The sequence below is a fragment of the Aotus nancymaae genome, unplaced genomic scaffold (genome assembly GCF_030222135.1).
Source record: "Aotus nancymaae isolate 86718 unplaced genomic scaffold, 86718_ANA_hifiasm-v0.15.2.pri h1tg000008l, whole genome shotgun sequence".
NCBI classification, from domain to species: domain Eukaryota; kingdom Metazoa; phylum Chordata; class Mammalia; order Primates; family Aotidae; genus Aotus; species Aotus nancymaae.
Genome location: NW_026988419.1, coordinates 18,135,650 through 18,424,007, shown reverse-complemented (window position 1 = coordinate 18,424,007; position 288,358 = coordinate 18,135,650). Strand labels below are relative to the sequence as shown.

The following is a 288,358-nucleotide window of genomic DNA, read 5'->3' as shown; positions in this document are numbered from 1 at the left end:
GAATGTTTAATGACTTTATCCTAAACTGTTAAAATGATTCCACAAGGCAGTGTTATCCCCTGCCCTAGATATTTGGAACATTATCTCTTCTGAGAATAAGAAACTGATGCTCAGGAACTTAAATAGTTTGCTCAAGGTCACACAACTAGCTGGGATTTGAACATAGGTTTACCTAATGATAATATTTCTTCTGTGCCACATTGTCTTTCCAAAACGAAAGAGAAAAGGTGGGGGATCCAAGGAATAACTTTTTTTATTTATTTATTTTTTTGAGACAGAGTCTCACTCTGTTGCCCAGGCTGGATTTCAATGGCACCATCTCGGCTCACTGCAACCTCTGCCTCTCAGGTTCAAATAATTCTCTACCTCAGCCTCCCAAGTAGATGGGATTACAGGCAGCTACCGCCATGCCTGGCTAATTTTTTTTTGTGTGTGTGTGTATTTTTAGTAGAGATGGTGTTTCACCATCTTGGCCAGGCTGGTCTTGAACTCCTGACCTCGTGATCCACCCACCTCGGCCTCCCAAAGTGCTGGGATTACAGGCACCCAGTCTCCTAGGAATAACTTTTCTTATCAAGCATCTTTTATTCTTTTTTCCATGACTAGGTCATTAACAAACCTATCTTCTAAATACAGAGGGTTAAAAATGAAAGAAAACAAGGGCAATTAACAGTTAATGAATTCCTACTACATTAGGCTCTGCACTAGCAAATTTTCAATTCTTATCTACTTCTTTTCACTTAATTTGTTTAAGTACATTTATGCATTTTTCCTTATTTTTACACACTGTTTATCACAAATAAGTAGCAGTTATTTTGTATTATTAAACTAGACCTGAAATTTTGTGTTGTCATATTTTGGAAACTTTATTGGTATTTTTACTTCTGCGAATCTGATTGGGTAAAAACATGTCTAAAATGTCTAATGTATCTCCAATGAGTCATGCCACAGTCATTTCAGAAAATGAAAATGGAAGTAATAACACATCATATTTTGTTATCACCATTGCTCTACAGCCAGATTTTAATGACCCCAGCTCCGTAATCTGCCTGAGCATTTATAGACCTCAGGAGGGGCACTCTATGGCTTTGGGCTAGAAGCAGCTGAAAAGAATGTTTCTCACTCGTGCAAGAACAGCGTCGAGTATGGCTGTACTGTGTGCAGGCTCGCCAATTGTGCCTCTTGCAGGGGGCACTGTTTAGGGCAGGAGTAGAGCTGGCCAAGTTTGCCATTAGTCATTAAGAGGGTATGTAAAATCTATCAATATTTCTCCATCCCGTCGTGAAAAAATGGAAAAGAAGACAGCAGCCAGCTACTGCATTGCCACTACCCGAAAGTAACATTACAAATTTTATGACATTTTTCTTGCACAAATCCAACTATATACCTTGGGAAGATAGGGAAACGGTTGCAGGAAAGACAGAAAAATAACATTTAAGATGATGCCAGAAACACCACCTGCCATTCCAACTTCTCAATATGCTGAGTAGGTGCCCAAGATGAGTACGAGCGGGAGACATAAGTCTGTTCTCTCAGTTTATCTCACTTTCTCTGAGCCACTCATAGCATGAGAATCAGATGCACTTATTAGAACTGTGGTGCTCAGATGCCAAAGCTGATTTTCTTACCACATGGTCCCTATACACAGACAAGCCAATTCCATTATCTGGTGCTCAACTGAAGAAAAAGTTACTCACTTCAAAGCTGGAGGAAAAACTGGCAGACTGGATTCACCTGTGAGACAGCAGTGGAGTGGCCTCCAACTTGGCATTATTCTAAAAGAAGTTAGGGAGTAATTGACCATAAGCAGTTGTTCCTTTCCCACTGACTTGAGAACTTAACTCCCACTTAAGATGTACCCTAGGCCGGGCGCAGTGGCTCACGCCTGTAATCCTAGCACTTTCGGAGGCTGAAGCGGGTGGATCATGAGGTCAGGAGATCGACACCATCTTGGCTAACACAGTGAAACCCCATCTCTACTAAAAATACAAAAAAATTAGCTGGGCGTGGTGGCACATGGCTGTAGTCCCAGCTACTCAAGAGGCTGAGGCAGGAGAATCGCTTGAACCTGGGAGGCAGAGGTTGCAGTGAGCGAAGATTATGCCACTGCACTCCAGGCTGGGTGACAGAGCAAAACTCTGTCTCAGAAAAAATAAAGATGTAACCCAGTCACACTAGGCTCTAAGCAGCTTCAAGATAGGACAAACCAGGAGTGCCAGGCCAGCCTAGTAATTGAGAAAGTCTGTAAGTTTTTGAGATCCTATGAGGACAAAAGTCATAGTGAAAACATCAGCTATTCTAATGCATGGCTGAGACACTGCAAGTCTGAGGCTCAGCCCACTTCAAAGACCAGGAGTTCCACATAGTCACTAGGTAGCAGGAGAGAAAACAATTCCAAGAAGAATCAGGTCTAATTCTTGAAAATATAATAGTACTAACAGAGTGGGTAGGTCTATATTTTAGTTTGTTCTATAAAGCAAATATTTCTTTCTTATTCTTTTACATATTCCCTAGTTGTATAGTGTAATCTGAGAGGTCTTCATTATTTTTGAACTCTTGATAGCGGGCTACCAGGACAGGGAAGCTAGTTTAAAGCTACGTGTTTGCTTTCTATAGCTTAAGATGTCTAGTTTATCATTGTGGCTCCCTGTCTTTGTTTTGGGATAGATCTCTCATATATCTGTTTGGCCAAGCAGATGTAAATCAAATGCCTCCTCATGGTCCTTTGATCCTTGGGATTCCTTCAGATATCAGTAATTCAATAATGCAAATATGCTAGACTGCAATGTTAAGAATTTTATTTCATAATGTAAAAGATGTTCTGGTGGTTTAAAAAAAAAAGAGTGCATCTCACGATACACTTGTTAGTATGACTGAAATAATAAAACCCTCACTCTATCAAGTACTGAAAGAGAAATTTCTGCAGCTCTCAAGACCTGGAACCAACCCAAATGCCCATTGATGATAGACTAGACAAGGAAAATGTGGCACATATACACCATGGAATACTGTGCCACCATAAAAAAGGATGAGTTTGTGTCCTTTGTAGGGACCTGGATGAATCTGGAAACCATCATTCTCAGCAAACTGACACCAGAACAGAAAATCAAACACTGCATGTTCTCACTCATAGGAGGGTGTTGAACAATGAGAACACATGGACACAGGGAGGGGAGCATCACACACTGGGGTCTGTTGGTGGGAAATAGGGGAGGGACAGCAGTGGGTAGGGAGGTTGGAGAGGGATAACATGGGGAGAAATGCCAGATAAGGTGATAGGGGGATGGAGGCTGCAAACCACCTTGCCATGTAGGTACCTATCCAACAATCCTGCATGTTCTGCACATGTACCCCAGAACCTAAAGTTCAATAATATATGTGTGTGTATATATATATATAAAATTAAACATATGATTATCACATGACCCAGTAGCTTTACTTGTAGGTATTTGCCTAGGAAAAATGAAAATATATATCCACACAAAAATCTGCACATGAATATTTAGAGGAGTATTTTCATAACTGGAAACAACTCAAAAGTCCTTCAGCAGGTGAATAAATGAACTGTGGTACATCCATATGGTAGAATACTACTGAGCAAATAAGAAAGAACAAACTATTGATACATGCACCAACATGAATGCATCTTCAATACTTCATGCAAAGTGAAAGAAACTACACTCCAAAAAATCAACACTATATTATTTCACCTACATGATATTTAGAAACACATAACACTTTAGGGTCAGAAAACAAATCAGTAATTGACAAGGTTCAAGGCTGAGGGTGGGATTTGACTCCAAAGGGGCAGCTCAAGGAAATTTTTAGTGTAAGAGCACTATTCTATGTTCTGAGTGTGGTGCTCAGGACCATGCATTTGTCAAAACATATAACTACACTAACAACAGAAGAAGACTAATGAAAATAAGTTTAAAAAATGTACAGATCTACAAAAAGACTTGCTTAAAATGTAGAGATCAGCTAATTCCCCAGCAGTGTGAATTTAGATAAAAAGATAAGAGATGTGGTTATGGGTTAAAATGAATGGTCTAAGAACTATGGTGTCAGGCCAGGCCCAAGGAAAGGATCATCAGAAGTGAGTCCTCTTTGAGATGGTCTACACATTACTGCAGGACGCAGAACTGGTGGAAAAAAATGGAAGTATTTCTGTATTTAAGAATCAGATCCAATTTGTAAAAAATAAAAACAGAAAATCATTTTAGAACTGTTCATTGCTCTTTCTCACTGGAATGCAGACATGAAAAGAACTTTTCATGTAACAAATCTGTGGAGCCAGTGAGCACAACAAAATGTGTGTAGAATTGATTATAAATGAACCTTGCACTTTCTCTAGCATTCGACACAATAATTTGATAGAAAAATAATTTTTAATAAAAATATAGAAACACAATATATTAATAGAAATAGGCAATATAATTAATTTGTAAATGTTTTCCTTCTCACTTTTATGGGCATTTCTATAAGTTACTGGAGGACAGCTGGTAAGAGAACAAGAAGGAAGTGGATTTCAGATGGGGACAGAATCAGAGAGACCGCTGTAGCCTAAGGTGAGTAACGTTGACTGACTACTCAAGGAGGTGAGGAATTAAGAAACTGGAAAGACGAGTTAAAGCTCATCTAAGAATTCCTCTTATTTTATGGATGAGGAAAACTGTGGCTTAGGGATATGTAGTGGCTTACCCAAAGTCAAGAATTACTAAACTGTAAAATCTAGTCTTCTGCTTCCAAGTCCAGTTTGTTTTTTTCAGCAAAAGTGTGATCTGCTGTTTTTTCCAAAAAGAGAGAATATAGACTGAAACGTACAATTTAAACCTGATATGATACAATGGGCAAACTGGTATATATTTGGGAATTTTAGTGAAGTGGTAAAATGCAATTCTTTCTAAATAATGTCCTGTTACTAATAATTGTAATTCTGTAATTTTCAGAACTCAACCCACTGGAAAAAAATTCATTATTAGTTCTCATAAAGGGTGAGTCTCTTTTCCCCACCTCCAGTAACAACAAAGTCACATCAGCACCAAGGAGAGAGACATGAGCTCAGTGTCACAGTTGCATATAGGAATGTATAGATGGCTAGATGGCTCTTGGTTGCTACCTGATTTGCTTCTGAGAAGGTTTGCTCTCTGACCACAACCTGTTCAATTAATTGCATAACCAAAGCTCAATACTTGATATGTATTTATTCATTCCTTTAACAACAACAAACTGTATTGCTCCTAGAAAGAGGGTGGATAAGATTCTAACAGATGGATAAGGGGTTAAGGCCAGAAATGGCCCTTCTCCTGTAAATACTGACTCTTGCCTTCAACTTGTCATGACTTTTTACTGATACATAATATTTGTACATATTTGTGGAATACATATATTTTCTATTCTCTTACATGTATGGAATGTGTAATGATCAAGTCATTAAAGGCATTAAAGATATCCATCACCTCAAGTATTTATCAATGCTGTGTGTTGGGAATATTTCAAGTCCTCTCTACTATTTTTAAACATACAGCACATTGTTGTCAACTATAGTCATGCTACTCTGCAGTTGAACATTATAACCAATTACTTCTAGCTAATTAACTATTTGTACCCATTAACCAGCCTTTCTTCATGCCTCCTCTCCTAAACACACACCTTTCCTAATCTCTGGCATCTATCATTCTACTCTCTACTTCCACAAAATTGACTTTTTTTAGCTGCTACGTATGTGTAAGAACACATGATATTTCTTTTTCTCTGCCTGGCTTATTTCACTTAATATAAGGACCTCATTTCCATCTATGTTGCTGCAAATGACATAATTTTATTCTTTTTTATAGCCAAATAGTATTCCATTGTATATATACACCACATTTTCTTTATTCATTCACTTCAGTGATAGATACTTGGATTGATTCTGTGTCTTTGCTGCTGTGGATAGTACTACAATAAACATGGGAGTTCAGGTATCCCTTCGAAATACTGATGTCGATAGACTGATATCTTTGCTTTTGGATATCAGTATATCAAAGGGATACCTGCACTCCACTCAAATATTGGGACTGCTAAATTGTATGGTAGTTCTATTTTTAGTTTTATGGGAAATCTCCATACTGTTTTTCACAATGGATATACTAACGCAGATTCCCACCAACTGTGTATGAGTTCCCTTTTCTCCACATTTTCAGCAGCATCTTTTATTGTTAATAATACTTTATCTAACTAAAGTAAAATGATATCTTATTGTGGTTTTGATTTGCATTTCCTAATGATTAGCAGTGTTGATTTATTTTTTGAGACAGAATCTCACCCTGTTGCTATGCTGGAGTGCAGTGTGCGATCTCTGCTCACTGCAAGCTCCGCCCCCTGGGTTCCAGCGATTCTCCTGCCTCAGACTCCCAAGTAGCTGGGACTACAGGCGCACACCACAGTGTCCAGTATTTTCAGTAGAGACGGGGTTTCACCATGTTGGCCAGGATGGCTCAATCTCTTGACCACGTGATCCGCCCATCTTGGCCTCCCAGAGTGTTGGGATTACAGGCATGAGCCACCGTGCCCAGCCCATCATTTTAAAATATATATCTGTATGTTTTCTTTTGAGAAATGTCCATTCATGTTCACTTTTTAATGGGATTGTTTTCTTCCTAAGTTGTTTGAGTTTCTTGTATTTACGGAAATTAGTCCTTGTTGGATAGTTTGCAAATATGTTTTCCCATTCAACAGGTTGCCTTTTCACTGTGTTCTGACCACGTGATCTGCTCGCCTCGGCCTCCTAAAGTGCTGGGATTACAGGTGTGAGCCACCACACCCGGCCTACATCTAGTAATATAATATTTATATATCAGAGTTCTCCAGTGTTGGGTGCATATAAATTTATAATTGTTATATCTTCTTGCTGAATTTCTCTCTTTATCATTGTATAATGACCCTCTTTGCCTTTTTAAATGTTTTTGAATTAAAGCTTGTTTCATCTTATATAAGTACAACTACTCCTCCTTGCTTTTGGTTTCCATTCATATAAATTATCTTTTATTCATCTCTTTACTTCTTTTAGTCAATATGTGTCTTCACAGGTGAAGTTAGTTTCTTGTAGGTAGCATATAATTGGATCACGTTTTTAAAATCCAGTCAGTCAGTCTATACAATTGAAGTGGAAAATGTATTCCATTTAATTCAAGGTTATTATTGAAATATCAGTTTTGGTTCCTATCATATTTTAAATTGCTTTCTGAATGTTTTATATAACCTTTGTTCCTTTCTTTTCCTCTTACTGTTTATCATTATGCTTTGGTGGTTTTCTGTAGTGGTAAACATTTCAGTCATTTCTCTTCCTCATTTGTGTGTTTGCCTGCCCCGTGTGTTTTATACTTTAGTGTGTTTCATTATGGTACATATTGTCCTTTTGCTTCCAGGTTTAGGACTCTCTTAAGCTTTTCTTGTAGGTCCATTCTTGTGGTGATAAATTCTTTCAGATTTTGCTTATCAGGAAAATATTTTATTTATCATTTATTTATGAAAGATAACTTAGTTTGGTATAGTGTTCTTGGCTGGAAGGTTTTTCTTTGAGCACTTTGAATACATCATTCCATTCTCTCCTTGCCTGTAAGGTTTCTGCTGAGAAATCCACTGTTAGTCTGATGAGATTCCCTTCTAAGTGACTAGATGCTTTTCTCTTGGTGTTTTTACAATTCTCTCTTTATCTTTGACTTTTTACAGTTTGACTGTAATGTACTATGGAGAATATCTTTTTGCATTATAAATATTGAGAATCTCTAAGCTTCCTGTATCCAGAAGTGTAAATATCCTGCTAGACTTGGGAAGGTTTCCACTATTAATTTGTTAAATGTACTTTCTATTCCTTTGGTTTTCTCTTCACTTTCTGGGACACCAAAAATTCAATTATCTGGTCACTTACAGTATTCCATATGGCACATAGGATTTGTTCCTTCTTTGCAATTCTTTTTGTTTTTTCATATGACTGGGTTATTTTAAAAGACCTATCTTTAAGTTCTGAAATTTTTTCTTCTGCTTGATCTAGTCTATCACTGAAGCTCTTGAATATTTTGAATTTTTATTTTATGAATTATCCAGTTTCAGAATTTATTTGGTTCTTTTTTTACTTTTGTACATTTCTCATTTATAAACTGAATTGTTCTTCAGATTCCTCTGTATTGTTTATCTGTGTTCTCTTGTTTCTCATGGGCTTCCTTAATATCATTATTTTGAATTATTTTCCTGGCATTTCATAAATCTCTTTTTCATTAAATTCTGTTGCTGGAGACCTATTGCATTTCTTTGAACGTGTCCTATTTCCTTTCTTTTTTTTGTTTGTTAAGTCCTTATGTTGATACCTGCTCATCTATCATAATACTCATTTTTTCCAATGTTTTGGATTTGCTTTCATAAGGGAGGATTTTTTTCCTGAATATGTATCTCTGGTGTTGCTTGGGTAGGGCACCTTGGTTTTGATTCTGGGTATGTGCAGCAGTATAGTCACCATATAATTTGGGGTCAGTGGTGCCTGTTATCTCCTCAGTGTCTTAGGGTATGGTTGTTAGTGGAGGCTGTGGTGAAATTTTGCTGGAGATGGGGATGCCAGGTGGGCTGATCCCCTGTTCCCAGCAGTGGCAGTGGTTGGCTTAGCATCCCTCTCCTTGGGCCTAAGGGCAGCATACACTGGCACTGGGGTTAGTGGGTTCTTGAAGGTTGATCTTGGGCTTCTAGATAGCTTGCTTGGGTGCCAGCAGTAGCAGTAGTGGGCTGAACAAGTGGGTGGTTCCTCAGGCCCCTAGACAGTGTGCATGGTGTTGGTGATGGCAGTAGCAGTGTTAGGACAGCTCTTAGAATCCCAAGCAGCATGCTCTGGTGGTGTCACTGTCTGCTATAGTCCAGGTGGTCCAGTCCACAGGGCCCTGGGAGTAGCACTCTAGTGCCAATCAGTGGTGGACATGGCAGAGTGATCCCTCAGCCCTTGGATAGTGTGCTCAGACACTGGGGGAGATAAAGCCAGGCTGGGTTGACCTGTCCTCGGGTCGCCAGGCATGTATAAGTATGGGCACTGGCTGTGGTGAGTATTGTTGAGGTGATCCCCCGGCTCCTGTCAGAGTGCTTAGGTGGTGAAGGCAGCAGGTGTGCTGCAGCCCTGCTGCTGGGGAGGGCAGGGTTGTTTTTAGTGGCAGCAGCTGTAGGTTGGTGGCTGGGGAGCACAAGCTTCAGCCCAGGTGCCAGCTGCAGGTGGGGTTTCCTGGCTTCAAGGCACATGAAAATGTACAACAGTCCCACTTCTTGGGGAGTAGGTTTGCTGCCAGTGGCACCTCTTCAGCCTAAGAGGCGGCAGCCAACAGCAGTGACAGCTGTGGACAGGGGATATCAGTAGGGTCCCAGGGATGTAGAGATGCAGGGACTAATGGGCCCTAGGCAAGGATTCAGTCTGGTAGAGACTAGACTCTCAAAATGTCACCATGCTGTAGCTGCTTTAGATTTTTGTGTTGTGTGGGACGCCACATGAGACCCCTTTCTGGAGCAATGTTGTCATGCAATCTCCAGACAGCCTCTTATGCTAGTTTCAGGGCCTGCAGTGGTGGAAGGGCTTCCTCATGGCTAGGATTAGAGGAGCCCACAGTGGAAATATAGACCACTGGGGATGTCTCACTTACCCTTTTCTAACATTGGGGAGTCTCTCTGGGCCCCCAGCTGATCCTGCCAAGCAGGCTGACTTACTTCCCTCTCTTTCCTTTTAGGTGTTTCTTGTCAATTCACTTTTGAATTCCAGTATTTACTTAATTTTGATTCCTCTTTATGGAGGAGGTGACTGTCAGATGCCTCTAGTCAGCCATCTTTAATCTCCTCTGCACAATTTGCCATTCTTGGGAGACTATTGTGCTAATGAAGATGAGGGGGAGAGAGCGAGCGAGAGAGAGAGAGACTGAATCCAACCAAGAACTGATCATAAATTTTTCACTTGAATACTAAAAACTATAGTTATTGATTACAGGACATTGTTTAGAAAGTTAGTGATATGTAATTTTTATTAATTGACCAAATAAATACATCACTGATCAATAAAATACTTTTTGTTTATGGGCTTTTATACATGCTCCTTGGTCCCTGGAAATCTGCAAGACCAAAGCATCATAAAAGGACCAGACAGATAATAGTAGAATTATAGCATTATCTTTCCAGATTTATTTGTTAACCATCCTTGACCAAGCTCAAGAAAGACCAACCTGTCAGGTACTTATAAAGATAACACGAGTAAAAATTTCTCCATGTCCTTTTAAATTTTCTCCTTCCTCCTAAGTCCACATATGCCTGTTAGAAAATTATTGCTGAAACTCCATCAATGAAAAATAATTTAAAATGATAGATGATGTTGATAAAATTAATCACCAATGGTGGATTAAGTGGTAGGAAAGGGAAGATGAAACTCAAGCTCTGAGATGTTTTTATATTTTTATTTAATTTATCTTGTTTGTCTCATAAATTCTAATTCTATTCACATTCAAATATAAGCTCGCCAGAAACAATGTCCTTGCTTCTCTTGTTCACTGCCATGTCTCTAAGGCCTAACACTAATTGACATTTATATTTAGAATGAACAAATTAATGAATCAATAGAGTAAAAAATCTTTGATCAAGAGAAACTTCAGGTGTTTATTATGTCTTCATTTAAAAAAGACAATGGTGTCTTTCTTATGACTTCAATAAAATTTTTTGAAGAGGTTAATATACAAATGAAAGATATTATTATTATTATAATTTCAGGTTGAACACATTCACCTTTGGTATGCATTGTCTGTGCCACATTTGCTTTAAGACAATATGAGAGTTGTCTATGCCAACAATTTTAATACTCACTACATCACTCCAAGTATTAGTAATTCTAAATATGAAATCTCATGACATTTGACAGAAGGCTATCTACAAATGTGTCTGAATTATACATGCAAACAAACCTGAATTAATATCAGAGGGAAAGAAGATCTTTTTCTCAGAGGGCAAGAAGAGATCCATACCAGTTTATCACTTAATACTTTGGCAAAGGTTTTTTGCTAGAAGACTTTTAATGTTCTTTTCAGTATTCAGTCGTACAACTGTCTGAAGAGGATGTTGTGATTTGGGTAATAATTTTCTCAAACACATTTACATCCCTAATTTCTTTTTGAGCTGAGTCAATCAGCATGCCATTTGGGATGCACCTGGAGGCTACTTGTTTGAGGATTTTTTTTTTTTTTTTTGAAAGAAAGAACTACTAGACATCCATTTGCACTTGAACTGCCTGTAAATACCTCCCAAAGCCCCTCAGCTCTACAGAGGGAGAACAAAGGAAACAGCCGTATTCGGCCGGTGCTTTGTGATTTCTGTATTCCATAGGCTAGAGGATAGAATAGAGGATGCACTCAACTCTCTTTGGGATCACTCCCTGGAATAGAGAGGAAGAGGCTGTTTTCCACATTTTAAAATGCTCTCACTCTCCGTTTGCTGCAACTTCCTGACAGCCATGTTTGTGCATGGCACTGTCTCACAGGAGTTTCTCCTGGTTTTTCACTCAAATGGCAATTGAAAAGTATGGTAAATATTACACTCTGTAATTACTCATTAAATTTTGAGCCCCAAAATTCTTTTTTTTAGTTTTATGTTTTCTCCTTTCATTTATACCCAGGGTTCCCAGACCTTCCATCCAGCACTCAGAGCCAGAACCTGCACTCAAAGCTTTAATTGCAGCTCAGGCTGGGCACAGTTCTTTGGGGAAGAGAATGAAGGCTGAGTGATGTGGTGGGTGGGTGGAAATGAAAATAAAAATACATATCTAAGCTGCTGTGTTCATACAACCACCTCCTCATCACTCATCATTACATTCAAGAATCTGCAATATGGCCCATGCCCACCTTTCTGTCTCAAAATTGCTAAAATTTATTTGTAACCCCAAAATCAATACAATATTTTTGCAGTCATTTGTGGACATGCACAGAGTAGTGAAAATGCTGAGTTGCTCCTCAGGTACATTCCTGCTCAAAGCCAAATAGGCAACGTTCTGCCTTCTTGTTTCAACTCTTTTTTTTTTTTTTTTTGAGATGGAGTCTCATTCTTGTTGCCCACATGGAAGTGCACTGGCATGATCTTGGCTCATTGCAACCTCCGCCTCCTGCGTTCAAGTGATTCTCCTGTCTCAGCCTCCCGAGTAGCTGGGATTATGGGCACGTGCCACCACACCCTGCTAATTTTTGTTTTTGATTTTTTGAGACAGACTCTTACTCTGTCACCCAGGTTGGAGTGCAGTGGCTCACTGCAACCTCCACCTCCTGGGTTCAAGCCATTCTCCTGCCTCAACCTCCGAAGCAGCTGAGACTACAGGCACATGCCACCACGCCCAGCTAACTTTTCATATTTTTAGTAGAGATGGGGTTTCACCATGTTGGCCATGCAGGTCTCGAACTCCTGACCTCAGGTAATCCGCCTGCCTCAGCCTTCCAAAGTACTGGGAGTACAGGCGCAAGCCACCACACTCAGCTTTGTTTCAACTCTTATACTGTAAATGAGTATCCTTTTGGTGGTATATTTAATATCATATTTTTCACATCGTTGTGCTTTTTGTTGATTTTGTTGTTTAAAATGTCCCCTCCTCCCCCGACACAGTGCTAAAGTGCTATCTAGTGTTTCTAAGTGCAAGAAGCATGGATTTTAGTGCTCTTAACCTTGAACTCAGTGTTAGTGAATCAAAAATATAGAGTCATGCATTGTTTAATGAAAAAACTATGTTCTGACAAATGCATCATATTTTGTCATTTTACAAATATCATAGGGTGTACTTATACAAAACCTAGATGGTATATGTACATTTATATATTTTTTTCATATGGAAAACTAAACATCCCAGCACCATTACTGAATAGTAATCATTTCCCCTACTTGATGTGCAATGGCAGTATCAAGTGCCATCTATCATTTTTCTAGATATGATCCATTATAATCTTATGGAACCACCATGATATATACAGTCTGTTGTTCACTGAAACATCATTAATCAGTGCATGACTATATTAGGTAAGGTATCTTTAAGCAGAACACACATAAAGGAAGTTTATGTCTTGATCGACTGATGAAAATTTTGTGGGCAGAGACGCAATGATTCCAACCCTATATTTCCCATTGTATTTTTTGTTACTCATACAAGCAACCATTCAATATTTGCTAATTCAGTATTTGCAGCAACTTAATAGAACATAATTACTATGAATTGTGAATAACAAGAATTGATTGTGTATGCATATACATGCATACGTATATCTATGTATGTCTGTCTATCTATCTATCTATCTATCTATCCCATTGATTCTGTTTCTCTGGAGAATCTGAGTGATGGTTACAAAACATGGCTACTATCTCAAGTTGTAAACTGCCCCCAGAGCTCCCAAGAGAAACTCGAAAGGGAGCGGAAGAGGCGAGTGAGAGAATGAGAAGTCAGACACAGAAGTAATTTCAGATCAAGTCCCCTCCATCTGTCATTGGCTGCAGCCTCCCTTGGGGAATATAAGTGCCCCATGCACTTTCTGTTCTGGGTTAGTTCTGGCAACAGGCTTCTGTGGCCCAAGCGTTGTCCTCTGAGGGAGAATACAAGGCCAAGACCACAGGAGTGAAGTAGCCACAAGCTGAGAGGCCAGAGGAGGAAGTGACTAATAGACATCACAATGGCACCAGAAACAGGAATCACCCTTTATCTTTGTAAACCTCCCACCCTGCTCTGGGAGCTGGCCAGTGCCTGTGTATAGTAAGTGCTGAATAAATGTTAAAGAAGGAAGGGACCGGTCCTGCTGCATTTCACTAAGATGCACAGGGACAAACAAAGCAGAAAATCAGCCATCCTCAGGAGTTCTTTTCTGATGCTTCTCTAGAGCACAGCTGTTGAAAAATATTTGCGAAAAGAAAGAGTCTTGAAAATATTTTCATGGGTACTTGACAGATAATTTCTTTTCCAGAACCATATGATATAATTAAAGTTGTTCGTTTTTTGCCAGAAAATTTTGAGAGCTTATCCTAACAGTAAGTGAAGGAAGAAGCCATGCATAATCAAAACAGCTTTGAGAAAAACAAAATGGACATTGACAAATCAGGAAGCTCTTCTTCTTCTTTTATTTTATTTTATTTTTTTGAAATGGAGTCTCGCTCTGTCACTGAGGCTGGAGTGCAGTGGCGTGATCTTGGCTCACTGAAACCTCCACCTCCCAGGTTCAAGAGAGTCTCCTGCCTTAGTCTCCCAAGTAACTGGGATTACAGGTACCCACTACCATGCCCAGATAATTCTTTTTGGTATTTTTAGTAGAGACAGGGTCTCACCATGTTGGCCAGTCTGGTCTCAAACTCCTGACCACAAGTGATCTGCCTACCTTGGCCTCCCAAAGTACTGTGATTACAGGCATGAGACACCGGGCACAGCCTAAATCAGGAAGCTCTTCTAATCCCTCTCTATCTCCCTCTCACACACACACTCACACACACACAAAAAGGTGACTTTTGCTATAAAAAAATTTATACTCACCATAAAATTTAAATACAAGTAAATAGAAGATCAGGAAGATCTAAACTATACCTTTAGGTATATTTTTCTACAAGGTGTCCACAGAATAAGGAAAAATATTTGTGTGGGAAAATATTTTTATAGAGCTATTTACAATGGAACCTGCCATCTGGAAGAATCACACCAGCCTTATGTAACTTTCAGAGCATTGGACTCCTACTGTTTTCTTAAAACACTGTGAATACATTTTTTGGCAGTCCAGAAGGACTGGATTATCCCATAAAGCAGTTAAGGAATTGCTCAACTATCAAGGAGCAGTCCTATTACCTGTAGAATCGAGTCCCAACATTTTAGCATAGCATGTAAGGTCTTTCACCAGAGGTCCTCAACCTGTCTCTCCAGCCATATTTCCTGCCTCTCCCATTTCAATGCTGCTTATAATGGAGCTATCTGAATTATTCATGCTTCCTCCAGTGGAGTGGGCCACGCTCTGACATGCCTGGGTAACTTTCCACTTCCTGTTTCTTCTGTTAGACATATAGTTATCCCCCTATGCCAAACTGTTACTCATTCTTCAGGAACTAGTTCAAATTGGCTATGAGGCAACTGCTGATCATTTCACTGCAAGGCAGGTAGGTCAAACTCACCTCTGTCCTCCCAGAGTTCCTTGCCCATCACACCTGGTAGAACTTTTATTATATTGCATTGTAATTGCGTAGTGAGTAAGTTCCTTAAGGATAAGGAGTACATCTTATTTATCATTAATGATCTTGCTGATCATTTCACTGCAAAGTAGGTAAGTCAAATTCATCTCTGTCCTCCCAGAGTTCCTTGAACATCACACCTGGTAGAACTTTTATCATACTGTATTGTAATTGTGTAGTGAGCGAGTTCCTTAAAGACAAGGAGCATATCTTATTTATCTTTGTACCCCAGGTGCCCAGACAAACAGCAAGTTTTAAATATATTAATATTGTATAACCTTTCCATTTGAGGAACAATGATGATATGAAATTTGTTGACAGAGGCAGGAAGTAGGTGAATTATTTGTTACCTTAACGACACTTAAGAGCAATACACAGTAAATGAAACAACAACAAAAACTCTCCCAAAATAGATTAAATATTGAGAAGTAAACTCAAAAAAGATTGGAGACTGGCTGCAGTAGCTCACCTGTAATCCCAGAACTTTGGGAAGCCAAGGTAGGAGATTCACCTGAGCCCAGGATTTTGAGACCAGGAATCTGTCTCAGAAAAAAAAAAAAAAAAAGTAGAAGAATGAAGAGTGGTAGAATAATTAGGTAATTAAATAATAGTTTAATAATAATGTTTAATAATGATATATTAATTAGTTATATAAAATTTAAATAGCTTAATAATAATAATTTATTAATAATAATTAAAAAGAACTGAAATTACTTTTATTGACACTGATTCTTTTTAACTTAAATATTACTCTCAGGCTATGATTATACTGTTGGATTTCTTGAAAACATAATATTTGTCCAGTTGCAGCTTCTGCCATGTGGTTTTTCTCTGGCAGCTCTTCCTTCTAACAAGCTCAATTTCCCTCCATCAGATTTGGCATATCTAAACTTTGTTAAGATTTGATTCTGATATTAGCTTTTAGTCAATAATAAACCTTACCATATGAAGTTTTAGCTTTTGTTATTTTATTTCTACCAACTCTAACTTTGACTAATTTTCCCAATGTGCTTCTTCCATAAGTTTTAATATTTAACACATTTTATGAGGTGCAATTTCCATGACTTTAAGTTTTGTTTGGGGATACACTGACCAAAAATCTTTACTATAATAACTATATCATGGAGTACTATGCAGAAACAAGCAACATATAAAAAGATCTCTGAGAGAGATTATTGTTAATGAATACATATTGTGATATAGATGGCATATGTAGCATATAGTTATGTGTATATAGAATGTATATAGTAAGCTGCCTTTTATATAGGAAAATTGAAAACTAATATATATAAAAACCACACATACACACGTTTGCCAATTTTGCAGAAAGAGACATAGGAGGAGTAAGCCAGAAGCTAATGGTTATCTATATAGATGGATGGAAATGGGCCCATAGGAGTGAGAACCTCTGTTGAATACACATTTCTGTTTTGAACTTTATACAAAATGACATAAAATAAAATGAAAATAAGAACAAATGAACCCCAAATTGAATCAAAACAGAAGCAAATGAAGCTAACAAATGACTATTCAAAAAAAAGTATTCATTTATATTTAATTCCAAACTAACTCATTAGACAATTAGGAGCAACTCCTTTCAAATGGTCTACAAATAGTGAATTCAATGAACCTAGGTCTGATCATTTTGTGGGCTCTGCGCTAATTGTTCATCCTCCTGGTAGAAGAGCAGAAGCAAATCTACGTGTCCTTCAGTGACCAAAAGGCAATTCAGCTCAGGAAATCTGTCCAAACTAACATTATGTTCTTATAATGGGAGAAGGACTAGCCCAAGATTTCCCCAAAACAGAATAAAATGGCAGAGTGGCTGGGTCAGTGGTACTTTCAAAGGCAAAAACTCTACTTTTCCATTGTTGGAAAAATCTCAGCTTTGATCTTAGAGAGAGCAAATGAAAAAGAACAGCAACCAAAGAAGCATTGTAAGGAGCGTTCATAATCAAGAGAAAGAAAATCCATCAAGCTATACGTTCACGTTAAAAAAAAAAAAAGAAGACGACAACACTAATCTCAGTAGCAAAGACCTCATAAGTGGCCCTGTGAGAGTTTAGGGGAAGAGGAATGGCAGCAGCTGGAATGGGCTTTCTCAGAGTTTCTATGTAGTCAAAGCTGTATAACCCTCATAGGATAAAAACATGTGCACTTGATCTAATAAGAGAACAACCATCTTGTTGGGAAGCAAAAGAACATTGAAGGAACAAACCAGAAAGACTTAATTGGCCATGGCCCCTAGGGGAGAAATTTCCCATTTCTCACCAAGTGGTACCTGTGAAATTTAATCATAAGAAACAGCAAAGAGGAACTTGGCCTGTAAGTTAAATGAGTAGAGAGTGACAGTTAAGTAAAAGGAAAGATAGATTTTTTTTGAAAGACACCAAATTTGGTTCAAAAGTTAGGTTTCAAAAATTCTATATACAGATTTATTTTTGTATATTAGCTTTTATCTCAGCTTCATTTGTAAATAGTGAAAACTGTCATGTTTTAGGCATTTACTGCAGAACTTTTTACTATTACCAACATGTTCATGCAATGACCCTCTCTTGAACTTCACTTGTATTGATTTTAAATTTATTCCATAATAAAGCTCCTAAATGTAGAGGATTAACTACAATATTATTTCAATTTTAATATAAACAACTGTGTAAATAGTACTTAGCTTGCAGTTAAACGTAGATTGCTGCTTTATTCTAAAGTGTAAAACTACAACACATCTGCACTCTCTGGGTCCTTTCTGATGATCTCATCCTTCCTTGCCATTTCTCCCTCCAGTTGTCCTATTGTTAGAGAAATTTGAGCCCAGAAGAGCAGAGAGACTGAGAGACACAGAGAATTTTTTTTTTATTGAGCTCTGGCTGACGGTGGCCTTACTGCCTGTGATGGCCGCCAGCCCCACACAAAGGAAAATTCCTTGTTTATATAATTTTTGGTGTGGGAAGATAAGGCAGAGGAAAAAAAGCAGGTTTAAGCAAAGACAGTCATTGACTTGTGACAAGTTCTACAACCTTGAGAATACGTACACTTTCTACGCTCTTTATGAAGAAAACAGGCTTTTACAGAAATATGCTAGTGAGCTGTGGGTACAAAGATATGCTTGGGTGCCTTATCTTGGAAGGAGGAGGCTCTGCTGGGTTTGCTTTAGCTAACTGCAGGCAGTTGAGGCTAGGAGGGGTGGTTTACTTGTTCCTCTGCTCTTTATAATGATTTTCGTGGCCTAGTCTTAAGCTTATTGTTTATTTTAAATTAATGTTAATTCCAAATTTTATTTTTTCCTCCCTGCTATGGGTAGACAAATGTGAGTATGAGAAAATTTGGAAACCAGTAACGAGCATGAGCGTAGGAGAGCCAGCACAGTGTTTTGAGGGTGTTTCTTTAAGAAAGCTAACCAGCAACTAAAACCTGGAGTGTACACGGCCAGTCTATGCCATTTGATTCTTCTGAATCTTTTTCCCCCACTGTGGTCTTCACTGCAGATACCACTTTCTGAAATGTGTCTGTGCTCTACCCTTATGGGAGAGCCAGGTCTGCCAGCAAGACTGTCAACATCGCTTCAGTGTGGACAGATCAGCCCTAGCCTTTGTTTTACCAGGAGTTACAGCGATGCCTTATTTAATCAAAACAACAAACTGCCTTATTTGAAGGTCTGAAATTCCAGGACATGAGTGTCACTCTGTCTAACTTTACCTGCTACTTTTCTTTGAGCAGTTTATTTAGGAGAAACCATTCCTATTGCCTCCGATTATAATGATCATTTCCTAATGTTTCAGCTGACTTGTTTCCTTTAACATATTTTTGGTGCATCTGTTCTTTCCTCGTCTTGGCCAAGTGTTACCTGAGACAGAGGCTGTTGGGTGGTGGAAGTTCTTAGACAAATGAAGACAAATCAAATGCCCTCTCCAGCTTGGAATTTTAACTAGTAAAAGAATGATGTGAGATATTATAATGCCTCCTGTTTTGTTCCTGCTTACCTGAAAACCAAAATACTTGTAAATGAAGAGGATAAAATGCAGCAAGAGGAAATCAATGAACGAAACTGGAATTTAGGAGACCTTAATTCAAGACCTAGCTTAGCCATTAATTAGCCCTGTGGTCTTTGGCTAAGAGCTTGACATTCAAAGCTCTCAATTTCCTCTCTCTCTCTTTCTCTCTCTCTCTGTCGTTTGTTCCATAGATTGCTACTATTTGGTACTAGGATGCTGACACTATGCTAGGTGGTGGAAATACACATACATGCAGAAGGTGAATTTGACAAGTCTTAGAAATTGATTGAATCTGGGGGATGAACACAGGAAGAGTCAAAGGTAACTTCCCGCTTCTATCTTGGGAAATGAGTTGGGCATACTAATAATTATAATTGAGAATGTAGAAAAAGTCAAAGGTTTTTTGTTTTGTTTTGTAAAGATGAGGTCTCACTGTGTTGCCAGGCTGCTCTCAAACTCCTGACCTCAAGCGATCCTCCTGATTGGATTACAGGCATGAGCCACTGTGCTTAGCCAGAAAAAAAGAAATTTTGAGGAATAATAAGGGAGTAGAAAATGTCTTTGACATGTTAAATTTAATTCTAAAATTCCTTTCCTCCAGAGGATCAATCTCTACTTCTCTAACTCTAAGAAAATGAGAGAAAAATAAAACTGTAGGAATTGAGATAAATGTCTTATATTTATACCATTATTAGTGGACTGTTTTCACTGACATCTTTTTTTTTCTTTTGTCATGCTAGAGATCATCTTTCTTTCCAATTAGGTGATTCTAAGAACATGAGGAAGAGGAAGGGAACAGACCCCTATAGGATTTGTTTATAGATAAAATGCTCTTTTCTGTATGGACTGTGTATCCAACTTGTTTCTGATTTCTCTTCCTGAGAAATTCATCCTCCCTGGCCAAGGGAAAAGCTTTAAGAAAACAAACATGGAAGTGAGGGAGGAAGAAGGTACCTGCTTTTTTCCTGGCAATCGGTGAGATAATCAACAGAAGAGACCAATCATTCTCAACTATGGAGGATTCTAACTCTTTCTTCTGAGTTACTGAGCGATTTTTGTCTGACGCTTTTCTCTCCAGACTGTTATATGGTTAGGGATAGTGTCGGGACACTGAACAAATAGAACATGCATTAAATAATTCCCAAGAGACTTAACAAGTCAAAGCTCCTCAGGGTGGAAAGTTGGAAAATTATTACTTTAAATGATTATTTTCCACTTACTCAATGATAATATTTATAATAATGGCCAAGTAGGCAGGCTAAGTCAAGAAGACAAGTAGCCACAATATGTATGTAACAAAGATGTAAGATCCCAAAAAGGGTTCAAAGAAAGTATTATGGAGGTTTAAGAGAGAGAAAGACAGAGAGGCAGAAGAAACACCCTTTGGGGAAAGGCGAGGATTGTCTTTATGAAGAAGACAGCATTTGACCAGAAACTTGAAATACATTGCCTGGTGAAGACGGGGGCTGGAGGAGCCATGACAAACTGAGAAAAGGTACTAAAGTTGGAAAATGGAAAGCAAGGTTGAGGGTGGTCCTTTTACAGTATGGCTAAAACACATGACTGACTTGGAACATGTCGGAAAAGGTTGGAATTGTGTTGGAATTCCATGCAATCTGGATGTGACAGGGGTTCTCACTTCGTTCTGTGGTGTTTGTGGGGATCAGAGAAATCAGCCTTATGGTTTTGCACACTTAGAGGCTGCTCTGCCCATAGATAGTTCCTCCACTTAATGGTTCACAGGGGAGAACCAGTGCCCACCCTTCCCTTACAAGACCTATCTTTTCAGATCCCTGGAAGTTATCAGGAAGCAACTACGACCTTCTCCCAAATCCAGCCATGCTCATCTTCCCCAAATTAACACACTCGGAGCTCCCATGGAGGTTTAGGCATTCATTCTTTTTTTTTTTCTGGTTATAGACACAATGAAGAGGGAAAAAAATAATAAAACAACATAATATAAAAATAAAATTAATGCAGGAGAAAAGGGCAGAAATTAAATTTTTCTTTTATAAGCAAACTTCCCTAAGTCCTTCCCCCTCCCATGAAATTGTATCCTTCTTTGCAAGTCTTATAAGTTTATAAATTCTTGTATTCTTGCTCTCTATAGCCGATAATTCTAAGTTTCTATAACACAGCGAAGGTCATGAGAAATGCCCAAACAGGCTGAACTCCCACCTTTTAGGCACTGGAGCAGAAGGCAACAGATAAGGCCTGTGCTAGAATCCTTGAGCTCTACAAACATCTGGGATGCATAGCAACAGTCATATGTAAGCCTAAGTTAGGTGCCTGTCATTGCTTAGTAAATTGCCTTTGTTCTACACCTGCAAACTTGTTTTAGCGTCACTGTGTACTTCATGTATAAAAAGTCAAGCCCTGTCTTTGTTAGGGGCTCAGCCATTTTGAATCCAAATCCGAGCTGGGCCGGTGTACACCTAAAACAAACTCCTTCTGCAACCTCAACAGTCTTTCCAGTCTCTAAAATTCTGCAACAACAGAAGTGTTCATAAACACATATGCAGAGTTTAAAACATAGTTATAAGGTAAACACCTGTATAATTATTGCCAGTGTAATAGAAAATTGTACCTCCCAGAAGCCCCCAAGCACTCGTTTTGTGGTGGTATTGAAGTAGGCTTCCAAATTTTTTGACGCCCTGCCAAGTAAGAGGTGGAATCTATGCCTCCTTCTCTTGTATCTGAGGTCTGTGACTGCTTGATCAATAGAATATGGTAAAGTGGTGCTTTGCGAGTTTCCAGGTCATGGCCTGAAGCTTCCACTTCCTGCTTGTTGGGCCACTTGATCTTGGAATGCAGGCATCATGCTGTGAATAATCCCAGTGAGGCCAGGTGTGGTGGTTCACGCCTGTAATCCCAGTACTTTGGGAGGCTGAGGTGGATGGATCATCTGAGGTCAGCAGTTTGAGACCAGCCTAGCCAGCATGGTGAAACCCCATCTCTACTAAAAATACCAAAAGTTAGCCAGGTGTGGTGGCAGGCACCTGTAATCCCAGCTACTGGGGAGGCTGAGGCAGGAGAATCACTGGAACCTAGGAGGCGGAGGTTGTAGTGAGCCAAGATCACACTATTGCACTCCAGCCTGGACAAAAAGAGCAAAACTCTGTCTCAAAAGAAAAATCCCAGTGAAACAGGAAATTTCCCTTGACCCCTTCATGGGCCTCGCAACAGGGGTGCCTGGCTAACTCAGCCCACAGCTTCTCAACCCCTCACGGGAGGGGGAGCACACAGGTGAGCAGGTGCAGGAGCCAGGGTGAGTGCTTTTGAGTGCCGGCAGGAGCAAAACTCCATGCAGCCCCACAGCAGCATCTAGGGGGAAGTACCCACAACCTCCAAGCCCCAAAGGGGTGTGTGTTACAGTGCACTCTTTTAGCTTTGTGATTCGTGGATAGCTTAAGTATTAAACAGGTCAGACCCTCTACCTTTTCACGAGGACAGAGAGGCAGTGTGACAGCTCTCTGTATCCTGAGCTCCTGTCCAGCATCCAGGAAAAAATCAGGTTGCACCAATGAATTGAAGGGTGGAAAATACAAAGGCTTTTATTGCCAATGGAAGTGGCTCTTGGCTGGAAAGGGGATGAGGCAGGAAGGTATTCTTCCCATGAAGTCTGGCCATCTCCTGCTGGACCTTTCTCCAGAGTCCCACCATCAAGCTGTCCCTCTGAAGTCATCCTGCTTCTCTCTGACACTCAGCTGCTGCTTCTCTCTGACACTCAGCTGCTGCTTCTCTTCTCCCCTTCTCTGCTCCCTGCCAGTGGCACCTGGGGTTTTTATGGGTACAGGATGACAAGCGGGGTGGGCCAGGATGGTTTGGAAAAGGCAACATTCAAGTGGGAAAACAAGACGTTCTCACTTTGGGCCACAGTTCCAGGCTTGAGAGTGGGGCTTCATCAGGGCCCCTGCCCTGTTCCTGCCTAGAATTTCTCTGCCTCCTGTCCCTTTCACCAGGGCAAATAGAAAGGCCACATGTAGGCATCCAGCCAAAAGCATAGCTGAGATCCCAGCTGGAGTTGTGAATGAAGATGCCTCCTGGCACTCTGGGCCTTGTTCAAGGCTTTCCACTGAGACCCCAGACATTGGAGCACAGGCAAACTGCCCCTACTGTATCCTGCCTGGATTCTCAACTCAGAGTCTGTGAGCAGAAGAAAATGTTTGTTTTTTACATGACTAAGTTTTAGGGTGGCTTGTTATGTAAAAATAATAACCTTCTAAATTATTAGGGGAACTATTCAAAATATTTTCAAGTTCCTGGAAAGGTCAGGATAGCACCAACTGAAAGCAACCTGTACAGCTGGGTGGATATATTCTGACTGAGAAACAGCATAGCCAATCACACTTTCTTTCTATTGTCATTATTCTGAAATTTGTGATAATTATTTCTTTGCTGTTTTACTAGTCTAACCAACCGTAGTGAGATCTTATGACCATATAGTTTTGTCTTTTTAACTTGTTCTAAATGAAATCATATTACATGAATTCCCTTCTGTCTTATTTCTTTTGCTTTACATTAAGTTTGTGAGATCCATCCATGTGAAAGCAGTTCACTTTCTAAAAGATCAGGTAGCTTCTCAAAGCAGAATAGAGTAGAAGGACAAAGTCCTTGACCCCTTATAGTGCACAAGATGGGGAGGACATTATGGATTGTGCCTTTTCAAGTTTTTCTATGCCTTCATTCTTTCTGACTGTGAAAGGAAAATAAATCTTAGGGCAGCAAAATCACTAAGCTAAAGGGAAAAGTCAAGCTGGGAACTGCTTAGGGCAAAGCTGCCTCCCATTCTATTCAAAGTCACCCCTGTGCTCACTGAGATAAATGCATATCTGATTGTCTCCCTTGGAGAGGCTAATCAGAAAAAAAAATCAAAAGAATGCAACCGTTTGTCTATCACCTACCTATAACCTGGAAACCCCCTCTCTGCTTTGAGTTGTCCTGCCTTTGCAGACTGAACTAATGTTCATCTAACATATGTTGATTGACATCTCATGCCTCCCTAAAATGTATAAAATCAAGCTGCGCTCTGACCACCTTGGCCTTATGTCATCAGGACCTCCTGAGGCTGTGTCACAGGCATGCATCCTCAACCTTGGCAAAATAGACTTTCTAAATTAACTGAGACCTGTCTCAGATATTCAGGGTTCACATTTTGGTCACTACAAAGGGATTCTGAGTGGAGGTGCTCTTGACCTTTGATAAATCTCCTATGGGTGCTTGGTGCCGGCTTGAGCTTGCTTGCTTGCTTGATTTATTTATTTATTTATTTATTTAGTTAGTTAGTTAGTTAGAGATGGAGTCTTGCTCTGTCACCCAGGCTAGAGTGCAGTGTCGGAATCTTGGCTCACAGCAACCTCCACCTCCCAGGTTCAAGCGATTCTCTTACCTCAGCCTCCTGAGTAGCTGGCACTACAGGAATGTGCCACCACCACACCCAGCTAATTTTTGTATTTTTAGTAAAGACAGGGTGTCACCAGGCTAATCAGGCTGGTTTCAAACTCCTAACCTCATGATCTGCCCACCTCAGCCTCCTAAAGTCCTGGGATCACAAGCGTGAGTCACCGTGCCTGGTCTTTGAGCTATCTTTATGGCTCAAACCAACAGGAAAATTTGCTGAGGCCTAGAAGCACTCCCTCCAGAGAATCTCTGATCTCCCAAAATTTGGTTGAGATATAAAGTTAATTTTGCTGCACAATTGGACATTATTTGCTTCTAATACAAGGAAGGCAAGTTTTCCTGCTTCCAATGGTAACTCCTTTATTGAGTTTGGGCTTGCTTCCAACAGGAAAGACAAGTTTGAGTTTTTTCCTGCTTCAAGGAATGTAAAGTCTTCAGCCTGAGACCCGTTGCTAGGTGAGTAGCTGAATTGGGGTTTGTTTTGGCTAACATTAACATTAACAACCAGCTGGTCTTAATTTCTCCTTATCATTAGAGTACTCAGTAATTATATAAGTTGTGTGATCATTTATTTATTTACTTTTTATTTTTATTTTTTTAAGACAGGGTTTCTCCATGCTGGTCAGGGTGGTCTCGAACTCCCAACCTCAGGCGATCTGCCCGCCTCAGCCTCCCAAAGTGCTGGGATTACAGGCATGAGCCACTGTGCCCAGCTTCATTTATTTTCTTTAATTTTTTTGTTGTTGCTGTTTGTTTCAGTTTTTGTTGTTGTTTTAGCCTTTTTTTTCCCATTGGGTTTGAGAACTCTATTCCACTTGATCAAATCCAAAGGAAAGTTCTAAATTTTGGGGAACAATTCCTCTGAAGTGGCTAAATCCTGTCTCCCTCAACACATACACACTCACAAGGTGGTGTGGGCGTTGGGGGGAAGGAGAAAAATGGCCAGCAAAAGGGGGAAAAAAAAAGAAAGGATTTTTTATTTTGACTACTTACAGGGCTTTATTTATGTAACAAGGTCACCTTTTTGCCAGCCAGGCCAAATTGAAAGAACAATGGCTATCACCCCACGCTGCAAATAGCCAAGGTTCTGCTTTCCTTTTTCCCATCACAATAGCCTGGGTTCCGTTCCTAAATCAAGTCCTTTCTAGTTTGATACTTCGTAGTTCTGAAATAACAGCTGTTTGTTCTAGCTGAAATATGGTAATGAGATTTGAAAGGATTTTTTTAAAGGAGCTCAATGGTGAAAAATGAGCTTAATTAAAGCTAACATCCAAGAAGTGTGTGTGTATGTGTGCGCATTTGTATTTTTAAAAAGCTCTCATGTTTTTGTCTTCTTTCTCTCCTAGGACCTTGTCTTTTTTTTGAGCCAATGTTCTTTTCTTCTCAGTTGACTGAATTCTGCTTTCTTCATTTACTTCTGCTGTCTCTCCTTTCTCTTGCAGCCTCTGCTGCAGGAAAGACCTAAAATATAGTTTATAATAGCCTGGAGTTCCTTAAAGAAAATGGGGAAGACATCAGACTCCCTTTGGGAAAGAAACCTCTCTCTGTTTTTCCTTATGGAGCCACAAGACTGTAAACAGACAAGTTTGTCTCAAATCTTAAACTGCTTGATTTTGTAATGTGTTACCTGATTTTTTGACTAAAATAGTTATTGTAACAGAAGCTACTCTTGGGTTTTTGTTTTATTTTTAAGATGAAGTTTCACTCTTGTTGCCCAACCTGGAGTGCTGTGGTGCAATCTTGGCTCAATGCAACCTCTGCCTCCCAAGTTCAAGTGATTCTCCTGACTCAGCCTCCCAAGTAGCTGGGATTACACGTGCCCACAACCATGCCCAGCTAAATTTTTGTACTTTTAGCAGAGACAGGGTTTCATCATGTTGGCCAGGCTGGTCTTGAACTACTGACCACAGGTGATCTGCCCACCTTGACCTGGGTGAATGTAATCCCAAATTGCTGGGATTACAGGTGTGAGCCACTGCACCCAGCCTACTCTTGGGTTTTTAAGGAAGAATGTCATTTAAACACTTACAAATATCTTTGTTAAAAAAAAAATTAAGTGCACTATAAAAGCATCATGTGGTCTACCCTCATAAGAATTCTCCCTTTTTGGACACCCAAGATTCAGTGTGGGTTCTGCCCAGAGCTCAGAGATCCAGTTAAAAATATATAGTCCTTATCTAAATAAAACTGGCCTCCTTGTACAATCCTATGATAGATTTCTCTAATTTTATGCTTGATTTGGCATCCATCTTTAATCTCCCTCTAGCACCACCAGAGATTTTCTCTCTGTATCTTGAGATATAAATTTTGCTACCTGATTTTTTATCAAAGAGTTGTTTCCTTCAATATACAGATTTAGGACTATTTATTCAACAACTGCCAGGGCAATAAAACAGGTTATCAAGAATTTGCAAATCTAAGATGGGGGGAAAAAAAGGAGGTCTTAGGAGTCTATAAGATGTACTTTTATCAGTATGTCTAATATGACTATGTATTTATGTGTTGTGTACACAATATCTCACTACTAAAAATATATGAAAGAGCTCTAATTAATTGCCTTTAGAAAAATAGAACACTTGAATCAAATACTTTGTCAGGAAAAAATAAAAGACTAATCAAATGTTTGTTCTACTTTATGTGTCTTAAGTAAAATCTTTAATAAATAAGCTATCTTTAAAAGTACTGGTAAAGTTATACTAGAAATGTCCTAAGAATTACCAGCATACATTTTTGTTTGTTTTTATTAATCAAGTAATTTCATACTCATTCCTGCCAAATACTATAAGGTGTCAAAATTTGGCATAAGGGTTACAAAACTATAAACCCAGCCCAAAACAAAATGATTTTTACTTGTATAATGTTTTAATAAATAAGACATTGATATTGATTTAATGAAAATAGCTAAATCTTGAATTCAGTAAGACTACCATAACTTCTAATTTTGTGGCTTTAAGCAGTCTAGTCCACATGCAGGGAGGAAGTTTGTTTTGAAAAGGACCGTTAGCATTTGTCTCACAGCTAAACTATAAACTAAGTACCTCCCAAAGTTAGTTTGGCTTATGCCCAGGAATGAACAAGGATCTGAAAAGTTAGAAGCAAGATAGAATCAGTTAGGTCAGATCTTTTTCATGGTCTTAGTTATAATTTTGCAATGGTGGTTTCATGACTTTAAATGATGACTATTGCAGTTTTCATAAGTAATCTCAGTAAATGATTAAAATAATTAGGTAAATGTAAAGGAATAAATACTTGTAGACAAATGTCATAATTTAGAATCTAAAGTTATGTTAAATAATAGACATTTCATTATTTGGGTATTTTCCAATAAAAATATATTATAGAAAAACATTCTTTAAAAAAAAGTGTCCTTTTTAAACAGGTGAATAATATTATTAATAAACTGTAATTCAAAGTTTATTTAAAGGTTACGCATAAAACAAGGTAAAAGGAACTAGGAAATAAGACAGATATAAAGCTATAGAAATAAAGAGGTTTCTTTTTTTAAGAAAGGTTGAAGAGAAATAATTTTATACGAGAAAGAATGTTGTATGCTCAATTTAGTCCTAGAATAAAATGACTGGTTGTTTAAGAAAGAGGGATGTTCAGGAGTAATGATAAAGTCCAAGCATGTCATGAATGGTCTATGTAAGTCCCAATAATAGGATTTATTTTAAAAAACACTTTTATATGATCAAGTTGTCTATAATTAAAAAGAAATTACAATGGTCTTTTTAGAGGTTGGGCTTTATAGTATATAAAAAAAGTATACCCTAAATATTTGATTAGAACAATGAAATTTTCTTAAGGGATTGATTTAATAAAGTATAAGAAATGTTCATTGTTTGTAACCCAAAGTTCAACTTTTATTGCATCTCACCATTTTTGGTTTTCTCTCCCCTTTAAAAGGGTGCTAAATGGTAATGCTCTCCTTCAACTCATTTTCAGTTCATATAAGTTTTTTTCTGCAAGTTCTGTTTGTTGGTACCTGATGTTAACAGTGTTTTCTTAAAGGTCTAAAGGAACTATTTTCTTCCAGCATAATATTCTATGCAGTGAAGAAAGTCTTTTCTTTTGCCTTTTGGTAACTGGCCTAACAGATTCTACGTTTAATCCAAACAATTCATACGCCATTATTATTAAGTTTTGGTTTGCTTAGGAAAAAACTGAGATAAAACAGTTTTTTTTAATTAAGGTTATTCCATCCACATATCTTTCTATATGTGCTTTTAAAGTTCTTGTAACATTGAGCTACAGGGCTTTCACTCCTGGGTCTAAAAAGGACACCAATTCCTGCAAAATATTAAACACTGACAGCAATTAAAGCTTCATCTTCAGACCTTGTAGAAGATGCCAATCAAAATAAATTGCATTCCTGAGACACAGGGCCAGAAATTAAAGTTATTCAGCTCCTCAAGGCCCAGCGACTATCATGAAAGATGTGGGCATATAAGATCGTTATGGATGATTTTGAGAGATGAAGTAAGTTCAGTATAAATTAATCATTAATGTGAAAGGCACACTGATGCAAGACCACGTATGGGCCCCTGTGTCTGATTGACAAGGTTTTCTTGAAGCATTAACCAACTCATTAATAAAAGTTATAAAGGTTATAAAAGGCCTATTATGGAAGTTATATCTTATAGTCAAGATTAAAAGTTTATAATTGTTTATAAAATTTTGAAAAACAAATTTAGTTGGCTTCATGCAGTTTGGAAAATTAAGTCTCTCTCAAAGAATGAAGCTTTTCTCCTTTTTTTGAAATCCTTGAGTTATTACTTATTAAATGAATGAATTATTTTTACAATGACCTGTGATTCTATTTTGTGATATCAAGTATTTTAAAACTTTGATATTTAACAAATTTTCTAAAATCAAATTATATATTATGTCTTTTTTCTGACTTAATCATTAAGATACTATGTTCCCTAAAGTCCAAAAATGACATAATTTGGCTTATTTAGTATAAAAATTATAGGAAGCATTGTCAAATATGAAATGGTGTTTGGTTTTCTTTAGACAAAACATATTTGTATAAATATGTTATTGGTATGTGTTCCAAAATCATGGGAAACTCCTATAATTCTGATATGACTTAGTGTACATTATTAGTAAAAATTACAATTGTTATGTTAAATTATTGTGTGCCACAGAGGTAACAAATTTCCTTGTCAATTGTGTCTTTGACTATGGCTTCCCTAAAACCTTTTGTCATCCACAGACAATTTTCTTGTTTTGATCCTCCTTAGAAGGTGGTTTTATAATCAGCTATGAAACTCTCACAGGTGCTCTTGAATACAGGTTTCTAATAACTTTGGAGATTGTGACATCAGAATAGAGGAAAACACATTCAGGACTCATGGAGAGCTGAAATGTTTATGAATATCAAGCAGAAGAGGAATTAACTGCATGGACTGAACTAATAGAGGACAGAAGTAATCTTTTTGACTTTTGGCTTAAAACATTGCTGATCCTTTGTTTTGTTTTTCAGAGTCAAGGAAACTTTTCTTTTGAGCTATTGACAGCTTTTAACAATTTAGTATACTCCTATGAACAAAAATTGAAGCATATTTGTTTCTCTCTGCCTGATTTCTCCAGGATTTGGTAACTACTTTTGAGTATTCTTAACTTATGGCAATGCAGTTATTTTCATAAGTGAAATAAGAATCTGTTTTCCTTTGTTACAGGACACAATTGGAGAAACTGGTTATTTTACCAAGGCTTTGACTGGAATGGTATGCTTTCCTTTAAGGAATCAAACTTGACTTATGGAGCCAATAAAAGCCCCTTGGAAAAAATGGCCTGATACCTTGTCTACACAGTCCCTGCACTGGGTTCCTGACCTGTGTTAAGTAAAGAATGTCACTTTCTGACAGTCCTAGGAGCCCCAAGTTTATCTTGGGACCTCAAAAGATGAAGAATTCACCCAACTTATAGGTATTTGATGGTACAAATTCATGGCTGGGCTCAGCTTTAAAAAGCCTTATCTGAGATTCCTTCTATGAAATAAAGTTCCATCAAAGCCAATTTAAAAAGCCTATGTGAAAATAATTATTCTTGCTGTACCTTATACAAATAATATGGCCAAGTATAATAATGAGTAATATCATAATTTGTCTTTAGTAAAAATGGGAAACTACAGAGAGAAAAATTGTGTTTTGAAAACTATAGTATGTCTGTTGTTAGATTTTAGTCTTGCCTAATGTTTTTTAATTTTTATTATTTTATACAGTTTGGACCAAATTCTAATTTTTCCTGTCTACAAGTCTCCAAAATGATGTTTTCAATTTTTTTCTTTTCTTTTCCTTTCCCCCCATTTTTTTTCCTAACTTCTTTCACTGAAAACTAAGCCATACTTTCATAAAGCCCTGCAAACTGAAGCTAGAAAACTTAAACTTCAGATAATAACAGCAACCTATTTACATACATAAGCCACTTTCATACCTGCCTACTGATGTAATGGACTTCAGAGTAATGTGACCTATATCAATTTTCCAGGATTGTTCTTTTGTTTGTTGCTTTTCTCCCTTCCTTCTGGCGTTTTCTCTTCATAGGATATGATACTTCACAACCTGCTAAAAATGAGCTTTCCTAATAATTTCAGACCTCCCCATCTAGGAATAAACCATCTTAGCCATTAGAGATCAGATGAAACCTGAGACCAGAGACTCACTTTCTTCTAAAATGCTTTCTCCTAAAGATTTTTTTAAAAGAAAAGGGGGGAAATGTGAAAGGTGAATAAATCTTGGGGCCCCAAAATCAATAAGCTAAAGGCAAAAGTCAAGCTGAGAACTGCTTAGAGCAAACCTGCCTCCCATTGTATTCAAAGTCATCCCTCTGCTCACTGAGATAAATGCATATCTGATTCCTCCTTTGGAGAGGCTAATAGGAAACTCAAAAGAATGCAGTCATTGGTCTCTCACCTACCTATAACTTGGAAATCCCCTCCCTACTTTAAGTTGTTGTACATTTCTGGACCAAACCAATGTTCACCATATATATGTTGATTGATGTCTCATGTCTCCCAAAAATGTATAAAACCAAACTGTGCTCTGACTACCTTGGGCACATGTTGTCCGGACTTGTCTGAGGCTGTTTCATGGGTGTGCATCCTCCACCTTGGCAAAATAAACTTTCTAAATTAACTAAGACCTGTTTTAGATATTTGAGCCTCACATGACTGAACTTCATTCATTCTACATATATTTATGGAACACCCAATTTATTCCAGGCTCTATTCTAGGCTTTAGGAAGAAGTAGCAAATAATGTAAAATTCTTTGTCCTCGTGGAGCTTACATTTTAATAGAGGGAGATAGACGATAATCTCAAACTGATTTATGAAGACGTGGAGAAGGAGGAGGAGAAGAGGAGGAGGAGAAGAGGATGAGGAGTGAAGGAGAAAAGGAGGAGGAAGAGGAAGAGGTGGAAGAGAAGGAAGAGGAGGAGGTAGAGGAAAAGGAAGAGGAGAAGAAGGAGAATACTTTTATAGTGTGGTTGAAACATAAGATTGACTTGGAGCATGCTGAAAAAAGTTAAGATTGTGTTGAGATTCCATGTAATCTATGGATTCTATAGATTATATTGATTCCATACAATTCATGGAATTCCATGAAAAAATAAAGAAAAGCGGGAAGGGGGGAGGCAGATAGGGAGAGGAAGAAAAGGAAAGAAAAAAGAAAAATCAGAATATGAGTTTATACTTACAGAGAGTGATAGAGAAGGAGGTGCTCCTCTCATTCCCAACTCTGGTTTAGCTTTTAAATCCCTCTCACAGTCATCGCATAATCCCTTGCCAATCTTATTTTCGATATGTGGAATCTCAATCTCCTTTGCTCTTAAAACTCCACCCCTTTCCCTGTAAAGAAAAAGCTGCATCTTGTATTTGTCATGGAAACCTCAATCTTCAACCAAATAGGATAATGCAGACTTTCCTTTGCTTAGGAGTTTCAGGCTGTCAGATAGGTGGGTTCTGTTCTCTTGAGGTGAGGAAGAAGCTGAATCAGCAAAGGCTGCTACTGTCATCCTCTTAGGTTACCAAAAGGCAAACCAACCTCACTAGAGCAAACATTAATTTTCTTTTGCAAACAACACAATTTACTCTCCTATGGGGAAGTCATATTTCTCTTTGCAACATGGCTTTAATTGCCCTGCTTGTGAAATAGCAATCTGGGACTCATTATGAGAACAAGCATGTGACTACTTCCTGTAGCTGCTTGAATGTGAGGGCCACAACCTTAGTGGATAATGGCTCTCACTGGTTGGAAAAATCCTCATATCTTTTCTGATAGCAGCAGGGAATAAGGTCTCAATTCATCTCCCCACAACCTCAAGTGAGAAATTTGGACATAATTCCATATACAAAAGAAGTAAGACTTGTTTTTAAAAGTCAGAGGAGAGGAACTATCATAGCTTAGCTTTAGGATGAATCTTGGCATAATTATAGGATGACCAAAAATGATAATAATAAAGGAGGTAGGAGAACAAGTCAGAAAATGACTTCAATTTTCCAGATGAGAAGCAATGAGCACTTAGCTCAAGTCAGATAGGAAAAGTCGCAGACAGATTCAAGGCACACTGCACAGGAGAAGCTACAGAGCTGGGCAACTAATTAAATATTAAGAGCAATTGCGAGATGTCAACATTTCCAGCTTGGTGACCATGTGAATGGTGGTCCTCGTGGTAGAAATAAGAAAGAAAGGAAGAAGAAGAGGTAAAATCAGGGTGAATGTGGGGTGGGAGAGGAAAGAGTCTCTCATGAACATGTGAAGTTTTAGGTGTTCACAGACATCCTGTACTGGGTCAAAGTTTCTCAGTCCTTGAGGCAATGAAGATTTCTCAGAAGCAGTTTGAGAAATTACAGATGTAGACCTCGTAGTTTGATAGATTTTAGTTTGAATCCTGCCCTTACTCCTTGCTAAGGGTGTGATTCTTGGCAAGGCACTATCTGCTCAGTGTCTTCATCTGTAAGATGAAATTAATAGTGCCTATCTCATAGAAGATTTAAATGAGAAGATTAAATGAGAAAACTCAAGTAGGCCACTTTGAACATTTCCTGGCATAGAGAACAACGTGCAAAAGTTATGAATTGTTTCTCTTTGTTCATTACTTTACTCAACCCTTGTCAAGATAAAGACCCATTAAAATATTCTAAATTATTTTTACATAACATAGGATCACTTCCTCTTTGTTTGCTTTCATACTTCATTCAAGGTTGGTGATTGCAAACTGTTCCAGCACTCTTTCCTATGGTAATGAGACCACCAATAGAGTGTTTAACAAAAGTGTTTGCCTAGCAAGATCAAGAGGATTTTGTGTAGTTTGCACTTTGTAATTATAATGAGAATTATGTCAATTCATCATACCTTTAAATCCAAAGTCTTGCCCAAGATGACTTCCATTGGACATATGTTTATCATAGTGTTAATCTAAAAAGAAGGTACCTTATGTAAGCAAGGAGTCCCCTCCCTGGAAGGTGTAAGGCAGCAAATCAGTGTGCTGTGGAGGAGCAGGTGTGTGAGCAAACAAGGTGTATCACAATCACTGGAACATAGCCAAAGCTTGTAAATGAATGTAACACCTGGATGTTTACTCATGTTGGAATCAAAATGTCCATTTCAGAACACGGCAATAGCTTAAGGTTGAATGCCCATTACTTCCTTAATATTAAATGCAGACCAGGCAATTATCATATAATTTATAAATACTATAGTTTAGGAACATTTATTTATTCAATATGTATTGAGTGCAGACCCCATTGATGAAAGGTAGCATACCTAGAAGAATCTGGCAGATCTCGCCTTGAAATTTGACTCTAATAGTTCTAGGTAGACCCCTATGCCTCTCTGAGTCTAATTCTCCCCTTTAAAATGGAAATAATAAATCCATCTTGCAAAGATGTTGCAAGCATCAAATACTATAATGTATTTAAAATGTCTAGAGCCATGCTTAAACAAGTAGAATTTATTCAATTAATTAACATTATTAATGTAATGACCAACCATTAGATAAATGTTCAATAAATAGAAATTACTGCTACCCTTGTTATACATGCTAAGTACTAGAGTGTGTAAGAGACAAATACACCGCCCATAAGAGACAAATGTCCTTGTCCATGAGTGGTTTCCGCTCTTGTGGAGAAATGCATAATATCTTGTAAAGTTGGTCCAAAATTTGGCAAATTAAGAAATTCAGATAAAATACATTTCACAGATTTTGCTCTAAAATACATAAACTTCCTGAGACTGAGCTTGTCCTACTATTCAAAATTAATGACATGCAGTTCTTCTATCTGAGTGATTTATAGGTATCAGTTTGGAAATAGTTTCAACCATTGACAAATACCACCAATAAAGAACTTGTTAGCTAAGACTCTGTTGACGGATGACATCTGCTTGTGGCTTGGACGAGGAGAGGGTCTGCTTATATTATGGTGTTTACTGATAGGTCATGACAACCTGATCTCAGTTCCAAAAGAAACGTTTCTAACTGTATTTTAGCCATTCCAGTTTTCCTTTGCACAAATTTGACCCTGTAGTACAGTAAAGGTAACTTTATAAATCCTATATACATGCAAAAGAGCTATAAAAGTTCTGAACCGTTGCTTCTAATTGCTTTGTTACATATTACAAGCCCAACATTTAATTAGATGTGCAAAAGCACCACATAATTAATATTAATATTTATCTTTATCATTAAATTTCTCTTTAATAGACAAAAGGAAAATATTCAGAACTATCTCTATCTTGTTTCTCATTCTCACTGTATATAAGGAAATCAAAGTGTAATTCACCGTGATTTTTAATGTCACATTATCTTCGTGCCTTGTCATTCGTTGTTAATATTTGAAGATAACGCCAGTATAATACACTGAACCTCTTTCTGAAGAGTGTGTCCTACAAGTAACTAATAAGCAATGTAATAAGCACAGTGACTATGTGCTCCATCTCAGAAGAACTAGGAAGTGTTTTGCCATCATCAAGCACCTATGTTAAGGCAATTAGAAGCCTTAATTCTAGTAGTGCACTTAATTAACTTCATGTATTAACGGTTAAGGCACTTCGGGTTAAAAAAGATGAATGATACTTGATCGTCTAAGGGTCCTTATATGGTTGAGGAAGGAAACAAACATAACCTACAGACAATTATAATACAAGATTGTGCGCCCTCTATCCACACAGATGAGTGTTGACTTAAAATGAAACCTACGGGTCCTTCCATGATACCTTTGTAACTCTTATTGGTTCTGTGCACTAACGGAACAAAACTTTCTACTCATTTCTACACATTTTAGAAATGAAGATTCACTTAGATTTTGAGTGATTCAATTGAAGTATCTATTCTCTTTTCATATTTTCTTATGCTTATCTACAGCATGATATTGTCAAGTATTCCACCATTCAACCTACTTAATGTAAGAAAGCCATCAAAAATAATACAATTATGACTACCTGGAATTAACATTAACTTTTCTGAAAAAGTCTGAAGAAGCTTTACAGCATCATCAGATTTAATGCTATGCCTTTTGTTAGGATGATTTGAATAGCCAAGGGAAATGTGTAGAAAACTTGGTTATTTTCCCGTTTCAGGCATGGATTTGCTTTGTAACAATGGACACGTTGAGCTTCAGTGCCACTGCTGTAAAGCTAAGAAAGGAAGTGGCTCTTCAGCTGAAATTTGACAATTCTAGGATTCTCAATAGAAAAAAAAAAAAAAGACTCCTCCCTCCAACTCCAAGCCTCTCTTCCATTACTATGAGGAACTCATCCCCCAAGTAGGTGAAGTGACAAACCCTTGTGCCTAGAACAATTGACTTCTTCCTGATGATTTTCTTGAAGTGCTTCTAAAGTGGGAAAAAAATAAAGGAAAATTAGCTTCTGGCTATTGCTAGCTGCATGTTTTCAAGAAATAATTGCCTAATTATATCTCTCGGAATCAAAAACAAATGATGCAGGAAACTAGTAGCAGTAGGAGCAGAGATGAAACAGCCTCTCACTAAACTTTATTTAAATACCTAGGCATCAAAAAATATGATCTAGAATTGGCTGGGCACAGCGGCTCACACCTGTAATCCCAGCACTTTGGGAGGCCGAGGCAGGTGATGAGATAAGGAGATCTCGACCATCCCGGCTAACACACTGAAACCCAATCTCTACTAAAAGTACCAAAAATTAGCTGGGTGTGGTAGCAGGTGCCTATAATCCCAGCTACTCAGGAGGCTGAGGCAGGAGAATCACTTGAACCCAGGAGGCGTAGGTTGCAGTGAGCTAAGATTGCGCCACTGCACTCCAGTCTGGGTGACAGAACGAGAGTCCATCTCAAAAAAACAAAAAAAAGAAAGAAAGGAAAAGAAAAGAAAGAAAGAAAGAAAGGAATATGATCAAGAATTAAAAGCTTCTTGTGATGGTTCATTTTATGTGTCAACCTGTCTATAGTATTTAATTATTTGATCAGCTATTGATCTAGGTGTTGCTGTGAAGGTATCTGGTATATGTGGTTAACATCTACAATCAGTGGGTTTTGAGTAAAGAAGATTATCATTGATAATCTGGGTGGGCCTTAGCTAATCAACTGAAGCCTTAAAAGCAAAACTGAGGTTTCCCTGAGGAAAAGGAAAAAGAAATTCCACCTATGGACTGTAGCATTAGTTGTGGCCCAAGAGTTTTCCAGTTGTAAACCAATTATTTGAAATAACTCCCATCCTCTCTCTCTCTTTCTCTCTCTTTGAGACAGAGTCTCACTTTGTTTCCCAGGCTGGAGTGGAGTGGCATGATCTTGATTTGCTTCAACCTCCACCTCCTGGGTTCAAGCAATACTCCTGCCTCAGCCTCTCACATAGCTGGGATTACAGGGGTGAGACACCGTGCCCTGCCTCTTGTTCTTTCTTTATATAAGAGTGTGTGTGTGTGTGTGTGTGTGTGTGTGTGTGTGTGTCCAATTGGTTCTGTTTTTCTGGTAGAAGTCTGACATATATTACTCTGTTAAATATATATATATTCAAATAGCACATAAGGGTAAACATCTGATTTAATAGCACATAAGAGTATATATGTAATATCTATGACATATATATGTGTGCATATATATGACATAGATTTTTATGTTTGTGTATTGAACATATTGGAACATCTATTACTGATGGAAACTTCTTTTAGGCCTGATCTTGTGAACTAAAACTCTCAATTTAGAATTAAAGCTAGCATGGTCTGGCATGGTAGCTCATGCCTATAATCCTGGCACTTTGGGAGGCCAAAGCGGGTGGATCACCTGAGGTCAGAAGTTTGAGACCAGTCTGGAAAACATGGTGAAACCCTGTCTGTACTAAAAAAAATACCAAAAAATTAGCCAGGTGTGGTGGCAGGCACCTGTAATCCCAGCTACTGGGCAGGCTGAAGCAGAAGAATCTCTTGAACCCAGGAGGTGGAGGTTGCTGTGAGCCGAGATCACACAACTGCACTCCAGCCTGGGCAACAAGAGTGAAAATCCATCTCAAAAAAAAAAAAATAGAATTAAAGCTAATATATATAATGCTAACATTGGTCGGGGATGTCTTAAACATAACGATTTATTTAATCTTCACTTCAACTTTATGAGAAAGGTAAAACTTTTTTTTTTTTTGAAATGGAGTCTTGCTCTGGAGTGCAGTGGCATGATCTCGGCTCACTGCAACCTCTGCCTCCTGGGTTTAAGCAATTCTCCTGCCTCAGCCTCTGAGTAGCTAGGATTACAGGCACACACCAACATGCCCAGCTAACTTTTGTACTTTTAGTAGAGACAGGGTTTTACCATGTTGGTCAGGCTGGTCTCGAACTCCTGACGTCATGATCTACCCACCTTGGCCTTGCAAAGTGCTGGGATTACAGGTGTGAGCCCCAACTCCCTGTCTAGGTACAACTGCTGCCCTCATTTTGCAATTACAAAAGCTAAAGCAGAAAGAAGTTAAACAACTTGCCTAAGGCCATATGACTGATAAAAGATAAAATAAAGATTCGAACCCAGGGAGTATGACTACAAAACTACAACCCTTAACCACTTACCTATAGTGCCTCTCAGTACCCAAACAGTGTAAAATAGCACTAGAGCAGTAAGAAGTTAAGAATGACCAATCAATACCAAGCCTGAGTTTTAGATGTGGTTGCTGGAACCAGATCTAGCTGAATCTCTGATCACTCTAGTTAGTCCCAAATTCATCAAACAGGGATGCACAATCTCTGATAGTGACAGGGGCAAGCAGTGTAAGTAAAAAGAACCCTTAGACACTATGAACAAAAGCACCTCAAAAGTCATTGCACATCAAAACCCATTTCTTTTCACTAGTCATGATCTCCTTTAATATTAGCAATGAAACCAGGAGCACCCAGGAGTCTTCAGGGCTGTGGAAGTGCTAGACAAGCCTTTGGAAAAGCGGTGAAATCACTGTTATGTTGGAAGATATCACCATTACTGAATAGGCTGGAGAGTGTTTTTTCTTTTCTGAGACTTCTGCTGAGAAGTTGAAGGAGACAAAATTCTTTTTTTTTTTTTTTAAATAGAGATGGGGTTTCACCATGTTGGCCAGGATGGTCTTGATCTCCTGAACTCGTGATCCACCCTCCTCGGCCTCCCAAAGTGCTGGGATTACAGGCGTGAGCCACCGTGCCTGACCCTTTTTTCTTTTTCTTTTTCTTTCTTTTCTTTTTTTTTTTTTTCTGACAGAATTCTAACTCTTCCAATTTAATATTATTTTATGAAAAGTGTGGCCAAGATGTCAGCTGTGGTTATGGTCACCTTGTCCATTAAAATCCAGATGACATTTATAGGCCCCTGTTCACATCTCATAAGCGGTCCAATGTCCTCCCCTAAGACTTCCCAGTCGGTTTCTGTCCTGATATTCCCCTAAGTGGTAAGTTTCAGCTTCCGCGGAATGAGATCACTGTATGGATTGTCACACCATTCTGCCCAGGCTACTTTTTCCTTTAACACATCAGCTCAGACAGGTATTTCAATCCTTTTCCATAATTGTCAGACAATTTAGTGTGCGCCTACTCGTCTTTTCTGCCAAGAAAAATTGTACATGACTTGGAAATGGGCAAAAGAGATTACTCTATATCTTTTACAAGTCTAGGTATGGTCAAGTAGACCCTCTGGGAATTATGTGATTTTATGTAAGTGTGTACCTTTGATTTTCTTTCCGTTAACTAGGCCATTTTATAACTCTCTAGGGATTGCGAAAGATTCTCGTCCAAAGCAATGTAAGTAAATTTGAAAATATTACTGCGTGATTAGAAATTAACCAGTTTTGCATCTATTACCAAATTTAAGCATCTTGAGTTTCTCTTTAAACCTGTTCAATGCTCATCTGAACTAGTCTTAATATCATACAATTTCCTGCATTAATGAATTGAATAAATTGTTTACACATTCATTTTATATTTGCACAAAAGGCATATTGCTAACTTTCAAAATGTACACAGTAACATTCTGAACATTTGAAAAATGGAGGATATTTATATTGAAGAAACGTGAAAGATTTTAAATTAAATATTAAGCATCTCTTTAGATAACATTTTCTGTGTTTTCATCAACTCAGGCTGCAACTTCCAGACAGATGATTAGAGTCCACATTCTTCTGTTGTCTTTGCTCTTCCCCACCCTTATGCAAAGCACTTTCCACATATCCCCTCCCTGCTATCTCCATTAGCAAAAAGAATTATTTTCCAAAACAAAGATCTTTTCTCCCTAAGAAGAATGGTAGTGCCAATTTTGTTTATCTTGAAAGATATCTGTGTAAACAGGACTGGCAAAGATTGAAAAGGAAAATAAACCCAGGTACCAACTTGCTTTATATGAATGAAAAATCTGAAATAATTTGTTCACATATATCCAACTACCTAGTTAATTTATTATTAGAGGAAATAGGCTTTTTTTCTCCAATATAAAACATTATTTTAGACTTAACTAGGAAATTCAAATTAAGTATTAAAATTGAGTTATTTCAGTCTTATTAAAACTTTTGTAGTAGGATGGTGGAAGAATTTTAATCAAATAAAGCACAAATTAAATACTGTGTATACAGTGATGTTTGATCCAATTTTATACTGGGACTTTGCAACTGAGAAGGTTGTGAACTGAGAATGTTTCTTTTGGAGAGAAAACATTATAGATGCTCACATTAGTAGATTAGATGTATTATTTAAATACCTAGAATTTACCACATACAATTACGTAAAACACTATTATTATAATGTTTTTTATTATATGTATGTCCTTTTACGTATAGGACATAGGATCGCCGCCAGAATGAAGTGCAATGGCGCGATCTCGGCTCACTGCAACCTCCGCCTCTCAGGTTCAAGTGATTCTTGTGCCTCACCCTCCTGAATAGCTGGGATTACAGGCACCCACCACCATGTCTGGATAACTTTTGTATTTTTAGTAGAGACAGGTTTTTGCCATGTTGGCCAGGCTGGTCTCAAACTTCTGTCCTCAGGTGATCCACCCACCTGGGCCTCCCAAAGTGCTGGGATTACAGGCATGAGCCACCGCACCCAGCCTTGTAATATTATTTTTATGGGGAAAAGATATCTAAATGGGGAGAAACTTTCCAAAATTTGCCTTTTTTTTTTTTGAGATGGAGTCTTCCTCTGTTGCCCAGGCTGGACTGCAGTGGCATGATCTTGGCTCACTGCATACTCCACCTCCCAGGTTCAAGCCACTCTCCTGCCTTAGCCTTCTGAGTAGCTGGCATTACAGGCACCTGGCACCATGCCCAGCTCATTTTTATATTTTTAGTAAAGGCTAATTTTTGTGGTTTTGGTAGAGGCGGGGTTTCACCACGTTGGCTAGGCTGGTCTTGAACTCTTGATCTCAAGTGATCCACCCACTTTGGCCTCCTAAAGTGCCAGAGCTACAGGTGTGAGCTACCACACTCCATCCAAAATTTGTCATAAATGATTCTTTAGGAAAACTTTTTAGATTGATGGAGAAAATATGAACAGTTTTAGTGACTTTGAAAGAAACCTCTTTGTTTTCCTTCATCGTTATCACATATACAATATGTTTCACGTTTTTAAATTTTATATTCTGTTTCCTCCCCTAGAATGTGCTCTCCCAAAAAGCAGGAATTTTTCTCTGTTGACTGCTTATTCACATCAGCTAAAACAATGCCTAGCACATAGTAGCTCCTCAGGAAATTTTTGTCAACAGAATAATCATTATATCTGGCAATGGCAGAATTTAATTTTTTAAATATGCATACAAGTTGTAAATAGATACAAAAGTTGACCATGAGCTAGACCATAAAGTAGCCTCAAGGAATTCCAAAGATAATAAACACATCACACTTTCGGACCACAGTGGAATTAAATTAGAATGGCTCACCAAAAGTTAACTAGGAGAAAACACACACACACACACACTCACTCACAGAGGAGAGAGAGACATAGAAGGAGCCTGACTTTCTGGCCAGGCGCAGTGGCTCACAACTGTAATCCCAGCACTTTGGGAGGCCAAGGTGGGTGGATCACTTGAAGTCAGGAGTTTGAGATCAACCTGGCCAATATGGTGAAACCCTGTCTCTACTAAAAATACAGAAATTAGCCGGGTGTGGTGGTGCATTCATGTAATTCCAGCTAATCGGGAGGCTGAGGCAGGAGAATTGCTTGGAGGTTGCAGTGAACGGAGATCACAAACTGCACACTGTAGCCTGAGTGACAGAGTGAGGCTCCATCTCAAAAAGAAAAAGAAAAACAAAGAAAAGAAAAGGAGCCTGACTTACTTCCTAGTGACGCAGTTGACCCATGCAGGGATGCACAGTGAAACAGCAAGGAAATAAAGGTCCTACCTTTCTTCTCCCCTGCCTACTCTCCTCCCTCTCCTGCCATTGATCCTCACTGGCTGAATGCAGTAGGAACCCATGGAAGCCAAGATAAATCACTGAAGCGGCCCATAAATGTCGGCCCCTCAGGACACCCACCTGTGGGAAAACTGGAACAATATCTGCAGTGATCATGAAAACTATGCAGGATGAAATGGCATCCAGAACAACAGCAAGATGTAAGCAAGCACAGGAAGCACTTACTGATCAATAGCTGAGCACATTCTTTCTAAATCAGCGTCAAAACAAGATACTAGCTGTCATGGCTCCTGCTTGAAATTGTGTTTGAGATCTTTGACGGGACATTAAAGTAAGCAAATGGGGCTGGGTGTGGTGGCTCACACCTGTAATCCCAGCACTTTGGGAGGCTGAGGCAGGTAGATCACCTGAGGCCAGAAGTTCAAGGGCAGCCTGGCCAACATGGCAAAACCCTGTCTCTACTAAAAATACAAAACTTAGCCAGGCATGGTGGCTGGTGCCTGTACTCAGGAGGCTGGGAGGCTGAGGTAAGAGAATCACTTAAATTGGGAGGTAGAGGTTGCAGTGAGCCGAGATCTCACCACTGCACCTCCTGGGTGACAGAACAAGACTCTGTCTCAAAAATAAATAAATAAATAAAGACAAAGGGGAAAAAAAGTGTAACAATCAGAAAGGAAGTAAAACAATGTCATTATTTATAGATGATATGATAGTCTCAGTGTAAAACTCACATGATTTGCAGATTAAATATTAGAACTGAAAAGGAAGTCTAGAAAAGTTATATATATAAAATGAATATTTTTTAAATATACTGTATTTTTATATAACAAATTTATAATATAAATTTATAACACATTATTATAAATTTGTTATATAAAAATACAAAAATACATAAATCAAATAAGATAAATAGATCTGTGAAGAAAATTATAAAACATATTAAGAGATGCCAAAGTTAGACTAAATAAAATGGAAATGTAGACTATTTCCTGTGTAGGAAAACTTTCTACACTAAAGAAATCACTTCTTCCTAAATTGACCTACAGATTCAATGCAATTCAGATTGGAATCTCCAGGGGTTATTTTGGAGAAATTGTCACACTCATTCTCAAAATTTATACAGAAGAACTTAGGACCAAGATGAAGACATTACTGAAGAAGAAAAGTAAGTGGAAGAAACTTGCCCTACCAGATATCAAGCCTTATTATAAAGCTAGAGAATTAAGACATGCCCTGATATTGGCACAGGGATAGACAAATAAAGCAATGGAACAGAACAGACAAATATAGCCAGAGACAGCCCTATACAGAAAATATACTAAAATTGTCACTGCAATGTAGAGAAAAGGAAGGCATTACAGGAAATACTTTTAAAACAATTGAATATATCCATATGGAAAAAATGAAAGTGGGCTCCTACTTTACACCATATTTTTAAAAATCAATTTCAGATTGATTAAAGGTTTGTAAGGCAAAATATACAACTATCAAGAGATTATAGTTCACCTTTGAACAACATAGGTTTGAACCGCGTGAGTCCACTTGCATGTGGATTTTCCTTTACCTCTGACACCCTTGGGACCACAAGACCAAACCCTCTTCTTCCTTCTCCTCATCAGCCTACTCAACATGAAGACGACAAAGAAGACATTTATGATAATCCACTTCCACTTAATGAACAGTAAATATATTTTTCACTTCCTTATGATTTTCTTAATAACATGTTTTTCTCTAGATTACTTCATCATAAGAATGTAGTATATAATACATTTAACCTACAAAACAATGTGTTGATTGACTGTTTATGCTATCAGTAAGGCTTCCAGTCAACAGTTGCTATTAGTAGCTAAGTTTTGGAGGCATCAAAAGTTTTACACGGAGTTTTAACTGTGTGGGGCTCAGCATGCCTAACTTCTGCATTGTCCAAGGGTCAACTGTATGTGAGAATATCTTCAAATACTCAAGGTAGAAACAGGTTCCCTAAGAAGAAATAGGCTAGGCGTGGTGGCTTACGCCTGTAATCCCAGCACTTTGGGAGGCCTAGGTGGGTGGATCACCTGAGGTCGGGAGTTCGAGACCAGCCTGACCAACATGGAAAAACCCCATATCTACTAAAAATACAAAATTAGCTGGGCATGGTGGCGCATGCCTGTAATCCCAGCTACTTGGGAGGCTGAATCAGGAGAATCTCTTGAACCTGGGAGGCAGAGGTTGCAGTAAGCCGAGATTGCACCATTGCACTCCAGCCTGGGCAACAAGAGTGAAAAGCCATCTCAAAAAAAAAAAAAGAAAAGATCTAAAAATCACCAACCTTAAAGAAGATTTAAACATTAAAATTCAGGACTTTTGTTCAACAAATGACATCACTACAAAAGTAAAAAAGCAAGCCACAAACTGAACAAGGTATGAAAGACTGGCATCCAGGATATGTAAAGTAGAGCTATGAATCAACAAGAAAATGACAGACCAATTGAAAACTAGTCAAAGGAATGAAAGATCACAGAAACAAGCACAAAAGGCCCATGAATATATGGAAAAGATGCTCAACCTTATAGAATGAAACATAATCCCACACATGGAAGACTGGCGAAATTAAAGGTTGATCAAATCAAGCAATGATAACTAAGTAAAACAACGGAAGTCTCCCATCCACTGCTGTTTAGAGAATAAATGTGGAGGAGGCAGAGGTTGCAGTGAGCCAAGATTGTGCCACTGCACTCCAACCTGGGCGACAGAGCAAGACTGTCTCAAAAAAAAGAATAAATGTGGAAAGCAGTTTGGCATTATCTAATAAAATTGGACATGAGCGTATATAGCAGCACACTACTTCCACTCCTGTGTACATATCTCAGGACTGTATATTTCAGACTGTGACTTGTAATAGTCATTTAAAAGTCAATAGAAGGAATAGAAATATAAGAATTGAATAGAAATATCAGAATGCATTGCAATTAGTAAGGGTATGGATTGTTTCCTTCACACATTATGTAGCTGTGTACACATGTATATTGACAGAATTATGATAATAAAGATATATTTTAGGCCGGTTGCGGTGGCTCACGCCTGTAATCCCAGCATTCTGGGAGGCTGAGGTGGGTGGATCACCTGAGGTCAGGAGCTCAAGACCAGCCTGGCCAACGTGGCGAAACCCTGTTTCTACTAAAAATACAAAAATTAACTGGGTGTGGTGGCACATGCCTGTAATCGCAGCTACTTGGGAGGCTGAGGCAAAAGAATCACTTGAACCCGGAAGGTGGAGGTTGTAGTGAGCCAAGATTGTGATAATGCACTCCAGCCTGGGCTACAGAGCAAGACTCCATCTCAAAAAAAAAAGAGTGTATTTTACTGTGTATCTCAGGCAAAAAAAACTTTGAATATCACTGTCTACAAGAATCCTTACATATGTACACCAAGAGATGAGTAGAAAAGTGTTTATTGTAGCACTATTATGTTATATCAAGATAGCAAAAACCTACAAGTAATACAGTAAAATGGGATATATACATTGGGATATATTTGTGCAATATAATGAACAATCTACTGCAAACATCAACATGGTTGAATCTCAAACATGGAATGATAGGCAAAAGGAGTAAGCCCAGAAGCATGCATATTGTATGAGTTCATTTACATATAATTCAAAAATCAGAAAAGTAAATGTGCTATTTAGGAGCATATACCTAAGTAACAAAACTATAAGGAAAACCATGGAAATTGTTAACACAATCCAGTGTAGAGGTAACCTGTAGTGGGGGCTGGAGCAGGAGGAGAAGCAGTCAAGCCGGAACACTAGGGCCTTCTAGGGAACTTGCACATTCTATTTCCTAACTTCAGTGGTGTTCATTTTTTTTTTTTATTTTTTTTTTGAGATGGAGTCTTGCTCTGTTGCTCAGGCTATAGTACGGTGGCATGAACTCGGCTAACTGCAACCTCCATCTCCCAGGTTAAAATGATTCTCCTGCCTCAGCCTCCAGAGTAGCTGGGATTACAGGTGTGTGCCACCACAACCAGCTAATTTTTTGTGTGTGTATTTTTAGTAGAGATGGGGTTTCACCATGTTAGCCAGGATGTTCTCGATCTCCTAACCTCATGATCCACCCACCTCAGCCTCCCAAAATGCTGAGATTACAGGCGTGAGCCACCACATCCAGCCCGTGTTCATTTTATTATGGCACTTTACTTTGTATATACATGCTATGTACAACTATACATGTATATGTCCCAATTAAAATTTAGAATAAAATGTTACTTCTTGCTATATTTTATTTAACTGTATCTCAATAGAAGTCTAACATTACAAAAAATTTACTGCTATGGTCAATGCATAGAAGGCTTAAATGAACATATAATTTGTTTAAAACTATTTCAAAACTTAACACAGTTGGAGATAATCAATCATCCTAAAGCTAGCAAACCACTTTGTGACCTTTAGCAGCTCAAATAGTGGTTCAAAGAACTCTGTAAGGAGCAGATACAAGGTTTACCTCAAAATTTAATTAATGCCAAGTCATTGGTATCCTGGCTCACCATCACACTAAAATTCTTTCTCTAGAAAGATGCTCAGAAACATAAAAAATTAATTGGATGAAAAATTTTACAAATGGGGAAAAACAGTTAGAGAATAACCTCAATATATAATTGTCTTTATAAATGATTGCACCCAGAATACATCACACTTTGCAGTCACTAAAATCAACTGGGTAATGTATGCTGACATGAAAAGATGCCCCTGATATTATGTCAAAGTGAGTAAGTTTCAGAAAAGGTTAATGTTTCAGGCCAGGCACAGTGGCTCATGCCTGTAATCGCAGCACTTTGGGAGGCCAAGGCAGGCAGATCACCTGAGGTCAGGAGTTCAAGACCAGCCTGGCAAAACCCCATCTCTACTAAAAAGAAAGAAAGAAATTGCCCAGCATGGTGGCACACAACTGTGATCCCAGCTACTTGAGGGGCTGAGGCAGGAAAATCGCTTGAACTCGGGGAGTGGAGGTTGCAGTGAGCTGAAATGGTGACATTCACTCCAGCCTGGGTGATGGAGTGAGGCTCCTCTCAGAAAGAAAAAGAAAAAAAAATTTTAATGTTTTAATACTCCTTGAGGCCGAGTGCGGTAGCTCACACCTGTAATCCCAGCACTCTGGGAGGCTGAGGTGGGTGTTATCACCTGAGGTCCGGAGTTCAAGACCATCCTGGACAACATGGTGAAACCCCGTCTTTACTAAAAATACAAAAAAAAATTAGCTGGGTATGATGGCGCACACCTGTAATTCCAGCTACTTGGGAGGCTGAGGCAGGAGAATCGCTTGAACCTGGGAGATGAAGGTTGCAGTGAGCCAAGATCGCACCACTGCACTCCAGCCTGGGAGACAAAGCAAGAATCTGTGTTAAAAATATATATATATTACTTCAGGGTTTCCTTAATATTATTATATATTAGAATATACATAAACAAATATGTGAAAAAACTAAACTATTAAAACTGGTTGAAATTGAGACTTTTGTTTTCTACTTTATACATTTCTGAATTGTCTGAATATTATTTTGTAATGAGTCCACTATTTTGTTATATATACGATATACGATTAAATTACATACAAATTATATATTTAAGATATATATATATATCTTAACCATTAGATAAGGATGATAATGTGGAATAATCAATTTCCTACTGTAAAATAAAAAGAAAATGAAATGGTGGTAGAAGACTTCAGTTTAGCAATAATTAGGACACTAAATTGCAGCTAGCTATCTTCATTCTGAATATGAAAGAGCTCGTCTAGTCAGTGAAGAAATAGTTGTTTATTTTGCCATGCATGTAAAGCACTGACCCAAATATTTTTCAGAAATAGCCACAGGAACGCTACTTACCATCTTGGCATTCCTCATTGGTAGATAATGCATTGTCCCTCCCTCTCTCCCACGCACAGAACAAATGCTCTTTTTATGTTATTGAGTTGACACTTGAATAAACTCCCATTTGATTGGTTTGCCCACAAGTGCCTCTGGGTGAGTATACAGCCCTGAGGATATAAATGTTAAAAGTTTTATCTGCCCCATTTGTACTTGCAATTTAGTACATGTCTGTTCTAACTTAATTGAATATAAAATAAAGCAAAGTGAAAGGATTAAGACCTTTTCTTTTCCTTCTTTATATATTTAGCTCTAGGAATAAAAAGTTACTGATTGCCTCAATGCTATGAATATGACGCAGTAAAGCTGCAGCACAAGAAAAATATTTCTGTAAGTAAATTTTCTGACGGCTGGCTCAATAAGCCAAATAAACCAAGATTATGTTTAGGATTAGAAGTTTGTCTATCTCTAAAGCCTGAATATTTCCCAAATTTACAAACCTATGCTTTCTACATCATCGCAACCCTCGTCCTCCCCCTTACAACCAAGAACAGGAAGTTTAAACATTAGTTCCAAAGCCTGATGACTTACTTCTAAATCTAAAAAAGTTACATTAAAATGATTGCTCTAAGATAAAAAAAAAAAAAAATAGGCTGGCCAGGCACAGTTGCTCATGCCTGCAATCCCAGCACTTTGGGAGGCTGAGGCAGGAGGATCACCTGAGGTCAGGAGTTTAAGACCAGCCTGGTCAACATAGCAAAACCCCATCTCTACTAAAAAATAAAAAAACTACCCAGGCATGGTGGTGGGCGCCTGTAATGCCAGCTGCTCGGGAGGCTGAGGCAGGGAAAATTGCTTGAACTGGGAGGTGGAGGTTGCGGTGAGCCAAGATCACACCACTGCACTCCAGCCTGGGCAACAGAGAGAGACTCCATCTCAAAAAAAGAAAAAAGGAAAAGAAAAGCCATCTTTAAAAAAGTATATCCTCTAACTTTAGGGAAGATGAAAAAGAAAATATGGGCATGAACTGTAGTTGCCATAAAAAGGACTAATGGAGATATCTACTTCTCTAATAGCAGTTTTTTTCTTTAATTCTCTATTATCCAATAGTGTTTGTTCTCCAATTCGGGTAGAGAAACAAAGCTCAGATAAATCTGAGTAATTCATCCCACCTACTGAAATCCATTTCTTGTACTACTGGTATCTCTACCATAGCTTTGCCTCATGGGCAAGAAAGATTACATGTCACTATCCCAGTGCCACTGTACCAAGCAAACTCTACCTAAAATTCTCCTGCATTCTATTCACATCATGCAATCCAGTAAGTTATTTTTTGTAGATTAGGCATATCATTAGGGAAGGTAACAATTTAGTACGTGTAATGTTTATGACCTTTGAATGTGGGACTGGGACCCAGTCTCAAGGAGGATGAAGAAACTGGCACAGAGTGTTGATAATTTAGCAACACTGTAAGGTAAGACAGTAACACAGAGGCATCACTACTCCAAAGTCCCCTCTTCTCTAATAGCAGCTGTGGCATAGATAAAACCCAGAGCTTTGTAACAATACCTGAGAACTAGTAACAGACACATTAAAAATTGAGTAGATAAGATAAGCAAGTGTCTTACTCAATTCCACATGCTAGACGAGTAGTGAAAAGTCAATATACTCTGAGAATATTAAGCAACATTTATTTCCATCTACAAGTCCAATAATAAGATACATTTCTGATTCTAATGATGTCATGATTGAACTATATTTCAAACTGGCACAAGGCTACAGCATGGAGATCTCAAATTGTTCCAGTTTTGTACTCCCTGTTTATTCTGTCTGCTGCATTTATTTTTATCTGCATTTTTCTGATAATAAAGAGAGCAGGAGGGCTGGCTTGATTGACAACCATCCTTGGTGCAGGATTTCCTCCTGACTGTTAAATATGCACCTCACTGCTTACAACACGGGGTTTCCAAGCTCTCCAGAACACTGCAGTCAGAAAGCCAGAAGACAACTTACATCATTAGTCAACTTGCTGGAAGTTTTGGCAGGATGTTACAGAGTGAAAGAGTCATTAATGTCGAACTTAACTTTTTGACTGGAAAAGTTTAAAATGTAATAGTTTACCACACAGCTTGTTTGTACTCATACTTGGCAGAAAGTAACAAGAATACAATATAAAATGGATATATATTCAACGTCTACAAGTTTGTTTAAACTGTGCTTTGAAACATATTACTAAGGAAAATAAGGCATGAAAGCCATTTTTTTGTTTTGCTACAAATTTGCATTACTATCATGCATTAAAATTCCTTTTTAATTAAATGATGAGTTCATTGGATTGTCTAGCAGAATGAATTTTACTGTTGTATTGAGTTGAAAAGCCTCAGTTTAAAATATATCCACTGGAAACATTTATCAATAGTTCAAAACAGGCTGAGCACAATGCCTGTAATCCCAGCACTTTGAGAAGCCAAGGTGGGCGGATCACTTGAGTCCAGGAGTTCGAGATTAGCCTGGCCAACATGGTGCATGGCTGTAATCCCAGCTACTCAGGAGGCTGAGGCAAGAGAATCGCTTGAACCTAGGAGGTAGAGCTAAGATCCCATCAGTGCATTCCAGCCTGGGAGAAAGTGAGACTCTGTCTCAAAAATACTGGTTCAATATTTCTCTCAATCAATTATAAGTATTAGTTAAAATTTTTTATAATATATATGCGTGATATATATGTGTGTGTATGTATCTTATGTATACAGATATACACTTTTTCATACTTTATTTCTTAAGTAAGCAACCTTTTTCACATTTTCTTAAATGCTTTTGAAGTTAAGTGTAAGCTTTTAAGACTTACAGACACTGTTTAGGCCAGGTGCAGTGGCTCACACCTGTAATCCCAGTACTTTGGGAGGCTGAGGCAGGCAGATAACCTGTGGTCAGAGTTCAAGACCAGTCTGGTCAAAATGGTGAAATGCCATCTCTACTAAAATACAAAAATTAGCTAGGTATGGTGGCACATGCCTGTAATCCCAGCTACTCAGGAGGCTGAGGCAAGAGAATTGCTAGAACCTGGGAGAAGGAGTTTGCAGTGAGCCAAAACTGTGCCACTGCACTCCAGCCTGGATGACAGAGTGACACTCCATCTCAAAAAAAAAAAAGACACCTACTTGATTTGGTAACTTACTAAATTTATGTCACTCATGCATTTGTAACTTACTGAATGCCAGTGATGTACTGTAGAAAATCATACAGGTCTTTTTCCTAGATGTGGATTTCCCAAATGTGAATTTTCCAAAGCATATTTCTATTACCTGCAACAAGCATATCTGCTTAAGGACTCAGATGAATCTTATTTCCTCTCAATATTTATATCTTTTTTAAGTTTTGACTTGCTCAGAGCTCATTAAGTTCTTTGGTTGACACCATTCATTATGCTTTCATTGGTCTTCCTTTTCTCAATAAGGCAAAATTAATTTCATTTTCAAGAATTTTACTTTGATATCGGCCCTCATAGTTTTTTTTTGTTTTTTTTTTTGTTTTTTTTTTTTTTGGTATTAAAGTGTCCTTTCTCTATAAAATAATAGTGAGAATGGATGGTGGTGGTGATTTCCTCACATTTTTCTTGTATGTAAATTACCCCAACATTTTTGCCAGTGGGGTAATTTTACCGCTAAAGTCAGTCCAGAGCCTGGGAAACAGCACTGTAGCTTTTCTCATTCTCTGATGCTCTTTTATTGTGTCGTAGACAATTTCTGTGCTTGTGTGATTTTGTCAGAGCCTGACAGTCACATATCCGGGATGGCCACGTTCATCTCCACATTCCCCTACAATGTCTAACAACCAGCACCACACTTACAATTACTTTTGTGCATGTTACTTGAATCCGGTTAAGCGCTCATGTAAGATTACTGTGATGAGTTTTGACAGAAAAAGTCATCTTGGCAATTTTAGCAAAATGTCTTGTGAAGGAAAGGTCAGGAAAGGTACCTTTCCTGGTTCCTCTGTTAACCACTGAGATTAGATTCAGATTATATTGATGGCCACTGATGAATGCTGTTTCTAATATTTAGAATCGCTGAAATCATTTTATCTAATCTGTATACGATACATTTTGTGAATAATAAAGATTAGTAGATGATGCAGAGCTCTGAGTTTCTGATTTTTTTATGTGGAAAAAATTTAATTTCAGAAATGTTGCAAGAATAGTCACTAATTGCTAACACATTACCACATTTGTTTTGTCGCTGTGTTTGTATATTATATGTGTATACATATATTACTTTCGGATGGGCGCAGCGGCTCACGCATGTAATTCTAGCACTGTGGGAGACCAAGGAGGGTGGATCACCTAACATTAGGAGTTTGAAACTAGCCTGGCCAACACAGTGAAACCCCGTCTCTAATAAAAATACAAAAATTAGCCAGGCAACTTGGGGCATACTTGTAATCCCAGCTACTTCAGAGGCTAGGTAGGAGAATTACATGAACCTAGGAGGCGGAGGTTACAGTGAACCAAGATTGCGCCACTGCACTCCAGCCTGGGCAAGAGAGATTCTGTTTCAAAATATATATATATATGTATATATGCATATTACTTTTGCTAAATCATTTAAAAGTAAGTTGCAACTTTATGACTCTTTACCTCTAAATACTTGAACATGTATTGCCTAAGGACAGATGTTCTCTTATATAACCAGAGTAGAAATATCAAATTCAGAAAATTTTAGCATTATAGCAAGACTCTTATCTAATACCCAATCCATATTCAAATTTCATCCATTTTCCTAATGGGAGGTTATATAGCATCTTTCCCCGTTTGGATTCAGAATCCAATTCAATATCTTCCATTTAGTCACGTGTCTGTTTAGTATGCTTTAATCGGAAGCAGTTCCTCAGCCTTCCTTTTCCTTTCATGACATGGATTTTTTTTTTTTTTTTTTTTTTTTCTTTTGAGACAGAGTCTCGCTCTGTCACCAGGCTGGAGGGCAGTGGCGCGATCAGCTACTCGGGAGGCTGAGGCTACAGACACGCACCACCACGCCCGGCTCATTTTTTGTACTTTTAGTAGAGACGGGGTTTCACCATGTTGGCCAGGATGGTCTCGATCTCTTGACCTCGTGATCCACCTGCCTGGGCCTCCGTAAGTGCTGGGATTACAGGCGTGAGCCACCGTGCCCGGCCTCTGACATGGATTTTTTTAAGCCACAGGATTTGGGTTTGTCTGGTTGTTTGCTCATGACTTAATTGAGATTATGCACTGTTGGCAGAAATTCTACATAAAGTACGTGGGATCCTCTCAGTTAATCACATTAGGAGGCACAGGGTGTCAGTTGATCCTGTTACTGAAGATACTAACTTGAATCACTTCGTTACAATGGTGCCTGCCGATTTCATTCACATGTTGGAATTTTTAAGTTCAATTTCAAAATGAGCCTCCTCCGTTCCTAAACACAGATTAGTCTGTTTGATCAAATCTGCTAATTCCCAGAACATACCCTTCAATCCATTTCAGTCCACCATCTACCCCCATCACAACCCCACAACTGCTCTGTCCAACATCAGCGGTGATTGCCCTATTGCTCTTTATTTTTCAGTCCTTTTTTGCCAGTCCTCCACAGCATTCAATACTGTTGACCATTCCTTTCTTCTAGAAAGACCTCTTCCCTTGATAGCCTCTTGTTTTTCTACTTAATCTCTTCAGGTTCTGCTCCCTTTATTTGGTTATTATGTGTTACAATCTCTAAGGACTCATCATAAAGTCTGCATTTCTGTATCCTTCTTATTCTATAATCTCTACACAAACGCATCCATGTATATGGCTTTCATTACCATCTATGTGCATTAAGAATTCACTTCTATATTTGCATCTGTAACCCCAAACCCCTCCCTTGAGCTCAAATCCCAAATAGCAATTATCTATTCACAGCTCTACTCAAAAATCACAAAGCGACCTCAAACTGGAAATATCTAAACAAAATTCCAATCTCCTCCACAAAACCTGCCCCTTCTCCCACTCTTCCTTGTATCAGTGAAGGACATACTAAGTGAAAAGCCCTGAGTTATTCTGACATTGCTTTGTTCATCATCCTTCCCACAAATCCAATCCTGTAACAAATTATATTGATTTCACCAGGAAAAATCTATCTACTTCTCCCTAAACCCATAGTCATCACCTTAGTCCTTCAGTCCAAGCCAGCATTATTTCTTTTCCAGATGACTGCAATAGCTACCTATTGCCCATCTCCTGCATTCATTCTTGCTTCCTGTACCCCATTCTCCAGATTGTGGCTGATCTTGGAGACTTGTCTTTTTCTCTTTTCAATCTCTCTCTCTATCTCTCTCTCCACGCGCGCGCGCACACACACACACACACACACACACACACACACACACACCACGTGCATTCACTGTACTTCAAACTTCGGATGTCCTTCAACTGATTTTAAAATGAAGATCAACATCCTTATCTCAGCATGATTTATGAAAACTTGCATAAAGTGGCACCTACTTACTGTCTGCAGCCCTACTGTAAGCCCCTCCAACCACCGTTCTCTTTTCATCAGCCAAATAAATCTGCTTGCATTTTCAGAAAGATGTTATTTTTATTCCTTACCCAAAGAATGAAAACAGGCTCTTTCCTCGACCTAATTAAGTCCCGTTCATAACTCATAACTTAGTTTAAATGTCAGTTCCTCTAGAAAGCCTCACTAGACTATTACATCACTACACCCACTAACCTATATGTGTTCACTGCATCTGCACCTTTTCTTCCCCACTTAAATTTAATTGTACCTTGTTTATGTGAATATCTGAGTATCTAACATTTTCATTAGACCCTAAGTTCCATGAAGGTAGAGACCTTCTAACCCCAGGACTTTACTTATTGCCTGTTATGTAGTAGGTATTCAATAATAAGCTAATGGCTGTGGGGTTTTTTGTTGTCAACATTTGCTTTTAGAGACTGCATCTTGCTCTGTTGCCCAGGCTGTAGTGCAGTGGCGCAATCTTAACCTCAAACTCCTGGACTCAAGTGATCATCCCAACTCAGCCTCTCAAGTAGCTGAGACTACATGTGTTTACCACCATGCCTGGCTAATTTTTATTTATTTTTTTTGTAGAGATGGGGTCTTGCTATGTAGTCCAGGCTGGTCTCAAATTCCTGGCATCAAGTGATCTTTTCACTTTGGCCTAATCAATGTATGTATTTTATTGAATTTGTTTTCTCATCACATACATGTATAGTGTTTACTCTGTGCCAGGCACCATTCTAAGTATTTTTAAAATACTAAATTATATAGTCCATGTTCTGTTAGCCCTTTTCAAGTACTGGCTTCTATCTGCCTATCTTGGACTTCATTTTAATCAACACTACTTTAAGTTTGTGATAGTATTACACTCTCTAACTGGATAGGGTATCTTTCTGTGAACTTTAGAAAGATTATCTTGTGAACTACATAGCATCCTAAAATACTTAATACTCAAATTGTAAGTGTGGAGAGAGATGCTAGAACTCTGCAATGTTAATGACAAAGCATTTGCTTCAATATGATCCCATTTGTGAAATGTTTCTCTTTAAATAATACTAATAATGCTGGAAGAAGTATGCCTTCAACTATCTCACAAATTCATTAGATGAACAATTTAATTACAGGGTAATTAAATTAAACTACATCTTCTGTAGTTCTTATGAACCCAGAGACCCAGTGGTAAATCTTAAACCAGTTCAACAAAACATGGTTCAGGACAGGTGCAGTGGCTTCCAACACTTTGGAAGTCCTGGGGCAGGAAGATCACATAAGGCCAGGAGTTCCAGACCAGTCTGGGAAACACAGCAAGACCTATCCCTACAAAAAAAAAAAATCAATAAATTTTAAAAACATCAAATTTGGGAGGTGGGAGGATTGCTTGAGTCCATGAGAGCTATGATCCTCCTTCTGCACTATAGCATGGACAACAGAGCAGAACACCACCCTGTCTCTAAACAAACAAACAAGCAGAAGAGCAACAAAAAGACAAGAGCCACAGTTCATCCAACAAAAGAAATTTGAGAAATGTTCTAAAATCATTAACTTGAGATCCTTTAAGAATACTGAAGTTAATCCACTATATTCACAACTAAAAAAATAAAAATAAACTCAAGACTCCAACAACTTCCTGAAGACGTTTATCACATACTCTTCCTTTTCTATTCTCAACTCTCTATGCCATGTACTCTGGCTTTCTGGGATATGCACCACGCTGGAGGCTATAGTTTGTCTCAATTCTCATCATTTCACTATTTTCTCAAGAGAATCACAACCATTTTGGGTGGAAAAAGGCAAGATTAGAACATTCACATGTTTAATGTGTTTTTACACTTACTCTGATACATCTCAAACTTTAGCATGCAAAAGAATCACCAGGGGAGGCTGTTAAAACAAATTCCTGAATTTCACGAAGCAGTGGTTATGATTCAGTAAGTGTGGTATCAGGCTTGTGAACTTGCATTTTTTATTTTTTTTGAGATGAAGTCTTGCTTTGTCACCCAAGCTGGTGTGCAGTGGCACGATCTCGGCTCACTGCAACTTCTGCCTCCCGGTTTCAAGTGATTCTCCTGCCTCAGCTCCCGTATAGCTGAGACTATACACATGTACCACCATGCCTGGCTAATGTTTTTGTATTTTTAGTAGAGATGGGGTTTCGCTGTGTTGGCCAGGCTGGTCTCAAACTCCTGACCTTGTGATCCGACCACCTCAGTCTCCCAAAGTGCTGGGATTACAGGCGTGAGCCACTGTGCCCAGCTGAACTTGCATTTCCTTTATGGTTTGTATTTTCTGTCTTTTTAAAAAGTCTTTGCTTAACCCAATGAATATTAGAATGATTTATCTTATGTTTATTTTTCTGTGTTTTCCTCTAGAAATTTTATACTTTAGTTCTTAATTTTAGGTCTATTTTAAGTTAGTTTTTGGTATATCAAATAAGATTTGAGGTTCATTTTTTTCCATACACATATCAAATTTCTTTTACTACCACTGAAGTACTCTAGAGTCTCCACTGAAAATCCAGTGGACCCTGTATGTCCAATGATTTCTGAATTTCTCTAACTGTTCCAAACTGGGTTGAAGACTAGCTTTACAGTAAGGCTTGAAATCAGGTACTATAAGTCTTCCAATTTCAAAATTGTTTTGAGTATTCTGAGCTCCATAAATTTTCATATGGTTTTCTTAGAATAAATTTTATCAATTTCTTTTAAAAATATCTTGCCAGGATTTTTATTGGCGTTGCATTAAATCAACATGGGGAGAATTGCCATCTGAATAATACTAAGACTTCCAAATTATGATGACAAATATTTTTGTTTAGATTTTAATTTCTTGAGCAAAATTTCATAGCTTTAATATAGTGTTTTGCATATCAGCTATCTATAATTATAGGGCTATTTACATTTTATGTTTCTTCTTGGGTTTGTTTTGGAAATTTCTATCTTATTAAGGTATTTGCCTATTTTAAAGAAAATTTGACTTATTAAAAGCTTCAAGGTATTGAGAGGCTACCAGACAAAGATCAAACTTTGATAATATTGTGCTATAATGCTACAGATGGCCAGGATCATAAAATAAATTTCTATTAGCTACTTTCTGTTTTATTTTCTGTAATATACAGAGAAAACCTCAGCATATATATCTCAGGAAACAGAGTGAACATCAAATTCCTAAATATCCCAGATAGACATTTTAAGTCACAGTTTGTTCAGGTTTTAGAGTGGAAGGCATATTCAACTGTCAGTAATGAACAAGAGTGACTTTTTACATCTGTTCTTGTCCAGCTTTAAAAATTATTTAAATAAGATTGTATTCTTCTCCTCAGCGGGTGTTGTCTCAGGATGAAAGTACAATGATGGGCTATAATTAAAACTATTTTTATATATTTGAGTAAATGTTGCCTCATTTTTACCTATTCCAGAAGACTGGAGCTGCATTGATTCGTTTGTTAGTTTGTTTGTTTTAAGAAATAGCAAATTACTACAGACTGACATATGTAAAGCTAAGGAACTTGAGGAATTAAATAAATGGTTACAGGATGATTGGTGACTGAATATGAGTCTGCATTGACTCACTTATCACATCCTGGGCAAGATATGTTCTGCATCCTTGTTAGTTAATATTTTACATGAATCTGATTCTACCACTATTTTAGCAATGTCCTGAGAAAACATTAATGGATTTCTATTATCATAGCATAAAGGAATCAGGTTTGTATTTGGACCAAGTAGTTTGATTGCTAACACTTTAAGAACCATGTCTGGTTCCATGTAAACCTGCAATTTTTTTTTTTTTTTTTTTTTTCTGAGGCGGAGTTTCGCTCTTGATACCCAGGCTGGAGTGCAATGGCGCGATCTCGGCTCACCGCAACCTCCACCTCCTGGGTTCAGGCAATTCTCCTGCCTCAGCCTCCTGAGTAGCTGGGATTACAGGCATGCACCACCATGCCCAGCTAATTTTCTGTATTTTTAGTAGAGACGGGGTTTCACCCTGTTGACCAGGATGGTCTCGATCTCTTGACCTTGTGATCCACCCGCCTCGGCCTCCCAAAGTGCTGGGATTACAGTAAACCTGAAATTTTAAGGAAACTTAAAAAAAAAAATTCAGGGGCTGGGCATGGGGGCTCATGCCTATAATCACAGCATTTTGGGAGGCTGAGGCAGGTGGATCACTTGAGGCCAGGAGTTTGAGACCAGCCTGGCCAACATGGTGAAACTGTCTCCACTAAAAATACAAAAAATTAGCCAGGCATGGAGGTCCACGCCTGTAATCCCAGCTACTCAGGAAGCTGAAGCAGAAGAATTGCTTGAACCTGGGAGGCGGAGATTGCAGTGAGCCCAGATTGCATCCCTGAACTCCAGCCTTCCAGCCTCGGCAACAGAGTGAGACTCTGTCTTAAAAACAAAACAACAACAACAAACCCGGTGACCATTAGTAAGTATAGGCAGGAAGCTGGGTCAAGTCATGATGTAACAAACTCCTCTCATATTACACTATCTTCCTCCTCCTGACTCTTTGTGACTGCACAACTAAAAGGAAGAACTGGAGAAAACAATGCAGTGTGGTGTTGAAGCCATAATTTTACTGCAGGAAGTACAGAGCAACTGCTGAGAGACAGAATATTAGCCTTCTATATTCTCTCTTTTTTTTTTTTTTTTTTTTTTTGAGATGGAGTTTCACTCTTGTTGCCCAGGCTGAAGTGCAATGATGTGATCTTGGCTCACTGCAACCTCCGCCTCCCTGACATAGCTGAGGCTCCCTGCCTCAGCCCCTCAAGTAGCTGGGATTACAGACTCCCACCATTACTCCGGGCTAATTTTTTGTGTTTTTAGTAGAGACAGGGTTTCACCATGTTGGCCAGGCTGGTCTGGAACGCCTGATCTCAGGTGATTCACTCATTTCGGCCTCCCAAAGTGCTGAATTAATGAGTGAGAAACATAAGGAAAATAGAAAATGTGGCAATTTCTAATGCATCATGTTTTATCAGTTAAAAAAGAGTAAGTGAAGTATGCTATTCCATAAAACATTTGCAGAGACGGGTATTTTGAAATTGCATGGATGCCGCATGTCCTTGGCATTTGTTATACTTATCAGAAGTATCATATTTGGGACTCTGTAGTTTTAAGGGCTGTGAAAAAAATTCAAAGGTAAGAAGATATCAGAAAATATGTGAAGAATTAATTATTTCAAAGAAGAGGAGGCTGAGTCTACTAAATAATAGTCTTCATAGTCAGAAAGGATTATTACAGTAGACAAATTCTAATTTCAGGAGTGAGATGAGTTTACATTACAATAAGACAGATTTTGGAGGAAGCACAAAAGACACCAATGAAGTTTTAAATTTTCTATTAAAATTGAAGAATAGAATTCAAAAAGCCTACATTAAGGGAAATATAACTTTGCCATAATAAGAAAAATTATCCAAAATGTGGAAGTAAGGCAAAGGATACTGTATATCCTTGAATGTGATATGGAGCACTGTGTAACAGACCTACCCAAGAATTACTTAAATCTCTAGGAGAATGTAACTTTGTTTTACTGTCTGTTAATGGACTATGCCTAGACTTATGTTAACTTATAGATTTCGATTCATAGATAATACAAATGGTAATAGATTTATGCCATGTAGCCCATTGACCAGTTTTATATCTAACTGTGCAATCTTACTTTAGCAGTCTTTCATTATCCATAAATATTCAGACTCTAAAATTCTCCTTTTAATCAAATTGACCATTCTAGTAGTTCCCTCATTAATTAAATAATTACTTAACATATACTCATCATGGCTCTAGATGAGTCATACTTAACTTTTTGAAAATTAGACTTTTATATTACACTACTGTCTTATGAGTTCATTAAGATAGCTCCTTGGTGATTCAGGTAGTAAATGAATATGAACAAATAAAACTCATTTATCTATGCATCAATAAAAGAAAAAAATGAGAATACCAAAACAAAGTCAGAGAGGAGCTCCCACTAGTCAAATCTAAGACTATTTGAGCATCAGCTTAAATAATGAAAGTAATAGCATATGACTCAAATAATTAAGAATCTTGCTAATATAAGTGAATGAGTGAATGAATAAATGGAAGAGAAGAGAAAGCTCTTCCTCACATTATAATGCAGAAGGAATAAAGGATACAGAAATCACCTTTTAAACAATCATTGTAGTAACAATTGATTCAGGCACGAGTCATCAATGGATATTAAAACTAGTGGACGAAGAAGCTTTCATGAGAAACAGGATATTTACATGGTCTCAAAGGCTCTCCCCGTTTATTAGTTATAAACCACAATATGATACAAATTACAAAGGGACATTCTGATATGCTGCACTGAGGATAAAACTTCTATGGTATCCTCCCCAAAATGCATAACTATATCTAGGTACAAAGAAATCTCAAACTAATCCAAACTGAGGGACAACCTGCAAAATAACTAACCAGTATTCTTCAAAACCACTCATGTCATTTAGACAAGGAAAGGTGAAGATGCCGTTCCACACCACTAAACATAACGTGTTCCTAGATCAGATCCTTCACAGGGAGAAAACTCTAAGACCATTATTCAGACAATTAGTGAAATTGCAACGTTTGACAATGTTTGTGAATTAGATAATATTATTGTTAAATTTCCTGATTTTGGTCATTGTGCTGTGATTACATAAGAGAAAGTGCTTATTTCCAGGAAATGAACACTAAAGCACTAAAGGGCAAAAGAGCATGTTGTCTGTGACCTACTCTCAAATGGCTCAGGAAGAAAATGTATAACTATGAAAATATCCATATATATATATACATTTATGTGTATGAATACGCAGAGAGGAAAGAAGGGAAGAGCAGAGCAGGGCAGGGCAGGGAGGAAGGTTGATCAGGCATACCTTAGGAAATACAGTCAATGTTACAAATGTTAAGGAGTGAATCTAGGTAAAAAGTATAGAGTTCATTGTACTATTCTCAAAAATTTTCAGTAAGATTGAAGTTATGTCAAAATAAAATTTCAAAAAAACCAAAGTCAGATATTAGTGACTAAGACATCTAAAGAAATCAAAAGTAAATAATAATTTCTCAAGACGTATAATAAAAAGAAGAAATGTTTTTTAAATCTAGTGATAAGTGTTCAATAAAATTAAGCATTTATATCCATAGGTATAAAAGAAAGTTTAAACATTCAAATTATTACTATTACAGTTGTGTCCTGAAAATACAAGCATATGATAGTTGACAAGCAAACTTTTGCAAGAAATTTAATTTCTGGAAAAATCAATAGCAAAAAGATAACCTCGATGATACTTTTGAGTATCAATTATTTTTACAGAGTGAGAAATACCACTAAAAACTGTTATCAGTTCAGTAAGTTTTAGGGAAATAAATGAGCTTTTCAAGCATTACATTTCCTTTAAAATACTACATGTTTATTCATATACAAAAATTCTGAAGCAATTATAGTCTCAGATGGCAGAGAAAAAAAAAACAAAATTCTCATTTTAAAGAAAACAAGCATGGATCCCTTCAAGGTAAAAGAAGAATATTAAAGAAGAGGAGTTCATTGTTTGTTTTTCTTTTATAAGCAGGTTAGAGGAAATACTCATTTGAATATGCTCTGTACACACTGGCAGGTCTGACAAGAATCCTAAACCATAAAGGGAATTTGTTAATGAATTCACCACAGCCTGAATTATCTTTGTAAGGTCTTCAAGAACTGAGAAGTTGCTAGGAGACCGAAAGAAAACAAAAGTAATTGTATCTTTTAAAGAGGTGATTGAGGCCAATAACATCAAATAAATCACAAAAATAGCTTTCAAAACAGCAAAAACAATGGAAGAAAACCGTGTACAGATGAATAACAGGTAATACGTCTCTACCAAGTAGAGTTCAGAAGTCATCAACTAGATTATATTTTCAGCTCCCCCACTGAACTGTGAGCTCTTTGGGAACAAGGGGATGTTGTACTCAACTTTGAATAAAACACTATAGAAATTGAGCAAATATATGAAAGTGAAGAAGAAAAGGAAAAAAAAAAAGAATGGATTAGTGAGGGAAATGGAATATATTAACTGAACATTAATGCACTACTTTTTTTTTTTTTTTTTTGAGACTGAGTCTAGCTCTATTGCCCAGGCTAGAGTGCAGTGGCACATTTTCAGATTACTGCAATCTCTGCCTCCCAGGTTCAAGCGATTTGCTGCCTCAGCCTCCCAAGTAGCTGGGATTACAGGAGCATGCCACCACACCTGGCTAATTTTTGTATTTTTAGTAGATAGAGGGTTTCACCATGTTGCCCAGGCTGGTCTCCAACTCCTGACCTCAAATGATCTGCCCACCTCAGCCTCCCAAAGTGCTAGGATTACAGGTGTGAGCCACCACGCCCAGCCTAATGCCCTACATTTTGACTTATATGAAACATTTAAATCAATGCCCATTGAATTTCTACAAATTTTACTTGAAAATATAAAGCATAATATTGACCAACGATAGGTAGCATCTGATGCTGAATAAATTTACCGTTATTCAATGTTCAATTAACAACCAAAAGAAAAGAGAGAAAAAAATTGTTATTGTTTTATTGCTCTGTTTCAAACAGAAACTTCAAACTCCTAGAAAAGATAATTTGCAGAAGTCCAATGGTTTGAAGTTGATAACAGAATGGGTAGTTTACCTTCTCTGACATATATATTTTTATATAATGTATGAATTGACCTGTAATCAAAAAATATAAACAAGCTGTTGCTAACAATCTCAGTGGTCTTTTGATGAAAGAGGAATATAAACAGATGCCTTTAGTACAATAAATTCAAGTTGCAAAAGTATAATACGACTGACTTCCTGAAACAATTAAGTTCTCTATGAAAAGGAAGGTGAGGATGCAAATCATTTGCCTTTACCATTCCTGAGTGCTTAAGGAAATACATCAAGTCTAAAAGGATAAATTACAACATTTTGAATTTAAGAGCTTACTTCTGGAATCATCTTCAAATATTTATAAAGTCTCCACACTACAAGATGTATTATATTCTGAGCCTTCCTGGTAGAGATTTATCTAAGATGCTGATAGCATATTTTACACCTGCTATACGAATCTCTGGGGAAAAAAAAAACTGTGTCTTTCAAATTATCAGTAGAACACCAGGTACACTCGGGGGGAAAAAAATAATATAGCATAAAGTGATCCTTAAATCCCAAGGATAAATAAAGAAGATGTCAAGACTATGCCACATGCTGCTAGTAAAATATCCTACAAATCTATTAATGGCCTGAGTGAAGAGAATCAAAATAACCAGACCAGCTTACTTCACAGTCCATGTGGGATTATTTTGGATATACAGACATAAAATAGCTATCATGAAAACTAACCAAAACGCTTTCTACTGTTGCCCCCCTGTTCTTTCATAGCAGAACATTTTTAAAAATTCACCTGTTTTCAACATTTTTCAGTTGCTACTTAAAGAACAAAAGAATTTTAACAGGAGCCCTTCTTCCATCTAGAGAAGACCCCAAAATATCCCTGCAATTGAAAATGGACAATTTATGGTAACTCTTCCTTATTCTACACTCCTTCGCCTTCGATTTCTTAAATGTGTGGCAAGTTCATGCTTCTTAAATAGCTTCAGTAATCGGAAACTCTGACCAGTGAACAGAGGAAGCAGAGAGGAAATAATGAGAATAGGAAATCAGAGACAAGAAGCTGGCATCTGTATAATTTTATTCATCCCATCACAATAGAAGCTCTCTCCTTAGCTCTGAAACTTCATTCCCTCATTCACAGATAACCAGCTGTTACTTACACCAGTTTGAAATCTGGGTGTGGCTTGAAATTACTAAAGAATTTAGCAATGGCCTATTGGAAGGCTTGAAAACTCTTTGCTCTTTAAACCTGAACTGACAAAGCAATGACTTTCAATCTATGGGCAGTCCATCCTTGTAAGAGGAGAGAGAGACTAATTGAAATCAAAAGGAAAATTTTGCTGAGTGACTAAAAAACAATTCTCCTTGTCAGTTGACTAATCAAACATGAAGGTATTCTCTCTAACCTGGGATCTTTTAGTGCAGGAATTTTCTCCTAGTTTGAAAAATATGGCATTTGTTTTTAAGGCATAATCACTATTTACATTAATTCTAAGATGGAAATTGGCTGCCTAATTATGATATTGATGTTTTCTTTGTCTAATTGGGTAGGTCAAGGCACTAATTTGACTCACAGCTGCTGTATGTTTTTATAGACCTTGGTGAACTTTAATTGCTTATAAATATTGGATTATAAGACCATGAGCCTTCACTGGAATCCTATTGAGCTCCATGTGCTTTCAGACTTGACGATATGTTGTCCATTTTCTGAGAATCTTTCATTCCAAATAGCCCCGAGGGTAAGAAAGCAAAGAATAACACATACGGTTCACATAGCTTAAAGTACATTAAGAATTTTGCCGTTGACGGACCTAATGAGTTATAGTCAGGAAAAAATATTGTCAATAAGTTATTTCTTCCTTAATAATAAAATTGAAATACAAAGACAGCACAGCTCAATGCCCTGTAGTCTTGCTGTGAAAGTTATATTTTAATGATGTGCATGAGTCCATAGCCTGCCCTACAGTAAATGCAAAGGGAAAAGTAGACAGAGCAGCAGCTTGGAGTGGGAGAGACTGATGCTGATAAAATCTCCTGAACTATGTGATAAAAGACCTCACCAGTCTCAGGCAGAAGCTGATCACAGCCCTGTAGCCAGGCAACCCCTCCCAAGGTTGTGTCCTACCAATGGGGACTTGTCACTCTCTTCTCGACTTCTCCAGTGCCATCCCCAGGTGGACAATGTCAGCCCTCAATGGTCTAGTTGAAACAGTGAAGGGTAATCTGAGGTGGGAAGGAGAACCACATTTCTGCTGCTGAGTTACAGCACGGGTTTCTGGAAGCCACTTATCACACCCCACCCCTAATGACACTCTGATGGCCCCAAAGACAGCCAGGGTTGTCCTGAAAGTGTGACTCATCCCACATCCTGTGTTTCATCCCACCAAAGCCATCCTGGATGCTGTGATGATGAGCACTAGGTCAGGTCAATGAGATTCCGATTCCTTCTTGCTCCTTGGGCCACTACTCTAACTCAGAGTCCTGATAGTCAAGAGCATAGATTCTTTGCTCACAAAGATGGAAGTTTAAATGCCACTTCTGCCTCTTGAGGCTGGTAATTGCATACAAAACAGAATTTTATTAAACCAAGGGATACGTGTTCGTGTAAAAATTTTAACATGGGGTATTTGATACACATTTCATATTGAAAGTTGAACAACTTGATAGGAAGAGATTTTTGCCTTGGTTCAAATAATTTCTCCTTTTTGTTGCTTGGCACATATAGACATTACATTGATTGATTGATTGATTGATTGATTGAGATCAAGTCTTGCTCTGTCACCCAGGCTGGAGTGCAGTGGCACAATCTCGGCTCACTGCAATCTCTGCCTCCCAGGTTCAAGTGATTCTCCTGCCTCAGCTTCCCAAGTAACTGGGATTACAGGCACCCGCCACCACACCCAGCTAATTTTTGTATTTTTAGTAGAGACAGTGTTTCATTGTGTTGCCCAGGCTGGTCTGGAACTCTTGACCTTGCGATCCACGCACCTCAGCCTCCCAAAGTGCTGGGATTACAGGCATGAGCCACTGAGCCTGGCCTTTAATTTTTAAAATATGACTCTGGTTGCTATGTGGGAATGAGCAAGAGTGGATGCAGAAAGTCAGGAGACCACTGCAACCACCCAGAAAGGAGATAACAGTGACTTGAGGGAAGCTTACAGATGGAGATGAACAGAACAGTGTTACCCATATACGGCTTGGAAACTATTTTCAAAGTGGAGTTGTGTTGATGGCATGAATGTGAGAGTAAGGAAAAGTCAGTTAGCCACAATACCCCTGTAAGGCAGGAGTAGGAGCTGAGACCCCCAGAGCAGTGGGCAGCAGCCATGGGGGATTGTTAAGAGCTGGTAAACCCTCAAAAGGTGAGCAGCAGCATAGACCTGCCAGGAGAATGGAAGCACTCAGGGCTTCCTAGAAAGATTGGGGGAGGAGAGGCTTGATCGTAGGTGAGTAGGGCCTAGAGTTTTTACAGTGAGTGGAGTGGGGGCTCAACTCATTTTAACTAGACCCAGTGGCGAGCTGCAGCTGCCTCACATTGGCTCACAAGAGGAGATGAATAAATGTTGAGAAATTTTGCCAGTCCCATCGGCAGCTTGAAGTTGCCCAGGGTTGAGAATATTTACACCACAGAAATTGGCAAATGCTCCAAATCTCAGTTTCCCCTCTTCACCATTCCCAAAAATGCTGGTTGTTAGACATTTACCAGTATACCATAGACAGGCCTGAAAGGCCTAAGATCTCCAGTAGATATTTGAGTTACACTATTTATTGACCTGTTCTCCCTTCCAGTGAGGCAAAGAACACCACAGACACTTCAAAATCTAGAAGACTTTGGAAAATTTTGTTGTTGTTATTGTTTTTGTTTTTTTTTAAGACAGGCGCCAGGCACCAGGCTCACTGCAACCTCCGCCTCCCGGGTTCAAGCAATTCTCCTGCCTCAGCCTCCTGAGTAGCTGGGACCACAGGTGCGTAACACCACGCCCAGCTAATTTTTGTATTTTTTAGTAGAGACAGGGTTTCACCATGATCTCTATCTCTTGACCTCATGATCCGCCCATCTCAGCCTCCCAAAGTGCCGGGATTACAGGCGTGAGCCACCATGCCGGGCCTGGAAAAGTATTTGAAATGCAAGGTCTATTTGTCCTACCAACCAAAGTTCCTAATTTCTAATTATATTTTTCTGAAGCTAATATTAAAATAATCATATTTTTGAGCACGTATTGCATAGAAAATAAAACATCATAAAAAACTAGTCTATGAAAGAATATGCTCAGTATCCAAGGAATCAAAAGTTGCCTTTATTTTAATATATTCTTCTGATAAATATTTTATAATATTTATGTGACCTAATCCTATTCTGATTGAATTACTAACAATAGCTCTATCTTAATGATACAAAAATAAAATGTAATTAAATGCTTTATTACAATTTCATCAAATTTTGTATTTTTATAGGAAATTTATAAACAATCTATGACCTTGTGGATTAGCAAAAACACCAAGCATATTAAACCTAGAATTATATCTCCCAGAGATAATCACTGTTTATAATGATAGAGCAGGGGATCTACAAACTACTATGTACCCCAGGCGCTGAATTCAGCTCTACCCATACTGTGGGCGATCATTTTTGCACCACAACTGAGCTGAGTAGTTGTAATAGAAACCATATGACCCACAAAGCCTAAAATATTTACTATCTGGCTCTTCACAGAAAAAGCTTGTGGACCTCCAGTTATTCCTCAATTTACAGATATAATTTATAATAAACATGGGGTGACATCATACATACTGCTTATCAGCCTGCTTTCCTTTCCCAGTTACCTATGCAGTGGGCATCCTTCCATCTCACTGAATGTTGTGTTGCATTATTTTTCATTTGCGCAGCATTCCATTGTTTTTTTGTTTTTTTTTTGACATGGAGTTTCACTCTTGTGGCTCAGACTGAAGTACAACGGCGTGATCTCGGCTTACTGCAACCTCCGCCTCCCAGGGTCAAGCAATTCTCCTGCCTCAGCTTCCTCAGTAGCTGGGATTACAGGTGCCCGCCACCACGCTCAGCTAATTTTTTGTATTTTCAGTGGAGATAGGGTTTCGCCATGTTGGCCAGGCTGGTCTCAAACTCCTGACCTCAAGTGATCCACCCTCCTCGGCCTCCCAAAGTGCTGGGATTACAGGCAGGAGCCACCGTGCCCGGCCCATTTTCTTGATATAACAACATTTAGTTAGGTTGTTTCCAATTTTTTTAGGTAAAGAATATACTTCAATCTAACTCTTCTTCTCTCCAATTATTTTTTTAGGGTAGATTTCTAGTTGTAGAATTATTGGATCAAAGTTCGACATATAAAAGTTTTAAGATTTTGGTAAGTTTTACAAAGCTGCTCTACAAAGAGGATTTTCCTATTTATATTACAACTGTCTTGCTATGAATTTTAAATGTAAAAGGATTATACTTTCTGGGTGAAAATTCCCCAAGTTTCTTCCAAAATGTCAAGAATAAATATTTTTAAAATATGTCCAGTGCAAGAAAAAGTCAGATAAAATTGACTGTCTTCATGTGGATATGGTATGCTTCAAATGTTAGTCCCGAAAGCACATTATGAAAGTACGTGCTTTGTGGAAATCTGTAATACTTACTATGCCAAAAAAGTAGTTTCAGCAAATAATTTCTCTAAGCTTCAGTTTTTGCACCTACATAATGGGAATATACAAGCTCTTCCAATCTAAGAAACTACTCAAATAATCAAATGGGCTGGGCGTGGTGGCTCATGCCTATAATCCCAGCACTTAGGGAGGCCAAGGTGGGAGGATCACAAGGTCAGGAGTTAGAGACCAGCCTGGCCAATATGGTGAAACCCCCATCTCTACTAAAATACAAAAAAAAAAAAAAATTAGCCAGGCATGGTGGTACATGCCTGTAATCCCAACTACTTGGAAGGCTGAAGCAGAAGAATCCGGGAGGCGGAGGTTGCAGTGAGCCGAGATTGTGCCGCTGCACTTAGCCTGAGCAAAAAAAAAAAAGAAATAATCAAATGACACATAGGATATGAAGTATCAAGTTTCATAAAGTGCCGAAGGTCTGGTAGTTTACATCATTTCTACGTTTCTCTTTGCTGCATTTTATTCTTAGATAGTAAAATTTAATTGATACTAAGTTTTTTTAAAAAAAATAAAGCAAATCTGTGATTGATGTGGGGGAAGAAGTCGAAATAAGATAAATGTCCCCACCTGTTTTCCTTCAGAGGAAAGTTTCCACAGGGCAAGGCCACTTTATCATGCCTCTGGTTGGGACGTTGCCTGAGGTTGCAGAGTCTAGGCATGGAGCTTCTCGGGCACCTGCTGCCTCTTGTGTCCATCCTGCCATCCTCCCTCCCTCCCTCCCTTCCTTTTCTTTCCTTTTCTTTCTTTCTTCCAGGACACTAGACCCTCACCACTAATCCTTTCCTGTCTCCTTCACTGGTTCCCCCTCTTCACAACACTAAGTGCTTGGGAACAGGTATTCTCATGACGTCCAGTCTCATACCTAGAACACTGATGACTCCTTCACCTCATCCAGTCCTGTCCTCTCTCCTGAGCCCCAAACTCTCAGATCTCACTGCCGAATCAATTTCTTCACTTAGATATCTAATAGTATCTTAAGGTTCATCTATAAATCCAAACTCCCGGTCTGCCCCCAACACCCCCACCACCAACCACTCCACTCACAGCCTTCCCCTTCTCAGCTTCAGGCAGCTCCACAATTGCAGTTGCTCAGGCCTGAAGCTTGGAAGCCACACTTCCCTCTTCGCTTTCTCTCACACACACGTTCAATCCATCAAGCAATTGGGTTGGCTCCACCTGGCCAGCATATCTAGAAGCACTCTGCTTCCCACCTCTCTGGCACCCTGGCCTGAGTGCCATCCCTTTTTCTCTGGATTGCGATCATTATCAGCTGCTTGTCTTCCTTGACACTTATGTCTCCCCTATTCACATACACAGTCTATTCTCTGCAAGGCAACCAGAGTGACCCTTATAAACTATTTGCTCTAATAGCATCCTTCCTCTCTGGCCATCCATTTAGCTCGGAGTAAAAACCAAAGTCCTGACAGAGGCCCACGAGGTCTCTTCATGAGCTGCCCTCACATGGCACCTCTCTGACTGCCTGCCATGGTATTTCCCCCTGCATGGACTCCACCCCAGCCATTCTGGCCTCCTTTTCCATGGTCCCCTCCACACCAGCTTCCCTCTGACCTGAAGGCCAGTGTTTTAGCTGCTTTCCCTACCTCCTCCTGGTAGAAGGCCCACCTAGTTAAAACTGCAGCTTCCACCCAGACTCTATATTCCTTATCCTGCTCTGTTTTTCTTTTTCTCTCCCTTCCTTCCCTTTCTTCCTCTTTCTCTCTCTTCCTTCTCTTTCTTTACCTGCTGGTACTTATCACCTTCTACCACGTGATATAATTACCTTCTTTATTGTTTACTATGTGTCGTCCTTTCTCTAGAACGTAAGCTCCACATAGATGGGAAATTCTTGTTTTGTTCAATAGATTAAATAAATTAACAAATAGCTACATACTCACTTGGCAATCCTGAGACTGTATCAAAATCATGGTTAAGACAGAACTAGGTGGGGCGCAGTGGCTCACGCCTGTAATCCCAGAACTTTGGGAGGCTGGGTGGATCTCCTGAGGTCAGGAGTTCAAGACCAGCCTGGCTAACATGGTGAAAACCTGTCTATATTAACAACACAAAAATTAGCCAGATGTGGTGGTGCATGCCTGTAATTCCAGCTACTCGGGAGGCTGAGGCAGAAGAATCGTTTGAGCAAGGGGGCGGAGGTTATCGTGCCACTGCACTCCAGCCTGACAGAATGTGACTCCATCTCAAAATAAAATTAAAAGACAACTAAAATTTGGGGGAATATCAAATAAAGAAAATGAATTAAATAATATTTTTAAAGACCCCATACTATAGATTAAGCCCCCAAAAAAGAAATTTATTCAAAATGAGTAAGGAAGAAAATGGAAAAGGGGATAGAAAAGACTCATAGTAGACTAGAAACCAGAAAACCACCAGAGAGGTCTCTGCCACTTTTTGTGTGTGTGTGTATGTGTGTGTGTGTGTGTGTGTGTGTGTGTGTGAGACAGAGTCTCACTCTGTTGCCAGGTTGGAGTGCAGTGATACAATTTCGGCTCACTGCAACCTCTGCTTCCCAGCCAGGTTCAAGCAATTCTCCTATCTCAGCCTGCTGAGTAACTGGGACTACAGACACGTACCACCACGCCTAGCTAATTTTTGTATTTTTTAGTAGAGACGAGGTTTCATCATGTTGGCAGGATGGTCTCCATCTCTTGACCTTATGATCTGCCCGCCTCAGCCTCCCAAAGTGCTGGGATTACAGGCGTGAGCCACTGTGCCCGGCCCTACTCTGCCACTTCTTAATGACATAACCTAGTGGCAACCAAAGTCATAAGTAGTCCACATCATGAAATACTTTAGAAGCATCGGTTTTTTAACCTATAAATTGGAAATAACCATTTACTAACTTTCTTATCTCAAGGAGTTATTGTCAGGCTTGTGGGTAAACACTACTTGTAAAGTGCTTTATAAATATGAGTTATTTCAATGTGCTGGTATTAAAACACTGGCTTAGGTTGGCTTTTTTTTTTTTTTTTTTTTGGCTTTTAATTGGCAATTGGCAGTTAGCACATAAAAAGCCCCTGAGTAATTTTCATTTAAGAGAAGGAAAATTGATCCCTTTCTACCTTAGCTCTCTCAGTAGACCCAAAGCAAGTGGTGGGTGGGAGGGGGTCTTCCGTGAAATAACTGCTTTCTGCCAGAGTCCCAGCAGCAGAGAAAAATGCCTACAGCCTTTTTCTTAATTGGGAAAAGAAAAGCGTGGAACAGTCCCAAAGAGTGATCATGGGCAACCGTTGCATAAACGATGACAAAGCATTTTTTAGTAAAGTCTTAAATGAGAAGGCTCTTTTTACATGTTAACTCTTCAATCATGTTATCTATTTTTATTAATAAAGATATCAGTTGACCAGCAGTTGATGTCTTAAACATTTAACAATGACTAGATAAGGAGCGAGGATCCACTATAGTATACTTCATTTATTTCAGGCTTGCTTTAAATTTGTTTTATGAGCCTGATAACATTAAAATAACTTGAACATGAATGTTTTAAAACATATTAAAAGCTCGATGAAGAAATCTGTAAACAGAGATAAATAAATATGTGAAGATCTTGCAAGCAGCTCATCTGGCATTTATAGTTCTGTACTCAAAAAAAGACACTCTTTGCAGTTGTGCCAGTGCCCTCTAGCGGCTAGTGTGGTTTCTACAGTTTTATTAAGTCATTCCCGGCCTGCAAAACGTGATGACCACCTCCCATCCCACCACCCAGCCAAAAGAGAAAAAAAAAATCAGCCAACCAATAGAATAATCAATGTTTTACAACCCTACAGACTTAGAAAAAAACATATCGAATAAAATAAAGAAAAATCATACATCATAGTTAGCAATACAGCTTTGTACATAAATGGAATATCAACATTTTGAAGAAAGATTCCATCTGGTGTTTCTTTCCTTTCAGGGTCAAAGATGGAGTTGAGAATTTTATAAAAGCTATGGACTTCCTTCTCAGAAAAAAAATAATTTCAGGGGTTCATGTAGCACCTGAAGGCCTTGCATCCTAAATTAAAGGCTTGGGGTTTTATATACCTCTACACACCCCCAGTTCCATAGGCTTAAAATCCTGTCTGACATGCTAAGTGTCAAAATCAAGCTGGAGAAGGATATGTACAGTATGACTGTAAGCAAAATAACACTGTATGGTTTCTATGTATACCTAGTAAAAATATGCAAACTATGGAATGAACATTGAATTCATGATAGTTGTTACCCCTCAGAGAAAGAAAAGGTATTGAGATGGAGAAACATGAAAATGGCCTCAGTTATACTGTATCATTTCTTCAGAAACTATTCAAGCATATATAGCATATGATTTTAATAAAGCTTGGTGAAAGATATATAATGAATTTTCATTATTTTATTTTTCATTCTTGTCTATAAAGTTAATATGTTTCCCAATTTTAAAAGGTTTCATTAAAAAAATAAAATAAAATTATTGGCCTGGCATGGTGGCTCATGCCTGTAATCCCAGCACTTTGCGAGGCTGAGGAAGGCAGATCACCTGAGGTCAGGAGTTCAAGACCAGCCTGACCAATATGGAGAAATCCATCTCTACTGAAAATACAAAACTAGCTTGGCATGGTAGCACATGCCTGTAATTCCAGCTATGTAGGAGGCTGAGGCAGGAGAATCGCTTGAACCTGGGAGGCGGAGATTGTGGTGAGCCGAGATTGTGCCATTGCACTCCAGCCAAGAGTGAAACTCTGTCTCCAAAAGAAAAAAAAAAAAAACCCTAAAATTATTATATGATTGAATTCCATTGTCATGTAAAAAAGGTTATTTTTCCAAAACATCTGAGTGTAAGTTCAGGTTCTGAGAAACATATTTAATTCTCTCTTGTATAAAATCACCCAAGCTTATTTTCAAATACAAGCTAACATATTAATATTAAAAAGAAAACCATTGTTCTCTTCAGAGTCCTCATGTAGAAAATCCTTTATTTTTATAGCCATAATTTGATTTCTTGATAGGGAAAGAAGAAAAGGAGAAAATTCTTCTGAAACTAATGTTATATTGGAACAAAATTTATTATCGATCCATATTCATTCTACTACCAGATATAATGAAAGTTGGGATAAGGTATTATTCTTTCGGGAGATTTTATGTATAGCAAAGTCAGTGTGAAGCCGACTATATCATTGCTTGAGAGTCTGAACCTAATCGCCGCTTAATTGATTCATGCTTGTAGCTGCACTGCTGCATACCATCCCGGAATGTTCAGATGCTACCTGTTGGGTACGTCCCATCACAATGCAAAGCAGCAGGTCTCGTGCCTGCCTTGATTTAAATGAAATGCTGGAGGAATGAGGCAGCACAGCCAATCTGGAAGGCTGGTAGGGAAGAGGATCAGCTTCCCTTTCACCTCCCCATTGATAAAACTGACAGATCCCAGACAGGCCTGAGGAGGTAAATTATGACCATAACATTAGCTAACTGTGGGGTAATATACACTGCTGGTCTAGGGGGTCAGATCAAAACTCCAGTCCTCCCTGTCCTCTACACCAAAGGAGAAGCAATATTAATTTCTGAGGATCTTTATTGGGCCATAGTGTTGGGGCAGAGAGCAGAACGTTTAATGTCATTGTAAGAAAAGGAGGCGAAAGCTTATTCTCTGGCCATGCTCTGTAGTTGGATTAGGGATTTTAGAGACCCTGTCATTTTGGACTGATCTTATTAACATGATGTCTCTACCAGCTGCCGCTCTAGTAATTAAGACAGGCCAGCTTTCCACCTGGTAATGAGGTCCTCCAACAGCCTTTTCTTACCAACCACCCGCACCGCACCTCCTATTGCCACAGGAAGGCCTGGCCTGGGGTAGAGTGTCTAGGTTTTGGGGGTGGGGAACCATCCCACCTACATTGTTTCTTTCTTTGAGTTTCTGTCTCTCTTTTTGCCACTAGAGCGAGATCTGGAGGAACTTCTTTTAGTTAGGCCTTTGACAAAAGGTACAGCATAGGAATGTTTTCAGCCCCATGTAATCTGGCACAATTCACCAGGTCTAGGAATTCCAAATACGATTTTGGCACCAAACCCAAATAGTAATAAACAGTGTGCACACGTGAGGTCTCATCATCGAAGTGTGTATTGTGTCTCTTGTGGGGAGTCTAGTAGATATGGTTGGGACTCTACATGGCTGTGTAGGGATTTGGTGATCTTGAGTCCTGGCCTAATAGCAATTCAGAAATGACTGGCATGTATTCTTGGGACAGTGTAGAACCGGGGGAAGAATTAAGGCAAAATGAAGATGGAGACATTTAGTATGAATCACCGTCTCACGGCGTAGAACTATCAACACGGCTTCTCCAAATACATGATGTTTCTTAAGTCCCTGAATTATATCTCAGAATATTTGGAAATTTAAGCTATTTTTATGCCTCGCTTACATTTATGCTACCTTCCAAAGCAAATTCCATCCATCCTAAATGATTTGATTTCAAACCAATCTTGCCTTAAAAATATTCCTACAGTATATCATAATAAGTAAACATTCACCTTTAGACTAGGAAACCAGCATGTTTCATCACCAAATTTTTAAAAAGCAAATAATCTTCTCTTACCCATAGTGAATGAGAATTCACCTTAGAATCTCCTTCTCACGAGGCAGAGCTTGACATTTAACAATTCACACGTGTCATTAGCAGAGGTAACTGGATATGCTGCAGCTAACCTGAGAGGCGATTCCTAGTTAGGAATACGTGAAGTAATGCGGGGGTGATACCGCCTTTCCTTAGCTCAGTGGAATACACAGAGTTGCTGTAAAGTTACCCACAATGGTATCCATATCGAGTAGATTGTTCGAAGTCAAATAAGGTCCCATCAGGACCTAAGCAATATTCATGACCTATGGCCATATGGATCGTCCACTGAACTTCTAGAACTGTCCTTAGAGAAAATCAAAAGTTTACAGCACTACTCGTACCGTAGAAGAACATCTTATTTGAAATGGAAAAAAACTAGATTCATGAAAAGGATTTGGTCTCTGAATGCAGGTGAACCTGAATTGGAAACCCAGTGTTTGTAAGCCCCGACTATGTAATCTTGATCATGGCCTACCACTGAGCAGATACTCAACAAGTCTTCATTTTTTTCTCAAACAGATCTGTATTCGTATTCATTTTTTTTTTCTTTGAGATGGCATCTCACTCTGTTGCCAGTTTGGAGTGCAATGGCGTGGTCTCAGCTGACTGCAATCTCCCCCTCCCAGGTTCAGGTGATTCTCCTCCCCTCAGCCTCCCAAGTAGCTGCAATTACAAGCACCTGCCACCATGACTAGCTAATTTTTTTTTTTTTTCTGTATTTTTAGTAGAGATGGGGGTTTCACCATGTTGGTCAGCCTGGTCTCGAACTCCTGACCTCAGGTAATCTGCCTGCCTTGGCCTCCCAAAGTGCTGAGGTTACAGGCGTGAGCCACCGCACTTGGCCTGTATTTGTATCCTATTGTGGCTGTAAAAAATTACCAAAAGCTTCAAGACTTAAAACAACACAGATTTATTATATTTCTGAAGGTCAGAAGTCCTTCAGGGTGTTGGGTAAGACTGTGTTTCCTCTGGTCACTCCAGGGGAGAATTTGTTTCCTTGCCAGGGTGTGGCCCCACTACTATAGCATATTGGATGCTATAAAAAGAAAAATCTTCTAAGCCAAATTGCCTCTGCATTTCATTGTAAACACAATTAACCACATGTATTCTTCCACAGCAGTGATTTCCAAACTTTTTGGTATCGAAACCACTCTACACTCTCAAAAAGTATTGCAGACTCTGAACAGCTGTAGTTTATGCAGGCTGTATCTATCAATATCATATTTGAAATTCAGATTGGTATTACAAGAGTACACAAAGAGTTGAGAAGCACACACCCCATTAACCATCAGAACAATGATATCATTACACGTTATGGAGCCACTGAAAAGCCCGTTCATGAGAGAATGGGAGTGAAAAAAGCAAATAACATTAGCGTTACTATGAAAAGTTTTTCTTTTACCTTGCAGACCTCCTGAAATGGTGGTAGGAGTCTCTGGGGCACATTTTAAGAACTGTTGTTCAGCTGATTGAGAGAAGCAGCTTCAGCTACAGAAACGCCAGTTCTCCATCTCGCAAAGCAACGACCGTGCTGACTGCCAAGAACAGCACAGCAGCCAAGGTTGCCTTCTGCTGATAGAGAAGACCAAGCAGTCAGATTCTATCCTCTCCCTAAAGACTCGGCCGTGGGCAGCCTCCAATCCCTGGGGTGTTGGAATCAACCAATGAGGAGGGGAGAAAAGGCTTAGAAATTGAGTTGGAACAAAACTCAGTGTCAGCAGTTACAGTTGGTTCCAGCACATTTTTAAAACTCCTTTGTTATGATTCTGATAATCATACACAGTGCAGAAGCTACTATTTCACCCACATATGTGTAAAACATTTGGGGAGATTTCCCTCTTGTTCAGCTGTGTCTGCTGTTGATGGAGTCCCTTGACATTTGCCCAGTGGAGTCATCACCCAAAACCATGGGCAGCTGACCCTGGGAACACTCGCCTCATTGTTTATAAATACGCCAGTTCCATCAGGACCCTACAGGTGAGAGGTCTTGATATCACATAGGTATAGTCTGCAAACCTTCTCAAGGGGAGATGCAGGTGAAGGTAGTGCAGTCAGCTGCATTTCATTACTCATCAGATTCTCAGCCAAAGACAAAGAGCAACATGGGGGACTTCCAGGTGAGCAGAGGAGCCAACAGCAGCACTACTCAAAGTGTGGTCTGTGATCTGCATGGGTCTGAGAATTGTTTGTTATTGGTTCATGGCACGTAAAGCACAGAAAATGAGAACAAGGATTTAACACATTTAGAAAAATTTGACAATAGCTGTATATCTGCTGGAACTAGTTTGTAATTTACAAGCATTTACAAACAAAACTTGTAAATGCCTGTTTACAAGTGTTTATCTTGCCAAACACATTATAAACACATTTATAAATGTGCTTCTATTTTGGATGATTTTTTTTCATTTTCCATTGTTTTGCTTCCTCAGTTTTATCAAAGTATTGGTCTGCAACAAATTGTGTGTGTGTTGTGGGGGACTGATCCATCAATAATTTGCCAAGCACTGATCTAGAGGTTAAGGTCCTTTGGTCTATTGGTTGAAACATAATAACTAATTTTATTTAGGCTTTTACATGGATTTTACATGGATACGATCTTTTTAAAAGTTTATTTCAAGTTAGATTAATCCCAATGAAACACTGAAGTCTGAATTTAATGTCAAGATTTGGATTTGGGCCGGGAGTGGTGGCTCATGCCTGTAATCCCAGCACTTTGGGAGGCCGAGGTGGGTGGATCACTTGAGGTCAGAAGTTCGAGACCAGTCCGACCAACATGGTAAAACCCCGTCTCTACTAAAAGTACAAAAATTAGCCAGGTGTGGTGTCGAGTGCCTGTAATCCCAGCTACTCGGGAGGCTGAGGCAGGAGAATCGCTTGAACGGGGAGGCAGAGGTTGCAGTGAGCTGACTCCAACTCAAACAAACAAAAAAAAGATTTAGATTTGGAGACTGGGCACATTGGCTCACACCTGCAGTCCCAGGACTCTGGCAGGCCAAGGCAGGAAGATGGCTTGAGCCCAAGAGGTTGAGACCAGTCTAGGCAACATAGTGACACCCCCACCCCCTGACCCATCTCTACAAAATATAAAAAATCTGGCCAGGACAGTGGCTCACCCCTGTAATCCCAGTACTTCGGGAGGCCCAGAAGGGTGGATCGCTTGAGGCCAGGTGTTCAATACCAGCCTGGCCAACATGGTGAAATCCTGTCCTCTACCAAAAATACAAAAAATTAATCGAGCATGGTGGTGCACACCTATAATCCCAGCTACTCAGGAGGCTGAGGCAGGAGAATTGCTTGAACTCAGGAGATGGAGATTGCAGTGAGCCAAGATCACACCACTGCATTCCAGCCTGGGAGGCAGAGGAAGACTCTGTCCCTCCATCAAAATACACACACACACACACACACACACACACACACACACACCCATGTGTATATGTATGTATATATGTATATATATACACATACACACATATATATATATTTATTTAACTGGGCATGGTGGTACACACCGTAGTCTCAGCTACTCAGAAGGTTGAAGTGGGAGGATTGCTTGATACTGGAAGTTTGAAGCTGCAGTAAGCTATGATTGAGCTATGGCACTCTAGCATGGGTGACAGAGTAAGACCCTCTGTCTCAAAAATAAAAACAAAACAAAACCAGATTTAGATTCGACAATTTCAAGGCTAAATAACAAATTAATTAGCAGTTATTATGTTCATCAGACATAAGGCTATTTAATATCATTTCCTTTGCCTGATTCAAGGTTTCCAGGCTTTCAGGAAGCAGTGCTATTTAATCAAATACCAATGGCATACTTGTTTCATGCAATGCTACATCCCATAGGCAATAATAAAAATGCTATCAAGGCACAAGTCAAGAGAAGTGACTCTGGTCTAGATAAATGAAATACAATTTAATTAAGAATATGGATCAGAAAACTTAATTTTAAAAAAGCAATTTTTTCCTTTAGATTTGTCGTATCTTTATAGTTCTGTGTAAATTTCTAACAGCCAATACAGATCTCATAGTGTTATTATTGAAGCTCACAGTTGAAAGTGCTTGTTTACAAGTGTTTATCTTGCCAAACAGATAAACATTAAGGTGCCCTGTAATTGGTTTTTGTTTTGAGTTTATCCATTGATTTGTAAAATTCCGAGTGAGTAGATCCCCTGTGTAAGCCTTTTAAATTTGCAAGCACGGGAGTTCAATCAATTCCAATTGTTGGAGTGGGACCAACATCCTTAGGTGAAAGAAAACATTACTTGATAACTCCCTTTATCTTCTTTAAGCTGAGAAAAGCAGCAGTCTCATTCAAATGCCAACTACCCAACGAGAAACACATACTTTCTACTTTATCTCCAACATAAGGCAGAAAGAATAAGAGAATTCAGCAAGCAAGAGAATATTACTTTGTATCTGAGTACCCGATAGCCATCATGTCAGAAACGGATCACAAATGGAATGTTTTGCAGCTTGTTCATGGATACAGGAGTTATTAAGTGGACTTATTTGTTTCATCATAAAAATCAAGTCTTTTATTTCCCTCATATGATAAGTATTAAAGATTTCTGTTACCTTTTCCCTGATTATAAAAGTAATACATGTTCATTACAGAAATATGTAATAAGAAAGTAAAATCATTCAAAGTCATACCACATTTAAAGATAAGCATTCCTAATATTTGTCTATACTATTTCCCATTTTTTTCTGTAGGTATTGATATATGTTTATATTTGTACATAGCTGAAATCATAATGTATGCATTAGTGTGAATCTTATTTTTTGTTTGTTTGTTTTGAGACAGTGTCTCGCTGTGTCACCCAGGCTGGAGTTCAGTGACATGATCATGGCTCAGTGCAGCCTTGATCTCCCAGACCCAGGTGATCCTCACACCTCACCCTCCAGAATAGCTGGGACTTCAGGCATGTGCCACCACGCCCAGTTAATTTTTTTTAATTTTTTGTAGAGATAGAGCATCACCATGTTGAAGAGGGGGAAGGAAGGAAAGAAGGAAAGAGTTTACACATGTCTTCCAAGAAATTAAACCTTTAGTATGTATTGCTCTGACCTTCCAGATTCACCATCCATTTTGACCTTTTCCCCTTTGTTTATCTCTTACCCCACAACTAACCTTGAAAAGTAGCTGCTGATGTCCAGTCTTCTATAGAGGTGATGACTATACCGCATAATACTTTCATATTCACAAATCTGTTGTTCCATATATCATCAAAGGTGAGAGAGAGGAAAAGAGAGAAGAGAAGAACCTGAAACGTGCTTATGTATGCTATGGACTGAATCATGTCCCCTCAAAATCCCTGTGTTGAAGCCCTAATCCCCAAATAGAAGCCTCTGAGATTAGGCTTCTAATCTCATAGAATTGATAAATTTATAAGAAGAGAAAGAGCGAGGGAAGAGTTCTTACTCTCTCTCTCTTCATATATGTACACCAAAAAAAGGTCAATGTGGGGCACAGCAAGAAGGTGGCTGTCTGCAAGCCAGGAAGAGAGCCCTCACCAGAATCTGATCATGCTGGCATCCTGTTCTCAGACTTCCAGATTTCAGAATTGGGAGAAAATAAATTGTTGTTGTTTTAGGCACCTAGTCTATGGTATTTTGTTATGGCAGCTCAAGCAGACCAAAACCGCATATGCAACCACTTTTACAATCTTAAATACATGACTTATGAAGTTCTAATCAATATTCTTAGAAGTATATTTAAGAAGGCATTCCTTATACACAGAAAGGGGTAAAACAAACTATGATAATTTTCCAAATACATTTACTTTCAAAAACATCTGAAACACTGGTAAGTGATTCAAGTTATTGATTCTAAAATCAATTAATTACATTTTCCATTATTCCTAGTAATAAACTAGGAATTTCCAGGGATAAACTAATGCACATTCCTAGGAATAAACTAGGAATTTATTATGCCTAGCAATAAACCCAACAGAAATGTATACATATGTGTACCCAAAAAATTACAAAAATATTGATAGTCAAAAACAGAGAATGCATTCCATTAGAATACACATGCATTAAATGAATAATTTTTTTTCAAGCTCATTCTTGTTGATAAAGAATTTTTAGGCTGGGCACAGTGGCTCACCTGTAATCTCAGCACTTTGGGAAGCTGAAGAGGGCAGATCACTTGAGGTTAGGAGTTCGAGACCAGCCTGGCCAATATGGTGAAACCTTGTCTCTACTAAAAATACAAAAATTAGCCAGGTGTGGTGGCACATGCCTGTAATCCCAGCCACTTGGGAGGCTGAGGCAGGTGAATCAATTGAACCCAGGAGGTGGAGGTTTCAGTGAGCTGGGATAATGCACTGCACTCTAGCTTGGGCAACAGACCAACTGAGACTCTGTCTCAAAAAACAGAATTTTTAAAATGTGTAATTTTCCCTCTATTTACATTTTTAAAAGAGCTTGGGCAATGAAGTTTATAATGACAATTGTAGCAGCTAATCCCCAAGATGATCCTTATGTAGTTTCCTTCCCATATTCAATAAGCCTAACCTGTGTAGCCAATGGAATTCTGGGAAAATGATGTACTATGGCCTTCAAGGCAAGGTCATAAAATGTATTGCAGCTGCTACCTTGCTCTCTCTTGGGTCACTCACTCTGGTGATTGCTAACCACCGTGTTGTGAGGACACTCAAGCAGCTCTGTGGAGAGGGCCATAAGGTAAGATCCTGCCAATAGCCAGCATCAACTTAGCATCCATGCGAGTCAGCCATCTTGAAGCAAGTCTTCCAGCCCCTCTCAAATGTCCCAGATGGCATCTTGACTGTTAACCTCATGAGAGATCCTGAGCCAAAACTACCTAACTAAGGTGCTCCCAAATTCTTCACCTTCAGGAAATGTCTGCTATCATAAATGTTTATTATTGTTTGAAGCCAGAAAGTTTTGGAGGAATCTGTTCTGTGTGCAGTGATAAATAGATAACTAAAATAACTCATGCTGGTACAGGTACAGCATTGTTATTAGAGTACTCAACTAGTTCATATCTCCCAAGTAAAACTTTATTTCATGATGTATAAAAAGAATTTAGAATAATAAATTTCAAAAATCAACTTTGGGGTCGGGTAAGGATATTTAAAATCTAGCACTTCACTAGCACATCCCAAAAGAGGATATTCAAGTAGTATGTAGGTATATAAGGATACTTCATCTCATTAGCCATTAGGGCAATTCAAATTAAAACAACAATGAGAAAAACTGTTCACCCACCAGAAGGACTAGAATGAAAAATAATGATAACATTTAGTGCTGGTAAGGATATGGGGCAAATGAAACTCTCATACACTGCTGAAGAGTGTGTACAGTCACTTTGCGGAATTATTTGGCAGTGCAGTAGGTACTAAAGCTAAATGTGCATATACCTTTCACATAACCATTCCACTCCTAGTAATAAACCCAACAGTAACGTATACATATATGTGCCAAAAAATGTACAAAAATATTGATAAAAACAGAGAATGATCCATATGTCCAGTAGCAGTCAAAAGGATAAACTGGGATGTGTTCATACAAGAAATACTATATAGCAGTGAGAAATAAACAAATGACAGATATACCCAGCAATAATAATAGATCTCACATATGTAATAATGAGTGAAAAAAAAACTGTTCTTTTTAAAACAAATAGGCGTACATAGTATGTAATTCCATTCATATGAAGTTCAAAAGCAGGCACAACTAATTTATGGTGATGGAAATCAGGATAATGATTACCTTTGAAGAGGAGGAGGAAGCAACTAAGATGGGACATAGGGTGGGGAGCTTTTGGGTATTGATAATGATCTATTTCCTTGTTTGTCTGCTGGTTATGCAGGTGTGTTCACTTGTTGGATATTCCTTCAGATGTATACTTATGATTTGTGCACTTGTCTGTATGTATGTTATTCTCAGATAAAAGTTTACTAAAAAACATCTAACATGGTAAGGTATAAACCTCAATTTTCTCATTTTCATGTTTGAACTCTCATTAGGTGGGAGAGTGCTCTTGTTAGAAGCTACATACTGAATTATCAAAAGGTAATAAAGTACGTGTTTGCAATTCTCAAATGGCCTAGGAGTAAAAATATAAAATATGTGTTATATATAGAATATATAGTATATATGATACACACATGGAATGAATGTATATATGTATATGTGTGCATATATATGTTTGTGTGTATATATATAGAGAGAGTGAGAGAGAGCAAGAGAGAGCCAATTATGAAGCAAATACGGCATTTAAAAAAAAAAAAAAACAATTGCCAGGTGCAATGGCATGCACCTGTAATCTCAGCTACTTGGGAGGCTAAGGCAGGAGGATCACTTGAGTCCAGGAGTTTGAGACCAGCCTGGGCAACAAGTGAGACCCTGTACCCTGTCACACACATACAAAAAAAAAAAAAAAAACCAAACAGGTCAGGTGCAGTAGCTCACTCCTATAATCTCAGCACTTTGGGAGGCTGAGGTGGGTGGATCACCTGAGGTCAGGAGGTCGAGACCAGCCTGGCTGACATTGGGAAATGCAGTATCTACTAAAAATACAAAAAATAGCCAGGCGTGGTGGTGCGTGTCTGTAGTCCAGCTACTTGGGAGGCTGGGGCATGAAGATCTCTTTAACCCAGGAGGCAGACGTTGCAGTGAGCCGAGATTGTGCCACTGCACTTCAGCCTGGGTGACAGAGTGAGACTCCATGTCAAAAAAACCAACCCAAGCCAAACCAAACCAAACTCTCCAAAACAACTGGAGAGTTTGAGTGAAGGGTATACAAGAGTTCATTGTGTTTTTCTCGTAATTTTTCTGAAAATTTGAAACTCTTTCAAAATAATTCAAACATATTTTTAAGACACCTGTTAGCTGGGTGTGGTAGCACACATCTGTAGTCTTAGCTACTCAGGAGGCTGAGGCAGGAGGATTACTTGAGTCCAGAAGTTGGAGGCTTTACAAAAAAAAAAAAAAAAAATCCAACAGTTCCACTTGTTAATTCTATTTCCATGGGCAAATGGTGAACTTGTCTATGTCTCAGATGACTCTTCTCTTAAGTGGGAATATTAGGCCAGGAATGTTGGCTCACACCTATAATCATAGCAATTTGGGAGGCCAAGGCGGGAGGATCACTTGAGCCCAGGAGTTTGAAGTTACAGTGAGCTAGGGTTGCACCACTGTACTCCAACCTCAGTGACACAGCAAGATCTTGCCTCCAAAAAAAAAAAAAAAAAAGAATGGGGATATTAATATCTACCTTTCAGGGCTATTCTTTTTTGAGACAGAATCTCACTCTGTCACCCAGGCTAGACCAGGCTAGAGTGCAGTGGTGTGATCTAGGCTCACTGCAACCTCCCCCTTGCTAGTCCAAACAACTCTCCTGCCTCAGCCTCACAAGTAGCTAGGACTACAGGCATATACCACTATGCCCAGCTAATTTTTGTATTTTTAGTAGAGACAGGGTTTCACCATGTTGGCCAGGCTGGTCTCGAACTCCTGACCTCAGGTGATTCATCTGCTTTGGCCTCCTAACATGCTGGGATTACAGGCATGAATCACTGCACCCGGCTCACAGACCTACTTTTTATGAGCCAGGATTGAAACCCTGGAATTCTGACTCCAATACCCACACTCTCATCTAATGTACAAACAATCAAGTGACTGTCACATAGCAGGTCCTTAGTGGTACCTAGGACGATGACAATGCTTGTGTTAGTTTCCTAGAGCTGCTGTAACAAAGTATCACGAACTGGCTGGCTTGAAACAACAGTATTTTATTCTTTCATAGTCTGGAAGGCAGAAGTACAAAATGAAGGTGTTGGCCAAGGTATCCGGCCTTTCATGCAACTAGGGAAAGATCTTTCCTTGCCTCCTACACTTTATTGTAGGTGCGCCTTGGCTTGATGGCAACAGAATTCCACTCTGTGCCTCTGCCTTCACGTGGCTTTCTTGTGTGTGCATGTGTGTGTGTGTGTGTGTGTGTGTGTGTTTGTCTTCTCCATTCTCACTATAAGAACGCCAGTCATGTTGGATTCCGGCCCTCCATAATTGGAATTCAGTATGACTTTGTCTTAATTTGATTACATTTGCAAACACCTTAATTTTTTTTTTTTTTTTTTTTTTTTTTTTGAGACGGAGTCTTGCCCTTTTGCCCAGGCTGGAGTGCAATGACATGATCTCAACTCACTGCAACCTCCACCTCCTGGGTTCAAGCGATTCTCCTGCCTCAGCCTCCTGAGTAGCTGGGATTACAGGTGCAAGCTGCCACGCCAAGCTAATTTTTGTATTTTTAGTAGAGATGGGATTTTACCATGTTGGCCAGGCTGGACTCGAACTCCTGACCTCATGATCCACCTGCCTCAGCCTCCCAAAGTGCTGGGATTACAGACTTGAGCCACTGCACTGGCCAACACCTTATTTTTAAATAAAGTCACATTCACGGGTACTGGGGATTAGGATCTCAACTTATCTTTTGGGGAAACACAATTCAACCAGTAACAATGCTTATGAACTTTCTGCCCTTTTCTTGCCAAATAGAACAAATTTAACTGGCAGGATTCTCCCTGGGAAGAGAGGAGATGAAGCTTGGGCATGAAAAAAAGAAAAGAAATTCCTTCATGGCACGTCCTTCTGCTTAAAGATGGACAAATGGAGACGCTGCATTTTGCTCTCAGAAACATGTTCACTTCAAAGTTCAACCAGATCCTTCAGTGTTAAAGGGTACTGGCCAAGGGCAGATGGCTCAACAGTGCTTGAAAAAGGCCCAGGTTAGAGGAATAACAAAGGGTTATCAATGACCACTCAGGGTAATGAATGCCAAGTGCCACATATACGTGAGCAGGGGGCCCTGGCAAATTATGTTACATCTAGATAAAAGTTTCTCGTCCTCTGAAAAGTACCTTTGTTTGGGGGGAATATAATTGTCCATGTAAGCATTGGATTTGAGAGTTGGAAGTTTCTAGTGAGAGAGTGTATCACCATTCAACATGGGAGCAGGGGAGAGAAAGAGAATCGAGGACATTTGACTCGGAGTCTAGTCTTCATCTTACACCATCATGTGGAAGCCCTCAGGGATGATACTCTACCTTCAATCACTCAGATTTTCAGAAATGTCATGCTGTGAATTATCACGTCTAGAGGAAGATCAGACATATCCCTGTGAATAGAGAAGTAATTTTCCCAAAAGGGAATTCAAGGCTCAGTGTGGGTATGAGTAAGAAAGCAATTACTGAGAAATGTGAGATCGAGGGCAGGAGATCAAGGAAAGAAACTGAGTCGTATTCACAGAGGGAATTCTTCTCAAAGGTTCTAACTTTTGGGAGCTCTCCCTTTAGACAATAGGAATAATGGCAGGTAGCATGCATTTTATCATTTTTCCATGTCATAATTCTATTTACTCTCAGCATGGTAAGTGAGTCAGACTCATCTACAGTCTAGTGTGGGAAAGGTATGGAATTAAAAGATGGAGTAACAAAGGGAGATATGGCTGGATGTTGCTCCCTCTGCATCCAATCATGAGAAGCCTCCTTTCCAGGATGTGTAAGTATTGTTAGCATCAAAAATAAAAATAAAAATAAGCAGTGATCGGTTCCAAAGCAGAGCAACACAAGATAGGGAAGAGCAAAGAGCCAAGAAAGGCAGCGCTCACAGGGATTACCCAGGAGTTGGTGTAAAATAAACTCATTTCCTTAATATTCTATGAAAAAGTGATCTTAGGAGATCCACGTATAGGGAAAGGAAGTATGATGTTACATAAACATCTGTAAAAGCTTAGCCAAAAAAACCTATCACTTCATCATTTACCATTTCATCAGCATATATTCACATTTTTATAACTTGTATTAAGAAAAATTACCAGGCCAGGCACAGTGGCTCATGCTTGTAATCTCAGCACTTTGGAAGGCTGAGGCAGATGGATCACCTGAGGTTAGGCTTTTGAGACCAGCCTGGCCAACATGGTGAAACCCCATCTCTACTCAAAATACAAAAATTAGCTGGGCATGGTGGTGGGAGCCTGTAATTCCAGCTACTAGGGAGGCTTAGGCAGGAGAATTGCTTGAACCCAGGAGTCGGAGGTTGCAGTGAACCGAGATCACAACATTGCACTCCAGCCTGTGCAACAAGAGCAAAACTCCATGGAAGGAAGGAAGAAGGCAGAAAGGAAGGAAGGAAGAAAGGAAGGAAGGAAGGAAGGAAGGAAGGAGGGAGGGAGGGAGGAAAAAAGGGAGGGAGGGAGGAAGGAAGGAGGGAGGGAGGGAGGGAAAGAAGGGAAAAAGAAAAATTACAAGAAATTCTGAGAAAAGGCAAAATAATGATTCTGTTATTTTTAAATATTATGAAAATAAGTTCACTTCCGGGCTATCTGACTTACTATTCACTACCAATTAGGGTCTGAAGTCTGTGAAGTTGGATGTTTAACTTGTAGAAACTGAAAGCTGCAAATAATTTGAAAACAAAGAATAATCCATCTTTCTTTCCTTCCTTTATTCTTCAACTTTTCACTTCTCAAAGAAAGAGAGAGACATATGCTTATAATTTCTGTCCAAAAGAGAAGCTACCTCTGAAGGTTATGGTTTATTGCCATTAGGAACATTAATTAGATTTGCAAATAATTGAACAATCTAATTTCTGTTTTTATTTATTGTTTTACTTACCGTATATATCAGTCTGATACTCTCACTTGTGTTGGTTTTATTAACCTCCTGGTTAAATAAAAGTTCTATTCATGCTATCATCTTGCATACAAATTACACTTATATTTTGGGATTATACATTAATGCCTGCATATCTTGTAGAAAATCATATCAAAGGACGTATGCTTTCCACTTTTACCCTGGTTGGTTACAGATTGAGTGGGAAAAAGAGAAGGGAGAGAAGAAAGCATTTCAGGAAGTGTATTTGTGGATTGAAGAAGCAAACAATATTATAATATTTTAAATTTGACTTCTGTGAATAAGCTTCATAAACTTACTTTAGCTGGTGGGAATATGTAGGTGATGGCAATGATTTTTAGTAGGAGCAGGAGAATTTTATGTTTATTAAAAAAGCAGTTATGGATTCAAAACAATTGCAAAACATTCCTTTAGGAAATTGTTCAGTATTGTAAACCTGAAAGCATGATGCAATGTTCTGTTTACATTTGCCTTATTTTTTCCATTTTGTAAATAAAACAAAACATTGTGCTTGCCACAAAAATACTTCAAGACTTTATCTTTTGGTGTACTGTAAATAATCATTTTGTAGTTACTGAATTGTGTGACCAATTAACTCAGCTTGTTAGTTACTGTGCTAATGAGGCCAAAGCCTTCAATCTGATCTCCAAATGATCAAGCCAGTCTTGCAAATTCATGCTGTGTCATGAGTCATAAGAGAGACCTGATAAGTGAGAATCTCGAGGAAGTAGTACAAATCCATTGGCCCCAAAGTAACTGCAGTTGTACACCCCAAAGTTCACAGGTTGAGCACATTCTTTATCATGGTATAGCAGCTACGGAAACACGTTAAACCTGGAGCTGATGAAAACCAGTAATTTCTTTCTTGTGCTTTTTTTCCTTTTATTTGAAAAAAAAAAAAGAATGAAAGATAAGAATGTTCATCATCAAATTTCATAGAATGCTTTAGTTTTAATAATCCATTCACCGGGATACAAAGAATCTGAGATGTGGGAGAATTAAAATCTGAAATGGGATGATCAGGCCCGGCGCAGTGGCTCATGCCAGTAATCCCAGCATTTTGGGGGTCTGAGTGGGGCACGGATCAATTGAGGTCAAGAGTTCAAGCCTAACCTGGTCAACATGGCGAAACCCTGTCTCTACTAAAAACACAAAATGAGCCGGGTGTGGTGGTGAATGCCTGTAGTTTCAGCTACTCAGGAGGCTGAGGTAAGAAAACTGCTTGAACCCAGGAGGCAGAGATTGCAGTGAGCCAACATCACACTACTGCACTCCAGCCTGGAAGACAAAGCAAGTCTCCATCTCAAAAAAAAAGAAAGAAAGAAAGAAATAGGATGGTCAGAGCAGACATTGCCAAGAAAGTGCCATTTAAAGAAAGCAAGTGAATTAGCCATACAAGGATCTGGAGAAAACATTGTTTGACCAGAAGGTATGATTTCAGCTCACTGCAAACCTCTACCTCCTGGGTTCAAGTGGTTCTCTTGCCTCAGCCTCCCAAGTAGCTGGGATTACAGGCGCATGCCACCACGCCTGGCTAATTTTTGTATTTTTAGGAGAGATGGGGTTTCACCATGTTGGCCAGGCTAGTCTCAAACTCCTGACCTCAAGTGACCCACCCACCATGGCCTCCCAAAGTGCTAGGATTACAGACATAAGCCACTGCTTCCAGTGTGTTCTTCAACTTCTCATTTCTCAAAGAAGGAGAGACAGACATATGCTTCTAATCCTTGTAGTTCTAATATACAAGGAAAATAGATGGATTTTTATCTGTGAATTGTACATTTTGGATTTCATATATTTTCAAAATATCTCTGAACTCTGAATCCTGATTAACAATTTTTTTTTTGAGATGGAGTCTTGCTCTGTCGCTCAGGATGGAGTGCAATGGCGCGATCTCAGCTCACTGCAACTTCTGCCTCCCCAGTTCAAGCAATTCTTCTGCCTCAGCCTCCCAAAGTGTAGCTGGGATTACAGGTCTGCACCACCATGCCTGGCTAATTTTTGTATTTTTAGTAGAGACAGGGTTTTGCCATGTTGTCCAGGCTGGTCTCGAACTCCTTACCTCAGGTGGTCTGCCCATCTCCTAATCTCAGGTGGTCTTGGATTACAGGTATGAGCCACCATGCCCAGTCTATAAATCTTAAATTGTGCTTTTTGTCCTTTTTCACTCATCTTTAGGAAGGTATAAGTGACAAATAAAAATTGTATATACTTGTAGTATAAGATAAGTAAATACAATTTGTATATAAAAATTGTATATACTTTTAGTATAAAATAAATAAATAAAATTTGAAAAACAATCCATTCACCAAAATATTAATTATTAATATCGATTAAGCTAGATCTCTCCTGTAAAGAAAAATTGATTCTGCTCTAACTGTCACTTTTATACGTTGTAGCTTTATCTAACACTGACCTACCCTCAGGCTTCTTTTAAACTCTATAACTTATTTGTCTTATCCAGAGATTGTGGAGTCCCTGTCATCAAATCAGTCTAAAAGGTGTTAAAACCCCTGCAGCCCTTATTTCTTTGCCATAGGCTTTAGGTAACTTTAAAAAAGAAAAAATGCACTCTCACTATCTAAGGAATGCCTCCCTTAGTATCTCTACATAGGCAAGAAATTGGTTTTCCTGTTTTATCTGACAAAAGAGAGATATGAGAAAGAGACAGAATTCTTTCTTGAAACAGAGAGAAATATTCCTTTCTCCTATCAAGTATTTTTATTGTTTAATTTCCTACACTAAGTCCAACAGGATTTTATACCAAAAGCAGTAGCTTTCCTAAAGTCTATTTGGTACTTGTTTTTTGCCAAAGTCTATTCTCTCTTAAACAGATCATATTTTTTCAAGCAACATTTTACACACATTCAAATGAGAGAAGCTTCTCTCAGAGGCTTTGCGCATGTATCAGGCAATTTTCTCACTCATGATATGTGCTTCTGTGTGATACATTAAGCAAAATACTAATGTTACTAATGTTACTCTATTATTCTATTTTTTTGCAGTGACTCTGCAATGATTTTTAAATTTCTTTTTTCTATAGCTAGACTCAGGTTCCAGAATGTCTATTTTTAAATTCATACTTGCTACATGCGTTCATGGTAGATTATTTGCATATTCCCAAGAAGATTTTGTCAAGGGACAAATTCAATAATTTGTTTTAGAATACAATAGGAATACTGCTTTTTTTTTTTTTTTTTTTTTTTTTTTTTCCTGGGACGGAGTCTTGCTCTGTCACCCAGGCTGGAGTACAATGGCGTGGTCTCGGCTCACTGCAGCCTCTGCCTCTCAAGTTCAAGCAATTCTCCTGCCTCAGCCCCCCGAGTAGCTGGGATTACAGGTACCCACCAGCACGTCTGGCTAAGTTTTGTATTTTTAGTAGAGACGGGGTTTCACCATGTTGGCCAGGCTGGTCTGAAACTCCTGACCTCGTAATCTGCCTGCCTCAACCTCCCAAAGTGCTGGGATTACAGGCATGAGTCACCATGCCCAGCCAGGAATACTGCATTTTAAAAAATGTGTTGCCAAACTTAACCATCAGTACTCCCACAGGATAAACACTCTCTGTGTGAGCTGGACATGCCCCTTGAAAACCTATACTCCAAATGAGTACCTTACAACTATGGTGCAATGAGGTCATTTTCCCCAAGTTACCATGCTCACTGGTTTCCACAGGACAGGCAACCTAGCAGGGCACTTCCTCCATGAGGTTATGAAAAACACGTTGTACTCCTATAGACCACACACAGAACCCTCCCGCATCATGCTTATTGCCAAATACTGGGCTTCCTGATGGCTTTGTGTTCAGTCAGAGAGCCAGGAAGTCCAAATCCAGCCAGAAAAAATGCACAAGAGCTCAGCAGAAGCAGCTTTAATAGGAGCTTAGGGAAACTTCCATTGCTCCCATCCTGGGAAAGCATGTGTTGTAGCAGAAACAGCACAAACTCTAGCAATGGACAGGCCTCAGGTGATATCCTGGAGCTGGCTGGGTTACTGGCTGGGTTGTCTCAGATAAGGTCATGTCCGAGCTTCAGTTCCATCTTTTCATCTCTTCGTAAAATGGAAATGATCAGCATACTACCTACAGTTGAACCCACTGGTCAAAAGCCATTGCCAGGTCTGCCACTATTAATCTCAAGTGGAAAGTCTGAAAGATTACAGCAGGCAGTCTATGTACTGGAATCTCTCTGGCTTGAACCACTTCTCCAGTGGTTGGCATTGTGCCCTTTTTTCTTCTCTAGATGCTATCTAGAACCCTGGAACCTAGTTATGCGTCCTCTCCACTACGGTGTGTTGGGAATCCTTTTGTATTTAGCTGCTTGGATACTAGAGGAGATCGAAATTCTAGCCCAGTAATTCCCTTCCTAGGTGTTCCTTCAATATCATCAAAGCTGATTCAACATGTAACAGAATGTTCAACTCTGTTATTTCATCAGAGAAGCTATCATAAGTTAAAATCACTTCACATATAAAATTCGTAGTATGTTACATGGTGATAAGGCTATATAGAGAGGAAACTGTGCAAGGAAGGGAAAGAAAATGCAGGAGAATGTGAGGTGGTTTTGCAAATATTTGAATAACCTACTGTCTTCTCCTTCAAGTCTTTCTTTAAATATCATCTTAATGAGGTCACCCTGATAACCAGATTTATATTAAAAAGCATTACTCATGTGGTGGCTCATGCCTATAATCCCAGCACTTTGGGAGGCTGAGGTGGGTGAATCACCTGAGGTCAGGAGTTCGAGACCAGCCTGGCCAACATGGTGAAACCCCATCTCTACTAAAAATACAAAAATTAGCCAGGCATACTGGCAAGTGCCTGTAATCCCAGCTACTCGGGAGGCTGAGGTAGAACAATCGCTTGAACCTGGGAGGCGGCAGTTGCAGTGAGCCCAGATCATGCCACTGCAGCCCAGCCTGGGCAATTACGTGAGACTTCATCTGTCTTAATAATAATAGTTTAAAAACCATTACTTTTGGTCCTCAATAATGTGCTCTACTTTTCCTTTTCTCCTTAAGATTTAGGGTCAAATTTATGTCTTTATGATGTTTATTGCCTATTCTCTGTCTCCACTTGCTCCATGAGGACAAGTATATTTGTCTGTTTATTCCTAAGATTCTAGAATATTGTACGGCACAGAGTAATCAATAAATACATACACAATGAGTGAAAAGTGTAGTTGAGGACAGCCTCTCTGAAAAGTTGACAGTGAGGGAAGATGTAGAGTTGGTGACGGGGTCAGCCCTGAAGGAGGAAGCATGGCCAGACTGTTGAGGCAGCAGAGAGTCAACTGTGGTTGCAGTGGGACCAACAAGATGGCGAATCACAGAAGAGGGCAGCGAGGGACCAGATGGCATCCAGTCTGTAGGTTATTATCAATATAAGTACTTGGCTTTACTGAGAGTGAGAGGGGAGGCCACTGGAAGTTTTAGAGCAGAGGTGTAAGATGATGGGATATGTTTTTAAAAGCACTGCTTTGGCTCCCCTTTTAAAATAGACTGCAGTGAGTAAGGGTTGAAAGAGGCCATTTAAGAGGCCATTGCAATAACCCAGGAGGAAGATGCCAATCACTTGGCCAAGCTGATGTCAGCCCAGAGTGGCCAGAGTCTGTACACATGTGAAAGGTAGAGTTGATGGGACTTGCTGACAGACTAGACATGGGGTATGACAGGAAGATGTTCAGGGTGACTTTAAGGTATTTCACAGAAGCAGTAGTTGAATAGAAATCCCATCAACTAGATGTAATGGCCATGGGAGGCATTCTTGAGGGAAGAGAAGCAAGTGTTAGAAAACAACACTTTTCTTCCAAATTCCCACCCCTCCCCCACCCCAGCCAAACACACACACATCCCACATCACCTATGTGGATGAGCTGCAAAGGTTAGGATTAAATTCTAGGCCACAACATTTAGCCATCCTTTGAACCCAGGCTGCTTGGCAATAGCATGTATTCACTTTTTTCTACATGTTTTTTGTTTCCCGAGACTGATAACATTGAGGACCTACAGTAGTAATAGATATTTAGAGCTGAAATGACCCTTTATAAATCATTCTAGCATGGTTCCTATCACACAAAATTGAATTTCCACATCCAATCAAAGATGCCGTTGATTGTAATATGCACCATTATTTTTCGCGTTTCTAGGAAAGAAAAACAGCCACTTGAAATATGATTGATATTTTCTTATGTATGACTTACTTGGACATGGACTTTTAAAAATTCATATGCTCTTATACATATGTAAAAAGGAAAATATAAGCAAAGTATTTCTAAAATGTTTTCTTTTATTAGGCTATTAATTACATTTTATTCAACGTTATAAAGTTCTCACTTATACAACTAGAGTTAGAACATTATGCCCCTAATTAGTATTAAGTTCATCAATTTCATCTGTAAATTATAGGAAATATGGATTAGACAAAATAGAAACGAAAGTAGAAAATAGACCAGAAATTAAGGGCAGACAATAGAAAATAGGTTTGGCCTCTCCTGCTACCAAATTATGTGTAAGTCTAACACCTGTTTTAGATCAACCATTAAAACTAGATAGACTAGCTTTAGTCAGTTTGGGTTGTAAATAAAGCATACATCATTGTATGAATGCCATTAGGCCCTGAAACTTCCTTGTATTCTAAGTCTGACTCCTCTGAAACACATTTCATTTAAATCTATATTAGTTGTGCAACAAAGTACTCCCAAATTCAGAAGCTTAAAGCCACAAACATTTAATATTTCAGTTTCTATGGGTCCCAAGTCCAGGAGTGGCTTACCTGGGTGGTTCTGGCTGGGAGCCTCTCCTGAGGTTGTGTCTCACTGTTAGCTGAGGGTGCAGTCTTCTGCAGGATTGACCAGGGCTGGCGAATCCCCTTCCTAGCTCATCTGCATGGCTGTTGGCAGGCCTTAGGTCCTTGCTGGCTGTTGGTTGGAAACTAGTTCCTGGCTACTTGGGCTTCTTCGTAGAGCTGCTCACAACATGACAGTTGGTTTCTCCTGAGCCAGTGATCCAAGAGAGAGGGAAAGCAAGTGAGAGCCTGAGAAGAAAGCTGCCCCATCATCTTCACAGTATGTTACGGGGCTCAGCAACCAACCCTGCTGCAGTATAGACAGAATCACACAATGGTGAGAAGATGGAAGGTCAGCATTACTGGGGGCTATTTTGGAGGCTGACTCTCACAAACTTAGTTTTTTCAATTTCCATGTTTCTCTGCATGATAACTCCCAGTGTACCATCAAGAGAATTGATAATGTGGTGGGGTGCGGTGGTTCACACCTGTAATCCCAGCACTTTGGGAGGCCGGGGCAGGTGGATCACCTGAGGTCAGGAGTTTGTGACCAGCCTGGCTAACATGGTGAAACCTCAACTCTACTAAAAAAAAAAAAAAAAAAATACAAAAATTAGCCGAGCATTGTGGCTTGCACCAGTCATCCCAGCTACCCGGAAGGCTGAGGCAGGAGAATTGTTTGAACCCAGGAGCCAGAGGTTGTAGGGAGCTGAGATCATGCCACTGCACTTTAGCCTGGGCAACAGAGCAAGTCTCCGTATTGGGAAAAAAAAAGAGAGAGAGAGAATTGGCAATGCACTATTTGCTGGAGGGGTGTTTCACTAATGCTTCCTTCCATAAGGAAGCTGGGAGAAAGGATTTCTGCTAAGCTACTGGCAGCCATTTTGCATTTGATGTTGGCACCATCTTGATCTTAGCAAGTGTCATTAGAAAGTTTTTTTTTTGTCTGAAAACTATTTATTTACCTTAATGTTCCCAGAACCAATCTATGTGCAAGACACATGGTAGGTATTCTATCAATATTTGTTGAATGAATGAACTTCTCAGATGATCTAATCTAATTTCTTCATTTCAGTATTAGCCCGTGGTTTATAAGCCCTTCAAAAACCCTGGCTATCAAAGCAATGATATTTCCTACTTACTAGAGCCTGGTCATCACTGACAGATGGAAAAATACGTAAGGCAAGAAAGAGGCAGGCATAAGGATGCAACATAATAAGGGTGGAGAACAGATCCACCCCCTAGCATTATTGAAAGGTGTTGCAAAGTCAACCTCTACCAAAATATTTTCTCTTTTGATACCAACTTCCACTACTTCCTGATCTAAAACCGGGCATTGCCGTTTTAAAAGGAATAAGTACTTTTGAGAAGGGAAGAAAATGAAAGGATTCTACCTTGGCTTTGCTAATGAATCAGGACTGAACTGACAAGCATCACTTTGAAATTTCGAATGAGTGTTGTACTTATGGCAATGAGATAAAAATGAAGACGTTTCAGTAAGAATGAAAAAGAGGGAGCGTTAGGGACACAGGCCAAGGATGACAAGAGCATAGACCCACTGTCCCACTGTGCTCCTTTCTCTAAAAGATTGTCAACACACCCTCAAAAAGGATACTGGAATGGTTTATAGATACTATTTTCTGAAGTTTATAGCACATATTTTATTTCTTTATATTTCAATTTTCTAAAATTAGAATGCAACGTAATGTGGAATGTTATACTTCTCCTCAAAAATAAGAACTGAATACCTATCCTCAGCAGCAACGAAGAGAAAAGCAATGGCACACAGTTGAATTCTAAAATTCAGTGGTTTCTCCTTTCCAGGCTGAAATGTATGCTCCAGGAGAGTGCATTATAATTATTTATTTAGTGACACAGTTTTGCTCTGTTGCCCCAGCTGGAGCGCAGTGGTGCAATCTCGGGTCACTGCAACCTCCGCCTTCCGGGTTCAAATGATTCTCGTGCCTCAGTCTCCCAAATAGCTGGGATTACAGGCACACACCACCGCATCCAGCTAATTTTTGTGTTTTTAGTAGAGACGGTGTTTCACCACATTAGCTAGGCTGGTCTTGATCTCCTGACCCGAAGTAATCCTCCTGCCTTGGCCTCTCAAAGTGCTGGGATCACAGGCATAAGCCACTGCGCCTAGCCCAGGAGGGTGTCTTTTAATCGTTAGTTCTCTATACCTAATTAGCCCAAGCATTAGGCTAGCCCACACTTACCTCAGAGTAAGAAAAGGCAGTTTCAAGTCTACCATTTCCTGGCACTGTGACCTTAGAACTTCTTCAGGTCTTAATAGAATGTCTGTCTTTGGGTTATAATGAAAATGATTGATAAGAGCACTTCATTAGCTGGAAGTCATTGGGCAAATGTAGTCGGTTGTCCTTGTCTTTGAAATTCTGAGTTGATGCCTCAAGGAACAACCTTTGCTGCTCCCTAGTGGTGGCATGTTCTTCTGAAAGCACAGTCCCTAGGAATAAATCAATCTCCTTTCAATTACCCTTTGAGGAGATGCTTCTCTGTTGATACACTTAAAATTTTGTGTGGAACAACTGCATGAACTCATTGCATAAAGAATACATGGAGAGGTCAGGTGCGCTGGCTTATGCCTGTAATCCCAGCACTTTGGGAGACTGAGGCATGTGAATCACGAGGTCAGGAACTCGAGACTAGCCCAGTCAACATGGTGAAACCCCGTGTCTATTAATAATTCAAAAATTAGCAGGGCGTGGTGGCGCATGCCTGCAGTCCCAGTTACTCAGGAGGCTGAGGCAAAAGAATTGCTTGAACCCGGGAGGCAGAGGTTGCAGTGAGCTGAGATCGCACCACTGCACTCCAGCCTGGGTGACAGAGCAAGACACCATCTCAAAAAAAGAAAAGAATACGTGGAGAATAATTAAGCAGGGAAACGTTGAAGTGTTCTCCGCTTGCACCTTCTTAACCTTCTCCGTTTCTCCACCCTTGTTAAGCCTAAATGTCCTCAATGCCCTCCTTGCATCCATTTCCATTGCCTTGTCTTTAACATCTTTGCAAACATAAAGTTTTGGTGAGAAGGAGCAAGTCTATAAATAAATTTGTGCTATGGGCACTTTGATAACTCACATTGATGTTCTGTTAACTGTAGGTCTCTTTCCTTTCTAGCTTGCATCATCTTTAAAAGTAAAAGTATTTTTTAAATAAAAAATTTTTATTTATATGTAGCTTTTTCTAGATTCCTTTCCCTTTAGTCAACACAAAGTTTTTCCTGAGGAGGCAAGAAGCATGCTTATTCTCTCTCTCTCTCTCTTTTTTTTTTTTTTTTTTAAAGACAGGTCTTGCTCTGTAAACCAGGCTGGAGTGCAGTGGCTTACTGCAGCCTCAATCTCCTGGGCTCATGCAATCCCCCCACATCAGCCTCCTGAGTTACTGGGGCTACAGGTGTGCACCCACCAAGTCCAGCTAATTTTCCTTTTAGAGACAAGGTCTCACTATGTTGCCCAGGCTGGTCTTGAACTCTTGGGCTCAAGGGATCCTCCCACCTCAGCCTCTCAAAGTACTGGGATTACAGGCCTGAGCCATGGCACCCTACCTGTTTATTATGTTGATTTAAGAACCCCATCCTTGCACCGTACTCTCCTCCTATTCACATCCATGCTGACTCAACTCTATAAGCAAATAAAAGAGACACATAATTTTTTTTTTTTTTTTTGAGACGAAGTCTTGCTCTGTTACCCAAGCTGGAGTGCAGTGGCATGATCTTGGCTCACTACAACCTCCACCTCCTGAGTTCAAGCGATTCTCTCACCTCAGCCTCCTGAGTAGCTGGGATTACAGGTACCCACCACCAAACCCAGCTAATTTTTGTACTTTTAGTAGAGACGGAGTTTCACCATATTGATCAGGCTGGTCTCGAACTCCTGACTTCAGGTGATCCACCTGCCTCTGCCTCCCAAAGTGCTGGGATTACACGCGTGAGCCACTGTGCCCAGCCGGATACACATTCTTAAATGCTGATTGAAAACCTGGCATTAAAGAGCCAAAGTAAATTATATTTTATTCCTTCACAGTAGATCAGAAGAAAGAAAAGAAATATATATATATATATGTTTTAAAAGGATAAAATTATGTTTGGGGTTTCACAATACTTGAACTTAAAATTTGTATTTATTTGTGGTTGATATGCCTTAATATCTAACGATAAAAAATGTGATAATAAATTATACTGATGCTATTCCCAAAAATGTTGCTTCTGCTTGAAGGATCCTTTGACATTAAGATTCAATAACAAATAGATGCAATGTGTGGTCTCTTGGGTCTGACATTTAATCTTAATCCTAAACTAGATTGTTTAAAGGAAAGAAAACATAAGACAGATGACGATTGTGTTTCATCTTATAATTGAGCATATGGAGTCTTTCTTCTGACTCCTGAAGGGTGACACATTTTCTGCTCCAAGAAAAACATCCAAGTATTTTATTATGCTCTTATTGTTCCAAGAGATCCAAAATATTTTTCTTTTGCTATCGATTTTTCTATGGACCTTTTCCAGATATTAGATTGAAGATTTTAGTTTAACCTTGCAGACTGAACTTTTCTTTCAAAATGCTTAGGATAGTGGTTCCAAGTTCTGAAAACATGATGTATCATTAAAGGTTTTATTTTTTCTAAATAAATTCTAAGAAATTCATCTGATTAAGTGAATTCATCTATGTAAAGTGCAGGCAACAGTGTGTGGCGTGTAGTAGTGATAGATAACTATTACCTATGTATTTATACCAGGCCTGTCGTATTTATACATTTGTAATGGGCATATATACATTGCTAGACATCAGTATATTTTGTTGAATAAAGTTGTATAAATAAACCCATACAAATTATTTTCCTTAAAAATGAATGCAGATGGCCGGGCGCGGTGGCTCACGCCTGTAATCCCAGCACTTTGGGAGGCCAAGGCGGGTGGATCACGAGGTCAAGAGATCGAGACCATCCTGGCCAACACGGTGAAACCCCGTCTCTACCAAAAATACAAAAATTAGCCAGACGTGGTGGCACACGCCTGTAATCCCAGCTACTTGGGAGGCTGAGACAGGAGAATCGCTTGAACCCAGGAGGCAGAGGTTGCGGTGAGCCGAGAATGCGCCATTGCACTCCAGCCTGGGCAACAAGAGAGAAACTCCGTCAAAAAAAAAAATGAATGCAGATGAGGTTTTTTGAAAAATCCTTAAAATATGGAAATTTACTTTCCCAGGTATTCAGCCATGATATATACTTTTAAAATCTATGTATATATTCAGTTATTTTACTTTGAAAATTACAAAATCGACATATTGGCAAGCAACCCTAAGATAAAACAATATTTTCACATGGTGATCACTTTTCAGCCCTCAAGCATGTGGGAAAGGACACAGTTTGCCCTCCTCCTCAGAGTTCCATATAGAAATACAAGGATAGTCTGTATCAGGCTGTAGATTACTAAAGCTTTACTGGGACTGCCATAGTTTACTAGGGCTGCTGTAACGTAATAATACATACTGAATGGCTTAAACCAGAGAAATGATTTTCTCACAGTTCTGGAGTCTAGAAGTTCGGAACAAAGGTAATGGAAGGTTTGGTTTCTTCTGACTTCTCTCTCCTTGGCTGGCAGATGGCTGCCTTCCCGCTGTGTCCTCACATAATCATTCCTCTGTGGGGGTGCATCCCTGATGCCTCTCCCTTTTCTCATAAGGACACTAGTCATTTTGAATTATGGCTCACCCCTATGACCTCATTTAAACTTAAGTATCTCTTTAAAGGCCCTATTTCTAAATATAGTCACATTCACCATGTGAATTTGGAGGGACACAATTTAGCCCATAACACAGGCCCTGTTCTACTTTTTTCTAATGTTAATTACACTTTTATTCTTTTGGGGTTTTTTTATTACACTTTTTTTTTTAGATGGAATTTTGTTCTGTTGCCTAGGCTGGAGTGCTGTGGCCCAGTCTTGGCTCACTGCAACCTCTGCCTCCACGTTCAAGTGATTGTCCTGCCTCAGCCTCCCCAGTAGCTGGAATTACAGGCACCTGACACCATGCCCACTAATTTTTGTATTTTTAGTAGAGACGGGGTTTCACCATGTTGGCCAGGCTGCTCTCAAACTCCTGACCTTAGGTGATCCACCCGTCTCAGCCTCCCAAAGTGCTGAATTACAGGTGTGAACCACTGCACCCAACCAAATTACACTTCTAAAATAAAGTTTTAATTTAACTTTTCTTTTTTTTTTTTTTTTTTTTTAGAGAAAGAGAGAGAGAGAATAGGAAGGAGAAAAAAGGAAGAGAAAGAGAGAGAGAGAATGGGGAGGAGGGAGAAGGAAAAGAAAGAGGGAGAGAGAATGGGAGTATTGCTTTCTTGCCCAGGCTAGAATGCAATTTAGTAATGGGTATTGAAAACCTCTTTTATACTGATAATTATACTTAATGATGTAATCAGGAAGGAGTAAGGGAAGAAGATAACAAACAAACAGCCAACCAATATTTAATTTAAACCTATGAAATGCTATGCGATTACTGAGGAGTGATTTACTTCCAATTATATAGTCACCTTTGGAATAGGTGTGAGGTGGTAATGTATGTTTTGTGTATTTGAAGTGGAGAGTACTATAAATATTTATTAAGTTTACTTGTTCCGGGTCTGAGTTCAAGTTCTGAATATCCTTGTTAATTTTCTATCTCGTTGATCTATAGAATCGTTAGCTCTTCTTCTTGCATTGATCCTTTTGCCATTATGTAATGTCATTCCTGGCCTCTTTTGATCTTTGTTGCTTTAAAGTCTACTTTATCAGAGGTGAGAATTGCATCTCCTGCTTTTTGTTTATTAGTTTATTTTTGCTCTCTGTTCAATTGGTAAATCTTCCTCCTTCTCTCTGAGTCTTTGTGTATTGTTTCATGTAAGATGGGCCCGGATGCAGCATACCGATGGGTTTTGGCTTTTTATCCAATTAAAATATATGTAAGTTTAATACCAGCATTTGATGCTAGCTGGCTGTTTTGCCCATTAGTTGATGTGAATTTTTTATTGTGTTAAAGTTCTTGCTTTTTGATATATTTTTGGAAAGGCTGATATTGGTTGTTCCTTTATATGTATAGTGCTTCTTTCAGAAGCTCTTGTAAAGCAGGCCTGGTGGTGGTGAACTCTCTAAGTACTTGTTTGTTCGCAAAAGATTTAATTTTTCCTTCGCACATAAAGCTTAGTTTGGCTGGATAGGAAATTCTGGGTTGAAAGTTCTTTTCTTTAAGGATGTTAAATATTGGTCCCCACTCTTTTCTGGCTTGTAGGGTTTCTGCTGAGAGATCTGCTGTAAGTCTGATAGGTTTCCCTTTATGGGTAACCTGAACTTTCTCTCTAGCTGCCCTTAGTATTTTCTCCTTCATTTCAACCCTAATAAATCTGGCAATTATGTGCCTTGGGGTTGGTCTTCTTGAAGAATATCTTTGTGGTGTTCTCTGTATTACCTGGAGTTGAATATTACCCTGCCTTGCCAGGTTGGGAAAATTTTCCTGAATGATATCCTGAAGAGTATTTTCCAACTTGGATTCATTCTCTTCATCACATTCAGGTACACCTATCAAACGTAAATTAGGTCTTTTCACATAGTCCCATATTTCCTGGAGACTTTGCTCATTCCTTTTCATCCTTTTTTCCGCATTCTTGTCTTCTCGTTTCATTTCACTGAGCTGGTCCTCGACTTCTGATATCCTTCCTTCCGCTTGATCAATTCGACTGTTTAAACTTGTGCATGCTTCGCGAAGTTCTCGTGTTGTGTTTTTCAGCTCCATCAATTCACTTATATTCTTCTCTAAATTGTCCATTCTCATTAACATTTCGTTAAACCTTTTTTCAAGGTTCTTAGTTTCTTTGCATTGGGTTAGAATAAGTTCTTTTAATTCACAGAAGTTTCTTATCACCCACGTTTGGAAACCTGCTTCTGTTATTGGAATACCGGTGTAATCTATTAAGCCTTGTTCCGTTACTGATGAGGAATTGCAATCCCCTGTAGAGGGAGAGGCATTCTGATTTTGAGTATTCTCTACCTTTTTACGCTGGTTTCTTCCCTTCATTATATATTTGTCCGTCTGTCGTCTTTATAATTACCGACTTTCTAACTGGGTCTCTGACGTCCAACTTGTTGATTCCCTGCGCCGAAATCTGAGCAATCCACTGAGCCGGCCAAAACAGCGGTGTTAAGATTGATGGTGCTTTTCTGCCCGGGAATATCCGGACTCTGCACCAAGAACTGGCGTGCTAAGGCACCAGCAAAACCGCCACGCCGGCCACAAGAGTCGCCCTGGCGACCCGTGGAGCTCCTCCACTGGGAATCTCGTGGTCCGTGAGCAACTAATATTCGTCTGAAAGTGTGGCGTCCTCTCGTTCTTTGCGCTTTCACTGGGAGGTACGTGCCCGAGCTGCTAATCATCAGCCATCTTGGATCTCTCTCTCAACTTTTCTTATTATTAGAAATATAACCAATCATAGAACTCAAAATCTAGGATTTTAGAATCAGAGGAACTTACATTTCTTATCTAAAGAATTAAAATAGTACAATACACGTTTGTCCCTGTATATTACTTAGTAACCTAGAAACAAGAGTAAGATACAAAGAATACATCTGTAAGGGTCTGGTACCAAAATCCTGAATTTATGCAAACTAGATTCTATATAATCAATTCTGAGTCTCTGGATTCTTTAAATAAATTCTGGCAAAACCAAGCATATATTGGTTACCCCTTTTCTAGTTTCAGATAATTTCTAAAATTTGTAACTTATAGTTGAATCGTGCTATATAAATACTAGTTTAAAAGTGTTAACATAAACCTTTTCAAAAAATTCTATGCCTTACCTCAGCTAGCAATTGACAGGCAATTCTTAGATTCCATCTAGATCAGTGCCGTCCACTGGAAATATAATGGGAATGACATGTGTAATTTTATTATTTATTTATTCATTTGAGACAGAGTCTCACTCTGTCACCCAGGCTGGAGTGCAGCGTCACTATCTCAGCTCACTGCATCCTCTGCCTCCTGGGTTCAAGCCATTCTCCCGTCTTGGCCTCCCGAGTAGCTGGGATAACAGGCATGTGCCACCACACCCAGCTAATTTTTATATTTTCAGTAGACATGGGGTTTCGCCATATTGGCCAGGGTGGTCTCAAACTCCTGACCTCAGGTGATCTGCCTGCCTTGGCCTCCCAAAGTGTTGGGATTACAGGTGTGAGCCACCGTGCCCGGCCAACATAGGTAATTTTAAATGTTCTAGTAGCCACATTTAAAAACTAAAGAGAAACAAAGTTAATTTTATTAATATATTCCATTTAACGCAATATATCCTAAATATTGTCATTTTAACATGTAATCAATTAAAATTATTAGAAATATTTTATATTATTATTGTTCTGGTCTAAGTCTTCAGAATGTGACCTTTGTTTTATACTTACAGAACTTCTCAGTTCAGGTTGGCTGTGTTTCAAAGTGTTCAATAAGCACATGTGGCTCGTTGCTACTAAATACAGTGAAGATATAGATAGTTGGTTACTTCAACAGTCAACAACTCATGATATTAGGTGTGGGTCCATCCCATCCTTTGCTAGTGTGTTTCTGAAACAAGTATATTTATTTACTTTTAAAAATAGCTTAGGATGTTTTCAGTTACTTATACAGATTTCAAGTCAACTGGCTTCCACAAAAATGACATTGCTTACTCAAATAATAAAGTTTGAAAGTAGGATGGCCCAAGATTTGGTTGATTCAAAGCCTTCATAATGGCATAAAAAACCCCAGGCTCCTGTCATCTTTCTTAAACGTCAAGATTCTCTCATAGTTAAAGGATGGCTGTCATGGTTACTATAATCATATCCAATAGAAGAAAAGGCATTGCATCTTCTTTAAGCTTCTTTCTAAGAGATAGAAAAAGTTTTCCCAAAATATCCACTTAATACAGAAAAGACAGTAAAAAAGAACCAGAGGAACAAAAAAAGTTAGATATATGGAAAAACTAATAGCAAAATGGCATAATTAAATATATCAATAATAACATTAAATGTGGGCCAGGTACAGTGACTCATGCCTGTAATTTCAGCCCTTTGGAAGGTTGAGGTGGGAGGACTGCTTGAACCTAGGAGTTAGAGAATCAGCCTGGTCAACACAGCAAGACCTTGTCTCTACAAAAAATTAAAAATTTAAAAATTAGCTAGGTTGAGGTGGCAGGATTGCTTGAGCCTAGGAATTCGAGTGTATAGTAAGTTATGATTGTGCCACTGCACTGAGCGACAGAGCAAGATCCTGTCTCAAAACACCAGTACTAACAACAAAAAACATTAAATGTAAATGTACTAAACAATCAAACTAAGAAGCAGAGATTGTAAAATTTGTCCTCATTTGGACAATAAATTATGGTTCACCTAAAAATAATATATTTTTATGTGGTTGTAATGTCATTAATAGGTAAAAACTCATATTGAAATTCTAATTATAATAACATAATTGTAGGACTTTCTCAAGGACAATTCTAAGGAATTACACCCAGAATTTGGTATTGATGTAAAGTATTTAAGGTATCTTTCTCATTCTTGGAATCAGAGATTGAAAAGCAAGGATATTCAATGAGCCATTGATGGGGATATTGACCTTAGCAAAATAATGTAGGAGTTGAGGTACAAAACAAAGACTGAACCAGGTCTCCAAATCTCTGTGAATGAATGTCTATGTCCATGAATTGGAGGTGATGGAGACTAGGAGTAGACAGCAGTAGAGACATCTTTTTTTTTTTTTTTTTGATATGGAGTTTTACTCTTGTTGCCCAGGTTGGAGTGCAATGGCACGATCTCTGCTCACTATAACCTCCGCCTCCTGGGCTCAAGCGATTCCCCTGCCTCAGCCTCCCAAGTAGCTGGGATTACAGACATGCACCACCATGCCCAGCTAATTTTTTGTATTTTTTAGTAGAGACAGGGTTTCTCCATATCAGGCTGGTCTCAAACTCCCAACCTCAGGTGATCTGCCCAACTCGGCCTCTCAAATTGCTGGGATTACAGGCGTGAGACACCCGGCCCGCCCGGCCAGAGACAGATCTTTTAAGCCTCTGTAGTTAGTGTTATCTACTAGTTATTGTATTAGGCACTCAGATAAGCACAGAGAAATAAAATGTAGTCCCTGTCCATAAAGGGGTGTTCAATGTGATAGGGCAGACAGCTTTCTAAAGAAATGAATGTGATCCTTTTGCAGTTCATAAGCACGATGTTTGGGTTTTTCACGTGCATCTGTGAGAAGTACCTTCCTCAAACCCTGTTACAATGATGGCTCACATCTGTAATCCCAAAACTTTGGGAGGCTAAGGTGGGTGGATCTTTTGAGGCCAGCAGTTTGGGACCAGCCTGGCCAACATGGTAAAACCTGTTTCTACTAAAAATACAAAAATTAGCCAGTCGTGGTGGGCCATGTCCATAGTCCCAGCTACCTGGGAAGCTGAGGCCCAACAATCACTTGAACCCAGGAGACTGAGGTTGCAGTGAGCTGAGACTGCATCACTGTGCTCCAGCCTGTGCAACAGAGCAAGTCTCTGTCTCAAAAACAACAACAACAACAACAACAAAGAAAGAAAGAAAAAAAAAACTTGGCTGGGCACAGTGGCTCACACCTGTAATCCCAGCACTTTTGTGGGGATGAAGTGGGCAGATTATGAGGTCAGGTGTTCAAGACCAGCCTGGCCAACATAGTGAAACCTTGTCTCTACTAAAAATACAACAATTAGCTGGGTGTGGTGGCACGTGCCTGTAGTCTTAGCTACTCGGGAGGCTGACGCAGGAGAATCGCTTGGACTCGGGAGGTGGAGGTAGAAGTGAGCCAAGATTGTGCCACTGCACTCCAGCCTGGGCAACAAAGTGAGACTCTGTCTCAAAAAAACAAAACAAAACGAAAAAACCTTGTTACAACGTCAGAACATTGGCACATTACCTATCTAACATTAAAAAAAGAAAGAATGGAAACAAACAAATGAGTGCAATTCAACGATACACGTGTTATAATTAAATAAGCTCCTGGATCCAAAAAGGGGAAAGAATCAGTACATCACATGGAGGATATAGCAATCAAGAGAGCCTTTAGAGAGAGAGGTAACATAAGACCTGTTTGCTCTTGGATTCATTCTGACATTTTATTTGTAGAAACATTGGTAGTAGGAGTCCAGGTGCTGAGAAAGCTGTAACAGCTATTAATGCTGATGGTGGCTATTCAGCCAAGTATGAGATATGACAGAGACTGGAGTTAAGTGGTTGACATAAGTAATCTAAAATAAAAGGCAGAGGCCGAGTGTGGTGGCTTATGCCTGTAATCCCAGCATTTTGAGAGGCTGAGGCAGGCAGATCATGAGATCCTGAGTTTGAGACCAGCCTGGCCAATATGGTGAAGCCCCATCTCTATTAAAGATTCCCTAAAAATTAGCCAGGCACGGTGGCTGAGACGGAAGTCTCACTTGAACCCAGGAGGTGGAGGCTGCAGTGAGCTGAGATCGCGTCACTGCACTCCAGCCTCGATGACAGAGCAAGATTCGGACTCAAAAAACCAAAAAACATTAAATGCTTTCTTGAACAAATTTTCTTTTGCTTTTGTTTCTCTCTCAGGTTATCTACCAGACCTAATTAAGCAAGCTTATCTTCTTCCAGGCTTCAACTAGTACTTGAATTTCATTAACTTTCCACGTTTATTTATCTTTAACCTCACTTTCATTCCTGAATTTCATTTGTATTTCCAACAATTTGCTGTTTGATTTTGACTGTGTCCTCCAATTATCTAGACTTTAAAATCAATATTTAGAAACTCAAACATATTTACCCAACCACTCACACTGACCTTACATGAAAATAAACACATGCCACAACTATTCTTTCTCTTACATATATTTTTCTATTTTGGGTATTACCTCAGCAGCTACTCGTATGACAAAGCTAGAAACGATGGCATCATCCCTAGTTCTTTTCTAATATTTCCTATATCTAATTGATCCCCACATCCTGCTGATTTTACTTCTTTTCCACCCTCTTATGTGTGAGTGGATCAAAAACCTTCCTAACCAGTTTCTCTACTTCCCGCTATTCCAATTCATTCTTTGTATTATTGTCAGCTTTATATTTCCAAACACCTCCAGAACCTTCAAGAAAGATGTTTGAATTTCATAATAGGTCATTAATTAACTTAATCTTCTGAACTACAGTACAGAGGAATTTTGTACCAACCTTCTGGGAATCACTTTATATAACAAACTACATCCATTTGAGTGGACAAACCCTTGGAGCAAGTCAGCTCGAGATGATGCAGCTTTATTAATCCTTGAAGTCCAATAGGAGATCCAGGATTTGCAAGGGAGATGGAGGTTTTTCAGAGAACGTGATGAGTTTACACGAGAAACAAACAACATAAGGGCAAAATCAGATTATAGCACCTTCAAAGAACTGAAACAACTCATGCACATTAAATATTTTAAGGTGTATTAATATGATTTCAGGGTCTTTGAGCTTCCTGTAGGAGGTGTGTGAAGTAAGAAGAAAAGAAATGAAAATATAATCGTTACAGTGCATATATGTTCTTTCTGTCGTTCTGAAACAATAATGCTATGATAAATGACTGGTGAAAGATGCATTCTTATCTTTGTGAAAACATCTCTCATTTCTAAGAGACTAGCTTGCTGGTGGCTAGATCTTTGAAGACATACTTTGGTGCCCAGAAAGATACCTGATTAGCTAGACCAAGGGAACCAAGAAGGAGATTACATCTCTATTTTACTCTTATTAGTCTCTTTGCAGTTTGTAGTTTCAGTCGGCTACCTGTACTTAATTTGATTCTTAAAATATGATGAAGACTGCAGAAAAAATATTATGACCATATTACAGGTAAAGCAACAAAGGTCCCCAAAAGATGGAGTGACTTGGCCAGGATCACAAAGCTAGTTAAAAACTCATTTACTCTTTATGCCATTAACATATTAAGTCCTATCAAACTATGGTAGAATTAATCAGAGTAAATATCTTTGTTTTTATTTTTTGAGACAGAGTCTTACTCTGGTTGTGCAGGGTCTGTTGTCTCAGCTCACTGCAACCTCTGCCTCCTGGGTTTAAGTGATTCTCCCGCCTCAGCCTCCCAAGTAGCTGACAGTACAGTCACCACCACCATGCCTGGCTAAGTTTTTGTATTTTTTTTAGTAGAGATGGTGTTTCATCATGATGCCTAGGCTGGTCTTGAACTCCTGAGCTCAGGCAATCCACCCACCTCGGCCTCCCAAAGTGCTAAGATTACAGGTGTGAGCCACTGTGCCTGGCCTACTTTTTGTGTTTTTAGTAGAGGCGGGGTTTCACCCGTTGGCCAGGCTGGTCTTGAACTGCTAACCTCAAGTGATCCCCTGCTTCAGTCTCCCAAAGTGCTGGGATTACAGGCATGAGCCACCACACCCTGCCTGTTATTTTTAAAACATTTTCTTTAAGAGACAGAGTCTTGCTCTGTAGCCCAAGCTGAATGCAGCCGTGCAATCATAGCTCCCTGTAACCTCGAACTCTGGGCAAAAGGGATCCTCCCACCTCGGCCTCTCAAGTAGTTAGCCCAGGCTGGTCTCAAACTCCTAGACTCAGGATTCTCCTACCTCTGCTTCCCTAAGTACTGGGATTACAGAGAAGAGACACCACACCAGGCCCCAGAGTAAACGTCTTTAAATAAAAGAGTCTGCAACGAAAGAGACTCTACAAAATCAGTTTAATGCTATATTTTCTCTTTCTATTAATATTGTTTTGTTATACTTTCTGTGTCTACATTCTCATTCCATCATGAGCTCCTCAATGACAGTGCTTAGGTGATATTTATCTCTGTCTTCTGACACTGCCACTGACACCGTGTTTCTGGCATTCAGGCAGAAAAGGCTCAATAAAAATGTATTGAATCAAATAAATATTTGTAATTCACATGACAGACAAATGCCTGATGCCTAAGCAACTGCTTATTTCTCCTTATCGATAACTGTCAGCACTGTTTTCTCCTTTCCCTGCTTTCTTTTTTTTTATTTATTTTTTTATTTTTATTTTCTTACTTTCTCCTTTCCCTGCTTTCAATTGAAACCTGTAAAACCTAATGGTGACTGGCCAAGGAAATTTCCTTTTTAAATTCAAAGTTGGCAAACACACTGAAGACATTGCGATAATCTTAATATATTCCTCTTAGGAACGTGAGAAGTATTCAGAGCAAAGAGTTAACATATTTAGAGGTCAAAAATTGATTTTAGTAAATAGGTATTTATTTTGGGGAGTAAAGAGATGGGAAGAATTAGTGAAAGAGGAAAAGCAAAAACAAATAGCATGTGGATAATGAGAAAATGACTCCGTTTTACAGCTGTGAGTTCAGACTAAAAGATAAGCAATGCTCTCTAAAAAAAAAAAAGGGCCAGGAGTGGTGGCTCACGCCTGTAATCTCAGCACTTTGGGAGGCTGAGGCAAGTGGATCAGCTGAGGTCAGGAGTTCGAGACTATCCTGGCCAACATGGTGAAACCCTGTCTCTAAAAAAATAAAAATAAATTTAAAAAATAAAGAAAAATTTAAAAAAAGCAATCCTATTTTTTTGTAATATACTAACATAGAACACTAAAAAAGACTTGTAGACCGCAATATGTATTTATTTTGTGGCAAAGATGTCATTTTTAGAAACATGTACAATTTTGCTTTCCCTGTTTTTAATGAATTAAGAAAGGTATTCCCTATCCTCTTTTAACTGTCATCATTCCTCTAATCCAGGTTTGAGGAAAAGTAATATTTACAGGTTTGCAAGAAGACACCATCTTTAAGCAGCATTTAGGCACTTTTACAATACTGCCTAAATATTACAAGACAATATTATAAATTAATTTATATATCATGCAATATATACTTATTTATATATTTAATATATTAATTTTATATATTTAATAATATATAAATTAAATATATAAAAATTTATGTATTATATACATATATTTTAAAAAGTACAATTTTATAAAATGGAAATCAACAATGAATGTCAATTTCACATTTTGACTGTCATCTGTGGCCTCTGAAGTCCCTCGCTTAAACCACTGGGCCTAGGTTTTATTTTTCAAGACTATTAAAAAGGAGGATGGGGCTGGGAGTGGTAGCTCACACCTGTAATCCCAGCACTTTGGTAAGCCGAGGTGGGAGGATCATTTGAGGTCAGGAGTTCACGACCAGCCTTACCAACACGGCGAAACTCTACTAAAAACAAAGTTAGCTGGACGTGGTGGGTACCTGTAGTCCCAGCTATTCGGGTGGCTGAGGCAGGAGAATCTCTTGAATCTGGGAGGTGGAGGTTGCAGTGAGCCGAGATCACACCACTGCGCTCCAGCCTGGGTGACAGAACGAGACTCCGTCTCAAAAACAAAAACAAAAAATACCAGAGGATGGTAGATGACTGTCCAGATACTTTCCAGCTTTGCCGCTATATGAACTATTCCTCTTGTTTAGTTTGTTTTCAGCATGGGTGGTTCTGGCACTTTTATCTACATTCCAGCCTCTGGGGACTGGCTGCCTGGGGTAACAGGCGTTTGCCCCAGAGCCCGTGGGGTGGCCTCACTTTAGGGGCGTGGGCAGATCGCTGGCTCCCACGCCTTGACTTTGGGATCGCAGGCGGGATCCCTTCCAGCCCAAGCTGCCCGCCCAGGCGAGCCACTCAGAGCTGCGTGCCACGCAGAGCCCCGCCCCACCCCGCCGTCCCCTTCCGCCCCTGGGCAGCGATTTTTCCTATGAAATTGCGCAGAGCAGGGTGCGGGCGGGGCCGGCGGGCCACGTGACAAGACGGAGGCAGCTCCGCCCACCCGCTTCCTGAGCCGCTCCTTCTGGCCGCCCTCCTCCCTGCACACGTGGTGTTGCCGGTGCTGCCTCCCGCTCGCCCCAGACCCAGCGCCTGCCGTCATGGCTCCTGGCCAGCTCGGTGAGCCCCGAGCGGAGTGGCGCGGTCTGCGTCCCCGCTCCCGACCCCCACGCTCCCGGCATGGCAGCGGCGGCGCTGCGGGACTGAAAGCCAGCGTCCCCACGCCCCGGCCGGCCCCAGCCCGCGGGTGTAGGACCTGGGGAGACCCCCGCCAGGCCTGCGAACGCTGGGCCCCGGTTCTGGCCTTGCAATTCGAGACTCTCCTCCCCCAGCCCCTCCCAAGGCCTTGCAGAACACAGTGCAACAGTGTGCTGCGAGCCATGAAAAACAATGTCTTTTCTTTTCAGCCTTGTTCAGTGTCTCTGACAAAACTGGCCTTGTGGAATTTGCAAGAAACCTGACCTCTCTCGGTTTGAATCTGGTCGCTTCCGGAGGGACTGCAAAAGCTCTCAGGGATGCTGGTCTGGCAGTCAGGTAAGGCTCAGTTAGTAGCATCAGGAAAAAAGTGTGATCACATTAACCAGGAAGTGTTGTATTCCAGGCACCAGGAGCAGAATGTCTTATGTACTCCTTCCAGTAGCGCTGTGAGGTTGGTGCACTACTTCTCCACTTTATGGAAGATGAAAGTGAAGCTCAGAGAGATTTAGTAACTTTTAAGACCCTGGACGGCCGGGCCCGGTGGCTCAGGCCTGTAATCCCAGCACTTTGGTAGGCCGAGGTGGGTGGATCAGTTGAGGTCAGGAGTTTGAGACCAGCCTGGCCAACATGGTGAAACCCCGTCTCTACTAAAAATACAAAAATTACAGGTGGTACACACCTGTAATCCCAGCTACTGGGTAAGCTGAGATAGGAGAATCGCTTGAACCTGGGAGGCGGAGGTTGCAGTTAGACGAGATCTTGCCACTGCGTTTCATCCTGGGTGACAGAGAAAGGCCCTGGACGACACAGTGGAGTTAGCAACTTCTGCACAAGTTTAGAGTTAAGTAAGGGAGAACTAGGATTGAAACTTGTGTTGTCCTGAGTTTAGGATCCTAGTCTTAGCCACTTCCTTAAACAGATTAACTTAGGTGGGCCACTTGTTATACAAGGAATACTTCAGTTGTAATTCATATGATCTACTTTGGTGATTTAGTAAAACTTGACATCATGAAGATTCCAGTCTACCACCCTTCCCGTAGAATTTCTGGCAACCGTATGAAGGTGTAAACCATTCGTTCCCACGTTCACAAGCCCTTCATTAGCTGACTACGCCGTGGAAAGAAGAGACTTTGAAATGACTAACCAGGATGCCATTCCTAATGTCAAGGACTGGCATTCTGGGAGGAGAAGGAGTAAGTCTACTGAAAGGTAGAAAATGAAAAAGACTATAGGATAGCTATTTAATAAACTGCAGTGAGAGTTCAGAGGAATGAGATGCCCACCCTGAAACATATTTTAGAATGAAAGAGATGAAAGCTCTGTCTTTTTGTTGCCATGTGGAAAATTTGCTTCTTGGTTTCTAGATCCATGTAGAGGTAGATTATTACCTTTTCTTTGTGCAGTTCTCAGCTATGTGAGCAGTACACAGCTTCCCTCAATTTGACAAGTTCAGATGGTAAGACTTACTTTGCTAACAAATACATACAAAGACACCCAATGTCTTTTTGCATCTTGTCTCTGTGGTTTTCATGGGAACCCTGTGAGAATCATGGCAGGCAAGTTGGCTGTTCTCTCAACAGCAGAATGAGAGTTCAAAGTCCAGACCTGCGTTCTTTCCATTGGGCAAAGTTGGGTCCTCTTATGATAATGGAACCTTCTTTAAGCAAAATCCTCATCGGTAGTCCCTTTTTTCCCACGAAACTTTGTGTTATGGAAACATTTCAGACACAATCAAAAGTAGAAAAGTGTAATCATCTCTTGTGTCCTATATACCCACTCCTCACTTACCTTCATTATGGTCATCTCTTTTTTTTAAAATTGGAAATGTAAATGTGTTTCTCTTCTGTGAAAGGATAAGAAGTTCACCGTGAATGGTTTATTTAGAGCCCCAGCACAGTAAGCTTCACTGAATGAAGTGTAAATAACTTGGAGCATTTGTTGTTTCTGCATCAAAGACCACATTCAGTCGGAGTGGTATTTTACATATAGAAGCTCTCCTGGTCCTTGTAACAACTTTTTAGTGTAGGTAGTATTATCCCCATCTTGTAGGTAAGGAAAATAAATACAATGTAATTAAGTAATTCACACAAGATTACACAGCTAGCAAGAGGCCAAGATTTTTTTTTTTTTCCTGAGATGGACTTTTGCTCTTGTTGCCCAGGCTGGAGTGCAATGGTGCAGTCTTGGCTCACTGCAAACTCCCCCTCCTGGATTCAAGCGATTCTCCTGCCTCGGCCTCCCAAGCAGCTGGGATTACAGATGCCCGCCACCACACCTGGCTAATTTTTTTTTGTATTTTTAGTAGAGACAGGATTTCACCATGTTGGCCAGGCTGGTCTCGAACTCCTGACCTCAAGTGATCCGCCCCCCTTGGCCTCCCAAAGTGCTGGGATTACAGGGGTAAGCCAACCCACCCGAGGCCAAGATTTTATAGGGGTGAAAAGATGTGATCCTTTCCTCCCCGTCCTAAACGTCACGGTTAATATTTTTATAAGATAAGACAGGTTATAGCAAGAGAAAAGCATGACAAATTTATTTAACAAAGTTTTAGAAGACATGAGAGCCTTCAGAATGGAGATAGAGGGAAAACCATTTTTTTGTATAGGTTCAACAAAGAATGGACAGAAAGGTGGAAGTATGAATGGACAGCAAGGATACAGTATATGCTAGCAAACTGACGTGGAGAAAGCCAGGAAAGTCTGTCTGTCCAGATTCTTCTTGGTCTTGCTAACATTCCTTCCCTCTAATGGTCTCCTGACCTACTACTGGGCAAGGAGGCGAGAGGATTTCTTTATGGCCAGCTCCTAGATAGAAAGGCAGGGGAAAGTTAGAATCATAAGTTTAATTCTTATGACTGGCTTTAGGGAAAAGGGGTTTTAGTTTCTGTAACCTGCCCTGGGGAAGAGAAATTCTAGTTTCTGTGACTTCAGGGAAGAATGAGGAGTGAGAAGCAAGAGGGCAGGAGAAAGTTAGATTTTTTTTTTTTGATAGGGTCTTACTCTGTCGCCGAGGCTGGAGTGCAGAGTGGCACAATCATGGCTTATTGCGGCCTTGACCTCCCAGGCTTAGGCAATCCTCTCACCTCAGCCTCCTGGGTAGCTGGGATACAGGTGCACACCAACATGCCCAGCTAATTTTTGTGTCTTTTAATAGAGATGTTTTCACCATGTTGTCCAACTGGTCTTGAGCTCCTGGGCTCAAGCAATTCTGCCTGCCTTGGCCTCCCAAAGTGCTGGGATTACAGGTGTGAGCCACTGGGCCTGGACAAGATCTTGGTTCTGGCCAGGCATGGTGGCTCACGCCTATAATCCCAGCACTTTGGGAGGCAAAGGCAGGTGGATCACTTGAGGCCAGGAGTTTGAGACCAGCCTGGCCAACATGGTGAAACCCCATCTCTGCTAAAAATACAAAAATTAGCCGGGTGTGGTGGCACGCACCTATAGTCCCAGCTACTTGGAAGGCTGAGGCAAGAGAATCCCTTGAATCCGGGAGGCGGAGGTTGCCGTGAGCCGAGATCACGCCACTGCATTCCAGCCTGGGTGACAGAGACACCGTCTAAAAAAAAAAAAAAGATCTTGGTTCTGAGGCTGCTTCTGAGCATATTTTGGGGTGTTGTTATCTGCAATAATTTTATCCTAGGAAGCTAACCATTACCTTGTCATGAGGTAAACTGATAGATTTTAATTAGTGAGTATACAGCAGTGAGCATATGTAGGAATTATTTTCCAAGACTATAGCCATTATGTACCAATTCTTCAGTTCAACTGAAGTAGCAAGCTTTTTAATTACCCTAGATGTTTAATTCTAGAAATAAGTCCACCTTCTCGAAGTTTTAAGTGACTGTCTTTCTTTAGAGACACTGGATTTTATTTCCTGAACCCCGGGAAAAGAAATTTTCAATTTGAAAACATTAATGTCACCAGTTTATGGATGTTGGAACTGTGTATGTCATTGGTCAAACACCAGTCATTTGCAAATGGCTCCGCTTAATAGGAGAGTCTATCCAGGAAATTGTGTATCTTATTGGCAGAGCTTGCTGCTTTAAAATGTTGGTTATAGTCTCTGCTACTTGGAGGATTACTTAAGCCTAAGAGTTCTAGACTGCCATGCACTATAGGTGTGCCTGTGAATGACCACTGTACTCCAAGCTGGGCAACATAGTGAGATCCCATCTCAAAGAAAAAGCTATATATGTTGATTGTAGAAAATTCGAAAATGTGGAAAACTATAAAGAAGGTAGTAGGCCGGACACAGGGGCTCACGTCTGTAATCCCAGCACTTTGGGAGGCTGAGGCGGGCGGATCACCTGAAGTCAGGAGTTCAAGACCAGCCTGACCAATATGGTGAAACCCTGTCTCTAAAAAAAAAAAAAAAAGGAAGGTAGTAAAACTGGATCGTAATTCTTAACGTGTTAATGTATATTTTTCTAGCATTTTTATAAGCATGTACTTTATTTCATAGCTTACACAGAAGATAGATACAGTTTTGCTTCCTGCTTTATTTATTTATTTATTTATTTATTTATTTATTTGAGATGAAGTTTTGCTCTTGTTGCCCAGGCTGGAGTGCAGTGGCACGATCTCATCTCACTGCAACCTCTGCCTCCTGGCTTCAAGTGATTCTCTTGCCTCAGCCTCCTGAGTAGCTGGGATTACAGGCACCTGCCACCATGCTTGGCTAATTTTTTGTGTTTTTTTTTTTTTAGTAGAAACAGGGTTTCATCATGTTGGCCAGGCTGGTCTCAAACTCCCGACCTCAGGTGATCCACCCACTTCAGCTTCCCAAAGTGCTGGGATTACAGCCGTGAGCCACTGCACCCGGCCAAGGATATTTTTAATGCTTTTTGTTATATACTGCCAAATTCTCAGTTGTGTTTCTTAGTAATATTTAATTAGTATGGCATATGATTCAATTTCTAAATTCTCTGAAAATTATAAAACTAGTGCTGGAATATTTACCAGTTTTTTTCTGAACATACAACAGTTAGGAAATATGTTTTTTGGGTTTTTTTAGATTTTTTTTTTTTTTTAAGAGTTGGGGTCTCGCTATGTTGCCCAGGCTGGAGTGCAGTGGCTATTAACAGGTGTGATCCTACTACTGATCTGCACGGGAGTTTTGACCTGCTCCGTTTCTGACCTGGGCTGGTTCACCCCTTCTTAGGCAACCTGGTGGTCCCTGCTCCCGGGAGGTCACCATATTGATGCTGAACTTAGTGTGGACACCCAATCGGCATAGCGCACTACAGCCCAGAACTCCTGGACTGAAGCGATCCTCCAGTCTTAGCCTCCTGAGTAGCTGGGACTACAGGCATGTGCCACCACGCCTGGCAGGAAATATGTTAAATAACTTTTTTTTTGAAAAGTAAATAGAATTTTACCTAAGACATCGAGTATAGTGAAAGACTGAAAAAAATCAGAATTTTCTTGTTGAATTCAGGCTCAAAATATTTTAAAATGAAAAGAGTAGATGCTTTGAATACTGTAAAATAACAATTCAGCCACACCAGGAGTACTATTCTGTTTATCTGTTTTTCAGAGATGTCTCTGAGTTGACAGGATTTCCTGAAATGTTGGGGGGACGTGTGAAAACTTTGCATCCTGCAGTCCATGCTGGTAAGTGGTTGGTATCTTCAGTGTAAAACAGTGATTTTCAGGAATATTTTAGTTGATAACATCCTAAAATAAAGGAAGAAAAAGGCTCAAGAGAAATTTACATATAAAGTTAATATTATGAAGTTGCTGCCACATTTCATAATACGTTAGAACCTGTTTAAAATCTGGCTTGTCTTATTACTTGATGAATTCACATTGTTTTCTTACACTTGGTATTAGTCCTGACCTGATACCTAACGTAGAGTCTGGTATTTCCTACATGTTGCTGAAGATATTTAGATTTCATAGTAGGAAAAGACTTTTACAATAATTCAAACTTAGAATAAAGCATCACAGTGTAACTGACTTGCAAAGGAATTTTTCTTCAAAGTGCTTTACATTTGTTCACTCACCTGAGAATGAATTGTATATAAACCAAAATGGCAAGAAACTGATATACTTCTGGTTTGTCAGTTGTGGTACAATTTGAATAAAGCTGAATGGCTACAGATCATCAGACAAGCCATTGACTTATGGGAACATGTAAACTGTTCTGGAACTAGCAGCAGTTTTATAAAATTCCTTTTATATTTTTTACATTTTATTGCTCAAGGAAAGGGCATCAAGAACTAAAGAAAACGATTTTTAAATGTGTCTTTTTCTTTTTTTTGAGACAGGTTTACACTCTTGCCCAGTCTGTAGTACAGTGGTACGATCACGGCTCACTACAGCCTCTGCCCGCCTCCCAGGCTCAAGCAATTCTCCCACCTCAGCCTCCCAAGTAGCTGATACTACAGGCATGTGCCACCATGCCCAGCTATTTTTTGTTTTTTTAGAGACAGGGTTTCACCTTGTTGCCCAGGCTGGTCTTGAACTCCTGGGCTCAGGTGACCCTCCTGTTTAAGCCTCCCAAAGTGCTGATATCACAGGCATGAGCCACTGTGACCAGCCAAATTTATCTGTTAATCCTAATTTTTTGTTTGATAACTCTTCAGCTATATATTTGGTATTCTTTAATTAAGAATATAACGCTGGGCATGGTGGCTCTAACCAGTAGTCCCAGCACTTTGAGAGTTGAGATAGGAGAATTGCTTGAGCCCACGAGTTTAAGATCACCATAGGCAACATGGCAACTCCCCCCTTCTCTTTAAAAAATAAAATGACCTGCTGCAGGGGGTGGTGCATGCCTGTAGTCCCAGCTACTTGGGAGGCTGAGGTGAGTGGATCGCTTGACCATGAGAGGTGAGGGCTGTGGTGAGTTGTGATAATGCCACTGCACTCTAGCCTGGACGATAGAGCAAGACTGTCTCAAAAAAAAAAATTTTTTTTTTAAATCAAGAGGATTTTGTTTGATGGAAGACACTGTTGAAAGAAATTTTTTAATCTGACCTGTTTTTTGAAACTAATACTTTGTTTAACTTTGTTAAATTAGGAATCCTGGCTCGCAATATCCCAGAAGATAAAGCTGACATGGCCAGACTTGATTTCAATCTTATAAGGTAAAAACCTGAAGCTGAACTTTTAACACATTTTGGACCAACGACAAAGACTATGACAAACCTGGTATCCCTGTTTTTTCTTACTCACTGTAAACCTTTACTGCGTACCTTCTGTGTGACTTTGTCTGTGTATAAGCATTGCCAGATTTATATTACCAAAATACATACTTAAGTTTTTTAGGAAGTTACGATCTAAATTTTAGTATGTGTAGGTTGAGTATCCCTTATCTGAAATGCTTGGGACCCAGAAGTGTCTTGGATTTCAGATTTTGTAATATTTGCAGATAATATCAATTGAGCATCCCTCAGAAATCCAAAATGCTCCAGTGAGCATTTCCTTCGAGTGTCATGTTGACACTCAAAAAGTTTCAGATTTTGGAGCATTTCAGATTTCAGGTTTATTTGGAGCATTTCAGATTTCAGGGATTATCAGTTTGCACAACCAACTGAAGTTATTTGCATAAAGATACTGGCTATTTCTTTTAAATATACGTAACAGCTCTGTTGAGATCTAATCCACATACCATACAATTCACCAGTTTAAAATGTATAAATCAGTGGTTCACAGAAGTTTTGCAACCATTACTGTGTTAGTCTATTCTGCATTGCTATAAAGGAATACTTGAAGCTGGGTAATATATGAAAATAGGTTTATTTTGGCTCATGGTTCTTCAGACTGTACAAGAAGCATGGTGCCAGCATCAGCTTCTGGTGAGGGCCTCAGTAAGCTTACAATCACAGTGGAAGGCAGAAGGGGAGCTGGTATATCACATGATGTGAGAGGAAGCAAGAGAGAGGGAGAGGAGGAGTTGCCCGGCTCTTTTATTTTTTTTTTTAATTTTATTTTGAGACAGAGTCTCGCTCTGTTGCCTAGGTTGGAGTTCAGTGGCACAATCATGGCTCACTACAACCTCTGCCTCCCGCGTTCAAGCAATTCTCCTGCCTCAGCCTCCCTAGTAGATGAGACCACAGGCGTTCACAATGACTGGCTAATTTTTACTATTTTTAGTAGAGATTGGGTTTCATCATGTTGGTCAGGCTGGTCTTGGAACTCCTGAACTCAAGTGATCCTCCCGCCTTAGCCTCCCAAAATGGTGGAATTAGGTGTGAGCCACCGTGCCCAGCCTGCCTGGCTCTTTTAAACAACCAGCACTACACAGAGTGAGGACTTATTATGGGGAGAGCACCAAGCCATTCATAAGGGATCTGCCCCCAGGCCCCAATCAACTCCCACCAGGCCCCACCTCCAGCGTTGGGGATCACATTTCAAAATGAGATTTGGAGAGGACACACATCAAATCATATTAATTGCCACATCCAATATTAGAACATATTCCTCACCCCCACCCCAAACACTATACCCATATGCATTTATTCTCCATTTCCCCAACACCCTCCAGCCTCGGCAGCCATCGATTGTTCTGTCTCTGATTTGCCTGTACTGGACATTTTCACATAAATGGAATCCAACAGCACATGGTTGTTTTGTTCTGGCTTCTTTCTTTCTTTTTTTTTTTTTTTTGAGATGGAGTTTCGCTCTTGTTACCCAGGCTGGAGTGCAATGCCGCGATCTCGGCTCACCGCAACCTCTGCCTCCTGGGTTCAGGCAATTCTCCTGCCTCAGCCTCCTGAGTAGCTGGGATTACAGGCACGTGCCACCATGCCCAGCTAATTTTTTGTATTTTTAGTAGAGACGGGGTTTCACAATGTTGACCAGGATGGTCTCGATCTCTTGACCTCGTGATCCACCCGCCTCGGCCTCCCAAAGTGCTGGGATTACAGGCGTGAGCCACCGCACCCGGCCGACTTCTTTCACTTAGCGTGTTTTCAAGGCTTATCTGTATTGGAGCATAGTATCAGTACTTCATTTCCTTTTTAGTGCTGAAAAATAATCCACTGTGTGGTCATACCCTGTTTTATTTATGAGCTTGTTTGTTGATGGACATTTGGGTTGTTTCTGCTTTTTGAATTTTGTGAATAACACAGCTCTAAATATTTGTGTACAAGTGTTTATGTGGACATACATATTCATTTCATTGGGGTGTATACCTAGGAGTGGAATTCCTTGGTCGTATGGTAACTATGTTGAACTTTTGAGGCACTGCGACCCTGTATTTCAGGGTGCTGCAGCGTTTTACATTGCCAGCAGCAGTGTGCTGGGTGGGGTTCCAGTTTCTGCACATTCTCATCAGCATTACTCTCTGTCTTTTTGATTCTAGTCATTCTAAGGGGTTGTGAAGTGGCATCTCGTTGTGGTTATAATTTGCTTTCCAAAGAATGTGAAACACCTTTGCATGTGCTTCCTAGCCAGTTGTGTACTTTCTTTGGAGAAATGTCTGTTCAGATCCTTTGCCCATTTTTAGTTGAGTTACTTATCTGTTTATTATTGAGTTGTAAGTTTTCTCTCATTCTGTGGATTGTGTTAGCCTTTCTTGATGGTATACTTTGAGTGTCACAAGTTTTTTTTTTTTTTGAGACAGTCTCACTCTGTCACCCAGGCTGGAATACAGTGGTGTGATCTTGGCTCACTACAACCTCCCCGTCCTGGATTCAAGTGATTCTCCTGCCTCAGCCTCCCTAGCAGCTGGGATTACAGGCGCATGCCACCATACTTGGCTAATATTTTTGTATTTTTAGTGGAGACGGGTTTTCACCGTATTGGCCAGGCTGGTCTGGAACTCCTGACCTCAGGTGATCCGCCTTCCTTGGCCTCCCAAAGTGCTGGGATTACAGGCACGAGCCACTGTGCCCTGCCCATAAAAGTTTTAAATTTTGATGATATCCAATTTAGTTTTTCTTTTGTGGCTTGTGGTAATGGTGTCATAGAAACCATTGCTTAATCCTGAGTGATAAGTATTTTTTTTTTTTTTTGAGGTGGAGTTTTGTTCTTGTTGCCCAGGCTGGGGTAGAGTGGCATGGTCTCGGCTCACTACAACCTCCACCTCCTGGGTTCAAACAATTCTCTGGCCTCAGCCTCCTGAGTAGCTAGGATTAACAGGTGCCCACCACCACACCTGACTAATTTTTTTGTATTTTTAGTAGAGACAGGATTTCACCATGTTGGCCTAGCTGGTCTTGAACTCCTGACCTCAGGTGGCCCGCCCACATCGGCCTACCAAAGTGCTCAGATTACAAGCGTGAGCCACTGCACCTGGCCTGTGTATGTTTTCTTTTAAGAGTTATTTTAGTGTTAGCTCTTATACTCAGTCTATGGTTCATTTTAAGTTAATTTTTATATGTAGATATGAAATAGAGGTCTTACTTTATTTTGTATGTGGCTGTCCAGTTGTCTCGGCATCATTTGTTGAAAAGACTGTTCTTTGCCGCATTAAATGGTCTTGGCACCCTTGGTCTACGTGCCTGTTGTTATTCCAGTACTACACCATTACTATAGGAAACTTTGAAATCAGGAAATGTGAGTCCTCCAACTTCATTCTTCTTTTTTTTTTTCTTTTCTTTTTCTTTTTTAAGATAGAGTCTTACTGTATTGCTCAGGCTGGAGTGCAATGGCACGATCTCGGTTCACTGCAACCTCTGCCTCCCAGGTTCAACTGATTCTCCTGCCTCAGTCTCCCAAGTAGCTGGTATTACAGGCATGTGCCACCACACCCGGCTAATTCTGTATTTTTAGTAGAGATGGGGTTTCTTTATGTTGGTCAGGCTGGTCTCGAACTCCTGACCTCAGAGAATCCACCTGCCTTGGCTTCACAAAGTGAGCTTACAGGCATGAGCCAACACACCTGGCCCAATTTTGTTTTTCTTATTCAACATTGTTTTGACTCTTCAGGGTCTGTTGCATTTCCACATGATTTTTAGAATCAGCTTGTCCATTTCTGCAAAACAACACAGTTGGAATTTTCATAGGGATTGTGTTGAATCTGTAGATCAATTTGGGAAATGTTGCTATCCTGATAATATTAAATCTTCTAGTCCTTGAACATGGGATGTCTTTCTATTCGTTTAGATTCTCTTTAATTTCTTTTAACATTGTCTCGTGAAGTAGAATTGTTTCTTAAATTTTTTTCTCATTCATTGCTAACGTATATTTTAATACAATTGATTTTTGTATATTGATCATATATCCTGCAGCTTTGCTAAACTCATTTATTCGTGCTAAGAAGTTATTTTTTGTGAGTTCCTTAAGATTTTCTATATACTAGATGATATCATCTGCAAATAGAGTTAACTGCACTGCTTTCTTTCCAGTCCTGATGGCTTATATTTTATTTGCTAATTGCCGTGGCTAGAACTTCAAGTAGTTCAGTAGAAGTGGTAAGAATGGACATTCTTTTGTTTCTTTTTCGAAATGGAATTTCACTCTTGTCACCCAGGCTGGAGTGCAATTGTGTGATCTTGGCTTACTGCAACCTCCGCCTCCCGGTTTCAAGCGATTCTCCTGCTTCAGTCTCCCAAGTAGCTGGGATTACAGGCGCGTACCACCTTCCCCTATATAAAAATAGCCTACTATTTTTAGTAGGGATAGGATGTCACCATGTGAAAGACCAGACTGGTCTTGAACTCCTGACCTCAGGTGATCTGCCTGCCTCGGCCTTCCAAAGTGCTGGGAAGTGTGTGCCACCACACCTGGCTTCTTGTCTTGTTTCTGAGTTTAGGGGAAAAGTATTTAGTCTTTCACCATCAAGTATGATGTTAGCTGTGAGTTTTTGTTACACTTTGTCATGTTCAGTAAGTTTCCTTCTATTTTTAATTTGTTGAGAGTTTTTATATGAATAGCTGTTGAATTTTATAAATGCTTTTTGTATATCTATTGAGATGATCAGGTGTTCTTTGCATTTTTCTAGATTCAATTTGTTAGTGTTTTGTTGAGGGTTTTTGTGTCAAGATACCTAAGAGATACTGGTCTCTAGTTTTCTTGTGACATTTGTCTGGTTTTAGTAGGAGGGCGTAGACCTAATAAAGATGGGCTTCGAAGTGTTTCCCTTCCTCTTGTTTTTCTGTTTTTTTTTTAAATTAGTTTTCAGCAGTTAGACTTGTTTCACTAGGGAGCCCGTCTCAGAGCTCCTCACACTACAGTACTAGGGATGGAACTGTACTTCACTGATGGTTAATTTTAGATTACTTCTGTATTTTATTTAATTTCTTTTTTTTTTTGAGAGACGGAGTCTCACTCTCCCCTAGGCTGGAATGCAGTGACGTGATCTGGGCTCACTGCAACCTCCACTTCCCAGGTTTGAGTGATTCTCTTGCCTCAGCCTCCTGAGTAGCTGAGATTACAGGTGGACATTACCACACCCGGCTAATATTTGTATTTTTAGTAGAGACGGGGTTTCACTATGTTGGTCAGACTGGTCTTGAACTACTGACCAGGTGATCCACCTGCCTCGGCCTCCCAGAGTACTGGGATTACAGGTGTGAGCCACCGTACCCAGCCTACCTCTGTATTTTAAATTATTCTTTTGGCATTCCTGCTACCATCATTTTTATGACCTCTCTGAAGGCAAAACCAATGTCTCACCCTTAGAATGCACCAATATTTTTCGTCATTGTACCAATCCACTGGAAAAAGAATCTAAATTCTAATGTCCTAGATAATAGTGATCACATTCCAAAATGAGGATGTTATCTGTAATCTTGTACTTTATACTTCAGTTAAAAGGTTTTATAAATTGTTGATGGCTTCGTGGTGCTGGGCAGCTAAGGTTATGCAGGCAGTAGCGTAGCAGTGTGGCGTGGAGAGAGGGAGTACTGTGTATCCAGATCAGAGAGCACCTGCTGACTGAATTACCTCTGCTCTACCCCAGCAGGACACCCTGACTTTTTAACACACTCTTTAGAATTCTAAAAGGTCAGGCTCACAGTTTATATTTTAGTTCTGTATGGCTTTTGGTCACGTTAAAAATACTGGCTTGTTTTTTCCCCTGGATAGCTGTAAATCACATGAGTGGAGTTTTTAATGACAGCCAAATTCGTCTTTGTTTTAGAGTTGTTGCCTGCAATCTCTATCCCTTTGTGAAGACAGTGGCTTCTCCAGGTGTAACTGTTGAGGAGGCTGTGGAGCAAATTGACATTGGTAAGTCAGAAAAACCATTTTAGAAGACTGAGAGAGGAGAGGATTATTTAAATTTTAATGAGATTTCACTTTGACTTTCATTATTGAGGAAATAGAAAGATTCTTCTACTGGATTTTGTTGGGAGATTACTATAATTTGTTTATATTTTCTATTTTTTTGTGTGCAGGGATTCATCCAGGTTATTTCCTGATTTTTTTTTTTTTTTTGGAGACAAGTCTTGTTCTTTTGCCCAGGCTGGAGTGCAGTGGCACAATTCCGGCTCACTGCAACCTCCACTTCCTGGGCTCAAGTGATTCTCCTGCCTCAGTCTCCTGAGTAGCTGGGATTATAGGCACACATCCTCATGCCTGGCTAATTTTTTTTTATATTTTTAGTAGAGACGGGGTTTCGCCATGTTGGCCAGGCTGGTCTCGAACTCCTAACCTCAGGTGATCCACCTGCCTCAGCCTCCCAAAGTGCTGGGATTACATGTGTGAGTCACCATGCCCAGCTTATTTTTCTGATTTTTAAGTCAAGAATTAAAATGAAAGTACATGCATAGTGGCGTTATTTGAAAGAGGTTCATAAGCTGATAGGGACATGCAAAATCAATACATCTTTTGTTCTTCAAAGGTGGAGTAACCTTACTAAGAGCTGCAGCCAAAAACCACGCTCGAGTGACAGTGGTGTGTGAACCTGAGGACTATGTGGCAGTGTCCACAGAGATGCAGAGCTCCGAGAGCAAGGACACCTCCTTGGAGACTAGACGCCAGTTAGCCTTGAAGGTGGGATGCCCATTCATGATATTGCAAGTTACATCCATGGAGTGCAGTGTTCGCCAAACCAAGCAGTATTCAGTTATCGATAGATTGCATCACCTACCAAAGCTCTGCTCGGAGCTGCTATCCTTTTGTTAAAAATAGAGAGACCAGCTATAACAGGTATTCTGTAAAAGCCATTGAAAGAGGGCTGAGTGTGGTGGCTCACGTCTGTAATCCCAGCACTTTGGGAGGCTGAGGCCGGCTGATCACTTGAGGTCAGGAGTTTGAGACCAGCTTGGCCAACATGGTGAAACCCTGTTTCTACTAAAAATATAAAAATTAGCCGGGTGTGGTGGTGTTGCGCCTGCATGAGGCAGGAGAATCACTTGAACCTAGGAGGCGGAGGTTGCAGTGAGCCGAGATACTGCACTCCAGCCTGGCAGCAGAGTGAGACTCCCTCTCAAAAAAAAAAGATTGAAAGAATTGGAAAGGGGTAATTTGTTGGGCTGTTCAGTTCTTTGATGTCATTCATGTGTGTATGTGTTGTGCAGCCACCAAATAGCACTGAATGGTGAGGACATCTTGTTTGCTGTGGACCTAGAAAACCATCGTGTCCCCGCTTTGGAGAGTGCTGCTAGTGTCTCACAAAACTTCTGCTCTTTGTAGGCATTCACTCATACGGCACAATACGATGAAGCAATTTCAGATTATTTCAGGAAACAGTACAGCAAAGGCATATCTCAGATGCCCTTGCGGTATGGAATGAACCCTCATCAGACCCCTGCCCAACTGTACACAGCGAAGCCCAAGCTTCCCATCACAGGTAAAGCCTGAGCATTCCGTGGCACGGTTTGCAGTGTCTGGAGACGTGTGTGTTTCTCTGTTGCATCTGATGTGGTTCACATTTAGAAGATGATACATTCCATAGTGCCTCTTGTAGCCATCTGATGACCATCTGGTTTGAGATGCCGTTTGGACTTAAGAGTACAGATGTTGAGGTAGTCTGGAGTTCTGAAAAGATGTCACGGGGGAGATGGAGATTGGAAGGTCTCTGCCATGTAGATGTTTTTGAAGACATGAGACAGGATGGGATGGTCTGGGTTTTATAGAGAGGAGGATCAAAAATGAGTTTGTGGTACTTCTGGGGTTGGTGGGTATACAGTGGATGAACCAGAAAGAAAACTTGTGCAATTCCAGCCTCTTCGAATGCATTTGAGAACAGAAAAGGGACTGTTTGTTTTGCACATGTTGTAAGAAGCAATTTCCTTGTAATGTTGGATCTAGTAGCCCAATTGAATGGGCCGAAGTAGAACTGTGATGTTAAGAACTAACAATGATGAAGATATTTCTTGGTGGCACGTGCCTGTTGGATACCAGCCCCAACCCCGTACATGGGTACGTGTACTCCTGGCGGTGACAAGGGATTGAGGAAAGGAAATAATGACAGACACAAGAGTAGAATTTACAGCATGGGTCCAGGGACCAACGCAAGCTTGGGAACCACATGGTCCCCGAGCTCTGGGCTCCAAACACTTTTATTATGTGCATAACGTCATTGATCTTATGGGCATGGAAGGGGTGGTTGAAGGGATAGGTAAGATGGCGGGGAGCACTTGAGATCCTTCTAAGACATGCTAAACTAGTACTCTGAGTTTATCACTGATCGTTATCAGGGTGCAGCTGCATCAGAAGTATAGCAGATGAGCCACGCCATCTGACCACGCCCAGTGCCTCAAGGGGCTTTTATCTCTCCATATTCCGAGAACCTAGGCAGAGCCTGAGGCATTCCCTGATCTCTGCCCTTCAGGTCTTTTCTCCTCCTTGCCAGCTCCTATCTGCAAAGACCCTCCTGGATCTTGTGAGCAGAGTTGCCTCCCTTCTCAGAGATCTTTGCACAAGCCCTCTTTATGAGACCCTCATGCAGTCTCCGTGTTGAGAAGGCATTCGTGGGACCAGAGCGGCATTGCCTGCTCTGCAACCACCCCGCGGTGCTCCCGGTGTTACTGTGCTCTCAGATGGTCTTTACCTTAGGCCTCCTGTTGTCGCTTGATTTCTAATTAACTGCACCAATGATATAGATTAGTTCAGTGTATAAACTTCAGTGTACTCTGAGCCAAGCAAGCTTATAATTATTTAGCTAGAATTAACATAGGTCTCCCCTGGCCATCTTGACCTACACGCGCCTGCAGTCCCAGCTAGTCAGTAGGCCGAGGCAAGAGAATCGCTTGAACCCAAAGGGGGAGGTTGCAGTGAGCCTAGATGGCACCACTGTATTCCAGCCTGGGTGACTGAGAGCGAGACTCGGTCTCAACAGAAGAAGAAAAAAAAAGAGAGATGTCTGTGAACAGAGAAATTAGGACTTCCCATGGGTTTGTAGAGTTATCAGACGGTTTTTAAATTTGTGTCCTGTTTTGTTCCAAAGGTGGGCTGTGAGAGCCTGTCCTGTTCTGGTACAAGGGAGAGTAGGGGCAGGGACAGAGGTGAGAGCCCCAGGCATACAGGCCTTGGAAGCACTGCTGGGTCAGCTGGCCTTGGGTGAGAGCACCAGCAGCCTCCTTCTTGCCTGGAGCACTTGGGTCAGCATTTGGTGGGGGTTGCAGCCTGGGCTTCCTTTCCCTGTCACCAGCTGAGAGCGGGAGAAGAATATGAAATAGTCTTCATGTTTAGTAGATTCCCACATTCTATTGTTCACCTCAGCTAGACTTTTTTTTTTTAATTAAGATGATGGAGTCTCACTCTATCACCCAGGCTGGAGTGCAGTGGCGCGATCTTGGGTTCAAGCGGTTCTCCTGCTTCAACTTCCCGCGTAGCTGGGATTATAGGTGCGCACCACCATGCCTGGCTAGTTTTTGTATTTTTAGTAGAGACGGGGTTTCACCATGTTGACCAGACTGGTGTCAACTCCTGACATCAAGTTACCTGCCCACCTTGGCCTCCCAAAGTACTGGGATTACAGGCGTGAGCCACCACACCTGGACTCAGATACATTTTGACGCTAACACTTCCCAAGTCCCCACAGACACCCTGTAAAGTCCCCTAGACTGAAATAATCTTAATTAATTTGTTTTCTCTCTTGGCCTTTCTGTACTTCGCAGCACAGTAATCTTTTAAAAATGGGATCAGATGATGTCAGACCCTACTTAAAACCATTGCATGCCTTCTTGTTTTGTTTTGTTTTTTTGAGAGGGAATCTTGCTCTGTCGTGTATGCTGGAGTGCAGTGGCTCCATCTCAGCCCACTGTAACCTCTGCCTCCCAAGTTCAAGCGGTTCTTCTGCCTCAGCCTCCCAAGTAGCTGGGACTACATGTGCACACCACCATGCCCAGCTCATTTTTGTATTTTTAGTAGAGATGGGGTTTCACCGTGTTGCCCAGGCTGGTCTCAAACTCCTGAGCTCAGGCAGTCCACCCGCCTGAGCCTCCCAGAGTGCTAGCATTACAGGTGTGAACCACCTCGCCTGGCCTCCTTGGCTTTTCTTAAGCACCTTGTCCTGCCCACAAACCCTGTGCCGCCTGCCTCCCTCCCATCTGCCCCGTCTGCAGCTCTCCCTGCCCCTGTTCCTAGTGCATCTTCAGTGGGCCCAGCTCCTTCCACTCCAGCTGCTCTGGCTCCTTGTCCCCTTCACCCAGAATTCTCCCCTCTGCCCTTCACGATCCTGGTTTCTTGTCCTTCAGGCCTCACCTTCTTAGAGAAGCCTTCCTTGACCACTTAGACCAAAGTAGCTGCCCATCAGGCTTTCACCCTGTCGTCCTGTTTTGCTGCACGTTTCTGTTCAGTCTGTGAAAGTTGTCTTCCCCCCATTAGGATGTCAGCTTCTTTTTTTTTTTTTTTTTTTTTTAAGACAGAGTTTCACTTTTGTTGCCCAGGCTGCAGTGCAATGGCACAATCTCAGCTCATTGCAACCTCTGCCTCCCGGGTTCAAGTGATTTTCCTGCCTCAGCCCCCCAAGTAGCTGGGAATACAGGTGCCTGCCATCACACCTAGCTAATTTTGTACTTTTAGTAGGGATGGGGCTTCATTTTGTTGGCCAGGCTGGTCTCGAACTCCTGACCTCAGGTGATCCACTGCCTCAGCCTCCCAGTGTTGGGATTACAGGCATGAGCCACCGCACCCAGCCAGGATGTTAGCTTCTGAGAGCAGAAGCTGCATCTGTTTTTGTTCGTTGCTGAATCCCCACTGCTTAGAAGCCTGCTTGGCACATTCCCTAAATGTTTACTGAATGAATAATTAGAAACCTGACATTTTACACAAATTTTTACTTCTAGGACTTGAAACAGATTGGTCTGCTGTTATATCTGAGATATTTCCTGCTTGTAGTTTATATTCTCCATGAAGATTCTGAGGCAAAAAAAATAACCCACATGTACTTTCAGTTCCCATGCTTTTCATTTTCCAAAGCATTTTCATTGGACTATATAAAAGTCTTCATTGTTCCTTAGTTAGATTGTGTGTGTGTTTCTTTCTTTTGAAGTTTAAAGTATTGTTTGTGGTAAACACGGCAGAGGCAGCCCCGGACACATAAATAAGCGTTTCTTGTGCGAGATTCCCACAGTTTCTTCCCAACATGGGCTTTTTTCCACAACAGAAGAGGCACTTTGCCTTTTCATATGGTTTGAGTACTTGGCAGTGATGTTATTACAAAGTGTACAGTTGTATTTGTGTCTAAAACAAAATTGAAGCAAGAACAAAGATGGGGCTGTGTTAGTGTGTGTATGTGTCTGAGATTTTAATGATTGGTTTGTTTATGATTGGAAACAAGATTCCTATTTATTTCAGCTATTTACTAGATTTCAACATTTATGTGACACTTTCTATTTTGCTTATTAATATCTTTGAAAATTTGGTTTTTGAAGGGGAACCAGATACTGTGTTTTTTTGCGGGGGGACAGAGTCTCACTCTGTTGCCCAGGCTCGAGTGCAGTGGCATGATCTCTGCTCACTGCAACCTCCGCCTTCTGGGTTCTAGCAATTCTCCTGCCTCAGCTTCCCAAGTAGCTGAGACTACAGGTGCACTCCGCTACACCTGGCTAATTTTTTGTATTTTAATAGAGACAGGGTTTCACCGTGTTGCCCAGGCTGGTCTCGAACTCCTGAGCTCATGCAATCCACCCACCTTTGCCTCCCAGAGTGCTAGGATTACAGGTGTGAGCCACCGCACTCGGCCACTCTTTTTTTTTTTTGAGACAGAGTCTTACTCTGTTGCTCAGGCTGGAGTGCAATGGTATGATCTTGGCCCACCGCAACCTCTGCCTCCTGGGTTCAAGCAATTCTCCTGCATCTAGTTGGGATTGCAGGCGTGTACCACCACACCCAGCTAATTTTTATATTTTTAGTAGAGACAGGGTTTTACCATGTTGGCCAGGCTGGTCTTGAACTCCCAACCTCAGGTGATCCACCAGCCTTGGCCTCCCAAAATGTTGGGATTCCAGGCATGAGCCACTGTGCCTGGCCACATACTCTTAACTATGAGATGTTTCAGAAAGTTTCTCCCACTTACCAACCTTAGCCTAAACCATCTATGAGTGGGATGGAGATGGAGAAGTTGTTTGTATATATAGTGTTTTTTTTTTTTTTTTTAAAGACGGGATTTCACCATGTTGGCCAGGATGGTCTTGACCTTCTGACCTTGTGATCCGCCTGCCTTGGCCTCCCAAAGTGCTGGGATTACAGGCGTGAGCCACCACGCTCAGCCCAGTGTTTTGTTTTATTTTGCATGCTGTATGCCTCAGAGGATATTTTACTTTTATCGTTTACTATTTATTGCCTAGTTTGTTTCTTCTCTGCTTCCCATAAATTTCATGACGACAGTGATTTTGACTTGATTTTTGGTTGGGGGAATTATTTTTTTCAAGTTCTTTTTAAAATGGGCTTTATTTTTTTAGAGTAGTTACAGGTTTACAGAAAAAATACACAATGATTTTAGGGAATTCCCGTATACGTCCTCTTCCCCACAGTTCCTCCTATTACCATCATGCATTAGTGTGGTATATTTGTTACAATTGATAAACTGATTTTGATTCATCGTTATTAACTAAGATTCATAGTTTAACATTCATTCTTTGTGTTGTACATTCTGTGTATTGGGAAAAATGCATAGTATCATGTATCCCCCATTACAGTATCAGGCAGAATAGTTCCAATGCCCTAAAACTCCTGTGTGCTTCTCCTCCTCATCTCTCCTTTCCCTTCTCCCCAGCCCTTGGCAGCCACCGTCATCATCTTCTCTTTTCTTTTGACTCTGTACCCATTTCCAGAATGTCAGATAGTTGGGATCATACAGTATGGAGCACTTTTAGACACTTTCACATAACAACATGCATTAAGTTTCTTCCATGGCTTTTTGTGGCTTGGTAACTTTTTTCTTTTTCTTTTTTTTTTGATGGAATTTCACTCTTGTTGCCTGGGCTGGAGTGCAATGGCATGGTCTTGGCTCACTGCACCCTCACCTCCCGGGTTCAAGCGATTCTCTTGTCTCAGCCTCCCAAGTAGCTGGGATTATAGGCACCCACCATGCCTGGCTAATTTTTGTATTTTTAGTAAAGATGGGGTTTCACCATGTTGGTCAGGCTGATCTTGAACTCCTGACTGTAGGCAATCCGCCTGCCTTAGCTTCCCCAAAGTGCTGGGATTATAGGCGTGATCCACTGCGCCCGGCCGGTAGCTTATTTCTTAGAGGGGAGTAATATTTCATTGTGTATGGATGTACCACAGTTTATCCATTGACGAGGGACATCAAAACCTCAAGGACAATTTGTGGTAGTTTATGAACAAAATTGCTATAATCATTTGTGTTCAAGTTTTCAACTCATCTTGATAAATATCTAATATTTTCTTTTATTCTATACTATTTATTGCCTATTTTTTAATTTGCCACCCCAGTAAACTCCATAAGGACAGTGACTTTTTTTTAAGGGGCTACTAGGGACAGTTTGTTTTTCTTTTATTGATGTATCCGGAATACCTAGAACAGTGCTTAATAGCATAGTAGGCATTCAGTAAATATTTGGCAAGATCTTTGAGAACTATCTTAACCCGCTGGGGGCAGTGGCTCACGCCTGTAATCCTAGCATTTTGGGAGGCTGAGGAGGGCGGATCACCTGAGGTCAGGAGTTCCAGACCAGCCTGGCCAACATGGCGAAATCCCATCTCTGCTAAAAATACAAAAATTAGCGGGGCATGTTGGCACTCGCCTATAGTCCCAGCTACTCGGGAGGCTGAGGCAGGAGAATTGCTTAAACCCAGGAAGTGGAGGTTGCAGTGAGCGAGATCGCACCACTGCAGTCCAGCCTGGGAGACAGAGCAAGACTCCGTCTCAAAAAAAAACAACAACCAAGAAAACCCCCAAAAAGTATCTTAACCCATGAAGGACATAAAATTATACATTTTTGTTTTTAATTAATGCTAGCCCACCGTTTCTTTCCATGTGCTGAACTTCTTATGTTTATTCACAAGAGATATTAGCTCCTAAAAAAATTCCACCAATGTTAAGAAATTAGGTAATGGAAAACTCTGAAGTTGCAATCTTTTAACTACAATTCCACTTTAGGCAGAGTCCGCTGAGTTTACCATAAAAGAAGAAAAAAAGCCACATTATTTCCTCTCCTCTCCTCCCACCCACAGCTGTTGCTTTAGCTTGTAATATAATTTCTTTTTTTTTGTTTGTTTTTGTTTTTGTTTTTGTTTTTTGAGACGGAGTTTCGCTCTCGTTACCCAGGCTGGAGTGCAATGGCGCGATCTCGGCTCACCGCAACCTCCGCCTCCTGGGTTCAGGCAATTCTCCTGCCTCAGCCTCCCGAGTAGCTGGGATTACAGGCACGCGCCACCATGCCCAGCTAATTTTTTGTATTTTTAGTAGAGACGGGGTTTCACCGTGTTGACCAGGATGGTCTCGATCTCTTGACCTCGTGATCCACCCGCCTCGGCCTCCCAAAGTGTAATATAATTTCTTAAATCGACAAGGTTTATAACTTAAATTTTGTACTGCCTCTGTAATTCCCTTAATTGTTTAATCTTAGTTTTGTATTTACACGAATCCCTAACCGATAACGAGTCTTGTCATAGTGTCTCTCATTCCTAAATCTCTATTGTGGATTTATTTCTAGACTGGCTGGATCCGGTCCTCTAGTTGTGGCGCTCACTCATGAGTGCATGCGCGCCCGTGTGTGTGTGTGCGTGTGTGTGTGTGTTCATGTGCACATACATTTTTTTTTTAATGATGGGCTCAGGCTCAGTTGCTTTGTTCTTTATCATCAAGATTTTATGTTGGTGTGTATCTGTTTGCCTGTTAATTATACGTAAAACATTTGTGTAGCCATGTTAATTTGTGAGACGTGCATACATCTGACCTTACTGATCATGCTTAGTAATGTAAGTGTATATTTAATTCAGTTCTAAATGGAGCCCCTGGATTTATAAACCTGTGCGATGCTTTGAATGCCTGGCAGCTGGTGAAGGAACTCAGAGAGGCGTTAGGTATTCCAGCCGCTGCCTCTTTCAAACACGTCAGCCCAGCAGGTAAGGCTCTGCGCTCTGAAACGCCGCAGAATTGTTTGAAAGGCATTTCTTCTTAAAGTTTTTTTAATATTAACTAATTCTAATGTGAATATAGACATTCTATGAAGTCTGAAAGTCATTTGTTAACAGTATCAATGTAATAATATAAAATCTGACCACTCACACACACATACACGCATACATACATAGAATTGTGTAATATTGTTAGGAAAATGGGGCAGGAATTTTTTTGCGGGATGGAAACATAAAAGTTTAGAAAATAAAAGTAAAATATCCTAATGCAATAGACTAAAATAAGTCTTTCCCACATGTTTGAAAATGTAACTGAGTAAACATAAAGAATTTGTTCTTTTGACTCTTCATCTGAAACTTTTTTTTCAAGACGAGGTTTCACCATGTTGGTCAGGCTGGTCTCGAATTCCTGACCTCCAGTGATCCACCCACCTCAGCCTCCCAAAGTGCTGGGGTTACAGGTGTGAGCCACCGCACCCAGCTTATCTGAAACTTCTTATAGTCATTGTATGAGACACTTTTTTTGCCTTTGTGTTTAAATTATTAATTCAGCAATCAAGTTGTCTGTACACCACATCTGTTGACAGTCTAGCACATGATTTGTTCTCAGATGTTTATTGGATGTTAAAGTGATGTGAGTGGGGAAGAAATAAATGATGTGTAATATCAAAGGGATACCAAGCAGAACAAGAGAAAGAGTGAGTCCGTAATGAAGTAAACCAGCTTCACATGCACGATGGGTGCTGTCAAGCTTCGGTGACTCTGGTTTCGGAGCCCAGAGAGGAGACTTCCATCCTGCTGCTCCCACGACTGTATTTTTAGTGTTTAATTATCTGGCTAAATAGATTTCTGTTTAATTTAGCACAGGCGCTAGAAAATATGCTGTATAGACTGGATGATAAGAAAAATGTCTTGATTTAGGAGTTGACAGGTGGTAACTTGAGCTTTTTTGGTGTATTATTTTACCGTTTTCTAACCAGGCGCTGCTGTTGGAATTCCACTCAGTGAAGATGAGGCCAGAGTCTGCATGGTCTTTGATCTCTATAAAACCCTTACACCCATTTCAACGGCATACGCACGAGCAAGAGGTCAGACTAATAGGGCTTTTTGCTTTTGGGGGAGAAACAAAAAGCAATATTTTATCCGATAAATTCGATGAATAAAAAGGCTAGGATAAAGAAAAATTATATCGATATTCTATATAATATATAGATGAAATTAAGGACTTATATCTCTGTATAAATGTATAGTTATTCTATATAATATAGTTTGAGTAAAAGAACCTTTGTTTTATTATAGGGTTTCCAATTTAATGTGTTTTATTAATATTTGAGAATGATTATATGAGTTCCTCAAAATACATTTGTTTATAAAAGTTTGTGTTAGGCTGGGCACGGTGGCTCACTCCTGTAATCCTAACACTTTGGTAGGCCGAGGTGGGTAGATCCACGAGGTCAAGAGATCGAGGCAGTTCTGGTCAACATGGCCAAACCCTGTCTCTACTAAAAATACAAAAATTAGCTGGACGTAGTGGTGCACCCATAGTCCCAGCTACTTGGGAGGCTGAGGCAGGAGAATTGCTTGAACTCAGGAGGTGGAGGTTGCAGTGAGCTGAGATTATGCCACAGCACTCCAGCCTAGGCAACAGAGTGAGACTCCATCTCAAAAAAAAAAAAGTATATGTTAGTGTTTGAATGTAATAAATTGAAACACAATTGGAATTTGGTGAATGTAATTTTGGCTATTGAATGCATTCGTGATTGTTTAATATGTGACCAAAATTGAAATTGTATGTCTATATGTCTATTCTTTTTTTTTTTTTTTTGAGACAGTCTCGCTCTGTTGCCCAGGCTGGAGTGCAGTGGCGTGATGTTGGCTTACTGCAAACTCTGCCTCCTGAATTCAAGTGATTCTCTTGCTTCAGCATTTCAAATAGCTGGGATTATAGGCGTGTGCTACCACACCCAGCTAATTGTTTTGTATTTTTAGTAGAGACGTGGTTTTGCCACATTGGCCAGGCTGGTCTGGAGTTCCTGACTTCAAGGGATCCACCTGCCTGAGCCTCCCAAAGTGCTGGGATTACAGGCGTGATGTATGACTATTCTAACTTTGCTAAATTTGGTTAGAGTCATGTTTTATCCGAGACATTTACTTGTTGCATTTAGTAACTTGTGAATATTACTGTAATATTTGTAGAAGTTCTTGAGAAACTAATATCATAGTTTATCATCTACAGCAGCGGTCAGCAAAATGTGGCCCTTAGCTGAGTCAAGCCTGCTACCTGTTTTTGTGAATATAGTATATATATTATTTGATCCTTCACAGAAAAAGTTTTCTGAGTGTCTCTCTAGAGGGTAAAATTAACAAAGACTTTCTTACTGTTTACTTCCGTTTAATGACATTGATCTGTTAAAATCTTATCTGTTAGCTTTAGAGAAGTGAATTTTATATGACAGTGGAGAATTTTATTACTTTTTCTTTAACAGGATACTTTGTGATAAATACCTCATTTTAATTTTTATTTGCAGGGGCTGATAGGATGTCGTCATTTGGCGATTTTGTGGCATTGTCTGACGTTTGTGATGTACCAACTGCAAAAATTATTTCCAGAGAAGTTAGTGGACATTCATGTGTCTTAGTGTATAATTGAATAAAGCTTTATTTGTTCATAATGTTCATTGAAACCATAACCTGTAATATTTATATTTATAATACCTTTAAATTAGCTAAGTTTATCATGTGATATTCATATTTTAAGTAGAACATGAAACTTAAATTGTTAATTTTGAAATGTAGTGAATTAATATTTCAAATGGACATTTGGCTGTTACGGTAATGGTTTTTACTTACATATTTATTTTGTTTCTGAAGAGCACAAGTTGTCATCTTAGGTGGTGATAGGAGAATGAATCTTACTGTGTAACGGGAAACAAATAGAAACTACATTAATAAACTTACCCCATCAGTTGACTACCGAACAAGCATTCCAGACAGGTGGGGGGACCGTTGGTAGAGGGAAGACAGGAAGAAAAGAAGAAAAGGTTAAATAGCACAAAAGAGAAAAAAACAGGCAGAGGTGAAGGCTGAAGGGGCATATGGCTTGGCACTATTTTGTTGCTTTAGGATTCTTTCCATGCCCACTGCCATCCCTGGGTTACATGTTACAGGAGGGCTGTGGCATTTGTATCTTTCATCATGTTAAATCTCTGATTTAATCTGATCTTGCTGTTAAGGAAAATGCCTTGCTGGAAGAGGTCATTTAACTCTGTACTAGCACAGCCAGGACTAAAATATGCTCTTGCTCATTCAAAACACTGCCTGAAGAAAATACATACTAAGAAATAGTTCTTCCTGAAGTACATGTGTTAGAGCAAATCACTCATATTTTCTTAGTTTAAACTGAAACGAACAAAAACTTTGAAAGTACAGAAAGTTAGGATCTGCTATATTGAAAGCTGTATTCTAATGTGGAATTCTCTTTTATTTATTAATTTTTTGTTTAGAGATGGGGTTTCACCATGTTGCTCAGGAGGCTGGTCTCGAACTCCTGACCTCGTGTCCACCTACCTCAGCCTCCCAAAGTCCTGGGACTACAGGCATGAGCCACCGTGCCCAGCCAGAATTCTCTTTTTCAAGTATAGTGTTAGCATTGTCTGTTGGAGGCAGAAACCAGAATATGCTGCCACATTATTTGAGACTGCTAATTGCCGCTAGATTTCTTTTAGAGGTGTTCTCTGATTTTTAAAAATAGAAATTAAAATTTAGTATGTTTTGCAGGTCTCTGATGGTATAATTGCCCCAGGATATGAAGAAGAAGCCTTGACAATACTTTCCAAAAAGAAAAATGGAAACTACTGTGTTCTTCAGGTGAGTGCAGTCATGTTTGAAAGTAATCTGCTTTTTCATTTGGTGTCTCTTTCCCCCTTGTTTAATCTTTCCTTTATACTGACACCCTTCTGGTATGTTTGTTGTTGTTGTTTTGTTTTGTTTTGTTTTTATGGAGTTTTGCTCTTGTCGCCCAGACTGGAATTCAATGGGGCAATCTTGGCTCGCTGTAACCTCCGCCTCCCGGGTTCAAGTGATTCTCCTTCCTCAGCCTCCTGAGTAGCTGGGATTAGAGGCATGCGCCACCAGGCTCAGTTAATTTTTTGTATTTTTAGTAGATACGGGGTTTCTCCATGTTGGTCAGGCCGGTCTCAAACTCCCAAACTCAGGTGATCCACCCGCCTGGGCCTCCCAAAGTGCTGGGAAAACAGGCATGGGCCGCTATGCCCAGCCCTAGTTTATCCTAATTATAGTTTCTTTTTCCCTAATTCTGCACTTAAAAAATACTATTAACCTGAGAGTTTGAGATGAGGGTAGCTTTCTTACCCTCAATTTCAACTTTTTTCTGGGTGTGATAGTGCATGCTTATAGTTTCAGCTACTTCGGAGGCTGATGTCGGAGGATGGCTTGAGGCCAGGAGTTGGAGGCTGTATTGTGGTCGATGGTGCTTGTGAATAACCAGTGCACTCCAGCCTTGGCAGTGTAACAAGACCGTGTCTCTAAAATACCACCAGAAATAACAATATTTAATGAAAAGTCTCCCTATCCTTCTGCCACTGAAAAAAATACCTAATATTTTACCAGACATGGTGGCTCATGCCTGTAATCCCAGCACTTTGGGAGGCTGAGGTGGGTGGATCACCTTAGGTCGGAAGTTGGAGACCAGCCTGGCCAACATGGTGAAACCCTTTCTCTACTAAAAACACAAAAATTAGCTGGGCGTGGTGGCGTATGCCTGTAATCCCAGCTACTTGAGAGACTGAGGCAGATAATTGCTTGAACCCGGGAGGCAGAGTTTGCAGTGAGCCTAGATCATGCCATTGCACTCCGGCCTGGGCACCAAGAGTGAAACGCCATCTCTAAAAACAAAATAAAACAAAAAAACTAATGTTTAAAATTTCTTGCTTATCTTTTTGGAAATAGTCTATATATTCAGCAAATATTTGCATTTATATTTCTTTTTATTTTTTCCTACTGACACAAGTGAACGCTGCAACTTTTTGGAAGTTTGTCCTATATCTGTGTACTTTAACTTACCTAGACAGTTACCAACCTTTAGCTACTACAAATACCCTGCAATGAATAACCTAGGAAAGTCCTACGAGTGAAATTAAGGCTTAAATAACAAGCTATGTGTGTATTGGTAATATAGATTGATACTGCCCCTTTTAGATGTAGACAAATTCAGTGTCCTAACTGAAGTATACAAGGATGCCTATTTCCCAACACCTTTGCCAACATTGTGGTTTTATACTTTTAAAAAGTCTCAGCAGTTAGAAAATGGCATCTCAATGTAGTTTTAATATCTCATTGTGTATGGTCTGAGCATCTTTTCATGTTTGAATGTTTATTCCTGTTTATGAACTGTCTGTCCATATTCTTGGATGATTTTCTACTAAGTTGTGAGCTTTTTTTTAAAAAAACTGATTTTTATGAGCTCTTCTGTATTAGGTAAACTAGCCCATGGTCTAAGATGCATTGATAAAGCAAAGAGTTATTTCAATTGGAAGTAAAATTTCCTAATGCTACTTTTCACAAAGTGTTGATTTCAGAACTCTGTGGAACTCAAATTTCATGTAAAGAAAGTTATTAAGTATATTTCCTTGATTGTAAGATACCAATAATTTTATAGTTCACCATAGATTCCATGTCAGTTATTCAAGGAAAGAAGAAAATACCACATTAAATATACATACTTTTTTTTTTTTAAGCCACTTGACAGTCTGTTGCCCAGGCTAGAGTACAGTGGCACAATCTCAGTTCATTGCAACCTCTGCCTCCCGGGTTCAAGTGATTCTCATGCCTCAGCCCCCCACCCCAAGCAGCTGGGACTACAGACATGCACTACCACACCTGGCTGATTTTTGTATTTTTAGTAGAGATGGGATTTCACCATGTTGGCCAGGCTGATCTCAAACTCCTCACCTCCAGCGATCTGCACATCCTCAGCCTCCCAAAGTGCTGGGATTACAGGTGTGAGCCACCGCGCCTGGCCTCCAATTTCTTAATCAAGTGTTTCTTTGTTGTTCTTACTGTTGTTAAGAGTATTATGTACTTAACAACTATTAGCAGTTTCTTGTAGCATCATGGGAAATATTTTCCAAAACCTGAGTCATTGTCATGACCTCTTTAACACCTGATAGTACCTTGTTGGAGATTGTCAAAGGAATATCAGGACTTGATTGGTATTTTACTTATTTGAGAATTTGGCTTAATTTGCACATTGGACACATGATTATAAGCATGAAACAACTTATCCCCCTACCTGACTAAGGGTAAGTTTCACCTAGCATCAGTTAAGAGGAGAGCATATCAATTTTAGAAATTTTATAATGCATAATACAAAGGAACATTTTCGAATTCAAGAAAATACAGATTAAACCAATAGTATTTATGGAGGCTTGATTATAAATTGTAGGGCTGATGGCCCCCCAGGATCGTGGGGTGTGCCTTATGCTGTGCTGAGGCGCAGGATCCGAGAGAATAAAGAGACAGGACACAGAAGTACAAGGAAAACGCAGCTGGGCTCGGGGGGGCCATGCCACTTATGAGCAGAGTCAGGTGAGGCCCCGAATGTCCAGAAGCATGAGTATTGTATATAGGTTAGCGGGCAGGGCAGTGAGTGAAATCATCTTTAAGGATAGTGATAGGGTCGTGAGCAATAAAACATGGGGTCCACCGCCATTAGGTCACCTAGGCCAGGAGGTGGACAGTGCGCAGCAAGGGGCTCATTCCCATGAAGGCAAGGACCGTGTGCAGTAAGGGGTCCACCTCCATTAGGTCACCAAGGCTTGAAGGTGGGCCATGCCCAGTGAAGAGGGTGCAGTGTGCCATACTTCTATCTATGGGCAAACTACTTCTAAGAAGATTTATAGGAGGATGCTTTAAGTCACATAGCAGTGACAGAGCTGTCAAGGTTACCGCCACCTTCTGGCAGCTTCCAATGGGTTCTGTGGGAAGATGCTTTTCAAGCAGCACAGTAGCAAGAACTGATAAAGTTCATAGTCACCAAGGTGGATTGCCGTTCTGAGGGCAGCCTTCCACAAGAACTGGAACAAGGTCCTACAACTCCTTTATCAGGAGGAGTGGCTCTTGCCCCAAGCCTGCTATACAGCGGGTATGTTTACGATATTGGACACTGCTGCTTGGGCCATGGATTCTTGTCCTAGTATAACTGTTTTCCCTTAAATCATGTTCTGCACTGTGTCTGCTCTAGGCATTCCTCCGATTATAAGCTGCTTATCCCTTAATTCATGCTCTGTACTGTGTCTACTCTAGGCATTCCTCCGATTATGAACTAAGATATAATTATAGGTATATATGTAGGGAAATATTCTTTAGTCACTCATACTATCAACTATTATATGATTATATATAGAGGATTATATAAAGGGATTCTTCAAGCCCTATTTCTATAAACTAATATATGATTATGTAAAGGATTATATAAAAGGAAATAGCTGAGTAGTAACACTATAAAGTGAGATATTCCTCAAGCCCTAACTGTGCCGGGGTTCTGCTTAGCTCTCATTCCTCAGTGCCTGTATGGGGGGTTACCCACAATAAATTATAGATTATATCAGTGCTTTCTAAATCAAAGATCATCCAAAGCATAAAGAAGAAATATTGTCAAGTTTAAAAGAATATCTAGGCAGAGAGCAATATTACACATATTATTTCACACACTTTAATGTTTTCTCAGTTCAAAATCTGGGAGAGGAAGATGGCAGTAAATGCTATAGATTCCTTCCAAATAGTGAAGACACAGATTATAAATCCTGTTTTCTCACTTTAGCTTTTAATTCAAGGGTTAGCTGGGTATTTTGTAACAGATTATTAGAAAGGAAAATTAGAATTTAGTTTTTGTGCTACAGCTTATTTAATTTGCACATCTGTTTTATCAGCTGACCTTCCGGAAGAACCATACAGTTAGTAACTTAACCAAAAATAACACTCACTGGAATCATCGGTTTTTAACATGTTGTATATAGATTGTAAAATCTATAAAATGCTATTGGGTAGGAAAACCTATTAAAAAAACTTTGGAGAAAAATATTAGTGTCTGACTGTTGTGTTGTATCATACCAGAATGATTTTACACATTCAAAAAAATTAGGAAATTAAAAAAATATGTAAAAAGTTAGAAACATGCATATAACTTTACTTACAATGAAATCTTTTGTACATAAATTACATGAAAAATTTGAGGAAAGTGGATAGATTACCTTTAACTTTTAAAATTTGTATTTTAGATGGACCAGTCTTACAAACCAGATGAAAATGAAGTTCGAACTCTCTTTGGTCTTCATTTAAGCCAGAAGAGAAATAATGGTGTCGTCGACAAGTCATTATTTAGCAATGTTGTCACCAAGAATAAAGATGTAAGTCTGAAAGGTATCTGAACTGACTGCTAGGAACTTCAGTTGGTCTGTTTTCAATACTATGAGCTTTACATTATTAAGGTCTGTATTTAGCACTGGTTTATATGCACACAGCTAGCTCATCTTTGAGTCGTGGAATCTGCATGCTTTGGAGTTTAAGAAATGAATCAAAGGCCATGTAAGAAGCTTCTGTGCCTGGGTACATACTAGAGAATTGTAGCTTCTATCGTACATAAATGGGATCATATATCTTCCATAATCTGGCTCCTGTAACTTGCCTTTTTTCCATGTACTAGGCTACAAATGTGTTTTTGTATCGATAAATACAGATGCTGGGTGTGGTAGCTGATGTCTGTCATCCCAATACTTGGGCAGGCCAAGGGGTAGATCTCTTGAGCTCAGTAATTCAAGACCAGCCTGGCCAATGTGGTGAAACCCTGTCTCTAGAAAAAGTACACAAATTAGCCTGGCACGGTAGCTGCGCCTGTAGTCCCAGCTACTCAAGAGGCTGAGGTGGGAGGATTGCATGAGCCTGGGAGATAGAGGCTGCAGTGAGCCGTGTTTGCACCACTGCACTCCAGTCTGGGTGATGGAACAAGACCCTGTCTCAAAAAATAAATGCGTAAGTATTCATATCTTTCTCTAAAAGTCCATATGGCAGTCAGTCCATGTGTGGATATACTAATACGGGTATTTTTTTTAATTTTTACTTTTTAAAATTTTTTTAAGAGACTGGTTCTTGCTCTGTTGCAAGGCTGGAGTGCAGTGGTGCAATCACAGTTCACTGCAGCATGGATCTTATGATGGATATTTAGATCACTTACATTTTCAGTGCTATAATCAATGTTTTTATATAGGCAAGTTTTTGGACATGTGCTCTGTTATCTGTAGTAGGGACATGTTCCTAGGAAAATAATGGTGATTTTTGTGTTTTGCACATATTATCACATTTAGCACTTAGGTCACTCTTCAGGGGTGGTGACTACCATCATGTCTATTGTGAAGATCACAGACAGTTCAGACATTTGCCCAGAGTTACGCAATAAAGAATGGACAAGCTGATAATTATTTTCTAGAGTATCTTAATTGGGCCTTCGGTTTGAAGGATATTTTTCCTGGGTCTAAAGTAAGCTGTGCTTGTTTTTCATTACTTTGAAGGAATCATTCCACTGGTCTCTGGTCCGTCTGCTGATATCTTGGAATTTTTTACTGAGTGTTAGTCATTAGGTATGAAAAAACTGTAGCAATATTTTGAGGGCTGTGGTGTTATTTTTTTCTCCAGAGTTGACTTGTCCTTCTATGGGCAAATAAGATACAGGAAATACCTTCATTCTGTCAGGAATTGTTGAGCTGATAGGAATTTAGCCTTCAGTCTTTGTGAGGACTGGTCTGTTCATGGTTCACTGCTGCTCTCCTGAATCCCTAGGTAGCTACTGTTGTAGGCTGAGCTCGGCATTTGCCCTTTAGTCCTTGCCAAAAGTCGTGCTCAGCCAATTTACCTTTTAGTTTATTGCATGCAACTTGGAAAATGTCTTGAGGATAAAACCAAAGACTGTCAGGCCCATTTCTTCCTGCTTCCATTGTCTCTGAGATCTTTGCCTGTTAGTACTTGCTGTCTTTCAGCTCTGCTCAGCTTTTCTGTTTGTGACTGGAAGAGGACTGGTGTCTTAACAAGCTATTTGCTGTAACAGAAGGAGAAGATGGGGGGCTGTAGCTTGCTCCCAGGTCTGACCTGAGGCTTTTTTAGTAGAATTGCTGGAAATAAGCCTTAAAATCTTTATCCAGAGAGTTCTGTCTGTTGATAAGCATACAGTGATTCACACATCTTTTTTGTTTGCTGATTTAATGGATGTGCTTTCATTTCTATCTTTGACTATGCTGTCCTGAATTAAGGAAACATGTAGGCACTTATTTTTATTTATTTTTTTTATTTATTCTTTTTTTTTTTTTTTAAGAGACTGGGTCTTGCTATGTTGCCCAGGCTGGAGTGCAGTGGCTATTCACAGGCGTGATCCCACTACTGATCACCACGGGAGTTTTGACCCGCTCCGTTTCCGACCTTGGCCTGTTCATCCCTCCTTAGGCAACTTGGTGGTCCCCGCTCCTGGGAGGTGACCATATTGTTGCCAGACTTAGTGCAGACACCCAGTCGGCATAGCGCACTACAGCCCAGAACTCCTGGACTCAAGAGATCCTCCAGCCTCAGCCTCCTGAGTAGCTGGCACTACAGGCACCCACCACCGCGCCTGGCACATGTAGGCATTATACATAAGAAATATCTTTCAGCCCTTTGGAATCCACTCTGGTTGGTTCATGTATTTTGAAAAATGCTGAATGGATATTGACCTAGATTCCATGGTACCATGTTGACAATTGTGCCTAGCTATTGAGAGTCTTAAGTTTTTCTAAGGCTTGTAGATATTGGATTCATTAATAATTTAGCGATCTCGACAGGCTTTGTGTCTCTGGATATTTTTTACAAGGGTGGTTGGTATGATCTTCATTGTTTATCTAAACTCTTCTCTTCTTGCTTCATATGAATTCTTAGTAGAAATTTGGAAACTTAAGGATGAGAGAAGGATAGCTTTATTCTCCTTTCTATTTTACCCTTGTCTTTTTAAGTGGATTTTTATTAACATTCCAGCCTCAAAGTTATTGGATGTGGAACCATTTCAGTCCTGAGAGAGCCAGACAGGTGGAAAGAATGTTTATTCATACTGAACATGCTTGAATTATTTCCTCTTCTCCCATTTTTCCTGATTAGTGCTTTAATTTGTTTTAACTATTTGTAGCATGTTTCCAAGACTGGATTCCCTCACTCCCACTCCATTGACATTTCTCGTATTTCTTGATCCTAACTCTGAATGCCAAGTGTATTAGTTTTTCTCACACTGCTGTGAAGAAATACCTGAAACCATGTAATTTATAAAGAAAAGAGGTTTAATCTTATAATCTTGGCGGACGGCACCTCTTCACAGGGCGGCAGGAGAGGGAATGAGGACAAGCAAGGGAAATGCCAGACACTTCCTGTCAGATCTCATGAGACTCACTCATTATCATGAGAACTGCCTGGGGAAACTGATCAGTTACCTCCACCTCGTCCCGCCCATTGACCCATGCGGCTTATTACAATTTAAGGTGAGATTTAGATGGAGACATAGAGCCAGACCATATCACCAAGATTATCTTTGAAGGTCTAGACATCTATGAAGCTGGCTTTTGCTCTCAATTTTCAGGAATCAGATTTATAGTTGGTGACTCAAATAGCAAATAAAGACAAAAGATATATAACATTGATAACACCTTAGTCATAAGTTCTTAAGAAATCCTAATCGTGTTTTTGAATTAAACTTTTAATATTGAGATAAAAGTTGTGTAACAGTTGTAAGAGCTCCCGTGTAACCTTTGTCCTATTTCTCCTGATGCTAGATTTGTCAGACTATAGTACAATACTGCAGTCATGTCACTGACATTGATACAGTCAAGATACAGGACATTTCCAACACTGCAGTGATCCTTCATGTTCTTCTGTAGCCCGGCTCACTTGCTATTGCTTCCACCCTCTCCTTACCTTGGGCAACCACAAATCTGTTTTTCCTTTCTATAATTTTCTTTTCTTTTTTTTTTGAGACAGAATTTCACTTTTATTGCCCAGGCTAGAGTGCAGTGACATGATCTTGGCTTACTGCAATCTCTGCCTCCCGAGTTCAAGCGATTCTCCTGCCTCAGCCTCCCCAGTAGCTGGGATCATAGGCATGTGCCACCAGGCCCAGCTAATTTTGTATTTTTAGTAGAGACAGGGTTTCTTTATGTTGGCCAGGCTGGTCTTGAACTCCCAACCTCAGGTGATCCACCCGTCTTGGCCTCCCAAAGTGCTGGCTGGGATTACAGGTGTGAGCCACCATGCCTGGCCCAATTTTTATATTTTTAGTAGAGATGGGGTTTCATCATGTTGGCCAGGCTGGCCTGGAACTCCTGATCTCAGGTGATCCACCTACCTTGGCCTCCCAAAGTGCTAGAATTACAGGTGTGAGCCACTGCACCTGGCCTGTTACTGAGTTTTGAAAGTCTTTTTATATTTTAGGTGTTAGTTAGTTGTTGGATATGAGGTTTGCAAATAATTTTTCCCCAGTCTATTGCTTGTCTTTTCATCCTCTTTAACAAGGAATCTTTCACAGAGTAAAAATTCTTAATTTTGCTGAAATTAAATTTATCAACTAATCAGTTGGCTGCAGTGAATATCCTCTGTCCACTTATATTACTGACATGGACCATCACCCTTCTTTTCTACTTAAATTCATGCTTTATATTAAAGATAGGGACATTTTTGGCTGTTACTGTTGTTGCTGTATTTGGATTGGTAATTCTTAATGGTTTTTGAACATTTTCTACTTAAAATATTCTAAACAAAAGAGAAAATGATTCTAATTTGATTTTTTTCCAAACAGCCGTGGCTGTGTGTGTGTCTCATAGTGTTTGTGATGTCTGTGAAACAATTCTCAGCATTGGTTCTAAACATAAATTTTACCACGTCTCCAGATACTTAAAAGTATTCTGGTCAAGAAAATACATTTGTCAGTTTTGGAATGACATGGTATTTCTTATCTCATGTGATATAAAAAGCCTTCATCCACAATTGCTGCATAATAACATTAGTTTGAGTCTATGGATGCATCGTGCTATGTTCCACCACAAATATGTTAAATATTTGATTTTTAAGTAAATCATGGTAGTGTGTAGCAGAAACAGTTGATTTCCCTCTGTCATGGAGAGGTGTAACTATGTCGTAGGTCTTTTTAAATAGAACTAAGAAGCTTAAAGTTGGTCACGCACGGTGGCTCACGCCTGTTGTAATACTAGCACTGTGGGAGGCCGAGACACGTAGATAGATGACTTGAGAGCTCAGGAGTTCGAGACCGGCCGGGCCAACAATGGTGAAACCCCATCTCTGCTAAAAATACAGAAATTAGCCAAGCATGGTGGTGTGTGCCTGTAATCAAAACATGAGAAATTTTTGAACCCGGGAGGTGGAGTTGCAGTGAGCTGAGATTGTGCCATTGGATTCTAGCTTGGAAGACAGCGTAAGACTCTGTCTCCAAAAAAAAGACAAAAAATAATATTTAAAAAAAGTAGCTTAAAGTTATATGAGTTTAAAAGGCCCCATGCGATTTACTATCGTGTGTGTGTTTCAGCTGCCAGAGTCCGCCCTCCGAGACCTCATCGTAGCCACCATTGCTGTCAAGTACACTCAGTCCAACTCCGTGTGCTACGCCAAGAACGGGCAGGTAACTGGCTTGTTGGACTCGCCTTTGGGGGACCGTTGTTTTACGAAATATTTAAACATCCATCTGCCTTAGGTATTGGACAGCTTGAAAGGAAATCTTTGCCAAGTGTATCTCTTTTGGGTTTGTCAGCGTTTCCTCAGTACCTTGGTGGACTGTTAAAACTAATGATGATCAGAAAATATCTTTGGAACCAGGTACTCAAATTAGTCGTGTTTCTTCTTGCCTCGAGTGGGTTGGCACATTTTGGATTAGTGAGACTCTACGAGCTGCTACAAAACTGGATTATTTACTCTCCTTTTCCCCCACTGGTAGTATTTCCAGGGAAGAGAGGTAAGGAATGTCACTGCCACCCGCCAGCCTTTATTTTTGCAGAGTGCAGGGTATTTTCACATTATTTCTTATGTTGTCTTATCAAGAATCTGCTGAGTAAGAAAGACTGCTGGACTGGGAGTTAACCTGATCTTTAAAATCAGGTTTATTGAAGCATAATTTGTATACAGTAGAATTCACCTTTTTAAATGTACAGTTTGACCAGTTTTCACAAATTTCACAGTATGTGACCACTGCCGCAATAAAATACCAAACATTTCTCACTGTGTGATGTTAAGCAAGATGCTGAACTTCTTCCCCAGTGTCCCGAGCCTCGAAATACAAGATTGAGCTGGTTCATCTCTGAGGTCTCTGCTAGCCTTTTCACACAGTGTCCTGAGCTTACCTCTTGGCATTTGTTAAATTATTTGGCCCACAAGTGATGGGGAGGCAGGGGGATGTGAATTCACCTATGGCCTGGAAGACCCCAGATTGCCAGTCTCTGTAGTACAAACTCCTGGGAGATTGTGTCTACTGGTGTCAGGTTCTAAGAAGTTGTGCAAGTCTATGTAGAATGAGTGCTTCATTCCTGATGTCCAGGAGGAGCAGGCTGCACAGGTGTTTGTGGTCTCTTTTATTCTCTTATAGCCGTGGGCAGGGTTGCCAGCATCTGTGCTCAGAAAGAGACAGACTTGGGCAGACAGCTGAGGGACTGTTCATTATAGGAACTAAAACCAGAAAACACACCTGTGCATTAAAGCCCTTGGTGCTTAGAATTCAACGCATAGAAATAGAGGAAGGAAGGAAGAACATTTTACCTGGTGGAATTGTTTCTACTTTTAGTTGCTCATGTCAGATCCTTATCTCAATTTCTGAGAGTTGATATTTTAATGTAATTTATACACTGGAGCCAACAAAGACTTTTGAATAGTCGTAGTTATTTTTGTGGTCATTGGTTTTATTTATTGATATTTTTTGTAGAGAGCATCTTGCTCTGTCGTCCAGGCCAGAATACAGTGACACGCTTACAGCTTACTGTAGCTTTGGACTCCTGGGCTCAAGCGATCCTCCCACTTCAGCCTCCTGACTTGCTGGGACTACAGGTGTGCACCACCACCCCCAGCTATTTTTTTTTTTTTCGTAGAGATGGGATGTTGCCATCTTGCCCAGGTTGGTCTCCTGGGCTCGAGCGATCCTTCTGTCCTGGCCTCCCAAAGTGCTGGGATTACAGGCACGTGCCAATGCACCCAGCATTGGTCATTTATTTTAACTCTTTTTTTTTTTTTTGGCCTCAAACCATCAATTTGATTGAGTTCTAGAATGTTAATAGTCATATGTCAAATATCACTGAAGAGGTATAAATAGTAGTTATAAATGTCTTACACCCCCTCCTTTATTGACTTAAAAATTATGTATATTTCTCTTATTTTGGCCTGATATGTTCTTCCACAAGACTAACAGGTTTTGGAGAATGTGCACAAAAGATCCTTTTGAGAAGAAAGCGTTGTTGGAAGAGGTGTTCACTTTCATGTCCGTGTTCCTCAGGTTATCGGCATTGGAGCCGGACAGCAGTCTCGTATACACTGCACCCGCCTTGCAGGAGATAAGGCAAACTACTGGTGGCTTAGACACCATCCACGAGTGCTCTCGATGAAGTTTAAAACGGGAGTGAAGAGAGCAGAAATCTCCAATGCCATCGATCAATACGTGACTGGAACCATTGGCGAGGTAAAAGACTTGTTGGGTTCTGGGCTGTGTTCATATTCAGTTCACCCCTTTATGTGTAACCGATTTTAATTTCATCATCACACAGAGAAAAAGATATTTTCCGAAATTCTACATTGTCTAAAATTGATCACTGAAGCTTGTTACACGTTTCTCATTTTCTTCTGTCTCGTGTAACTTTTTTCATTGTTTTTGACCCCTTTCTGAAACCACAGACCTCTGTCTTTTTAAGTCACAGCCTTGGTGTAGGTTTGTATATTTGTACTTACAAGTTTTTCTTGACGAGGACCGCTTTTCACTTACGTTGAGGTGTCTGCCACTGTGTTCAGCATGGTGCTTGCTGTCCGATGGGTTTATACTGAATATTAACTACAAATTGCCAGGAGTCGTGGCTCACGCCTGTAAATCCCAGCGCTTTGGGAGTCCGAGGCGGGCAGATCATGAGGTCGGGAGTTCAAGACCAGCCTGGCCAACATGGTGAAACTCTGTCTACTAAAAAAAATACAAAAAATCAGTTGGGCGTGGTGGCGGACACCTGTTATCCCAGCCACTCATGAGACTGAGGCAGGAGAATCACTTGAACCAGGGGGTGGAGGTTGCAGTGAGCCGAGATGGCACCATTGCACTCCAATCTGGGCAACAAGGTGATCTCAAAAAAAAAAAAATTAAAAATACAAATTGCCTGATAGCAGGTAGCCCCAGGATCTTCCCCCACCACATTCTCTACGTATGCCATTAATAACTTGATATATTTTGTACATTTCATGTTCTTCTGTTTGAAGAAGGTATGTGGAAACATTACAGTTGCAAACGTTAGGTAGGTAGCCTGCCAAAAGAGATCTAGCCCAGTTTCTGGACATACTGAGTGCCCAACAAAATACTGGAAGGAAAATGAAGCTTGCTAATCAAAAAGTAGATGGTCTTGGCTGGGCGCAGGTGGATCACGAGGTCAGGAGATCAAGACCATCCTCGTCAACATGGCCAAACCACATCTCTACTAAAAATACAAAAATCAGCTAGCTGGGTGTGGTGGTGTGCACCTGTAATCCCAGCTACTGGGGAGGCTGAGGCAGGAGAATCGCTTGCATGGAGTCAGAGGTTGCAGTGAGCCGAAAACGTGCCACTGTACTCCAGCCTGGTGATAGAGCAAACCTCCGTCCCCCCAAAAAAGTAGATGGTCTTCTGAAAGCCAGTTGAGTACCCTCAGTTTTTGCTGAGAAGCAGGAATCAACATAAGTGTCATTGAAGAGTGAGGCTGCAGAATGTAACTGAGGTACTTTAAATATCTTTTTTTTTTTTAACTTTGATACTTGGATTTTTCTGTTTGATATTACCAGTCAACCTCTGCTACTAGTGCTGAAAGAGTCCTGGAAGTCAAGAATAAAAAGTATGTCCAAGCTACAACATCACCCAAGGTGGAAGCACCTTGTATAGTATGACTGTCTTAGTCTGTTTGTGCCGCTATGACAGAATACTGCAGTCTGGGCAACTTACAAACCATAGACACTTACTTCTCATAGTTCTGGAGGCTATAACGTCCCAGATTAAGGTACTGGCAGGTTGAAAGTCTGGGGAGGACTACCCCCTGCTTCCAAGATGGCACAGCCCCCTCTCTGGAGAGGACAAACACTGTGTCCTCACTTCACAGAAGCGGCAGACTCCCCTTGAAGCCCTTTTATAAGTCCATAATCCATTCATGAGGGCCCCACCCTCGTCGCCTAATAACCTTGGAAAGACCCTGCTTTTTAATACGGTTGTATTGGGGATTAAGTTTCAACATAAATTTTGGAGGGGATACACACATTCAAACCATAACAAATATTATGAATCATGTTTTGTCTACAACTGATTTTATATTTAGAATAATTTTTGTATAAATGTAGTTCTAGAACATTCATCATCTTTTTCTTAGATTGGATATGGAGGGTTTTTAAAAAAAAAAACCTTGGAATACAATTTTCTCTTTTTTTCTTTCTTTCTTTTTTTTTTTTTTTTTTCCATTTCTGAGAGTCTTGCTCTGTCTCCAGGCTGCAATGCAGTGGTGCGATCTTGGCTCACTGCAACCTGTGCCTCGGAGTTCAAGCAGTTCTCCTGCCTCAGCCTCCTGAGTAGCTGGGACTACAGGTGCGCATCACCACGCTCAGATAAATTTTTGTATTTTTAATAGAGGCGGAGTTTCACCATGTTGGCCAGGGCAGTTTTGATCTCTTGACCTTGTGATCTGCCTGCCTTGGCCTCCAAAGTACTGGGATTCCAGGCATGAGCCACCACGCCTAACCGGAATACAATTTACTATTTGCCTCCTTTGCTACAGCAGTGCCAAAGTGGTGGATTTAAATTAAACAATAGTCTAATAGACATAAAGTAGTAGATACGAAGTAGATTTAAATTAAAGATTTTAAAACAATATATTTTTATGTAAGTAGCTTAGCCAAAAATAAATATATTTATTTATAATAAACTGATTTAGAAAGCAAAATGGTATTATCTTTATTTGGTAAACTTAGAATCACTTTTTTTCCTTAATGAAAATGTTTCTAAAAGCATCAGTTGAGATTCTAGATATGTGAACCCCCATGTAACTAATGGTCATTATTTACAATGAAGAAGTCCTAGGAAAAATGCCCAGGTGCTTACTGGCGTGGTGATTTGCACCAAGTGGAACTAAAGATGATGTCAGGCTAAGCTCCTTCCTTTCTTTCTCCCTGAATAGGATGAAGATTTGATAAAGTGGAAGGCCCTGTTTGAGGAAGTCCCTGAATTACTCACTGAGGCAGAGAAGAAGGAATGGGTTGACAAACTGAGTGAAGTTTCTGTCAGCTCTGATGCCTTCTTCCCTTTCAGAGATAATGTAGACAGAGCTAAAAGGGTAAGTATAGAATTGGGTGCATTTGCCCAGACTTGAGCCATTATGTAGAAACTGTTTCAGAAACCCTGCTTTTGATTTTTAAAAGGTGTGGCAGTATGATACTAGTAATATTCAGAGAATCATTTGACTTCTCCATTGGATGTATGGAAAACCCAAATCCTGTTATTTTGCCTTTTTGACGGAGTGGATCTTTGTTAGCTTATGCTTTTTAGAGGGGGATTCTGAGTTCTGCAGATTTTTACATGAGATTGCATTTTGAAAATCAATATACTTCCCCCAGAGTGGTGTGGCGTACATCGCGGCTCCCTCCGGCTCTGCTGCTGACAAAGTTGTGATTGAGGCCTGCGATGAACTGGGAATCATCCTCGCTCATACGAACCTTCGGCTCTTCCACCACTGATTTTATCACACCCTGTTTTATGGTTTGTTTATATGTAGGTGAAGAGTCACACGTGAAACTTTGAGAATAACTTTTTAAAAAAATAAAACAGTACATCTTAATCACTAGATCGATCCATTGTTTTTGGTAGTTGTGTTTTATGTTAAAGATACAGGCTCTTTCAACTGACACATTATACATAGTTGAGGAATTCCAGAGCACCCCTGCCTGCCTGAGCTCAGCCCATCCCACAGCACTGCCTGTGTGAAACACAAACATTCACGGGAACCAGAAGAACTGAGCAGCCAGAGAACCTGGCACACGTGCCTTAAAGCTGCATGCTTCCTCCTAGAGAAGTCTTCTCGTGCTGTTTGTTTTTCATCACACTCCTGAGAAGTTTGCTTGTCTACTTTCCAAACACAGCAGATTGTCACCTGTGAGCTGGAACCTTAGAGGGGATTAGTAGGTTTTGTTGACCCCCTCTATGGATAATGTGATGCATAGTTTTTCTCAGTGCTAAGTGAAATGTTTCCCAGAGTTTCAGCAGCCCTAGATTCGCCCTCTGGAGCTGCATAAAAATGTAATCAATGTTTGGTTCTCAGAAATTGTATCCAATATTCCAATCACAGGCTCATCACTGCAGTGGGCACAGTGGGAGGGCAGTGCCTTCCTTCGTCAGGCAGGACCGAACTGTGCATCTGTATGTGCTGCCTGTGTGCTCCTGACCATTCACATGCACTGCACCTGTGGTCGACGGAAACCCTTTGCCATCATTCACCTTCACAGATGAGTCCTTTCAAGTTATTTCTACACTGGGTCATCATCCCACCCCTGCATAGTACCTGCCCACATTGAAACAAGGCTGACTTGTGTGATCAATAAAATACTGCAGAAAAATCATGGCTTTTGAGGTCCCTAATGCATTGCAACTTCAGCCTTAGTTTCTTGGATTATCCTCTGGGATAAGCCAAGACTGTGTTGTAAGGTTTAAGCAGCCCTCTGCAAGGAGAGGAGCCATCTTGCTTACATTAGCTGCCAGCCACACGAGTGAGCCACCTCAGAAGTGGATTCTTCAGCTCCAGTCCCAGGCAACACATGATCTGAGCCAGAACTGTCCAAAAAGAGCTCTCGAATCCCTGACCCATCGGTACAGAGAGATGCATACTGTTGTAAGCCACAGAGTTCTGCAGCCATTTGTTACGTAGCAGTAAATAGCAAACACAGATTTTATAAACTAAGTGTGCATTGTCTTTTTGATGGCTCTTTGGCTTGAACAAAGGTTAACATTAAGGGTATGATAATGAGAATAGACTGGGCACTGTGTCTCCTGTCTATAATCCCAGCACTTTGTGGGGCTCGCTTGAGGCCAGGAGTTCAAGACCAGCCTGGGCAACGTAGCGACATCCTCATCTCTAAAAAGAAATTTTTTAATTAGCTGGGCATGGTGGCTCATGTTTGTAGTGTTCTTCACATAAATGAAGAATAAATAAATGGAGAATATACAACTCCCATGCAGAATTCTAGTAATTTACATCAATACTCTAGCTTTAAGATGGGCATAACTCTCAGCTCTTAAGTGTGGCCTGCACACAGTGACTTGCTTTCAAAGAGGATAGTATGGAAATCAAGTTAATCATGGGAATAAAACAGTAGCTACAGTGGAGAAACCTGACAAACACTTTCTCAGCCAGATGATCAAGGTCAACAGCAATAATGTCCTGCTGTTAGGAAGTACCTCAGAATGGGAGAATGGCACTTTACCTTTTTGGTCTTCTTTCCAAAACCCTGTACTCAGCCTAATCATGAGAAAAATGTCAGATATAACCTAGCTGAAGGACTTTCTACAAAATACCTTCCCTCTGTCAAGGTCACCAAAAAGAAGAGAAGCATGAGAAACTCATGCTTAGAGGGGCCTAAGGAGATGTGATGACTAAATGCAATGTGGTGTCCTGGAACAGAAAAAGGACATTAGGTAAAAACCAAGAAAATCTAAAATGTTTAGTTAATATGTATCAATATTCGTTCACTAATTGTATTAAATGTACCATACTAATGTAAAATACTAATAAAAGGGGAAATTAGGTGTGATGTATCCTCACAGTTTTTTCTGTAAATCTAAGATTATTAGATAACAGGCCAGGCACGGTGGCTCACACCTGTAATCCCAGCACTTTGAGAGGCCGAGGTGGTACTACGGATCACCTGCGGTCAGGAGTTCGAGACCAGCCTGGCCAACATGGTGAAACGCCGCCTCTACTAAAAATACTAAATATTAATGTTGTGTGCCTGTAGTTCCAGCTACTTGGGAGGTTGAGGCAGGAGAATTGCTTGAACCCCAAGGCGGAGGTTGCAGTGAGCCGAGATTGCGCCATTGCACTCTAGCCTGGGCAACAAGAGCAAAACTCTGTCCAAAAAAAAAAAAAAAAATGTATAACCACATTCTAGTATCATACTAAAAGGCTAAGCCATTTTGAGTATCAAATACCCAATCATTTTTAGATCTCACCCAATGGCCTTTTTTTTTTTTCCAGTTTTTTGGTTGTAAAAACCGAGCCTACTACATACACTGCATTTGATTGGCATGTCTCACGTGTCTTCAGTAACCGGTTTCTCCTTTTTAGATTTTTTTCTTGTGGTCAGTTGAAGATTTTGGATCCCACAGTTGCCCGCATGCGGGGCTGTGCCGTTACATTCCTGTGATGTCGTTTCGTTGGTGCCTCTGCTCCTTTCTTATCTATCGATAGCGGTACAATATATAAGAAATTTTTTTTAGTTGGATTTATTGAGAATTTAGAAAAAGGTTTTGAAACTGCCCTCCATGAAGATGAGTGTTCCAGTTTCTTCCTGCAGGTTTATAAATGTTCACTTCATGCATATTTGAGGCTAACACTGTGGACACATGTTTAAAGTTATGACTGATTTTGGATTTGGGTTTCCTTTAACGCTTTTTGTCAACCTTTCCATTTGCACTCAGCCCATTTGTATTCAATTATTGATATGTTTGAGCCTTATTCTTAGTATCTTATAAAGTTTGACCCGCTTTTAATTTCTTTCTTAACATTGTTTAGAATGTACAGCTGTATTTCCTCTAATAAGCTAAAAGCTGTAACTCCCCCATCACCCCACCCCAGCCCATTCCAAATTCTTGTTGATTCCTGCACTTGGGGTTCCATTTTCTCCTAGCCTTTTTTTAAGACCAGACTTTCTAAGGCTTCTGTTTACCCTCACTCCACCGATCTTTCTTTTATGTTTTATATTTCATTTTCTTTTACTTGTCCGTCCAGATTTCTTTCGTCTGCTCTTCCCGTTTACTCATGAATTCCTACTTTGTATCCATTCTGCTCTGTGTCCCGTCCATTGAGCCCTTTATTTCAGAAGATAGATTTTTGACTTCACATATTTCTGGTTTTCTTTTCCAATTGTTGGTATCATCTTTCTAGCTTTGTTTTACTATTTCTACTTCCGTTAGAATCTGCAATTTGGTATGTTACTTTTCTTTTAAAATCTCTTTACTCAAGTGTTGTGGTATGTTGGCCTGTGAATTCATTGTTCCTAATATTGGCCACCCAGCAGGCTTGAGCCAGAACAGCTGATGCCCTCCTTGCCAGCCCCACGGGGTTCAGGAAGGGCAGGTTTGAGTGAACCCTGGGGAGGAGCACCCAAGCAGCAAAAACAACCATTCTTCACTCTAGAAAACGACTCCGTTTAGGGCTGTCAGCAATTCCTTTCTCATTTTACTGTCTCACTTCCCTGCCTTATGCCAAAAAAAAGCAGTGTCCTGCCTTAAGCCAAAGTGCCAGCCCTCGCATGCAAGCTCACTCCCTGGGTTCCTCATATTTTGTTGCTCTGTGAGGTGGTGTTTTCCTTTATATGTACTCAAGTTAATCTTGGTGGAGGTAGCCAGTAACCAGGGAAGTTGAGCACTTTGGGAGGGTCTGGAACTGGAACCGCATTAACATGTCTGTGTCTAATATGGTTAAATCATTTGAAATGTCAAGACTGGAGTTTCACTGGTGTTTAAGTGAAATGCATATTGATCTTATGTCTGTTGTTTCCATGATACAGAAGGACAGAGATCCGTAATGTAACAACGCCCTGACGAATGCTGAGTGTATTTCTACTGGGGGACCCCCTGGGCACAGGGAGAAAGCAGTGCATGAAAGGGATCCTCCAGTCTTCCTCCGTTTCCCTTGTCCTTTGACACCTGCTTCTCTCCAGGCCACCTTCTTTCTAAAGCCCAGCCTATGTGCCTTCCTTAGTACAGAATCCTGCAGGTCTTTAAGCTCCCAGTGCCTTCCATTCTTGGACTTTTGTTTGTTTGTTTGTCTTGAGATGGAGTCTCCCTCTGTCACCAGGCTGGAGTGCAGTAATGCGATCTTGGCTCACTGCAACCTCCACCTCCTGGGTTCAAGTGGTTCTACTGCCTCCACCTCCCCAGTATCTGGGACCGTAGGCACTTGCCACCACCCCCAGCCAATTTTTGTATTTTTTAGTAGAGTTGGAGTTTCACCATGTTGGCCAGGATAGTTTCAATCTCTTGACCACGTAATCCACCCACCTCGACCTTCCAAAGTGCCGGGATTATAGGTGTGAGCCACTGCGCCTGGCCCATTCTTGGACATTTTTGTATCTTATTTTTGCCAAACATGGTGCCAGATACAAATTTTCTTTAAAAGAAATTGTAATAAAGTATGCATATAGAAAAGTGCATGAAACATTTATCATTTAAAGTATAATTTTTTTTTTTTTGGAGACAGAGTCTCACTCTGTTGCCAGGCTGTCTCTTGACTTTGTGATCCACCCACTCAGTGCCCCAAAGTGCTAGGATTACAGGTGTGAGCCGCCATGCCCAGCCTAAAGTATAATTTTTAAGCAAACATGTGTCACCACCAACCAGGTCAAGAAGGGAATTTTGCTAGAAAGTCCCCACGTTCCTGTCCTTCATCACTACTCCTCTCCCTCTAGGAAACTGTCTTTGTGCCTCTTAGGGTAATCGCTACCTTGTTTTGCCAGTCAGTAGGTGAGTGATCTTGGGCACATAACTTAAACCTCTTGGAGTTTGATTCTCCTATAAAATGGGGATAGATTCACTTTTCCAAAAGGCCGAATAACTGCTGGCCAAAAGCACATATTCTGGAGCTAGTCTGTCTATCAGGTTCTAGTCCCAGCTCTGCTACTTACTAGCTGTGTGATGTTTGGGTGATTCACTTTGCCTTTCCCTCACTTTCTATTTGTAAATGAGATGAAAACAATACAGACATCTTAGAGTTGCTCTAAAGAGCAAATGAGAGAAAATATTACGGGCACTTAAAATACCACCTGAGTCATGATAAATACTGTTTAAAAAAGATGCTAATTATTAGTTTCATAACTGTGTATATAGAAGCATAGGAACTAGTGGAAGATTACCAGTGGAAATTATGAAACATAATAAGTGTATATTTATGAATAGTTTTGTTTTAGTTTCCAAACTGGTAGCCACAAAGTCACTGAGTTCCTTCAGCCTTCATCTACTTTTTCCCCACACCTTTTCCTCATGAAGGAGCAAAAATCAGGTTTCCTATAACTAAAGTGGTATTTTTTTAAGATAAAATTTACATAATGTAGAATTCACCATCCAAATCATTTTGAAGTATATTGTTCGGCAGTTTTCAGTATAGTCACAAAATTGTACGACAGTCACCACTATCTAATTCCATAAAGTTTTCATCACCCCAAAAGGTAATTGTGCCTCTTAGCCATCACTGTCCATTTCCCCTTCACCCCAGCTCCTGGCAACCATAAATCTACTTTTTGTTTCTATAGATTGGCCTTTTCTGGACATTTCGCATGCATGGGATCACACAATATGTGCTCTTTTGTGTCTGGCTTCAACTTAGCATAATATTTTAAAGGTTCATGTTGCAGCATGCATGTTCCTTTTGTGATCAAATATTATTTCATTATATGGATATACCACCTTTTGCTGATCCACTCATCAGTCGATGGACATTTGGATTGTTTCTGTGTTTTGGCTATTAGAAACGATGCTGCCAGGAGCATTTGTGTACAAGTTTTTGTGTGAACATATGTTTTCTTCTCGAGTGTATATCTAGGAGTGGAATTGTGAAGTCTTATGGTGACTGTTTAACTTTTTGAAGAGCTGCCAGGCTGTTTTCCACAGCAGCCACACCATTTTACATTTCCACCAGCAATGAATGACGGTTCCAGTTCCTCCACCAACGTTTTTGAGTCAAAAATAGCTTTCCAGCACTTGGCTTAGCATCTTACATCTAAAGCTGAATTACGGAGATGGGCAAGTTTCATTGTAAAGTCCTGTCTAGCAGTCTCCTGGCAAAGGCAGCGCTTCATTCTGCAATGAAATGGCCACTTGCAAAGTACAAGGTTGCAAAGACTTCAGTGGGAGATTCCTTGGCCTTTGATGGATTTTGCCTAAGGGAGCTTGCTGTGGTGTGTAGCTTCAGGACAAGGTGACGCCAGCCCCAGTCCATCACTCTGGGCTGGCTGCCTTGTTCAGCTTCAGCCAATGCTAATTTCAGTTCTCTGGGGGCTGCACACGAGCTATTTTAGAGATAAATTTGGCTCCCGAGATTGTTAAAACCTACATGTCTCTAAAGAGTAAGTAAAAAGGAATTCAAGGAAATGTAAAACATGCTTTAATAACTCATACCTGAGTCTACTGAGGAGCATTAAAAAAGGAATTTCCCATTTGAGACTTTAGCTGAAGCCCTGTTTCTCTTGCTCTTTTATTACATACTTTCTTCACTTCATTTGTAATTTATATAGGTTTCTGTTTGCAATTCAAATTGAATCTTTTATTTTAATGAGGACATGGAGCGAGACGATGTGATAATGAAAACAACTTGCGTCTCAAGTGTAAGTGCCATATATTCTTGAAAACAATTTTCTTAGTTTGTGCAAGGTCATCTTTGTGTTCTGCTGCTGTATCAGTGCTAATGGTCATCTTTAAATGTTTCCAAACATGGGAAGTCCCAACAGTGATCTTTTTTTTTTTTCTTAATAGTTGAATTGTCTCCTTTGAAAATGGGATTTTTGAATTGTAACCTGCCACATTCCCTACCACAGTAACGGGAACTTACTAAATAGGAAGCAATTTCAGCACTTAAATGTGCTGATGTGATGTTTCTTAATCACTTTAATGAGTTTCATACCACTAGAAATGGAATAGAAGTTTCAATGGAAATATAATTAAATAGAAAAGTCATTTCCTATACTTGTAATTTTCCCCTGATCATTTCTTTATTCACCTCCATAGAAAGGGTGCCCTACAGGTGTATAGCGATGTTATTATACAGACTTATTTGCATAATTCACTTAGGTTATTAGTGCTGAAAACTATAAAATATAATAATACATTTTATTACAAATCAAGTGTAGCAAGGCAATATAAAACTTTCAAACAATGATATTTATTTTTAAAGTCTGATTAATATTTATTAGTTTTATGAATTTTTCTTGAATTGTCAGTTTCTTGCCTAAATCTAGGTTTTTCTTTTAGTAATGCTTTTTCAATCTGACCTGCTTAAAACAATTCTCAGGGGAAGCAATAACCTGAATCAGTAAAAATGGTAAAAAGATCTTTGGAAATACTTTGTTTTCGTGTTTGAGATCAGGAGTAAACAAACCTTACCTGGGAGTTTATCAAGCCATGCTAAAAGTGTTAGCTGACACGAAGTAAGCTATGTTAGAGCTGGGTGCAGTGGCTCATGCCTGAAATCCCAGAACTTGGGGAGGCCAAAGCGGGCAGATCACAAGATCAGGAGTTCGACACCAGCCTGATCAACATGGTGAAACCCCGTCCCTACTAAAAATAGAAAAAAAAAAAATTAGCCAAGCGTGATGGCACACACCTGTAATCCCAGCTACTTGGGAGGCTGAGGCAGGAGAATTGCCTAAACCCGGGAGGTAGAGGTTGCAGTGAGCTGAGATCATGCCATTGCACTCCAGCCTGGGCAACAAAGTGAGACTCTGTCTCAAAAAAAAAAAGACATATTAGATTGAGTTATCATACCATGGGGTTTCCCTAAGACAAAACTTTTCTATACTATACTATTTGCTGAGAAATAGTCAGTACAAAACAAAGTTTTATCATTCTTGCATTGTGATGCTAAAAGAAAAGGCCATGTAAATTTGTTTAATTTGCTATTTGTTTATTCATAAATTTAACATATTACTTTGGAGAGTCCAACAGACATTTTGGAAAAGGTGATATTTTTCCCTGACCTTAAGTGTGGAACTTGAGGCTTTTTACATTTCAACATAAAAGTAAAGGGGCTTGCTATCCATTTAGTTAATGCAATCCAAGTGGATTTGCTTAAACTGCGTTTTGTTTTGTTTTGTTTTTTTCTTGAGACAAAGTCTCACTCTGTCACCTAGGCAGGAGTGCAAAAGCATGATCTCAGCTCACTGCAGCCTCCGCCTCCTGCGTTCTAACGATTCTCCTGTCTCAGCCTCCCGAGTTTCGGGAACCGCAGGAGTGTCACCATGCCTGGCTAATTTTTTATTTTTTGTAGACAGAGATCTCACTATGTTACCCAGGCTGGCCTCAAACTCCTGAGCTCAAGCAATACTCCCACCTCGGCATCTCAAAGTACTGGGATTACAGGTGTGAACCACAATTCCCAGCCCTTACACTGCATTTTAGGGTAAATATTTTTAGGTTTGTAGTTAGGCAAGTGGTTTGAAGCATCATCAGTCTCAACCCAAAGTGGCTCTTTCCTTATGTTTTTAGATAGAAAGGCCTTTAAGCAAGATTCAGATGAAGGGCCTGCTTTACCAGCTCACCTATGAATGTGGAGGCACCAGCTTACTGTCTGCAGCACATGTCTTAGGGAGTGTCCCTTCCCACAGTGTGTAGATTGGTACTGAGATGACATTCTCTTTCCAGGGTGCAGTGATGACCCACATGTGAGATGGTCATTGAATATCACCTTAATTTGTACTTTCTATGATTTTTTAAAAACATACAGAGCAGCTCTCTTGGTACGATTGGGCCGATAAAGCTGAAAGATCAGTAATGTTAAATAGAAGCCCAGGGTCTGGGTCTGTATTTTGCTAAGGAAACCTCATCTGAGCTTCCTTCCCTGTAAAATTAAGCTGTAAAACCTCCCTTAAATGAGATGGCTAAATGTCAAAGCATTTTATAAACTGTAAATCAATTCAAATGCGTGTTAGTATATTTTCAAATGAACCATGAGGAAGTATCTTTCTGTATTAAGCTTAAATATTCTTTGCCAGGTATTTATTGAAATACTTTATTTCACTGTACAATAGCATATTTAAAAAGTTCTTTGCATGTCTTATTATGAACTAATTTTTTACTAATTAATAATTAACTATTTGCAGTGCCACTATTTACTATTCTGAATGTCACATTTATTTATTTATTTTTTTGAAACAGAATCTCGCTCTGTCTACCATGCTGGAGTTCAATGGTGCCATCTTGGCTCACTGCAACTTCCGCCTCCCCACTTCAAGCCATTCTCCTGCCTCAGCCTCCCAAGTAGCTGGGACTACAGGTGCCCACCACCACTCCTGGTAATATTTGTATTTTTATAGAGACAGGGTTTCACCATGTTGGCCAGGCTGGTCTCAAACTCCTGACCTCAGGTGATCCGCCTGCCTCAGCCTCCCAAAGTGCTGGGATTACAGGAATGAGCTATTGTGCCCGGCCTGAATGTCAGATTTAATTCCAAAGTTTGTTTGCTCAATGTTAAATTGAAAAAGAAATTACCTTTACAGATCACTAGTAAACAAACTGTTGTTTAGCTGGGAGTTTATCAAGCCATGCTGAAAGTGTCAGTTGACCCAAAGTAAGACATGCTAGATTGGGGTTATCATGCCATGAGGTAGCCCTAAGACAAAACTCCTCTATACTATACTTTTTTTTTTCTTTTGAGACGGAGTTTTGCTCATGTTGCCCAGGCTGGAGTGCAATGGCACAACCTTGGCTCACTGCAACGTCCACCTCCCGGGTTCAAGGGATTCTCCTGCCTAAACCTCCCCAGTAGCTTAGATTATAGGTGCCCGCTACCACGCCCAACTAATTTTTTGTAGTTTTGGTAGAGATGGGATTTCACCATTTTAGTCAGGCTGGTCTTGAACTCCTGACCTCAGGTGATCCACCTGCCTTAGCCTCCCAAAGTGCTGAGATTATAGGTGTGAGCCACCGTGCCTGGCCTTCAAATACTTTTAATATCTTAGTCATCTTTATTTTTCTCGTAGGTACTCTCTTTGAACAGAGTTTTATTTAATGAAGGACAGGTGGAGGGAGGAAGGGATGAATTATAATGGTTAGAAAAGAGCAACTACAGGTTATTTTGATTATACTTCTAAAGAGTAAACTAGCAATTTTAATAAATAGTTGAGTCCACCTAAATCTATTAAAGCAGAAAATATAAAGCTGTTTCCATTAGTGAAGAGATGAACTGACGAAAACCAATCTGTGTTTTTGTAGCAACTGACTTAGAAAATCTTGTACTGAAATCAACAATTAGAGAGACTTGCACAGTATAGATTTTCAAATGTTTGCTGAATTGAAAAAGAACATTCACATCCCCTCAAAGTATCTTATATCAAATAAATGATCTTCAAGTTGTGGAATGTAAATCTTTTATTAAAACAGTTGTCTTTCCACAGTAGTAAAGCTTTGGCACATACAGTATAAAAAATAATCACCAACCATAATTATACCAAATTCCTCTTATCAACTGCATACTAAGTGTTTTCAATACAATTTTTTCCATATAAAAATACTGGGAAAAATTGATAAATAACAGGTAAGAGAAAGATATTTCTAGGCAATTATTAGGATCGTTCGGAAAAAGTGAGTACTGTGGATATTTAAAATACCACGGTAACAGGACATGCTGTTCTTACAGTATCGCGGGCCAGACACTTTAAGTGAGAGCAGAAGTGTTTGGGTAACTTTCCTACTTAAAATTTTGGTGATAGCATTTCAATACATTTTGCATCTTGGTTGGCTGCATATGCTTTCCTATTGATCCCAAATCAAATCACAAGTTAGAATCACTTCATTGATAATACTGAGCGGCATTGAATACTTTGAAGCAGAACAGGCAATGTGCAGCCCTCATTTATGAGAAGACTCTCGGGACACCCCAGGGTGATGCTTGGAGAAGCTGTGAATTGAGCGGAAGCTGGAGAACTTCCTCCAGAGCAAAGGGTTTAAGAAAGAAACAAGAACTCTAAGATGGGGCTGCTAACATCACTCCAGTTTAGATGGATCTTGGCAGAGAGACATGCTTGTTCCTCTGGGTTGGAAAGATTTACTCTCGGGAATCTTCTCTGTCAGCTTGTACATCTAAAGGCATGAAGCACTCAATTGGGCAATTGACATTCTGTTGAAATGGAAGAAGGAAAAAAAATTAGTGGCAAATACTGTAAAGTATACAGAAACAAAATGCGGGGAGGTAGGGACTGACTCTTAGGACAACTGCTTACAGATAGGTTAACATTTCTTACTAGTGTCAAGAACCTAGCAGTTTGCTGGGCAATAGGAGATGTTCAGGAGTTTGATACATTATAACTGTATTATGGAATAGAGTGTTTCTCTTAAGTCATTTACAAGTTTAAAAATTTTTATTTTTTTATTTTGCTTTCCTGGACGACTCAGATCCATAGAAATTTTTTAAAATAAATTTTATTTATTTTTGAGACAGAGTCTTGCTCTGTCATCTAGGTTAGAGTGCAGTGGCACGATTTCAACTCACTGTGACCTCCGCCTCCCAGGTTCAAGCCATTCTCCTGCCTCAGCCACCTGAGTAGCTGGGATTACAGGCTCGCGCCACCACACCCAGCTAAATTTTTATAGACGGGGTTTCACCATGTTGGCCAGGCTGGTCTTGAATTCCTGATCTCAAGTGATCCACCCACCTCGGCCTCCCAAAGTACTGAGATTACAGGTGTGAGCCACCGCACCCAGCCCAAGTTTTTTGTTTAAATTAAAAAAAAAAAAGTTGGTTCATTCTGAAGAAAGATTCCTGTAGAAAGAGACAGTCTTGTATGAGGGAACACACTCCTGGTGCTAACGCACTTACAGTGTTTGTTCTCTGATGGTATCTCTGAGAATACTGGTTGTAGGAGTGGCCAGTGGAGCCTTCGGTACCGGGTTCACCTCCAGGTCTGCGGCAGTTGTCACAGCGCCAGCCCTGAGAGAGTAGAGGCATGAAGTCAAATGGGGTTTGTGATAACCTGAGGACATCATAATTAAGTGTTTGAGTTAAAGAAAAATTTCACATCTTATGCACTGGCAAAATATAAGCAGTTAATCACTAAGGAAGCTTTGATGATTATTTCATGCATTTATAGCTCATAGAATACATTATGGCTTATTACCATATCTTCTACCTACATCTGTCTCTCTGTGTTGTTCCTTTCTCCTGAAATGTCCTCTCTTCTCTTCCTATTCAAACCTTACCCATCTGCAGAGGCTCATTCCAATCCCAACATCCTCAAAAAGTGCTCTGTACTAGATGATAGAAAAGGCTTTCATAGAATCCTAGTGATTTTAAAAGGGACTTGAGATTACATGAACAAACATTCTTTTTTTGAGACAGTCTTTCTCTGTCGCCAGTCTGGAGTGCAGTGGCACCATCTCAGCTCACTGCAACCTCTGCCTCCTGGGTTCAAGCGATTCTCCTGCCTCAGCCTCCTGAGTGGCTGGGACTACAGACGCCCACCACCATGCCCAGCTAATTTTTGTATTTTTAGTAGAGACGGGGTTTCACCATGTTGGCCAGGATGGTCTTGATCTCTTGACCTCGTGATCCACCTGCCTCAGCCTCCCAAAGTCCTGGGATTACAGGCATGAGCCACCGCACTCGGCCAAACATTCTCATTTTATAGGTAAGGAAACAGAGACCCAGAGGAGAGGAGTGACTTGCTTAGAGGGAGCAGGGAAGTCACACAATGGATCGCTGGTGGAGTTGGGGCTGCCGCCCAGGAGATGGAGTGACCCCAGCCACGTTCTTTCTAATGCACCATTTTGCCACTCTCTTCTTAAACTTCCCTAGGCAGTGACATGGTAGCCTTTCATCTGGCCAGAGATGGCATGGGAGGTGGAAACAGGACCAAGCTGAGTAGAGGCTTCTCTCGAGGTTTTTGCTGGAAATTGGAGGAGACACATGTTCTCTTATTACTGTTCTTAAGCTGGGAGGGGGTAAAACTGGAGCTCATGGAGGTCAGTCATCAATGACACCATCAGCGGGGACCCCACTGACTCATGAAGCCTGTGCAAGGGGAGGCACGTGGAGCAAGAGGGACTCCGGGCGCCATTGCTGGAGCAGCCCCTGAAGCCGGTGGGTCTTGGACTTTTCCATTAGGTGAGCCATTTTTGCTTAACTTGAATTGGACTTTTTTCTTACAACTAAAATGCAACCCTAAATAATATAATCACTTTCTTTCTTATATTAGAATTTAAATATTTTAGACATATTTCTCTATTTAAGAGCATATGCCCCTGAATACCTAACACAATACCAGTGATGTCTCCTTACAGAATCACTGAATCTTGCTTTCATATGAGAAAGTAACAGTTTCCACTCCTGTCTTAAATGTTTCATTTAACACTTCACTTGAGAATAGGTGTCACACATGAAACTTTTCATGTGCATAAATAATGAGAAGATGCTGAAGTGAGACCAAAATCAGCTTCCCAGCAAATTCACTCTCCATCACACATTTTTATACCAGAGTGACTGAGTCCTATGATCCTACGATCACAGTCGTTATAAGGGTTAATGGGAGAGAGAGAGGAGGACAGAGAGAGAGAGAGAGGCAGAGAGAGAGAGAGAGAGGAGACTGAATTAAATCTAAATTCCAGCCTCTAATTCTCCTCCATCAGAACTGGGAACACGTCCCTCCCCGTGTAATCACTGCGGGTGAAACAAGATCAGAGTAGCTTCCAAGGGCTGCCCCTGGTGGGGCCAGGACAGGCCCCTGAAAGCCCCTGCTGCCAGATTAATTTTGCTAAAGATTAATTTCCCTAAAGACTATTTTCCGTCACGTTTCTTTGCATCTTGGATACCGGTAATTGGTTAATGCCAAATGCATTAACCAATGAGTCTCACCCTTGAGTGTGAAGCACATACCAGGATTTGGGGAGTTGCTGGGAGGGCATGCCTTCATTGAAAACAAAGGACTGTCACGTTCTGTTGCTTTTATTGGATTTATGAGTCATTTCAATTTGAAATTTCAAATCATATTAGAGAAAGGCATATTATTATTATTATTAATTTATTTTCGAGATGGAGTTTTGTTCTCGTTGCCCAGGCTGGAGCGCGATGGCACGATCTCGGCTCACCACAGCCTCTGCCTCCCGGGTTCAAGCGATTCTCCTGTCTCAGCCTCCCGAGTAGCCGGGATTACAGGCATGCGCCACCACACCCAGCTAATTTTTTGTGTATTTAGTAGAGACCAGGTTTCTCCATGTTGGTCAGGCTGGTCTCGAACTCCTGACCTCAGGTGATCCGCCTTCCTCTGCCTCCCAAAGTGCTAGGATTACAGGCGTGAGCCACTGCACCCAGCTGGTATATTATTTTTTGTTAGACTGGGCATATTTTTGAAATGGTTGAGAAGAACTGGCTTAAATAATGGGCTGCCGAGGCCCTTCATAAGCCACTTCTTCCCATCTAATTTCATACCACAAGACACCAGGCAAAGGGCTGGCTCACCAAAGCCCACCTGGGCCAACTCCTTTCTATCCCAGGCGGTGTGCTTTCTATCTCTCTGCTCTCTCCCCTCCCAATTAAGCCTTAGCTATCCTAAACCTCAGCCAGTTCATGCGTCTCTTTCTTGCTCATTCCAGCCTACCCAGAACTGTAGTTGTCAGACTCACTTAGAACTTAATTAGCTTGACTTCAAAATGTATGCTAATTTAACATCTTCAGCTATATCATTAAGAGCCAAGACCATTTCTCATTTCCTCTGTTTGTCCTGTATTACTTAGCACAGTGCTAGACCTATAACAAGGATCTGTTCTGTCAACAGAGAGGGTAAAAGAAGTGGCATTTTCTTACATCTGAGATATTATTCAAAATATTTCACAACGTTGCCATGGGGACACCTGTCCATCCAAATGGAGCTGGAGGCCTAGAGCTACACTGCACTTAACACTTTAGTTGCTGAAAAATCGAAGCAGCCTGAGAATGGTAGGGGAGGGGAGGGGAGGGTCTCAGGCTGCCCAGGATGGGGAGAACTGGGTGAAATGAAACACATTGTATTCACCACTAATTAATTTGAATAGTATCTCTGCTTCACTTTTCTTCAGTGTACATGATATCTCTGACATGCTGGGGAGCTTAGGAAAATGATTGTAGCGTCGTGTAAATGACAGGTATTGCTATTAAGAATGACTCAAGACTCAAGACTCTCATGTTTTTTGGTACTCTACATATTCTAGCAATAGTAATAGAATGAATGGCATGTAGGGTAGACGTAGAACTACCCCAAAGCTCTACGTCAACAGCTGTATGCCAACAGGAAATGTGGTATTTTAATACTTCCTAAGGGGCTCTGCCACTCCTGAGTGTACCACACATCTCACAGGAGGCCACCCTTTATTTTATCTAAATTGTAGGGAGCCTGGCACATCTGGTCTTACCCGCTGGCCTCCAAAGCATGTGCAGGAGCAAATGGCACCGAGATATTCCTTCTGCCACTGTTCTCCTACGTGGTACGTCTTCCCATCATCATAACACGTTGCCTCATCTGCATATAGACACAAAACAGACACGCGCGTAAGCTGAGAACAATACTGCAGACCTGATCAAGGGATGGGTTCTATTTCTGTCCTAAATTCATATCATCACAGCCCAAATTCCACATATTTATGTGAATCATCCATAAGAGAAGTACTGCTGTACAGATTTTAGGGTGGCATTTCCAAAAATTAGACCTAATACACTGGAAAGGGTCCAATGGGAAGATGGAAATCATATTTTAAAAGTTGAATCTACAGACCAATAAAGCTGCTTTGTAGCATTTCACTGCAGATAATGGTCAAAATACTCAAGTTGGAAAAGTGCTAAAGCATCCTGTAATAACATTAAATCATGACTCATTTTTGAAGCTTGTCTCCACCTTCCCAAATCGAAAGATTAACAAACTCACTCTTCACTCCTCAAGGAGACCTAAAGTCTCCAATCATTTCTGTGAATGAGAGTTACAGCCTGATAATGAAAGTGGGAATGCTTAATAAGGCACTAAAGATGATCTGTGATGACATACGGGGATCACACTTGAATTCTCCTTTTCCGTTCCCAAGACACGTGCAGCTCATCATCTGGCCATTTTCTCCCTGACGGTCCCACTTCTCTCCAATCTTGTAGTTCACACCATTGTCATGGCACCATCCTGTAGGGGTGGGGAAAGTCAGGACCAAAAAGTTATTTGTATGTTCTGACTCACAAGACAGCAGGTGAACTGGGACGTACCACAGGGTCTTCAGAGCCACGATCTGGAAAAAATAGCAAGGAAAGTTAACGATAATAACCCCTATAATGGGTCTATTTATTTATTTACTTTTTTTCTTGAGACAAAGTCTTGCTCTGTCACCCAGGCTAGAGTGAAGTGGTGCAATCTAGGCTCACTGCAACCTCCACCTCCTGGGTTCATGAAATTCTCCTGCCTCAGCCTCCCGAGTAGCTGGGATTACAGGCATGCCCCACCATGCTAATTGTGTGTGTGTGTGTGTGTGTGTGTGTGTGTGTGTGGTATTTTTAGTAGAGATGGAGTTTTATCATGTTGGGTAGGCTGGTCACAAACTCCTGACCTCAGGTGATCTGCCTGCCAGCCTGCCTAAGTGCTGGGATTGCAGGTGTGAGCCACCACGCCTGGCCAATGGGCCTTTTCTTTGGTTGAATTTTAAAATAGTATTTTTTATCATTTACCATTTTCTAGGGCATTTTAAGATCCAATTTATTCTGCCATAATCGTGTCATACAAATAGTCAAATGAGCCAGGTGCGGTGGCTCATGCCTGTAATCCCAGCACTTTGGGAGGACAAGGCGGGTGGATCACGAGGTCAAGAGATTGAGACCATCCTGGTCAACATAATGAAACCCTGTCTCCACTGAAATACAAAAATTAGCTGGGCGTGGTAGCGCGCACCTGTAGTCCCAGCTACTCGGAGGCTGAGGCAAGAGAATTGCTTGAACCTGGAAGGTGGAGGTTGCAGTGAGCCAAGATGGCACCACTGCATTCCAGCCTGGTGCCTGGCGATAGAGAAAAAAAAAAAAAAAAAAAAACCTCAAATGAAATGATTCTGATTTGAATTCTCACTATTAAGATTTAAAATTGTGGAAAACTAAAGTGGGATTGGAGTAGACTTCTAGGAATAGATCCTAGATGAAAAATCACTTTTGGATTTGCAGAAACCCTGGACACAAAGTAGTTCAATTAACTGTAAAACAAGGATCAGCTGATTTCCACATGCTGCCACCTGTTTCATGTACATGGGAAGATTAAAAAAAAATAAATAAATAAACAAAATGCTAAATCATTGGTTATTATCCACATCAAATAAGGCTGGTTCTGTGGAATACCTAAAAGTCACAAGTTATATATCTTTAACCACTACACACAAAAGATGACTTTTTAATCTCCAGGGCTTACACAACAAAACATACCTCAGAAGCTTATATAACAATATACCACTTCTTCCATTTTATCAACAAGTCAGCCTGCCTTAAACTACAAAGTAAAAGAATTAGACAACTATGATATCAAAACAAAGCTTATGTAAGCTGAGCCGAAGAGTCACATAAATGAACTTAACAGCTCTGCTCCCACAATTGCACCTAAGAACTTACACGGGTAATAAACATACAAACTTAAATGTAGTTCGGTTTCAGGAGTTAAGAACCGCGTAGTTGGCCGGGCGCGGTGGCTCAAGCCTGTAATCCCAGCACTTTGGGAGGCCGAGGCGGGTGGATCACGAGGTCAAGAGATCGAGACCGTCCTGGTCAACATGGTGAAACCCCGTCTCTACTAAAAATACAAAAAATTAGCTGGGCATGGTGGCGCGTGCCTGTAATCCCAGCTACTCAGGAGGCTGAGGCAGGAGAATTGCCTGAACCCAGGAGGCGGAGGTTGCGGTGAGCAGAGATCGCGCCATTGTACTCCAGCCTGGGTAATGAGCGAAACTCCGTCTCAAAAAAAAAAAAAAAAAAAAAAAAAAAGAACCGCGTAGTTGAAGTCAAATATTCAAATTTCCAGCTCCTAAACAGAATATGATATTTTTACTGTTTTTCATTTTCAAGTGGTCAAACATGGAAGTCTATATCGAAAACATTGGCTGGGTTTTAAAATTTCAGTCTGGATTAAACGATTTCAATTATACAAGTTAAGTAAAATACTTTGAAAATCTTTTTACAAAGTCTTATATTCTAATTCCACAGGATATAACTCTGTATGTCTATAGGAGGCTTATTGATAGGCATAACGGTCAACACCTATAAAAATGAACCAATTGTCAATAATAATCACATTTCCTAAACACAAATAATAAATGAAAGGTTTATAAATTCTAATACTAAATCTCAAAGCATAATAGATATTTCCTAGGCATGTTTTAACTTAAAAAATTTGAAAAATTAAAACCTATTAGAATTTGAAAATCAAACATTTATCAATTCAAATTGATTTTTAATTATCTAAAAGTAGATGATCTGTATTTTTCCTTTTATATTTCTAGCAGCATTCAAGGTACCTGGGCTATGTATGCGGTGTGAAAGTGTGTGCATGTGTACTATGATATGTGCACGTTTGGTTTCTGTTGAAAGAGATAGAGTTTTTGAGTATAAATGTTCACCTCTGATCTCACTCAATACTAAAGACTAAAAGAGATTTGGGTTTTTTCTGTGTCTCTAATACGCTTAATTAGACCTGGTTCCAAAAGTCGTTAACTTTATCAATTTGTTTTCACTGAAAATTTCAAAAATCAAATTAGTCCCATAATCTTATGCTTAATTAATAGTCGTATTGGCATACAACCCTTGAAATGAAGCAATATCCAACAAGTAAAATTTCCCATCATTTTTCTATGATGCGAAATATTACTTTGAGTCAAACAGTATTCCCTTGTTTGCTTCATGTTTGGAAGAGCCTGTATCTTCCAAACATGCTTCCTTGGCACATGAGTGCATGCATGGAACTGGAGGAGACGAACACGCAAGTGGATGGACAAAGCGACTACTCACTAGATGAATCACATCTGAAATGACCACTTCCAAAGCCTAAGCACTGGCACAACAGTTTAAAGCCTGATTCAGACATTCGTTCCCACTCATCTCCGACGGCGTAGTGAGAAACCGTGTAGGGGTCAAAGCACGAGTCATCCGTAGGTTGGCCCAAGCCTTCGCTGACTATGAAGAAAGGGAGGAAAAAGCAAAAAGAGACATTTTATTAATGGATTTGGACCATAAGAAGAAAACGGAATGATTATATACAATGATTTAATCTAAAACAATTCCAAGAGGATTAAGAGGCAATCCTTGACAATCTGTTCTATCAAGGCAGTAACTGCTGTAAAAACCATGCTTAGATGTAGTCAGTGGATACCTGTCACAGGCCTCTGACAAGAAGCCCATCTTTTATTTTTCCCTTTACTTCTAACAAATCACCATTTCTGTTAAAATTACTTTATAGAACATGGAACAGATCTTGAGGCAATTTAAGCCAGTTGAGAACTTTCGTAGGATGCAAAGACTAGCAATGCCTCTCCATTGGTACCTGAGTGACCTTGGGCTAGCTATTTAACATCTCTCTGCCTTACTTCCCTCAACTGCAATACTAGGATAATAATAAAAATATCTATACCTCCCGGGGATTTTGTGAAGATGATATAAGGTCATGAATTCGAAGCACTGACCCTTTTCCAAGACTTAGAAAGTACTCACTAAATAAAGAATAATTGTTAAAGGCTATCTTTTGCTTATAATGCAAAAGTCTTAGCATTTCAATATACCATAATAATGTAATTTTTACTTTTATTATTGCATTTTTTGTATTATAGTGCAGAAAGCCTAGATTTTGGACATGGTTATTGTAGTGGTGAGACTACTTTACTTTATCAATGAAGTCAACTGTTTCACATAAGAAAAAAGCCAATGGAATACAGATGATTTAGGATAAGTAAGGGAGTCTCCTCATGTTACCTGTGCTCTTACCTCTTTATGATTTGGAAAAGCTTATTTTAAAACAATCTGTGCAAACAAAGTATGCTTCAAATTATTCTCTAAAAATTAAATAAACTAATTTACTTTGACTTAAAATTCCACTGTGTCTTTTTCTTTTTATAGTGGAAAACTCAAAAGCTCAAAAGCAGTAGATATTTGAAGTGCCTAATTTTTGAAAGGCACCACCCTTAAAGAAAACAGCGTTTTGGAGAGTTGGTAAGTATGAGACGTCTCAAAGCTGGGAGAACTTGGTTAGAATGCAGAATACTGCTGCTCGGAATAAGGAGTTTAAAAGAAAAATGGAAGGAGCTTAAATTGTTACTAGGGGTTTCTATACTCAATAAAGAGCTAGGAGTTAAAATTCCATCCTAACTAAAGTTACAGAGATGGAATCTTTAAAAAAAAAAAAAAAAAAAAAAAGACAGAAAAGCAGTGGCTCATGCAGGTAATCCCAGCACTTTGGAAGGCCGAAGTGGGCAGATGATGAGGTCAGGAGTTCGACACCAGCCTGGCGAATATGGCAAAACCTGTCTGTACTAAAAGTACAAAATCAGCCGGGCATGGTGGTGGATGCCTGTAATCCCAGCTACTCGGGAGGCTGAGGCAGGAGAATTGCTTGAACCCGAGAGGCAGAGGTTGCAGTGAGCTGAGAAAAAAAAAAAAGCACAAAGATCTTTTTGCTCTTGAAAATTCTGTACACATGGCACTCTACTAGTAAAACCACAAGAGGCAAAGATAAGCATTATTATGGATATGTAACACAACAAACACAAAATAATCTCCCGACCTCTCTCCAGTCAAATGCTCAATTGCTTAATTCACAGGAATTTATACATGTAAAGTAGCACAGTCTTCTATCAGATGAAAGAGGAGGCTAAAATTAAGGAACTGGCCCTAGGAATAAAACCTATCACTTGGCAAAGACAGGACTTAGCACTCTCTGTTGGTGTGGAGTGGAGAACCCTCCTGTTGGAAGATTCAGGATTCACAATTTTGATTATTCTCTATCTCATGTGCCTTGGTGAATCTTCAGCTGCTGCAAATTGAGCAGCCAGGTGGCACACTATTGGTTAAAAAGGATTTTCCAGGTGCTACAAAGAAGACTCAATGATCCTTTAACTTCTATAGAGGCTTTTGGCCTATATAGTCAGAAAAAAAAAATGGAAATAACATTGGGAAAAATGGAAATAACATTGGAAAACTGTAATAACATTGGAATAACATTCTCTGCAGACATAAATGCACAATGTTGGTGGCATTTTATATCAGGAGCAAAAGCCAACTGTCCTCATGTCTACAAAAGGGGCATTTTCTTTATAGGTAATCATTTCGGTATTTAAGAATCACTCAAGAGGACAGCAGCATGGTGAGATGGAGAGGGTCTGGGAAAAGACATCAGTAAACCTGTGCCCTATATCAACTCAGATACTCACAAGTAAGGACTCAGAATGTGGTACTAAATAATATTTAAAGTCCGTTCCAGGTCTGTAATCATATCACCATTTGAGAGTCTATCAATTACGTACGCATTTTGTGAAGACAACAGGATATGGCAGGAGGAGGGGGAGAGATTAATTTAAAATAAAGTTGCTCATTTATTTCATGCTGATGTGTTGCATTACTTCCCAAAGATAATAAGACAATGGCAACAAAGGTACAGTCAATAGAAAAGCCCATCTCTGGTGTAGAGCAGAGGGGAGCCTGTGACTAAACAGCATGTGTTTACATACCAGAGTTGCCCACAGTCACAACCTCTTCCCGAACCTTATGCCTCTGCTGGTCCTTCAGTGCCTCCACTATGATGTTGTAGGTGGCACCTCTGGTGAGGCCTGTCAGAGTGGCACTGGTGGAAGTTCCAGGAACCCTGAACTGCAATTATCGGTACATCCAAAGCAGAGAGAAAGCATTATAGTGAGGAATGACATGTGGTCTCCTCTTATCAATAACCCTCACTGTTTAAACAAAGCAAAGGAAGACAAAAAAAAAAAAAAAAAAAAAAAGTGGGATATAGGAGTTCTACCTAGCTGAGGAGAGAACTGGAACAAGGATAGGGGCTATCATTCCTGCCAGATTTTCCTGCCAACAATCTACCTGTGTGCTCCGTAGTTACTGGGAGGCTTGGACAACACTAGAGACGGCCTGCCCTTTATCTTGCTTCAGTCACAGATCTGGATAAGCCCTCTGGAAGCCCTGGCCATGTCTGCTTCACATAAAACCTGGACACTGCACTATATGGGAGACACAGTCATGCTACTCCAGGTCACATCTGACCCCCATGTGGAGTCCTTAAAACAGTTTGGCAAATCCTCAAACTCGTGTTTTTAAGCTCAGACATTTCCTACAGTGTTGTCAGTTTTTAAAAATTCTGCCACTGTCTAAAAATAAGACAATAAAAATTGATACTGTCAACACAAAAATATACGTTTTGGAGAATCAACCCTTCATCAGCTATTATGCACAGCTTTGCGTGTTTTTTTTCTTTAGACATATTGTGGGCTTCAAGGACAAATCGTAAAGGTAGTGTTTTAGACTTCTTACACAAATGAAAATTCAGGTGGAATATTTTTCTTTCTTTTCTAGAATCATCTCTTTGCGTATCTTACTCAAAAAGGAGTCTCAAATGCATGAGGATAATAGAAATCATTTCATTTTCTCTATGAAATAAAAGCTAATGACTCTGGTATGTCTTCCAAAGTAGAGCCATATTGGGATTAAAAAGACAAAAGCAGGGCTTAAATGTGCTGTCTTCTAAGAGATTCTAGAAGTGAAACCACTTTTTTTTTTTTTTAAGAGACAGGGTTTCATCATGTTGACCAGGCTGGTCTTGAACTCCTGACCTCAAGTGATCCACCTGCCTTGGCCTCCCAAAGTGCTGGGACTACAGGTGTGAGCCATTGCACCCAGCCATGAAGCCACTCTTTATCAGAGGGCTCTGGTCACTTCAGTTACCTAACTTACTGCTTTCTGAGCTGCCCCATGAGAAGTGAAGAGAAAAATTAATTACCTGTAAGGGTTCTTCATCGTTGCCAACAGGATGACATGAAATGATGTACTCAGAACTTTCCTGGAATGGGGTCCAAGAGATGGTTGTCTGAGAGAGAGCTTCTTGTCCTGTAGAGGCATTTGGATTGAGTCCCAGACCATGGGGGTAGAGGTGAAAGTCTACGTCTCCCCTGGGGACGTGACCAATTTGGATTTCCTCACCTACATTCGGCGGGTACGGTCTTGGCCTATGCCTTATGGGGGCGGCCGTTGTGGGCGGTGTGGTCCGCCTAAAACCATGTTCCTCAAAGATCATTTGTTGCCCAACACTGGGTTGCTGACCGGAAGTGCCAGGGAGCTGAATACCATTTCCAGTGTCATACCCAGGGTGGGTGATGAAAGGGGTCTTTTGAACTGTGGAAGGAACATCCAAGATCTCTGGTCCATGAAGATTGGGGTGTGGAAGGGTTACCAGTTGGGGAAGCTCATCTAGCCAAGAGAGGTTAGAGCCAAAAAAGCAAAGCGCGTTAAGCTCCAGTAAGTAGCAGCAATAATAATAATTATTGATTCAGGCACACATGACAGTCCATCAATTTGATAAAAGTCCCCAGAAAATGAGCAGTTCTGAGATCACAAAACACTTTTATCCGGAAAGAAATCTTTAGGATTTTTCTCAAAGGTTTCTTTATAGTTTAGAAAGAAAAAGGTGTTAGTATGAATTTATCATACACACAAAGCTTTAAACCGCTGAGCTCCATAAAAGCTGCCTCTGCTCAAATTCAGCCTAATGGAACTGAAATGTGTAGTCTTTCTCTTCTTTCTTTTTTAAATTCGAGAAGCAGGTTGTAGGAAGTAGAATCCAGACTAATCATATCAGTGTCTTAAGTATGAGAATTACAGAGGTTTGGGTCAAGAGTTTTTTACAGTATGAAATGGTAAAAATAGATAAAACACACATGTTCATTTTAAAAATGTTCTTATCACCACGAATACAGCATTTTCTTGAAATTAAACTGAAACTGGATGAAAAAGTAAGACATTAGAAACCATATAATAAATAAAGATAAATGTGAGGGTTTCTCACCCTCCTTTAAAAAAGGAAACATTTTAAAATTCTACAGAAGATATAAAACAAGAGCAATGATAGTGACTTGGTTTTACATTTTAATATCTTGTTTGAATTTTTAAAAGGCAAATAACAAGGCTTTATATTGAGTGGCTGTAGTAAAGGAAAAAAACCAAACTCTGCAGTGCATGTTAAATTATTCCTGCTATTAAAAAATACAATATATACACTATGCTGTTAGAAAAAAATCACAAAGAACGTTTTCATATTGCAAGATTGCTCATCTGTTACTAGTTTTGTCCTAATTTTCTCCTTGTCACCTGCAAGGTACTCTTACCTGTCTTTTTCCTTCCAATCAGGGGCTCGCTCTTCTGATTATTCTTCAGGGCAATGACATAAATCGTATATTCGGTTCCCGGTTCCAGGCCTAATGGGAGAACAGAACCAACACATTATGTCGATGGGCTCAGCTAGTCAAATGGAGTCAGTGTCACCAGCAGAGGCTACTGGGAGCAGAATCTTCCTCTCTACTGGCTTTTGGCCTCTTGAAGGTAAAATTGACTTCACTTTTCTTCCATAAACACCCAAATATCCTGCATATGAAGTCCACATCACAAACTAATCATCTTACTGTCATATCTGACATCTGAATAGACACTTTTCAGCTAACCTTTCCAGGGTATTTTTTTTTAACATGTGGTCTTATTTGCCTTTTTGAATTTAAGAAAATCTATCATCATCATCTACCACCACTGGAATATAAATTTGAAAGAGAGTCCTGCAGATTATATACATGAATCTACTCAGGCCTAACAACCAGGCAGTCCTCAGTGGCAGATCAATGAAAAGTGAAACAAGAGGCAAGTGCTGAGCAGGAGAGATTGGCCAGTCTTCGTGCAGCCTCTGTGAGAAATGTCTGGTTCAGTTCCTCTCATACCTCATTCTATTTTCCTGTTTCCCCCAATTCTAAAAAGGCAGTGTCTCCTAATGTCTGTATGTTCTATGGGAATTTTAAAGTCCAGGTGATACTCTTTACGTACTGATATGGTTTCGCTCTGTGTTCTCATCCAAATGTCATCTTGCATTGTAATCCCCATGTGTTGAGGAAAGGAGGTGACTGGCTCGTGGGCGTGCTTCCCCAGGCTGTTTTCGTGATAGTGAGTTCTCACAAGACCTGATAGTTTTGTAAGTGTTTGGAAGTTCCTCCTTTGTACTTCTTTCTCTTGCTGCCATGTAAGACATGACTGCTTCCCTTTCTACCATGATTGTACATTTCCTGAGGCCTCCCCAGCCATGCAGAACTGTGAGTCAATTAAACCTCTTTCCTTTATAAATTACCCAGTCTTGGGTAGTATCTTTATAGCAGTGTGAAAATAAACTAATACACATAGTTTAAATTTTCATCTCTTAGGCAAAAATAGTACTAGAGGTTTATAGTCTTTCCCACCAAGGTAGCCAACTCTTATTCCCTATTCCAGGCATTCTTTCCAATGTAGGTGGTTGGGATCACTCTGCCTCAGATCCATCCTGTGATAGTGGTCAACAAGGTCAATGGCAGGTGGTGCTCTGGCAAGTCCTGTAAGATTACCATATCTATAGAGAGCGGACTGTAATGATAGAATCACAATCAGCTAGTTTGCTTTGAAAAATATCTTTCTCCAGGACTGAAATTGACAGATATCTGGCAAACTCACAGCAAAAAGAAAACATGAATCTAGTCATTCCATTAGGACAGTACTGAAATTGCATTTTCCTTCACTCATGCCTTCTGGGATGCATTGAGCTCTACCATTCCTACACAGAGAATGCTTTCTGAGGTGATCAGGAATAGGGTTTCTCATTCTCATGGCACAGTATCAAAGACACAGTTACAGTTTGCTAAGGACTTCAGACACAGTTAGAGTTTGCTAAGGACTTCATGTGTCCTAAGTAGTAAGAAGGAAAGCAACAGCATGGAAGCAGCAATACCAGTAATAGTAGCCTCTGTGACACCAGGGCGGGGCCGAGGGACCACTTCTCTGGGAGGAGACCCAGGCTTCTCATACTTGATGATGTAGCCAGTAATCCTGGCACGTGGTGGCTGCCATGATACCAGCAAGGAATTGGGTGTGGTGGCCAGGAAACGCAGGTTGGATGGTGCATCAATGGCTGAAAGAAAACAAAATTAAGTCTCTAAGAAGACAAATAAATTACTCCCACACTTTTCTCCCCCGCCCTTCTAAACAGACTTAACAGAATCTGAGAATACTGTAAACTGGAAACAGGATTCTCTGGAATCTAGAATATAAAAATATCAGCTTCACATTTGTTTTTTGAGTTCACGAGACTAACTGCATACGCGTCAGTGGCATTTCCTCAGCAGAAGGTATAGTTACCAGTGGAGGCGTCGATGACCACAGGGGAGCTCCGGGCATTGTCGTTCAAGGTGTACAGGTAGATCTTGTAGTCAGTGCCCGGTTGTAAACCTGGGATTTGAGAAGAGATGATTTTTATCAGTTCTGGCTTGTAGGAGAATTTTCAAGCTTGACTGCAGTTTTTCTAGGTTCCTCCATCATCCCATATTTATATAGACTACAAAAGTGGTCCACATTTGAACAGTAAAGTAGAGCATGGTGTGGATATTAACTGTTAACAAGAAACATATCTCAAAAGTGAATCACTGATGCAGACAAGGACCCCGGCTAAAGTAAATTCTGGAATGCAAAAATGCTATGTTGGAAGAGGCCCTCTTGCAGAATGAGTGGCAGCCATTTACTGAGGTTTTCTCTGTACAGTAATCAGATGGTCAATAGTTGGGCCTTGCAATCACAACTTTGAAAAGCTCAAAAAGACCTCAGATACTGAATATTCTTTGGTTATAATGTTGACCTTTATTAAGTATTTTATATTAACTTTGTTTAATGTTTATTAAATTAACTATGTTTACTTTTATATTAACTTTGCTTTTTAATCTATGTTAATGCTAAGATCTATACATCACTATTTTTGATTTCTTTTAGTTTTAAATTTTGTTATAATTTTTTATATAAGAAAGGGCACCGCGATGAAAGATCAAACTTGTTGAATGAAACTTAGGCCATTTCTCTGACAAATATTACACAAAGTCAGGCATTCAGAGGACAAAACTGTTTCTGATCATAGCACGAAAATCACATTCTAAAACCAGGTTATTATGATAACATTGAAAATAAATTTTATCAGTGTCAGTCACAGAACAACTAATAAGCCAGTTTACAATGTGGATATTTGTTAACAAATGTAGTTAATGCAGTGAGTTCCCTGACCTGTGATGGTGTAGCTTCTGATATCTGGGTTGATGGTTCTCTGGATTGGAGTCTGGCCATTGGCTGGAACAGCATCAACTTGGAAGCCAGTGATCGTCTCGGTCTTGGTTCTCCAGCTAATGGTGATGGTGGTCTCAGTAGCATCTGTCACACGAGCCCTTCTTGGTGGGCTGACATCTGCACAGGATCATAGCTAGACATTAATGCCTGCTTGGCTCATCCATGTAAAGTTTTGGTATTTTTTTATTTTTATTTTATTTTATTTTTTAGAGACGGGGTTTCACCATGTTGGTCAGGCTGGTCTTGAACTCCTGACCTCAGGTGATCCACCCATCTCAGCCTCCCAAAGTGCTCAGATTACATATGTGAGCCACCACACCCAGCTAGTTTTGGTATTTTTAAATATTTCTTTGGTATATATCAAATTCATCCATTTCAAGAAATATATAACTAGTAATATGTAGATTATCTCCTTTGACATTCACAGAGAAAGGTCAACTGTAATTAGAAAATATGAAAATATCTACTTCTCATACATTTTATTTTGAAGAACTGAAAAGCTTTATTGATACTACCAGTGGTTCCCAGGGCTGGCTTTATAGTATCTACAAATACTTCAATAAATATTAAAAATATTAATGTATTATAATGTAAAAGTGTGTGTGGCAGGAGTTATAATAACATGGCCAGCTAACAATTATATATATATGTGTGTGTGTGAGAGAGAGAGAGAGAGTGTGTGTGTGTCTAATATTATTGCAAGTATTTTGTCTTTTCTCTCAACAAGTACAATACCATCCCCATTTTATAAACGATGAAACTTTGACACTTTACCTGACTTTTGAAAAGGCATACATAAAGTTATTGATACAGCAGAAGACTAGAGTCTAAGCCTGATTTGGTCCAGTGATTACTGTGCTGTGATATAATTTGGATATTTGTCCCCGTCCAAATCTCATGTTGAGTTGTCATTCCCAGTGCTAAAGGTGGGGCCTGGTAAGAGGTGGTTGGATCATGGGGGCAGATCCCTTGTGGCTTGATGCCCTCTTTGTGACAGTGAGTTCTCAAGAGATTGGATCATTTAAAAGTGTGTGGCACCTCCCTCCCAAGTCTCTCTGTCTCTCGCTCTTGCTTTTGCCACAGCCGTGTGATGTGTCTGCTCCCTCTTGGACGTCCACCATGATTGAAAGCTTTCCAAGGACCCCCTAGAAGCCAGGAAGATACCAGCACCATGCTTCCTGTAAAGCCTGCAGAACTATGAGCCAATTAAGCTTCTTTCCTTTAGAAATTACCCAGTCTCAGGCTTTTTTTTGGAGACAGTCTCTCTCTGTCACCCAGGCTGGAGTGCAGTCGGCTCACCGCAACCTCTGCCTTCCAGGTTCAAGCGATTCTTCTGCTTCAGCCTCCCAAGCAGCTGGGACTACAGGCGTATGCCACCACACTTGGCTAATTTTTTGTATTTTTAGTAGAGATGGGGTTTCACCGTGTTAGCCAGGATGGTCTCAATCTCCTGACCTCATGATCTGCCTGGCTCAGTCTCCCAAAGTGCTGGGATTACAGGTGTGAGCCACCATGCCCGGCCAGGTATTTCTTTATAGTAATGCAAGAATGGCCTAATATTGATTGTTAAGCTATAGCAGAAGCCAGTGGGTTCTCCCCAAGCTTATCTCTATGAAAACAAATTCTAACAGCGCATAAACTAGATGTCAGTCTTAGTCCATAACACCAACATTATAACCTTATGAAGTGATTCAATTTTATGTGTCAGTAGACCCCTTTCTCAAGGAGTATAAAAGATGACAGTCGTATATCAAAAAGGCAATCAAATCAATTTTCAAATTAAGACTAATTCCACTCTTAACATATAAATGAGACAGGGCCCTGCTATGTTGCCTAGGCTGGTCTCAAACTCCTGGTCTCAAACTCCTGGTCTCACGTGATCCTCCTGCCTCAGCTTCCCAAACTGCTAGGATTTTAGGCGTGAGCCACTGAACCTTCCTGATTTACCATTCTTTAATTTTTGTTTATACAGAAGGTTTGTTGATATGAAGACATTTTATTACTTACTCTCCAGAGTGGTGACAACTCCTTGAGCTGGTCTGCTCGTCAAAGTGTCCTTAAGAGCATAGACACTCACTTCATATTTGGTGGCCACCTAGAGAATAAGGGCATGGTAAGCTTTAGCAGTGTCATCAGCTGAAATACTGGGAGTTTCACTACAGCATTAGGTCAAGCGATGGTTATGAAAGAAAAAATAAACTAGCAAAACTCGCAACCTTGTAAATTCCTAGATTAATTTCATTCCTACAGTGCAGATGATCAACATATTTATCAATTTAAAAATGTTCTTAGCTGTTAAGCTTAAGTAAGCCATAGATTACATACTTAAACAGCTGGTAAAAAAAAATGAGTAAAGTGGGTATTAGCATATTTTTCTTTTTTAATGATCTGACAGTTACAAATCATAATTTTTTCTTTTCTTTTTTCTTTTTTTTTTCTTTTAAAGACGGGGTTTCACCATGTTGGTCAGGCTGGTCTTGAACTCCTGACCTCAGGTGATCCACCTGCCTTGGCCTCCAAAGTGCTTGGATTACAGGCGTGAGCTACCACGCCCGGCCATAATTTTTTCTTTATCATAGAGAGGCAAAGAGAATGTTCCATTCTGTCTCTAAACACTCTTTCTGTAGTTTCCCCTGAAATTGGCCTTATGTTAAGAGGTACATCAGTCCCCTAGGATCCTAGCAGTTTTCTGCATGTATGTCTGGAAGGATTTTAAAATGTTTTAATGAGAGTAGGGTCAAGGTAAACTGGCACAAACTGTAAAATATTCCTTACCAAGGTAATGGAGCTCAGAAAATGCATAACTAATTCGATTTATGCATTCAACCAATGGATATGTAAATTTTCCCCCACAACCTTTTAAAATACACACAATACATCTAAAACAGCTGCACAAAATCCAAAGCTATTTATAAAATTTCATCCCAATAGTCAGCGGGAAAACTTAAGTCAACATAAATAATTACATATAAAATTACAATAAGATTATTTGATGCAGAGGAAAAGAACAGTTAGATTTATTATGACATTATATTTTCACCACCTTAGAAACTGTGTTAGAGATGATCTCCATCTTTATTCCAATGAACAAAGGTCACGTCTTACCATAAGTCCTGATACAACCACGGATGAGCTGTCAGGAGCAAGGTTGATTTCTTTCATTGGTCCAGTCTTCTCCTTGGGGGTCACCCGCACTCGATATCCAGTGAGCTGAACGTTAGGCGGTGTCCACTGGGCACTCAGGCTCGTTGGCGTGACCTGAGTGAACTTCAGGTCAGTTGGTGGAGGAATGGCTGTCGAGATGGTCATTGGTTAGAGGTTATTTTATAGGAAATGGGGAATAAGGAGAATAAAGTGAGTTCCAAGAAGTAGAGTGGATTGTTCTAGTTGGGTTAGGTGGGTTCCCTGGTCAAGCAAAGATTCAGTACAAGAAAGTACAATAAGGGAAGCAAAATGAAGAAAGCGTTTGCTGAGAAATGTGTTTTATATCCACCAATTCTCAGAATCACTGAAAACATTTGGGTAAATGCCAGAACTCTAAGAGATTTTAAATTTTAGAAGTTTTTTTGCTTTCCCTTAATAAAACAAAAAAGTTGAATTGGCTTATTGGCCGTTATGATTTATTTTCCCTTTGTATGGAAAAATAAGCAATAGTCCTTTTTCTTTCTTAAAAATTTTAATTAATTCATTAATTTAGAAACAGGGTCTTGCTTGCTCTGTCATCCAGGCTGCACTGCAGTGGACCTATCATAGCTCACTGCAGCCTTGAACTCCTAGGCTCAAGTGATCCTCTACCTCAGCCTCTTGAGCAGCTGGGACTATAGGCAAGTGTCACCACACCTGGTTAATTTTTTTTTAATTGCATTTTAGGTTTTGGGGTACATGTGAAGAACATGCAAGATTGTTGCATAGGTACACACACGGCAGTGTGATTTGCTGCCTTCCTTCCCATCACCTGTATCTGGCAACCTGGCTAATTTTTTAAATTTTTTCTTAGAGATGGGGGTCTCACTTCATTGCCCAGGCTAATCATGAACTCCTGGACTCAAGCCATCCTCCCACCTTGGCCTCCCAAAGCACTGGGGTTACAAGTGTGAGCCATTGCACCCAGCCTCCTTTTTCTACATAAAGTATCTTTGTATGGATAACCATTTCACACAGTATTCCATCCAAAAAAGAGAGAATAGTGTTTTTATTGTCTCTTTATTTGGACCCTATGGCAGATATGGCTGCTAAATTTGATGTTCTCTCTGTAATGCGGCATAAGAAGAAAATTGGCTCCTAACAGAAGCAGAAAAGAGAAGCGAAGAGCAATAATACAGACTGTCACCTCTATGGTTTATGTTGTGGCTAGGATACATCTTTAGCATTCTACTCTGCTTCAGAAATAAAGCACAAGAAGATCAAGTATTATGGAAAGCGATTGCCCTATTGATTGTTTCCTATGTGTCTGAATCACAATCATTTAAGCTAATTGTACAGCAGCACATGATATCTAACCAGAGAAGAAAGGTCTTACCCATGTGTGCTCAGAATCATGCTGCTATGAAATGCCCAGTTTGGGTTCCTTTTTATAAGTAAGCTCTATGATGCCAAACTTCTTTCCTTTATACATAGTGAGGGTAATCACAGGGAGCCATAGCTTAGGAAATAATCCACAATTTTAGTATCATCGTCAAATGTCTTGCTTTATGGTCTTGTTTATTAGACTTGTTTACTTAAATATCACCTAAGTTCTATTGTTTCTTACCATTCCTCTTTAAAGAGGATCTTTCTTAATGATTTTTTTCACCCTTACATGGGAATCAATAGCCCAGTGAAGTATAATTCATTCAGCAGGGCATAAAGCCGCTGCTCCCATGGGCACCCGGTGGTGCGATTAACCATATACCTGTGGACTGGGTTCCAATCAGGGGCTGGCTCTCCATATCATCGTGCAAGGCAACCACACTGACTGTGTACTCAGAACCCGGTCTGAGGCCTTGCAGCTCTGCAGTGTCTTCTTCACCATCAGGTGCAGGGAATAGCTCATGGATTCCATCCTCAGGGCTCGAGTAGGTCACCCTGTACCTGGAAACTTGCCCCTGTGGGCTTTCCCAAGCAATTTTGATGGAATCGACATCCACATCAGTGAATGCCAGTCCTTTAGGGCGATCAATGTCTGTTAGGCAAATTAATGGTAAGAGGTTATGTGAAAAGCAAGTTGTGAAATAAGCATTTTTATAACATGCAAAGCAGTTTTGCAGATACCATTTTCTTTGGCGAATTAAAGTCCATTTAACCCACTATCAAATGGAAAATTAAACACTTGCTTAGTTTTTCTTGGTTTAGAAAATATGCAATGTCGTATCACTTATTAAAACATAGGTATATGTGAGATAAGCAGATACCCTGCAAAATGGCCCCACAATGGGGATGTATTTATATTAATTTAAAGATATTCTACCATGATTTGATTTTACAATGTAATGTTAGTCTCATAGACCTGGATTTTCTATACTTTGGAAGTGGTAAAGCTGATTTGTTATGTCAGATTCAAATAGTTATAATTCTTCTTAAACTCTTCTTTTCCCCTCTCTATTAAGCACTTATATTACACTCTGGTCCAGCCATAGTCCTTCAAATGCCCCAAACATAATAGTTACATGAGGTACACTTCAATCAACTTTACCATCCAGTTGTAGAAAATACAGTCTAGAAAAATATTTTGTAGATTTGCTGTAGGCTAATAAGATTTTGCTGAGGCCATTTGAGCAAAAGAAATTCAAAGCACAGCAACTATCTATGGTAGTTTCACAATTTCTTTCCCTGTAAGTTCCTTGCTTGGCACTGAGAAGGAAAACATGTCGGTAAAGGGCTCAGCTCAAGATAGAAATTAACCAACAAGTGGACTTTCCCTATGTATAATTGCAAAAGACATGTTGTGGGCATTCAGACACTCAAGAACAAAATTGAACTTTGAAAGTGGAAACCAAGCGTTAGTTACGTACTGGTTACTGCAGTCTGAACCAGTGGTTGACTCTCGCCGTTTGGATTCTGAGCATAGACACTAACCACATACTCCACTGTGGGCTGCAAGCCTTCAATGGTCATTTCTGTTTGATCTGTGAAGAGAGTGAAAAGCAAATGCAACATCTATGTCATCCACTATACAGTCATCCAAGTGGCTTCTGGATTTTGGTAGTAAACATATGGTGGCCTAGAATTTTTATTTGCAGAATTGTAACAAAAATATCAAACAGACTTTGATTTCCTCTTGGACAAACCTGTTCATTGCTAATTACAGATTACCACATGGGAGTGAAGTCACACTTAAGGATAACCTCTAAAACTTAATACGGTGTCCCCAACAATTAGTGACACTGCTCTCAGAAGAAATGAAAATCAACTTGACTTTAATCGATTGCCTTAAGATCCTAATTTCACAAGTATTCTACCTAAAAACAAAGGCAACATAGCTAAAAGGATCTGAAAAAGTCGGTGATGTCATTTCTCTCTTCTTAGTGTGGATGATAAACAAAACCAGAAGGGTGAATCTGATAATTTAAGAGGAACATATCACTAAATAGAACTATCCATGTAAAACCAGAAATGCACTTATCCTAAAACTTCTACTGTGAAGAGTTGATAACATTCTTGATTCCTGAACTCATGAATGGGGAAAATGATGACATATGACAAAAAATACATAGTACTCACAGCAAGGTAGCCATTTATATAAAAAAGAATATTAGGTGGTCCTACCCCATCTATCCTGTTGTATATGAGATGCAGATTATTCTTTTTTTTCCCCCCTGAGATGGAGTCTCTCACTCTGTCACCCAGGCTGGAGTGCATTGGTGCGATCTTGGCTCACTGCAACCTCCACCTCCAGAGTTCAAGCAATTCTTGTGTTTCAGCCTCCCAAGTAGCTGGGACTACAGGGACAAGCCACCATACCTGGCTAATTTTTTGTATTTTTAGTAGAGACAGGGTTTCAACATGTTGGCCTGGCTGGTCTTGAACTCTTGACCTCAAGTGATCTGCCCACCTCAGCCTCCCAAAGTGCTGTGATTACAGGAATAAGCCACCGTGCTCAGCCAAGATGCAGATGATTCTTACCTGGACCTGTAGTTTTAGTTTTTGTTGGTCCTGGTCCATTTTTGGGAGTGGTGGTTACTCTGTAACCGGTAACAGGGGAACTTGAAGGCAGCCACTTGACACTAATGCTGTTGTCCTGAACATCGGTCACTTGCATCTGGGATGGTTTGTCAATTTCTACAAATAAAAGCAAGGAGAAACCAGTGAAGCCCCAGTCCTTGGAGACAAGATTGGACAAGTCCTCCTCTCTAGGTCTGGTACACATTTGAATGATCTTTTACCTGAGAAAGGTATTTTCTTCTTGAAAGAATACAGAGAGAACTTTTAGAGGATGGGGCATGCATCTCAATACCATTGCCGCTTTTTGAGGTGGCTGCTTCATTCACAAAGAAGCTACATTCCACAAGCAGGTGTCTGTCTTCCTACTTTATCAACCCATCCACACTTTTCCAACAAATACTTATTGAACACTCTCCATGCCTGTCTTATTGCAGACATGAGGAATATATCAACAAAACTGACAAAACTTCCTGCCCTTGGGGTACTTCCTTCTTTATCTGGCTCAAAACTCTGTTAGCTGCAGGTGTTAGCTGCAGGTTGTTGTCTTATTAAAAAGGAAAATCAATTCTACAATGAGAAAAATACCTTGGGAGAACACTGTAAAAACTATCTGAATAAATAAGCTGGTGTCACCCCAGAGTAGAAGTTTGTACCTGTTCGGTAATTAATGGTAACTGGCTTGCTGCTCGCGGGGCTGTCCCCACGGCCAGTGACAGCATACAGAGTGATGGTATAATCGACTCCAGGTTTAAGGCCACTGATGGTAGCTGTAGACTTGCTCCCAGGCACAGTGAACTCCTGGACAGGGCTATTTCCTCCTGTATGAAAAGGGGTTAGTTCAGAGTGTGAGGGGCTTAGAGTTACTTCGGTATTACTGAATAATTGAATCACCACGTTGATAGCAGCATGTAAATCAAATCTTGCTTATTCCCTTTTAAAGAGTGCTAATAATAGGTCTTGAACAGAAAGGGGTATTTATGCACATCGTAATCCTTGGTAAGTATATAAACATTGAGAGAAAATTACAGTTAACACTATTTTAACATTTCAGCTTTAAAATGTTACCGAGTAGCATTAAAAGAGGGAAGGTGAAACCCTCAACCCAAGATTGCATGCACTGCGTCCTTTTTAAAAAATTTAACGGAATACATTCCTGTTAAATAAAATTTGGAAAATACAGAAAAGTAAAGAGAAGAAAATATAAACTCCTGACCTCAAGAGTGTCTTTATTTCCACCACTGATAATATGTTTGTGAATTTACAACCCTTTTTTTTTTCCCTCAGCTCTGCCGTTCCCCCTCTAGTTGTATTATATGAACAACTTTTTATTTGGGTTTCAGAACAAATTAGGTTGTCTGTATCTTCCATATTTTCTTGGAAAAAACAAGGGCTCCACTGATTGGACTTGCTAAAGTTTCTTTAATTCTGTGTTCACTGTGGGGATTTCAGGTTATCCACAATAGAACCTGATTGAATCAGAGTGTAAAATAGCATTTTACTGCTGTACCTGTTTCTCCATAGGTGATCCTGTAATATCTCACTGTGACAGCAGGAGCATCCCAGCTGATCAGCAGGCTGGTGGGGGACGCAGCAACAACTTCCAGGTCCCTCGGAACATCAGAAACTAGAAAAAAAAAACGGGAACATTTTCACATCTGTAATTTTCAAGCAATACTCAGATTACTCTTTGCTCATTTTCCAGATAATTGTCTTAATGATTCCTTCATACAGTAATGTAAATACTTTGTGTAATTAGCAGAATTTAATATTATGATGAATTCAAAATAAGGGGTTACAGAGCCCATCCAAATTGTGATAAAATGATTATTTCAAATTTAGGGAAGGACTTTTTTTCCCCTCAACTTTTTATTTGGAAAAATTTCAAAACTGCAGAAAAGTGTAAAACAGTAATACAAGGCCGGGCGCAGTGGCTCATGCCTGTAATCCCAGCACTTTGGGAGGCCAAGGCGGGTGGGTCATTTGAGGTCAGGAGTTCAAAACCGGCCTGGCTAACATAGTGAAATCCCATCTCTACTAAAAATAGAAAAATTAGCCAGGTGTGGTGGCAGGCCCCTGTAACCCCAGCTACTTGGGAGGCTGAGGCAGGAGGATTGCTTGAGCCTGGGAGGCAGAGGTTGCAGTGACCCGAGATCGTGCCATTGCACTCCAGCCTGGGCAACAGATCAAGACTCCACCTCAAAAAAAAAGAAAAAAAAATAATACAGTGAACACCTATGTACCCTTTCCTTAGGTATTTGTCTCTCACTTAACAACTTAAGACTAAAATACAGACTTCATGATGCTACTGCTCCCCTAAGTACTTCAGCCTCTATCTGTTAAGAATAATGACACCATTAGACTAAAATTACATTTTTAAAGGTACTCGAAATGGTGTTCAGTTTTCTACTTTTTTTCTTTCTTTCTTTCTTTCTTTCTTTTTTTTTTTTTTTTTTGAGACAGGGTCTCGCTCTTTCACCCAGGCTGGAATGCAGTGGCGTGATCTCAGCTCATTGCAAACGTCACCTCCCAAATGCAAAGATTCTTCTGCCTCAGGCTCCCAAGAAGCTGGGATTACAGGTGCATGCCACCATGCCTTGCTAATTTTTGTATATTTAGTAGAGACGGGGTTTCACTATGTTGGGCAGGCTAGTCGCAAACTTCTGACCTCAAGTGATCTGCCCACCTTGGCCTCCCAAAGTGCTAGGATTACAGGCGTGAGCCACCACGTCCCGCTAGTTTTCTACATTTTGAATAAAACTTGTGTTATTAGAAATGCATAAATACCCATCAGTTGATAAATTTTTTGAGAGAAAAAAATCACCTTCTTTACTACCACTGTACCTGGCCTTCTTTACTATATTCTAAGGGAGATTTTTCTACACACATTCTCACTTCCCTCTCCATGTCCCATGACCACCATCTAATTTTTTTAAGAGCTGATGACAGACAGCAGCAAGTGACTTTATAGAATATACCAACTGGGTAGGAAAGTCTTCTGAGTTTCTTTGCAGACAGAAAACAAGTTACCTGTTGATTGTTGGCCAACCAAGGGAGGACTTTCCTCTCTGCCATAAAGAGCAGTGATGCTGACCACATACTCTGTGCCTGGAGTGAGATTGGTGAGGGTGATGGAGTTCCGAGTAGGGGGCACCCGATCTTCTCGAGGTCTCCCACTATGATGCTCAGGATTATGGCGGATCCTGTAGCCAGTGATGGTGGCTCGAGGAGCAATCCAGTGCACAGTAAAAGAGTTGGCAGTAATATCAGAAAAGTCAATGCCAGTTGGGGAATCGAGACCTGTTTTCCCACCAGAGAAAAAAGAAAAGACACCACCAGTTTAGGAAGTGAGGAAGGTGTAGAGGAAATTAACGTACATCCAACAATTTGGTCCTGTCTCATCAATACCATGATTTGCCATAAACTTCAGATTAAGTTGTACTGATTCTAAGCTACGTGTGTGTTTTAAAATCATAAATTGACTCACTTCAAAATAGCCAACTCAAGCATCCATTATTTTCTTTTGCTAAGTAATTCAAGCAATTTTTAGGTGTTATTACAGCAGGTTTCTGTGTCACATTTGTAGATAAGTGTTCAAGATATTCTGAGAATTGACATTTTCAAATTTTTCAGTGTTCAAGTATTCTATGTTTCTATCCTGTAAGTGTATCCCTCCAAGTAAAGCAAGATCTGCCCACTGTCAAGGTAAGTATTTGACTCTCAAAGAAGCCTCCTAAGCTCAAGAAGGAATTTATATATCAACAGAGTGGTAATGATGCCAAACACAAAACTTTCTAAAACTAAAGACATTATCTCAGATAAATTACAATGCTGATAACTCTTCATGAATTGACATTTTTGAAAAATGCGCAACAATTCAGAGTTTGTTGTAAATTCAAATCACGTAGTCTCTGGGACTTCCAGCAAATTTCTGTTTCAGTTACACCATTTACTAGTTCTATTCAATAAAAAACCAAACTAAGATACCATAAGTCCTTTTTAGAAGCAAGTAGACTATAAATAAATCAATGAATATACTAAACTGTACCTTTTTAAATAAAAAATTAAAAGCATTCATATTTAAGTACATCATGTTTATGAGATTCAATTCAATTTTCTTCTAGTAAATTCATACTTTATTAAGTAGAAAAAGCTATAAACTTGCTGGCTTAGCAAAGGAAGAAAAACAGATGACAGTGAGTGTTGGGTTAGCCATTAGACACAGCCACCTAACAAAAAGGAATGTCCACTAAATCTAAATAACAAAGATCTTCTTCTTGGGAAATGTTTTTTAAAAGGACAGACAAATTTCTTGATTAATTTGTTAGTGACTGAAAATCTAGGTGATTGCTGAGTATCTTTTAGTCTTTGAGACCAGTGATAATACTGTGATGACACAGGTACACACACCACGACCACAAAAAACAGAGATGTATTTTCAGACATAGCATTTCATTTGTTACACAAGATTGGTAGGCAACAGCTACTGGATAATCATACTGCCAACACCACTCACCTGTCTTCTGTCTTCCTCTAAGAGGTGTGCTCTCGTGTTGTTCGTAGACACTGGAGACACTCACTAAATATTCTGTACCAGGCAGGAGATCTGAAGAGGCAAGTGGGACTTATTTTAAAATTGTGCTCGAAAGCATGAAATACCAACACACACCTGGGACTATTTCAACTGATGAAATATCCAAATGTCCAGTCCTATCGCCTACTTACACCTAGTGAATGCCGCTACCTGGAGAACGTCTGTAGTTAGGTGGTAAGGAAGGGTCACCTTGCCCCATACTCTCTCAAAGCCCTGGCCTCAGTTCCACCTCCGAGTGTGACTCAGCTGGATTTTGAGTGAGATGAAGTTGCTGCTGCAATGTAATATTTCTCTTATCCACCTGAGAATATGTCTCTGGAGCGCACATGATAATTCTTGCTGTGGTGCTGTGGATTTTCATTGATGCCTTACAACAACACTGAGACGTAATTTGCTACTTTTAAAAGCAGCTTTCTTGCCATACAATGTACTGCATATCTATATGTAAAGTGATCTGATGGGTTTTTACACATGTGTGACTTGGGAGACCATCACGACATTCAGGACAATGAACAAACCGTTTACCTCTAAAAATCTGGTTTACTACAATATGTCCATTTTGCAAATAAAAAAAAACAAAACAAAACTGAGACACAGAGAAGTTATCTTCTTTAATTTACTTGCCCAGGATCATACAGTGATTGACCCAGGCCAGCACTAGTGGTCTTAGCAATAACCTTTACTGGAAAAGAGCCACAGTTCAAAGAGAAAGCAATTGGTTCAGCCATATTAAAATGAGAGTAGAGTATTTTTATTTAAATTAAATATACATCCCTGAGTATCTTTTCTATTTCTTCTTTTTCTTTTCTTTTCCTTTCTTTTCTGTTCTTTTTTTTTTTTTTTTTTGAGATGGAGTTTTGCTCTGTCACCCTGGAGTGCAGTAGCATAATCTTGGCTCACTGCAACTTCTGCCTCCTGGGGGTTCAAGTGATTCTTCTGCCTCAGCCTCCTGAGTAGCTGGGATTACAGGCACCCACCACCATGCCTAGCTAATTTTTGTCTTTTTAATAGAATTAGTGTTTCACCATTTTGGCCAGGCTTGGTCTGGAACTCCTGACCTCAGGTGATCAGCCCACCTCAGCCTCCCAAAATGCTGGGATTACAGGCGTGAGACACCAAGCATAGCCTCTTCTTTCATTTTAATACACAGTCATGCATAGCTTAATGATGGAGATTCATTTTGATAAGTGTGTGATTTAGTGATTTTATTGTGTAAACATCATAGAGCGTACCTACATAAACCTACATGGGCTTGTAATCTCAGCACTTTGGGAGGTGGAGGTGGGTGGATCACTTAAGTTCAGGAGCGCCAAACCAGCCTAGCCAACATGGTGAAACTCCATCTCTACTAAAAATACAAAAAAATTAGCTTGGCGTGGTGGTGCACGCCTGTAATCCCAGCTACTCGGGAGGCTAAGGCAGGAGAATCGCTTGAGCCTGGGAGGTGGAGGTTGCAGTGAGTCCAGATAGTGCCACTGCACTCCAGCCTGGGCAACAGAGGGAGACTCCGTCTCAACAAACAAACAAACAAACAATCTAGATGGTAGAGCCTACGACACACCTAAGCTATATGGTCTAGCCTATTGCTCATAGGCCACAAGCCTGTGAAGCATGTTACTGTACTGAATACTATAGGCAATTGTTAACACATGATAAATATTTGTATATCTAAACATATTTAACCATAGGAAAGGTATAGTAAAAATAGGCATTATAATCTTATGGAACCACTGTCATATATGTCAGACGTCATAATGTGGCACATGATTGATCCAAAAAGATACAGAGAATGTATTTTCTAAACTTTGAACTCCTACTCACTAAACCCACATTTCCCTGCACACCATTTGCCCTTTAGCCTTTCTGTAAAGCCTCCTACAAAGTTTGGAAAAGTGCCAGGCTGGAGGACTAGATGCTTGGATTCCACTTCCACCTAACTAGCTGGCCAGTGGCAATTTACTTAATCATTGGGGACCTCACCTGCTTCATGTTTATCTGTTTATTTATTTTGAGACAGGGTCTCATTCTGTCACCCAGGTTGGAGTGCAGTAGCACAATCATGGCTTACTGCAACCTCAACCTCCTGGGGCTCAGGTGATCCTCCCACCTCAACCTCCTACATAGCTGAGACCACAGGTGTGCACCACCATGCTCAGCTAATTTTTGTATTTTTTGTAGGTTCAAGACCAGGCTGGTCTTGAACTCCTGGGCTCGAGCAGTTGGCCCACCTCAACTTCCCCAAGTGCTGGGATTACAGGCGTGAGCCACTCCAGCTGGCTTGCTTCATCTTTAAAAGAGGATAATAATGACTTTGCTAGGAGGGAGAGAGGCTACCTTGAGGTCATTTGTGGCATTAGGTTGATAATATGGTCTTAGAACACATGATTACCATGTGACAGGTCACTGGCTAAGGTGAGGCAGACGCTGTAATGCAGGGCCTTATATACTGGGTAATGCTGTAATTAGTGATTCCAGCATTCTCTAGAACAGAAGCAATAGTTTTGGGGTTGTGGATATGCCAATATACAGATATTCTTGCCCTCAGCCACAAAGTAAAAAACTGAGATCACGGGCATGCTGAGCTGCTCTTCTCTGTGTTTCATTATCTAGATTATGTTTGAAAGGTAGAGGATGTTTTCAGACTGATATTTGGTAATGTATCTAAATGTAAGCTATTTTTCCCTTATGTAGAATCTTCTGCTGTTGTTATATATTTTACTATTACAGTATAGTAAAAATAATAAGCAGCACTGTTTATGTGAAACACAGCACCATCTTGCAGCCTACTCTTTTATTCTTTGATAAAAGATATCTATTCTGTAATGGCTGGGACTAGAAAGAGACAATTTCCATAAATTGTTGTTTATTTAATGTCAGTTTTTTCCTAAGTTCTCAGCCTTCTGAGAAATCCTTCTAACAGATTCTTTTTGAAGTACAAATTAAACTTCTGACTCTGTTCAAAACAACATCCTAATCCAGCCCAAGCAATCAGTCACTTTTCTAAGTATTCAAATCCTAAATAGATCACCTGCTGACACTTTCTTTTTATAAAAATGAGAATAAAGCACATATAGTGACACTATTCTCAGTTCTCATTTTTGTCTCTAAAGATTTAGATTTAGTCATGTAATTTCTCTTGATATTCACTTATTTTTATGTGCTTATTTGGAAGCAGAATTTGTTTGAAGTCATGGCGCTTTCCTGCTGGTGTTTTTCCACTATGATTTTTTAAAAGCTGTAGATACCAAAAGTATATTAAAACAGCAACAAACATTACATCTTTCAAAATTTATGGAGCTGTACATTGAATTTGGAGTTTATAGCTTGGTTGCAGCGCTCTTGCTCTTAGCTGCTCCTACTTGAGAACTCAGAACTCATTTGCTATGCTCTGGGTTAATATTTATGGAACAGATACATTCGACTGCTTACTTGTTAAGACCACTGCATTGTCTGAAGGAGAAATTGACAATTCTGCAACGTCCTCCTCATTTTTCACAGGTGAGTAACGCACCAGGAAGTTGGTCAAATCAATGGATGGGGGTGGAGCCCAGGTGACGCGCATGGTGTCTGGACCAATGTTGGTGAATCTCAGGTCGGTGGGAGGGGGAACAGCTGGTTTCAAACAAGAAGGAAGACTCAGTTAATGCAATTTTAAAATTAAAGCTAACGAAGTAGCTGGAAAGGTAAAATTGATATTTCATGCATAAAGGAAACAGAGTCATAATCATGCAAACAGTCTATTCTAAATCTATTTTAAGTCATAGTGTACTACTGTTAAAAATAAAACACTACACACAGTACTGTTAGGCCCCCTTTAACCTTTTTGCCATCATAAATATATTTCAAAAAATAATTTTAATCTACTTTCGAATATGTTGACTTTAAGTACATTATTAATACCACTGCAAATTATTTTATCCCAGGCTGAAGAGGCTTAAGTTGCCACACAGCAAAGAAACACATAGCAATACTTTCCAAAGAAATTCATGCACACAGACAAAAAGACAAGAGGGTCCTAAACTTCCCCCCATGTGAGATGTCTAGATCTACAATTCCATTCAGTGAATTCTACTTACAAGTGAAGAGGATTCATGCAAATTGGTTCTCAGCGTGTTTCTTTTCCCATGCAGGGCAGAGAACCTTTAAAATGTTGCATGCTTGTCCCCAGACTGTGGTTAAAGAGGTGTTTCTTTACCTAGTGACAGCAACAAAACCTAGAATGCTCCCAAGTTTCGTTTTCTCCTACCTCAAAACAATACCTATCCACTCTACCCTAAATTTTGATGGGTTTTTAGCTACAAAGAAGGAACACGGTAGAGTTTATCAAAGGGTAGGAGGGTGAGCATGATGGTACATTTTGGAAGTATATTTCTTATAATTAATTGGTGCTTATGATACAACTTGGTATTCGTGTTCAGTATTTAAGAAGAAAAATTCTAGGTCTGCAAATTGAATGAACATTTGCTATTTTATATTTAACAGAGCAGACATTTGTATTTCTCCAGCTTTATATCTACTTGTGGTTTAAATGAGAGTGAACTTAAGAATACTTGCATATGTTTTCCTCCAATCAGTTTAGCAGATGCATTTGATTCCTTATCCCCTCAACTCCACCCTGTCTTAATCTTTGGACAATTGCTGACTTCTCCCTTGAAACATCCATATTTAACCAGAGTAACTGGTGGCAGCATGCAACACGCCATCCATGTCTTAAACACAGAAGTTTTCAAAATTCACCCGTTTGCTGTGTCAGTGTAGTAGGGGCACTCTCGCCGCCATTAATGAGAGTGATAACGCTGATATCATAGTCAATGCCCGGCTCCAGCCCTGTGACTGTGTAGTATCCTACTGAGGAGTCCACAAAATCTTCAAAAATAGGGATCCCTTCTCCTGCCGCAACTACTGTGATGCGGTACCCAATAATGGTGGAAGAGTTTAGCGGGGTCCACCTCAGGCCGATGCTTGAATCGGTTATATCAACAAAGCTTAGGTCAGTGAGTTGGGGCACCTCTATTGAGTTACAAAGCAAAGGGGGGGGAAAAGGCAAATAGAGGCAAAAAAAAAAAAGAGGAAAAAATAAAGCAGTGTATATCAGGTTACCGGTAGTAAAATTGATGGAATGTTAAAGCAATGATGGTAATATGCACTCTGTTTTAAATTCTCTGAAAAGACTTCCTAAGCATCATGAACAGTTTGCTTCCCTGGGAGAATAAAGCAGGTTACAATATTCTTTTAGGATTTTTTTTTTTTTTCATTTTGAAAACGTCCTTAAAGTGTACAATTTGAACTGTTCAGATTCCTAAAAATCACAGGCCTCTTTAGGGTATCAAAACCATTCTTAGAGCCTCAACATAATATCTGAAGTATCAGCAATGTTTTTAAAAATTCCAAAACTGTTTTAGTAGAAAATAAGCTTGCATGAAGAAGGTTAAAAAAATAATAATTGGTTGATAAATTGTTTTTTTCTCCCATACAAAACGCATGATGACATCATAGCCATAACGCTAATGCATTATGAATGTATGGTGTGAAATGTGCCACTCAGGGGCACATTCCGACTGAGGAAAGGCAGGCCTAAGGTCAAGGCCATTGCCACTATTTTAGTTCATTCATAATCAAAATATTTAATTAGCGTTAGTAAAAGCATTCTACCAAGGAGTTCAAAGGGGAACACAATCTGCCCAATGCTTTCATTCTGTTATAATCCAATGGACAAACAAGCCTATCCTTAGATAGGCCTTTGTAATGTTGTCTTTCAAGCCACAAGAACACCCTGAAGGTGTGGCTTTTACTTCTTTTTTTTTTAATTCAATTTTTGAAAAGAAGGATTTGAAACTGCAAGATGAAAAACTGGACGTGTCAACCAAATGCTATTTCAGTGCTCACATATGGGGACAAAACTATTTTATAGGCAGCTGTTGGAAATTGACATGGACTGTAAAATCAGGCAGAAATGTCCTAATGGGATGCATTTACCATATTACTTTTAGCCTGTCAGTACTGAGTACAGACACGTGACAGCGTTTTAGTACACTTCCGTGTGAGCGGACAGTACAAAGTTAAAGCCATGGTTGCCACTCCGTTACATACTTGCTGCAACACACAGCATCCCAGTGAAGCACAGACAGTAAAGCGGTGTTAACAGCAAGCATTTGTCCAAATTGCTACTTTGACTTCATTGTTTTGGAGAGTGCAGCTGGGAGATCAGAATTAATTCCAAAATCTATTTGACACCTTTAACCATCTGGGGATTAAGATGCTAATCCCCACTCTTACTGGAAGTGCCACTCTGAGGAGAGCAGCTTATTTTTCTATTACCTGGGATGATGGTATCAGAGATAGGGACACTTTCCTTGTCATCCTTGACAGTGTAAACACTGACATTGTACTCCAGGCCGGGACTCAGGTTATCAAAAGTGCAGGAACTCTGATCAGCATGGACCTCTTCTTCCAAAGAATATCCCTGCTGGCCATTTGTAGGGGTTGTGGTAATTCTATAACCAGTAATGTCTGGAGAAAAAAAGAAAGGAGGAAGTTATTGCACCAAGCATCTGTGAGCTAGGGCATATTTAACTAGACTCCAATGGTGGACTCACGGAGCAGAATGCAGAAGGACCTGGCATTTACTGAGGACTCCACTGTCACTGTCATTCAATGCTTACAACAATCCTTTCAGGCAGTTCTAAGATCCTCACTTTATTTTATTTTTTTATTTTTATTTTTTGAGACAGAGTCTCCCTCTATCACCCAGGCTAGAATGCAGTGGCACAATCTTGGCTCACTTCAGCCTCTGCCAAGATCCTCACTTTTTTTTTTGAGACAGAGTCTCTTTCTGTCTCCAGGCACCAGGCTGGAATGCAGTGGCATAATCTCGGCTCCCTGCAATCTCTGCCTCCTGGGTTCAAGCAATTCTCCTGCCTCAGCCTCCCAAGTAGCTGGGACTACAGGCATGGTGGAGACAGGGTTTCACCATGTTGACCAGGATGGTTTCGATCTCTTGACCTCATGATCCGCCCAAAGTAAGATCCTCACTTTAAAGGAAATCTTGAAACAGTGAGTGATTCCCAAAAGCTTTTTTTGTCTCCAAATCCCATGGTGCTATCACTGTATCCCGCTTTTCCTTAATGAATTATTTGAAGACAGCTGAGGAATATTCCTTTCTACCCACTAGTATGGAATCGCTCTCAACCTGAAGCACATTCCCCAAAGAGAACTCTCCTAATTCAAAAAGCCTGAAACTATGGGATTTACAGGAAGATAATCAAGAAAGGCGAAAAGGTGAAAAACAAAAGTGGTGATACTTATTCTAGAAAGAGTATTGATTGGGAGGCTGAGGCGGGCAGATCACCTGAGGTCGGGAGTTTGAGACTAGCCTGGCCAACATGGTGAAACCCCGTCTCTACTAAAAATACAAAAATTAACTGGGCGTGGTGGCCGAGATTTTGCCACTGCACTCCAAGCCTGGGTGACAGAGTGAGACTCAAAAAAAAAAAAGAACGATAAAAAAGAGTATTGATTGTTGAAGTCTTCAGGAATCACAGAAATTGGGCAGTAAAAGTGTTGAGGGGGATGAGAGAAAGACATTCAAACAAAAACAGTGACAACAGACATTCAAACAAAAACACTGACAACTAGAGATCTGCAGGGCCAGATTAAAAGTAAAATGAGAAAGTATATTAAACTTTATGAAGGGCAGGGAGATGATAGTATCTTTTGCCATTAGGAACAGGGTGAACACAGGGTGAACACTAATGTGGCAAATACGAGGAAACCCAAGTGGATGAGAAATAAATATTGAGATCATTACACTTGCTATTGATCATCCAAATGTGTGGGCTGGGCGACTGAGACAAGCAAGGTATTAATGGTCCTGCTGCTAACAAGCATGAAGCTTGCCAACTTCAAGTTTCAAATGCGGAGCAACTCAGCTGGAAATTGTATAGCTCTGGCTTAAACGATGTTTCCAAACATAATGAAAACTTCACGAAAATCACTCTACTTCAGAGGGAGATTAAAAGAGCTAGTTTTATTCTGTGTGATTGCATACATTAATCAGATTTAGAGATGATTGCCTTAGCTTTGTGCCCTGGCAAAAATAAGAACTATATAATACTTTTATTAAACAAAAATTTCACAATGATTTAACGGTAAATTAGAAATAGCTAAATAATAAACTAAACATATCCCTTAAATTAATTAGTATATGAGGTAATAATGCAATCAGCATTAATTGAAACTTCTGTTTCTGTTTAAGGTTTTCTCAGTAAGTTTTGTGAGACCATGTGGTTTTGGCAAAAGTAATGAATATCTAAAATTTCCTGTTATTGCCATAGTACATCATGCTATTTGAATATTGTTACAGCTATCTTTACATAATTTCGCATTTTATAAAAAATTTTCAAATATGTGTGAGGAATTTAGATAAATGCTTCATTTAAAGTTTTTAAACTAGTCATGAAGCCCCTTGACCAAATTTTTCAGTTTGCATAGAATATAATTTAAAAACAATTACATTCCAAATATGTGAAGTTGGGTGTGAGAAGGAATCTACAAACTTAAGTTACAGTCCCAGTTTTGTAACATTTAAAATGTGTGACTATGAGTAGGCCAATTTTTTTCTAAGTCTCAGTTTTCGTATTCTGTAAAATGAAGGTATTTCTGTCTTTCATCACCCTTAAATAATTGCAGGGCAACTCATGACAAAACATTCACAAAACTTCAGGGAACAATAAACTTAGGCTCTATAACCACTCACAAAAGGGAAATTACGTAATATGACTTCAGCCATTTGTTTGGCAATTTTTAATGCACTCAGCGAAAGGCACCTTCCACACTGCTTTTCTTCAGTCTTACAGCTGTGTAAGGATCTGCCTTGTCCCCGTAGACTAGCGTAAGATTGTTCTGTTTCCTGTGATTGAAGTCAATGTGCATTAAAAGCACCCTGCATGCTGCTCCATGATGTTCATCAGGTTCTGCTATAGTTTTTATGGAGAGCTGAGCAATTGTAATTCAAATCCTATCTTCCTCTGAAAGGAACAGTTTCTAAAATCTTTGTCTTGGGAAGGTATGGTGTATACTTGCCCTCTGTTCCATCCCAGGCTTACCTGGGGTGGTGCTCCTCTCCCAGGAGACTGTGAGCACTCCAGTGTCAGGGTTTGACTCCAGATGCAAGTTTGTTGGTGGAGACAATGCTATGCAGAAAGAAAATTTTAAAAGTTAAAGCTAACACAAAGCTCTTTACCTCTGTAATCTTTCCTCCTTCCTTACCTCCCTCTCTTCCATGCTTCTTCCCTCCCTCCCATAAAAATATAGATTACACTGCGAAAACATGATGGACAGCAGCAATTCTCTGACAAAGACTTTTTTTTATGATTACCGATTTTACAATACTATTGAAATTATTTTCATCTCGCCAGTTCATAAATATTCTTGACATGGGAAGAACATTTCCAGTGCCGTAAAATATAAGGCATGAATTGAACCTGCTACCCCAAATTCAGGGATAGCATTAATAATATAAGTAAGGATAAAGTATCTCCCCTGTGCCATTCTCATAAGTAAAAAGTGATATTGACACTAGCTTTTTTCAAAAAGTGGAACAGTTTTAAAAATGAATTGAAAAGGGAAAAAGAATTCTTCTTACGTGTCACCACTTTGTTTACAATTGGCGCATCTCTTTCCTGTCCATCTCTCAGGACTTGGATGGTGTAGACGTATTCCACTCCTGGAGTCAAGCCAGACACAACGATGCTTCCTGAGTCTGAAGTCACTTCTCGTGGTGCCTCTCCTCCCTGGCTTGGTCGAACACCCAGCTGGAGGAAGGAAAGCAAAATAAACACCAAGGACAAATATTTCCAGAGCTGTGTTACTGCTGTGAGGTTGTGATTATGCTTTAAATAGTGTGAACTCTTCAGAAACTGCACAATGTACTTTTATTAGGAAATGATTTGGGGACTCTTTTATATACTTTAGCTGGAAATTCCCCAAGGTGGGGAAGTGATCTTCCAAACTGCATTAAGGTGGCTTGTAATGAAAGGTTCCAGAGAAATGTCATTACATACTGCTTTGCTTGATAAAGAATCTGTTGTTACAAACCAGACATACACGGGGACTGTGGGCCACATGGTAGTTCATTTCTATTTTTTGCATGTGTTCTAGAAGGAATGACTGAGCTCTCTAATAAGTTATTCACATTCAATTCACCTTTTAGTTGCCATTTAAAGGCACCAGCCCTTGTAGCAACTGTTTTGGAAAAACAAACCTTTTGAAGAGATATATTCATAGCTTTAACTGCAGGATGATACATTACAAGAGAAGAATAACTATACCCATGATTTAAAATCCTTTTAAGATTCTATTTCAAAAACTTAGGTAACACTGTGTTATCAAATAGTATTCGACTCTAGAGAGATCCTTCACACATCATAAGGCTTCTGAAAGTCAGCATGACATTATTAAGGGAATTTAAAAGGTATACTGGCAATCTTCAAAAAGTTCCTCTATATTTGAGTAGCATGATCATAAATATGGCCATTTATATACTTTATCTTTGGTGTATTTTTTAAACCATCAAGGGGATTGAGTCATGATTTCCAGCGATAACAAGTATTTGTCTCCTCACACTAAATGCCAAAGAATGGAATTCTTTTAAACTTACTCATTTGTATTCATCACTTCCCTAATATCATTACTTTAAAGAAGATGAATCCAGATATTCACAGGGAAACCTTAATCTTAACTTCTATTAAGAGATTCCCCCGCAGCGCTTTGAACAGTTGGAGATGAAACTGATTGGATAAAAATGCGGTTTTTAAGTGACTCTGAGTCTCATTGGTCTCCCTAAATTGGCTTTTGTGAACTTGTTCACACCCATTTAGAACAACACATCAATGAAGTTTTCCTATTTTTTTTGAAATGTAATTCCCTGTGGGAAAGGATAGAGAAAATAAGATAACAACAAGCAGCAGCTCCATACTAATGTTTTATCCTTTGCAAAGCACTTTCACAGCCTCCGCCCATCCTTTCAACAATTCAGTGAGGTAGGCAGGGAAGGATTGTTAGGCCCTGACAATGTAATCAAAGATGTATGAACAGAAGCAGGTGCTAAAACCTGTTTTCACCACATGGGAAACACAAGGACACCTCGGGGCTGTATCACAGAGATTAGGGACATCTGCAATTTACCTTAAAACCAATTCTTGGAGCAGGTGTCCATGTGATCACAATGGTGGTCTCAGTCACCTCGGTGTTGTAAGGTGGAATGGAGCTCCCCGGCTGCACTGTGAGAGAAAATCAATGCACATATTCAAACCTCAAAAATCACAGATGATTGCACAGAATATAGATAACAAGTATTTTTATGGAGAACCTCAGTTTAACCACGCAATGGATAGAGAATGTAACATACATTTTTTCACTGCGTGAGAATTGGGAGAGGATTGAGCTTCTCAATCTTGAATGTGCCACATACGTTATCTGGGATCTGGCTAAAATGCAGCTTCTGTTTCTGGAGGTCCAACAAAGAACTAGGGAGTTTGCGTTTCTGACAAATTCACAGATAATGCCAATTCTGCTGGCCCGTGAATTATACCTGAGTAACAAGGGGTTACACATCTTCTAAGGAGGTCTTTTCAATAAATTACAGAATCTAATTCGTGTCTTTTCATTATTGCTGGGATTTGAGTTTGATGACAATAAATTTCCCTATACTGCCAGTATAAAATCCCTTACGAAACGTAAAACTGGCCACCACAAACTGACTATCATATTGTTTCTCAATCATTAATTTAAGAACAATGGTTAAATTATAGATGGTTATATAAAAACAGCTTTATGCTGGGCAGGGATCAGTGGCTCACACCTACAATCCAGCACTTTGGGAGGCTGAGGTGGGTGAATCACTTGAGGTCAGGAGTTCGAGGTCAGGCTGGTCTCTACTTTTAAAAGAAATCCTTTTTTTTTCTGAGATGGAATCTTGCTCTGTCACCCAGGCTGGAATGCAGTGGCTTGATCTCATCTCACTGTAAACTCTGCCTCCTGGATTCAAGTGATTCTCCTGCCTCAGACTCCCGAGTAGCCAGGACTACAGGTGCCTGTCACACCACACCCAGCTAATTTCTGTATTTTTAGTAGAGACGGGGTTTCACTATGTTGGCCAGGCTGGTTTCAAACTCCTGACCTCAGGTGATCCGCCTACCTCAGCCTTCCGAAGTGCTGGGATTACAGGCATAAGCCATGGTAACTGGCCTAAAAAAAAATCTTATTTTTAAGTAAAAGATTTGTTTTGGGTTTTAGTAGCAAAAATTAATAAGAAAAGACAGAGAAGAAAGAAAGAAAGAAAAAGAAAGAAAGAAAGAAGGACAGAAAGACAGAAAGAAAGAAAAAGGAAGGAAGGAAGGAAAGAGGAATGTATATATAAAGTTAAGATAGAGATTTCCAAGAATCTTGCAAATCTTATTATAAATGTAGAAAGGTAAGGCCACAGAAGGCCAGATATTTTGAGATTGGAAGTTAAGTTCAAGGGTATCAAGTATATTAATAGCCTTGGTCACACTGATGTCTCCACAATTCTTCCTCTCTTTACATCTCAATCAAATTTTGTTCCCATTGGAAAAAACCTCTGAATGCATTTATACGAAATAATGAATGGCTGGCAAGACAAAGCATTTATCTCCAGAGTTACACAAACAGGGATTAAAAAGCGTTCAGACTCCAAGTCTCAACTCAACTCCAGTCAATTCTTTTTTCTTTGCAATGTGGGAATTTAAAATCAACTTTGCCATTCTCGCATTTTTTTTTCCAGTCTGGATTCTAAGGAGCAATTTTTTATTTTTATTTTAAAAATACTATAGGCTGGGCGCGATGGCTCGCGCCTGTAATCCCAGCACTTTGGGAGGCTGAGGTGGGTGGATCACCTGTGGTCAGGGGTTTGAGACCCTGATTAACATGGTGAAACCCTGTCTCTACTAAAAAACAAGAAAATTAGCCAGGTATGGTGGTGTGTGCCTGTTGTCCCAGCTACTCAGGGAGGCTGAGAAAGGAGAATTGCTTGAACTCGGGAGGCAGAGGTTGCAGTGAGCCGACATCATGCCACTGCACTCCAGCCTGGGAAACAGAGCAAGACTCCATCTCAAAAAAAAAAAAAATATGTGAGAAAAAGTCAAATACATGTGTGGGCCACTTCATAATGATAGCTCTAATGGATTAAGGTACTACTGGTTTAGTGAGCTGTTTCATCTATGTATGTTGTTATTTTGATGGTGTTTGGTGGAAGGTGGGGGGACATGACTAGGACAGGTGACCCCTGATGCCTTTTAGTACCTCTGAAATTATACACCACTTGGCTGCTGCTGACTCTGCCAAAATGCCATAGCCAGCCCTGTGTGACCATTTTTAATGGCCCACAAAAAAACAATTCGGAGAATAGTTTCTTTCACTGAACATCTGCAAAAACCACAACTTTTTCACAATTATATTCTCCTCAACTATCCTGGGCTTTAAGACCAGGTATTTTCTATGGTTTGAGCCAGCCAGCTAAAGCCTTCCTAAGTTTAAGATGATGCTTTCTGCCTGGGAAGACGATTATGGGAAAATCACCAAACCACAAACTCACAAACTGATGTCAAACAAAGGATGTGATTCCAAGTGTGAGCTATGGGTTCTGGCAGGCCTTGTAAGGGAAGAAGAGCCCAGCTGTTAAAGAAATAAAATTTGCCCTATCAATATAGGAGTAAGCTGAATTTCCCCCAGAAACAGCTTTTTCCCCTAACATTTCTCACATTAGCTCTTAAGAATTTAGCACAAGTTACAAAACTCAGAAAAGTTATTCCCAGAATTCAGCTTAGTAAGATAGTAAAAAACTACAGAAACTTAGTAATTTCAAAAATATGTAAGCCCTGCTGATGTTTACAGCTTTAGGGAGTACTTAAAGTTCAAATGGAGTTGTAGAACACCCTGCTTACATTAGTTTATTTAAATATAAGCTTCCTTGAGCTGTTTTTAATTCCTTCCTCAATTATCCATTCACCAAATATTTTTTTGAAAGCATAAGCTGTGCCAGACACTATGTTAACCTTTATCTAATAAAATCAGTTTTGGCTATCAGTATTTCAATTAAAATAATTATATTTTATATGACGGTATTGTGCGGAGCATAAAATAACATATCCAATATACCAAAGTCTCCATAAGTACTTGAAATATCTTGACCCACCACCTTCCCTAAATTATTGTTAGCATCATTAAAAATGCTTTTTCTTTTATAAGCACTGTATTCAACAAAAGAAACTACATAAAATATGTCTTATGTTAAGGAATGAAAAAGACAACTATAGAATTCTACATTTGAGTAAAAGACAACATCTACTGAAAGGGCACATTCACTGAAATCTCTATTCTAATTCACCAAGGGACATTTATAAGAAATGAATATTTATAAGAAACATAAAGACATTAATTTCATGAGAGTAGATTTTAGAGTATCTTAGAACCATGTAAAATTTTAGCAAAAGTTTCAGGTAAGCTTATTTGCAAATTAAAAGCGAATTTTACTTGCTTACGATTATTACTTAGGAAAAAGCCTTCATGGGCCAAACTTCATACAGCAAATTTAAACGGAAGTAAGTTTCTCTTAAAATATGAATTCTTATGGGGAAAAGTTTATATTTTCTTTGGGAAATCAATTCCATAGTTATTTACAAACTAGTCTTGTATTGACTTTTTGAATGCTTTTTAACCTCCATACTTATAAATTAATCAAAGAGTAACATTTGTTGAAAGCTCTTAGAAAATTGCAAACTCGTCCATGGTTACAATATATGCTGAAAAAGTGCTTATGTTAGGTGCTTCCATAATTCAAAATGTCGAGTTGAAAATAACAAATAATGTTCAGCTAGAAATAAGTAGTCTCATAATTCTCTGTAATAGAAATGGAAATGTATTTAGTAGAAATCACTTTGTGAATAGAGGTCTTTATTGTGATGTAGATATGTAGAAGATATAAGACCACTTCCTTTAAAACGCTGAGCAAAAGGACAGACATGACCAAAAAATATTGTTAGCATTTTTCTCCTCTGAGGAATTTCAACAGTAATTTCAGAAAAAAAGTGATTCTGTCTGCAAAAGTACTTTAATCTTCTGGAGCCAATGCTCATAAAGAAATCATTTCCTTGGCTTCTTGTTCTATCAGTTGGTTCCCATTCAATCTGTTGATATTTTTTATTCTGCATTTATAGTTACTATTCGATACCCAAAGTGATAGAAGTGGACATAGGTGCTAATTTTTTCTTGCCTTAACTAGCATTTGGTAAATTCATTTAAGGTAACAGAATTGAATGTTTCTAATAACAGAGTGCTTTAAACCCATGTTACTCAAAGTGTTGGGCCTAGAGGAAAGAAGGCACTTGGCAATATGTGCAAATGCACACACTGCTTCCCTCATCAAGAAAATCTGACTTCAGAAAAATTCTCAGCTGTACTGAGCAGTGTGCTTTGTGATTTACATTCTGGCACAACTGTTTTTCTTGTTGCAGACTAGCAGCAAACAATGAACAAGGCCGGCAGCCAGTCTATCGAGCACATTTTTGGTATCACTGCTTTAAATTATGTACTAACTTTTTAATGTTTGTTTTTTTTTTTAAAAAAAAAAACCATGAAGAATAGAGAACGTAAAATGGTTAAGCAAAAGCATTTAATTTTCAGCTTACGTGTGGAAAAGACTCCAGTGACTTTGGGGCTCTGTTGGTTGCCCTTTACGGCCACGAGGGATACGGTGTACTCAGATCCAGGCTGCAGGTTCCTCAGTGGGTACTTTGAGGCGGAGGGACCCACATTGTACTGCTTGGGCTGGCCTCCTCGGGTCAGGCCCACCGTCAGTCGGTACCCTGTTATCCGGGCCCGAGGCCGAGTCCATATCACCAGGACAGTAGAATCAGTTTCATTGACAAACTGGAGGTTAGTGGGAGCATCCAGTTCTAAGAAAAAAGATGAAACATGCCAAGAAATATTTAGATCAGTACTGATCATAACTCAAGTCCTGAAGCTTGACTGAATGTCTAAGTTTTCTCTTCTCAAGGTTGCAACTATGTGAAAGTCAAAACCCTGGAAAAACCGAGCCATCAAGAGATAGAGTGCTACACAGAACTTTGCCAAAACTCTGCCAGTCATGAGAAATTGTGGAACCATTTTGCTTGATCATCAGGAAGTCTAGTTTTCCAGCACGACTTCCCCACCACTCTCAGAAATTATAGTTATATTACAGCAATGGTATTTTTAAAAAGGCAAAACAAACACTTCTGAACCTCACAGTTTGCTCTGAGCCAAACAGATTAAGGAAAGAAGGATATGCCTCCTAAAATGACAGCAAGAAGAAGCTCTCTATGGGTCAAAAGCAATATTCTGTGAATACTCCTTTGCTGGAGAAATAAAAGTTATTTTCACATGGTTCAGATTAGATAATAATTACAGTAATTATAACATATACTCAAATCATCAGACTCATGGTAGGATACTGGTGAATTTGCGCTATCAGAGTCACAAAAATTGTGGAATTTATTCTTGAGAATAATAACCAGCAATTTTTCCCACTGAAATTTAAATAACCCTTCAAATAGAGGAAATCTTTAAGAGGTAGTCAAGTATAATAACTGAGAGCATGGGCTTTGGACATAGGTTGAAGAGCCAGCTCTGTCCCTTCCTATCTCTGTGACCCTACAAGTTGCAGAACTTTTTAAAAGCCTCAGTTTCTTTATGTATTTGATGTGGATATTAGTAAGACCTTCTGGCTGGGCACGGTGGGTCATGCCTGTAATCCCAGCACTTTGGGAGGTCAAGGTCGGCAGATCATTTGAGGTCAGGAGTTCAAGACCAGCCTGGCCAACATGGTGAAACTCCATCTCTACTAAAAATACAAAAATTAGCTGGGCATGATGGCATACGCCTGTAGTCCCAGTTGCTTGGGAGGCTGAGGGAGAAGAATCACTTGAACCCAGGAGGTGGAGGTTGCAGTGAGCTGAGATGGTACCACTGCACTCCAGCCTGGGTGACATAGTGAGACTCTGCCTCAAAAATAATAATAATACTAAGACCTTTCTTCCTAAGGTCAAAACAAAGAGTAAATATGAGAATAATGCTTGTAAAAACTGAGCCGATAAGCTGGTGGCTAGTAATACTAGATTCTTGACAACTGCTATTCTTAAATGAATTCTACTGTAAGTAAGTGTTATGAGCCTGCATTTCAACTTTAACCTAGATATATTTAGTTACATAAAAACTGCACTCAGATTAGATTCCCCTCAGTTCTCCCCTCTTAGAACACTTCCACTGGTACAGGTATTTTAGAGATGGGTTACCACTTAGCATCCATGGAGCTTGTCTGAGTTTTGTTTTCAAGTTTAACGTGCTTTGTGTTCACTATACATTCCCTTGCCAGCTGGGTATTTTCCTCTTTCTAAGCCATACACCTCTGAGTGAATGGTTTGCTGAGCTTCCTCACAGGCTGGAAGTGAGGGTGGAGAATTTGGAGGGGAGGTAAAGTTAGGAGAAGACCTACTGGTTGTCTGTTGGGCAGTCAGAGGCTTGCTCTCCCTCCCATGGTTCACCGCAAAGACTTTGAAGTAATAGGTGACCCCGGGGGACAGCCCGGTGACTTCTGCAAAGGTGTTCCTGCTGATGGGCAGCCTCTGGCCATGCTCCCCAGGCAGGTTGACGGGGATCACATCCACACGGTAGCCGGTCACCACACTCTCAGGGGGTGTCCACATGATGGTGACCTTCACGTCTGTCACTTCCACAAACTGCAGGTCCCTGGGAGAGGGCACTGTACCTAACAGACAAGAGTCAACAGATCATTCACATTTTCTGCTGGAGACGTTTTAATTTTAATTTTAATTTTTTTTAGAGATGGAGTTTCACCACATTGGTCAGGCTGGTCTTGAACTCCCGATCTCAGGTGATCCACCCGTCTTGGCCTCCCAAAGTGCTGGGATTACAAGCATGAGCCACCACACCCAGCCTTGCTGAAGATTATTTTTAAGAAGCCAGTTTCTTGGATATGTTAGGCAGTTCATTAAGCCTCTCATTTAAGAGTTCTGCTAAGGTTTGTCTCTTAATCAGATAATATTTTCATGGTCCAGTCATAGTGCTTAGATTATGACATTTAAAGCTTTTATCTAAAACAGCTAGGTAATAAATGAGTTACCAGCATATGAAGTATCATATGGTAGTTGGGGGAGGGGGTTATAAAAGAGATACTAAAAAAAAAAACCTTTGAAATAACTGCAGAAAATAATGTAATGGTTTTTGTCTTACTGAATCATTTTATAATACTTAAGAATCAAAAATGAAATGAGCCCTAAGCTTCTGGGGAAAAATCTGTAGACCGATGTTATGGTGTTGGTTTTTAATCAGAAAGGCCAGTGCCCAGCCTTGATAAATTACTTATGACATTTCAGCTAAATATCAGAAGTTTAGGGAAAAACTAATATGTAAGATTAGTGGAATGTGGGAAATGTTGACAGAGACTAAACAACCCTCCCTCAGGAACAATCCTGATAAGATACCATAAGAAGTGTCTTCTTAAAAAAGTTACCTGAATGTGGGGTGCCAGTGGTTTCTTGTTGAATGATAACAGGAGTACTTTCTTGATTTTCTTCCACAGCATAGATAGTGATGTTATATTGAACACCAGGTTGCAAGTCACTGAGGGTGACGGAGTTTGCAGTTTCAGGAAGGTTGAGTTCTGTGCTGCTACCTTCTACTGATGGCGAATAGACTATTCTGTACCCTGTAGATTCATGAGCAAAAGTAAAATGCACTGTTTTCTGAGAGACAGAGGCTTAGAAACATCGTAAGTCCTCCCTCTTCTAACAGCCCTTAGCATCTTGCTTGATTAGTGAAGAGCCAGTGATTCTTTTTGACTCTTTTAATATTGCCACTTCTTATAATAATGACTATTCAGCACGAAGATAAAATAAGAACAGTCATGCAAACCTTTTTAATAATAAATGTCATCCTTGAAGACCTGAGATCCTTAATAAATGTCAATTAGAGATGCCATTAGGTGAAAATATTCATGTTAAGCTGATTTCTCCTCTTTGAGCTCCAGATGATGGAAGCAATTAATGAAGCAGCCTGAGCAGAGTTGTCTAGCATTGTGTGTGTCTTTTAGAAACTTCAGTGATGAGGCAGTTGAATCACCTAATGAGCTAAGAAGGCAGCTCGGCTTTCTCCTTAAGAATAAATCTTAGAGCAAGGTTTTCAGGAAAATTACACCTGTTCAACGCTGGGACACCTGCTTTAATAAGCTAATGAGCTGGCTTTACAGGTTGTGTGTGTGTCGTGGTATGTGTGTATGAGGGAGTTGGTAAATGGTTTAGTGGGGAAATGTGCCCTAGGATATACCCCATCCACATACACACATACACACATCTCTCCTATAAATTATACCAGAGATTTCAAGTGCTATGCAGGTCCACAGTCAGAATCCACTGACATCAGCCTTCCCACTGATGTCATTAAGATTAACATAGCAGTCAAAGCGGGGGTGAGGGGTGCTCAGCTGACCTGTGATGGGAGCCTGCGGTCTGCTCCAGCGAACAACAATTGAGGTGTCATCAACTAGGTCCACGGTCGGGTCAGGAGGGGCGTCGGGCGCTAACAAAGAAAGAAAGGAAGTGGGGCCGACAGTCAGGAGTGCTGCTACAGGCCTGTGTTTTACAGAAAAAGATTCTTTTAACACTGTGTAGCACCCATGTACCTGTTGTTTGTGAAGTAGACAGGATCAAACTCTGTTCCCCGTCCTCAGATATCTGATAGACATTTACAATGTATTTTCGGCCAGGAAGCAGGTCAGGGATGTTCACGGAAGTGGCTGTGCTTGGAAGATCTTTGAAATGAAAAGGAGAGGTTACTAATCAGAGCAAACTAATCCCTCAAATGACTCTACAGGTTATAAGAAGGATATTTTAAGAACTATATATTCATAGGAAAAAAAGACTAGAAGGTAATGTGCTAATAGATAATCAGTGGTTAGCATTTTTTTTTTACACAAAGTCTTGCTGTATTGTACAGGCTGGAGTGCAGTAGCATGATCTTGGCTCACTGCATCCTTCACCTTTCGGGTTCAAGCAATTCTCCTACCTCAGTCTCCCGAGTAGCTGGGATTACAGGCACCTGCCACCACACCCAGCTAATTTTTTGTATTTTTAGTAGAGACGGAGTTTCACCATGTTGGCCAGGCTGATCATCTTGAACTCCTGGCCTCAAGTGATCCGCCTGCCTTGGCTTCCCAAAGTGCTGGGATTACAGGAGTGAGCCACTGTGCTCGGCCTAATCAGCGATTATTAACGTACTATGGGATAATCCCCCTCTTGTCTTTCTCCTTTCTCTTCCTCCTCCTTCTTCCTTTCATTTTTCCAACTTTTTCTCTAAAGATGTATAATTCTTGTAATCTAATGCCAAATTTTAAAAAATAGCTCTCTGCATTAAGAAGTCAGGGTAGTGATTATTGGCAGAAGACAATGGGGTGAGAGTTGAGAGATTATTTTTCTTGATCTGGGCACTGGTCTCATGGTATGTTCACTTTATAAAAATTCACTGAACTCAGTGCTTATAATTGGCGCACACTTCAATGTGCCAATATAGTTTTTTAAAGGCCCCTCACCATAAAAATTTGAAAAGTATCAGCGACGATACTGCATTAATATTGTCAGCTGCAGTGCTGGTACTTACTTCCACTAAGAAAACAGTTTTTGCTGTAGGAATCTGTGTCTAGGTAGGCGCATGATGCAGCTAGCATCAGGGACCAGGACATGTGAGAGTGGCTTGGGGAAAACCCGGTCGCTTCCTAGAGTTAGTTCCTTCCTTCCTCATGCCACAGGGTGATTTTTTCAGTCTCAGCTGTCAACTAGCTCCAAACCACAGATACCACCTGCCTAGAGGCCCCCTCCCAGGGAAAGTTTTCCAGCAGTTGCCCCAAATCTGTCTTGAGTGACACATTGAGCTTACCCAGGTACTGTGGCTCATCTCCCTCCTCACTCAGCTCATATTCCACCCGGAATCCCGACACGGTGTCAGAAGCTGAGACCCAGGAGACCACAAAGCTGCTGGCTGTGATTTCAGTCACAGATTCAGAAGTGGCAACAACGGGAGAAAAGGGAGTCGTCTCTCCTGTCACGGTGTTGCCTAGAGAGACACAGAAAGGGGAAAGTCAGCCTTTAGCCATCTAGAAAGTTTACCGTCCTCGCTACGAACATCATTCAAAAAAATGTTGGTGCCACTCTTGGAAGAATATGAATTGAGAAGAGCCCAGCTCTGGGAAACTTGGGCATAGGAGGCATGAGGATGGCCAGGTACGTACTGGTCACAGGTGAGCTCGTGCTAGTGGTGGTGAAGTCAAAGCGAGTCACTTCTTGGTGGCCGTACTGCTGGATGCTGATGAGCTGGCCCTCATATACCACACCAGGCTTCAGGCCTTTGATGGTATAGGAGTTTAAGTGGCCTGGTATGGTAGCTTCCTTCCAACGGCCTGCAGAATTTTTCTGAAAAACACACACAAGTGTTTACAAGGATGAACATTTGAAGATAAAGTTCAGTAATCTTCAAAGAAGAATGAGGGACTTAGGCAGCTCCACTCTAGAGGAAAATCATGGAAAATAATGGAAAACTGTATTCCCAACAGTTATATAGGTAGATATAATGCTAACTATTGTGAACATCAACAAACTACTGCAGGTTACCTACGGATAGCCATGCTCTGTTTTGTTGCCTACATTCTCCCATCTAGTCTCCATACCCTTCTGATGGTGAGGCAGTGGCATTGTTGCTCCTGTTTTATGGATGGAGAAACAGAGTGATATGTGATATTCCCCAGGGTGATATAGTTGCAGACAATGGGCACCTTTGATATAAGTTAATTATCTTATATCAGTAACATAATATGATGAACCTAAGCTTTGCCTCTCCCGTGTATTTTTTATTCCTACAACAAACAGATATATTCCTCTCTGAAGTACGGAATTGCCAATGCCATATATTCTATCTTTTAACTCAGTGGGAAACATTTCAAGTTTCTTGTAACCGAAAAAACATTCAAAGGCAGAATGCTACTTTGTGACTCAGTTCCTGGGGCCATCACATACCAGGTTCAACAAGTCTGGTTTTCTGACTCATTCTTGGATATGAGCTAGCCCATCAGAAGTGGTTAGCCAATTTTGGACAAGACTGCAGAAAAAATGGAATTTCGGTTTATTTAGTCTTTTGCTTCCAGTTTATATTACACATCCTGTTCAAATTCATTAATATGCCATGGGTCACAAACTCAGTGCAGTAAAATGTGTATGAAAGAAACACCCTTCAGACAAGATGAGACTTTCAAGTGTAAATATTCTAAACTAATATAAGTCAAAATATATTTTTTATGCCCAGTGATTTTTAAAAATCACCCAGTCAACCAGTTCCTCAATAATTCAAATACTCAAATGCCCATTTATATTTTTGGAATTTCACTCTTTACAGTGAAATTTTAACTCAAATACACTTTGGAAAAATTTTTAAATCAGTCATTGCAATTAGCTCAAATTTATTTAGAAATTATTTTTCAACATGAGCTTGTTGGGTTAGTTAGTAGAAGAAAATAACAGAAAATAAAGTCTCAGGTGGCATCCATTAAAAAAAAAAACCTCAATTTTTATAATTGTTAAAAATCTCAAAAAATCCATCACTGCTGCTCTTTGAAGACTTTCCAATTCAACGTACATCTTTCTTTCTTTTTTTTGTTTTTTAAGACGGGGTTTCACCATGTTGGTCAGGCTGGTCTTGAACTCCCGACCTCAGGTGATCCTCCCACCTTGGCCTCCAAAGTGCTTGGATTACAGGCGTGAGCCACCATGCCCGGCCTCAACATACATTTTATATGTACTTTAAAGTGTCTCCCACTGCAGTGGTCTCACCTAATACTTTGGATATACTTAAGTTTAAAGGAAGTAAAATTAGTGATATAATAAAAAGATGAGAGACTAGGAGGTCTTGGATCACTGATGCTGCTGACTTAGATCACTGGATATCAAGTTCTGCAATTGGCCAGATTATGGAGATTACAAAGGAGGGTGAAAGAAGAAAAAGGATGACTTTTTTTGGATGAGTTCACATCCTTTGCAGGGACATGGATGAAGCTGGAAACCATCATTCTCAGCAAAATGACACAAGAACAGAAAACCTAACATCACACGTTCTCACTCATAAGTGGGTGTTGAACAATGAGAACAGATGGCCACAGGAAGGGGAACATCACACACTGGGACCTGTCAGGGGTGGGGGGCTAGGGGAGGGATAGCAGGGGTGGGGGTACTGGGGAGGGCTAACATTGGGAGAAATACCTAATGTAGATGACGGGGGGATGGATGCAGCAAACCACCATGGCACGTGTATACTTATGTAACAATCCTGCACGTTCTGCAGCTATACCCCAGAACTTAAAGTATAAAAAAAAAAAAGAATGACTTTTTCTCATTCACCATTTGTTAAGCAGTGTGCCAGATACTAAACCATTCTAGACTCTAGGGAGATTACATTGAGCCAATGAGAAAGACATGATTCCCCTCTCTAAGAGAATCTGTTTTTATTCTTCTGATCTTGTCTCCAATAGACAACATGCTTACACCTCTGTTTTTTTCGTTTGTCCACAATAGATCATATTTATAGACTCTTTAACGTGAAAGTTGAGGGTTTTTTTATATATTTATTTATGTTGAGACCGAGTCTTGCTCTGTCTCCCAGGCTGGCATGGTTGTGGTGCCATCTTGGCTCAGTGCAACCTCTGCCTCTCAAGCTCAAGCGATCCTCCAGCCTCAGTCTCCCAAATAGCTAGGACTACAGGTGCATGCCACCATGCCTGGCTAATTCATATATTTTTTGTAGAGCCAGGGCATGAGCATGTTGCTCAGGCTAGTTTCGAACTCCTGGCTCAGGTAATCCACTGGCCTCAGCCTCCTAAAGTGCTCGGATTATAGGTGTGAGCCACTGTGCCCAGACAAAGTTGAGGATTTAGCTCAATGATATTACCCCTTTCCTCCCAGAATCTTGGACATACCCAGTATTTGACATTTGTATTGTTATCTTTGTTCTTCTTGTGTTTATATTTATAATTTAAAGTATTATACTAAGTATTTTTTTTTTAAACTTCATCAGCTTTTGGTACTATCTCTCTTGATTCTCCACTTTGAAAGATAAAGCTGTTACCTCCTCTCTTCTCCACCTTCCATATCCACCATTTTTCAAGTAAATGTTTACTTTTTATTTTATGTTAAAGTTGCAACCAAGTTTCCATGACTAATCTATAAATGGATCGCATCATGCATTATAAGTATATTATTTTTAATGAGTCTAACAGCATGATTGTTAGGTGGATCAAAGTTTCCAGAATCCAGGTTCAATGGAATTTTTCCTCTCTTTGTTTTTGTACGTTAATATTGATGCAATTTAGTTTGCTTCGTATAGGAATTATTACCTTATTATACATTTGGGGTTTTTGTTGTTGTTGTTGTTGTTTTGATTTTTGTTTTTTTGTTTAAGGCAGACTCTCACTCTGTTGCCTAGGCTAGAGTGCAATGGCATGATCTCAGCTCACTGCAACCTCCGCCTCCTGGGTTCAAGCGATTCTCCTGCCTCAGCTCCCAAGTAGCTGGGATTACAGGCGTGCACCCATGCCTGGCTAATTTTTGTATTTTTAGTAGAAACGGGGTTTTGCCATGTTGGCCAGGCTGGTCTCGAACTCCAGACCTCAGGTGATCTGCCCACCTTGGCCTCCCAAAGTTCTGGGAGTACAGGCGTAAGCCACTGAGCCCGGCCACATTTGGGTTTATTACACATTCCTCCACCTGATTCTCACGTTGTTATTTTAACTGCAATATTTAACCCTGTGATTAATTTTCTCCAAGCCTGCTTTTTCTATAAAGTCCCTCTTTTTTGTTGGAGACTTCAATCCCTGATTTCTCAACCCTATCCCCATCTTGCTGTTCCATCTGTATTGACTGCCCTCTAAGCCAGCTATGCAGTTCTTGTGTTGCAAAGTTTTCCACCACTGTCAGGGGTCTGATTTGGAAGCACTGTTTGCTGGACCTCATAACTTCCTTCTTATTCCACCCTTGTTTTTCTGGAGTATATCCACAAATACCCTTAAAGAAAAGGATGTATGGAAAATAAACTGCCTAAAATCTGTCTGAAAATGTTATTTTGCCCCCACATTTTGATTGACAACCTGGCTGAGTACAGAAGTTGTTAAAAGTTTCTTTTTATCCTTGAAACTCTAACACATCAAAGATGTGTCTAGACATGGTTCTTTGCACAATTTTTCTGGGCACTCAGGTGGCCCTTTTAAATCTGAAAAATTCTGTCCTTCGGCTTTAGAAATTTAGAAAAAGAATCATTTTAACAGCTTAAATTTTTCCTAAAGAGTTTAAATTTAACTGCCTGGGTTGGTCAAATTTTGTTTGTTTTTAATTGTGGAATTCAATAGCTGTGATTTAAAATGGACATTTTTTTTCTCCTGTGTTTAAAACAGTGTTTCTCAAATTATGAGTTATGAACTTTGGAGTTAAACAGGGCAGGCTTGAGAGAGGAAGAGAAACTAAAGCTAAATAGACTGATATTATCCTTATTTGGTTTCTTCAATTTCTAGTCACTTCTCATTAGCAGATCACAGGGCTATACCTTAAATAAACCAATTGTCATCCTTCATCTAAACCTCCCTCCCATCATCTCTTTTCCTTCTATCTAAATAAATTCAGTGGGTCAAAAGTAAAGTTCTAAAAATGATCACTTAAAAAGTGAATCAAAAAAGAAATATATTGTCTATTTTTCTTCAAATTATAAAAACGATGTCGGTAATTTTCCTTTGATGAGGTTGCAAGACATTTAAAAACCTGAGATTCTCTTCTCACATTGGGCAAGTACAATTTTAAGCATTATCATTTCTAAGTCCTTGCAAAAAAGATTTCTCTAACATAAAAAGATAAATTCTTCCAAATACCAACCCCTGCCCCCGAAGAAAAACAAAACCCAAACCCAAACCCAAAACCAAAAACCCTTCAATCTACATGTCAATTTAATTGATCACATATTGTTTGGTCACTATGCAAATATAATAAATGCTAATAAATAGATAACAGACTTGTTGGCTCAAAAGCTGGGGAAATAAAAAAGAAACCGTCAGAATCTGATAAGGTCAGGAGACTCAGTATCCAAGGTTTCTGGGTAGGATACTCACAGGTTTCCACCTGAGAATGTACTGGGAAATGTGAGATGGTTGTGGTGCATTCCACTGGATCGGGTGAGAGTTGGGCTGACTCGGAGTCTCAGTGATAACTACTTGGACAGGACCACTTGAGCCTGAAAATGAAAACGTTTAACGTTTGATTATCTTGGATATTCACTCGCTTCGGCTTAAAACTTTGTGTACATGGATGGTCATCATTACAAACAGCTTTGCTTAGCCGTAAATGTGAGTCTAATAAAATTATCTGGGATTAGTCTTTTAAATATTTACATTGAAAATCAAGGGAGCAAATCCACTTTTCGCTGATAATTATTATCTTTCACATGAGAAATGCACATCATAGTTGTTTATAGCAAATAAAATACATTTGTAAAAAAAAAACTTTGCTTGCTTTTGTTTTCTCTATTATCAAAGTAAGAATTATGAGAATTGTGAAATGACCCTACAAAAATAATGTAATACAGAACATAAACTTCATTTACTGATTGTATTGAGCCTCTTTTAAAGCAAATTCTAATTTTTGAAGGTTTTTATCAAGAATGAACCTACTACCTAAGAAGGAAGCAACATTTCAAAGGCCATATGAGATGATGTAAAACAAACACATTTCTAAATCAGGGTAAAATCTTAGACAAATAGGCAAAGGTAATAATTAAAGACCTAGTTTTATTTCTCATCAGTCTAAGCAAGCTATCAGTTTGGAAAAAACATCGAGTTTTATTTTTATTTAAGAAGTGTACTCTCAAATCACACCATTGATCCATCAAATTATTAAGTGATTAAATTTTTTTTTCCAAAATCAGTTGTCAACGAAAATGACTTTATGAAGTATATACTAAATTCAGTATTCCTACATATTGATGTATATCAGTGTTATCAACAAAATTTGAAGTATGGTTTTGGTTCTCTTGTTTAAAAAAAAAGGAAAATAACGGAAGTAGCATCAATTTCTAAATAGTGTTAACTCCATTTACGATAATAATGAAATAGCTAGAAAATGTATGCTTGCAGAATAGAAAACTGTCTTTTCTTAAAACACTATCTTTATGATGTCAGTCAATGTTCAAATTATTAGAAATAAAAATTGTGTCTTATAATAACCTTTTCAAGAATTTCTACCTGACACTCTGTCAAACAGAGCAAAATTCTGCATGTTTAATAAAGCACCTCACCAGATTATTAACAGATTTCAGTTTTCTGAAGCTTCTAGGTAAAAAATACATTGATTTTCAAATTTTATTATCTAAGCTGTTAAATTCTCTTTGAAAACAAAGCTTCCTGAGCAGAAAAAAATATATAACTTGGATATTCATATAGATACAGAAATCCTAGAACAATATACTCACTTCCACACCAGTAACAGTTCAAAGGTGGCTGAAGATTAGCAAATACTTTGAATCTTAATTTCATTTAATGCACATATTTCCAAGCCACATGAATACCAAAATTCAGGCATAAAATTATCAGTTTTTCATTTTAAAGTTGTATGTATTTTACAGAACACACAGGATGTTTGTTTTGATCAATTGGCAGAAGTCAATTCCAAGCCCCTCTTTGAACTACTGCTTTTGTTTATGAAGATCCGTACAAATGAAAACACATTTTTAAAGACAACTATTTAAGAAAAATTTTGGAGATGTGACTATTTACTTCCATGTAAATCAGGAAAGCTAGGAATATCATGTCCTTAAATTATTTATAATAATTGGCATAAGGTTTTTTAAATATTGAATATTTAAATATTTAAAGAAATCCTACTACAATTTCCCATAAAGAGACACCTGATAGACATTTTATTTAGTTTTGTCAATCATGATTTTGACGGGGGATAATCTTATGATGGTTAAATGCCTATTAAGTTTTAGAAAGACAACATAATTGGCCTTTACTATTCATCTCTAAGCCTAATCATATTTCTACATCCACATGGACACAAGGAGGAGGATAAAAACGGGCAGGGAAAGGAAAATAAAAGGCTCCTGCAATGGTTTTTACCCCAGCCAAAGTGGAACAAAATTACAGAGGCCCCTTTGCTTTCATATGACTTCAAGCACTGGTCTGAAATTCTACGTTTTAAAATTTAGCCTTGTGTCGTAGCCCACCTTTAAAGGAAATGGACTGAACAGCAATGAAATTTACCACGTTTTTGTTCAGGAAGTAAAGAGGCTGAGACAGTTATTTCTTAGGTTAATTAAATTCCTATTAATCACTGTACTCCAGCTTATACTTTGTATAATTACTCTAGCTTATACTATATATGCCTTGAAGACCAAAAAGTTAAAAATTATGACATCATTTATGGTATTTAGATTTAAATTTTTGACAATCCTTTTGCTACTTGTAGTTGGTATAACTTTTTAAGTTAATTTAATTGGCATATACTAGCTATTGCCATTGTGCAATCTTCACTCCCTCTCTTATCCAATATAAATAAACTAACAAGAAAATAATTGAGATGATACCAGGAAAAAGTATCCTACACTTTTAAAATTAGTTTAGAATAAAGTCAAAATGAGTAATTTCCAATAGTAGTGACCTTGCAGAAGTTAAACATTTATAATTTTTTGACTCAGTCCTTTTTTTCTCTATTTAATTTGCTGAGATCTGTGATTTTCTAGTTGCTTATTGACAAACCAAATGCCTCTTATCTTGTGTTAGTTTGAACAACTCTACCAAGTTCTCTGTAGAAGGAACAAACAGAGCAGGGCTCAGAGATAGTCTATTGGTAATCCATTGTTCCTTTATTCTCACCACACTCTTAAAGCCCTAGATGCCAGGCACGAACCACTGAGCAAACCAGACATACAGATAAGCACCAAAGAGCATATCCGAGGTCAAATGCGAATCTCTTCCCTCCTAAATCTCCTCTATGCTCAATGGGCTTTTGCTGTTCTCCTTTTTAAAGACTAGGAGTAAGGTCAACATGTAAAATTCCAATACTGAAGGATTTATTCTTTTCCAGATTTTATCTCTTAACATGTCCACGTAATTGCTTCCAGCAAGCAGCTATGTGGACAGTCTTATTTTAAGAGAGACAAAGATCTTTCTCAATCTTTCAGGAGGAAATCATTTTCAGCAAATTACCACACCAATAACAATCATAAACATAGAAACCACAGAGGATTGCTTTAGAAGTTTCTACCATTTAAGCATCATTTGCATCATGTAAACAAACAAACCAAACATATACTTACAGTACTTCCTCAATCAGATTTAAATATATGTTAAGTTACAAAAAATTAAGTGATTCTTACATCCAAATCCTCCAAGAAATACAATTTAGGAGGTTGGTCAATTTGTGCTATAAGCCTTCAAAAGCAAAGTCACCTTCCCCAGCACTGATAGTGTCTGAGGGTTGGGAAAAGCAAAATCTTCCAAGTTCCTAGAAAAGGTGCATCTGGGTGTTTAGTATTTAGGATGGAACTTTAAGGGTAATCAGTTACAATCTGCCCATATTACAGGTGAGGAAATGGAGGAGTGAGGCTTGGCTAACATTACCTTTGGCCAAGTTGTTCCCATAGCTTGTTCTCTATCACAGAGAATCTCTTATCACAGAGTTAATTTAATCTTCATTTCTGTTGCATGCAGATTCTGACACCCTGAAACTCTCTCTTTTTGTTTCTGAATGTAGGCCATATTTTAAGTCGAACATTAGTGAAGAATTTGGGAGACTTTGCACTTCAGCAGTTGCTCAAATAACTGATGCCTTTTAATTAGCCTTTCATGTTTTATTAACACGTTTAATTATAATCACTCAGTGAATATTTAAATGCAATTTTCCCCCCAAATGAATTAATCACACCTACAGGTAGGTATGATGTCTTTGTGACCTGGAAAAATCCAGCAATAAACATTTCAGAGTGTTTGAACTGTGTGGGCAGAGAGTTGACCAAGTTACTCAACTTTTGGCCCAACATACGGTGTTCCTGGTTGCAATTGATCAAACAAATGAAAAGTTTGACACAAAGGGAGCTTAGACGACAGGTTGAATGAACATGTAGCCTATGTTCCATTTCGTGCCATCTCTCTACGCAGGTTTTCTGTAAAGAATCATAATTTAAAAGCCCAATATACTCCCAGCATAGCTTACTTGGTGGTTTTGATTTCCATGTATGGATATAAGATGAAATTAGCCAGACTGTCTTAACCTAATGGAATATTTTACAGTGTTAAGAAGTAAAATTATAGACAAGAACATTTTCATAGCCTTTTCTACCTTTCACTTGATAGAGGAAGACAGAAAAATTATTTTAATCAAAAATTCGATTGATTATTAGATAATAATGGGAGAAAAGGGTGAGAAAGAGGGGAGACCCCAACTTAGGAATGAGAACATTAACAGTTACTACCCTGTTGTTATAACCATTGGCAGTTCTCAGCTTACAGTAAGAGAGCTACTTACTTGCATAAGTCTGTAAAGGTTGGCAATGCCACTCCCCAATGCCACGGCCATAGCAGTAGCACTGGTATCTGACACCATGCACATACTTCTCCCATGAATCTCCAATTTGATAAAATGTCCCAGTCTCTGAATCCTGGCATTGGTCTAAAATACATGCAAGGAAAAAATGAATAGCCTTGAAGACTTACAGCTGTGAGTTTAATTTCAGGGTGCTAGAGCATACATTTAGTTTGAATAGAAATTTGCAACTGTCCTTACAAATATATGCAGTTAAAAAAATATTTTGTTCCCATTCTTTACCTTATAGGACAATTTATAGTTTTAAAAGAGTACCTATTAGGAGGAATATTTAGTTTTCTAAAGGGTAATATTTCTAAATAAACATGTAAAAATTTAGATTTCAGTGTATATTGATAATCTATATATTAATTTTAAATATTAGATATTTTTACCCATATTAATGTAACTGGCTTAACATTTGGATAGCAAGGAAAAAATCTGCAATAATTTCATTTTCTTCTGCAAATTTTAAAGAAAATAATTTGACATTTAAATGAATGAACTAGACTTTAACTGTGAGTATTTGCTGAGCAACTTCTAAGAAAACCTCTTAGGCTTCTCTCTCAGCTCTGGCAATCTCATATCAAACAACTGATGCTATCAGTTTGTCTTCTTGGTGAGCAACTGGTCTCTTTTGATAAAGAAATAGTAATGGATTATCTTAAACTTTGTAGTGCTGGTAACACAGCTCTTTTAAGGCTCAACTTCACTATTTGCTTAGTTCTATTTTGAAGGGCAGCCAAAAAAAACTTAAGAGTATTTTGGAGGGTGATATTTACTGGCATAACCCTTTGCTCATGCTGTTGCGCAGCTGGTAGGAAAACAATACTTTTCATAGTATGGACTATCTTTATGATACTCAACCAAAGAATAAATTCCAAAGAATTAAAATAAGTCTAAATTTATCACCAAATTCAGCAAAAAACAGATGACTACCAATATCGAGATATTTGGGTCCAGGATTAAAGAGAAGACTTTGCAAAGCGCTTTGCAAGCAACTGATCAAAGTCTGGAGCCAACTTTAGTCACATGATGTCACATAGCTGTTCTCATCTGAAACTTGCTAACCATTCCCCTTGTGCAAACTCATCTAGGGAAATGGGGCTACTCACCAACGGGATCACACTTCCATCTGCCCCGACCCTGGCCGAAGCACGTGCAGTTCAGCATGTGCCCTTCTTCATGACGCTTGTGGAATGTGTCATTCACATTGTAAGTGATGTCATCAACAATGCACTGATCTGTTTAGGAAACAGATGGGTGAGTGAGAAAATTTTTAAAGTTCCACTGATGAAAGAAAAAGTTATGCTTCTCAAAGCATACAGCTACTTCCACTTAATTATCAACAACTTCCACTAAAATAATTTTCCTACAAGCATAGAATAAGCTTTTTTTCAGTTTGGTCAGTAATAAAATTTTTGCCAAAAATTTTTTTTTCTCCCAAAAACTTGTAACTGTAGCAGAGGTTACAGTATGCTCAAGTAAAGAATGTGGTAAAATATACCCTCCTGTGAAAAGCCAGTATTTGAACAAATATATGTCTTACTTTCTGAAAATTTCTTGCTTAGTTGATAATTTCTTTTAAATATCTGCTTGTTAGGATAAATAAGAAGATTAAACATATTTATCTAACACCCAGCATGATGTGGTGGTCTGGTCTCTGGAATAAGGGAAGGGGAGGAGATATTTAGATTTGGTAAATAAAATGTCAATGGTATTCATCACACTAAAATAAATTAGGCCAACTCTGTTGCTCACACTTTGAGAGATCCTGGATCCTGAGAAAATTACTTTTCCCTCTTTGGATCTCAGCTTCTTGATGTATAGAGTGAGGTCTATATGTGTTATTAAGGTCTCTTTCAGCTCTGCAACACCACATGTAATTAATACCCCTGGATGGTGTTACCCACCAGACACCACAAAAGGAAAACAAATTCAGGCCAGTATCTACACACTAGCCACATACACCATTAGTAGCTCAGAGTTCTCCCTACATATTGCTTTTCAAATCAAAGAATGGAAAACTAAAACAGCTTAAATAAGTCAATACTTCCTCATATTATCTCGCTGGATGCAAAGAAGAAAAACTAATCTGAACAAGAGAAGTCAGTCCCCTATGTATTTGTCTCCTCAAACTTGGATCTGCAAGGATCTGATTTTAGAATAGCAAGGTATTCATGTCTTTGCAGAAATTATCCTGTCTTTTCTAGACATGAATCCAGTGGCATAGCCTAAAGCTGAATGGATCAAATGTTTTGTTTTTACCTTTGAAGTCATCTTTTTGGCTCAGCCTAAGTCCTTACATCCTAGGAGTGTTTCAGAACGTTAGCACTGCTGTGCCAGCTTGTCTTAGCAGGCTGCCTGAAAGGCTTATCTTACCAAGCACAGTAGACTAATGAATGAAGTGGCATTGCATATTTCTTCCCCTGCTTTTGGCAAAGTACAAGTTTTCATTAAAAAGTCTCCCTCTCTGTACCCTTTGCCACCTCAAATGCTTTCATTAATGAGCCAGCATACCTCGAAGCTGCGAGTAGGCAATGCACGTCCATTCCCCACGACCATTCCCAACACACGTGCACCTCATCATGTGACCCATGTCATGCTGCTTATCCCACTGATCTCCGATGCGGTACATGACCCCTTCGTTGGTTGTGCAGATTTCTTCGTGGGCTGTTTGGAAATGGATGAGAAATGCACTTGATAAAGGATCACAAGGTCTAAACAGGTATGTGTGCAATAGGATGGGTTCAGTTTGGTCATCCTAAGAATTCTCACTTGGGAAGAAGCCTTGTGTACGTCAATGAAATCTAAGTGCTGTTAGGTGAAGGGGTAGAATTTTTGAGCCCTGGAGGAAGAAATGTGAAGTATGTCATAGAAAATAGTTATAGGAAGGGTTAGGGAATGTTAAACTAAGACAATATCTACACATTCACACAAAGGGTTCATGCTGTGCTAGAAGCCTGGACTTGGCTACTGCTTCATACTTTTCCCAGTTCCATTTTATTCTGGATCAAATAAAAACAATGTGTTTGGATACAGAATTTTAAGCAAAAGTGGGTTTTTTCTTCTAAACTCAACATTTTCTTCTGTTGAAATGAGAGAAGTCAAAGTGTAAGCAGTTTCCTTGTCTCACAGTCACACCTGACAGTGTCAACTGCACAGGCTCTTGGTTCTATAACTGGAAAATCAAAGGTAATCTACAGGATTCTCAAAATTTGAAAACAACTAAAGTATATTGGTTTCCATTTGCTCCCCATTTATACAAACTGGAGACCTTTAAAAAAAAAAGAGAGAGATTCCCTACCTGTTAGAAAACATTGAGTTTTAGTCACTTTGGTACTTATATTGTAGCTCTGTGACTAAAGCAGTCATATATATATATAAAAAATGTTGTAAGCTACTCAGTTGTGTACTCTTTACAAACACAAACCTGTGCAAATTCATATTTCCAGACTTACGAGTAAGTAGTTATATTTTAGACATTAAATCATGTCAATGAGGTTTAAAAATTATATAATTATCTAAGTATTCTTCCCAATCCTTAGTATATGATACAACATCACACACACACACACACACACACACACTTTACATGAAGTTTCTGTTGTCTCAAAATGTCTTAATGAATGAAGTAGAAGTAAACTGGACACTAGTCTTTGGTCTCTACTCCCTAAATGGTTGTCAAAAACAGCGACCCTCAGAGGCTTCATCCTTACCAGCCATGGGGCAGAATCCAAACTTCTGGTCGGCGTCATAGTTCTGTGTGGTTCCACACCACTTCATGTTGTCTCTTCTGCCCTCAGAAGTGCAATCAGTGTAATTGTGGTTGTTGTACAGGAAGGGGAAGTGGCATAAGGCACCATTGGAATTTCCTCCTCGAGTCTGAACCAAAACTGCCAGGAACAATACACAAAAAGGAAGGAAGAGATTACCACTGAGCTTTCCAATGGACACAGAATTACTGGTCTAAGAGAGCCAGGTTTCTGCAGCTAATTCACAGAGTCTATCTCAGAATAAACTACGTCTGATAACATAGTTCTAAGCTTCTTAGTGTATTTACCTTCACTTTCAAAACAGATTTAAATCCCATTCTCACCATCATTTCCCCAGCACCCCCCGCAAAAGATTAAATGATAGCTTTGAATAAAACTTTGTTTTAATCAGAAAAAAAGCTAAGGCACGAAAACATTCATCCTGTGTATTCCTCAGCCCTGTGGGATCACCTACTGATTCCAAAATACAAGTGTCTTTAATCACATCATAATCCCAATGTGTTAAATCAATGAACTGGAAGACTATTCCCTTGGTCATTTCCAACAGCACTGGGGACGATGGAAGAATCCTCAGCTATTATGAGCTCTGTATCTCCTGAGTCCAAACTGAACAAAAGCAATCCTTCTTGGGCAGCCTCAAAATAAATGGCAAGAATGCTGGCAAATAAAAACAGGGCAGGAAAGGTAAGTTTTTCTCACTGCTGTGGTTCCCCCTCGGGACACTCACCAGTATGGTCTGTGCAGAAAGAATATCTCTGGTCCTGTTCATAATTCGAAGTGGTGCTGCACCAAAGATGTCCATCCTGTCGCCCTTCTGTGGTACAGGAGTAGAACGTCCTGCCGTTGTAGGTGAATGGTAAGACACACGGCTCCCCATTCGAGTTGCCACCATAAGTCTGGGTTACAGCTACAATCATAATCAAAAGAGTGTTAGTAAACAGAGCTGCTTTATCTCTCACCAGGAGCTGCTTATTTATGGCTTCAATGAGCTGCTGAGCTTGTGCCCTCAAAGGAAGAAGCGGTGAGTATAGATGATCATCTTGTTAATTTCAGTCAAAATGCATTACTCAGGAATCCACGTCTACTGTGGATAGAACAACACCTGAGTTATTCTGCTGATGTCCTTCATTACCACTTCTGCTGCCATGCCTCGGTTTCTCTACTTATAAAGCTATACTTATATAGGTCAATTAAGGATGCTGCTTAAGGATGTTGGGATAATATGTATGATTATATCTTTGCCATCAAAATTAATATATGAGGCTATTCTGGGGGGAGAATTCTGTACCAATTGTTCTTGCCATAGTTACTACCACGTTTGTAGCCCAGAATACATACATTAGGTTATTGGAAGATGTTTACATCACAAAGCTGCTGAAATTTCAGATTTAGAATATTAAATATGGATAATTATTCAGAAAATAGCTCTCTTGTGACACTTTAGACAAATAAAGATAATACAATCTTTACCCATGATACTCATGACCAGAAAGAAAATACATAAATTAAAAAGACTGGAAGAAAATATTTCAAATGCCAACCTGATTATTATCACAGGGTGGTAAGATTACAAGCTTCTCTTGTTTGTTTTATTGTTTCACATTGAATGAATGTGTTGTCCTTCAAAAACTAAATAATAAAGTCATCGGTCCCATTCTTTGAAAAAGTAATGCATACCTGTCTCTTGGCAGCTGACTCCATTGCCCAGGCATGTGCAAAGCATTTGCTTATTTCCTTGTGTCTTCAGCCACTGCATCCCCACGGAGTAGATTACACCACTGTCTGTGACACAGTGGCCATAGGGGGCCGGCTGGGGGTGAGGCTGCGGTTGGTAAATGGCTGCATGAAGATCAGTGAAGGGGCCAGATCCTAATGGCATGAGAAGGGAAGGTCACAAAACTGGGCAAGAGAAGACAATTCACTACTTTTTGCAGTCAGGATCTTCAGGATCTCACTGAGATCGCTCTGAAATCCATGTTGTTACTGGTCTGGGACTGGAAAGAGATGTCCCTTATTTGGCAGAAGCTTTTGCGTTTAGCCTAGGAAATAATCCACAAGTGTCTATCAAATCGTCTCCATCCTCCGGCTCAGCTGGGGCTACGGGAATTACATTTCTTTTTGTTTGTTTTTTGTTTTTTGCTTTTTTCTGCCCACTCTGTTGCCCAGGCTGGAGTGCAGTGGCACCATCTCAGCTCACTGCAACCTCCACATCCTGGGTTCAAGCAATTCCCCTGACTCAGCCTCCCAAGTAGCTGGAATTACAGGCACATGCCACCACGCCCAGCTGATTTTTTTGTATTTTTAGTAGAGGCAGGGTTTCACCATGTTGGCCGGGCTGGTCTCAAACTCCCGACCTCAGGTAATCTGCCCACCTTGGCCTCCCAAAGTGCTGGGATTACAGGCATAAGCCACAACACCTGGCCAGGATTAGATTTCCAAATCACAGACATCATGTCACCACTCCAAACAACAGCTACCTTCAACACATTCTCATTCTTCTGTGTCACTGAGCTCATTACAGGGTGCCTTAGGCAGCTATCCTGGATTCTCTGGGGGTCACCTCCACCTTCCACACTTTATTTCTCCTCAGGATTATTTGTGATTCTGTTGTGTTTTTTCTAAAACCAATCTATCCTCTTAAGACAGCTTTCCTTTCAGAATAACACAAATGGATGTGTCAATCTTTTCTTTCATCTTTTAGACATCTGTTCTCTTGAGGGCCAGTGCCCACAACAGAACAGAATCAGGGCTGATAGTAGACCAAAGGTACACTGAATTCAGTGCCTCCGTAAGTGCCACTGAACATTAGAAACCAAAGATGTTTCACAGACAAAGGATCGGATCCCAAGGTCAAATGTACTGGGGCGACATGGTGCCCATCCCCTGCGCTCCACCATGGAGCGTCATGCTGTAGAGGAACACAGAGATTCTGCAGAGTAGGCTCCATTTTGTTTAACCCATTGCTTCTCAAACCTTTTTCAACAATGGGATCTTTTCAGTACTGGCAATATTCATAAAAATAGCTAACATTTGTAGAATGTTTATTCCCACTTGATTCCCACCTACTCTTTTAATCTATTTTGGTAGATTGACATTTATAATGTTTTTGGTCAGTAGCAGTTTTATTGACGATAATCAAATACTTCAAATATATTATCAAGTCTAATCTTATTCACCTTAACAAGTGCTCAAAGCAAGACAGACACTCATCAAAAGAAGAAAAATTACAACAATTAATGTTTTTAACTAAAGGATGGCTGAGACGCTATGTAACAATGTTGGCACATCATATAGTAAAAAGTTGATCAAAACATATTAAAAATAATAAGAGAGGCATACATATCCTTGTTGGCCATATTTCTCTCTTCAGATTTTATGAAACATTTATGATGCAAAAATCTTTTCCTCATACCAGAAATGATTAAAACTTGTTTTTTAAAAAGAATGCTTACATAACATGTCTTTCATGCCCATCTCTATGTCCTGTCTGAATTTCTGAAATTTTGATCGCCAATACATGAAGAAAAGCGTTGTGCGTTACTTTATAGAATGTAACAAAGTTTGCTGGAGCATGGAAACAACATTTAAAGAATGGTTTCCACTAAAACAAGAGCTCAATGTCAGGACAGGGAAGTATATTTCAATCTTTATTTAAAAAAAAAAAAGCAAATGCACTTTTTTTGTCCTTTCCTAGCGAGTAGTCATATAATTAATTATAACTCTCATTTCCCTTTCAATGAACTTTGGATATTCAAAATATGTGTGTGTGTCTGTGTGTGTGCATGTCTGTCTGTGTGATCTATTTATGGTAGGTTTTACGATGCTAACATTCTTTAAATCTCGGCTTTATCTTTTGGAGCTACATCTGGCTTTTTTTCCCCCCTAAGATTTATCTGCCTGCCATTTTCACTTTTTTTCTCAGAAATTTAAAACCTGACATTAAAAAAAGTTTTAACAACCCATAATGTGTAAATGATCTTAGGTTATTAGCTGAAATGCTGCAAATTATTTCAAATGGCATGTCAAAGGAAAGACGGATTTGGAGAAATATTTCTTGACCGGCTTCCCATTTCCCACCCCTGCTGGCCCTGTGCCTCTCACCCCTCGATGTGGTCTGCAGAGAGGTGTGCCTCTCACACTTCCACTCTCCTCGGCCGTTGCCTGTACAGATGCACTGGAGCAGGATTCCTCGATTATCCTTCTTGCTCCAGGTGTCTCCAATTCTATAGGATGCCCTCGTGTCCTGATCATTGCATCTATCTGTGTCACAAAGGAAGCATATAAATACAGACATCAGGTCGAGAGAGGCAAGTCATCAATTCAAACTTAAAAAAGGAATGCTAGCTATGCCTGGTAATATAAAAATAGCTATTTTTGGCAATACGCTCATATTCGGCTCTGGTGCTGCAAAGTATTACACTTCTGAAAGATGAAATTACATTTGTTACAGTGGAAAGGGAGCTGAATGGTTTAGTCTAGTTTCATCTCTCTGTCAAACTACATTTTCATCCTGTTATTTATTTATTTATTGTTTTCACACTGTTCGTTTGACTAGCTTCATTGTCTGGCATTCTATTCCATCTTTTTCCTTCTCAGGTTCTCCCAGGGTTTCTCTTAGTCATCACTATGGCCTGCCTTTCAATAGAGAACTGGCTTTAGAAAACTAAAAACAGGCTGGGCGTGGTGGCTCATGCCTGTAATCCTAGTACTTTGGGAAGCCAAAAGGGGTGGACACCTGAGGTCAGGAGTTCGAGACCAGCCTGACCAATATGGTGAAACCCCATCTCTATTAAAAATACAAAAAAAAAAAAAAAAAAACTGCTGTGTGTGGTGGCGGGCACCTGTAATCCCAGCTACTCGGGAAGCAGAGGCAGGAGAATCACTTGAACCCAGAAGGTGGAGGTTGCAATGAGCCAAGATCACACCACTCACTGCACTCCAGCCTGGGTGACAGGGTGAGACTGTCTCAAAAACAAAACAAAACAACAAAAACTGGCCGGGTACAGTGGCTCATGCCTATAATCCCAGCACTTTGGGAGACCGAGGCAGGTGGATCATGAGGTCAAGAGATAGAGACCATCCTGGTCAACATGGTGAAACCCCGTCTCTACTAAAAATACAAAAATTAGCTGGGCATGGTGGCGCATGCCTGTAATCCCAGCTACTCAAGCAGCTGAGACAGGAGAATTGCTTGAACCCAGGAGGCAGAGGCTGTGGTGAGCCGAGATCGCATCATTGCACTCTAGCCTGGATAACAAGAGCGAAACTCTGTCTCAAAAAAAAAAAAAAACTAAAGATAATGGGAAGGCAAGCAGGTCACAAAGGGTCTTCACCCATTGCTACAAACAAGCTATAAAAAGATGGCAATATCTCTTTCTTCATTTGTTATATAAAAAATTCAGTGGATTAATTTCTTCGACTAAAATGTTCTTTTCTCTCCCCCCATACCCAAACACCTACAATATTTAAAAATCACTAGCAAAATAGCCTCAAATTAGTCAGTGCCAGCCCTCCAGTGGAAGAGTAGGATCAATGTAAAATGATAATTTGTAACTAAATAACCATTAGTCTATGTGTCCATTTATCTGGCAAATAGATTATTTAAGTTATAATCCAAATTTTCTCTGTGCTACGATGTGAGTATAGAGTATCTGAGTTCTTTGTGGTCAGATATTGTTGCAACTACTGGGTTAGGGAAAAAAGCAATTAACAGTTGACATACGTTCAAATAAAACATACACCCACATCCATCTACCACAAGAATAGAAGTTTGTGTGAAGGTATAATTACTGATTAGAGCTTTTCCCCAAATCTCCCCTAAAAGTATTAACATCCCCTGAACCTCCATAGTACTACTTTCAGTATTTCTATTAAAACTTTTAATATTGTGTTTTGCGATGATAAATATGTATAAAACTTTCTCATCTCCCTGACCCCCTGCTCTTTGAAGGCTGGGCTAATGTTTAATTCGTATCTACACCCCTCTAATACCTTGAACAAAGTTAAGTGTCTATAAAATTTTCTGGAATAAATGACTTTTCTTTGAGAAACTTTTCCCAACTTGCTATTCAAAAAGTTCTAAATAATAGATAAGGATTGAATCAGACATCTAATTTCTCTTAAGCTAAAATATTGCCACAAAGATCTTGGAAATCTGATGATCACAATAACATTTTAAGTGCAAAATAACTAATAAACCAGCAAGTTTCGGTCAGAAACATTACCACTTTTCATGAGAGGCCTATTTTTTGGTTAGCAAATAATTTGAATTTGGAGATGACTATGTTAAGATAGTTAAATGTTTTAAGGTAAATAAATAAAATAGGTTCAAATTATTTGGCTTTGTTTTTAAACTTATGTATAACACAAGTAGTTAATGGCTGTTTTACTTCAATGAACTCTATAGTTGCTATTAGTTTAAAATTTCAAAACAAGGAGCCTTGAAACTCGAAGGCAATAATTAAGACCTCAAGATAATCTTAGAAGGAGTAGTAAAGATGCCAGAGGCCAGCTTCTTTATATCAAGAATAAAATGTGTTAGGTCAGAGACACTATCCTTAACTCCAGAGTAGATAAATCATTTTAACCTATGGGATCAATACTTTTAAATTTTATCAGTTTAGCCTATGAATGTGCTTTATTTAAATTTCAAACATAGAAGGAAGACTAAACCTTTTGTTCAACTCTACGTCAGTGGCAATGAGGTGAGATTGAACCTTACCGAAATACTTTTTTTCTATGTATGCAGTCTTCCCTGAAGATGCAGAATCAGTTGGTTATGACAGTTTTCTTAACATCCAGAAGTTACTAAAGTATGTTGGTATACTGGATGTGTTCTAAGTGACATAGTATTACCCTTCTCTCCAGGAATCCAGAAAACAATACCTGGCTTAATCTCTAACATAAATACGTAAAACATACTTCTGGAGGTGCAAGTGATGCGTCCGCTGCCTTCTCCCAGGCAAGTACAATCCACCATCATCCAGCCTTGGTAGGGCTTCTCCCAAGTTTCTCCGACCACATAGGAAGTCCCAGCAGCATGATCAAAACATTTCTCAGCTGTAGGGAAATTTGGAAGAAAAACAGGAAAAAAGGTTATTTTGAATTGTGCAAGCTCCCTGTAATTTAAAGTGTAGTGTGTAAGCAAAAATTCAGCCACATTTTTTTTTAAGTGGCACTCTGTTCAGAAAGAATGACACACCCAGCATCTAAGCACACAATATGTAGCCAAGGCAAAAGAAAGCTCTAGCTGAGTTGGCAGGCAGAAATTCCATCCTCCTAATAAGTACATGGACTACATATTTTCAGCGAGCCCCAAACTTCCCACCAGCATTTCCAGTAGCAAGGATCTAGGTATGTATCTAGTCTGTGGGAGATTACATATGCAAAATTCCAATGCTAATTATAAATGGCCAATTACAAATTTTGAGTGGCCTACATAAAATGACCAAAAAAGCTATTTAAAAAATGTTGGAAAGCAAAAACAACACAAGACAAAAGCCTCTAAATTAGAAGATAAGTAAACAGATTAAAATTTATAGCCAGAAACTTTTGGGCTTGTACTTACAGAGTTCAACTCAGGATTGAGACCAAAGGAAGCTCAACAATTTTTAATTTGAAAATAAATTACCAGAGTGTGACAAGCACACACTATTTCATATTTCAGTCCAGGACATTCCATATAGAAATGTGTTTAAAGTGTCATTTTTTCTCTTTCAAATAAATTATATCTTGATCAAGGAAGAATCTAAGATCAGCTATTAGATAAAAGGAATGACTTCATTCTAAAGATTTCAAGTCTAACTTACACTTTTGAAGCAAAGTTAAGACTTCTACGTGTGGTCAGTACTTTTTGATCTGATTCCTGTAAGAAGACTATGGATTGTATAATTATTTAGTATTTCAAATAAAATTCCCATTTCTTTATTGGTTCTCATTGGAATTCAGGTCTATGATCTTTATAGATATGATTCTGGTCCAACCCCACATTAGAACTAAGCATCCCCAGCTCTTGCTCAGCCCTAAGACTCACACACCTATGGGCTTGCAGGTCCATTCTCCTTTTCCATTGCCAAGACACACACACTCTAACATGTAACCACCAGTCTCATGTGGTCTCCTCCAGGTGTCACCAATCTTGTAGGACTGACCCCCTTCATGGCAGCGGTCTGTTGAAGATACAAAGCAAATGTTAGGAGATATATATATATATATATTTTTTTTTTTTTTTGGTCTCATGTTCCACTCACAGTAGGTCCTTAGGTTGGCCAAAGTAGAAACACAGACAACAGTTTTCCCATCAGAGACAGGGGGAACATTAACAGGTCTGGTCACTTGGAGTCAATTCAATTAAGCGTCTGGCTTAGAACACAATGGAAAACCACAGAGAAATCTGGATAGCAAAGAAGTCATAAATCCTGGTTTCCCAGAGAGATCACAGGAAATTGGGTCCTAAGCAGAAAAGAAAGGCTGGGAGGCTTGGTCTTCACTCATACACAGCAGGCTAAGACTAAGACTAATTCAGTGAAAAGGCCACATCAGGCATAGCATTCCAGCTTTTGGGAGCATGGAGAGCCTGTATTTCACCTTAGGATAGGAATGTCATTTTGGTGGAAAGCAAACGGACATATACATATAAAGTGTGGAAATCCTGGTAGTTTTCTAAGTTGTTAAGCCCAATGGCACATTCAAAGGCTGAACTAGATTGTAAACACTATGGACCCTTGCCTCTTGGGATTTGCCCATAAACTTGGATAAACCCTAAATGAAGTATGGGGAGAGTAGATTGCGCCTATTCACACAGGACTTGCTCTTTTGAATAGAAGCCTTTAAGGTGACTTATATTTAAAGAATGGATTTAAAAACTTAAATACCATGTTAATAGAATATATTGGTAACCCAGTTAATCATACTGGAAAAAGTGCCTTAGCTAAACTTGATGAGAATCAGCCTGGTTTCCAAAGTTCCTTAGCAAACACTATTGGGTTAATAATTTTGTATTATCCCTAGGAATAGTGACATCTGCTTCCTGGGTATAACCTACTGGTCACCAAGGAACCAGACTGTTTCTGTGAGGTGCAAGAGTTCTCTGCATTGCAAACAAGAAGAGCAGACAACACATGGCTGGTGAACACCTTTCCAGTCACTGCAGAAAAGCTTCACCATTTGTCTGGCTTGAAGATGTCCAGGTGGTTTTAAACGGGCAACTCGCCTAAGCATGTCTTACTGAAATGGAGCCCAAGAGGTCTCTTGGTTCTACTATGTACACAAACACACACACTCATACATGCACACACATAAAACACAGATTCCATCTGTGCTCATATCCATCTTTAAGAATCACAGGAACCAGGTGGGTGACCACTTGGCGATCACCCGGTCGCCAAGGATAAATCTCATTAGGAATAGCCAGTCATGGATAACAGAAAATGACAGTGACGGTAACAGAAATTCATATTTATGATATTTTGGCGTCATTGTAAAGAATGTCTTCCTTACTTGCAATAGTGCAGCTTATTCTCCCTCGCCCAGCCCCGATGCAGGTACAGTCCCAGATCATGGAGTCTTTAGGACGCTCATAAGTGTCACCCACTCGGTAAGTGTTCCCAGTGTACTTGTCAAAGCAAGTCTCTTCGGCTGAGGGGAGAAGGAAAGTCCATGTGAGCCTCACTTAGGTACAAGGTTTTCTAGTTCACTAATCCCCTCCAATGGAAAACTCACTTTTCTATTCTACAAGTAGCATGGTACAACCACAAGGATAAAATGATATAAACCGATTTTTCACTCTAGGCTCTAATAAGGTCATGTTTTTTTTTTTTTTTTACCTTGACAAATTCTCAAATTTTCTGTAAATTATTCATATTGTAAAGAAATTTCAGGCCCTTTGGAAAAGGCCATATCAAGTACTAACTTATGACAGAGCTAGATTTGTGAACGGTTTCAGATTCCAATCTCTGACTCAGGAAGTCAAACAAAGGTTCACATAGAAAGCAAACAATTGGTTGGGCGTGGTGGCTCATGCCTGTAATCCCAGCACTTTGGGAGGCCCAAGCGGGTGGATCATCTGAGGTCAGGAGTTTGAGACCAGCCTGACCAATATGGTAAAACCCTGTCTCTACTAAAAATACAAAAATTAGCCAGGCGTGGTGATGTGTGCCTGTAATCCCTGCTACTTGGGAGGGTGAGACAGGAGAATTGCTTGAAGTCGGGAGGCGGAGGTTGCAGTGAGCTGAGATCACACCACTGCACTCTAGCCTGGGCGACACGGCGAGACTCTGTCTCAAAAAAAAAAAAAAATTTGAAGATTCCCACCTCCTACCAGGTATTGACATTTGTTAATCCTACCATTTCCATTTTCCCTTCATAAGTGCTTCTCTGACAGAGTCGCTATAATTTACAAGAAAGGTATCAATGTCATACAGGAATGAGAACTTTGTAGTGGCTGGTGGTGGTGTGTTAACTGCAGCTGACAAATCATTTTACAATACAGCGCCCAAAGTGTTTTCTGGCTCATAAACTTACAGTTAAAGATTTGAGACTGCTTTCTAATAAATTAAAATTTTATAAGCTTTTTTTTTGTGGGAGGACACACAAAATCTTTCATTTTCTCATCAAAAAGTTTGGGAGAGTAAAGCAAAAAGAAGACTCTAGGAACTAATCTGGGAAAGATTTGTTTCTTTGTTTTAAAGGTAAAACCATGTGAAAAGCAAAGATAAGCAGTTTTTAAATATTTATTAAGATGAAATGAGAGGTAATTCTATTAGAAAAAAAGGTGTATGTAGTTTTACTTACTAATGCAAAGTTTAACAATGACCACTTCATCTATTAAAAGATACTAACTATGGGGCTTGTGGTCACTTACCTTCAGGTTTACTCTCGCAGTTAAAACCTCGGCTTCCTCCATAACAAGTACAAACCAAGGCATTGCCCAGGTAGGTCCGCTCCCACTGTTGGTTTATCTGATAGTGTTTCCCATTGTCATAACAACCAGCTGCAAATAATTGAAGGAAAAAGTTATTACACTTCCATCCCTCCTTTTCCCCAAATTATGGAATTTTCTTCATGTGAATATTTAGGTATATATTTTTTTTCCTTTTAACTTTGCTAAAGGTTATATACAATGATGTCATTTCCATCTGGCCAGTGGTCTACATTAAAAAAAAAAATGTGATTTCAATTGTCTGCCTTCCAATTGCCTTCAATTGGAAGGCAGACAATTGAAATCACATTTTTAAAGCATTCAAGGAACTTCAATATTCTTTTGGAGTAATAGTCAAAAAGGACAACTTTAATCAGGTTTCTCAAAGCAAAGGGAGGGTGTGTCTTTGAAAAACTGAAAGAATTCCAACCTCTCAGTGAAGTACCCTGAGCGTTCCTAAAGAGCTCAGAACCAATTACATCTCTTCCAAGTTAGTTAGAAACAAGATAGCTATTTCATTACCCCCTTTTCACTCTCATTGTGAAAATATTTGACCCATTATTTAACAGCAAATAAAATAAGTAGTAGTAAGGACCACAGTCATCCCATCCGGAAAATTTGTAGGCACGCATTATTTTTCTCTTTAAAGGCAAGTTTTGGTTAATTCCTAGAAAGACAATCTGAACGTGCTGAATTTATCAGAACACGGGAAGATCGCAGAGTCCCCGTCCTCCAATGCAGGATCTTATCATCCCAGGCCCTCAGAACCAGCCTGCTCAAAACTACATCCTTTTGTGTGCACAGCTGGCTTCTCTCAGCAAAGCGCGCACACTCTCGCGCACACGCGCGCGCACAAAACTTCAGCCCCAACTTTGGTCGGCTTCAGAGTCCCAGCCCTGAGGCAGCCTGTTTCAGCCTGCGGTCGGTACTCACGCTTGCTTTGACTGACAGCCACCGGGGACGGGGGCTGAACGATCTGCTGAGCCTGCCTCTGGCTCCTCGAGGCTCCCGTGGAGGGCACCGCTGTCCCCAGGCACAGGGCGGTCAGCAGCAGCCGCAGCCCGGGCCCCGGACCCCTGAGCATGTTGAGACGGTGGGGAAGAGACGCCCTCACCCGGAGGCAAGTGGCCACCAAGTCTGGGTCCCTTCGCAACCTGCGGGAAAAATCCCTTCCAATGCCTCCCGAGGGGTGGACGCCTCCAAGAAGGTGGGGGCCAGAGGGTGAGGAAGGGGACGGGTGGAGGGACCGAGGGGATGGAGAGGACCAGAGAAGTTGTGGTTGCAGGTCCCCTCTCCCCTCTCGCGCTTGGGGTTCCCTCTCCTCCCCCGGTGCAGCACAGCCGGCGCGGGCGGCCGAGCCCTGGGAGCCCGGGCTTATATTGGACGGTCCCCTCCCGCCCCGCCGGAGGCCCGGGGCGCGGGGAGGAGAGACCCGCCGGGCTCCCCCCGCCCCGCCCGCCGCAGCCGCCGACCGCGCGCCGATTGGCCCGGGCTCCGGGTGACGTCACGGGTGCCTGTGGGTTCGCAGCGAACAAAAGAGATGCTGATGGCCCGCCAAGACTGGGGCAAGACAACTTTTTTTTCGGTTTCCTTTGCGGTCGTCAAACTTTTTAGGGGATGGGGGGAAGGGATGGGAAGCGGCTAAGAGGAAAGGGAGTGGCTGGACTTGGGTGAAGCGAAGGGGTTGCAGGGCGCTCCCCCTTCCCTTTTCTTTTTTATTGGGGGTGGTGGTGGTGTTTGAGGACATTGCGTCACCTCTGGCGGGGGGGAAGAAATCTCTGCTTACAGGAGTTTATTTTGTGGGGAAGAAAACCCGTAAAATATCCACCACCTTGCAGCTGTAAGAATCCAGACTTTGCAGGCCCGGGGCGGGGCTGCCTGTCTCCCCACCCTGCTCCCTTTCTTGGGAGTAAAGGGCACTGACTGGGGACTCCCTTATTTTGTCTTCATAGCTCCGTGTTCGGACTTCGCCCCTTCCCAGCGCTTTGCCCGTCTGGCTCTGAGAAAGCGCCCGCGGGCGGACGGGGAGCGAAGGGGAACAGGGACTTTTAATGAGCTTCTGCTAAGCACCGGGAGTTCCGCGGGGCGCTTTGCAAGTCCCGGGAAGTTTAGAGAATAAAGTTTTCTTTTGCTAGGACAAAGTAGCAGTTTGCTTTTTTACATATGCAGGAAAGCCTGCCTTCGTCTCCTGGGGATGGGACGCCCGTTTTCACTGAAAGTAAAATCACTGTGAACATCCTGAGAACTGGAAAGTTGGACGGCTGTGGGGAGAAAAAGGTCTTCGTGTCCTTGCCCACGTTCTCCCTGCCAGTTACACACAAAGCACAGATTTTTTGTCTGAATCATTAAAAGCCGGGTGGGGCGGGGACATCCCATGTCTTGCCCTTCTTTGGCCCCTTTCTTGCATTTATTTGCCATTTTCTTTTTGCTGACACATTCCGTTACAGAATGCCCCCTCCCTCCCCCGCCGCCAGATTTTTTATATTTCAATTGTTACTTCAAGGGTGTGGAAAGTTCTCCTTTAAGATTCCCCAGTCTTTAACTCTAAACTCAGAGTGGAAAGGGAACCTGAGAAGTCTCGCATTTGGCAACTCATCCAATCAGTCCTATTTTTCAGACAAACACAAGCACAATTGCTTTTAAAGATTTTCAGGAGGAGGCCACCACTTCCACAGTAAATTCTGAGACCCAAACTGAATGCTTTGCCTTCTCCTGGTGTTAGGAGTGCAGAGATTCCATTTGCTTTGAGAACACGTGAAGCTACTAATAAAATATATTTATTTCTGCAAGGTACCTGTTTTCTCCAAAAGTTTCACCGTCAGTAATTGCCATCGGAGTAATTAGTACACTGTGTTCTATAAAATGCCTGACACATTAAAGACACAAAACTAGCATTTGTTTTTATTCATGCAAATATTTAAAACCAACCAACCAAATAAACAAACAAAACAAAAAACCTAGCAAATATCAGTTTCCTACAAATAGTGTAAAAACACCTCTTAGGGAATCTCTGTGACCCACACTCCAACTTGAAAGAGTAGAGTGCCATGGATTTCCCCAAATTTAGAATCCTGTCTGGGTTAGAGGGTTGTTTTGTTTGTTGGTTTTTTGGTTTCTTTTTTTTTTTGGAATTTCTCATCATCGCTTGACAAAACAGTTTTCTCTTTCAAATATAAAAGAGCTCCTTGTAAAATGCTTGGTAAATTTCTGGGAAGCCGAGTGTTTCCTGCAGAGTGAAGGATACCTGGAAATCCGGATGTAAGCAAGATAAACCTGTAGCTAAAGCTTTCTTAAAATCCATTGATTCTGGGGGAAGGAAATAAGTGGTTAGAAAAGTATTTTGTCAGCCAAAACCATGATAGTTTGATATATTTACTGTACTCAAAACACACTAGAATAATATACATAGAAGAGCTTGAAGGGGAAAGCCCACCTTACATTTTGGAAGAAACTTTTATATTTCAATCCCATAGATATCTAATTTGTTTAAGAAAATGAGATATCTCTGTCTCATAAGGAAAAAAAAAATCATCTGACTGATTTTTATAGGAATGCTTGGGAGTTTTCTTTTTATTTGAAAGTTGGGTTTTTTTTTTTTTGCCTTTTTTTTTTTTAACTTTAGAGACAGAGACTTTTCTTAGTTAAGATAACAGGGCTTACTACAGTATTCTTTAATTATCAAAATCCCTTGTAACTCTAGATCTGTTATCTCTAACTGCAGAGATAATTAAATCCTAAAGACCACTCTGACTCTAACTCAATTAACATGTCTGGTGTCCAGGATTGTTGGACTTCCTTAAGATTTCTATTTTATCAAGGTGGGTTCTTCCTCAGTAAGTGGTGTTTTTTGCTTTGTAGGAAATACCCTTGGATTTCTTTATTTCTTTTTTAACTCTTTAAGAGAGAGAAATGTGACAAAAAAAGGAAAATCAATAGAGACAGAAGATAGATTCACAGGTACCCAAGTTCATGGACTGGGAACAGGAATTAACTATAAAAGGGCACAGGGAATCTTACTGGGGTGATGGAAATCTGTGTTCTAACACTAAATTGCAGGGGTGACTGTACAAATTGGTAAAAGTTTGAAAATTCTAGGGATTTTGAAACTTAAAATGCACTTTAAAAATGAGTGCATTTTCTTCAATAAAGTTATTTTTGTCCCCAAAAGTGGATTTTAAAAATTAGTATTTGTTCTTTTTTACTTTTAACCATCTCCTGATTTTGGTTTCAAGGACTTGTTCTCAAGTGGCAGCAAAATACACAAGGCGTCCTCATTTCTTCATTTTCCTATTAGGAAGTTTGCCTTGAACATAGTGGATTTTTTCTTCTACACCAGTAACTCCTTTTGAAACCTACTATTTGTGTGAAGCATATATGTGGTAGAGACAGAACAAATCTTCATTTAGGACTGTGCCTTGTTTCTTCTTGGAATTGCCATAGTGATAGAATTTTCCCAGAGCCTCAGACAACTTACATTTTTTTATAACAAAAAGAAGCACGTATATCTGTGGGAAGTGGGAGGGTGCGGCGGGGTGGGGGGGGACAATAGTATTGGGAAATTTTATTATTCCAGAAGGTTATGGAGGAGCATGAGCAATTATTGAAATCTAAATTAAATTGATTTCCTTTGTTTTGAAGATTAGAGATGGAGACATTTGATTAAGCACAAAAATAATTGATCAGATCCAGTTATTTAGAAGGACTGAAGTAAAAACAGGCCAGGTGTGGCAATTCATGCCTGTAATCCCAGCACTTTGGGAGGCTAACGTGGGAGGATCACTTAAGTCCAGGAGTTCAAGTCCAGCCTGGGTAACATAGTGAGGCAGTCTCTACAATAAATAATAATAATAATAATAATATCCAGATATGATGACAGGCGCCTCTTGTCCCAGCTACTCAGGAGTGTGACTTGAGTCCTGGAGGATGGCTTGAGCCCAGAAGATTGAGAGATCAAAGCTGCAGTAAGCCATGATGACACCACTGCGCTCCAACCTAGCCTAGGTGACAGAGCAAGATCCTGTCTCAAAAATTTAGCATTTAACATTGAAATGTTAAATGCTAAAGGTTACATTTAAATATGTTACATTTAGATGTTACATTTAAAATGTTACATTTAGATGTTACATTTAATTGACGGGTTGTTTTTCCCTAAACCTTTGGCTTTTCTCCTATTCTTAATCTCTTTCAGTTCTGCTAGAGAGGAGGCCACTGACTCTGGAGAGCTCGAACTTTCTTTAAATTTTAAGCTGGTGGTATCTTTATAAATTTCATCATCTTCTATAGATAGATAAGAGAGAGAAAAATTAGGGTAGGTTTTTTTTTTTCTCATTTTGATTTTTTTTTTTTTTTGAGACAGAGTCTCACTCTTGTCGCCCAGGCTAAAGTGGAATGGCACAATCTCGGCTCACTGCAACGTCTGCCTCCTGGGTTCAAGCTATTCTCCTGCCTTAGCCTCCTGAGTAGCTGGGATTACAGGCGCCCACCACCACTCCCAGCTAATTTTTGTACTTTTAGTGGAGACAGGGTTTTGCCACGTTGGCCATGCTGGTCTCAAACTTCTGACCTCAGGTGACCTGCCTGCCTTGACCTCCCAAAGTGCTGAGATTACAAGTGTGAGCCACCATGCCTGGCTTTTTTGGCATAAAATGCTTCCCTTTTTCCTTGAAAATGGCCAAGTTTACAAAAATATTACTCATTAAGCACAGGTGTGAGAAGGAAAAATAAACTTCCTTGCAGGCAGCTCTCAAGAATTGACAGGGTGCCTACAGCCAGGGAGAAAATACTCGATAAGGGCTTTCAATTATGCCATGAAGGCTAGCCGGTTTTCGCTTAATAAGCATTTTGTTTACATTTTAGGTGACTTTATTTTTTAATCAGCACTTTTTCAAAGCCTTAATCTATGCCTTTTGCTTCTTAACAGGAATATTCTTTTCTCATTAGAGTGATGTAACTCCCAACAGGCTTTGCAGAGGTGTTTAACTCATCCAATAAAATGGGAACTTACTGCTATGTAGGTGGGAGATGTCACCAAAACTGTCTTGGAGAACATTTCACCTTTCCAAGCAAGGTAGCAGCTTTTTGGAAAAATTTTAATTTTGTGTGTTATTTTATGTTGCTGTCATTAAAGAGTTTTGTTGTTGTTGTTGAAAGGCTGAATTTAAAAAAATTAGAAGGTTTCTCATATTTAAATTATTTTCTATCTTTTTTACATTAACATACTTTAAACATCTCATATGCAGCTAATCACAAAAGTTGAGTCAGATGCTTAAAAATAACCACAAACATTTTCAGTAAATAACAATTTATGCCATCAATAGACTATTGTGATATAAGCAGTCAACCTGTCTAGTTAGTTAAAATAAATTAAAGATATATTCCATCGAATTATAAAAATTCCAGTATATATGTAATGATCCCCAAATTTATACTGAACCATTTTCTAGATAAATTTGATATATTCTTTCATTAAGTATGACCATTTTACTAAGACAAAATGGACATTTAAAATCATTACTATTTTATACATTAAAAACTAAGGCACTGCTTACATGCATGCACATTTAAGTAGTCAGTCACAAAGTCACAAAGATTTCAGCACCTAAATAGAAATAATTGAATAGCTAGATTTTATTAAACACTTACTCTAAACTAGATCCAGTACTACGTGCTTCAATGCATATTTTCATCTAACCGCCAAAAAACTTCTAGGGTAAGCACTCTCATCCTCTCATTCTAACAGAAGAGGATATAAAGCTTAGAAAAACCATGTGCAAAGATGCTACTCATTAAGCACAGATGGGACAAGGAAAAATAAAGTGCCCTGCAGGCAGCTCTCATGAGTATAACGTCTGAGAAGTTTGTTGACAATTGACAAAGAATGGAGTTTTCTGAATCATCAGCCTTGCAGAAATTGTGGCGTCCAGTTGTATGTCAATACCAGCTGACTAGTCAAGTGATTGCATAATAGTCTCCCTCAAAAACAAAGGTATGGGCAAGACAATTGGCTAAACAATGTTGTGGGTGACTTTTTTCACATGAGATTAGTTTATCAAAAGATGTTACACAGGACTCTGCTAACTGAGTTGCTACCAGTTTCCATCTGTTGTAGCCAAGGACATCATTCTTTTGGAAACCAATTTCCTTCAAACAGCCAGGCTGTGTTTTAGCATTTCGAATCAGATGTGGAAGATTGTTACCACTAACTCTCCACTAAGCTGGAAGTTTGCTGAGGGCAGAGCCTCTGTCTTGTTTCCTCTGTATGCCCAGCACTAGGTACCAGGCACCCCTGTGTAAGTGCTTGGCAAATGTCAAATGAATGAATGAAAGGAAAGAAGGGTGGATGACAAACACTCTGAGATTCACATTCAGTGACTATCCAGCCAGGCACAGTGCTAAGTACTCTGCATATGCTATTTTATTTTATCTTCAAAGCAACTGCCAGAAGTAGATACTCATAGTGCCATTTTACCCTCTCAAGTTCAGAGCTTAAAGATGGTCCTAGAGCTTATGCTGTAAGCCAGGGACAGAGCAGAAATTTAAATCAAGGCCCTCCTGGTACAAAATTCTTGCTCTTAACTGAGACGTACATGGCTTTCCCCAAAGAGACTTTGCCCTATATGTTATAAGAAAGTTGGAAACATTCTTTGGAGGTGAATTTTTTATCTTCTAGATTGTTCTGCCTTGCTTCTAGTTCCTGGGTTTGACCCTGTGGGCTGCAGGGCTGGTTCTTCTGCTTGCTGGAGGACAGAGGACGAGAGGTGAGAGTTGTTCCTCCCCACTGCCTCTTGCTTCTGGCATCAGTGCCAGAGTTCTGGTGGCAGCTGCCTTTCCCTAGGACCTTCATTCTCAATGGGGCAGCATTGCCCCAAGAGGGTGAAAATGGGTTCTTGGGATAGAAGAGGAGTGGTTAAAAGTATTTCAATTCTACCTGATAAAAATCTTATTCCTTAGTTGTGAATTTATCTTTGTGTGTGTGTGTGTGTGTGTGAGAATGTGAGAGAGAGAGAGAGAGTCTTGCTCTGTTGCCTAGACTGGAGTGCAAGGGCATGATCTTGGCTCACTGCAACCTCTGCCTCCCAGGTTCAAGTGATTCTCCTGCCTCAGCCTCCCAAGTAGCTGGGACTACAGATGTGAGCCACCACGCTGGACTAATTTTTGCATTTTTAGTAGAGATGGGGTTTCACTATATTGACCAGAGTGGTCTTAAACTCCTGATCAAGTGATCTGCCCGCCTCGGCCTCTCAAAGTGTTGGGATTATGGGCATGAGCCACCGTGCCCAGCCATGAATTTATCATATTAGGTAGAATTTAAATTAAATTTCATTTGTTTCCTGGAGGTTGGATAGGGTAGGGCATTAATACATAAAAAGCAAAAGTGAGAAATTTTGCTCCAGAACAACAGTCCTCCCCAGGCTGTGGTCCTCTGAGGCTCCAGCTTTCCCATAATGACAGCCCTCGGGGTGACAAACTGCCTGCCTTGCTAGTCCCTGGGAACCTCGGCATCCCTTCTTTATCCCCTGGTCATGCCCACACTGGGGTAACAGTGCCTTCACCAAAATCTTCCAGTGGAAATCATTTGAATTCCATTGTCTGCTAAAACCCTGATGATCAAGATTCTAACAGTCCGATGATGACATGAGCAGTCTACCCCATTTGTTTTTTTTTTTTTTTTTGAGATGGAATCTCGCTTTGTCACCAGGCTGGAGTGCAGAGGCTCCATCTCTGCTCACTGCAACCTCCGCCTCCCAGGTTCAAGCAATTCTCCTGCCTCAGCCTCCTGAGTAGCTGGGACTAACAGGCAAGTGCTACCACGTTCAGATAATTTTTGTATTTTTAGTAGAGACGGACTTTTACCATGTTGGCCAGGATGGTCTCGATCTCTTGACCTCATGATCTGCCCACCTCGGCCTTCCAAAGTGCTGGGATTCCAGGCGTGAGCCACTGTGCCCGGCCTATCCCATAGTTTTAAGTCTTAAATTATAGCAGAATAGACTTAGGACACATGAATTCTTTCCCAAACTTAGCAACTAATATTAATCATGCTGTGATTTCTTTGCATTTCCCATGCCTTGAAAGGTCTTATTTTTTTCTGTCTACTGAATGTGTGCCCTTTTAACACTGTATCTTTCCCATAATAAAATGCTCAGATGATAGGAGCAAATGACGTAGTGATCACACAATGATGGAGAAAAGAAACCAGAATTTTATATTTAAATTTTTGATATTTTAATCTTTGTAGCCCAGATTATAGTGCAGTGGCAAGATCTCGGCTCACTGCAAACTCCACCTCTCAGCCTCAGGCAATTCTCTTACCTCAGCCTCCTGAGTAGCTGGGATTATAGTAGGTGTTTACCACCATGCCCGGCAAAGTTTTGGTGTTTTTTGTAGAGAAGGGGTTTTACCATATTGCACAGGCTGGTCTTGAACTCCTGGGCTTGAGTGATCCTCCTGCCTTGGCCTCCCAAAGTGTTGGGATTACAGGTGTGAGCCACCACCCGTGGCCATGTCTTGACTTCTTAACTATCTTGGAAATAATTTGATTTTGTCCAAGTAATTTGGTTCATGCAAAGAAGTTGAGATCAGGTGCACATCAGAAGGAGATTCATCTTTTAAAGTGATTTTTAGAACTACAAATGCAGTAAGTGTAAAAGCTAAAGATTTTCCCATATTTTTCACACATGTAAAAATGCAAGTTTTACCTTTAAATTCCTTTTAGATACTGAAATAATCTAGCTGAGAGCTTGTAAAGTCAAGGAAAGCTGACTCAGATCTGCTCTACTTCAGCATGTGGTAAATTCCTAGGTGTTGCCAACGTTAGTGTAGACAAATTCCTTCTCTAGAAACAAAACCTTGGACAGACCTGGTAGACTAGTATCACTTATGCCTTACAGAGACTTTCCATCTAAACCAAACGAAAATCTGTCATATATTTAATCATAGAATACAATGTGATATTAGGGAACACAACTGTTTCTGAAATGCATTGAAACGTACAGTATTCTATAGCTTTTTCAACTTATATTACTTTTATTTTTGAGACTGAGTCTCACCATATCAACTAGGCTGAAGTGCCATGGCGTGAACTTAGCTCACTGCAACCTCTGCCTCCTGGGCTCAAGCAATTCTCCTTTTGCCTCAGCTTCCCCAGTAGCTCGAATTACAGGTGCCCACCATCATGCCAATTAATTTTTGTATTTTTAGTAGAGATGGGGTTTCACCATGTTGGCCAGGTTGGTCTTGAACTCCTGACCTCAAGTGAGCCGCCCGCCTGGGCCTCCCAAAGTGCTGGGATTACAGGCATGAGCCACTGCACCCAGCCTCAGCTTACATTATTTGTCTTTCAAAAACTAGAGAATCCATTAATTTTGGGTTGTTTGAATTTAAAAGTGATTATATGTTTTTGTTAGTTATATATGAGCAGTATTTCATCATAACTCATCTTAAGGATATTTGATAATTTATCCTATTTCTACAGCAAAATGGTCACATTTTTGTCAGTTGGTAGTAATTTTTTTTTTCTTTGTAGAGTTGGGGTTTTGCTCTGTTTGGCCAGGCTCGTCTTGAACTCCTGGCCTCAAGTGATCCACCCAGCTTAGCCTCCCACCACACCTGGCAGATAATAAATTCTTGAAAGATTCTTGATACTTCACCAATTTACGCATTAAGTTAATCTTCCCATTTTCTTTGTCGAATTAAGTTTTAAAGCAAACATAATATAAATATTTGTAGACCCAAATTTTAAACACATTTCAGTTTTGAGAACAATATAAAGTAAATATAGTATGGAATTACAGTTAGAACACCAAGTTTACACTGATATTTTTAAAACTTCTCTGGGGGACTGAGTTTTTCAACTTAAAGACACAATGTAGTAAATTAAAAGGTATTTTCTTTCACTAATGAAAATGTTTGTTTCTTAATTGTCTGTTGTTCTCTTTCAAATTTGAGTTTGAATGGCAGACCAATTAATATTGCTTAAAGTTACAACTTAGACAAACAATTCAAATATCTTAGCAAATTGTGGTTCTGGTTGTTCTATCATAGCAGGTAATTTAGAGGGCGATGACTCAAGATCTAAAACATTTAATAACATGGCCATACAATTTTCTCTAAAATGTTCCTGTCAGATTTTAAAAACAGCTTTATTGAGATATAATTGCCATATAAGCCCCACATACCTGTATACAATCTGATAAGTATTGACATATTTATATAAGTAAGAACTGATCACCTCAATGAAGAGAGTGAACCCAGCCATCACTCCCAAAAGTTTCCCTGTGCCACTTTTTGATCCTCCCTTCTGCCCGGCCTAGCCCCAGGCAACCACTATTCTATGTTCTGTTCGTATGGATTCGTTTGCTGTTTCTAGAATTTAATAGAATGGAATCATACTGTATATTTTCATTTGTATCTGGTTCTTTCACTCAGTACAATTATTTTGAGATTCATCAATTCTGCTGCTTGTATCAATAGTTCATTCTTTTTATTACTGAGTATTATTCAATTGAATGGATGTACTGCAATGCTGGCCACCTGCAGGTGGACTTTTCAGTGCTTATCACTAATAAAACTGCAATAAATATTTGTGTTCAACTCTTTGTATGAACTAACTTTTTTCTCTTAGGTAAATAGGAATGGAACAGCTGAATTATATGATAATTATATTTCGTATCATTTTACATTCCCACCAGTGAGGTATGAGGGTTCTAGTTTCTCAATATCCTTGTCGATGCTTAGTATGGTCAGACTTTTCAATTTTAGCCATTCTAATAGGTGTATAGTGACTTTGCATTGTAATTTTAATTTATGTTTTCCTAATGACTAGTGGTGTTGAGCATGTTTTCAGGGACTTATTTGGCATTTATAAGCCATAATGCTTTTTTTTTGGCAGGGGGGCAGGGTCTTGCTCTATTGTCCAGGCTGGAGTGCAGTGGCATGATCAAGGCTCATTGTATTCTTGACCTCCCTGACTCACACTATCCTCCTTCCTCATCCTCCAGAGTAGCTGGAACCACAGGCACACACCACTGCACCCGCCTAATTTTTGTTTTAATTTTCGTAGAGAGAGGGTCTCCCTATGTTGCCCAAGCTGGTCTCAAATCCATATGTGTGTGTGTGTGTGTGTGTGTGTGTGTGTGTGTGTATTTTATTCTTTTTTTTTTTTTGAAGTGGTTGTTCACATCTTTGTTTTTAAATTGGTTATCTGTTTTCTTTTTATTGAATTTTGAGAACTCTTTTAATATTCTGGATATAAGTTATTTATCAAGTATATGCTTTGAAAATATTTTTTGTACCCCAGAACCTAAAGTGCAATAAAATATATTTTAAAAATAAAAAAAGAAAATATTTTCTTCCAATCTATAGTTTATCTCTCTTCTCATTTTTTCCCCAATGATGTCTTTTGAAATTTAAAAATTTAAATTTTGATTAAGTACAGTTTAACAATTCTTCCTTACCTTTTTTTTTTATTTTGTCTCTCAAAGATTACTGTCCCTTGCTGCCTGATGGTGTCTTAAAATCATTGTTTCATATACTTTTGGAGGTTTCTCTCTCACACACACACACACACACACTGATTGTTTCAGGTGAAATAGTAAATTTGTCTCCTATTACTTCATCTTAGCTGTCAGTAAGAATTGCCCTTCAGTTTTCAAAGATTTTAAATATACTAATCAATAACTTGAAAAAAATATTATCTTTTCTTGGCACTTCAAAAATAATTTTGGATTTTATTATAAGTTTTTAAAAAGTCTGTTTTTGTCTGTTTTTTATCTCTTATATTTAGTGCTCAATGAAAGTATACTTCTGACAATTTTCTATTTTATACATTTCATCTTTTTTCTTTTTAATTTCACACCACCTCTCTCCACTTACTACATCTTTTTTTTTTTTTTTGACTGTTGGTTTAATATTTCCTTTTAGCTTATATAGCACTAAATCCTTTTCTATCAGTCTGACCTTTGGAAACAAATTTTATTTCTTTTGAAACAAGACATTAAGACTAAAATTGAAGAAAAATTTAATCTCAACCTCGTAGGGGAAAGACATCACAGAAAATAAATGCTAAAACCATGGCTTTTTAAGGTGTTGAATTAAATAGTTATTAAGTTAACTGGCAGATAATTATGGGATCGATTATCATTTAATATAATTAGCATGTAAATAAGGTGATATAAATTATGTCCTGTGAGAAGTTGACACTGATGGTGATTGTCATCTCTGTGTGAAAGTGAGAAAACTGACAGAAAGATGATGATTATTAGCGGAGACATTAATGATCATGGGCTTTTTCTAATTATCATGGCCCAATCTGGTATTTTTCTTTTCCTCATTTTGACTTTACTTACACCTTTTGTTCACACAGACCAGCATCTTTTTATAGCTCTTTTAAAAATGTTATATTGATTCTTTTTTCCCCAACAGTACTGTCAACTCTTTGATTGATTCTAAATTAATTCCTTTTAGAAAGACCTTTTTTCTTTCTTTCTACCATTTGAAGGTTTTTAAGTTGTGTGGTGGAGACTGCTAGTTGTCCACACAGATCCATTCTCTTCTTTCGTAGTTAGTCCCATCGTGCACATTTAGGCTAAATTTTACAGTCTCCCTTATAGTTGGGGATGGCAATAGAAATAGCTCCTCATCAGTGGAATGTGAGAAGGTACAATCTATCTCAACTCTGGTTCTGGGCCTTAATTTATTAGCACGCCTCCTCCAGATTCCCTTGTTCATTCCCACTAGCTGAAATACACAACCCAGAAGACACCCAGCTTCTAACCATGTAGATGATCAAAATGTCTTGGAAAAGTTTGGGACCTGAATTACCATGAAGAGCAGACTTTGACTATTGACATGAGCCATTCACTTTGAGACTGCTGCATGAGAAGTAGACACCCTCCTTTATTGTTGAAGCCCCTGTGTTACTAAGCCCCTTTGTTATAGCAGCCCAGCTTTCACAGTAACCAGTATGATGCACTATCTTCCTCACCTGCCTAGTTGTTCAACTGCCCTGTTCCTGGTGACTCCATGTGATCTGTTTACTAGCTTTGCCCTGATATTTGCAATTCTACCTCCAAGTTTTCTCTTTTCCTAACTTTCCATAAACTCCATGCAGAATTTTAGCTTCTATGCTAAACTCCCATAATATTTTACCATTTGTTTTTAAATAGTAAATTCAAGTCTTCTGTTAAATATTCTTGAGGACCTGCTAAAAGAACTGTTATGCTTTGAATTATGTTCCTCCCAAATTCATATGTTGAAGTCTAGACCCCCAGTATTCCAGAATGCAACCTGATTTGGAGATGGGATCTTTAAAGACCATCAAGTTAAAACAAGTACATCGGGGTGGATCCCAATCCAATATGACTGCTGTCCTTATAAACAGAAGAAACAGACACACACGCAAGGAGAATGCCACAGGTAAGATGAAGATAAAGACCAGGGTGGGGCATCTACAAGCCAAGGGAAAACAAAGACTTCCCCCAAACCACCAGAAGCTAGAGGAAAAGCATGGAATAGATTCTTTCTCACAAACTTCAGAAGGAACCCACCCTGCCGACATCTTGATTTTGGACTTCCAGCTTCCAGAACTGTAAGACCATACACTTCTGTGGTTTAAGGCCTCCATTCCATGGTACTTTGTATTACAGCCTTAGCAGATAAATCCAAGCACCTGAAGCATTAATGGTAACAAGAGAATGAGTGATAAATTTAGGTTCATAGACAGAACTCCAGAGGCATGACATTCTATGCCCAAAGGCAAATGCCTAGTTAACTAAAGGGCTGAATTTGTTGACGCTTGTTCTTTCTTACAGATGTTTTTTGCCAATCATTGTGTGTAGGAGACATTGATAGATAAGCTGTAGGCTCTATTCTTAAGGAATGTAAAATGTACTAGTCAATGACAGAGATGAAAAGGTTGATTTTTATATACTATTGGCAAGTGTGTCAGTTGAAAAAAGGCATACATGTGCACAGATTTTAGGAGTGGAAATTGAGGTAATCTTTTAAAAGGACATTTTGGCAATATTTAAAATGCACAAACATAAGACATGGTAGACTGAACACATGCATTTCCTCTACACCTTCCTGAAATCACACTGATAGTTCAGAGATGAAAACAATATAAACCCACAAGAATAAAGAAAATAAGAAAGGAGAGGGTAGATGAGACACAACCCAACATTTTGGAAAAAGGAACAGAGATGGAGAAGTGATAACGAAGGTCACAGAATAAATGCCTGCAAGCCAAAAAGGAGCAAGCTGACTGACATTCAAGAAATCCTGAAAGCCTCAGTCATGGGAAGCATCAGGTACCTCTGAAGGGAGGGAAGGAAAGTGGGACTGAGAAGTGTTTCAAAGTCTCTGCATAAAGAATAACTGGACGCCCTCTTTACTCCCTCCCCTAGTCTATCTAGCCAAGGACTGATCCTCTCCTTCTCCACCTTGCCCAAGTAAGACCCAGAAAACTTACTGTATGGATAGATTGAACCAGAAAAACCCCAAACTCAGTGGCAGTGGGGGTGATAGCGGTGAAACACAGGGCTAAAAAAAAGGAGAATTAAGTGAGGGTATACATGCTTACTCTCCATATGGTGGATTGAAAATGTTCTCTCTGGATCTTAGTCTCTTTGGAGACGATAATCTGTAGATACTGACACTGGGGAGTCCTGAGTGAAATAGTTGGATCTCAACCCCATCACCCACAGTGCTGCCAATCACTCTGAACTATCAGTGTGATTTCAGTGCTGCTCTACCCCTGTGCGCAGTTTCCAATCAGATCTTTGGTGCCTTGATTCTAAACATGAATGGACGTCAAAGGGTCAGTCACCAAACCTTTGAGAAAAGCCTCCAATGTGAAAGATTAAAATGAATTTATAAACACAAAACAGAAGATGCAAATAAGAGGCAATGCAAAAAATAGAAGAAAGTGAAAAATAAAAACAAACTAAAACCTAAAATTGGTGACTGTAGAAAGAGAAGATATTGTGAGAAGGAAACAAGAATAGTGATCTATAAATATTCAGAGACCAAGACACTGATCCTATAGGATTAGCATCCTTATTAGAAGAGACACCAGAGACATCTCCCCCACCCATACGCCCTCTTGACCCCAGGCAAGTACAGAGGAAAAGTCATATAACAGGAAAAGAGCTCACGGCAGAAACAAACCCTGCCAGACTTTGATCTTGGACTTCCAGCCTCCAGAACTGTGAGAAAATAAATTTCCATTGTTTAAGCCCCTAGTTTGTGATATCTTGTTATGGCAGCCCAAGGAGACTAGCATAATCTATTACATTAAATAAAATTAAATGAACACTAAAAACAGAATGCATTTGCCTTTTGAGGCAGCAATTCCAAATTTCTCTGTTCTTTAAGATACATAACTTAACCTAGAGGTCAGCAAACCCAGGGACCAAATCCAGCCTACTCTTTGTTTTCATGCAACCTGTGAGCTAAGAATGATTTTTAGACATTTATGCAGTTCAAAAAATTAAGAATAATATTTTATGACATAAGAATGTTACATGAAATTCAAATTTCACTGTTCATAAATGAAGTTTTAAAAAATATATAGCTACATCTATTTTAAAAAATGTATTGTCTCTGGCTGCTTTTGTACAACAATGGCACAGTTGAGCAGTTGTAACAGGGATCATTTTAACCACAAATCTGAAAATATTTACTATGTGTCCATTTAGGAAAAAGTTTGCTGACTCTTGGTGTAGACCACCTGAGTGAAATTTCCTTCCAGATTCTTATAATTTTTTCTCCAATCTTTTATAGTTGTCTTGCCCAAATATAATTCATAGCAACATTTTAAATATCTCAGTTTTATTGAGTCTCTTCAAAGTAATTCAAATTGGTTTTCATAGGAAATGTTCTCTTTTAACATTTTTATTTTAAAGATAATATGATTTGGTTATTTACTCCTTCCAAATCTCATGTTGATATGTGATCCTCAATTGTATTAGTCCATTTTCATACTGCTATGAAGAAATACCCAGGACTGGGTAATTCATAAGGAAAAGGAGATTTAATGGACTCACAGTTCCATATGGCTGAGGGAGCCTCACAATCATGGAGGAAGGTGAAGGAGGAGCAAAGGCACGTTTTACATGGCAGCAGGCAAGAGAGCATGTGCAGGGGTACTGCTGTTTATAAAACCATCAGATCTTGTGAGACTCACTCACTATCACAAGAACAGCACAGGAAAACCCACCTTCATTATTCAATTACCTCCCACTGGGTCTCTCATGGAGATCATGGGAGCTACAATTCAAGATGAGATTTGGGCGGGCACTTAGCAAACCATGCCACTAATGTTGGAAGTGTAGTCTAGTAGGAGGTGTTTGGGTAATAGGGCAGATATCCTTCATAAGTAGCCTGGTGCCATCCTCATGGTAATGAGTGAGTTCTCACTCTATTAGTTCTTGGGAGAGCTGATTGTTAAATGGAGTCTGGCACTTCTTCCCTTCTCTCTCTTTCCCCCTTTCTCTCTTTCTGCAACATGCCTGCTTCCTCTTCACCTTCTGCCAGCAGTAAAAGCTTCTTGAGACCTCCCCAGAAGCCAAACAGATTGCTATGCTTGTACAGCCTGCAGAACTGTGAGCCAAATAAACCTCTTTTCTTAATAAATTGCCCAGCCTCAAGTATTTCTTTATAGCAATGTGAAACAGACAAATACAAAAGGTAAAAAAAAAAAAAAGCTTAACTTAATTACATAATTATAAAATCCATTATAATGGCAATAAACAGTTTGGTACCCAACAACTGACTTCTGTTAAACGTATAACTCAAATTGTAGGAGCACAAGAGCAGTCACCTGCTAGAGTGGAATAATGAGCTTTGAGTATGCCTTCTCTGTCACCAGCACATTCTATGGAGGGAAAGCAGAGCACAGTTGGTGTGGGGAGTGGGTTGAGTGGAAGTTGCTTAAGAGATTTAATGCTTAATTAACCTAGTTATTTCAAGTATCTGGTTTTCTCATCCCAATTAAAGAATAAACCTCCTAAGAGCAGGGATAATATTTTGATTTCTTTTGTATTCTTCTTTCGAGCATGGGACACCAAGTTGGGCACATGGCAAATGTTCAATAAATCCCTCTTGAAAGGTTAGATGATGAAGCTTCTACATGCCAGAGGTGACAATTCTTGGGGTACGTTGGCTCTCAGCCACCTAGAAGGGTTTTCTCAACCACTGATTTTAGAATCTCTGTTATGATTTGTGATGCTATATTGTTCTTTGCCATTCTCCCAAATGACACAACAGCTTTCATGATTCATTTTTATGTTTTCTTGTCTTTTGCCTCTATGTTGCACTTCTGCCTAAGCAACAAAATTCAAAGACATCTCTTCTGTTGGAATTGCTGATGTGAAAGAAGCCTGTGAGATTCAAATGACCTCATAGTGCATAAAACAATGTGAGTGAATATGGGGAATACTATTTATTGTTCAAGACAAAAATGAGTATGTTGTGAAAAGCTTGCTCAGTTTTGGTAAGATGAAATTGCTCGCTGCAGACTACCTAAAACTTGAGTTCTGAGATGTTGTTAATATTGACAACAAAAAGGAACTGTCTTAGAAAGTTAATTGTTACATACAATTTATATAATTCTTGAATTAACTATTTTGATTTTTAGCTACCCAGGAGTATGATCAAGAATCTATAGTACTACAGTCTTGTCTAAGTTGCCTTGTTATTTCTAAGAAAAAAATTCTTTGGAGTTGAAAATTAGCCCATTTTGTAGCACATCTCTGTGTGTAATTACCATTAAAAGATGAGTATTTTGGTCATGAAGTCCTTGCCTACGCCTATGTCCTGAATGGTTTTGCCTAGATTTTCTTCTAGGGCTTTTATGGTGTTAGGTCTTATGTTTAAGTCTTTAATCCATCTGGAGTTAATTTTAGTGTAAGGTGTCAGGAAGGGGTCCAGTTTCTGCTTTCTGCATATGGCTAGCCAGTTTTCCCAACACCACTTATTAAACAGGGAATCATTTCCCCATTGCTTGTTTTTGTCAGTTTTGTCAAAGATTGGATGGTTGTAGATATGTTGTGTTGCCTCCGAGGCCTCTGTTCTGTTCCATTGGTCTATATGTCTGTTTTGGTACCAGTACCATGCTGTTTTGATTACTGTAGCCTTGTAGTATAGTTTGAAGTCTGGTAGTGTGATGCCTCCTGCTTTGTTCTTCTTGCTTAGAATTGACTTGGCTATGCGGGCTCTCTTTTGGTTCCATATGAAGTTTAAGGTGGTTTTTTCCAGTTCTGTGAAGGTCATTGGTAGCTTGATGGGGATAGCGTTGAATCTGTAAATTACTTTGGGCAGTATGGCCATTTTCACGATATTGATTCTTCCTAACCATGAACATGGAATGTTTCTCCATCTGTTTGTGTCCTCTCTTATTTCCTTGGGCAGTGGTTTGTAGTTCTCCTTGAAGAGGTCCTTTATGTTCCTTGTTAGTTATATTCCTAGATATTTTATTCTCTTTGTAGCAATTGTGAATGGCAGTTCATTCTTGATTTGGCTCTCTTTAAGTCTGTTATTGGTGTATAGGAATGCTTGTGATTTTTGCACATTGATTTTGTATCCTGAGACTTTGCTGAAGTTGCTTATCAGTTTCAGGAGATTTTGGGCTGAGACGATGGGGTCTTCTAGATATACAATCATGTCATCTGCAAATAGAGACAATTTGACTTCCTCCTTTCCTATTTGGATACCCTTTATTTCTTTTTCTTGCCTGATTGCTCTGGCTAGAACTTCCAGTACTATATTGGATAGGAGTGGTGAGAGAGGGCATCCTTGTCTAGTGCCAGATTTCAAAGAGAATGCTCCCAGTTTTTGCCCATTCAGTATGATATTGGCCGTGGGTTTGTCGTAAATAGCTTTTACTGTTTTGAGACAAAAGCCAAAATAGACAAATGGGACCTAATCAAACTCCACAGCTTCTGCACGGCAAAAGAAACAGTCATTAGAGTGAATCGGCAACCAACAGAATGGGAAAAAATTTTTGCAGCTTACCCATCTGACAAAGGGCTGATATCCAGAATTTACAATGAACTAAAACAGATTTACAAGAAAAAAACAAATAAGCCCATTCAAAAGTGGGCGAAGGATATGAACAGATACTTTACAAAAGAAGACATACATGAGGCCAACAAACATATGAAAAAATGCTCATCATCACTGGTCATTAGAGAAATGCAAATCAAAACTACATTGAGATACCATCTCACGCCAGTTAGAATGGTGATCATTAAAAAAGCTGGAGACAACAGATGCTGGAGAGGATGTGGAGAAATAGGAACACTCCTACACTGTTGGTGGGAGTGTAAATTAGTTCAACCATTGTGGAAGACAGTGTGGCGATTCCTCAAGGACCTAGAAATAGAAATTCCATTTGACCCAGCAATCCCATTACTGGGTATATATCCAAAGGATTATAAATCATTCTACTATAAAGACACATGCACACGAATGTTCATAGCAGCACAGTTTAAAATAGCAAAGACCTGGAACCAACCCAAATGCCCATCAATGATAGACTGGACAGGGAAAATGTAGCACCTATACACCATGGAATATTATGCAGCCATCAAGAATGATGAGTTCGCATCCTTTGTAGGGACATGGATGAACCTGGAAGTCATCATTCTCAGCAAACTGACACAAGAACACAAAATCAAACACTGCATGTTCTCACTCATAGGCGGGTGTTGAACAATGGGAACAGATGTACACAGGGAGGGGAGCACTACACACTGGGGTCTGTTGGGGGGAAATAGGGGAGGGACAGCGTGGGGTGGGAGGTTGGGGAGGGATAGCATGGGGAGAAATGCCACATATAGGTGAAGGGGAGGAAGGCAGCAAATCACACTGCCACGTGTGCACCTATACAACAATCTTGCATGTTCTTCACATGTACCCCAAAACCTAAAATGCAATTAAAAAAAAAAAGCTGAGTATGTGTAATCTGGTGGCATAGTAAGCACTAATATAAATCAGGTTATTTATTATTTTATTATTGATTTGCCTTATGGTTGTAGAAAAGGTAGATATTTGTATAATTTAATCACTTAATTACTCTCTTTGTAAAAGCTGGATAAAATTATGCCTGGTCTATTCACATCATTATAGTATATTGCAAAGATGCTTGACGGTTGTTTGTAGACCAGCATTGATGGCTTTGGATGGTGTGATATTTATCAATTAGAATTTTTATGTAATTGACATTCTGGTTCCTATTCTGTCAGTATATATCTGTGTGAACTTGATTATATTTAAATGTTTGTGCCTCAATTTCTTGAGTTAATTGGGAGGCTCAATGAAAGACAATGTGCCTTGGGCTTTTAAGGGAGGAGTGAGTATGTCCAGATATGGTGAGAAGCTTGTTGAAAATGGTTCCTGAAAGAGCTAGTCTTTGAGATGATCCTAAAAGGGTGAAGATCGTAATGCCAGCTAGAACTGGGGAGTAAGTGGAGGGAGATTAAGAGCACAATTCCATGCAGAGGGAACAAAATAAGAAAAGATCTACAAACAGAAAACCAAAGTCATTTTGTGGAGAAGTCAGAAATGATATAGATTGGCTAGAGTGAAAGAAACATGTAGTGAGACTGTCCTGAAAAGGGCTGGAATACCAGGATAAGGAGAAAGTATGTAGCTTAGTACGCCCTAGATGTTGAATAAAAAATGACATATTTGGGATTTTGTCAATATTTTTAGTCAACATTTGTTTTAAAATTTTTCAATGACTATTTATTGAGTGGCTAGATTCTGGAATATACAGTGGAAAAAACAGCTAAAAATCTCTCAGGGATCTGTTATTTTAGTGGACTTATTTAATATCTATGAATAAATTTGACTCTCTACAGCTTTGACTTAAACATAGGGTAGGAACGGCATTAGGCGAAGGATGGCAGCCAGTCAGGAAAGGAAGGAGTATTAGCCGTGGAGCACTTACCGTAGGTTTATCCCTCTGTTGAAACCCACTCTGAAGTAATTACTAGCCCAAACTAGACCACTTTGTCTTAAATTACAGAGGTTGCCTCCTGTAATATTCAAAGCCTCTTGTGAAAGAAAGGTTCTGACATGAGTAGGGTCAAAAGCAAGACTGAAATAAAATGAAAAGTTCTTCAATCAAAACAAATGCAGCTTTCTTTAATCAAAAATGTTGGTTGCAATTTCTGTCAAGATAGCAAGTTCCTCTTCTTTCAGTACGGTGGTTAACAGTGTCAGCTTCAGCCCAACCTGAAAAACAGGCAAAGGCTTTCCTAACACTCCACCTTTCAAGAGGCATGACTTTGCTTACAGGTTGGTATTTGTCTCCTTTTAGTTTTCAATGACCCAAGCTCTAACTTATCTCAGAAAAAAAAAAAATCAGATCTTTCTATATGTCTTGGAATGAAATTTTAAGCATCTAGACTAAGCCATGAGCACATCTTATTGAAACTCTTGCAATGGCTGCCTCACTGAATTTTCCATTTCTAATCAATTTCATTCTCCTCCAGTATTTTCCCCTGCTATGTGATCTTTAACTACATACATACATATACACAAACATATATGTACATATATATGTATTATATGATCTTTAAATATGTGTTTCCAGCATCGTACATACATACATATATACACACACACATACGTATATATATTTATATACGTATGTGTGTATATATATACACATATATGTATGTGTGTATTATGTGATCTTTAAATACATACATACAAATATATACACACACATGTATATATACATACATATATACAGATGCACATGTGTATATATTCATGTATATATGTATGTGTATATACATAGGCATGTATTTAAAGATCATATAATACACACATACATATATATATGTGTGTGTATATGTAATAATGTAATATCCCATTCCCCCTTTAATCCCTTCCATAGCTTCCCAGAGCATTTTTCTATGTTTCCAGCATCATCCTGTAAACTTCTTCATCTTTAAATTCTTTCTCTTGACTAACTTGACCCTCATCTCTCACTTAAGAGTTCTGTCTTCAAAGAAGTCCCTAGGGACAGCCACTTTCCCCAACCCATTGCTAGGTTACGTCTCCTAGCCCACTGCACTTTTCTATGGTTCCTATATGTCTTCATCACTACACAAAACACACTAACAGTTCATTGGTTATTATGTATCATCCCCCATTCAACCTTAGACTCTGTGGCAGCTGTGATTGCATTTGTTTGATTCAAAAATATATTTCAAACGCTTAGATTCAAAATCTATATTTCAAGAATTCATGGCACATGATACATTCCCAATAAATGGGTTTAATTAATAATTAGTAGTTATTCATGAAAAATTGAATTTTGTTTTGGGGATGGAGTTATGGGCTTCTTACCCATATCTTGGACATTTCACACATTAAGAAGTCTCCTACCAAGTTATAAAATGAGTTCAGGGAAAAAAGATGAGAACTGCAAGCCATTAGCTGAGAATCTGGTGTCTCTGAGCATTTTTTGAAGCTGATTTAGTATTCCAAGTTTTCTGAGACGATCATGCACTATTTTGAAAAGTGAATGTGTTTCAAATTGCAAACAGAATATGTCCTTTAAACTAAAGACTAATGGGTTGTTCTGCATTTTTTTTCTTTAAATGGCTGCATACAGGCCAAATGAAAGATATTGTTTGATTATCAAGCCTGTAATCTCAGCAGGTGGTGGTTAGCAGGAAACTTCTGCTATAGTCTCATAATCTAAACTAGTGCAGCTGTACGATAAGGGCTTTCAGGGTCAGAATTTCTTCAACCTCCTCTGACGCATTTGGATTTATCAGCAGAGGTATTGTAACACCAGAAAGTCTTGTCCTTACAACTCAGCATCCTTATATTCTTCTTTCTCTAAGGAGGACTAAATTTTACTTCTCACCAACAGCAGGGCAGATGTTTTAATAAAACAAGAGTAAAATGAGGTGATAATAAGATTTCTTCTTTGAATCACAGAGCATCCAGCTATCGGAATCAGAGCAAAATATGCCAGAATGGGAGTCACTCTTGCAACATATAAATTGAACTAAAATGTAATATTAATAATTCCTTTCTTTAGGGACAGAGCTGGCCACTCAGTCACAGTGCTTAAAATTGTTTGAGTCTCCGATTTTTACATATCCTAAGGTGCTCGTCTCACCACAGAAGGGCTTTATCCTCTTCAAGACACACATAAGTAAAGACATTTTTCTGAGTTGTGAAATCTTGCACAGAGGAAATTTACAGGTTGAATGTGGTCAGAGGTAGAGGTTGGGAATAAAACTCCAGGAATCTCTTTGGTTTTAATGCCAGATAGCACTCTTCTCTGCCCTCTAAGAAAATCAGCCTTGGGAAAAATCTAACAAGAAGGCTAGTGTGGCATCTCACTGTGGCTTTTAGAAGGATCCTCTTAAGTGGCATTTACAAAAGTGGCATTCATTTAAATGTTATATCCTCAAGAGAACAGATCTGCTAAAGAGGCATTCAGTGATTTAGTAGTGAATGGAAGCTTTGGATTTTGGTCAAAGGTACTGAAGTTTGAACTGATTAGAACAGTCCCAGCTGATCAGAATCAAGCTGTGTTATTCGTAATTTTCTATGGTTTTCACAGAGGAAAGTTCACACTAAAAATAGTTTAGAAGTGGAATTTCACAGCCATTATTGTTTTAATTATGGGTCAGCTGTCTCTCCCTTCAGTCTTTTGGGAATTCAGATACAAGGAATAGAAAAATGGCACATTGAAAATATTTTGACTGAAAAGTGGTTGAATTTAAAAAGTTTTCAATTGTAAGACTTATTTACTCTTTTATTTCCTTTTATTTTCTAAAGTGACTCAAATGTTCAACTAAAAATATTGCAATGTATTAAACTTAAGACCAAAAATTGATTTTTTCATTCTTTGTTCCCAATTCTGATACATTTTTAATACCAGGATTTCTTTTTCCCGCTCCCACTAGCTTTACATCTTTAAGTTTCTTTATTTTAATTTTGGTGCTAAGAAAACTTGCTCTAAAGATATAATGGGATAAATCCTAAGGATTGGATTTGATCTCATCATAGCAATATTAACATGAGGGTGAAAGTGAAAAAAAGTACGACTATAACAAATTGTATTACTTTTCACTTTTCTACATGATTTAAGATACATGTTTAAAGAATGAGGTAATGTATATGTATAACAGTGTCTGGCCAGCTTAAAAATATAACTACTGTGATAAAAATATAGCTATTATGATTATTATTAAGCTTTATGATTTTTCTTTTGCAATACATATTGGTTTATAATATTTGTTTAAATATTCATTTTAATGTTATGTATGTAATATACTAAATTGGACTGAGTATTCTTTTAGCATATATATGTATATTAGCATGTATAATTTGCTCAGCTTTGAGAAATGACTTCAAAATAAGAGGGGTAGGGGTAAATATTCTGATTTTAACATTGCCAAACAAAAATTTTGTTTTAAGAACTCTTTATGCATTGCCAGACGTAGTGGCTTGTGCATGTAATCCCAGCACTTTGGGAGGTCAAGGCAGGCAGATCATGAAGTCAGGAGATGGAGACCATCCTGGCTAACAAGGTGAAATCCCGTCTCTACTAAAAATACAAAAGAATAGCCAGGTGTGGTGGTATGTGCCTGTAGTTCCCGCTACTTGGGAGGCTGAGGCAGGAGAATCGCCCAAAAGGCAGAAGTTGCATTGAGCCAAGATCGCACCACTGCATTCCAGCCTGGGCGACAGAGCAAGACTCCATCTCAAAAAAAAAAAAAAAAAAAGAATCCTTTATGCAATTTCATGAAATTCTCCTCAAGCCTGGAGAAGCACTTTATGGATTTATTGAGTGTCAGCACAAATTAAATAGTAATGAGCTCATTTTCATAGAATGAAACTTATTATAATTCCAGCTGTTGAAAACTTGCACAGCTGGATACTGCCTGCAAAACAGAGCTCTCATCTTCTGGTGAAAAAATAGTGCAACTTAAACTTGTAACAAAAGGCTCTTTTAAAAAACTTCTAATAAACTGTTTTCCATTGAAATTCATTTATAAAACTTAAATACAAAGCTAAAACATGTTGAACTTTTCTTTTCATACATTTGTACCCATTTCATTTTTTAAAAAATTAAGGTAAAAACAGCTTGACAGCACAGCTTTTTCGGTTAGAATATAAGGCTATCCAGAAGGAACTGATATTTCAAGGTCAAATTCTAGAGTATGGCAAATTAGAGAAAATCATCACAGATTCTGCACAAGGGAGTGGAGAGAGGGGCTTTTGGCTTCTGCTTCAAGGACCAGGGGATATGGGATGCTCAGAAAACTTGTAGCAGGGAAAAGAAGTTGCTGTGATCCCCAATTAAAGAAAGATTTGGGGGCTTTTATTCATTCACTCAATAGTATGAGGCATATCCTTACAATTAAGTAGAGTTGAGAGCCAACACACAGCTCTTATTCATTCATTTAATCATTCATTTACTCACTTGTTTTTATCCAGCAGTTACTAAGCAACCACTAGTGAAAGGAACATCTCATGTCTTGCTTTCACACTGACTTCTGTGTTCCTCATAGACTTCCCCACTGTCAATGAGAATTGCTCGCTCTTAAGGCCACCCTTGCCTCCTCTTTTTTTTTCTTGTCTGCTTGGGCTTCTTACAACCTCCACCACTCCACCCTTGTCCAAGTCACCAAATATTATGTTTCATCTGGAATACTACAATAGCCCAAACGGGTCTCCCTACACACCTTGCCTGTAGCAACTTCTCTGTGTGGTAGTAAAAGTGAGGTTTCTAAAAACTTATACATGAACAACTCAAACCATCGCTCAAAACCCTCGAATGGCATTCTCAAACACATAGGAGAAAAATCTAAACTCCTTACAGATGCTTATCTGGTCTGCATATTTGGCTCCAGCTCTCTGATATCTCTGTCCTGAGCTCCTGTCAGTCGCCCATTCATTTTCAATGATTCTGTCACACTGGATTTCTTAATGATCTTTCAATATGTCAAGCACATTCCTGTTGCAAAGCATTTGCTCTTGCTCTTCCTTCTGCCTACCTCACACGGCCACTCTCCTGCTGTCTCTCAGTAAAACTTTGACTTAGCTAATGCCCTTTCATGATATTTTTTCTTTCTCTTTTCCAACCAGGTTGCCCTCCCTGCCTCTTTGCCATTCAATCCATCCTCTACCTCTTTAGGTAAACAGAGTGATGTGTCTAAAGCACAAATCTAATAGGGTACCTCTCAACCACTCGTTATAAAATCTTTCAGTGCTACCACTGCTTACAATTGGAATTATATGCTTACAGGTTTAATAATCTGATCCAAACTATTTTTTTGGCCTGCTTCTTCTCCACTTCTCAACCTGCATTTTATATTCCAGCCTCATCAAACCATTCATCCTTCACTCAACTGCTGAACTCTCCTATATTTTTTTCTTGATTCATGCTATTAATCTGCCTACCCCATACTCACTTCTCTCCTAGGGAAGTTTTACACCAGAAATTCATAGTCAGAAGATGAGTATGAATAGTATTCATGAAAGGAAAAGATTTAAATTAAACTAGGAGTTAAGAAAGAGGAGACGTTGGGTAAGAGGGAGGAGAGAGGGCCTCCCAGACAGGGTGGCACTTGAACAAAGGCAGAGAGGTGGGAATGTAGTTCCTGAAGATGGAGCTCCTTCTGATCTGTTGAGGTGAGTTGGAGAATACAAACTAGAGAAACAGGAAGATAAGAACAGACAAAGAGCATGGATGAAGTTTAATCACAGAAGTTCGACAGAATATGAGTCAGAGGTTTGAACTCAACAGGGTTCTAGAGAATGTTATAAGAATTAGATAAAGTGGTATATATAAAATCTCTACCACAGTATTGGGCATTGATAAGATTCCCAGAATGATAAGAATCTCTCAATTTGCAGGGGTTAAAATAAGCAATAAAGATTTATTACAAGTTTGTGATCACTTAATGAAAGTGAAGTTCTCCAACTGGAGCAGATAGAAAATGTCTGTTCCAAAGCAACCAAACCCAAACCCAAGGCGTGTTTACGGATTTGATGAAATTACCTCTGAAATCTACCTTTTCCAAATGTATCTTGCTCTATTTTTAGATTAATAGATGTTTGGGGGTAGTCTTAGGTTTTCCTTCTTTCTGAGATGGTTTTAAGTTTGCAAACACATCTTGTAAATGATGATAGTGAACATTATAATTTGTTTGAAATATACTCATGACCCAATATAGTGAGTTTATGCCATATGCTGTTTTACTACAAACTAAAATAGGTTACTCCGACCTCACGCCTTGTGACAGAAGAGAAAAGATGTATATTTAATGCCAAACTATCACATTGTAAATGTCTCTAAGATTTAAATTTAAGAAGTGGTAATATCCTTTCATTGGTAAAACCTTAACTGTAAAGAACTCAAGTCATGGCAAATGGCATGTCTTAATAGATTAAAGAACATTTTCCGTGAACCATGTAGTATGCAGGAAGTATAATACAAGTGTTGGCAGTGTGTCTAAAATGTCTACATTACATGAGAGTCCCACCACAGCCTTGAGACTTCAGAGACTTGTAAATCCCCAGTATGTGACTTTCATTTTTTCAAAGAAGCTGACTTTACAGTTCTCTCGAGTACTGTGATTTCTGCATTACAAAGACTGACCTACCAAGTAAAATTAGGATCTTTTAAGAATGGTTAGTTGGGTGGGTGAATGGTTTCTGAGAGCTACAAAAATAAAATTTGCTTTCCTTAAGAGAGTGCTGGCACTTTGGAATTCAACAAAGATTTTGGCAGCTAAAAAGGGAAAGGTGATGAATGAAGAGTGACAGCTCAAGTTCATAGATACATTTTTTGAGGGAAAGGGGATGATGGAAATCTAAAGAAATGAGACAGTCCGGGCATAGTGGCTCAGGCCTGTAATCCCAGCACTTTGGGAGGCCGAGGTGGATGGATCGCCTGAGGTCAGGAGTTTGAGACCAGCCTGACTAATATGGTGAAATCTCATCTCTACTAAAAATACAAAATTAGCTGAGTGTAGGGGGTGTGCCTGTAATCCCAGCTACTTGGGAGGCTGAGGCAAGAGAATTGCCTGAACCCAGGAGGTGGAGGTTTCAGTGAGCCGAGATCGTACCATTGCACTCCAGCCTGGGTAACAAGAAGGAAAACTCCATCTCAAAATAAATAAACAAAAGAAATGAGGCAGGTCGACATTATTTAGCACTTCTTTTGTTAAACCTTTTGAAGTATACAAGCTCTCATTTAATCATTTATAACCTGTCTTCTACGTGTTAGACTATTGTTCATGCATGTGGCATCCTTCTTTTGCTGACTCAACCATTATAGAAACAGTCTGTAGCAGGAGTGGCTACATAATTTCCAGGCCTGGTACAATATAAAAATGCATAAGTAAAAATATTTATAAGGAAAAAATTCAAAACATTGACAATAGAGCATTGAACCAAGCATGGGGTCCTTCTAAGCATGAAGCCCTTATTCAATTACACAGGTTACATCATGTCCAGGAAGCTGGCCATGATCTGCAGTCCAACAGCAGTAATAGAAGACCTGGACTCACCATTTCACACACTACCTGCCAAAGTAATTTCATTCAGTATTCAGAACTAGTACTCAGTAGTTTAATTAAGCTATTAGTTACTACTTAATCAACATCACTCCTGAATTCTTAAATTTCATTTTAATTTCTTCCAGCCAATAAAACTACTTTTTTCCTAATGATAAGGATTAATTAGAGCATATTTGGGAAAAAAGTGTATTATTTTGTTCTTTATTACTTTTGTGCATAGGAGGACTACCATAAATGTTTTGGATTTATTGAATACTGTTCTGGATGCTGGTGATACAGCAGTAAACAAAATAATGCCTTTGCTCGTATGGAGTTTATACTCTAAAGGGCTGCTCTACTTGCAGACCTCACTAAGTATTTTTTAAAAAATATGTATCTGGAAGAGCTGTTCCTTAAAATAACTGTACTTTTAGTTTCAATGAGCTTAATTTTGGTTGGTCAAAAATGAAAAAAATTTTTTGGAGAAAATGTGATAATTTAAGGCAATTTGACTTAGTAAGTACTCTTTGATTAACTTATTTCATTTAATGAGTTTAATTGTAAGAAAAGCAGGAAATTGTTAATTAGAAAATGCATGAGAACCAGGAAAATTTATTATCACTTTCATTTCAATGTGTCAAAATTTCCTGTACTTTTCTTCTCATGAGCTACTTTCAGATTTTGGTCAAGTTTTCCAAAGTCTTCCATGATGCCCTGCTTTCTTAGTGACCATATACAAAGTGAGAAGAATTAGACAACAAAGGGATGAATGTATATGATACGCCTTTTTATGACAATTTCACATTGTTCTCCTCTTTTCTCTCTTATCTTCATTTCTTCTTGTCGATAAAAATTTGCCTCATAGTTTTGTTTGTTACTTGATTTGGAAGTATGTCCACCCGTAAATTTACATTCAAGATGCTCATTATACACATAGCACGTTCTCATGAATCCCAGTGGCTTTGTATTTGATTATAGAGAAAGGCTCTTTTGGGGTTGAGTGGGACATCTTTCCCTGTCAAATATCCTCTGCTTCTTGCAGTCTTATTGACTTCAGCTAGCAGAAAAGTACTGAATCTGTCAAACTAATAATATTTTTCAGATGCTCATTCTGTATTTAAGTTTCATTTCCTTAGAAGTTGTGTATGTTTTTTTTCATATCAATCTGTATATTCTGTGTTGCTAAAAAGAAAAATGAGCGTTACCTGAATGTTGAGAACTGGCAGAAATGTTACAATTTTATTTTTGACTTCTAAAAGTAGTCTCGAGGTCTGTAAAAGCCATATAAATACCTGTCTGGCTATTTATATGCTTATTTTCATAAATAACATGTTCTTATAATTTGCAGAAATTCTTATCAGGAGATAAAACAATTTTTATTTCTATAGCATTTTATTTCAACATTGATCCAGTGGCTTATGGCCATCGTGTTTCCTACAAGCTTAGCCCAGGAATTCATTTTTAATAAAGAATCTATTTAACTTTCAGTAAAAAAAAAAAAAAAAAAAAAAACAGAATCGTACAAATCATCCCCCAAAAGCCTGCTGACCACAGTCTGAAAATATGAAGTGTTCTTTGGAGGGTTTTGGGTGTGGATTGAGAGACACATTTTTGTAATATTCAGGGTGTCATCATCAAGTAATGTTTACAAACCCCAGCACTCTGGGGATGTGTGCAGGCCTTAGCAAGCAGATGTTAGCAGTCAAGGAAAAAATTATGACTGCGGCCTGAAAATATTCCCTCTTGCCTATCAGTTACATACAAGATTGTCGAGATCTCTTCTTACTGATGTGGGTAATGTGCCTGATTATAGGACAGTTTATCCAAAAACATTTGAAAATTAAAGAAAGAAATTCTCTGTAAGTGGTCACTTAAGAACCTTCTGGTATTTTTAATGAGTGAGTTTTTAAAATTAAAACAAAATGGAAAAAAAAAAAAGCCTAAGTGTGGGCACTCTAACAATACTATTTAAAATGATTATCTTAAACTTGGTTTCACATAATGTTAAAAAAAAAAATCCAGACTCTCCATCCTACCTCTCTGCTTCTTTGAATACACCAGTGTTTCTCTTGAAAATGTTAATTGTATCACATAGTAACTTCAAAACATATAAACTTTAAATTCTTAGAACTTACAAATCCTTTTAGTAGAAAGAGAGAAAGAGATTAAATGAGGTGAGTGTGTTGCCTTGATGTATTGATTTTAACAGAGCAAGTCTTCACTCTCTGGATGAAGTATGAGGATTTCTGAAGCAAATTGAGACAGTTTTTTCAGAGGGATTAGTTAGAGCTACTGGATGAATTTTAAGTGGCAAACAAAATTTTAAAAATAGCTTTAGTGATATTGCTTGTGAACAGTCTTAACAGAAGGCCAAAATTAATAAAAATAAGTGAAAACCAATGGATACTTTTATTTCTGAAAGAATTGTGTTGTGAAGAGTAATTTTGATTGAATCTTAATTTATTTTCCTGGGCCCTTATTTATGTATGAGAAGATCCCATGTGTAGCATAATTTAGTGATAGTTCTGAGGTTTTGAATTAGGATCATTCTATGCTGAAAAATCACTATTGCTGGCCAGACACAGTGGCTCATGCCTGTAATCCCAGCACTTTGAGAGGCCAAGGCAGGAGGATCACCTGAGGTTGGGAGTTTGAGACTAGCCTGGCCAACATGGTGAAACCCCGTCTCTATAAAAAATACAAAAATTAGCAGGGCATGGTGGTGCACACCTATAATTCCAGCTATTTGGGAGGATGAGGCACAAGAATCGTTTGAACTCGAGAGTCAGAGGTTGCAGTGAGCCAAGATTGCACCACTGCATTCCAGTCTGGGCAACAGAGCAAGACCCCTTTTAAAAAAAATTCACTATTACTTTTAGTAGTAAGGTTTGTATTGATGGAGCAATTATTTAGCATGAGAATGATTATGGGCTCTTGTTTTATTTCATTTTGTTTTGTTTTCTTACTTCCTACCTAAAAAGAAATTGTGAATCTTTAGCAACTGAAACAGAAAAGGAAGTTTGAGAAGAGATAAATAAAATTCACATTAGTCAGATATACCATTGGAACAGGATAGAAAACATAGAAATTACCTGATTACATATGGAAATTAATATTTTATAGTATTTAGTATATAAGACTAAATGATGAAAGTAGCTTTTCAAATTAAATGGAAAAAAGAACAAAATTTTGTTAGATTACTGACTAATCAAAACTAAAAGGAGATTGGGCTCATTCTTCACATCCTGCATAAGGATAAGTTCCAAATAAATTAGCAATCTAAATGTAAAAAAAATGAATTCCTACAAATCTCAGAAGACTTGGATGAATCCTTTAGTAACTTTTTATAATGATGAGTTAAAAACGCATAATAAGAAATTATTGGTTAATTTAACTGCATTAAAAAATTTTGCCTAAAAATACCACTGGTAAAGTAAGAAAACAAATGCAAATTGTAAGGATTGTATTTGCAACTCCTATCAGACTAAGGTTTAATACCCCTGACATATTAATAATACTTAAGTTTCAAAGGGGAAAAATGCCAACTACTTGATTGAAAGTGAGTAAAATATATGAGCAGACCCTTCACAGATAAAGAAATAAAAATAACCCCTAAACAGATTAAGGAGGGTCAACTTTGTTTATGGTAAGAAAAATACAAATAAAAATACACAGATATATCATTTTTCACATAAAGGATTGAGCAATAAGTCAAAAGTTTGACCAAATATTCCATTGATGGCTATAGGAAAAAAAGACACTCCCATACCTTGCTGGGGGAATGCAAAATGGCACAAACCTTATTGATAAAAGTTTAATAATAACTAGAAAAATTATTTTTTTTTATTCTTTGATCCGTCATTCTTACTTCTAGGGAAATATTCCAAAGCTATACTGCAAAAATATGAAATGAAGTGTGGACAAGGATATATATTACAGGAGAGTTTATAAGAGCAAAAGCCCAGAAGCAATCCAAACATCCAGTCAGTAGGGTACTAGCTGAATAAACACTATACATTTGTACAATAGAGTCATTTGCCGATGTAAAAAGGAATGAGAATGATCTCTATATGCTGCCATAGAGCACTTTCCGGGATGTTTAAGTTAAGAGAGCAAGGTGCAGACAAAATGCATAAACTTCTACCCATCTTAGTCCATTCGGGCTGCTGTAACAAAAGTACCATAAATGGAGTAATTTATAAACAAGAGAAAGTGTATTTGTCACAGTTCTGTAGGCTGATAAGTTCAAAGTCGAGGTGCCGGCAGATTTGGTGTCTGGTGAGGGTCTGTTGGATAGCATTTTCTCTCTGTGTTCTCACATGGGAGAAGAGGCAAACAAGCTACCTCGGGTCTATTTTAGAAAGGCATTAATCCTAATCCTGAGAGTGGAGCCTTTGTGACCTAATCACCTCCCAAAGTCTCTACCTCTTAATACCATCACTTTGGAGCTTAGGTTTCAACCTAAGAATTTGGGAGGGGGATACAAACATTCACACCATGCTTCTACCTTTTGTATTAGAAAAGAGGTACAAAGACGTATCTTTTCTTATAATTTCAAAAAAAGCAATTTAAGGATAAACTGAAACCTAATGAATATGCTTACTGTTATGAAAAGAAAAACTAGGGGAGCTAGATGTTTTTGGATATAGAGTCTCATGGTAATATGATGTAATGTAATGTGTTAAGCTTTTAATCTGAAATTACGTAAGTATTTTATGAAATTAAAGAAAAAGAACAATTTTTATAAATAAAAAACAAATAGAAATAGACTGAATTTTAGGTCAAATTGGTGAGAGAACTATACAGATAAGTAACATTTCAAGTGACTTTAAAATACAGCCTTTCATTCTCGGTGGGATATATCTAAGAACAAAAGCAATTCATCTCATAGTCCTATTGCTAACATTAACACTGCTGTGTCATTTTGAATGATAACATTGGTATGCATGATAAAGTGAATAAGCAAAAAAAGTCAATGTCACTCAGCACAGGTGAAAAAATATGAATAGAAAACAAACATTTTAAGTCTAAACCTTATAATGTCCAATTTGAATCTGAATTATCACTGTGAACTAATTTTTTTTCCTAAAAATACACATTTCCTATTTCCTTGCCCTGTACACTGAAAAGTTCTAAAAAGAGTGACAATTCAGTAGCAGTGAATCCCTTGTACTCATATTGTGCTCTTTTCTACTCAAAGAAATCAGAGCCTTTTAGAGAAATGGCTAATTCTAAGTCTGGGCCTGGAAATATATTCTCAGTTCTGGTTCACGTGACAGAAGACAGGAAACCTAGTAAAGGCGACAGGGTTGTTGTACCAGGGCCAAAAGCATGTTGGGTATAATTTGAAGGATTTCCACTGGCCACAGTTGGGACAATTTGAACATAATAAATATAATGACTAAAATTTCTTAAATATTTTTAAATTCTGTAAATTTTTAATTATATAAGCAAAATGAAACAGCCATTGAAGGTTGCTAGAATACCAACTAATTCTGAAAATATCAAAATAGAAGGTAAAAACTTAAACATTCAGCCTGGCTCTCCCATACATACACACTGTATTTCAATATAACTAAATAGCTGATAAGGAAAAATCTTTTTAGAAGAATTCCAGCCAACAAATGCAGAAGAAATAATAAAATTAGACAATAATCATTTTGCAACTCCTAATGAAATAATGGATTGAAGTATTAATTATTCAGGGTTCTTAAAAGCATTAGGTAAAAGATTGATGGGAAATTTAATAAAGGATGAATCAGGATGACACTGGAATCAACTGATCAGTCTTAACATTATTATAAGTGGGATAATCAGACATTCTGCCCCTTCTGATGTAACACAATATATAGTAAGTATACAGTACAACCTTTAAAACTGAATGTGCATTTTATTAAATCACTAGATCTAATTACCAGTTTACATGAAATAGAGGGGATATGGGAACATTTTAAATGACTCCATAAGGATAGAATCAGATAGAATCCTATAGAATGTGGAGAAATCCTACAGGGCCAACAGCTCCGTCCACCCCACACCCCCTTTTGTTTAAACAAATAAATGACATTGCTAAAGTAAATTAAAATGAGTCCAGGCCTAAAGAATCTTGAAGCAGACAAAACCAGTTAGGCCTCATAAGTAAGCTTAAACTGACTTGATTTGCAAAGATAAGCAAGATGTAACTTGGGTTATTTCTTGTAAATATCTGTATTAAAGAAAAATTAAAATTAAGGCTAATCAACAAGAAGCCACATACTAACTTATAACTAGGGCTTTCTAGTAGGACAAACCAAATAAGGCAGCTGTATAACTGTAACCAATCACATGTCTTCTTTGCTTTATTTCTGTGTTCACCCTATAAAAGCCTTTTTCTTGTATCTTCTCTTGGGAGACCCCAAAGCACTTACAATTTGAAGCTACCTCATTTATGAATTGTTGTTTGTTCAAATATACTCTTTAAAATTATTTTGTGCCTTAGTTCACCTTTTAACAGCATGGGCAAAGTAAAACAAAGGAAGGGGGAGAGTATTATAGACAAGATTCTAGGAGATATATGGGTGAAATGCAATGTGTGGTCCTTGTTTAGATTCTGATGAAAATAAATCCATAAAAGAGATACTTGAAATAATAAAAGAAAAATGAACATATATTGAACATTAAATGATTTTAAGGAATTATTATTCTTTTTGTTGAGCATAATGCTAGTATTGTGATTATGTTTTGAAAAAATAAATTCTTAATAGAGATACATCTATCCTGTTGGGAAAAATAGGATGGTGCCTGGGATTTGCTTTAAGGACTTAGAAAAAACTTGGAGTTACTGAGCATGGATCAAACAAAATGGCAGTGTTGTTAACTGTTGAAGCTGGGTGATAGGTAAATGAAGATTTCTTATATAATTTATATTTATCTAACATTTATATGAACATTAATATTTATACATAATCTGTAGATTAATAGATTTACTAATTAAGATGTGTTGGCAACATACTTGAGAAAGGGGTGAAGCAGGGGTAGAATGCACTTTAATCGAAGAAAATAAACATTCACCGAACCAAGAAAAAAAGAATCAGATTTTACTTTCTTCTAAAGTAAAGCTTTATGGATTCAAATTAGTTTACCTTTGGCACAACTTAATTTAGGCCTAAAACACTTACAAGTGTAAAGGTTTCTTTGATATTATGACTCCCACTGGATTCTGTTTTGATGTGTAAAAAGCAATGGATCTGAATGAATGCAAAATAAGCAGATTGAAGTGTCCATTAAGCATACTATTTATAAGTAAAGAATTCATGGTTAGAAAAAATGTTTTACTTTTCAGGTACTTGCAGGGGGAAAAAAATGTGTGAATGTAAGTTATTACATTTTGGAAGGAGTTGATGGAATTCAAAACATTTCAGAACCCAGATTTGTGCAGAACACACACACATTCCTTTGGGATCCAAAATAACTGGATTTCAAAAGTGAAGTGACTCTGGTAAGCAAGGATAAACAGTCCCAAAAACGTGATCATATGCCAGTTGATGCCCAAACTCTGATATCAACTTCATTCTAATCCCAAGAGGGATAGTGGAATTTTCAGCAACGAGAGCTCACCTGTCTATGACTTATTCCTGTTTGAGGACACAGTTATCTGTGCCTTGCCTACCTTCACAGTGGGCAGGCGCTGCTGGCTGACCACCCAGAAGCCCCAGCTGCTTGGCGGGTTGGTGGCAGGACTGAGGCCATGGCTACCTTCCAGCAGAACCCTTGGGAGCCCGCCCCTCCTTTGCCCTGGCTTGTGATAGGAAGTACACATCAGGATCTTAAAAGCCAGGCAGGGCTGCTGCATGAGCAATGGTCTCTTTCCAATACCCATTGGTTTATGTCCATCTGTTAATGAGTGGGATAAATAAATTGGCTTTGGCCTGGCTACCTGCCTGATAGTTTAAGTTACCTGAATGCAAAAAGCTTTATTTTTATCATAAAATAGGAGTGCGGGCAAGGTTTGAGAAAAAGTATAGCTGGGTTAAATAAGTACACCAAACCCACATACATAGTCAGTAGATCAGGGTAGATCCCAGACAGCCAGGCAGAAACACATTTAGAAGTGAACATGTTTCTGGGCCCTGAAGTCTTATTTTCACAACCCCTGTTTCTGTGATTGTGGCCTTCCTTTCTTTTTACTATGCTTGGAAGGCTTTACCACTTATGCTTTGCCCTAGATTTTCCTCTGCCTACAGGTGGAAATTCAGTTAATACAAATTAGTTTGATGGGGAAAAATGGTTTTATGCCTGAAAATGGAAAAGAAATGTAAATGTATGGGAAGCAAGCTTATAGAAAAACTACTTTATTCCTGCTGAGGTGCATGTCGGAAAATGTGATGACCAGGATTCTTCCAGGAAGAATTTCCAAGCCAATTTTTAAAACGTGAACAGTGGATAAGATGGTTGATTTCTGGTCAATAATTTCAGAAGTTATTCCCAAAGATTTCATGGGTAACCTGAAAATTATCTTTAAAAATAATGTTAGGGCCAGATTGGCACAATAGGAATCTTGCTGACTACCCTAAATTTGCTCTTGACGGAGCAGATACTGTAATTGCCATGACCTTGGGGTAGCTAAGGAGGCCTCTGGTCTCTTGAAATTCAATATGATAGCCTTATTTTAAAAGTTACCTTGCGTTACTTCAATCAGAAAGTTCAGCAAGGTCAGCCTTAGACACATTGGTAATTAACATGTAATTCAGGAATTTTTTAGAAGGACTTTAGTTCATCACTGCTTCTTCCTGCTCATTCCTAATGGCAAAATCCCATTCTTTAAGCTTCATTCTATTTGCTTATAACTTTAATCTTTGTCAAAATTCAAATAATCATTGAAAGACAACACTTCAAGCTGTAATTGAGCATGTATACTGGTATTTCTCAAACAGAAGTCTGCAGACCTACCTGAATTCTCATGTATATTCTTTATATAACTTTATATTTTTATCCCTGCAATCACATGATATTTTTATTAGTTATAAAGTCAGAACCCTTTTTGACTGGTAACTGGCAATTAAGGCATCCATTTTGGTGGAAGTGAGAATTTTTTATTTTAAAGAAGTCTCTGGCATTTTTCAGGTTTGGAAACACTGCACGCCAGCATAAATGGATGGTTTTATGGGGGTGGGGGGCGGGCAGTTATAGGTTATTAGGAAAAAAATTAAGGTCCCAGTGAGGAAAACAACGTTGTAAGGATAATGAGGACAGCGAAGACAAATGTTCCTCCTTTAGTGCGACTCATGGGATGGCTTTTTGAGGTACAGCTAGGTTCTCTGACTGCTGCAGTGAACCGACAACAAATGGAAAATTGAACCAGAGTGAAACGAGAAATAAATAGGGGACCAAGGGTGAGACTGAAGCTAGGAGTGGAGCTGTCATTGATGGGCTGGAAGCAGATCCCTGGCCTTGTGTTTCCTTTTTAAAATCATCCATGCTGTCTCCCTTTCAGCAAGCTGTCTTGGGACTTCTGTACAGACAGCTGAATAGAATACGGGGCCAAGAAAATGGAAAAGCTAAGTCACGTGGGGTTGTGTCAGTTGTTCAAGATCACACAAGAAGGTACAGTAATAGCAAAGTCAACAAGCCACAGAGCTGTCCTGGCTTCCTGCTCACAGTTCTGGCCTCAGATAATTCATGTCCCGGGTTCCACCTCTGGCATGCACTCCACGACCTGGTATTGTCTAATCAGTCTTAAAAAGAAAGATGTCACACTTTTAAATAGTGTTTCTATTCCTCCCCCCATTCACTTCCTTGAGGATTTAGATTGTTGCTATTTTTATTTCATTTTTCCTTTCCTTTTAAGAGTGGAAGTATTGTATAAATAACCTTTATCTTCAGCCTTTAAATGAAATTATAATTGAACCTGGGTATGGCAAGACTCTTGCTTTTTTTCTTCCTTCTAATATGGGGAAGGATGACCTTCAGGAAAGAAGGTCTATAGCCCCAGAGGTTCTCATTTCTGTCTACAGTGGTTCTTAACTTCTGCACCATCAACCCCTTTGCCCATCAGGGGAGCCTAAGGGCCTCTTTTCACAAGAATATTTTTAAAAGATTAAAATAAAGCAGGCCAGGAGCAGTGGCTCAGGCCAGTAATCCCAGCATTTTGGGAGGCAGAGGAATGTGGATTGCTTGAGCTCAGGAGTTTAAGACCAGCGTGGGCAACATGGTGAAACCCTGTCTCTATAAAAAATACAAAAAAAAAAGAAAGAAAGAAAGGAAGAAAATCAACCAGGCATGGTTGCTTACACCTGTAATCCCAGCTACTTGTGGGGCTGAGGCAGGAGGATCGCTTGAGCCCAGGAGGCAGAAGTTGCAGTCAGCCAAGATTACGCCACTGCACCCCAGCCTGGGTGACAGGGTGAGACCTTGTCTTAAATAAATAAATAAATATAAAATAAAACACACAGAATGACAGAATCAGAAAGGAAACTATTACATTGAAATACAGTTTTCAAAACATCAAAGCACCACGTTTTTTACATAGTGGTATATATATATATACACACTTTATTAATACTTAAATAAGGTACGGTGGAAAGTTTAAAAACTATGATAATTTCAAAATAGTGATGAGAGTAAATGGTATTTGAAGATATCTGCAACTATTGCAATGTGATATAAAAATATCTGTGATTTCTATTCCCAATGAATCACAGTAACAGTCACTGTGGTTTGTCACTTACACTCATAATGGAAGGAAATAGTAATTTCATCTGAGGTTAGGGAAAATAAAAATGTTTCTTTTTAAAATCCAAATTCAGACTCTGAATTCTATCCAAGGACCCTAGGTTGAGAACCCCTGGCTCAGAAGACTTGACGCAATTTAGACCTGATAAACTTTCTTGTTGTTTACTTATGAGGACAGATTTTTGCATGGCAGATTCAAGTGAACTTTTGAATCCTTTCCCTCAAATTTTTCCCCAAATTTTAATTTTTCGTATGTGAAGGTACAACTAAGCAACCTCTGATATCATGCCAGGAAACTGGCAAGATTGATTCCAGCCATAATCTTATTTCCTTCCATTTTCTTGATGTGTTAAACATCAGAGAGGCTGGAATTGGTACCGCCTTGGCCAAAGTAACTGAGTGGCCTCTGTCTTGGGGCCTTGATTCTCTGCTTCCTCTGGCAACTCTGTAAGCGAGGGAGTGTATATAGCACGCCATTCTCGCATGTTTATATGTTTTTTCTTCAAAGGATTTCTTAAAACAGATGTTGCCTTTCCCAGAGAGAAGCCTTTGGATGCTGTTTGTTCACAGGGAGCAGATCATGCTGTTTCTGACTTGGGTTTGGGGAAACAAAATCCAGTTCTTCTGATGTTGGCTTTTCCATCGGAATTCTTGGATGTAGTGTACATAGGTATAAGCATGTTCCCACCTAAATCTATTTTCAGTCTTCTCAAAAATCTATTTTGGGTAATATATACTTTACATGTCTATTCTAATTATTTTTATTAATCTAAACATTGTTTCATTTATGTACTTGTGATTTATAAAGAAAGTTCTTTTATTAGTTACACAGTGTTCTGCCTGCCACTGTGAGTCAGAGGCAAAGGAGAAAACCTGAAGAAATAAGGCAAATGAATTCGTGAATTTTATGACCATGCAGAGTTGTTCTAGGAAATTGAGGAATTTCAAACATTTAACAAATGCAATGATTGCTGTAATTATATATCAAAAATAAGCTACTTCACCAAAATACATACCTTGCATGTGACTTGGATGTTGTTATTGTTTAGTTAAAAGTATGGGTACATTTCTTTTAATCTTGACTCTAAGCCAGCGTTCTTCATCATGAATATGGGTGTTGTTTAAGGTGGTATGTATTACTACAGCTTTCATTTGGTATCTTTGTGCCATGACTTGCATGCTGTTTACATTCAGAGACCGTATGTCATCTATTGCCCTGTGTGCCCTTAGCCACCTCTGAAAGACTTGCCAGGGGTGTGCTGGTACGTGTTTAACAGCTGGCTCTCCAGGGGCAATAAAGACCAAATTTGTAGAATTTGCCAATTTTTGTGGTGTAAATTCTTCCACCATAGATAATTTCAAGCTACCAAAATGACTTCACTGAACACAGAGCGGGGAAAAGATGAGTACAAGTGGCTCTTGCAAGCCAGGGTAAGCCACTTCCAGCATCTCACTACTGGACCCACTGTTCTCTATGGCAGAGAGTTGTAATAGTCTATATGTGGGATTTGGTTTATTTTGCTTTTGTTTTTGCTCTTTTTTGTTTACACTCAATCCATACTGCAGTATCAGAAACAGAAAGAGAATGAGAGGAAAACATCAAGGTAAAAACTCTCTCTGACAATACTCTTGTTCTTGAAGCTGATTTCTGGGACTGTGATCTTGATAACAGCTTCGTATGGCCTATTTTCGTCAGATTTATGTTCTGTTTTAATGTTGCTCATTATTAGTGATGACACCTACTAAATGACTTCAGAAACAAAGGTGACATCTGGTAAAGATGCAAGTCTTACACCTATTTCAATCTAAGTCTCACATCAGCTTTTTGTAGGCCACACATACTCTAGTTAGCTAGGGAAATAATAACTTCTTCGGATAAAGCAGAGTCCATGGCTCTTTTTCAGTACTTATGAATGCATTATCTAGAATGAGATGCTCTTCAAGCAGAAAAATTGCATCTTTAAAATATTTTTAGCATTCTAGAATCCTATGAGTTGAAGTCAAAATGCATTATGTCTACACAGCTCTTCCAATCTGCCAAATCTATCCAAAGGGAACTGGCATTGATATAACATGGGCCTACATTGGTTTTTAATGTGTACCACGTTTTTTCTGAAATGTTTGTAAGCTCTCTATTCTGGAATTATAGAAAGGATGCTGACCAGTGGCTTCTGGAATTCAACTTTTTTAAATCTCTTCCTTGAAAATTGAGAATTTCAGGGCTTACAAAGCTAAGTAACCCTCAATCTATATTATTCCTCACTGAAAAAAAACTGCTCTAGACTCTAAAATAAATTATATATTGAGATACAATTCATATGCCATATAATTTACCTTTTTAAAGTGCGTAACTCCATGTTTTTTAATATTATTTACAGCGTTGTGCAATTATCACCACTGTCAATTTTAGGACATTGTTATCATTCATAAAATAATCTCTGTACCCATTTAATAGTCATTTCCTATTCTTCCTTCCCCACGATCCCAGGAAACTATTAATCTATTTTCTGTCTCTATAGATTTGGCTATTCTGGACATTTAAATTAAATAGACATAAAATATTAGGTGCAATTAGTAATTGCACCAACTGCAATTACTTTTGCACCAACCGAATATGTGATCTTTTGTGACAGTCTTTGTTTACTCAGAATACTGTTTTCAAAGTTCGTCCAAGTTGTAGCATGTGTCAGTACTATCAGTATTATTCTTTTTTTGCAATATGCTTTGGAAAAATGTTCTTTCCTTTTGTGTGTTATCTTTTTACCTACTTGATTGTATCCTTTGCAGCACAAAAATGTTTAATTTTGACAAAATTCAATTTTTTGAAAAAATTTCTTTTGTTTTTATATATTTTTTGTGTGTAAGTATTCATTGTTTAGCCAAAAGGCACAAAGACTTATGCCTGTGCTTTCTTCTGAGAATTTTATAGATTTAAGTCTAACATTCAAGTCTTTGATCTATTTTGTGTTAACTTTTGGAGGGGGTGCTGGGGAGTGTGAGAGTGAAAACTCTATCCTTTTGCATGTGAATGCTCAGTTTTCTCAGCACCATTTACTGAAAAAGACTATTCTTTCCCCATGATTATCTTGCCACTCTTGTTGAAAATCAGTTGACCATTGAAACAATTTTGATCTAAGTAAATGGAAGACTTAAGGAACTCTAAGCACCATTTACTGAAAAAGACTATTCTTTCCCCATGATTATCTTGCCACTCTTGTTGAAAATCAGTTGACCATTGAAACAATTTTGATCTAAGTAAATGGAAGACTTAAGGAACTCTAAGTCAACACTCAGGTGACTTAGGAGCAAGGCAACTTTCTTGCCAGTTCTCCAAGTATTATTGAGGTTAATTGTAATTTCCACAACACAAAGTGAGGAGCTATGCACCTGTGTCAGCCTGAAGGAGAGCTCTGAGACATTGTCTTTGGCGCTATTCGGTTTACATTTGAATGAAGACAAACATTTACTAAACTTTTAGAGGAGTCAAATTTTAAGATAGGTATTCAATACTAAGTGTAATAGAATTAAAATGCAAAATGCTCTTCAGAGACCAGAAAACTAGATTGAAATAAACAAAATGAAGGCAACCTGGGATAAATAGGAACACTTAGTTTCAAAAATTAATTACACAAGTATTAGGTATTGGAGGCTTGCCTAGATTTGGTGGTTGATAGTCCCATGGTAATCTATGTTAGTTCCTCCATATGTTTGGGGTGACCTTTACATAGTCCCTGAAAATCTCTTGATATCACCATGTAATAATTTAGTGAGAAGCTTATGTAACTAATAAGTTTTTGACTATTACTTCTGGACAAGGTATAACAAAGCCTAAGTGTTCCTAATGATAAACTGGAGAGAGAGAGATATATATATATATAGTCACACATTGCATAACAACGTTTTGTTCAATGAGAGACCTCATGTATGACAGTGGTCCCATAAGATTAATATAATAGAGCTGAAAAATTCTTACTGCCTAGTGATGCTATAGCCATCATAATGTTGTAGTGAAAAACATTACTCGTGATTGTGGTAATGCTGGTACAAGCAAATCTACTGTGCTACCAATCACATAAAAGTAGAGAACAGGGGCTAGACACAGTGGCTCACAACTGTAATCCCAGCATTTTGGGAGTCCAAGGTGGACAGATCACTTGAGGTCAGAAGTTCGAGACCAACCTGGCCAACATGGCAAAACCCTGTCTCTACTAAAAATACAAAAATTAGCTGTGTGTGGTGGCACACGCCTGTAGTCCCAGCTGCTCAGGAGGCTGAGGCAGGAGAATCGCTTGAACCTGGGAAGCAGAGATTGCAGAGAGCCGAAATGGCACCACTGCACTCCAGCCTGGGCGACAGAGTGAGATTTTGTCTCAAAATAAAAAAAAAAGTATAGGACATGTAATTATGTACAGTACATAATAATTGATACTTATAATAAATATATTACTGGTTTATAGATTTACTATACTATTCTATAATTTTTGTTATTTTAAAGTGTACCCCTTTTAGTTTTATATTTTTAAATATATAACTCTTTAAGTTAACCATAAAACAGCCTCAGACAGCCTGAGTTGTCATAGAAGATGATAGTTCTGGCCAGGCACGTTGGCTCACATCTGTAATCCAGCACTTTGGCAGGCCAAGGCAGGTGGATCACCTGAGGTCAGGAACTCGAGACCAGCCTGGCCAACATGGTGAAACCCTGCCTCTACTAAAAATACAAAAAAATTAGCTGGGTGTGGTGGCACGCACCTGTAGTCCCAGCTACTCAGGAGGCTGAGGCAGGAGAATCACTTGAACCCGGGAAATGGAGCTTGCAGTGAGCCAAGATCGTGCCATTGCACTTGAGCCTGGGCAACAAGAGTGAAACTGTCTCAAAAAAAAAAAAAGATGCCAGTTCCATGCATGTTATTGCTCCTGAAGACCTTCCAGTGAGACAAAATATGGAGGTAGAAGATAGTGATTTTGATAATCCTGATCCTGTGTAGGCCTAGACTAATGTGTGTGTTTGTGTCTTAGTTTTTAATATAAAAGTTTTAAAAAGTAAAAATGAAAGCTTTTTTAAATAGAAAAAGCTTGTAGAGACCAGACATGGTGGCTCACACCTATAATCTCAACACTTGGGGACGCCAAGGCAGGAAGATCACCTGAGGCCAGAAGTTTATGACCAGCCTGGGCAACACAACAAGACTCCATCTCTATAAAAAAAGCTAAAACTTAGCTGGGCATAGAGGTGCACACCTGTAGTCCCTGCTACTTGGGAGCTGAGGAGAGAGGATCTTTGACCCCAGGAGTCTGAGATTACAGTGAGCTATGATCGTGCCACCAGACTCCAGCCTGGACAATGAAGTGAGACCCTGTCTCTAAAAAAAATTTTAAATTAAAAATTAAAAAGAGGGAAAAGCATGTAGAATAAGGATATAAACAAAGAAAATATTTTTATACAGCCATAAAATGTGTTTGTGTTTTCAGCTAAAGGTTCTCACAAAAGACTCAAAAAGTTAAAAAACATCTAAAAAGTTTATAAAGTAAAAAATTACAGCAAGCTAAGGTTAATTTATTATTGAAGAGAGAAAGATGTTTTTAATAAATTTACTGTGACCTCAGTGTACAGTACTCATAAAGTCTACAGTAATGTATAGTAATGTCCTAGGTCTTCACGTTAACTCACCACTCACTCACTCACTTACCCATAGCAAAGTCCAGTTTTGCAAGTTCCATTCATGATAGGTGCCTCATATAGGTATAACATGTTGCAGGTTTTATACCATATTTTTACTGTACCTTTTCTATGTTTAGGATGTTAGATATACGAATTATGTTATAATTGCCTATAGCATTCAGCACAGTAATGTGCTTTGCAAGTTGGTAGCCTAGGAGCAATAGGCTATACCATATAACCTAGGTGTGTAGTAAGCTATACATACAATCTAGGTGTATGTGAGTACACGCTATGATGTTTGCACGAAGACAAAATTGCCTAACAAAGCAATTCTCAGGACATATGGTCATGGTTAAATGATACATAGACTATATTATATATATTTAAATTGCATAAAAATCTCAGCTTTCTCTTTTAACATGAATATAGCTTTTACTGCGTTTTCTTTGTTCTTCTGTTTTGTGCATCCACTTGTGTGCTCAATTCCTCAGAATATATCCCAATTTTTAAAGACCATATGACTGTGTATATATGTGTATCACACACACATGTACACACACACATATATACGCTATACATATGCAAAGACGTGCATTTATATACATGCACAGTTGGCTCTCTGTGTTTGTGGTTTTGTATCCAATGATTCAACTAACTGCAGATTAAAAATATAGTCCATAGTAGGCTGAATCTCAGAATGCAGAACCCTTAGATATGGAGGGCTGAGAGACTTGAGCATCTGCAATTTTGGTTTCTAAATGGGATCCTGTAACCAATCCTCTGTGGATAGCAAGAGACGACTATAGACAGGTGGATAGATGAATTAGAGAGTTTCTGAAGATGCTTTCCTCAAAATTTTATTTTTTGTTTGATAATTATATATCTAAACATTTTTGGTGTGAAAAGTAGTCCCTCTCTATATGTTTCGTTTTCTTATTCTTTTTTGTTTGTTTCTCTATGTAAATCAAGGAGAAATATTTTCATTCATAAAGTTACAAAAAAAGGTAATATAAAAGGCTGTTATTAGAAATTACTATGGGGACAAAATTTTTATTCTAAATAAGACTATAGAATAGCCAGAACATTCTTTTCATCTCTATCTAATAACTCCATCATTCCACCATAGTTACCTGGTAACTTTTTAAGAATCCAGGAGTGAGTTTCTAGGGCCAAGGGAAAAACTCCCCCTTTACCCTCTGTAGGTAAACCAGCTGACTAAAGGTAGATTGATAGGAGAAAAAGGCATGTAAATATATTAATGTGCACAGGGAGAACTGCAAAGTGATTATCTCAATCCCTCACTGGGGTACAGAAGCTTATATATCATCTTGAGGTTACAAAAATAACAAGAACTCAGAGCATGGCCAAAAGCAGGTTATCACATTATGGTGGCAAGACAGGTTATAGGAGAGAGAGGAGAGGAGGCCTGGCTAGTAAAAGTGGTCTCGTGATGAGGGGTCTCCAGAAAGTTGATGAAAAATGTGTATTATGAAAAACCTTTGCATGGATTTTAATCTTTTTTGCGCCAAAGTAAACTCACACTAACTTTTTATAACATGTCTGACTGAACAGGCTCTAGTTTGAGGCACTAAGAAGAATTAGGAATCAGTTTGAAAGGAGCCCTTTTTAGAGCAGCATGAATTCTGCTAAAATTGAAGAAAGAACAATGAATTCATGATGACGCTTTGGCGGAAGAATGATGAAATCATTGATTCTGTATAAAAAGTTTATAGAGATAATGCCCCTAAGAAATCAACAGTTTACAAATGGATAACTCATTTTTAAAAGGGACAAAACGTCAATTTGCAAGGAAAACATTAATCTTGTTTGTGTCCTAAGTGAAGAAAATCAATATTGTTTGTGTCCTAAGTTTGTGTTTTGTTAACGACACAAACAGCCAACATCACAGACATCTCAAGTGATTCTGCTTACACAATTCTGACTTAAAAATTAAAGTGAAGTAAGCTTTCCTCTTAATAAGTGCCAAAAACCATTACACCCAGATTAGCTGCAGACAAGAGCAGAGATTTTAGTGGAAATGTATATATATTTTAAGATGGAGACTTGCTTTGTCATCCAGGCTGGAGTGCAGTGGTGTGATCTTGGCTTATTGCACTCTCTGCCTGTGGGGTTCAAGTGATTCTCCTTCCTCAGCTGCCTGAGTAGCTGAGACTACAGGGGTGCATCACCATACCTGGCTAATTTTTGTGATTTTAGTAGAGACAGGGTTTCACCATGTTGGCCAAGCTGGTCTCAAGCTCCTGACCTCAAGTGATCCACCCACGTCAGCCTCCCAAAGTGCTGGGATTACAGGGATGAGTCACCACACCGGCCTTCAGTGGAAATCTTAAGCAAGTGGAATCAAGAGCCTGAAGCATTTCTTTGAAGAATTGTAACAGGAGATGGAAATGGCTTCACCGGGACCATCTAGAAGACAAAGCACAAGCAAAGCAGTGACTACTCAAGTGGAAGTGGCCCAGTCAGAGCACAGCTGGACTGGTCAAGGGCAAAGATCATGGCAATGGTCCTTTGGGATGCTCAAGGCAGTTTTCTTGTTGACTTTCTGGGGGGCCAAATAACAATAGCATCAGCTTGTTATGAGAGGGTTTGAGAAAATAAGCCAAAGCGTTAGCAGAAAAATGCCTAGGAAAACTTCAGCAGGGAGTCCTTCTCCACGATGATGCTCCTGTTTATTCCTCTCATCAAACAAGGGCATTTTTGTCAGTTTTGATTGGAAATTTTTAGGCATCCACTTGAAGTCCCAGTTTGGCCACTTCTGAGATCTTTTGTTTCATCTTAAAAATATCTGCAAAGGGTGTCTATTTTTCTTCAGTTAATAACATATAAAGGACTCCATTGACATGGTTAGATTCCCAGGACCTTCAGTTCTTTAGGAAAGGACTAAATGGCTGGTGTCAGTGCTTGCAAGTGTCTTAACCTCAATGGAGCTTATGTTGAGTAAGAAAGTTTACACTTTTAATTTTTATCTTTTAAGTCCATTTTTCCAAGAACTTTTTGAAGTCTCTTCATATGTAGATGAAACCTCACGAGCAGCAGCCTTTAGAGAGACTAGATGGTACATGTTTTTTTCAGACCTTTAAAGGTGTCAAACTCTCAGTTAATCTTTCCTAAATCTGGACAAAGAAGGCCCTCAGAGATAGCCTGGCTGCGTCAGTACAGATTTCTACAGCTGCAAATCAAGCCCTCTGCCCTCCTCCCACACCCCAACAAAAGACAGCTTTGTAGGGCTACTACTGTTTGCAGGCGCTCTGCAGCCATCTCAAAATATGTAAAGAAGTATATTTTGGGGTGAAATATTTGTTATTTCCTTCAAGGTCTTGGGCATTGCCCTCTGTCTTGTGGCCGTATCACTAGTCACAGGGATCTAAAACTAATTGAACTGTTGAAGAACCTACACTTTTAGACATAAGGTCCAGATTTGGTGTAGTTGACTCTTACATTATCTCTAATATGATATGAAAGGAAAACGTAGCCTTGAGCATCCCCTGTCCCTTGTATCCTTTGGCTTAACTAGAATACAGTGTTCAATTCTGAGTGCAAAGGCATCAAGATAATACTAACAAATTAGAGGAACATTTAAGGGAAGGCGAAAGAGACTCTGAAATAGGAAGCATGTCAGATGAGGAATGTTTCAATAAACAAACAAGATGGTCTGCCCGGAGAAGCAAAGACTAGAGATGTGATAGACATATTCAAATATTAGAGTAGCTATCGTGTTTTATAGAGGCATATGTAAAGTTTTGCTTTCTGATTTCAGACATCGATACTATGAACAATGGATGTATATAATTTTTCTAAGACTAGTGAAGAGTATTCTAGCAATTACAACTCTAAATCCAAGAAAGAGCTGCCTTGTGAGGGATGAACATGATTTCTGATCCCTCTGAAGGAAAAATTTTATGTTCACCTATTGGGATACTATCAAAGAGATAGAAGAGATGACAGGGCAAGACCCATCTCAAATACAAATGTCTATAATTCTCTCTAACCATTATTGACATAAAGCTATGGGCATTTGGCTCTAAATATAGGTTTTCTTCCCAATAACTCAAGGGTCCCAATGATACAATTACACTCTGCTCTACCCTGGGATATATAGCTGGATATCC

The 288,358-nt window shown here is 39.3% G+C and overlaps 2 protein-coding genes and 1 non-coding gene across 22 annotated transcripts; 2 read left to right on the top strand and 1 right to left on the bottom strand.

Moving 5' to 3' along the window:
* Positions 1–106,341: 106,341 nt before the first annotated feature.
* Positions 106,342–106,441, top strand: LOC135273767 (small nucleolar RNA U13). The gene has a single exon (XR_010341574.1). It is a non-coding gene; the product is annotated as a small nucleolar RNA U13 (small nucleolar RNA).
* A 5,550-nt stretch (positions 106,442–111,991) lies between these two features.
* Positions 111,992–154,777, top strand: ATIC (5-aminoimidazole-4-carboxamide ribonucleotide formyltransferase/IMP cyclohydrolase). Its single transcript, XM_021666966.2, has 16 exons — positions 111,992–112,084; positions 112,372–112,498; positions 117,698–117,774; positions 119,186–119,252; positions 125,195–125,283; positions 125,897–126,048; positions 126,691–126,847; positions 134,413–134,538; positions 135,531–135,638; positions 137,079–137,164; positions 138,328–138,417; positions 142,848–142,976; positions 148,169–148,261; positions 150,116–150,298; positions 153,009–153,164; positions 153,445–154,777. Exons 1-16 carry the CDS (start codon positions 112,066–112,068, stop codon positions 153,562–153,564), a joined length of 1,779 nt encoding a protein of 592 aa, XP_021522641.2. The 5' UTR covers positions 111,992–112,065; the 3' UTR covers positions 153,565–154,777.
* Positions 154,778–164,158: 9,381 nt separating this feature from the next.
* FN1 (fibronectin 1) lies at positions 164,159–239,658 on the bottom strand. 20 transcript variants are annotated; one of them, XM_012445852.3, is made up of 47 exons: positions 239,241–239,658; positions 238,251–238,379; positions 236,888–237,025; positions 235,426–235,557; positions 234,311–234,448; positions 231,491–231,649; positions 229,067–229,258; positions 228,117–228,296; positions 227,333–227,509; positions 226,134–226,286; positions 224,729–224,857; positions 223,557–223,700; positions 219,146–219,267; positions 214,241–214,421; positions 213,889–214,065; positions 212,639–212,767; positions 212,446–212,535; positions 211,472–211,666; positions 210,434–210,706; positions 208,590–208,856; positions 204,070–204,164; positions 202,529–202,697; positions 201,990–202,076; positions 199,204–199,395; positions 197,623–197,895; positions 196,315–196,497; positions 192,808–192,897; positions 191,322–191,591; positions 189,802–189,918; positions 188,948–189,112; positions 188,256–188,411; positions 187,145–187,258; positions 186,046–186,315; positions 184,260–184,447; positions 183,162–183,249; positions 181,095–181,271; positions 180,186–180,275; positions 179,779–179,958; positions 178,148–178,237; positions 176,967–177,233; positions 176,767–176,873; positions 175,493–175,631; positions 172,785–172,949; positions 169,813–169,938; positions 169,187–169,293; positions 165,624–165,734; positions 164,159–164,924 (listed from the first exon to the last, which is right to left on the bottom strand). In XM_012445852.3, the coding sequence occupies exons 1-47, from the start codon at positions 239,389–239,391 to the stop codon at positions 164,853–164,855; spliced, it is 7,344 nt and encodes a 2,447-aa protein (XP_012301275.2). In that variant the 5' UTR covers positions 239,392–239,658; the 3' UTR covers positions 164,159–164,852. The 20 variants fall into 20 exon arrangements, with proteins under 20 accessions (XP_012301275.2, XP_012301277.2, XP_012301272.2 ...); XM_012445854.3 differs by having other exon boundaries at positions 176,967–177,158; XM_012445849.3 differs by having other exon boundaries at positions 176,767–177,233.
* Positions 239,659–288,358: the final 48,700 nt, after the last annotated feature.

Excerpts from the sequence above, each read along its gene's own strand:
- FN1 (XM_012445849.3), bottom strand. The coding sequence starts at position 239,391 with ATGCTCAGGGGTCCGGGGCCCGGGCTGCGGCTGCTGCTGACCGCCCTG. Across the intron at positions 227,510-228,116 it reads TTTCTGCACAGACCATACTG|TTTTGGTTCAGACTCGAGGA; the intron begins GTGAGTGTCCCG and ends TGTTCCTGGCAG. Across the intron at positions 211,667-212,445 it reads ACCGCAGGCTCCCATCACAG|GGTACAGAATAGTCTATTCG; the intron begins GTCAGCTGAGCA and ends ATGAATCTACAG.
- ATIC (XM_021666966.2), top strand. Across the intron at positions 138,418-142,847 it reads GAAACTACTGTGTTCTTCAG|ATGGACCAGTCTTACAAACC; the intron begins GTGAGTGCAGTC and ends TTTGTATTTTAG. Across the intron at positions 150,299-153,008 it reads TGACTGGAACCATTGGCGAG|GATGAAGATTTGATAAAGTG; the intron begins GTAAAAGACTTG and ends CTCCCTGAATAG.